At 59.6% G+C, this 267,600-nt stretch overlaps 16 protein-coding genes across 85 annotated transcripts; 8 read left to right on the top strand and 8 right to left on the bottom strand.

Moving 5' to 3' along the window:
* Window positions 1-8,461: 8,461 nt before the first annotated feature.
* PTDSS2 (phosphatidylserine synthase 2) lies at window positions 8,462-29,648 on the top strand. The gene is made up of 12 exons (XM_047823604.1): window positions 8,462-8,805; window positions 15,617-15,718; window positions 20,441-20,523; window positions 24,354-24,421; window positions 26,289-26,423; window positions 26,824-26,874; window positions 27,175-27,288; window positions 27,381-27,499; window positions 27,737-27,851; window positions 27,925-28,070; window positions 28,162-28,347; window positions 28,525-29,648. Exons 1-12 carry the CDS (start codon window positions 8,624-8,626, stop codon window positions 28,682-28,684), a joined length of 1,461 nt encoding a protein of 486 aa, XP_047679560.1. The 5' UTR covers window positions 8,462-8,623; the 3' UTR covers window positions 28,685-29,648.
* On the bottom strand, window positions 29,610-40,534 carry RNH1 (ribonuclease/angiogenin inhibitor 1). 15 transcript variants are annotated; one of them, XM_047823590.1, is made up of 13 exons: window positions 38,922-39,947; window positions 38,390-38,724; window positions 36,837-38,243; window positions 35,656-36,155; window positions 34,538-34,643; window positions 33,509-33,679; window positions 32,889-33,059; window positions 32,195-32,365; window positions 31,938-32,108; window positions 31,643-31,813; window positions 31,241-31,411; window positions 29,909-30,079; window positions 29,610-29,814 (listed from the first exon to the last, which is right to left on the bottom strand). In XM_047823590.1, exons 4-13 carry the CDS (start codon window positions 35,771-35,773, stop codon window positions 29,727-29,729), a joined length of 1,509 nt encoding a protein of 502 aa, XP_047679546.1. In that variant the 5' UTR covers window positions 35,774-36,155; window positions 36,837-38,243; window positions 38,390-38,724; window positions 38,922-39,947; the 3' UTR covers window positions 29,610-29,726. The 15 variants fall into 15 exon arrangements, with proteins under 15 accessions (XP_047679546.1, XP_047679552.1, XP_047679556.1 ...); XM_047823596.1 differs by lacking the exon at window positions 35,656-36,155; XM_047823600.1 differs by lacking the exon at window positions 35,656-36,155 and having other exon boundaries at window positions 34,538-34,640.
* A 35,755-nt stretch (window positions 40,535-76,289) lies between these two features.
* HRAS (HRas proto-oncogene, GTPase) lies at window positions 76,290-79,428 on the bottom strand. 7 transcript variants are annotated; one of them, XM_047823610.1, is made up of 6 exons: window positions 79,298-79,428; window positions 78,036-78,201; window positions 77,680-77,858; window positions 77,366-77,582; window positions 77,174-77,255; window positions 76,290-76,721 (listed from the first exon to the last, which is right to left on the bottom strand). In XM_047823610.1, the coding sequence occupies exons 2-5, from the start codon at window positions 78,144-78,146 to the stop codon at window positions 77,193-77,195; spliced, it is 570 nt and encodes a 189-aa protein (XP_047679566.1). In that variant the 5' UTR covers window positions 78,147-78,201; window positions 79,298-79,428; the 3' UTR covers window positions 76,290-76,721; window positions 77,174-77,192. The 7 variants fall into 7 exon arrangements, with proteins under 7 accessions (XP_047679566.1, XP_047679567.1, XP_047679563.1 ...); XM_047823611.1 differs by having other exon boundaries at window positions 77,366-77,525; XM_047823607.1 differs by lacking the exon at window positions 77,174-77,255.
* Window positions 79,429-80,357: 929 nt separating this feature from the next.
* On the top strand, window positions 80,358-100,335 carry LRRC56 (leucine rich repeat containing 56). Of its 10 annotated transcripts, none has more exons than XM_047823584.1 (15): window positions 80,358-80,424; window positions 80,583-81,476; window positions 82,405-82,631; window positions 83,232-83,304; window positions 83,783-83,961; window positions 87,524-87,611; window positions 88,210-88,270; window positions 95,422-95,518; window positions 95,591-95,791; window positions 96,522-96,705; window positions 97,092-97,268; window positions 97,347-97,411; window positions 97,625-97,761; window positions 97,975-98,096; window positions 99,473-100,335. In XM_047823584.1, the coding sequence occupies exons 5-15, from the start codon at window positions 83,797-83,799 to the stop codon at window positions 99,802-99,804; spliced, it is 1,629 nt and encodes a 542-aa protein (XP_047679540.1). In that variant the 5' UTR covers window positions 80,358-80,424; window positions 80,583-81,476; window positions 82,405-82,631; window positions 83,232-83,304; window positions 83,783-83,796; the 3' UTR covers window positions 99,805-100,335. The 10 variants fall into 10 exon arrangements, with proteins under 10 accessions (XP_047679540.1, XP_047679537.1, XP_047679538.1 ...); XM_047823581.1 differs by having other exon boundaries at window positions 83,055-83,304; XM_047823582.1 differs by lacking the exon at window positions 82,405-82,631.
* LMNTD2 (lamin tail domain containing 2) lies at window positions 100,313-105,837 on the bottom strand. Of its 12 annotated transcripts, XM_047823577.1 has the most exons (13): window positions 104,765-105,837; window positions 104,539-104,691; window positions 104,046-104,133; window positions 103,804-103,917; window positions 103,445-103,516; window positions 103,275-103,363; window positions 102,639-102,931; window positions 102,306-102,384; window positions 101,810-101,999; window positions 101,601-101,726; window positions 101,322-101,518; window positions 100,736-100,988; window positions 100,313-100,555 (listed from the first exon to the last, which is right to left on the bottom strand). In XM_047823577.1, exons 1-13 carry the CDS (start codon window positions 104,995-104,997, stop codon window positions 100,424-100,426), a joined length of 2,019 nt encoding a protein of 672 aa, XP_047679533.1. In that variant the 5' UTR covers window positions 104,998-105,837; the 3' UTR covers window positions 100,313-100,423. The 12 variants fall into 12 exon arrangements, with proteins under 12 accessions (XP_047679533.1, XP_047679529.1, XP_047679525.1 ...); XM_047823573.1 differs by having other exon boundaries at window positions 102,639-103,063; window positions 103,275-103,516; XM_047823569.1 differs by having other exon boundaries at window positions 100,313-100,988; window positions 102,639-103,063.
* Window positions 105,838-106,865: 1,028 nt separating this feature from the next.
* Window positions 106,866-109,709, top strand: RASSF7 (Ras association domain family member 7). 2 transcript variants are annotated; one of them, XM_047823606.1, is made up of 6 exons: window positions 106,870-107,027; window positions 107,673-107,803; window positions 107,986-108,698; window positions 108,837-108,965; window positions 109,043-109,124; window positions 109,206-109,709. In XM_047823606.1, exons 2-6 carry the CDS (start codon window positions 107,680-107,682, stop codon window positions 109,235-109,237), a joined length of 1,080 nt encoding a protein of 359 aa, XP_047679562.1. In that variant the 5' UTR covers window positions 106,870-107,027; window positions 107,673-107,679; the 3' UTR covers window positions 109,238-109,709. The 2 variants fall into 2 exon arrangements, with proteins under 2 accessions (XP_047679561.1, XP_047679562.1); XM_047823605.1 differs by having other exon boundaries at window positions 106,866-107,027; window positions 109,043-109,709.
* Window positions 109,710-118,110: 8,401 nt separating this feature from the next.
* On the top strand, window positions 118,111-148,132 carry PHRF1 (PHD and ring finger domains 1). 10 transcript variants are annotated; one of them, XM_047877381.1, is made up of 19 exons: window positions 118,121-118,244; window positions 118,636-118,753; window positions 122,954-123,069; window positions 123,482-123,598; window positions 127,528-127,751; window positions 130,547-130,630; window positions 132,140-132,258; window positions 135,573-135,670; window positions 135,861-136,036; window positions 136,889-137,018; window positions 140,487-140,614; window positions 141,650-141,831; window positions 142,197-142,313; window positions 142,793-142,947; window positions 143,595-146,177; window positions 146,446-146,603; window positions 146,748-147,008; window positions 147,099-147,227; window positions 147,740-148,132. In XM_047877381.1, the coding sequence occupies exons 3-19, from the start codon at window positions 122,976-122,978 to the stop codon at window positions 147,881-147,883; spliced, it is 4,899 nt and encodes a 1,632-aa protein (XP_047733337.1). In that variant the 5' UTR covers window positions 118,121-118,244; window positions 118,636-118,753; window positions 122,954-122,975; the 3' UTR covers window positions 147,884-148,132. The 10 variants fall into 10 exon arrangements, with proteins under 10 accessions (XP_047733331.1, XP_047733339.1, XP_047733337.1 ...); XM_047877378.1 differs by having other exon boundaries at window positions 142,194-142,313; XM_047877382.1 differs by having other exon boundaries at window positions 123,479-123,598; window positions 135,867-136,036; window positions 142,194-142,313.
* A 504-nt stretch (window positions 148,133-148,636) lies between these two features.
* Window positions 148,637-151,779, bottom strand: IRF7 (interferon regulatory factor 7). Of its 2 annotated transcripts, none has more exons than XM_047877384.1 (10): window positions 151,715-151,779; window positions 151,121-151,437; window positions 150,875-151,037; window positions 150,585-150,792; window positions 150,295-150,353; window positions 149,997-150,204; window positions 149,720-149,815; window positions 149,126-149,635; window positions 148,911-149,029; window positions 148,637-148,837 (listed from the first exon to the last, which is right to left on the bottom strand). In XM_047877384.1, the coding sequence occupies exons 2-10, from the start codon at window positions 151,138-151,140 to the stop codon at window positions 148,682-148,684; spliced, it is 1,539 nt and encodes a 512-aa protein (XP_047733340.1). In that variant the 5' UTR covers window positions 151,141-151,437; window positions 151,715-151,779; the 3' UTR covers window positions 148,637-148,681. The 2 variants fall into 2 exon arrangements, with proteins under 2 accessions (XP_047733340.1, XP_047733341.1); XM_047877385.1 differs by having other exon boundaries at window positions 150,295-150,350.
* A 1,212-nt stretch (window positions 151,780-152,991) lies between these two features.
* On the bottom strand, window positions 152,992-159,464 carry CDHR5 (cadherin related family member 5). Its single transcript, XM_047878779.1, has 15 exons — window positions 159,410-159,464; window positions 159,153-159,328; window positions 158,704-158,754; window positions 157,284-157,376; window positions 157,058-157,159; window positions 156,836-156,946; window positions 156,576-156,746; window positions 155,903-155,993; window positions 155,632-155,729; window positions 155,330-155,530; window positions 155,136-155,249; window positions 154,971-155,058; window positions 154,516-154,827; window positions 153,769-153,974; window positions 152,992-153,429 (listed from the first exon to the last, which is right to left on the bottom strand). The coding sequence occupies exons 1-15, from the start codon at window positions 159,462-159,464 to the stop codon at window positions 152,992-152,994; spliced, it is 2,307 nt and encodes a 768-aa protein (XP_047734735.1).
* Window positions 159,465-160,447: 983 nt separating this feature from the next.
* SCT (secretin) lies at window positions 160,448-161,947 on the bottom strand. The gene is made up of 4 exons (XM_047823667.1): window positions 161,868-161,947; window positions 161,678-161,779; window positions 161,446-161,538; window positions 160,448-161,159 (listed from the first exon to the last, which is right to left on the bottom strand). The coding sequence occupies exons 1-4, from the start codon at window positions 161,945-161,947 to the stop codon at window positions 161,036-161,038; spliced, it is 399 nt and encodes a 132-aa protein (XP_047679623.1). The 3' UTR covers window positions 160,448-161,035.
* Window positions 161,948-175,524: 13,577 nt separating this feature from the next.
* On the top strand, window positions 175,525-179,647 carry DRD4 (dopamine receptor D4). Its single transcript, XM_047878826.1, has 4 exons — window positions 175,525-175,794; window positions 178,537-178,649; window positions 178,723-179,201; window positions 179,331-179,647. Exons 1-4 carry the CDS (start codon window positions 175,525-175,527, stop codon window positions 179,645-179,647), a joined length of 1,179 nt encoding a protein of 392 aa, XP_047734782.1.
* A 3,502-nt stretch (window positions 179,648-183,149) lies between these two features.
* DEAF1 (DEAF1 transcription factor) lies at window positions 183,150-207,930 on the bottom strand. 6 transcript variants are annotated; one of them, XR_007156122.1, is made up of 14 exons: window positions 207,491-207,930; window positions 207,259-207,460; window positions 204,914-205,011; window positions 202,478-202,607; window positions 202,064-202,210; window positions 201,407-201,546; window positions 200,825-200,890; window positions 198,160-198,286; window positions 197,046-197,174; window positions 196,460-196,588; window positions 194,499-194,746; window positions 187,357-187,446; window positions 183,763-183,979; window positions 183,447-183,571 (listed from the first exon to the last, which is right to left on the bottom strand). XR_007156122.1 is itself a non-coding variant. In XM_047876995.1 (12 exons), exons 1-12 carry the CDS (start codon window positions 207,545-207,547, stop codon window positions 183,467-183,469), a joined length of 1,698 nt encoding a protein of 565 aa, XP_047732951.1. In that variant the 5' UTR covers window positions 207,548-207,930; the 3' UTR covers window positions 183,150-183,466. The 6 variants fall into 6 exon arrangements, 3 of the variants coding, with proteins under 3 accessions (XP_047732951.1, XP_047732952.1, XP_047732953.1); XR_007156123.1 differs by having other exon boundaries at window positions 207,259-207,470; window positions 207,504-207,930; XR_007156121.1 differs by having other exon boundaries at window positions 207,259-207,930.
* On the top strand, window positions 207,931-216,623 carry TMEM80 (transmembrane protein 80). Of its 4 annotated transcripts, XM_047876999.1 has the most exons (7): window positions 208,240-208,349; window positions 211,028-211,047; window positions 211,813-211,906; window positions 212,189-212,281; window positions 213,783-214,099; window positions 214,765-214,858; window positions 215,365-216,623. In XM_047876999.1, exons 1-5 carry the CDS (start codon window positions 208,331-208,333, stop codon window positions 213,986-213,988), a joined length of 432 nt encoding a protein of 143 aa, XP_047732955.1. In that variant the 5' UTR covers window positions 208,240-208,330; the 3' UTR covers window positions 213,989-214,099; window positions 214,765-214,858; window positions 215,365-216,623. The 4 variants fall into 4 exon arrangements, with proteins under 4 accessions (XP_047732956.1, XP_047732957.1, XP_047732955.1 ...); XM_047876998.1 differs by lacking the exons at window positions 208,240-208,349; window positions 211,028-211,047 and having other exon boundaries at window positions 211,402-211,906; XM_047877000.1 differs by lacking the exons at window positions 211,028-211,047; window positions 211,813-211,906; window positions 212,189-212,281; ... (1 more) ...; window positions 214,765-214,858; window positions 215,365-216,623 and adding exons at window positions 209,382-209,549; window positions 210,750-211,020 and having other exon boundaries at window positions 207,931-208,349.
* A 67-nt stretch (window positions 216,624-216,690) lies between these two features.
* On the top strand, window positions 216,691-242,665 carry EPS8L2 (EPS8 like 2). Of its 10 annotated transcripts, XR_007156119.1 has the most exons (23): window positions 216,976-217,075; window positions 219,476-219,582; window positions 219,667-219,722; window positions 220,494-220,558; window positions 227,878-228,039; window positions 228,622-228,771; window positions 228,839-228,918; window positions 229,005-229,147; window positions 229,224-229,294; window positions 229,461-229,587; window positions 229,785-229,873; window positions 230,076-230,150; window positions 230,363-230,511; window positions 230,631-230,763; window positions 230,921-231,033; window positions 232,260-232,365; window positions 233,036-233,149; window positions 233,549-233,621; window positions 233,778-233,958; window positions 234,059-234,191; window positions 234,328-234,923; window positions 237,160-237,350; window positions 237,455-239,466. XR_007156119.1 is itself a non-coding variant. In XM_047876990.1 (22 exons), exons 2-21 carry the CDS (start codon window positions 219,539-219,541, stop codon window positions 234,409-234,411), a joined length of 2,148 nt encoding a protein of 715 aa, XP_047732946.1. In that variant the 5' UTR covers window positions 216,976-217,075; window positions 219,476-219,538; the 3' UTR covers window positions 234,412-234,435; window positions 241,755-242,665. The 10 variants fall into 10 exon arrangements, 7 of the variants coding, with proteins under 7 accessions (XP_047732947.1, XP_047732948.1, XP_047732950.1 ...); XR_007156118.1 differs by having other exon boundaries at window positions 237,160-239,466; XR_007156120.1 differs by lacking the exons at window positions 237,160-237,350; window positions 237,455-239,466 and adding an exon at window positions 235,029-235,266.
* Window positions 242,666-244,686: 2,021 nt separating this feature from the next.
* TALDO1 (transaldolase 1) lies at window positions 244,687-253,280 on the top strand. Its single transcript, XM_047877811.1, has 8 exons — window positions 244,687-244,830; window positions 247,790-247,913; window positions 249,273-249,380; window positions 249,578-249,709; window positions 252,152-252,327; window positions 252,425-252,622; window positions 252,776-252,921; window positions 253,080-253,280. Exons 1-8 carry the CDS (start codon window positions 244,734-244,736, stop codon window positions 253,110-253,112), a joined length of 1,014 nt encoding a protein of 337 aa, XP_047733767.1. The 5' UTR covers window positions 244,687-244,733; the 3' UTR covers window positions 253,113-253,280.
* Window positions 253,281-254,813: 1,533 nt separating this feature from the next.
* On the bottom strand, window positions 254,814-261,217 carry GATD1 (glutamine amidotransferase class 1 domain containing 1). 2 transcript variants are annotated; one of them, XM_047877816.1, is made up of 8 exons: window positions 261,070-261,217; window positions 259,313-259,389; window positions 258,703-258,808; window positions 258,417-258,524; window positions 257,648-257,742; window positions 256,731-256,824; window positions 256,479-256,590; window positions 254,814-256,387 (listed from the first exon to the last, which is right to left on the bottom strand). In XM_047877816.1, exons 1-8 carry the CDS (start codon window positions 261,131-261,133, stop codon window positions 256,381-256,383), a joined length of 663 nt encoding a protein of 220 aa, XP_047733772.1. In that variant the 5' UTR covers window positions 261,134-261,217; the 3' UTR covers window positions 254,814-256,380. The 2 variants fall into 2 exon arrangements, with proteins under 2 accessions (XP_047733772.1, XP_047733773.1); XM_047877817.1 differs by lacking the exon at window positions 254,814-256,387 and having other exon boundaries at window positions 256,475-256,590.
* Window positions 261,218-267,600: the final 6,383 nt, after the last annotated feature.

Here is a 267,600-nt window from a genome sequence, read left to right as displayed (position 1 = left end):
GAGGAAGGGGGTGGTTAGGGGCCTGTTGTGAACCAGAAGTCCCCTGGAGTAAACTGGGAGCTGGGAGTGTAGTGGCCTCTCGCTGGCTAGGCTATTGCCTAAGAGGAAAGCTTGCTTCCTCCTCCTGGGGTTGTAAAGTGGCATCCACCTGTGAGGTGTGTCTCTTCCTGTTGGCTCTACAGTTGACAACTAGTGAGCACGCCTCCTGCTGGTCTCCCAACTCCATTCTAAACAAGGGTTCCTTTATTCGGTTTCACAAGCCAGAGAGCACACCTCCAGAGAGCCAGCATTTCTTTGCACATCTACTGGTGCCTGGCCTATTGGGAGGCTCAGCATAGTGGTCAGGGACTGCGACTTGGAGTCACATCACAATCAGGCCCCATGCTTGGTGAGTGGGCCTGGGAAAGGGCGCCAGGTGAGTACATCTCTATATAGATATCTATACAGTGAAACAGAATAAAGGAAACCTGACTCACACTCAGTGAAGACCAACAGGAGGAGCTCTCATGTGCATCCCTCACTCCCGCAGCCCTTTGCATTCCCAATGGGCTTCACAGCCCCAGGGAAGGAAGGAGGGTTTTCTCCCCTCCCTCTCCCTCAACAACCCAGCCAACGGGGGGCCATCATGGCCCAGCCAATGAGAAGTCACTACACTTCCAGCTCTTAGTCCAATGGACTTCTAGTTTATAAGAGGTCCTCCCAACTCCCTCACTTACTCTATAAAAGAGCATTTCTCTCTTCTGTTCTAGGGAACTCTCTATGGTTTGGTCATAGCTTGCTTGTCCCAAATAGCAATTTTCTACTATTCCTGAATAAACAAACCCATTTCGCTGGTAAAATAACTGGCAGATCTATTTTTAAGGAAAACATTACTAGGTGTCAGAAGTGGGATGCAGGCAGGATGCACACACACACCGCCCCCCCCCCCAACCCCACCCAGCGACTGAGGCTGGTGAGCAAACAGGTGCCAGCACCCTCAGTGCCAGCTGGGCTCACTGCTTCCTAGCCAACCCTGGGGTTTGAATGTGATTTTTTGCCTGGATTTGTGCTTCACTCTCTGTTTTGAGCTCTCCAGGCTTTATTCGGGACCTGCTTTAAGGCTTTATCCTTTCAGAGAGCACTCGTTTGGCCTTTGTCTGACTCCTTTCTAGAGCCCAGCCATTCCTACTGGGGCTGTGCTGTTCAGGAATTTTCCTCTTCACTCTGGATAAAAGCCTCTGGGAAATGGGATCCCAGTGATCAAAATGCTTTCAGCATGCCCCTACCCCCACTCTTCTGGGAGCCCCGCCGGTTCCATGATTAAAAACTGTGGTCCCTCCTCACGTGCATTCTTATATGGACTAACTTAACAAAAAACAATTTACAACTTCAATGGCCTTTATCGGGAACTTTCAAGCTCCCCAAATTTCCCTTCCTCACAACTCAATCGGACAGCCATGGGCTCTAAAATTGTCAAAACTGAATTGGATGCTTATTTTCATTGATACCTTGAGGCTTCCAAACAGTTTTTGGATTCAAAGTCTGCCTTTTTGCAAAGTACTATTTGTAAACTAACCGAGGCAGGCAAACAATTGAAAGATGTCCACATGGCTTCTGAGGCCTTGTCCCCTCCCCATCTTCTTTGTCTCCTGACAGGTGGGGGGGCCTTGCGCTCAGGCCCCGCCTCTGGCACCGTTTCCCTCTCTTCTCTCCTCACTGTCCCCAACCCCCCTCTACCCATCTCTCATTCTAACCCTTTTGATGAGCTTCCTTTTCCCTCCAAACTTCTCCTCACCCCTCCTCTCCCAAACCTATTAATACCTACCCCTCTACAGTTAACTCTGCTGGGGGTCCCGAAGAACGCCACATTGCTTACGTTGCCTGGATTAAGGCTGAGTTTTGAGCCATAGTGAAAGAAATTCCTAAAGTGACTGAGACCCCATAAATTTGCTGAAGAATTTAACATAGTTATTCAAATTTACTAATCTGAGCGCTCAGATTTATATCAATGGGTCCACATGCTTGTTGGTGAGGGTCGGGCCAAACACTGGATGAAAACATCCTAATAGGAACATCCTGGAAGGGATTTAAAGAAACAGATGCCTAAATTTTGGCAAGATGCTAGAACATTCACTGGAAAATCTCCACTGAATGCTTACAGCTTTTCCTAAGCCTGTCGATCAGAACAAGATCCAGGCTTGCACACAAAAGCCTGACGAACCTGTTCATGACTATCACCATCTACTCCAAATTATCTTCGAAGGCCATTCTGGATTGCTGTAGATGCTGAATCCACCTTGGTAGCTCTTAACTCCATGTCCATTGACAGGCTGAACTGGGGTTGTTCTCTTTTAGTTAAAAGGACCAAGATATAATGGGAAACTATGTCCACTCCGGATTTAGTTAATTTGGCAAACCAGCTCGCTGGCATCCTCGAGGAGTCACCTAAAGGAAAGACCACTACAATCCTCAATTTTCAGCTCCAGCAAATGAAGGCCCCTCAACAAACCCAACCCCTGCCTCCTGTTTCTGCTGTTACTACAAAGAGCCAAGGCACTGGGGAAGATGGAGTGCTCCCGTGAGGCTGTCCCAGTGTCCTCCTAATTCCTACTGATGGGGCTCTGGTCCTTTCTCTCCAGATTGGGAGAGAACCTCTCTGTGTCCTTATTGGCCCTGGAACTGTGCGCCTGGTGCCCAGCCCCCAGCTATGATGCAGCCCCTGCTGCAATGTATTAACACGGTTCCAATGGTGGGGTTCTCTCATAAACCCCAACAGGTTCCTGTCTCTGAGCCTACTCCTCCTGTCTGGCCCTTTGAGGGGTATGCGCCCTTTTCTCCTCAGTTCCTCTGCCTCTAGTCCTCCTTTATTGGGCTGAGATTTCTTAGAAAAGCATCATGTCAGAATTTGCTTCTCCCAAAAGGAGGAGATAATTCTAGAATTTGACAATAGTAATCAAAATAGGCAACCAGGGGGGCGCCTGGGTGGCGCAGTCGGTTAAGCGTCCGACTTCAGCCAGGTCACGATCTCGCGGTCCGTGAGTTCGAGCCCCGCGTCGGGCTCTGGGCTGATGGCTCAGAGCCTGGAGCCTGTTTCCGATTCTGTGACTCCCTCTCTCGCTGCCCCTCCCCCGTTCATGCTCTGTCTCTCTCTGTCCCAAAAATAAATAAACGTTGAAAAAAAAAATTTTTTTAAAAATAAAAAAAAAATAGGCAACCAGGGAAAATTAAATGATTCTTCAGTATCTTTTTTATGCTGTGTCTTCGATGGCACTATCGCTGAGTCTGAGGACACTGGCTGTTGGCCCCTAGTGGGTCATCTACCACCCTCTCTATGGGCAAAATCTTCAGCTGATACAGGCAGAGTGCAGTATCGGTGCACCTCCCAACAAGAACGAATGAACACCCCATAAATAAGCACGCCCTTCAAGGCATCAAGCCCGTTACAGAGGACTACCAGGCTTGGGGCTTCACCGCCTCCCGTACTCGTCCCCGGAACACCTACTTTGAGAAAACTCAGTGACTGAGGTGGGAGTTTTGTCCGGGACCTCCAAGCAATAAACAGCATCCTTATTCCTCAGCAGCCTCACACCCTACGGACACCATTTGCCACAGCTCGCTGCTCCCAAGGCCAATCTGGTCCGAAGGGTGCTTTTTCCTATGATAATGTGGATGCCCAGCAATTGGTCCCAGAGGGGGAAACCCAAGAACCGTTGGCTGGAAAGGAAGAGAGCTCTGGTTTGGACCAAATAATAATCTGGCCGCATCAGAAAGTGTGAAACTCCCACTACTTACCCCTGGACGAGCATTTAACCTACTGACAAAGTGACAGCACTCGTGACCCAACACGGGTGGGGAAATATTAATGAGGCAACGAGAAGTGCCCACCTTCCTGTCCGAACTGTCCGAAGTGCCATCCACAGAATCCCATTCACACAAATGGATTTCACACAGCTGGCCCATCTCGTGGACATAAATATGTTTTTGTCACGGTTTGTATGTTTTCTCGCTGGGCCAAAGTTTTCTCTTAGACAGGCCACTGCTTCTTCTGTGGCTAAAATTCTGTTAGAAAAGATTATCCCTACCTGGGAACCCCTCTTGAACTGCATAGGACCAGGCAATCCATTTTACTGGCCGGTGGCTTTGGCAAGTCTGTGCTGTTCAGCCGGTTTTATAGCACTGTCACCATGCATTTCATCCCCAATCCTCAGAGTTTGTCAGATGCACAAATAACACTTTTAAGACTTAATTGGACAGTTTGTCGAGACCGTCCAAATACCTTGGTCAGAAGAACTGCCGTTGGTCCGTCTAAACCTCAGATCCACTCCCTTGGAAACTCATAGACTCTCACCCTTTGAGGCAGTCACAAGATGCCCAGTGCACTTGGCCCTGCCTCCCTGACCCACAGTTGCTAAAAGGAGATACACGTCAGTACCGTAAAGGTCTAATTGCTTCCATTAAGAGTAACCGTGATTTGGGGCGCCTGGGTGGCTCAGTCCATTGAGCATCCATCCAACTTCAGCTCAGGTCATGATCTCATGGTTTGTGGGTTCCAGCCCCACACCAGGCTTTGTGCTGATGGCGGGGAGCCTGCTTCAGATTCTCTGTCTCCCTCTGTGCCCCTCCCCCACTAGCTCCCTCTCTCTCTCTCTCTCTCTCTCTCTCTCTCAAAAATAAACAAACATTAAAAAGCAAGTAACCATGCTTTGGTAGAGCAATCTTTTTCACAGTGGGCTCCTGGAGACAACGACCTGAAGCATCATAGCTTGCAATCTGGAGACTTCATTTGTGGGAAAATGACACATCCAGAAAGGCTCTCTTCAACCTCACTGGAAAGGCCCTTATCAGGAACTTTGAACCAACCCTCGTGCTGCCAAACTCCAGGGAATAAACTCTTGGACTCACACGACGCATCTGAAGACAGCACCAAACCCCGACTAGCCCTGCACACCAGCTGGTGTCCTGAGAGTGGACTTCCCAGAATTGAAGCACAGGACATCTGACGAGACACTGTCCCGAGACGTCCAGACAGGCCCCTGTACCTTTTCTCACTGCTGCCGCTTCTCTCTTTCACAGAAAGACAATGCCCTTGTCCGCATTTCCCAAAACCTTGAGAAAGACAAAATCTATTTTGATGATGGCCTTTTGTAAACAGCCTCACCATGAACCTGGGACAAATTCATCTTTTCAGCTGTTTTTTCTGGATGGTTCGAAGGCTCAGGATTCACAAGTCCTTCCTTCATCTGAACGAGTATCTGGCTCCAGATTCCTATCCAGATTCCTAGCTTCTGAATTTGCAACCTTACAGGCTGATTGGTATATGTGCTGCTGAAGCGAGCACACAGGCCGTCTGATTGGGTAACAGTTGTTTCCAATCGGTTCTTTTGAGATAACAACATAGTTTTTTCTTTAATTTTTTAAAATGTTTTTATTATTTATTTTTGAGACAGAGCAAGAGTGGGGGAGGGGCAGAGAGAGAGAGAGAGAGGGAGACACAGAATCTGATGCAGGCTCCAGGCCCTGAGCTGTCAGCACAGAGCCCGACGTGGGGCTGGAACTCACGGACTGTGAGATCATGACCTGAGCCGAAGTCGGACGCTCAACCGACTGAGCCACCCAGGCGCCCCAAGATAACAACATAGTTTTTTTTTCAACGTTTATTTATTTTTGGGACAGAGAGAGACAGAGCATGAACGGGGGAGGGGCAGAGAGAGAGGGAGACACAGACTCGGAAACAGGCTCCAGGCTCTGAGCTAGCAGCCCAGAGCCTGATGCGGGGCTTGAACTCACGGACCGCGTGATCGTGACCTGGCTGAAGTCGGACGCTTAACCGACTGCGCCACCCAGGCGCCCCGATAACAACATAGTTTTAATACATCCTTGAGGTTTTGCTATTGCAAAGAGTTCATCAGTCATTGCATCATGTTTATACCTGCACTGTAATCTCCCAAACGCACCTGATCCTGTGTGCTCTCATGGCGTTCACTATTCTGCTTTTGTGGCTGCTTCAAGTGGGGACCTCCAGGAGGCATACGTGACTCCAGGTTTGCCTTTGTGAGGAGAACTCTTCTCCCCTAAGTCAGAACAGGTGCCAATAAATATTTCAGTTGGCTACTTTCAGACCCAGGGTCCTAGTTTAGAAGCATCACACGATTTGGAATTGTAGTGTTACTTCTGTTTTGTCTAAGTTTTGCATTTTGTCACCTGCCAAACTTTTGTAAAAATGGTGTACCAAAGCCATGATCTCCAATGCTTATGATCTCGATAAACACGCACAAGAGATGGAGAGCACCTGGGAGTCCTCCCTCCTGACCTTCCTTGTTACTCAGCGTGGCCTTAAGTGGTTTCCAACTGCTGTGCACTTTCCCTCCATCATGGAACATGACAACCAGAAAAGGTCCTCCCTAGCACTGAGAGACAGATGCATTAAATATGGAAAACCTGACTCTTGATCAGGATGCTTTCAAAGAACGATCTTGATCAAAAGGGGAAAATGTGAAAATTAGTAAAAGGAAATCGCGTTTAGAATGGAGTCAGGAGGGTGGGCACCTGGGTGGCTCAGTCAGCTGAGCGTCTGACTTCAGCTCAGGTCATGATCTCGAGGTTCCTGAGTTTGAGCCCCACGTCAGGCTCTCTGCCGTCAGCGTGTCAGCACAGAGCCTGCTTCCGATCCTCTGTCCCCTGTCTCTGCCTCTCCCCCACTGGCACACGCTAAAATAAATAAATATTTTTGGGGGCGCCTGGGTGGCTCAGTCGGTTGAGCGATGGACTTCAGCTCAGGTCATGATCTCACAGTTCGTGGGTTCGGGTCCCATGTCGGGCTCTGTGCTGACAGCTCAGAGCCTGGAGCCTGCTTCAAGTTCTGTGTCTCCCTCTCTCTCTGCCCCTCCCCCACTCAAGCTCTGTCTCTGTCTCTGTCTCTCTCTCTCTGTCAAAAATAAATAAACATTAAAAAAAATTTTTTTAAATATTTTAAAATAATGGAGTTAGGAGGCCAGCAGGGGGAGCGCTCACGCACAGCACTAGTTGTCAACACAGCCAACAGGAAGGTAGACACCTTGCAGGTGGAGAGTACTTCAGAACCCCAGCAAGAGGAAGCAAGATTTTCTCTTCCCAGGGCAACAGCTCAGCCAATAAGAAGCCACTATACTTCCAACTCTCGGTTTACTCGAATGGACTTTTAGTTTATAACAGCTCCCTCCCCCAACTCTTCCCTCCCTCTGTAAAAGAGCTCTCCTCCCTTCTGTTCCCAAGACGTGCCTATGGTTTTCTTGTGGCTAGCTTGTCCTAGGTTGCAATGTTATTCCAGAATAAACCCATTTGGCTTGCAAAGTAACTGACGGTTTCATTTTTAGGGTTCACAAGGTAAACACATACATATACATTAAACACAGTTTTGAGGTGTAGTTCACATATCACACAATTCAGCCATTTGGAGTGTGCAGTTCAGTAGATTTTAGTGAATTCACAGATGTGTGCAACCATCACCGCAATTTTAGAGTATTTCCATGGCCCTTTAAAGAAACCCAGTACCCTTTAGCAATCACCTCCCCCAGCCCCGTTCCCTTTCCCAGCCCGTGGTAACTATTAATCTTAATGTCTCCATGAATTTGCCTATTCTGGACATTTCGTGTAAATGGATCATATAATATGTAATCTTCTGGGACTGGCTTCTTTCACTGAGCATAATGCTTTCCAGGTTCACCTTGTTCCTCGTTTAGGGCCGAGTGATTTCCCATGGTTGTACGGACAGACCACACTTTGGGTAGCCATCCACCAGTTCTGGGACCTCAGCTTGCTTGCCCCTCTGGCTACTGCGAATCATGTTGCCACGGACATCTGTGTCCTGTTCTGTATCCTCCCTTGGGCACACACCTAGTGTCACATGTAACTGCCCGGGAAGCTTCAAAGGAGCTGCCACTGTTCTTCAAAGCAAAGAGCTTAGGGGCCTTTTTTTTTTTTTTTTTCCTTTTTTTTTCTGCGGGGGCCCTCATCGTATTAACAATTTGAGCCAACCCAAACCAGCAAATCCACGGCATTGCGACCGCGGAGACCCCGTGAAAGAACCACCCGCCTGCCCGCGGACCCTGCGGACTAGAGCCCCGAGCGGCTGGCGGCACCTGGCCCCTCGCACGTCGGATAGAGGGTGGAGAGGCGCCCCAAAGGGACGCGGGTGCGACCACGCGGCGGGAAGACGCTCCAAGGCAGCGCGGGCGAGGCTGCGGCGGGGCCAGGGCCGGCGCTCGGAAGGGCGAAGGGGTCGAGAGGCTCGGGGCCCGCCGCCGGGGCAGGAGGGTCTGGCCTTGCCCCTACGCGCCAGGACGCGGGGAGACGCCAGCTCACCCGGCCCGCGGGCTCCGGTTTCCTAGCAACGAGGCGGCATCCTTCCCAGCAAGCACTGCTTCTGACCCGCGGCGTCGGAGACTACGAGACCCAGCGTGCCCCGCGGCCCGGCCGCAGGGACTACAAGTCCCACAAGGCACCGCCCACCCTTTCCTAGCCGCCCCCAACCCCTGCTCTCCCAAGACCCCGCCGTGGGAGCGCCGCGACCCCTTCCCGGCGCTCCTCGCGCTGTGCGCAGCGCGCCCTCGCGGTGACCCGCTGTGCGTGGGGTCAAGGCGCGGGGCGGAGCGGCTGGGCTGGCGCCATGCGGAGGGGTGAGCGCAGAGGCGCGGGGGGACCGCGGCAGGGGTCCCCTGTGCCGGCGGGCAAGGCCTCGCTGGAGGAGCCGCCCGACGGCGCGACCGCAGGCCGAGCGAGCGGGCCGGGCGCGGGCCGCCGCAGCACGGAGTCCGAGGTCTACGACGACGGCACCAACACCTTTTTCTGGTGAGGGGCGGCGGTCGGCGGGGGGGGGGGCCCGGGGGGCGCGAGGGTGATGGGCACGTCGTGCCGGGGTGGAGGGGCGCCTGCGAGACCCGCCCGGCCGCGGCTGGTCCCTCGCGGCGGTCCCGCCCGGCACCTGTGACCCCTGCCCCATATGCCGGGAGGAGTAGGCTCCAGAGTCATGTCGGAGAGGCTTTTCCTGTCCCAAATTCACCTGTGCCCGCTGTCATCTTGTTTCTTCGCAGCGCCTGCGTCGTGCGGAATCGGCTTCTCCCCCCAGCGCGTAGCAGTAACGTTAGCGCGAGCACCTTCCCACGTGCCAGGAGTTGAGCGGCTGTTTGTCAAATGAGGGTTCTGTCTCTTTCAGGGGCTTCTCGCGGAGCCTGCTCTTCGACCCCCGTACCGCTGTCTGCAAGCCAGGCCCCGGCGTCAGGCTGCCCGCAGTCTGCCTCAACGGGTGTTGGGGAGGGAGAGGCCCCCGGGAGCATTCCTGACCGCTCCCCCCGCCCCGAGCCTGTGTTGGAAGAGTTCACGCTCTTGCTTTATGCTGAATTGGGCACTTCTGTATGTGAGGTCCCAGGCGTGGCTCCTACGCCACATGGCTCTGTGACCTTGGACTAGCCCTTCACCTTCCCCAGCCTCCTTGCTGCTCTGTAAGAGAGAGAAACCCCGTGTACTAGACAGCATGCTTCTTGAGGGCTGGGGTTTGGTTTTCTTTGCTGGATGCTGAGTTCCTGTCAAGAAGACAGTGCCTGCATTTGAGGCCTGCGGTAGGCCCTGGGGGACAGAGGGAGGTAGATGTGGCTTCCAGCTGCAAAGGGAATGCCACGTGGAGGCAGCTTTTCAGAGAACCGAACCGTGGGATTGTCACGGAAGGTCTGGTCGGGGAATGCGGAGAGCCTGATGGGAGTAATTGGACGTTTCAGGGGAGGGTGCCGCCGCAGGGGCAGAAACCGAAGAGGAGGCGCGCGTGGGGCCGAATGGGTGTCGTGTTTTTTATCGGATTCAGGAGAGGTACAGGGTGGTGGTGGGTGTTGATAGGGCTGCAGCCCTGCATCTGGATGAAGTTGGTGTCTTCCCTGTGGGTGCTGGCAGCTGCCGTGCAGGGTTGGCTTTCAGCCTTGCTTTGGGGACACGGTGCATTCAGGTGGCCTCGGAGCCCGTGGGAGCGAGACAGGGATGGCACGCTTCATCCAGGGCGTTGTGGCCCCTGAGCTAGAGACTGGAGCACTCTTGGACCTGCTGGGCCTGCGGCATGCAGGCCAGGCCTCTCCACCAGCTGTGTCTGTGAGCACGCCCCTTCGGGCTGCAGGAGGGAGGGCTTCATCCTAGGACACGGCGGCTGTCCTTGTTTCCTGCTCGTGCACATATTTGGGGGCCCCAGCTGGGTGCCCGTTGCTGTTCTAGGGACTGCAGCAGGTACCAAACAGGAAGCTTAGACTTTGGCGTAAGCCTGGGGCCTCAGAATCACGAGATATACTGGCTGAAGGGGATATACTCCCAGCAGGAACCGGGGAGCACACGCCTCACCTCGTGCAGTGAAAGGCAGACGCCGACGACAGCCCTCGGGTCCTGTGCACAAAGGTGCTTGGTCAGTCGGGTACTGGACACACAGGTGCCTGCTATAGCCGAGTTTACCTATGAGGAGGGCTGCTGGGGGCCTGGAAGGCTTTCCAGGAGGAGGTGTGACAGGGCTGGCTAGCTTCAGGGGCCTGCCTCGTGGATCTCCTGGGTGGATGGCTCCTGCCTCCCCACCGCGGGTGTGAGGAGTGCTGTGCTCTGTGGTCCGTGCAGGCCCTTGCTGCGTCCCAGGCCCCCCCTCACCTGTATAGGGGAAGGAACTTCTCATTTCTCCTGGCAGGTAACCAGATGCCTGCTTGGTGAGAATTACTCATTCTTACCTGTAGAGCTTAGCCACTTGCCACCTTTTTAGTCTCTCCTCACTGACTTGATGTGTTACGGTTTTGAAAACTTTTATTTTGTGTTTGAGAGAGTTTTAGTAACGAATGGTACAAAACCTCCTGTAAAGATTAAAAGTTAGTATTTGTGGAAATGATTTTTTTGTTCCAGAATTACTCAAAGGAACTTTTGCAGGATTCGAAACCTTACTTTTAGGGTTTTCCCCAAAGATGCCCAGTGACGGTGCTGTGCACGGCCACGTAGGAGGACTCTGGAGTGTCTTTGTTATCCCCTGTCGGCCAGGGGCTGTGTAATTCGGTTCAGTGTTTGCCTGTGCCTTGGAGCTTGAGGCTGGCCTCCCGGAAACAAGGCCCAAGGGGGCGGGCGTGAGGACTGCCTGGGTCTGTGGTGGCAAGGACACCAAGTCTTCTACTGGTTGGGGTGGTCCTCTGGTGCAGAACATCCAGGGGGAAGCAGGACCGCAGACTCGGAGGGACGGCACAAAGATGTGTTAGCCCTCGTTTCCTAAAGATTATCTGGGAGCCACTTGGAGACTTGATGTCCTGGAGAGGTGCTACTGAACGCTGCCACCTGTGGATGGAAGGTGGGTGAATTGACACCGGATTGGCACACTTCCTAACCAGCTCCTAAAGCAGGGAGGGGAGGGACGGTTGTGACGTTGTGGGAGTGCTTGCTGTGTGCTTGTGTGTTGTAACACTGGGCCTCGGGTGAGCACTCTCGGCGACCCCAGGACTCTTGTCCACAGCGTCCGATAGTAGCAGCAAGAGTGTGCAGGGGTGATCTCGGTGCCCCAGGTTCTGGAAAACGCCTTTCTCGGTCATTGTGGGGTCGGGCTTTGCCAGCTCTGCCCGGATCTGGAAAGCTTGACTCTGCAGCGGATTCCTCTTTGGTCATGTTGATCAGCAGCCGGGGAGGGTCAGTGTCACGGCCGCAGGCACTTCTGGCACACCTGGGGCAGGCCCTCTGGTCTTGGCCTTTCCTGGCCGAGGCTGCCTTGTGCTCTCAGTGTGCCAGCCACACCTTCACGTTTTCTCTAATTGGTTTGGCGGGCCTGCCTTCCTGCCCACTTGGCATAATGAGCGTGGTCATCTCGAGAGAGGGACTGACAGCTGGGTATTTTCCACTCATCGTGGCAGGGAGCCAGCTGTCCTCACGCCCTCGCCCTTGCTGAGTGACTGGAGAGTCACGGGATTTACGGCCGCTCAGAGCTCCCTGAGTTCTCTATTAGCCACTAACCCAGAGGATGTGCTGGTCTTCCCAGCACCAGGGAGGTGGGACAGGGGGCGTCTGGGAGGGACAGGAGGTCTCCCCGAGTGTTCCACATGTGGAAATGGTGCTCTGAAAGACGAAGAAAGCCGCTTAAGACCGCAAGTCTACTGAGTGGCAAAGCTGATGACCAAAATCCGTATTTTCCCACTGTGCCCCGTTGCCTCTCCAAGGAAAACTGTCAGAGCAGGAAACGTGGACTTCACAGGGAAAAATGGGAGGAAAGCACAGGCCGTGGATTGAGCGGCGGTCGGAAAGAATTCTCGGCATTCTGTCTCCTGGGCGCCGACCTGGCATTTCCCTTTACCACTGCCGGCTGCCTGTAGTGACTGCTGTGTCAGGGATCGAGTCCTGACCATGCAGACCCCACTTCGTCTTCCTGACAGCAGGTGGTCTGCACCTACGTTTCTGCCTTCATCCAGAGTGCCTCTGTATCTATCTGTGAGCTTGGGTTTTGTGTCTGGATTCCACACATAGGAGAGATCACGTGGTGTTTGTCTTTCTCGGACTGATCTCAGCACGATGCCCTCGAGGGCCACCGTGTTGCCGATGGCAAGATTCCATTCCTGGGTGTGGCTGGGTAACATTCCTTTCCGTCCAGTCGGTGGGCACTTGGGCTGCTTGAGTAAGGCAGCAGTTCCCTAGGGGAGCGTGTGTCTTTCCAGCTTGGCGTCTTGTTCCCTCCAGTCCCCGGAGGTGGGATGACTGAGTCTTACGGCAACTTTATTCTCGTTCCTCGAGGAACCTCCATACTGTTTGCAGAGGCTGCACCAGTTCGCACCACCGGCAGCGCATGGGGTCCCCTCCTCCTCCTCCTCTCCGACACTGGTGGCTTGTCTTTTTGACGCTAGTCATTCTGACAGGTGTCAGGTGACAGCTCACTGGTTTTGATTTGCACTTCCCCGATAACGAGTGCCGCCGAGCACCTTTCCACGTGTCTGTTGGCCGTTGTGTCTTTGGAAAAGCATCTGCTCAGGTCCCCTTGCCGTACAGAAGGAGGGAGCCTTCGTAAAGATGCATTTCATCATAATGAGTAATAAAAATTTTACTTCCTAGTAGCACTTGACCTTAGCAGTTCTGAAGTCTGCTGTTCTGTGAGACTTGGGTGCCCTGTGCTCTCCCTCTGGGTCCTGGACTTTGTGCTCCTTCCTGCCTCGGATGGGACAGAGGGAGGCCTACTTATTCCTTATTCCTGTTTCCACAGGGCCGGGGGTGACTGACCGAGTGACAGTGGGAACATTTATTTCAAAGGACAAAAAGTTGTTTTTCATTTTCAGATAATCCTTGTGTTTTTTCGGAGGATGGAAAGATCTGTGACTGGAGCTGTCTGGGGCTCCTCAGGGAATGTGTCTTAGCCCAGAGAAACGATAGGAAGATTATCGTGTTTGTGGAAATTAATACGAAAGAAGCCAGAGGGTTGAAGTCATTTTTTTAAGTCCTGGGACAAAAGCTTCTGTGCTCCAGAGATGCGGTTTCGGTGGGGCACCTGCAGGGTGCCTCTCGTGCTGTGTGTTTCTTAGATCCTGGCAGGACCCGGTGCCTGTGTGTAGAGGGGTGGGGGGTGCCCGGCGGGCCCCTGCACAGCACCTTGGCGTCCTGATGTCCCTGAAGCCGCGTGGACGGGTCCTGGGCCACAGCGCATCAACGAGGTGTTCCCTTTGCCCCTCGGGTCTCTTCCAGACCATGTGGTCGTCTCTCCTCAAACTGACTAGCTTGTTTTTCCTTCTGCAAGTCTGATGCCAGTTTGTGGGCTGTTAATCTAGTTTACTCTCCTTCCTCCCTGAGGCTGGGGCTCCTTCCCATCCCTTTTCTCATAGACACTTGCCTTGCTGGGAACCCTCTGGGCCAGGTGGCCGCGCAGGCCCATGGCCAGGCCCCTGGGACAGTCCCGTCCCTTTCCTAGGCAGATGGCTCCCAGCAGGTGCTCCCATGAACCCCGCACACTGTTGGTGTGGCTCCCAGCAGGTGCTCCCATGAACCCCGCACACTGTTGGTCTGCCTGCTGTGGGCACTTCTCCCAGTTCTGGAGGCCTGGAGCCCCCTTGGACCGACCTGTCACTGGTGGGGAAACAACTTGCCACTTCGGAAACATGCACCCTTTGGAGAAACCCGTTGAGAACTCCTGGGACAGGAATTGGGCCTAGCGGGTTCTTGCTCTGTGCTCCTTACCTGTGCTGGTCTCTGGGTGGTGTCTTCTCGAAGGCACACGGGACGGGCGTTCTGCCCCGTGCCCTGTAGACCACTCCGGCTCTCCTGGCATGCTTCCCTGGATCCTGACCTTGCACCAACAGTGGTCGATTCGTAACGTTTTGTTGTAAGTTGCTGTACAGTGAGTCTGTTTGTAGCTTTGGTGCGCGTAGCTTCCTGAACCGCCATCACGGGCCAGGCACAGAACAGGACCTCACTCCGGCCTCTGGCCCGGTCTCTGTCATCGTAGCTTGGCCTTGGAGAAGGCCACGTAAGTGGGGTCGTGTGGTGCGTGCGTCCCGGAGACGGGCCTCTCGGCGTGCCTGAGGCCCCCACGGCCGAGCGGTATTGTGTGTGGCACAGTCTCCATCATCCAGGTGTTTTAGGGATGTCCGGTCAGTTAGTGATGAGTCTGCAGTGGGGTCTGCCGGTTTCCGGTCTCTGCTTCCGTCCCCGTCCCCTCCGCGCCTCGGGTGGGTTATGTGCGCCCCCCCCCCCCGCCGACGTGTCGGTTTGGGTTTGGGTTACGTCTCCGCTGTTGCCGCAGGGATGCAGTGAGCCTTCTCCGCTTCCCGGTCTCTGCGTCCGGGAGACCACATCTGCCACATGGAGTCCATGTTGATCCGTGCAGCGTCTCCTTCGGCCACGGCGGCCCCGTCACGGCGGTACAGTGGCCGCTTGCCGTGGGCGGACACGTTTCGAAGAGCTGGGGCGGAGAACAGTCTGTTTCGTCGTTTCTCTTGCCCTTTTTCCGTTCGCGGCAGCCTGGTTTCTCTCTTCCTCCGGCAGCGCTCTTGGAGCAGCCCTGCTTCTCTCCTTACTGTCTCCTCTTTCCTGCCCAGAGAGTGTTCGGTTCGTTCCTGAAAGACGTTTGTGCTGGATGCGGAAGCATCCTCACTCCGAGATCAGGACACGAGGCGTGGAGGGGTCGCGTCCTCTCCAAGCACTCGCAGGTGTTAGATGCGGAGAGCCAGGGTAGTGCCTGGAGTCTCGGCATCGGCCGCTCGCCCCGCAGTCCGGGTGCCTGCCCGGTGCGGGCCCTTTTCCCGGGGAGGCCGTCCGCTGTCTCACGGACGGGGCCGGAGCCCGTGTCTCTCCGCGGCGGACACGCACCGTCTCGCTTTGGGTCCGGGGGTCCCTTTCTCCGTGTTCCTGGGCTGTCCTTTCGGAGCTCTCGGATGTGGTCGCTTCACGAATTGTGAGGCTGGTCGTATCGTGCTCAGTGGAAACCGCCGCGTTTACCTGCTGCCCGCTGCCTCCACCCCGGACCCAGCAGGGCCGCCACCTCCTCTGAGCCACAGCCCGTGGCGCCCACCGCGCCACCGCTCTTCCCGCCCGGCCGCCGGCTCCCAGCCGGGGTTTCCGAGCTGCGGCCGTGCCCGCGCGTCCCAGGTGCGGTAGCGCTCCCGGCTCTGACGCCAGCCGTGTGTTTGGGTTTCAGGCGCGCCCACACCCTGACGGTGCTCTTCATCCTCACCTGTGTGCTCGGCTACGTGACTCTGCTGGAGGAGACGCCTCGGGACACGGCCTATAACACCAAGAGGTAACACGGCCCCCGGCCTGGCGGGTGCAGGCACCTGGCGTGCTTGGGGGGGGCGGGGGGACCCTGCTCTCCGCAGGCCGGCCTGTGGCTCGCGGGGCCAGTATCCACTCGCGGGCTGGCCGGGCTCCCGGTGTCCCCGCTGCGTGTGCCCGAAGCGTCCCTCCCAGGCTGCCTCCTGGAGCTCTGTGCTGTGTTTACCCCTCCTCCACCTGTCTCAGGACTCCTGAGGGTGCTGCCCCTCGTGGACCTGCAGCCAGTGAGGGATTCGCACGAGTAACAGACCAGAATGTGCCTCAGCGCCTCCAGGGGTGGAGCCCAAGAGGGGTCCTGGTCACTAGTTCTGGCGGGAGGGATGGTCTCCCTACACATCCCACTAGCAGTGCCTGAGTGTCCTACGGTTCAGCTCGGTCCTGCAAGATCACCCCCCATCACCCCTGCAGGTGCCAGCCACATGCCCCAGTTGTCACCGGTGCTTCTGACCAAATGGCTGCAAATCAGAGGTTTCTGTGACCCCCTTCTTGGTACTCTTAATTTGCTAGAGCGGCTCACAGAACTCGGGGAAGCGTGTTGCTAGATCACCGGTTGATTAAAAAGGAAGTAAGTGAGGGACAGCCAGGGGTGAGAGGTGCCCGGGGCGAGGTCTGAGGGCTTGGGGCATCCGTGTCCCCTCCAGGCACGCCACTCTCCCCCGACCTCCACCTGTTCACCAACCCAGAAGTTCTCAAAACTTGGTGCCCTGGGTCTTGTGGGGGATGAGTGACTGTCCCATCGCCTTTCGTGATTTGACTCAGCCTTCAGCGCCTCTCCCATCCCCGGAGGTCAGGGGGTGGGACAGAGAGTTCCAGCCCTCCAGTCCCGTGGCTGGTTCTCCTGGCGGCCAGTCCTCAACCTCAGGTGAGGGTCCGAGACTTGCCTCAGTGACATAACACAAGAAACCTTTAGCCCTTCAGAAATCCCTGCAGTTTAGGGGCTCCGTGCCAGGGGCGGGGCGGGGCGGAGGCCAAGTGTTTCTTATTATAAATCACGGGACCACAGAGCCCGTGAGTTTGGGCATCTGAGAGTGTACAGGTTTGTGTGTGCAGAGCCGTGCTGAGCTCTGATACTGCTGCTTTTGGAAAATTTTAAGTGGGCTTCTCGGGCATGATGCCGTTGTGCGGGTTGGGAAGCGGGTAGACTGCCTTTGCGGTATTATTTCCAGACTCGCTGGCCGGTTGTGTCCCTTGCTGGAATCCCACGGATTCTGAGGCCACTCTCAGAAGTGTGTGAGGAAGATTGGCTGGTTTTAGAGCAGATTCCCGTGAGGTTTCTGCACTGGATGGACTCCCCCAGGCTCAGGAAGCCCCTGTTGCAACTCTGACCCACTTGCCCTGGTGTGACGGGCACCAGGGCAGGGACAGAGGCAGAGGGCAGCGCCGGAGGACCGGAGGTCAGATTTGGTTGGCGGGGCCAGGCTTGTAAAGTAGGGGTGTTAGCGCCGGCCCAGAAGTGCGTCCTGAGCACCGTTCTTTGCTCTCAGGCATCAGTAGCCCGTGAGGACGCCGGGTGCTCTCTCAGCGGTGTGTCCGGCCGCCCATGAGTGCACGCGCTTCAGAGCCCCCAGTTTGTCTCCCAGGCCACAGCCAGAGGGTAGGGGCTCTGCCCCTGCGCCCTGTCCCTGCGCCGTGTCCCTGGCTCCTGGTTGCTGACATGGGGCTCAGCCCAAGTGACTTTGTTTTGGCCCTGCTGTCTCCTTTTTAACACTGCAAAGACGTAGGTGAAACTCAGACGCGTCTTACTAAGTGAAAGAAGCTATGTGGAAAGGCCACGCACGCTGCAACCGTGTGACTCTGGTAAAGGTGCAGTGGTGGTAGGGTCACTGGTTTCTAGGGCGGTGGGGGAGCCAGTGGTAGAGCGCTGGGGTGTGTGGAGAGTGTTTTGAGTGTTCTGTACGGTAACTATGATGGTGGACCTGTGGCTGTGCGTTGGTCAGTGTGCACAGGACTCAACAACACAGAGTAAACCTAATGTTCACAAGTGAAGGAAAGATAATTTCGGACGTCGGGGACCCAGGAAGGGATGCAGACGGTGGCCAGACTCTCGGGGTGTCACAGACGCGTGAAACCCCCTCACTGAAGCGGCGGGAGTCCGTAAGACTCAAGGCAGGGCACCCGCCCGCGAGCGCCGGGCTCTAGTTGACGAAGTTGTTCCCGGCGGGGTCAGGTGACCAGTTCTGATCCTGCGGCCCGCGTCCTGGAGTGAGCAGCTGAGTACGAGGTCGGCGGCCGGTGGGAGCCCCGTGCGGTCTCACCGCTGAGTGGGAGGTTACAGGGGATCGAGGGGAGGATGGGCCCTGGGGTAACGGGTGGTGGTCAGAGACGTAGTAAGAACTCGTGTTTAGCTTAACGTAGGTACAGCTGGTTGCCCAGAGAAACGTTTCTCATTTGTGTGTTTGCACGGTTTGTACACACAGCTCTATCGGCCGAGAGGCCCAGAAGCTATAATGCCCCAGTGGCAAGGAGCACGTCACCCCCCAGAACGTGGCTCCCAAGACCATCCTCCAGGGAAGGAGCCGGGGCTCCCAGAGAAATGGCTGAACCCAGGCCTGCGGCAGGAGATGCCAGGAAGGTCTGGGAGGGTCGTCTAGCGCCGGAAAGGAAGTGCTCAGAAAAAAGCACAACGCCCCACAGATGGGGTTATGTTAAAGCTCTGATACAGGAGACCATCGAAAGGGCTCCCAATGGTCAAAGTAGGTAAATGGATACAATTTGAGCAAAAAAAAAAAAAAAAAATCTATAAATTATCACCACATCATAATCCGAAGTATAAAATGCATATCGGTGAGTCCGTGCCAATATAAATGATAAAGTAAGTGAGGGAGGAGACAAGTAGCCCGTGTAGATAGATTCCAGATAAACATAGGTGCTCCCAGCCCTTGCGTGCAGGCTGTGTAGGGGGACCCCTCCCCCGCCAAGAGCAGAGCAGGGAGGGCACCTGACAGGTGTGTCCCAGCCAGGGGACGTCAGAGATCATGTCGGTGTGATGTGATCTTACTCCCAAAAACAAGATCGAAATCACAGAAAGCGGCAGATGGCATTCGCTAAGGGTCGTCCTCCAGAGCACCTGACCGGTCTTCAAACGGCAGGCCATCCAAAACAACGCCTGAGGCACTGTCACAGCCCAGGGGGGTTTTGACCCCGAATGTCATGGGGGTCCTGGTGGGGTCCTGGGCCAGGAAAGGGACTTTGGATGAAAAGTGAGAAAGTCTGAAAACAGTGGACTGTGGTTAATGTACCGGTGTGGATTCGTAAATTGTGACAGACGCCCCATCCCCACGTCGGGTGTTAACGCAGACCTGGGTGCAGGGAGTGGGGGGGATACTGTACATCCTTCGCCCGACTCACAGATCTTGCCAAGTGACCCTAAACACTGCCTCAAGATGTACAACCGAGGTTGGAATCGAGACTCTGACCTGGTGAGGGCAGGTGGGGCACAGGCGCCCTGAGACTTCACCTCCCTCGTTCTGTTCTGGTGGTGACTTCTCTGGGGGTCACCCGTGGCTCCAAAGCTATCTCTTGGTCGTGCCAGGAGGGGCCTCTCCTGGGGGTGGAGGGTGTCACACTGGGAGTGCTGCCTAGTGGGGGTCTGTGTGCCCCTCCAGGCAGCCCCTTGCAGACTTCCCGCCTCCCCACACCCTGCCCTGAGCAGTGGGCACCTCACGGGCCCTCTGTGTCAGCCCCTGTGATGGGGATGTGGGTCCCGCCCTGCTGAGCGCAGTGGCCAGTGTCCATCGGTCCCTCCACACTTACTGTGGTCCGGAGGCCGGCAGGAGCAGGGAGCCTGTCCTACTCGGGACAGGACCGCTCTGCACACCCACAGCAGCATGTTGCCCGGTGTGATCGGAACACACCCTGGCCACAGAGGGGCAGGCAGGAGCGGAGGGGCTGGCAGGCGGTGTCCTATGGGGCCCCGCCTCACCGGTGCCTGCCCTGGACCCTGGGCGCTCTTAGCAGGTGGCGGGGGGGGGGGGGGGGGGGGGCAGGTGCTTCCAGGCCGACGCCTCCGGCCTCCCGTGTGGTGTCGCATCGTGCGTGTTGGAGGGCAGCAGCCCAGCTGCAAACAGCAATGTGCGTCCCTGCCACGGGACTGCCGGCAGTGGGGAGGGCAGGCGGCACTGCCCCCCTCAGACCCTGCGCTGGGCGGGCGGTGGCCGTGTGAACGGAGCGTGAGCACTGCTGTCTGCGTGTCCTCCTTGCTCCTGTCCCGTCCCCCCCCCCCCCGGGCAGGCACATCTCTGTGTGTCTGTGCACTTGTGGTTGCAGCACGTCTGCTTGGTCCTGTTGTGAATTAGCCCTGTGGGGATTGCGTGGGGGGTGCTGCCCTTGCCTTGTGGGAGCAGAGAGCCTTTCGACCCTAGCATCCTTCTGTCTTCGGCGGGCCCTCGGTGCCCTGGGTGGTCACATGTGGGATTTCAGGGGCTCTTTCAATGGGAAGCACACACACTAGTGGGCACCGCTTTGCAACCTAAACGACGCACAGCCTCCACCAAGGGTCTCGTCCCGAGGGCGGGTCTGCCTCTGGCAGTTGGCCTGGGCGCCCCCCCCCCCCCCCGCCCCCGTGAGGCCCGGCCTCCTCCCTCCCTGGGGACAGGGGCTGTCACTGCAGAGGGCATCCTGGGGTCCCTCCTACCCCCAACCTCCCGCCTGGGAGACACACACTGAGGGGCTGTTTGTTCTTTGTTTGCAGAGGTATTGTGGCCAGTATTTTGGTTTTCTTATGTTTTGGAGTCACACAAGCTAAAGACGGGCCATTTTCCAGACCTCATCCAGGTAACTTGCCCTTTCTCTTTCCGTGTGTGCCCATGTGACGGTTCTGTCCCCAGCAGTCGCTCCGTGTCTGTGCTGCCGGGTGTGAATGTCCTGTCCTCCTCTTCCCAGCCCCTCCCGCCAGCCAGGGCGCACTGTCACAGCTGAGGGCGAGGGCTGGGTTTCCTGCAGCTCCTTCTCCCGTCTCTGCTCCTCACCTTGTCCCGCAGCTGTCCTTCCCCCCCCCCCCCCCCCCACCGTGTGCCTTCCACCCACTGTGTCTCAGGGGGCTGCTTCTGCAGACCTTGGTGCCCCAGGACTGGCCAGCGGGGTCGGCATGGGCTTCAGCTGGTGGCCCTGCCATTGGCCTGCTCACTGGGTGCCATCTGCAATGAGTTCTCCTGTCTCTAACCCCCAACCCCCAAGTTGAGGGAGTTCCAACAACCCTCTGGGCCTCGGAGCTGCAGAGCAATGCTCGAGCTGCCCCCTGGTCCTGCCCCCTGCCCCCCCACTGCTGGTCCTGCCCCTGCCCCCCACCTCTGGTCCTGCCCCCTGCCCTGCCCCAGCCCCAGTGTGTCTAGGGCTCCAGCCTCATTGAGGGGCCGCCTCTGAGGGCAAGGCATGGTTGGTTTCCTGAAATGTTACAACTTAGTAACCTTTGTCATCTTAGAACCTTTGTTTCTTTTCTGTCTTAATAGGGGTGTGTATTCATTGTAGAATACTTGGAAAGTACAGAAAGTATTTTAAAATAGAAACAAAAGCCACTCACAGGAAGAAGCCACTGTTAAGGTTTAGTGTGTCTCTGCACACGCATGTACACACGTAGCATTTAAACATGGGATCCCACTCTGTGGTTCTATATCAGACTTCCTCACTTCAGGGAAACACAAACACCCCCTTACTCATTTTTTACTTGGCAACTAGATATTTAATGGCTGCTCGTTTGGTGGTCATCTGAACGCACTCCGGTTTGTTTCCCAGTCGTACCATCGCCTGTGTCCGATCATTCGTGTAGCACAAAGTCCTGGGAGGAGAAGCAGCAGCTTAAAGGGCGGGACTATTTTAGGCCATGCTGGAGGTGACCGGACTGCCCTGGGGAAGGGGTCGGTGAGCGCCGTGGCTGTGAGCTAGGTCCCCGGGTGCTCCGAGCGGTGCGGGGGCACCTGGCTGGGGAACCTGCGCTGGCTGGTCTCACCGGCCACTCTGCCCCCCTCGATGCCTGGTTGGGACGCTGACACTGGGTGACACCGCCTGGTGCCTGCCGGAGGGGCAGTGGTGAGTGCATGCAGCTGCACGGCCTGGCCCCGCGGCTCCCCACCTGCTCAGTCTTCTGGGCCTCAGAAGGGTCTGAACTAGCCAGAGTGAGAGAACACTTTAAAAGCCACCAAAAGTCACGACAAAAGTCCGGGTGCCTGTTGGATCGGCCGGGAAGAGTTCTGGAGAGTCAGCGGACGGAGGGGGGGCGGAGCAGGTCGCTTGTGGGCACTGGGCCCAGCCTGGGATCGGACAGCGGTGGGCAGCTGCTTGGCCTCTGGGCTCCTGGGAGGCCCTGCATCCCGTTCAATCTGGGGTGCCGGTCACCTGCTCCCATCTTGCGTGCTGGGCTCTGCTGCGCCTGCCTTTCGCTTTGGTCGCTTGGTGTGAGCGGCTTCCCTGCCGGTCTGTGATTTACCGAATGCGGGGGCCCGCTCTGGGGCACCTGCTCCCTGGTGGCGGGCAGGACGCCTCAAACTTGTCAAGTCAGAGCACATGGGAAGTGGTCCCCTCAGCCCTGGGCAGCACGCCATGGGGACGGTGGGGAGGGTTTTCTGGCCCAGAAACAAGGTGCTTTGTTGGGAAACTTGAATTGGCTACCGTTCCAGTTGAAGCTGGCCCGTGAAAAAGGCACCCTTCTCTTCACGATTTCTGTTTTCATGCGTGGCTCCCTCTGGAAGCTGGAGTAAACAGAATATTGTGAGGGCTGCGGGGGCCGCTGGATTTGATGCGCAGGAAGAAAGTGGGTGTGCAGGTGGGGCGGGTGCTCAGGGAAACCAGGGGTGCACCCGTGGCATGTTTGGGGGCGGGGCGGGCCCTGGGGGTTCTACAGGTGGAGGGGGATGGGCAGTGGGGTATGGCCAGCTGGAGGCCCTCTGATGGGGGAGGGGGGCAGCGGTCGGGGAGGGGAGCAGACGAGCTCAGTGTCACAGGGTCCGTGAGGAAGGTGCCCTCGCGTGGCTGTGGGGCGAGCGCTCCGGGGAAGCACCCTGAGTCGCTTTACCGCAGGCCCTTTTAGATCCTGCTGCAGCCTTGACCAGAGAACTTTCCAGGCTTTTCCCAGACTCCACAGCAGCAAGGCTAGTTTGTCACGTCCACTGTTCACCCCGCGCCCAGAGGCACTTGAGCAAAGCGTCCTTCGTGCTTTGTGCTTCCTGCCTGCGTGAGCTGCGAGCGGAGGTTTCACAAGCCCGAGGGTGCTGGCTGGGCCCCGGAGCCCCACACAAGCGCCTCCTTACCAGCTCCCCTCCCTCCCCCTGCCGGCGGCTGGGATCCCCAAGGCCAGCGGGGCCAGGGTCTCTTCCACATTTGTAAGCACCACCGTTTTTATTCAGGGAAAATCGTTTTTAAAACTAAGCTGGTGGTGGTTTTTTAAGCAGACACAAGCAACGGGAAAGTGGATAGTTTAGGCCGGTATTAAACAGGATTGTCAGGATTGTTGGAAGGTGAGAGTTGTCATTTGTGGTTTTTAAAAAAAAATTTTTTTTTAACGTTTATTTATTCTTGAGACAGAGACAGAGCATGAACAGGGGAGGGTCAGAGAGAGAGGGAGACACAGAATCTGAAACAGGCTCCAGGCTCTGAGCTGTCAGCACAGAGCCCGACGCAGGGCTCGAACTCACAGACGGTGAGATATGACCCGAGCCGAAGTCGGACGCTGAACCGACCGAGCCACCCAGGCGCCCCATTTGTGGTTTTTTTAATTTATTTTGAGGGGGTGCGCACGTGAGTGGGGGGCGGGGCAGAGGGAGAGAGAATCCCAAGCCGACTCCAGGCTGCCGGCGCAGAGCCCCCTGTGGGGCTTGGTCTCATGAACCCTGAGGTCACGACCTGAGCCGAAGCCAAGAGCCACGTGCTCCCCCGTCATTTGTCTCAGACGATGGTTTTAGATGCTTCCTCTGCTGCTCTTTCCTCCCCTGGCAAAAATCTGAGCCTCCCCTTTCGAGGGATGAAAACCAGGTGGCCGATAAAAGGAATTTGGGGGACAAGTGGCTTTTTTCTCTGCTTTATTGAGATTTCACTGGCCCAGAACGACGTGTGGGTTTAAGGTAGACCAGATGATTGACAGCCCCCCGTCACCCCCGCAGAATTAGTTTCTTTTTTGTGGTGAGAACACTGAAGATCTCCCTCAGCAGCTGGGAAGTGTGTATTCCGGGGACCCGCGGTGCGGGTGGAGATGGGAGTCTCCTGAAAGTTCGACAGAAGCAGGGTCGGTCTAGCCTCCGGCTTGGCATCGGAGACCGTTGTCAGTGCAACTCACCGCGTTAGCGCTGAAGGAAAACGAAGTCTCCTACGCATTCATGGTGAAAACTTAGCATGCTGGGATTCGTAGGTTTTCTTAACTTGCCAAAAGGCGTCCGGCAGAAACCCACTGCAGGTTTCCTCAGCGGTAAAGGTCAGAGGTCTCACCGCTACACACGCGCAAGGGCGCTGGCGGCCCCCGCTTCTGGCCCCCGAGGAGGGGGGAGCAGGGAAGCTGGGAGCACTGGCCGGAGGCATGGGCACAGCCCAGGCTCGCTTCTGAGTGAGGCCTCGCGCAGGCGTGCTGCCGGCCAGTGGCGGGGCTGGCGCCCCTGACGCTTGTGTTCTGTGTCTCTTAGCTTACTGGAGGTTCTGGCTCTGCGTCAGCGTGGTCTATGAGCTGTTCCTCATCTTCATACTCTTCCAGGTGAGCGGGTTTTCTTGGATAATCTGGGAGTGGGGGCGGTGCCGCGGCCCCGGTAAGCGAAAGGTGTCCGAGAAGGCTTTGCCCACCAGCCCCTCGGGAGCTTTGGCAGGAAGCGAGGCTGTGAGGGGGGCCCTCCAGAAGGGTCCGCTTTGGGAAGGCTGCGGGCACCGCGTCTCAGCAGGGTCTCTGCCCTGAGCCGCGTGTGGGCCCTGCCCAGACGGTCCCCGCTGGCGAGCGGGGACGGGGCCCAGTGGGACGGTCTGCTCGGGTGGGACGCCTGCCTGTCCCCCGAGCAGCAGGGTCCCACCCCTGGGGAGGGCGGCACCCCCACTCGCTGGTCCTGGGGTTTAGTCCTCGGGGCTTCTCCCTCCGAGCGCACCTTGTGCAGCAGGATGGTCCGGAGGGAGGCCGGAACGTTCTCCGTAGTAAACCGTGGCTCCCCACTTGCTGGCACTGGTGTCTCTTTACTGAAGCTTTTCCTTCTGCTCAACCCCACGTGCACCTAGACGGTGACCTTCAGTTTACAAAGTACTTTCTTATTCACAAGCTCACAGCTCCCGTCAGTTCTGTCTCTCGTGGTTTGTCGCCACGTGGTGAGATTCACTCTTAGCGCGGTGTATGGTTCTGAGTACTGACACCTGTATGTGTAAACCCATGTCTAGGACACAACAGTGGCTCGTGTCCCCCAGAGCGCCGACCTGCTCTCCCTCCACCACCAAGTCCTGCCCTGTGAGAACCCCCTGGGGGCGCGCTCCCTTGTGCCTCCTGGGCCCTTGGAGGGCGTCGGGGTCGTGGGGGTCGTGGGCCATCTCCTGCTGGGTGGGGCGGCCTTGACCTCGAGCGGGAGCCGTTTCCTGAGTGGGGCTGCTGGTGACAGGCCCGTGTGCACCCGAGCACGTGTTAGGTCTGCTTGCACGGCTTCCCGGCACGACTGGCCAGTGGCTCCCTCCAGGAGAGCGCTCCTGCCACCAGACCCTGGGCGGCACCGCGCTTGTCGGAACCCTTACCGTGGCCGCCTCTCCTGGCCTTGTTTGCGTTTTTGGCTCAGCCAAGTGTCCCGTGGTGCGGTGCTCGCACCACGGGGCTGTCCTGCTCGGGGTCTGCAGCCCGCACCTGGCACAGCTGTGCCCGAGTGTGTGGGTTCGTGCTCTCTGGATACAGCAGTGCCCAGCCTCCGATCCCGTGGCTGATGTCACGGTCTGAGGGTCACTTCCACAGACCCCAAGCTGGGGACAGGTCGAGTTGCAGGACAGGGCAGTGCGTCTGTCTGGCACAGATGTGATGCGGGTCTGAGGCCAGAAGACGTCTGTCACCCGACCTCATCCTCTGCCCTGCTTCGTCCCTTGGCTGGTACTTGGGGCAGGAGTGAGGGGATGGTGTCCTGACCTCAGGCCTCCCGGGGCCACTCCCTGTGGGCCAGTGGCCAGAGGCGGCCCGAGGGAGGGGTGAGGCTGTGTCTGCCGCAGGCAGCCTTCCGTCTGTCGACCCCAGAAGTCTCCTTAGCGCTAAGGCCAGAAAGGGCGGTTTGCTGCTGTTGGTATCCGTGTCTGGGAAGGCTGACCTGATGTCGTGTTTCTTCTGGGAGGGCCTGTGGAGAGGGGCAGTAGCAAGACCCGTGGCCTGTGACCCCACCTGTGTCCCCACCCACACAGCCTCCACGTGGGGAGCGTGGCGCATCTCCTTGGACTCGGGGCCTCCCCACCCCCACCACGTCTGCCCGTCCCTGCGCTGCAGGGTGTTTGTCCCCACTCGGCAGAGGCGTCATCCACACACCCCAGGCCACACGCACGCTTTCGGGACTTTAGGCGAGCTCTCCCGTCGCCACCAGCAGCATGTGGCCTCACTGACCAGGGCGCTGGCCTTGCAGACTGTCCAGGATGGCCGCCAGTTTCTGAAGTATGTGGACCCCAAGCTGGGAGTCCCACTGCCGGAGAGGGACTACGGGGGAAACTGCCTCATCTACGACGCAGACAACGAGAGTGACCCCTTCCACAACGTCTGGGTACAGGCGGGCCCTAGGAGCTCCGTGCTCGGGGTGGGGCCAGGAGTCACGTGTTTAATCAGCTCCCCAGGTGCTGACCTGTCCTGCATGTTTCTGGAACCCCGGTCGTTCTGCAGATCAGACAGGGTGGGGTCCCTCCTGCCTGACCTCCCTTCAGCTTAGCCCACTTGGCGAAGGGTCCGTGCAGCCCCCTTGTGGGGCAGGTCCCTGCGTCTCAGCCTGGAGACCCGCTCTCCTCTGTGGTCAGGGCGTGCTGTCCGCCTGCGTGCGGGATCCCAGCTTTGTCCCTGGGATCCAGTCAGCACAGCTCAGAGAGGCAGGAACCGGGCCCAGGTGCCCATGGAGAAGGAGGGACCAGCGGCTGTGGGCCGTGCACGAGGCCAGTGTCCTGTCCCCACAGGACAAGCTGGACGGCTTTGTGCCTGCGCACTTTCTTGGCTGGTACCTGAAGGTAAGGTGACCTCGTCGTCAGAAGGACACCCTGGTTTTCAGGTCTGCCTTGTGCTCTGAAGCCACTTCCCAGCCACAGGCTGACGTTCAGAGTGGTTGACTGTGGTGGGCGAGGGTCTGGGGGCCACGGCTCAGGCTAGGCAGCTGTCCAGAGAGTCGGCACGACTGCTTGGGCACCCTGGGTCCTGCCCCGACCCGCACTTGTCCTTGGTGTCGTGGCCTCCAACCAGTGCCTCGCCCCGCTCCCGAGGGGGTCAGGGGTGTCGCCCTGGAGCGGCTGACGCTCTGCCGCGGCCTGCAGACCCTGATGATTCGTGACTGGTGGATGTGCACGATCGTGAGTGTGATGTTCGAGTTCCTCGAGTACAGCCTAGAGCACCAGCTGCCCAACTTCAGCGAGTGCTGGTGGGATCACGTAAGTGCCAGCAGCTGCCCTGGGGGGGGGTCGAGGGCAGGATGGGACTGGGGACCACAGGCGCCCACCACCTCCCTGGCTCCCGTCCCCAGTGGATCATGGATGTGCTCATTTGCAATGGGCTGGGCATCTACTGCGGCATGAAGACTCTTGAGTGGCTGTCTCTGAAGACGTACAAGTGGCAGGGCCTCTGGAACATTCCGACCTACAAGTACGGCTCTCTAGCTGCCCTGGTCCGTGGGGGGAGGGATGTCAGCCCGACCCCAGCCTGTCTAATCAGGTCCTCCTCATCCCCCGCCAGCATTTTTCAGAGGCTCTCCAGGAGCTGCCCCCGTTAGGTGACCCGGGAGGGCGCTGGGGAGTGGGGTCTCCCGCCCATCACGGGCCCCCAGCATGGCTGCCAGGTGGAGCAGAGGGGCCCCGGGCTGACGGGCACCTGTGCTCCCAGGGGCAAGATGAAGAGAATCGCCTTCCAGTTCACGCCCTACAGCTGGGTCCGCTTCGAGTGGAAGCCCGCCTCCAGCCTGCGCCGCTGGCTGGCCGTGTGCGGCATCATCCTGGTGGTAAGGCTGGCCAGTCTCGTGTGCGCGCCTGCTGGGCAGCCCGGCTCGCCGCCCACCCTCCTCTGTCCCCCAGTTTCTGTTGGCAGAGCTGAACACGTTCTACCTGAAGTTCGTGCTGTGGATGCCCCCCGAGCACTACCTGGTCCTCCTGCGGCTGGTCTTCTTTGTGAACGTGGGCGGCGTGGCCATGCGGGAGATCTACGACTTCATGGATGACCCGTGAGAGCGGGGGGGCGGGCCTGGGCACACTTGGCGTCGCTGCCCCTGGGGCACAGCCACAGCGCCCTCAGCCGAGTGCCTTCCCCCGCAGGAAGCTCCACAAGAAGCTGGGCCAGCAGGCCTGGCTGGTGGCGGCCATCACGGTCACGGAGCTGCTCATCGTGGTGAAGTACGACCCACATACGCTCACGCTGTCGCTGCCTTTCTGCATCTCCCAGTGCTGGACGCTCGGCTCTGTGCTCGTGCTCACCTGGACCATCTGGCGCTTCTTCTTGCGGTGAGGGCCGTGCCCCCGGTGGGCTCGACACCAGCTCGGGGGCCGTGTTCGGCCGCGGTCCGGGTCCCGCGGCCCCTGCCTGCAGCCGGGAGGGGGCGTCCCTGTGAGGGGCGGTTTCGCCCTGTGAGGCGACTGCCAGGGGCCGGCCGGTGGTGACTCGGCCCCCACCGCCCCCAGGGACATCACCCTGAGGTACAAGGAGACTCGACGGCAGAAGCAGCAGGGCCGGGGTGACCAGGGCAGAGCCGGGGGCGACATGGATGGACACCTGCCTGGGCCGGAAGACCCCCCAGGGCCTGTGGAGCCTGAGAGGGAGGGGGTGCCAGCCCCAAGCTGATGCACCTCACGACTGCCCAGAGCCCAGGCCTGCTGGAACCTTCCGACAGGCCTCAGCCCTTGTGGTTTTATTTTCCCTTTCTCCCATGCACATAGCTGGGCTCTGTGGGGTGCAGGTGGCCCCTGACCCGGGTGTGTGTGTGTGTGTGTGGTGTGTGTGTGTGTGTGTGTGGTGTGTGTGTGTGCGCGCGCGCGCCCGCGCGTGTCCGCGCACATGTGCTCCTGGGGCTCCTCTCAGCCTGACCGTTGTGGCTGGGCTTGCTCCGGGCAGCTGGTCCCCTCCCCTTTCTGCACAGTCAGCCCGCCGGCCTCTGGGCCACAGCGAGCCCTCAGCACCCAGACGGACGGCTCAGGCCCAGCAGAGGCATCACGGTGCCTTCCTCTGCTCCCTGGGCCCCCAGCCACTCTGAAGCCCTGACTGCACCTCACTGGACCCCCATTAGCCCCTCGATGGCACATGTGAAGGACGACCATCCAGTGATACCCTGAGACAGCTGAGAAGGGGCAGGTCTAAGCAGGCAGCCCTGAGCCACTTCCTGGGGAGGCTTCATCTGACCCAGCAAACCTGGGGGTGTGAACGGGGCCGGAGGTCACCGGATTGGCTCCTTGAGGAACGTGGAGTCAGAAACTCAAAGGCTCTGGGCCTGAGGTTGGGAGGAGGGGCAGAGGGTCTTCGAGAGCTAACAGAACAAGTAAAGCAGGTCCTTACCAGCTCCCGGCCCTGTGGGCCCTGTGCATCGTGTGCCCAGTGCTGGTGCTGCCCAGAGGGCTGGGGGGGACAGGGGCAGGTGTGCAGATGGGCCGCCCCGGAGCTGCTGCCGGTGGGGGTGACGGGCCGCTGCACGAACCCAGCGGGGGAGCCCTGACAGCTGCGACACTGACACCGTGCCTGGTGGAGACCCCACAAGAAGGACAAGCACTCCTCCTGCCAAAAAAAGTGCTTTAATAAAAGTGTCTGAAACTTTCCCACAGAAGTCCATCGATTTGAACCCTTCTCTTCATTCTCAGCCAGGAGGTCCGGAGGGGGAGGGGCAGGAGGCCTCTCAGGAGATAATCCGCAGGCCTGGCTTGCGTTCTCCCAGGGCCTGAAGGAGGTCCTCAGTCTGCTGCGTCCAGTAGATGTCGTACAGGCTGCGTGCGCAGGGAGGAGGCCGGGTCATGGCCTCGCGGGCCATCCCCCAGCTCCCGCCCTCCCTCCAGCTCCCCCCCACCACGCCCCACTCACACCAGCTGCTCCAGCGCACAGTCAGGCCGCTCCAGGCTCTCCATCAGCCGAAGGATGCCCCGGTCGTCCATGCAGTTGTTGCTGAGGTCCAGCTCCCGCAGGCTGCGGTTGACCACCAGGAGCGAGGCCAGGCTGTTGCAGCCGCCGTTGGCCACGTCGCAGTCCCCCAGCCTGGGCAGACAGCAGGGCACAGGTCAGGACAAGAGGATCCGCCACCGAACAGGGTGCTGGCAGGGCTGTCCACGCACCGCGATGTTCATGGAGCCCTGAGGCACGTGTGCGTGCACACCGCGCACCGAGACCTCAGGGTCATAGCCGTTCCCCAAACCTCGAACTCGGGAGCACGTCTGTCTCTGACCCAGTGGCCGGCCCCAGGCAGACACCCCGACCAGAGAGGGAAGGAAGGCGCACACAGCTGCCCTCCAGGCCAAGCGGTCAGACGGACCTGAGGCTGGCACACCCTGGCCACAACCTCCCCGGGGCCGATTCGGGTCACCAGAGGGCCTCCTACAGCCGCTTGCTTGCTCACCACCAGGTGCTAGAGCCTGGCTGGGCTGCCAAGGAGGCACCCAGAGGCCAAAGGTGGGAGGGAGGAGGGTGGCCGGAGGCACAAAGTACACAGAGGCTTCCAGCCTCCAGAGCAAGGACACCTAGGTGGGGGGTGGAGCTGAGGCCCCAGAAGCTCCAGGGCCCCTGCCTGGTGTGACAGCTGAGGTAGAGCCACGCCCCCAGCCCCGCCTGCCCCCAGAGCACCCCAAGGAGCTGGCAGCAGACCAGGCCCTCTGGATAGAAAAGCAGGGGACCCTGTCGGGCTCAGCCTGCAGGGCCAGCTTCAGCCACACCCTTCACCTGTGTCCCGCCCAGCATGGCCAGGCATCCCCAGAAGCCACAGTGAGAAGCAGAGATCCAGAGGCCGCCAACAAAGCCAAAACCTGCGACAGCAGAAGCAAACGGCTGACGGGCCAAAAGAGAGAACAGAAACAAGAACGGGGTGTCGGGCTACAGGGCGGTCGGTGAGACCCAGCAGTGGGTTCCTGAGAGCTCCAGGAAGGAAGAAACAAGATTGGGAAAATCCTCAAAGGCTCGACACTGGAGCACAAACAGGCGTCCAGCACAACAAAGGAACCAGGACCCCGGAACACAGCCGTGCAGGGCAGGGGCCAGGGGTCCCAGCGCACAAAGCAGGTGCTGCCAGGCCTTCGGGAGTCCGCGGGTTCCGGGAGTTGCCAGACGTGGCCATCTGGAGTAGGGAGGGGCCCCAGGGGGACGCGAGGGACCCCGGACTTGGACCCATCAGACTGAGACGTGCCCGGCACGCCCGTGCTCGCTCACCAGAGCACCCGCAGCGTGGCGCTAGGCTGGCTCAGGCCCTGGCAGAGCTCCTGGACGCCGGAGTCGCCCAGCTTGTTGTCGCTCATCTGCAGCTCCACGAGGTGCTTGTTGTGGGTCAGCATCGCGCTGACGTGGGGGCAGCACGTGGCCGTGAGGCCACAGGACTTCACCCTGGGAGAGAAACAGCACTAGGGTCTGGCCACGCCCACACCTCCGGGGTGCTGAGGCCCCGGAGGCCCCGCCCTCTAAGGACACGCGGCACCCCCTCCCGCACGCCTCCCCCTGCCCGCAGGCGCAGAGGCTGAACTGGGGACTGGGCCCCGGGGCACCAGCACCACTGTCATCCCCGAGGTGTCCCCAGGCCCCACGCTCCTCACAGGCCCGCCATCGTGCTGCGCTCACCACAGGGACTGCAGCTGGCATCCAGGCTCCAGCAGGCTCTCACACAGCAGCCGGGCACCCTCGTCCCCCAGCGCATTGCCTGCCAGGCTCAGCTCCTTCAGGCTCTCCTTGGCCCTGAGCACTTGGCACAGGTCTCTGCAGCCCGTGGTGGTGATGTCACAGTCCCAGAGCCTGCAGAGCCGGGGACGCATCACTGCAGGGCCCCCAGGGGACACACGGCCAATCTTCTCAGATACTCCCCACCTGCCCGCTGGGGCCACGGCTCTCTGAGGAAGCAGGGCGGGCGCAAACTCACCACAGGACCCTGAGCCGGGAGCTGGGGTGCAGCAGCGCGGGGCACAGTGTGGCGATGCCCTGGTCACCCAGCTTGTTGTCACCCAGGTCCAGCTCCTGCAGCGAGGCCTTGGAGGCCACGACACCGCACAGGTCCTTACAGCTGGCCGGCGTGAGGCCGCAGTTCTCCAGTCTGGGGGCACAGGGGGGCCGGCAGAGCTGGGAAGCCCCCGTGGTCCCGTCCCCCCGCCCCCCACCCCCGCCAGACCCCACACTTACTTGAGCGTCTCCAGCTGGCAGGCAGAGTCCACCAGGCCCCGACACAGCGCCTGCACGCCAGCCTCGCCGATGTCGTTGTTGCTTACCACAAGCTCCTTGACGTGCCTCCAGGCCCTGAGCACTGCGGCCAGGGGCTCACAGCTGGCGGCCGTCAGGTTGCAGTACTCCAGCCTGGGGACAGGTGGGTGTCGGGAACTCTGGCCAAGGGAGCTCGGTCCGGGTCTCCTCTCCCACCCCGGGCTGCAGGGCGCATGAGACTAGAGGGCTGCTGGGCAGGGACAGCAGTGGCTTAGGGGCCATCTCCTTGCACGGTGGGCGCTCAGGGCCTCTTGGAAGCCGGCCGCCAACCACGAGCCCCACCCTGAGCTTGGGGGTCACTGGACCCGGGAGAAAGATGCCAGTCTCCCGATCTGGGTCTGCCTGCCTTCCTCCATCGCTGAGCCCATCAGCACACTTCTGGTGGCCAGGCCGCCCCACACGTGATGTGGGGCTACAGGCCACCTTTCAGCTTTTGGACCACAGCCCCAGCATCACACAGAAGGACCATCGGCAGGTCCCCCAGAGCTCCCTCTTCAAAGCTCCCTGCAGCCAACACGCTGAGGCAAGGGCTTGCCCAGGGCAGTCCTCAGCCAAAACCACAGTGACCCGGAAGTGTAGGGCTGGGGGCGGCCTGGGTGGTGGGCCCCACACTCACTGAAGCTTCTCCAAGTGGCACTGGGGGTCCAGGAGTCCTTTGCAGAGCAGCTGCAGGCCCGCGTCCCCTAGCGGGTTGTCGCTGAGCTGCAGCTCTCGCAGGGTAGGCAGGGAGCGCAGCGCGTCGGGCAGGACCTCGCAGCCGGTGTTCGTCAGGCAGCAGTTCCGGAGGCTGGAGCACACCCAGCCAGCCATCAGCAGGGTCCCCGCCAGCCAGGCCATGGCCCCCAGGGAAAGTGCCCCTCTGTCCTCAGGAGCCGGGGTGAAGCAGACACAGCACCAGCACCTCTCCCCGACCCCCTCGCCTGGGAGAGCCCTGGGCCTGGCCTTGCAAGAGGGCCGCCGCCTCCTCTGGGGTCTCCAGGCAAAGGAATAGAGGGCAGGAGGGGATGCACCTCGGGGCCTAGAGGACACTGGGTCGCGAGCCCAGGAACAGGAGGCAGGGCCGTGGCGTGAGCAGACTCCACAGGGGGACAGGGGCCCGAGAGAAGGCGGGAGGAGCCCCCACGCTCCCGGACCTGCTGCTGTCTCCTGCCCCCCTTCCCCAGGCTGACCCAGTAGGTCCACACCTGAGCTCGGGGTGGGGCAAGCACCTGGGCCGTGTGGCTCATACAGGCTCACCTGAGCTTCTGGATCCTGCAGCTGGGGCTCTGCAGGCCCTGGAGCACCAGCCGCACCCCGGCATCGTGCAGCTCATTCGTGCAAAGGCTCAGCTCGGTCAGCGAGGGGTTGGCCTGGAGGGCAGAGCAGATGTCCTTGCACCGCACCTCCGTGAGGCCACAGTCGTCCAACCTGTGGACGGGAGCGTACGGGTCACCTCACGAAGCTTCCGCCGAAGACACCGGCATGTACACAGGTGACGTCTGGGCCCCCACACCCTCCACACCGCACTGCGGGGGCACAGTTGGCACGTGAGAGCTCTCGTCTGCCTCCCGGGAAACACCAGAGCAGCACCAGGCGGCAGCTCTGAGAAGTGCCACGGAAAGGGCACAGCACCTCGGAGGGGCCAGCCAACCGCTGGGGCTCGCCAGGAGGGGCACGAGCGGCAGGGGCCACCCGACCAGTGAGAACTGAACGCTGGTGGGAGGAAAACCAGCTGTCGCTCACAGGAGAATGACAGCTGATAAATGTGAACGGAATGAGGGGATTAAAAATCCGCATTAGACAAAGGCCCAGTAATAACTGTTCTGGCAAGATCCACCGACGGATGACAAAACCAGGAGGTGAAAGTCTGAGCAGAAGCAGGACGTCAGCAGTCTCTGCGTATGTCACCCAAGATATTTACCAATTACAAAGAGGAAACAGGAACTCTGTAGTGGGGACAGCCGGCAGACGCCGCCCTCACAGGTGGTCACGGTGACCAGAGGTGACCGTTGGGTGCTATTGGCAGTCGGTAGGATACAACATAGCCCGCAGACACAACAGCATTTCTGCATATTCTCGTGAGAAACTTGTGACTCGGCCCTGACGGGAAGTCAGAAAGACTTCCCAGAGCCTGAGCAGGCTCAAGAGTCGGGTGGCCGAGGACAAGGAGGGACCATGTAAAATGTGCACTGTGCATCAGAAGCCCCGCCCACTGTGGTGCCGGGGAAGGCAGCAGAGCGGCCGGCCGGGGGTGGGGGCCCGCCTGCCGCCTCCGCGTGCACCTACCTGACCACCTGGTACTGCTGGATCAGAGGCAGGAGCTCCGTCCACCGGGCGTCACTCAGCTGCTGACACTGAATGTCGAGATTCATGGTTCGAGGTGAAGTGTCTTCTAGACAGAAGGTGGACGGAGAACACTGCAGCCAGACTCCCTCAACGCCTGATGGGCCAGGGACCCCGCAGAGGGAAAAAAAGCCCTAATAGGACCCCCAAGTGGGGGCTGATGGTTCAGAAGCCACGGCCCCTCCCTTGGCCAGTGAGCACCAGCTTTGTTTCCTTTCTTCAGCACCCTTATACACCACAGCCTCCAGGAGCAAGATCGGGGGTGGGCGGGGGGAGGCTGCACCTGCTGGGCTCCCCTGACAAAGGCCACCGCAGAGCTTGGGGACAATGCTGTGGGGCCTCACCTCTCAGCCTCCCACGCTCAGCCTTTATGGGCCCCTCCTGCCCAGCCGGGCCAGGACCTGTGCTGGCCATCGGCAGCCCCTGCTTCTCACCTGCCTGTCTGTGCAGTGCCATGGACACTCTGCCTGCCAGCTCAGCCAGCTTCTCCCCTCTCAGAACCAGAGGGCTGCACTGGCTGGGCAGGCAGTGCCACAGCCCCACCTGGCCAGAGAACCCCCCACCCTGGCATTCCAGGACCCTGGGCCTGAGCTGCCTGTGCTCAGCGAACAGTTCTCTGAGGGGTATCAGCCCCAGATGCCCCGGAAAGGGCTGAGTAGATGGGGGGTGGGACCCCAGGCCCACTGGCCCGCACTCTGGGTGGTGCACTCGTGGGTGGTCACTCTGGTGCCCATGTCCACAGTCCCTTTCTGGGGGCTGAAGACTCCAAACAGGCCGGGGCACATCCTCAGCCCCACCCTGGGTCAACCCAGGGCCACGGAGAAATCAGGCCATCAGGCAGAACTTTGGCAAAGCAGTCTGGCATGGGAGCAGCTCACCAGGGACAGCACAGAGCCTGAGTAAACGATTAACTGCCTGCTGATGCCGGAGCTTTAGGGGAGCACTGACTGTGGCAGGGGGGCCGCTGGCAGGTGAGAGCAAGGGCATCCTGCTGGGGTGGAGGCAGGGAAGGGAGCTGGGTTTCACTCAAATGCAACAGAAAGCCCAGGAAGGATCCACACCTGGAAACAATTCCTGCTGCCTTCCAGAAAGGTCAGGACAAACAGGATGACTCAACCCCATGTGAGGCTCCTGGTGCCACGACACCCCAAGCTTCCCAATGAGCAAAAACTGCCTCATTCGTGTCCCTGGCCGAAGGCAGGAGTCCCCCCTCCCAACCCCGGGCAGGTTCAGGGCCAAAGTCCCTGGGAGGCGCGGACCAGGTAAAGGCTCCCGCCAACCAGCAGGCAAGGTTTACGTGTGGACGTCCTGGCGGATGAGCCCGCGGAGGAAGCTGGCTCCCACAACCGTCCAAAGGAGGAACCCAGGGCTCGCCCAGCCCGCTGCCCAGGCCGCGTGAGCAAACCGGCTCCGCCCCCGCGGGTCCCAGGGTGTGGTCAGTAAACCCTGAATCCAGAATCCTTAGTCATCACGGGAGAAAGGGAGTGGGAGGCGGGGCTTCAGAGGGACCCTCTCTCCGATTCCTGTCTGACATCCAGGGCCTGGGCTCTCCCGAGGTGATCTGCAGTGCAGAACAAGGAAACCCGAAGCGAGCAGCTGAGTTTCCCCACCCCCCCCCGCCCCGCCCAACACCCTCCCAGGGCTTGACCAGACCCTGGGAGAACCCCTTGGTTGGGCTGTGGCGCTAGGAGGACACTTCTTAACCTCTGTGGGCCACGGATGCCTTTGAGAACCCCAGGAAAACCTGTAATGCCCGCAAAGACGCCGTATCTCCCTGCTTCGCCCGGAATCAGGACCCCCACCAGCTCGGCTGCTCCCTAGGGTCCCAAGAGGACACTTAGTGCTTTCGCGTGTGACAAATGGCCGCTGCGCAGGGCCGTGCCCGGAGGACAGGAGCCGGAGGGTTGCGTCCCCGGCCTGAGCCCACCCGAACCGGACCGGAAGGCTGGAGCGCGTCCCAGGCCCACTGAGCCCCAAGCCCGGCGGCCCCGCACCGCGCGGTTACCTGCGCGAGGCGCGGGGGGCGCCCAGGGGTGCGCCGGGGTCCGCACGAGGCCTCCCAGAGCCGCGGCCGCCGCCCTCCCCGCACGCCGGAGGCCGCGCATGTGTCCGGGGCCCGCGCGGGATTGTTCTGCGGGGCGGCGGCCTCTCGGGGCTCGCGCGCGGGGGCCCCGCGGAGGGTCCGGACGCGGGTCGCCCCAGCCCCCGCTCCCACCCCCGGCCCGCTCGCCGCGCAGCTCACCTCGGGCCGAGCCGCTGCTTCCGCGGGGGCCTGGGGCGTGGTCCGGGCCCTGTCCTGGGGGTGGGGCCACGTCCTGGGCCGCCGCCCGAACGGCGCGACTCACCCGCGCGTCGCCACCCCACCACCCCGCCTCGTCTCCCGGGGCACCCTAGCCCCAGACGGGGGCCCGCCCTCCATCCCTCGCGGGCAGCGTTTCTAGGCGAGAGCCGTTTTGGGAGCGGGTGCTCCGCAGGCAAAACCTAACTCGGGCACTTGCATTACAAAGAAAGGGAGGCCCGACCGTCAGGGCTTCTCTACAGCACCCCGACTCTGCCCGTGAGAACCATCACTGACGGGGAAAGGTCTTCAGGAGGACCTTGGTAAAGTTTTCAAACACGCGGAACAAGTCACACTGTGTTTCAAAAAGCCCGGGGGGCGGCGCTTTACGCCTTGCTCTCGGCCCGCGTAGGCCACCTCCTGGGGCGTGCGCGCCTGGAGCTCCTGTGTCAGCTCTCCCGCTTGGACGGGCTGCGGTGATCCGTTCAAGGGCGTCCCTCACGGACCTGTAGGCTCCTTAGATCAGGGATGATGGGTGCGTTCTCACCACACCGACATCCGTCACTTGGACCACTGCTTACCGACCACCTACTGAGTGCCAGGCGCTATGGTGGGCGCTCGGGCTGCAAGGCCAAGCAGAGCAACGTCTCAGGCCTCATGGAGCTCGCAGTCCGGTGTGAGTAAATTCATAGCATTTAGAATGTGGAAAGCGCAAAGGTGGGGAGGAGGGTGGATGATGCAGGATAAAAGCGAGTCAGGAGTGAGTGCTGGAGGGGCAGGACGGAGGTCACTTCCCCAGTGAGAGCAGGTCTCTTGAGGCTGAGGCCCAGAGGCTGCGGCAGGCCGGAGGGAGACGGGTTGGAGTGTTCAGTTGCACAAACATTGGAGAGTGCCCACTGCAGACCTAGCATGATCTCTGTGGCCCCCAGGGGACAGCACAGTATGGGTAGGGGGTGAGGGACCTGGGAGGTGGGGAGTCGGTCCTTTGAGGGGAATAAGGCGAAGGGTTATTCAATTTGGCGAGAATATTTGCCTGGGCCAGTCCTTCCTTGGGCAGCTTGCTGGGCACCAACAGACAAGGGGGTCAGGGCCACCACTGTGGGGCGCCAGGGGTCCCAAGCGGATTCGCAGAGGTGGGCCAAAGCAGAGGCCCCGCCCCCACCCCCAGAGCAGGTGCAAGTTGTCAGGTTGTCATTAAGCGAAGGCAGCAGAGCAGCTCTCTTCCACCTCGATGCAGGGAGGTGAGTGGAGCTGGGAACTGGGTTTCTGAGTTTCTTGCAGAAGCTTCTGAAGACTGAGGGCGGTTGAGAGTGGAGGCGCCTCTGGGTGCAACAGTGTTCCAGCCAACTTCCACAGGATTTTGTTTGTTTTCTTCAGGCAAATACCCAGAAATGAAATTAAAGGATCATTTGGTATTTTTAACTCTCTGAGGAACCTCCCTACTGTTCTCCAGTTACATCCCCGCCCACAGTGCGTGAGTGTTCCCTTTTCCCCACATCCTCACCAATAAATCTTACCCCTTCTGACAGGCATGAGGTGGCATCTCGTTGTGGTTTCGATTTGCGTTTCCCTGACGAGTGATGGTGAGTGCTTTTCACGTGTCTGCTGGATAGCTGGTGTCTTCTTAGGAGAAATGTCTGTTCAGGTCCTCCGCTCATTTTTAACCAGATTGTTTTGGGTTTTTTGTTTTTTGGTGTTGTGTTGTAAGAGTTCTTTACGTTTTTTTGGATTTTAACCCCTTATCAGATATATCATTTGCAAATATCTTCTCCCAATCCGTAGTTTGCCTTCTCATTTTGTTGATGGTTTCCTTTGCCATAAAACGATTTTTGTCACAGGAGCGGTATGTGGTCTTTGTAGAAAAACCAGAAGATACAGATAAGAAAATGAAAAGCCTTAATATGCCGCCTTCCAGACACAAAGGCTCTGACATCTCTGGATATGCTCCTACTTCTCTGAATGCACAACACACGCTTTCTTAATAAAAAACGAGATATTAGAAATGGTAGGCAGGATAATAACCAAAGATGACCATGTCCTGGTCCCTACCTTATGTGGCAAAGGGGTCTTTGCAGATGTGACTGATTTCAAGGTTTTGAGATGGAGAGACTGTCCTGCATTACTTGGATAGGCCCAAAGTAATCATGAGGGTCTGTGTAAGAGGGACGCAAAAGGGTAAAAATGAGAGATATGACAATGGAAGCAGAGGTGGGAGTGGCTGTGTTTCGAACAGGGAAGAAGGCAGCCTCTAGAAGCTGGAAAAGGCCAAGAAGCAGATTCTCCCCTGCAACCCTCTGGAAGGAACCAGGCCGGTGGATAGTTCGATTTAACCCCTAGGGCCCTTTTCCCACTTCCAATCTTAAGAGCTGTAAAATAAAAAATCCGTGGCAATGTGTTGCAGCAGCAGTAGGAAATTAAAGCATTATGGAGCTCCTGTATTTTTAAGAGTACTTGTGTATACCCTGTATACGCAAACATACAGGTACACTAATCAGTATGTAATACAATCTTTTAATGACCACATTGTGCAACTGAATGTATCCAGTTCGCTCAACCAGTATCTACAGGCTGACATTGACCGTTTTCAGGTTTTTCAGGCTTTGCAGCATATTCTCCTACCTGGTTACCTTCCTGGCACACCATCCAAGAGGGTGGCTTGCCTGGTTGTGAGGTCCTTCCAACACACTGCCCACCTGGCGACCTGAAACGCTGCAGAAGTCCACTGGCTTTCCCCACACTCGCAAGTCTCCATACCCGAGTGCCAATGATGCCAGCCCAATAATGCAAAGTGCCTAGACGCCCTTTTTAAATTTCAGCCAATCCTCTGACAACCCCGGCTCCTCCGAGGTGCCGTCCCATTTACGTTTTGTCTTCCCCACGTGAGCCTTCCAAACAGCTCTCCCCAGGGTTGTCGGGTGACTTGACACGGGCAGAGTTGCCGGGCGGGGAGCTGGCCAGGCCCAGTATCCTGTGGGGTGACCCGGGCAACTCCCCTCTGCCAGGGCCGTCCTCCTTGGAGGGGCGGTTCTTTGGGGAACAAGGTCCAGGATTACTCCGGGGAAAATGTCGGCTGAGCCAGTCCCTGCTTGTGTAGCTTGCTGGGCGCCAAAAGACCAGAGATCAAGTCGGACCCCAACAAGGAAAGGACAGAACTACCAAGACTCCGACCGCACAAGCGCACACCCATTGCCCCAGAGCAGGGACTCCCAGCGTGCCCCGGGAAGTGGGCCGGCGGCAAGGGCGCACGCGCGGAGGGCGCACACGGATGCCCTGACGTCATCGGGACGCGCGGACGCCCGCGGGGCCCCGCCCCGACCCCCAGTCCAGACGGCTCCCCCCCCACGACCCCGTCCCCCCCCGCAGCACCCCCGGCTCCAGCACCCAGCCCCCCAGTGTCGCTTCAATAGCGCACGTCTCTCCCGGGCAGCATGGCCGCAGCAGGGCCCGGCGCGAATCCACAGTCGACCCAAGGCCGGCGCTGGTAAGAGCTGACCCCGGGCGCGGACCCTTGCAGTGACTGACCTCCAGACGACGGACTGGGAGGCGGCCCACTTCCGACGGTGGGGAGCCTGGCCGGGGCGCCGAGCAGCTGCCGCGTCGGGACCGATGGTGGGGCGGGGTCTAGGCGGAGGGGCGGGACCTAGGCGGAAGGGGGCCGGGCCTAGACGGCCTCACCAGAGCCGGCGGGGCGGGGCTTCGTGTGGGGCGGGGCCCTGTCGGCGGGGGCGGGGGCGGGGCCTCGCATGAGGCGGGGCCCGGGCAGCTTTTCTCCGAGGCGGAGCACCTGGTCTCCGAGGTCTCACGTGGCTGCAGGGCGGAATAGGTGGTCCCGGCTCCACCCTCACGGCTCCCCGCCCGGGGCAGAAGGCGCGTGCCGTGGCGTGTCTCGGACGCCGGGTCCAGGCAGTGACATTAACGTGATGGGGCTGGGGGCTCGGTTCGTCGGTTGTGTACGGCGGTGCTCTGCGGAGCATCGACTGCGCGTTAGAGCTGGAGAGTATACACGAGTAGAGAGACAGAAAAGATGATTTTGTAGGAAAGAGTGTTATTCACAAGGCGACGTTTGTAATCTGTGCGCAGTGTTTCATTTGTCTAACCCTGTCAAGAGCTGTTCTAATTCTGTGCCCCACTCAAGTGCATTCATTCAGTAAATGTTTATTATATAGCCCCTTGTGCCCGGCTGTGCTGTAGGTGCTGAGGGTTGGACGTCGAGCAGACCAGGCAGAAATCCCTGGTGGAGGGAACCGTGGGAGCCGAGGCCCGGCCTGGGAGGGTTCCCTGCGGGACCACGGGTTGATGAGGGGCGTGGCCAGGTGTCCACAGACTGAAACAAGTGGCGCTCAACCGGGGGCATAAAATTGAAAGCTGAGAGTTTTACGGAGGAGGGGAAGAAAGGTCTGGAAGCAGCAGTCAGGAGCAAGGAGGACAGGGACCCGCCCTCCAGGAGAGAAAGCAGCTGTGCTTGACAGGCTGGTAGGGGAAGCCGTCTCCGGCTCCCGGAGCAAAAGGGATGGGAGGGTGCTCAGGAAAAAACTGGCTTTTCTCGAGAACTTACTCCTTAAGCGCCAGAATTTTATTTTAACAGTTTTAATATAAATTGATTATTTAATTATACTACGCACTTTCCTGTTCTACAGACATAGCATACTGACCTTGATGAACTTTTCTAAACTTAGTTTCAGCAAACTTTGGGAGACCTTCTGTGAGCCAGCACCTCTGCAGGGGCCTGGGAGGAAGGAGGGGTAAGCAAGGCCAAGGCCTGCCACCTGGAGCCACACGTGGGGCAGCAGTGAAGGCCTCAGGGGTCACAGATGCCCTACAGGTATTACAAAGCTGGGTGGATTCGAGGAGGGAGAAGAAATCTGGACGGTTGTTTTTGCCGAAACATGGTGATACTCACGTGATATCTTAAGATTACGTGCTGGTGCCAGATGTACCCGTCTTGTTGTCTCTGTTTTAGTTCATGTCTGTGTTTATTGGGAAATAATAGTCTAAGACTGTTGGAATTGGGCCTAAAGTGAGTACATGTCTGAGCGGGGATCAGAAATGTTCTTACAGGAAGAGACATCACGAACTTTAGTCCATAAATGTTACGACTTACGTTTCGGGTGCTTATCCATGAATAAGTTGTGAACTAGTCCCCATTTCTCAGAATTGACATTTTGGCAGATGAGGTTTGCAAATAAGGGAACTATGTGTCAGAGTTGATCTTTGGCATTTTATTAAACTGCGCCACTGGTTGTCTTCAAAGGAGATGGTTGAGCCCAGGGCCTGGAACCAGCTGACCTGGGTGTGACCTTGCCCTGTGGTGACCACGGGCGGACACTGTGCACCTCTAAGCTTGGTCATTTTCACGTGTGCACTCGTGCCACCAGCTACCTCCCTCCAGGTGGCACGGGTTCCGTGACGTAATGCAGGTCAGTGCTCACACACGTGGGCTCTAAACATTGCTTATGCGAGTGTGCAATGCAGAAACAGGGCCCTTTAGCTGGACTCTGGGTGTGAGGTTTCGACTTCATCCCAGGACACCGGACCGGCTCTCCCAGGCTGACTGTGGGAGTGGCTCCCTCGCCTACCACAAGAGTCACGTTTTTGGAAAGCTGCTAAAATGGTCTACTTTCATTTTATTCTTTTCTGTGCCATAACCTCTTAGATTTGTTTCCTGAAATTCTTGTAAGGATAAAGAAAACTGTTTAAAACAAGGGTTTGGGCCTGTTTGGTCCCCTTTGTGACATCCATGCGGATGTGAGGACTTGGCTGCTGTGAGGACCAGTGAAGCTGCACTCGAAGGTCACCACCGCACGTGCGTCCCAGACAAAGGGGGCCACGTGGGATTCACTGGGACTTAGGTCTTTATTTTGGAACTCACCTGTTTCTCCCAGCTAAGTCTTTATCTTCGTTCTTAAACTGAGTTCAGCTGCCGCGGGATCTTTGCTGCATAGAGGCACCCCGGCTGCGGTTTCGTATCGTCCCTCCTGGAGGTGACCACTCTCGTCCGCTTCCGGCGTGCACTGTCTTCTCGATCCAGCCCCAGACAGGCGTCCGATGGACATGAGTTCTCGGCCCCTTCCCACCTGCTCCCACCCTTATGCCTCTGTCCCCACCAGACTCCATGTTTCCTGAAGTAGAAACCCTTTGGATTCTTCTTGCCGCTTCCTCGAGCCCGTTGCAGGGTCCCGACATAGAGGGTCTCAGGAAGCAGGAGCGGAGGGGCTGAGGGGGGAGTCCCCAGTGTGTGTTTCTGAGATGCCATCCCGAAGAGACTGTAGTGCCACCAGCCAAGCAGTCAGACACGCTTAACCAGATGTGTCTTTGGGTGGGGCCCCTGTGGCTTTTCTACTTTCGTAAACATTTTCCGTTAGAAAAATACCTTGCTTATTGAAACACGAGACACAGAAAAGGGCACGTGGTGGACGCAGGGAGCACGCTGGATTTCCCCAGCCTCGCCCCCGGTGAGACAGAAGCCATTCAGAGCGAGGTGGCGGGTGTTTGAGAACTGAGCTGGATCTGCGGCTGCTCTGCGTTCCCGTGTGAGCAGTTACGTAACTGACAGCCTTCACCTTACGCTAGAGAGGGCCGGCCGGGTTGTGTTCTCCACTTTCCGTAGAGTACCCTCTGATCTACGGGCTGAGTTCTGTCATTTGGCGGGAGGAAGTTCACGTTGAAGCAGGGGTAGGGGAGCCTTTGCATACCCTGGTCAGCTCCTTGCCCTGAGGGAGAAGATTTGGGCTTTAAGGAGCTGATTTCAGTCCTGTAGTAAGGAAGCAGGCCAGTCACGGGGGGCAGTGCGCACTCCGAGAGTCCTGCGTTCCGTGCTGGCAGGGTGCTGTGGGCGCAGGAGTGACCTCCTCCCTCCTGCACGTAAACACTACAAGGATTAGACATTCCTATAGGACCCCGGGTCGGACCCTGAGCCAGCCTCTGAGAACCGAACAACATTAAAAACAAGAGCCTGCCCACAGGAGCTGGTGGGACAGCTGTGCAGTGGTGGGCACCAAAGGCCTTGGTCAGTTACCGTGGTGAGGCCAGGCAGGCGGCTTCGTACAGGAGGTATTTGATGCCTCCATACCTAACGTGGTACGGAGCAAAGCGTATGCAAAGGCACGGGGGTTTCAAATAACCTCTCTTCTGATCTCATTCTGCCTGTTTTTGAGATTTATATAAACGGAATTTGGGGTGCCTGGGCGGCTCAGTCAGTTAAGCGTCCGACTTCAGCTCGGGTCATGATCTCACAGTTCATGGGTTCAAGCCCCACATCAGGCTCTGTGCTGATGGCTCAGAGCCCAGAACCTGGTTTGGATTCTGTGTCTCCCTCTCTGTCTGCCCCTCCCCCACTCACATGCTGACTCTCTCTCTCTCTCGAAAATAAATACCAAAAAATTAATAAAAATAAATTATATATTGCATGATATCTTTTCTTTGCCGAACAGCTGTGTGAGTGACCGCCATCATTTCGTTGTGAGCGGCGGCGGTCTGTGGTCCACACTGTATTGTTTTCTACTGCGTGGACAAACCACACTCTACCTACCCATTCCTTCTTGGTGTACGACTCTTTCCAAACCAGTAGGTTTTCGCATTGCTGTGAATGTACGTGCCGTTTGCTGAATGTGTGTGAGCGTTTCTGTTGAGTGGGCGGGGACTGTAGTTTCGGTACCAAGGTTGTGGTGGCCTCTCAAAGTTGGTTGGGAAACGTTTCCCCTTTTCCGTCTTTTCAAAGCGTTTGTGTAATATTGGTGTTAATTATTCCTTAAACGTTTGATAGAATCTGTTAGTGAATTCTTTTATTTCTTTGTAGGAAGTTTTTACATCGTGGATGCTCTTTCTTTAGTAGTTCTAGAACTACCTAGACTTTTCTGTTTCTTCCTGGGACGGTTTTTGTAAGATAACTGTCAGCCGTGTCAGGTTTGTTAATCTTTTTGTTGTTGTTGTCGTTCATCTACACCGTTCGTGGATTCTTTTGTCTCGTCGAGTAGTTGCCAAGAGAGGAGTGTTGGCCCTCTGGCCACGATCGTGCGTCTCTTTTCAGTTCTGTTAGGTTTGTGCTCTTCTGTCTCCAGACTGTGTTACGAGCGCCATGTTTGAAGTCATCTTAGCATCCCAGCAAAGAGATTCCTTCTCCTTGGAGATGCTCCCTCTCTGTTAGCAAGCCCTCCTGCTCAACAACAGACCAACCGCAGCAGTGAAAACCACACACAGGCAAGACCACTTAACTCATGCTCGGACTGAAACCCATTTTTCTGATTTCGTTTTGCGCTCTGTTGAGGCATTGATGAGGATGTTCTGCAGTGACTGGAACATTCCAACCGCCAGGCTAGAAAAGCCCTGATGTCAATGGGATGCCTAGAAGACCACACCTCACGTGTCCCCTCCCCAAGCCGTGACCACACACTGAACACATACCGACCCTGCCCTGATGGTGCGCTCCCTGCCTGCCCTGAACCTTTCCCTGTGAAACTGGGGGTGTCCATCTTGCTGGCAGAGAGGTTGGTTGGTAAGGCCTGAGCCGCCACCTCCCCTCACGGCCAGCACCCAAAATAAATCTCTCCCTCTCGCTTTTCTTTTCTTTCCTTTTTCTTTTTTTTTGACTTTACCTATTTATTTATTTTTCTAATATAATTTATTGTCAGATTGGCTTCCATACAACACCCAGTACTCATCCCAACAAGCGCCCTCCCCTCCCTGTCTCTTTTCTGACCCCCCGTCCCTTGAGTTACTGGCTTCTCTTGCTATGAGTTTAGCCAAGTGTGGTCGGCAACAGTATTGGCAAACCTGGAGGGACTGTGCCTTCCATTTTTCCAGCCAGCTGTCTGGGGTGGTTGTGACCGTGGCTGTGCACCTGAGCTTCCCCTGTGCATCTCCTGACTTTGCGGCTATGATCCAGCGGTGACATTTCTCTCTTGTGAGGCTTGTCCCAGAGTTGATTCTGTTGGATAATTCAGCCATGCCAGCGTTTTTTGGGATGGTGCTTACACGGTATGCTCCTTCCCATTCTCTTACTTTTAACACTTCTAGATTCTTTCATTTAAGGTGTTCCTTGTAAGCACAGTGTACTTGACATTTGGTGGGGTTTCCCAGTCTGATGATCTCTCTTTTCATTGGAAAATGTAGACTGTTTACATGTAATCACTGATATATTTTGGGCTTTCTGTTGTATCTGCCTATTCTGTTTCTGTTTCTCTCTCTCTTTTTTTCTTTTGCCTTTTTCTGGATTTTTTAAATTATTTTCTCTGGTTCGGTAGTTTTGCATTCTTTTAGTATTATTTTAGTAGTTACCCGAGAGATTATATGTACGTCTGTGACTTATTAAAGCTTAATAGAGGTATATACTTCAGCACTTCCTGGACAATACAGGAACCTTAGGGCATGTTTGTCTCTATCTGTGAATAATAATTAATTATTATTAACTTATGCAGTCAGTATTCATTTAGGATTTTGTTGCTCTTCAATCTTGGCATCTTCCTACTTCAGTCTGGGGTTACTTTTTTTTTTCTGCCTGGAGAACCCCTAGTATTTCATTTGACGTGAGTTTACCGGTGATGGATTCTGCCAGAGTTTTTGCTTTTCTGAAAATTTCTTTGTATGTCCTCTCTTTTTGAAGGATATTTTTGCTGAGTATAGAATTATAGCTTGGCGGTTCTGTCAGCGATCTCAAAATGTGACTTCATTGTCTTCTGGCTTTTATACTTTCTGTCCGTTTTATTGTCACTCCTTTGAAGATAGCGCGTCTTCACAGGTGTTTGGAAGAATCCCTCTATTTTCAGTAGAGGTTTTGTTGTACTGTGTCTCAGTGTGTGTTTGTCCATCTTGATGCTCATAGTGCTTCCAGAATGTACGGCTTGATACCCTTCATCAGTGTGGGGAAATTCTCAGATTTCTTATTTCTTTAGATATTTTGGATGCCCCTTCTCTTTCTGATCACATGTGTGACCAACCTTTCACTCTGTCCCACATGTTTCTTGCACTCTTTACTAGAGTATGTATCCTTTTGACTCTCTGTTGCAGTCTAGGTAATTTCTTTTCACCTGCCTTCTAAATCGCGAATTCTCTCTTTCTCTGTATCAAATCTGTTGTCAACCCCATCCATTGCGTCCTTAAATCTAGTTATTCTGTTTTTCTCTTTCAGAGTTTCCATTTACTTTGTTGGTTTTGTTTCCAGGTCTCCCCTTAACCAAATTAATCTTGTCTTTTGACAATGTACTTGAGTATGTTAAGTACAGTTATTTAAAGTCCTTATCTGATAATGCCAGCATCTACGTCTCTCTTGGGTCATTTCTGTTGCCTGTTCCTTGTCATCACATCTTATGTCCTGGTATGTCAAATTACTTTTGATCGAGTGTTATATATTTCCTACTTAAGAAATCCTAGAGAATCCAATGATCGGCTGATGCATCAGATAACCTGTCTTCTCTCAGGGCAGACCGTTAGGCCAGGAGTGCCGGTGATCCCCGGGTCATCCTAATCCTGGTGGAGTTGGGGTCACTTGGAAGTTGAGCTCCAGTTCATACCATGGCCGGTCCCTTTTCTGCTTACTCTCGATCTGGGGTGTAGCCCTTCCAGGACCCAACCCAAAGCCTGGAGAATGTAGTGGGGCCCATCTTCCTCAGCACAGTTCCTGAAATCCACTCTTTTCTCACATCCCTGGGACTCTGTAGAAAGTTCCAGTCAGCCTGCTGGCTGTTGTCTTCTGAATCAGCAGATGCTTCTGGTGATTTATCTCTTGGGCTGAGCCTTCTTCTGGTTCTTACCCTCACAGTTCCTCACTGACTTGGTAGCAGGTTAATAGGTTTGTGTATTTTGTCTTAATCCAGTGCCTAGCTCTAATTCTCAGGGGCTTATCTGAGCCTCTACTCACCATCTCAGGTTATGGGACCACCTTCCTCATTTCAAGATTACAAAATGCAACCTGTACTTGGGATTATACTCTAAGTCCTTGGGAGGCCCAGAAATAGGTATTTCTGAGAAATAGATATGACTCACATCATTTATACCTTTGGGAGTTATTGATTTAGGGTTAGCAACTCAGAGTAGACCCCAGGTATCTAGGCTGGAGTTGGCTCATACCCAACTTCTTAGGTTGGAAAGGAGACCAGAAAGGGGATTAAATTTTCCGTTCAGGACACAAGGAGTTACTGAAGGTGTTAATGACACCGACATGGAAGAAACATTACATTGATTTACTGTCCCAACTAAAATCAGATCTGCTCCGAGCTGCCACTTGCCAGGGTGCAGGTGCTCTGCACAGGTGGACCACTCCAGTTTCGGTGCAGCATCACTGTGGTGGTCGGTCAGGGGACCTCATGAAGCCGTGGATCCCCCCAACTCAGGATGGGAAAGAGGAAATGGAGGCGGAGACAAGTGTGGCACCCTGGTTGGGTGCCTGGTTGGGTTGGAGCCTGTGGCACTCTCCACTGGCTTCCCCTTGGTGCCCTGGTGGGCTTCTGGGGCACAGCCCCATCCTCTTGGAACCCCGACCATCCCTTCAAATCCCCCCACTTCCCTGGGCCCCCCCTCATCCCCTGGGAGCCATCCTATCCCCCCCCAGAGCCCTGCTTGTTCCCCAGGAGCTACTCCTCCCTCTCGGAGCCCCCTGTCCTTCTGGAGCCCCACCTCATCCCCCTAGGAACCCCCTATCCCTCTGGAGCCCCCCAGTTCCCCCAAAGTAACCTGTCCCCTGGGAGCCCCCAGGGTCCAGTAAGGGTAGAAGTGGGACAGTCGGGCCTGCAAGTTGTACAGACTGCCTCTCAGCCCCTGACACACAGCCCAGCTTGGCTCTGTCTGAGAGCAGGGGACCCCTCCGGAGTAAAGGTCATGGTGGTCTGGACCGGGATGTCCAGTGGGCTTTTGGAGGCACAGGTGAGTGACAGTGGTGAAGGGCTAGCAGTCAGGGCGAGAGGAAGGGGCACTCCGGGTGTCAGCTGTGGTAGCTGAGAGCATTGTCGGGCCGTTTACCGAGTGGGAGGGCCAAGCAAAGCCACCTTGAGGTGGGGTAGAGTTACTTCAGGCGTGGTGATTTGGGGATGCCCACGAGACACCCAGAGATTTAGCCGACTGGCCTTTGAGACAGCTGGGTAGAGACTGACCACGACCTGGTGCGTATTTAACCCTGTGGGGAGCAGGCCCAGAGCTGACTCCTGGACGGGCCTGTCCTTCACTGTCAGCCGGAAGGGGAAGCTCATCATGGGGGCCGGGGCCAGTTGCTCGTGGCTCAGGGAGGCCAAGCGAGAGTGTCGGTTTGGCCTGAAGCCAGTGGGGCTCGGTACCCCTCACTCGCTTAGTCCCCCTGGGGCCCCAGAATAGACCCAGAATGGCTCTGTTGTCACATGTTGTAAACTTCGTCAAATTAAAGCATTTTGATTGGCCTCTTTCCACTCCGGCATCTCCTCTGTTACGCTCCCCCTCTGGCCAGGAAATCCAAGTCAGGAATATGCCGTCTAAAGTGCATTTGGACAGAGGCACCCGGGTGGCTCAGTCGGTTGGGCATCCGACTTCAGCTCAGGTCATGATCTCGCCATCTGTGAGTTTGAGCCCCGCCTCGGGCCCTGTGCTGACAGCTCGGAGCCTGGAACCTGCTTCGGATTCTGTGTCTCCCTCTCCCTCTGCCCCTCCCCTGCTCGTGCTCTGTCTCACTCTCTCTCAGAAATAAAAATATTAAAAAGAAGTAATGAATATGCCCTTGGATTGTTGCACGATTCAATTAATGGACACAGGAGAATAAAATGAGCACCTTGGGAAGAAATGTGTCACGGAACCAGAGGATCTAGCAGGTCTCTGTGTATCGGGAATTTGGGCCATGCTAAAGGCCTTCCGCACGAGGGAAGGCTGGACACTCGGACAGTGACGGGCAACGGGGGAGCCACCTCGGAAAGAAATAGTACCCTTCCTCACGCCAGCACGGCAGCAGGAGAGCGAGACTAAAAAGAGTCAGAAGACGAGACAGGATAACGTTTTTATACTGTGGGGTTGGGAGGGTATTCTCAAGCAAGATACAAAGCCTGAAGCAGTAGAGGGCAAGAGGACAGATTTGCCCAAATAAAAGTTAAAATCTTTGATGCCGCCGAGTAAAAAATTAAAAACCCACGACCAGTCAGATAGAAATACTCGCAACATGTGGAACAGCAAACTGTTGGTCTCCAGAGTACCAACTAAGAGCTATAAAGCAGTACGACGAAACCATGTGAAAAGCACAACGAGACCTGAGCCACGGTGCGAAAAGAGATGTGATTGGCCGAGAGACTTTGCCAGGCCCTCACCTCTACTGGTGCTCAGAATGCAAATTAAAGCCGCAGTAACACATGACCTTTTGCTCATCAGCTAACATTTCAAAGGCTGTCGCTGTTTGGGGTTGAGAGGCTGGGGAGCTGCCGTCGTGGGGCCCTGGATGAGGTGGGAGTCCACGCTTAACCGGCCCGGACAGGACAGCTCGGCAGCGTCCGCCAAAATCCACAACTCCTGTGCACTTTTATAAGCAATTCGGTTTGGCGGGGGGCGGGGGGGGTCTGTCCTAAGGAAGGACACGGAAGGCTGTTCATGACCTCACTGCCGGTACCAGAGAAGAGTTGGGAACAGCTTTGATGCCCAGAGGCAGGAGGGTGGTCAGTGTGCCAGCATCCGGCGTTGAGAAGGAGAGCCCCTTCAGGTGTTACTTAGCGAGCAGAGGAGGATCGCGTGATGGCCTTGGTTACAAAGAGGCTGGACCGGCTGGAGGAGACAAAGGGAGGCAGAGGCACTACCCAGAGCTGAGCGGCACCCAGCACCAGCACCCCTCGGGCGCTGCGGGTCTGCAGGAGGAGGCCCCGTGCTGGGGGCCCGTCACCGGCAGGCCTGTTGCCCTCTGGCTGAGAGCCCGGCCAGGAGCGGGACACGCGGCTCCTCCCTTCCTTCCGCCTCGTAGCTCCTGCTGGTGCCTCCCTGGCAGAGGCCAACGAGCAGCTGAAGGTCGGGGAGTCGAGGCGACACGGTTTGTCGCCTTCTTGCCTGGGACTCCGAGGTGAGCACCAGAGGAGCTATGAGCCAACAGAAGGCTGGCCCCGCTGATGAGGTCAAGGCAACCCTGTAACAGGGAATCCCGGGTGCCAGTTACGGATGAGGAACACGGTCCCGCAGCACACGGGAAGTGAAGAAGCCACGTCACGGGACAGGACCGGGGTCGTGGTCTGTACAGGAAGGCGATGCCTGCATGTGTGCGTGTAGACACACGCACGTGCGTAAGCAGCAGGGAGGGGCACGGGGCTGGTGGCGGACGTGCGCTCCGGGCCCGCAGCCGCCGTTCCCACGGCACCTGCTTCCAAGACCAGTGTGGGGCCGGGGAAGGACGGAGCGCAGGCGCGGAGGCAATCTTTGGGGGTGGTATTATTTTACTCGGGTTGTTTGAATATTTAACAGTGACACTATGTTAATTTATTACTGCAATTTTTAAAAATACAAAAATAAAACACGAAAACGTTTTTTAAACAGACATGAAACGGGTGCCTGGGTGGCTCAGTCGGTTGAGCGTCTCACATCAGCTCAGGTCATGATCTCACACTCCGTGTGTTCGAGCCTCGTGTGGGGCTTTGTGCTGACAGCTCAGAGCCTGGAGCCTGCTTCGGATGCTGTGTCTCCCTCTCTCTCTCTGTGTCCTGCCCCTGCTCATGCTCTCTCTCTCTCGCAAAAATAAATAAACAAAGGGGTGCCTGGGTGGCTCAGTCGGTCAAGCATCTGGCTTCGGCTCAGGTCATGATCTTGCGGTTCATGAGTTCGAGCCCCGCACCGGGCTCTGTGCTGACATTTCAGAGCCTGGAGCCTGCTTCGGATTCTGTGTCTCCCTCTCTCTCTGACCCTTCCCCTCTTGAGCTCCGTCTCTCTGTTTCAAAAGTAAATAAACATTTAAAAAAAAATTAAATAAATAAACATTAAAAAATTAAAAAACCAAAAAGATATGAAAGATACTAAGGACTCAGTGAATTTGTATGAGTTGCTGTGGGTAGAACATTGTTTCAGATTAGGAACTTTTATTTTGAGGGGTTTTTTGTTTTTTTGCTTTTCTTCTTTTCAGTTTTTTATTTAATTTGTAGTGAGTTAACACAGAGTGCAGTATTGATTTCAGGAGTAGAATTCAGTGATTCATCACTTACACACAACACCCAGTGCTCATCACAAGTGCCTTCCTGATACCCATCACCCATGTAGCCCCCCCACCTCCCTCCATCAGCCCTCAGTTCTCTATCATTAAGAGCCTCTTCCTTCCCTCTTTTCCCCTGCCTTCCCGTATGTTCATCTGTTCTGCTTCTTAAATTCCACATATGACCGAAATCATATGGTATTTGTGTTTCTCTGACTTATTTCACTTAGGATAATACCCTCTAGCTTCATGCACATCATTGCAAATGGCAAGATTGTGTTCTTGTTGATGGCCAAGTAATGCTCTGTTCTGTATATAAACCACATCTTTATCCATTCATCAGTCAATGGACGTTTTGGCTCGTTCCATAAATCAGGAGTAATTGTAAACATCGGGGTGCATGTGTTCTTTCAAATCTGTATTTTCGTATTCTTTGGGTAAATACCTAGTAGTGCAATTGCTGTGTCATAGGGCAGTTCTATTTTTAGTTTTTGAGGAACCTCCATACTGTTCTCCACGGTGGCTGTACCAGTTTGCATTCTCAACAAGAGTGTAAGAGGTTCCTCTCTCTCCGCATCCTCGCCAACATCTGTTGTTGCCTGAAGTGTTAACGTTAGCCATTCTGACAGGTGTGAGGTGGTATCTCATTGTGTTTTTGATTTGTATTTCTCTGATGATCAGTGATGTTGAGCATCTTTTCATGTGTCTGCTGGCCATCCGGATGTCTTCTTTGGAAAAATGTCTATTCATGTCTTCTACCCATTTCTTCACTGGATTATTTGTGTTTGGGGTGTTGAGTTTGATAAGTTCTTCCTAGATTTTGGATACTAACCCTTTATCTGTCATTTGCAAATATCTTCTCCCATCTGTCGGTTGCCTTTTAGTTTTGCTGATTGTTTCCTTCGCTGTGCAGAAGCTTTTTATTTTGATGAGGTCCCAGTAGTTCATTTTTGCTTTTGTTTCCCTTGCCTCTGGAGATGTGTTGAGTAAGAAGTTGCTGCGGCCGAGATCAAAGAGGTTTTTGCCTGCTTTCTCCTCGAGGATTTTGATGGCTTCCTGTCTTACATTGAGGTCTTTCATCCATTTTGAGTTTATTTTCGTGTCTGGTGTGAGAAAATGGTCCGGGTTCATTCTTCTGCATGTCGCTGTCCAGTTTTCCCAGCACCCCTTGCTGAAGGCACTGCCTTTATTCCATCGGATATTCTTTCCTGCTTTGTCAAAGATCAGTTGGCCATTCATCTGTGAGTCCATTTCTGGGTTCTGTATTCTGTTCCATTATCTGGGTGTCTGTTCTTGTGCCAGGGCCATACTGTCTCGATGATGACAGCTTTGTGATACAGCTTGAAGTCCGGGATTGTGATGCCTCCTGCTTTGGTTTTCTTTTTCAAGATTGCTTTGGCTATTCGGGGTCTTTTCTGGTTCCATACAAATTTTAGGATTGTTTGTTCTAGCTGTGTGAAGAATGCTGGTGTTATTTTGATAGGGATTGCACCGAATGTGTCTATTGCTTTGGGTGGTATCAACGTTTTAACAATATTTGTGCTTCCAATCCATGAGCATGGGATGTTTTTCCATTTCTTTGTGTCTTCAGTTTCTTTCATAAGCTTTCTGTAGTTTTCAGCATACAGATCTTTTACATCTTTGGTTAGATTTATTCCTAGGTACCTTGTGGGTTTGGGTACAGTTGCAAATGGGATCAATTCCTTGATTTCTTTTTCTGCCACTTCATTATTGGTGTATAGAAATGCAACCAATTTCTCTACCTTGATTTTATATCCTGCAACTTTGCTGAATTCATGTGTTAGCTATAGCAATTTTTCGGTGGAACTTTTTGGATTTTCTACTTAGAGTGTCATGTTGTCTGGGAATAGTGAAAGTTTGACTTCTTCCTTGCCCGTTTGGATACCTTTTATTTCTTTTTGCTATCTGATTGCTGAGGCTAAGACTTCAGTATTATGTTGAACAGCAGTGGCAGGAGTGGACATCCCTGTCTTGTTCCTGACCTTAGGGGGAAAGCTTTCAGTTTTTCCCCGTTGAGGATGATATTAGCCGTTGGTCTTTATATGGCCTTTATGATCTTGAGGTATGTTCCATCTAATCCTACTCCGTTGAGTGTTTTTATTGAGAATGGATACTGTATTTTGTCACATGCTTTTTCTCCACCTATTGAGAGGATCATATGGTTCTTATCCTTTTTTTATTAATGTGTACCACATTAATAAAAGAAATTATAAATAAAAGAAATTAATTGATTTGCGAATATTGAACAACCCCCGAAGCCCAGGAATAAATCTCATTTGATCATGGTGAATAATTCTTTTAATGTACTATTGGGCTCGATTTGGTAGTATCTCGTTGAGAACTTTTGCGTGCATGCTCATCAAGGATACTAGCCTGTAACTCTCCTTTTGAGTGGGGTCTCTGTCTGGTTTTGGAATCAAGGTAGTGCTGGCCTTGGAGGAGTTTGAAGTTCTCCTTCCGTTTCTGTCCTTTGGAACAACTTGAGAATAGATCCTGATTCTTCTTTAAATGTCTGGTAGAATTCCCCTGGGAAGCCATCTGGCCCTGGACTCTTTGTTGGGACATTTGCTTTCATCAACATCAGTCGAGTAAATCTGAAGGTCATTTGGCTTTACGAAACAATTCACGGGGGGCCTGGGTGGCTCGGTCGGTTGAGCGTCTGACTCTGATTTTGGCTCAGGTCACGATCTCGTGGTTTGTGGGGTTGAGCTCCGCATCGGGCTGTGTGCTGACCGTGTGGAGCCTGCTTGGGATTCTCTGTCTTCCTATCTCTCAAAAATAAATAAACATTAAAAAAACATGAGTGAAGTAGCTTTGCCCGTCCCGATATGGAATAATTTCCAGGAAATACAAAGTGTGTTTACAGCCCGCTAGCAGTGTGCCTGCTGCCCCTCCCTCTGCAGGGCCCGTGTGTCTGTGCAGAGAACCTCCAAGGGGTTGCTGCGTATCCGCTGTGTCCCCCACACGCAGCCTCAAGGTCACACGTGTGTGCAGACGCGCTGAAGCCTGTGCCTCAGACTAGCCTGGCTATCTGTGGCAGGGGTGACCGTTTCTCTCGTCTGACTTTGTCTCCCTTCATGGTGAAGCTCGTTTTCCTGAGCCTCCTTCGTTTTGTTTCTTCCTTTCCTTACCCGAAATCGACTCCTTTAATAGGCCCAAGTGTCCGCCCTCATTCATGTCCAGCTTGTCGTACTCCGGTCGCACACACGATTGACAGACACACCAAGGGACCTCCCTGGGCTGTCCTTTTGACCTCTGTCTACATTCGAGCCCATATGTGAGCTGTGTGCTATTTGTTGTTTTTACAATCAGAAAAAAATCTATTCCGTTTTTGCCCAGCAGTTTGGTGCCCCTGCCCCCTCCCTGCGTCTCAGTTCCTTCTTCTGGAGAGACAGAAGCTTCCCGCTGTTGGGGATTCTTTCCTTCTCTTATTGAAGTTACGTGGACACACAATGTTACATTAGTTCCAGGAGGACAACATAGTGATTCCACAGTTGTGTACAGGATAGGTGTGTGATCACCATCCATCCGTCCGTGTACAGAGTTTTTACGGTATCTTCGACCGTATCCCCTGTGCTGCATTTGTTTTATAGCTGGGCATTTGCGCGGCCTCATCCCCTCCCCGGTTTTGCCCCTCCCCCTCCCCCAACCTCCCCTCTGGCACCACCCCGTTTATTTTCTGCATTTAAGTCTTTTTTCTTTGTTCATTTGTTTTGATTCTTTAGATTCCACATGAGTGAAAGCATACAGTATGTGTGTTTCTCTGTCCGACTTATTTCACTTAGCATAATGCCCTCGGGGTCCATCCATGTTGTTGCAAATGGCAGGATTTCCTTCCTTTCTATGGCTGAGTAATTTTGCGTCGTCTCCGTCTCCCACTCTTCTCACCCATTCGTCTGCGCACGGGCACTGGGGCCGCTTCCACCACTTGGCAGCTGTAACATCTGCTACCATAGACTCGGGGGCGCACGTCCTTCCCAGTTCGGGTGTTTGTTTTCTTGCGTAGATACCCACAAGCGGACTCACTGGCTCCTGCAGCAAGTCCACGTTTTAGGGTCGGAGGAACCGCCACGCTGTTCTCCACAGCAGCCACACGGGCTTACACTCCGCCACCAGTGCGCGACCGTCCCCTTTTTCTCCACACGCTCACATTGCTGTGGATTCTGACGAGGATGGGCCCTTGACCTGCTCACTCTGGCGAAGAGGCACGGGCAGGGGGTAAAATCCTGTCTCACAGCCTGCCTGCCAGAGCAGACCCTGGGAGTTCAGGGACGGCTGGCATTCCGTCCGATCTTGCAGGGGAAACCGGCCTGGACCCGCACTGGCACTGAGGCGCGCCAGCCACAGGCGGGAAGTTCCCCTCTGTGATTCCGATGGCCTAGTGTACGCCCGTGGCCGCGGTGGCCAAGGCCGTCTGCACAGCTCTGTCCGCGGGCTGTCCTCGCCGGGAAGGACTCGGCTCCACTGCGTCCTCGGAGGAAACCCAGCCCCGCGAAGCGCCGGCAGCTCACACAGGTTTTACAGAGTGACGGAGGAGAGGGTCAGGACGTGCACCGCCTCGCTGAAGTCAGTGTAGACGTCCGATGTGTGCGGCACCCCCAAGGTCCTTTCTGGCTGCCAGCTGCCCTCCCTCCCACGTGATCCCCACCCCCAGCTCCGTGGCTGCTGGGGACCTCACACAGGACCCCTCCCGAGGGGGGATGTGGGGGCCTCCTGCAGGGGAGCCAAGCCCACCGTGGGCCATCTTTGCACAACCCAAAATCCAGGATGGGTTTCACACTGTAAAGGGCTGCAGAAAAACAAGACAAGAAGCTGGAGAACACGCAACAGGGCCTGTGTGGTCCCCAAAGCCCCAAATATTACCGTCTGGACCTCAGCAGAGAGTCCGAGAGCCCCAGTCCAGAGCGACAGGAAATAGGACCAACGGGAAAACCCGAAATCCCCCTGGCTGGCTCTCGTCTGCTTTCTGCACTGTGGGCAGGGGGCAGGCGGGCTGGGGGGCCTGGGGGGCTGAGGACTGCTGGGGTGAGCTGGGTGCAGACCCCTGCCGGCGAGAGTGTCTGGGCTCCAGGCGCCCCAAGGCTCAGACAGAGCGCTGCGTCGTGGTCCAGTTGTAAGCAGCCGCCCTCGGGACAGCCCTGGGTCTGTCCTGTGCCCTTTGTCACAGAAATCCGTCTAATGCCGGGAACACCCACTTCTGAGCCCTGAATGCTGTGACTCTGTTCTCGTTTCCTTGCTCCGTGGGCATCTGAGGGGCCGCAGACCGCCGGCGTCCTGTGACTGGGGTAGGCCACAGGGCCAGCCAGCCGCGGCCACTGCTCCGGTGGCCCAGAAGTTGGGTCCTTCGGCTTCTGTGTTGCTGAGGACAAGGCCATGGCCTGGGATGAGCAGGAGAGCGCCAGCAGGTTTGGGGCTGTTCTCAGGGACGGACGAGAAGCCTGGAGCCCAGTAGGCCCTGTCGTCACCGTCACCGGGTGGTGTGCGGGCAGAGGCACAGCCCGGTCCTCCCGAGCCTTTCTGGGAGACGGCCGAGCGAGAACCCCAGGCCGTTGCGAGTTCTGGAAGGTTCCATAGGCTTACTGAGATGCAGCCTCCACTGTGGTCCCAGAGAGGCGGGCAGTGCGGCTGTTGCTGGAGGAGCAGAGGCTGGTTTCGTGTTCACAGCCGCCCAGCGGGAAGCCCTCGGTCCACAGCCGGCTGCTCGGGGGCTCCCCGTCCGCAGGTGCACGCCCTTCCACACACCGTGCACGTGCTGCTCACGTCCTTCTGCACACCCCGGACACGCCCCGCGCACACCCCACGCACGCCGCGTCTGCTGCCGATCTCCCGCAGATCTTCCCCAAGCCTCCCGGAGACACCGGAACATAGGCCTCCCGGAGACACCTTCTCAACCTTGACCTCTGAAAATGTTCGCATTTCATCCTCGTCGCCGAAGGGTGTCTCCACGGGGTGTGGGAGGCCAGGTCACTGCCCTGCTCCCGGACAGAGGTGGGAGCCAGTGGCGCTGGCCCGCGGCCCGAGGTCCCTGCAGGTTCCTCTCCGTGTGCTTCTTTCCGGTGGCTGCTTCCACGACTCTCCTGTGCCTGTGGCTGTTGGCAGGTTGGGAAAGACGTGCCCCCCGTGTGGCGCTCTCTCCTCGCGCTGCTGGAGGTTACTGGGCTTCATCAAAATATTTAGCCCTTATTTCTTCAACAATTTTTTAAACGTTTATTTGTTTTTGAGAGACAGAGTGTGGCCGGGGGAGGGGCAGAGAGAGAGGGAGACCCAGAATCGGAAGCAGGCTCCAGGCTCCGCGCTGTCAGCACAGAGCCCGACGCGGGGCTTGAACTCATGGACCCGGAGATCATGACCTGAGGCGAAGTGGACACCTAACTGACAGAGCCCCCGGGCGCCCCAGCAATTTTTACTCCCTCATCTTTGTCCTCTCCTTCTGGGATGTCAGCACTGCACGTGTGGTATAGGCGTTACCTCCCGGTGTTACACGTCCCCTCACCCTGCATCACGTCACAGATACTGCGGTGCTTACAAACGGAAGGCTCATGGCGACCTTGTATCGAGCAAGGCTGTGGCACCACTTTTCCAATAGCATTTGATCCCTTCGTGCCTGTGTGCCCGCTGAATAATAAAGAACTTGACTGGTCTTTGTCCCGGCTTTCTGGGGTGGAGACTCGAAACCCTTGAGTTTTGAGTCACGGGGGCGTCCTTCTCACTCACACGTGAGTTTATGTCATGACCACCTGGCCAGGTGTGCTCACTATTGGGGTTTCTTTGCTTTTAGGGTGAGGAGATACGGTTGACCCATGAACAACGCGGGTGTGAGCTGCACAGGCCACGTGTACGTGGGTTGTTTCCAGTGACCACAGCACAGTGCTGCAAACGTCGCTCTCCTAACTTTCCTAATGACATTTGATTCTCTAGCTTAGTTTATTGTAAGGACTTAGCAGGTACTGTATACAGCACGCAAAGTACATGGTAATGCACTGTTTATGTTACCAGCAAGACTTCCAGTCAGCGGTAGCTGTTAGTCAAGTTTCTGGGAAGTCAAAGGTTATATGCAGACCTTCAACTGCACAGGGGTGGGGGGCATCGGTACCCCTTGACCTGTGCATTCTCAAGGGGCAACTGTATATGTGTGTACAAACCGTGCAAACACACAAACGAGAAACGTTTCTCTGCGCAACCAGCTGTACCTACGTTAAGCTAAACACGAGTTCTTACTACGTCTCCGACCACCACCTGTTACCCCAGGGCCCATCCTCCCCTCGATCCCCTGTAACCTCCCACTCAGCGGTGAGACCGCACGGGGCTCCCACCGGCCGCCGGCCTCGTGCTCAGCTGCTCACTCCAGGACGCGGGCCGCAGGATCAGAACTGGTCACCTGACCCCGCCGGGAACAACTTCGTCAACTAGAGCCCGGCGCTCGCGGGCGGGTGCCCTGCCTTGAGTCTTACGGACTCCCGCCGCTTCAGTGAGGGGGTTTCACGCGTCTGTGACACCCCGAGAGTCTGGCCACCGTCTGCATCCCTTCCTGGGTCCCCGACGTCCGAAATTATCTTTCCTTCATTCGCGAACGTTAAAGTTCTGTGGGTTTTGACAAATGTGCGGTGCCCTATATCTGAAGGAAAGTATTTGCAGAACAGTTTCACTGCTCTAAAAATCCCCCTACCTGTTCAGCTCTGCCGCCTCCCAGACCTCTGGCTGCTGCGGTCCGTTTGGCATCTCTGTAGCTTTGCCTCTTCGCTTAGTAACGTGCACGTGGGCTTCCTCCGGTGTCCGGGCGGCCTCAGAGCTCATTCCTTTTTATCCCCGAATAGCAGTCCATTGTCCGCATGGACCACGGTTTGTTTATCGATCCGCCTGTTGAAAATACCTCGATTACTTGCAGTTCTTGGCGATTATAAATGAGCTGTTATCAACGTTCAGTGCAGGTTTTGTGTGGACAGAAGCTTTCAGGTCAGTTGGGTAAATAACTAGGAGGGTGATTGCTGGGTTGTACGGTAAGAGGATGTGTGGTTTTGTAAGAAGCCGCCAAACTCAGTTCCAGCGGCCGCACCGTTCTGCACCCCCGCCTGCAGTGAGAGAGGCCCCGCTCTTGTCCTACCGGCAGCCGGTGTTGTGGGTTCCTTCCATTGCAGCCATTCGGATAGAGAGTTGTGTCGGGGCATCTCCGGCGGCCTTTTGATTTGAAACTCCCTGATGACACACGGTGCTGAGCATCTGTTCGTGCTCTGACTTGTGTGTGCACGTCTTTGAGGGGAGATGCCCGGTCAGATCTTTTGCCTGACTTTTACTGGGTGGTTTGTTTTATTATACTTGAGCTTTAAGGGTTATTTGTACATTTTGGATAACAAGTCCTTTATCTGATAATGTGACTTGTGTGTATTTTTTGTATTGTGACTTTCTATTCTTTAAATGCTGCCCTTCCCGGGGCGCCTGGGTGGCTCCGTCGGTTAAACATCCGACTTCGGCTCAGGTCATGATCTTGTGGCTCGTGGGTTCGAGCCCCACGTCCAGCTCAGAGGCTGGAGCCTGCTTCAGATTCGGTGTCTCCCTCTCTCTGTCCCCTTCCCCCACTCGCTCTCTCTCTCTGTCTCTCTCAAAAATAAATAAACATCAAAAAGGTTTTTTGACGTTGCCATTCCCAGAGCAAAAATGTTTAATTTTAATGGAGTCTAACTTGCAAAATTTTTCTTTCAGGGACTGTGCTTTGGTGATGCGTCTACACGCAAGGTCACTTTTGTTTTACTGTAGAAGTTTTACAGTTTTGTGTTGTACATTTAGGTAAATTCAAAATACATTTTTCATATTACTGTGGCTTATAATTTATTTTGAATTAAGTGTTGTATAAGAGTTAGGAGCTGCATCGAGGTTCGTTTCTGTACATATGGGGGCTCAGTTCTAGAACCGGAGATGTTTGTATATTCAGCTTTTTTCTCCCCTGTAATGTGGAGCGATTTAATTTGCTATGTTCAATATAGAGACGGTTTCTGGAGATGATACAAGCTGCCCTCTCAGTAGAATTCATTTTGCTTTCTTTTCTTTTAACAGCATTGCTGTTTCTTGGAGAATTCTGTGGTAACTATAAAAAAGTAAAAACAGTATTTATTTCCATCAGTTAATGAAGCAATATATAAATTGTGACACACTCATAGAATTGATTTGTGAAAAATAATTAGTGCATGTATTAACATAAATTTCACATTTTTAATTGAGTGACAGGCACATAACAAAATAATGGGTACGCTATTAACAGAAATATAATTAACATAAAACAGGGGGTGTCAGGTGTGCATCGTAACAATTGGACGTTTGTGGAAATGGGGAAACGATCACCACAACAGATTTAGGTAACATCCATCACCTCCCCTGGTCACAAAAACTGTTTTCTTCTGATGAGAACTTTTAATCTACTATCTGCCTTTGCAACTTTCCAACGCACAGTATGTGAGTATTAGCTGGAGTCACCATGCTGCGTGTCACATTCCCCGGACTCGTTTATTCTGGAACTGAGGTTTGTCCCAACGGACCCCTTTCATCCCGTCTGCCCACACCCCGCCCCCTCGCAGCCGGCGACCACCGCTCCGCTGTCTGTGTCTCTGAGCGCATAGTCATGCGCAGTAGGTCCTACGTGTGCGTGTGCGTGCGCGTAAACGTGAAGCCCTGCAGGCCCATCCACGTCATGGCAAACGGCAGAATTTCATTGTTTTTATGGCTGAGTAATATCCCATCGTGTGTATGTGCCACTTCTTTATCCGGTCCTCACTCGACGGACATTTGGGCTCTTTCCAGGCTGTTACCAATACTGCTGCAGTGAACGTGGAACGCGCACATCTTCTCAAGTTAGTGTTTTCATTTCCTTTGGATGAATTCCCAGAAATGGGATTGCTGGATCATCTGGTAGTTCCGCTCTGTTTTCTCACTGTCTTTAATTTTTGGAGGAAGCTCCATACTGCTTCCCAGAGCGGCTGCACCAACTTTTACTTCCACCAGCAGTGCTCGAGGCTCCCTTCTCCACATCCTCGCCGGCACCTGATACGGCTTGTCTTTGCGCCTAGCCTTTCCGGCAGCTGTGAGGTCCTATTTCACTGTGGCTTTAATTTGCATTTCCCTGATGATGAGAGATGTTGAGCATCTTTTCATGTGTTTGCCGGTCACCTGTGTCTTCTTTGAAAAAATGTCTGTTCATGTCTTCTGCCCATTTTTAATCTGGTTTTTTTTTTTTTTTTTTTGCTATTGTGTTATATGAATTCTTTATACCTTTTAATATTAGCGCCTTGTCACATCCATGATTTGCAAATATCTTCTCCCACTCAGTAGGTTGTCCGTTCATTTTGTCGACGGTTTCCTTGGCTCCGCAGAAGCTTTCTGGTTTGTGTGGTCCCGCTTGTTTAGTTTTGCTTCTGTTGCCTTTGCTTTTGGTGTCAAATCCAGTAATCGTCGCCAAGACCAGTGCTAAGGAGCTTAAGCCTGTGTTTTCTTCCAGGAGTTTTATGGTTTGAGGTCGTCCATTCTGAGTTGGTTTTGTGTATGATGTGACGTAGGGTCCAGTTTCGTTCTTTTGCCGGTGGCCGTCCCGTGTTCCCAGCACCGTTTGTTGAAGAGACTGTCCTCCACCATGTGTATTCTTGCCTCCTGCACCGTAATTTACGTGACCATATGTGTGCAGGCTTATTTCCGGGCTCTGCATTCTGTCCCAGCTTTCTTTGTTCTAAGATTTAATTCAGTGACCTGAAAACAGTTTGACTCTTTCACGTGTTCCTTTTATACTTCGTTAGGTAGAGCTGGGGCATTCTTTAGTCGGGTTCATTCTTCCCCACCATCAGGGGAACACCTTTCTGAACGTTCTCGCTGATGCCCCATGAATGGCGAGGCCCCATCTAGCTGCTGGGAACAGGCAGTATTCCCAGCAACTCGTGAGGGTTCCCTGGGGACCGTTCCCTCCAATTCCTTTGGATTCTCTCCGCCAGTCGGGCAGTTCCCTCACGTGCATGTGCTGACTAGCGCGCTGCTGACCGCTCAGGGGGCCCTGGGGCCTCGAGTCCTTACTTTGTGCAGACGCTTGCTGACCGACAGCACAGATTCTAGCCTCCTTGGCCTCCCAGCCTCCAGGCTCTGTCGCCTTAACCAAGAAGGCCTCTGGGATCCGCGTGGGTGTTCTAACCTCTGCCGTGGGCTGGAAACCTCCTCCAGGCAGGAGCGGGGGCCGTCCTGTGCCTCACCTCGGGCGCTTGCAGTCCAGCAGGGTCCTTTGTCCCTGGGTGTCCCATGCCTTCATATAGCCTTTCAGGTTTTCGTAGTTGTTTCCGGTGGGAGAGGGATACAGTCCCTGTTACCCTGTCTTGATCAGGAGCAGAAAGCCTGATGGCCGCGTTTCGGTCAAGTTTGAAGAGACGTGACCTGTGAAGCCCGCTGCCATTTTACTCCTCCGGGATCCGCTCCCCCCAGGGCCTGGTGCTATGCGAGCCGCCACGGTTGCGCAGCCGGGAAAGCGACCTGGGAAAACCCCCTCTCAGTCGCCATCGGAAAGATGTCTTTGGAGTGTTTCACTGAGTTAGGATACGTGTCACACACTCCCGCTTTGGACAAGCATGAAGGTACCTTCCTTGGCTATATTTACGTGTGTTTATTTAAGAACGGTGAGAGGTTCAGATTAAAAAACCCATCAAACATGAAACAAAAGCAGTGGAGGTAAGTGACGGAATCAGTAGAAGTCATCCCGTCATCGGTAAGTGACTTGTTACAAAATCCTTCCGCTCTCATCAGAAGGGAAGGTGTTAAAAGGAGTCGAGGCATGGGGCGCCTGGGTGGGGCCGTCGGTTAAGCGGCCGACTCCAGCCAGGTCACGATCTCGCGGTCCGGGAGTTCGAGCCCCGCGTCGGGCTCTGGGCCGATGGCTCAGAGCCTGGAGCCTGTTTCCGATTCTGTGTCTCCCTCTCTCTCTGCCCCTCCCCCGTTCATATCTGTCTCTCTCTGTCCCAAAAATAAATAAACGTTGAAAAAAAAATTAAAAAAAAAAAAAAAAGTTGGAGACAGAGCTCCAGTGGCGGCAGTGGGCGGACTCACGACGTTCGCTGGCCCAGGGAACGAGGAGCAGGTCGTGTGGGCATGAGGGGGCCGGGGACACGTTTCTCGCCGACCTGCCCTGACAGCGGAACATGCAGCACCGGGGGAGGGGGGTGCCGTGCGGACCTCGGGTGTGCGGACTGGGGGGGCCCGGCCCCGAGGAAACCCAGAGGCCCGAGGCCACCGCTCGGACGTGAAGGAAATTTGACAAGGACGCTCCCATGAGTCACAGCCCGTCGCGGTGGCAGGTGGTGAGGCTCAAGAAGCTTGAACTGGCAGCGGTGTGAGCGGTTCAGAACCCGCGTCCGGAGGAGGACTGGCTGTGGAGGCCCCACCGCCCGGGGCCCCCTCATCCGCCCGCCTGGGCCCAGCCTTCCAGCGCTGTGCTCGCGGAACCCTCTTTTCGAGTCGTTGGACACGGTTTTCATCAATTTTGTCTTCTAGGGGGTGTGAGCTCATCGCAGAGTAACTGAAAATACAGAGAAGGAGACTGGTAGCCCCAGTACGATGTGAAGGGAGCCCCGCGGGCACCTTGATCGCCGTTACTCACGTTCTTCCGAGCCCAGCTGCTGCCGCCAGTGGAGGTGCCACGTGAGCCACGCCAGGTGCTCAAAGCCACACGAGGGGGACGGTACGGTGGGAACATTTCCTGTGTGTGTGTGTGTGTGTGTGTGTGTGTGTGTGTGTAAATTTAGGGTTCTGGTCTCATAACTGAGGGGAAATAGACACCCACAAACACACATAACAGGTGCGATCTAGAGGTGAGATGAGGCGCCCCCTGTTGTGGCTGCAAAAGCCGTGAGGCGGAGCCTGGGCTTCTCTTCTGGAGGGGGTGAGCACCGCTGGCCCGGCCTCAGGCCTCGCCACGGGAGCCTCGGCACAGAAGCTGGGCGCCTCCTCGTGTGCCCACCCCCGGGAGGCCCCAGGCTCCGCTCAGCGAGTCAGGGAACCCACGGAACATTTTCCCAAGTTTCTCTGATCCTGGAAACGGCGGAAGCCGCCAATGACACTATATTCTCCACAGCCTAAAGGCCAGTGGTGTATGGCGGGGAGAGAGCTCTTTTATAAACTGGGTCAGCCACTGCTTCGTCCTGGGTGACAACTTGTGTCCGGGCTTCGGGGGTAAGAGTGTGAAGTGCTGGGAAGTGGAAAGGTGGGGTCTGCTTGGGACAGGACATCCCTGTAACCAAAAAACATTAAAAAATGTGCTTAGAAACAGAGAAAGAGACACAGAGAGAGGGAGAGCGCGAGTGAGGAAGGGACAGAGAATGAGAGAGAGAGAGAGAGAGAGAGAGAATCCCAGGCAGCCTCTGCCGTCAGCACAGAGCCTGATGCAGGGTTTGAACTCAGGAACCACGAGATCGTGACCTGAGCCGAAGTCAGATGCTTAACCAACTGAGCCACCCAGGCGCCCCCAAAAAACATCTCTAAGGTAATAAGAATAATACACTTTCCAGAAAAAAATGCTTAGAAAACACATACAAGTATAAATAACAAAAGTAGGTCACCCACAATCCAATTACTAATCAGTAGCAACCATTCCTAAGATTTTGGTGTTTCCGTATATATATGAAACGTAGACATGTGTGTTGTGTTTTGTTTTGTTTTTAACGTTTATTCATTTTTGAGAGACCGAGAGTGTAAGGGAGGGGCAGAGAGAGGGAGACACAGAATCTGAAACAGGCTCCAGGTTCCGAGCTGTCAGCACAGAGCCCGACGCGGGGCTCGAACTCACGGACGGCAAGATCATGACCTGAGCCGAAGTCGGACACTTAACCCGCTGAGCCACCCAGGCACCCCCATATGTGTTTTATTTTTTACTGTTTACTTATTTTGAGAGAGAAAGAGAGCAAGCAGGGGAGGGACACAAAGAGGGAGGCAGAGAAGCCCCAGTAGGGCTTCACACCGTCAGCACGGAGCCTGATGCCAGGCTGGGATTCACTAACGGTGAGATCATGACCTGAACCAAAATTGACAGACGCTTAACCGACTGAGCCGCCCAGGCGCCCCTACTTATGTGTTTTATTATTGAATCTTTCGTACATACAATCATTTTCAAAACACGAACACCCTCTACTGACCCTATCTTAAAAACGTGATCAGAGCTCCTCGAACACCTTCTCTGATCCCACCCTGCATCGTTGCCCTGAAGGTAACTACCAACCTGAATTTAGTTATTCCCACAGATTTCTACTGTCACGTTAAGTGTGCATTCCAAAAAATGTAAACTCCCGTTCTGTGTTCTGCCTGTGGTAAACCGTGTATAAATAGTACAGCGTATATCCTTCTGCAGATCGCTTTTTTCCGTTCAGTAACATTGTAGATACAATGTAGTTTGTTCATTTTAACTGAAGCAGAGGATTCCATGGCGTGAATATGCCCAGATTCATCTGTTCACACCCTCTTGTTTCTGATGTCTTGCGCTGAAAATGCACTTCGCGGTATTCACACTCTGTGGACCTGGACACCATGAGAGGTACTTGCTCGGGTCTCGTGGAGTTGCCCTCCAGCGTGGTGGTGAGCACTCGCACTGCCACCAGCAAAACGGGAGCTTTCCCTGTCGCTCCAGGTCCCCACCAGGAATCCCCTGGACAATGGCGGTCCCCCCACCTGAGTCGTAAGAGTGAGAAATTGTGCCTCATTGCCCTTTTGATTGGCATTTCCCCAGCATTGGCGAGGTTGAGTGCACTTTCATATGTTCCTTGGCCGTGCACCTTTTCTCTGACTTGCCTGTTCATGCTCTGTGCATATCTATGAACGTAGGAAATCCTTCCTCACCCAGGGTCATGAAGATACTGTCTTCTAAACATTTTTAAGGTGTGCTTTTCACAGTGAGGGTGTAAACCCACCTAGATTTGATTGGAAGAAGGTATGACCTGAAGTAGAGATACAATATCATAGTCCCTGTGGCCACCACTGAGATATTTACACAAAGACATACCATAAAAACGTAATTGAAGTGAAATACCAAAAGGAGTTTGCAGAAGCCAAAAGAAGGCAGAAAATGGCAAACAGAGAAACAAGGCACAAATAGAAAACACGTAAAAAATGATAAGACTTAAGTCCGAACGCATCAGTTCTTCCATGAGCTGAAAATGGCCTAAGCACATTAAAGGCCGACGGTCAGCATGCTGTCAGAAAGGGTCTGCTGCTCTTACCACAGTGTGTGCGTGTAGGAAATCCCTATAGACAGAGACTGTCAGAGCACTGACAAGAAATAACAACTACCTTCTGTCCCCAAGAAACTCGCTTCAAATGTGAGCTTACAAGACGGCTTGAAGAAATGGCAGAGGGCACACTGGCAAACGGAAACAGAGGGAGCGCCAGACAAAGTCAACTGCAGAGCAAGGAAAATGCAGAGACCAAGAGGGACATGACAAGAAGACCCAACAAGCCTCAATGTGTGGGCACCTAACACAGGGTCTGCAAAGCACAGAAAGAAGACACTGGCAGGATTTCAAGGGGAATTTGACAAACTCCAGTTGCACTCGGAGGTTCCAATGCTCCTGTCTTGGGAATTGACAAAAACCGGTAGAAAATGAGCAAGGATATGAAGAGGAGAACAGCATCGACATGGACGTGTACACATACAGGTGTCCACACACACGGAACATGTACACATATAGGTGTCCACACACACACACACACACACACACACACACACACACGAGCATATATACGCATGAGATATTTTTATATCTTCACCCAACACAGTAGAACACAACCCTTCAAGTGCACACGACACATTTACCAAGATACACTCTAAAGTCATTGAAAGTAATTGAATGACATAATGGTATTAAGCCAGGCATTGTTAACAGAAAGATAACATGAAATTCTCCCACCCTTAGAAGTTAACCAGTCCACTTCTAAATAGTTCATACATCAAAGAGGAAGAGTCAAGGGAGATGAGAGCATATTTTGAACTAAAAGTGTCCAATTTATGGGATGCATATAAAGCAGTACTTAGAGGGGAATTCATAGCACTAAATGGTGACATTACAGAAGAAGACAGGTCCCAAATCCATTAACCAAGTGTCCACCTTAAGACGCTCCACGGGGAAGGGAACTCATAGCTCATGAGTTCAAGCCCCGTGTTGGGCATGAAGCCTACTAAAACGAACAAAAGCAAAACCAAAAAACCCCAACAAATAAACCCAAAGCAAGCAGAAGGAAGGAAATGATAAAGATAAGAACAGATATCAGAAAAATTGAGAACAGAGAAAAATCAGTGAAACCAAAAACTGGTTCTTTGAAAACATCAGTATGTTGATAAATCTCTAGCAGACAGAAAGAATAAAAGAAGACATAATTCACCAATATTAGGAAAGAGAGCATATCACTACCATCCACAGAAACATAAAAAGGGAAACTACAAACGACTGCACACACATTAATTTGACAACTTAGATGAAATGAAGCAATTCTTCAAGACCACACGCTTGCAAAACTCACTCAAGACGAGTTAGGTAACTGGGATAGTCCTCACAATGTGTGTGTCTTTTTCCACATCACCCAGGAATTAACTCCATTCTCACAGACAGTGACCAGGTGTCCCGCCAAAGTAACTCAGTTCTGACTCTACCTGCCTGAAGAAAGCACCACGGGTGAAGGACTCAGTCCCACAAGCCCGCCCCCAGTTCAGACGCCAATCCAGGTTGTCTCCTGTGCTTCTGACTCACCAGCTATTAATTGGTTTCCTTGACCCCCTCCTCTGGTTCTGTTAATTTGCTAGAGCAGCTCACAGAACTTGGAAGACAAGTTGACTTACTAGATTGCAGGTCTATTACAAAGAATATTAAAGGATATGAATGAACGGCCAGATGTAGAGATATATAGGGTGAGGTGTGCAAGGGTCCCTGGACCCTTCTGCACGTGAGTCACCAACCTGGAAGCCCTCAGGACCCCCTCCTTTTGCGTTTTGACGGAGGCTCCAAACCCTCTAATCATAGTTGGCTCCCCCTGGCACCCAGCCCCCATCCTTAGGGCTCTTCCCAAAGTCTCCTCATGGACACAAACCCAGTTGTGGTGTAAAGGGGCTGTTTATGCGGAACAAGACACCCACTTCACCCTCATGGCTCCGAAGGGACTTCAGGAACTGAGGATGGGAGACCAACTGTTGTAACAAAAGATGTTCCCTTTTCTCTTAGAGACTCCAAGAGTTTTGTGAGCTGTGAGCGCCAGGATCCTGGATGAAGACCAAAATACATATTTGCTGTAAAGCACAGTGTCATAGTCTCATAACCATTTAAAAAATTGAATCTGTAGTTACCCCTCCTGAAAAATCTCCAGGCCCCGATGGCTTCAATGACAAATTCTACCAGACACTTAAAGAAATAACACCAATTACATTCATTCTCTTCCAGAAAAATAAAACAGGAGGGAACATGTCCCAACTTATGAGGACAGCATTACCCTGATATTCATACCTAAGAGTACAAAAGAAAGTAAAAGGAAGGGAGGGCGGGAGAGAGGGAGAGATGGAAGGAAGGAAGGAAGGAAGGAAGGAAGGAAGGAAGGGAAGGAGGGAGGAAGGGGGAGGGAGGGAGGAAGGGAGAACTACAGACAAATACTCCTATGAGCCAAATGAAAATCCTCAATCAAAACATAGTCAAATCAAATGTTATATAAAAAGAAGAATACACCACAACCAAGTGGCATTTATCATGAAAATGCAAGGTTGGTTCATCAGCTGAAGACGTATCACTATCATTTGTCATGTTAATCATCTAAAGGAAAAAGGTCACACATCGTATCAGTTGGTGCAGAAAGAACATTTGACCAAACCCAGCACCCACTCATGAGAAAACTTCCCTCAAAGGGCGCCTGGGAGGCTCAGTGGGTTCAGCATCCAACTCTTGATTTCAGCTCAAGTTGTGATCTCAGGGTTTGTGAGATCAAATCCCGAGTCGGGCTCTGCACTGACAGTGTGGAACCTGCTTGGGATTCTCTCTCTCTTCTCTCTCTGCCCCTCCCCCGGCTTGTGTGCTTTCTTAAAACCAACAAACAAACCTTCCAGCAAAAAAAGGGGTAGCCGGGAACTTCCTCAACCAGATAAGGGGCATCTACAAAAACAGACAGCAGCTTACATCACATTTAATGGTGAAACACTAGATGTTCTCCCTGAAACTAGGAATAAGACAGAGAAACCTACTCTTAGGAGTCTCATTCAACACCATACCGGAAGTCGTAACCACTCTAAGGAAAGTTTAATAAATGTACACATATGGGGGAAAAAAAAAGAAATAAAACTGTCCCAAATAACCTGTAAGAAAAACTTGTAGAACAAATATGTAAGTTTGGTGAGGTCGTGGGATGGAAGATTGCAACAGAAAAATCAAACTTAGAAACCATAAATTTAGAAAATACTATCTATGGTAGCTCCAAAAAAGCCCCATAAATACTCAGGTACACTCCACAGAAAACATGCACTGGGTCTGTGTGTTAAAAAATACAAAGTTTTAAAGAAAGACATCTCTAAGGACTTAAATAAATGGAGAGACATACCATGTTCAGGGATTTAAAGATTTGACATAATAAAGACACCAGTTCTCTTTAAATGATGTGGGATTAACTGCATTCCCCAAGTCCCACAAGATTTGTTGATATAGGTAAGCTGATTCTTATATGCAAATAAAGAATTTTGAAAAAGAATAAAGGTAGGAGCATTACGTTACCTGAGTTTTTTTTTTAATGTTTGTTTACTTTTGAGAGAGAGAGAGACAGCATGAGCAGGGGAGGGACGGAGAGAGAGAGAGAGAGACACAGAATGAGCCTGACGCAGGGCTCGAACCCACGAACCGTGAGATCATGACCTGAGCCGAAGTTGGACGCTTAACTGAATGAGCCACCCAGGCGCCCCTACGTTACCTGATTTCAAAACTGACTCTCGAGTTGTGGCAGTGGAGCCAGTATGGTGTCGGTTGGTGAAGGATAGATATGTAGATCCATGGAACAGAATCCAGAGCCCAGAATAGAACCAGACAAATAAGGGTAATTGATTTTTTTACAAAGGCAGAAAGGCAGTTCACTAGAGAAAGGGTAGTTTTTCAACAAGTAGTGTTGGGACAACTGGAAATATATATGCAAAAAAAAATGAATCGTGGTCTTAATTGCATAACTTATGCAAAGATTAACTCGAAGTCAGTCATAGATCTATACATAAAAATATAAAATTTTTGAATAAAAACAGGGGCACCTGGCTGGTTCAGTCAGGAATATGCGACTCTTGATTTCAGGGTTGTAAGTTCAAGCCCCGCGTTGGGTACAGAGACTATATAAACAAACAAACTTTATCTTATTTCTATTTTGGAGAGAGAGAGAAAGAGCATGAGCAGGGGAGGAGCCGACGGAGGGAGGGAGAGAACCCCATGCAGGCTCCACACCCAGCACGGGGCCCCACACAGGGTTCCATCCCGCGACCCTGAGATCACGACCTGAGCCGAAATCAAGGGGCGGACTGGCTTAGCCGACTGAGCCACCCAGGTGCCCAATAAACTTTTTTTAAAAAGGAAGAAAATCGTACTCACCTGAAGTTAGGCCAAGAGTTGGTACATAGGACATCAAAAGCCAAATCTGTAATAGGACATACGTCTCCTGGTCCACCGAGGGGCGTGCCACGTGCCCCCTGTACCTGGGTGGCCCCCGGAGTGCGGCCGTGTCGCTGCCAACCTGTGACCAGCCTCCACCAACCCCCGAAGCCCCTAGCCACCACCCAAACACCCACCACCCCACGGCCACCACTCTGTGCGCCTCGCAGAGACGGGCCCAGATCTGGGGAGCAAACCCTGCCCGTCGGCACAGAATCGGTGAGGTGTTCTGTGAGGGTCAGGTGGGAGGCATCTTCGACTCGGGGCCAATGTGCCGCCATCCACAAAAGCAGCCTGTTCCATATGTGAACTCAGGGGCCCAGCTGCCTTCCCATCTGTGACCGCCTTTCAAGCCCCCGGCCGTGTTGCAGGGTGAGGGTAACTCATTTGGGGCATGAGAAAACCAGAACGCCAGAAGAGAGCAGGGCCGTGGATGCCGAGGAAGAGGCTGGTCCACCGAGAGAGGACAGGAAGGAAGTCATTGACAAATTGGAGTTTATCTAAATTAAAAATGTTCACTCTGCAAAAGGCACCATTCAGACAGCAAGAAGGAAAGTGGCGGAGCAGGAGACAGATGCCAAGTCGCGCGTGTAGAACGGCCCCCGCAGACCGAGACCAGCCAGCTCAGTGATCTGACAAACGACCGGGCGCAGAATGGGCTCGAGATCTGAACAGACACTTCCACGAACAAGCTACAGACACACAGATGCGCATGGATGCAGTGTGTGTGTGCGTGCGTGTGCATGCACGCGCGTGCGCGTGCAAGTCAACGCGCAGAAACGTGCCGAACCTTGACAGCACCAGACAGCAGCACCCGCCTGTGGGCAAGGCTGACGGCATCCAGCGCTGGCGGGGCGAGGAGGGCAGGTGGCGGGCACACAGCGAGGCCGCCACGCCGGCAGGCAGTCCGGCCGCCGCCTCCAAAGCGCAGCACGCACCTGCTCGTGAGTACTGACCCCACTGGTTTGAAAACGTGCGTCCACACAGCCTGCATGCCGGCGCTCCCTGCTGCACTCCTGACACCTGCAGGCAGATACTCTTGGATAAACACTGGAAAGTCACAGAACGGGACAGAATCCAGCGATAGGTGATGAGACGAGCTACCTGGGAGCTGGGCCGGGCGGGGGGCGCTCCACACATCCCACGGCGAGCTTTAGTGGAGGCAAACTGAAAACAGCAGAATGAACGTAACCCATCCAACTTTCTGAGGTGTTTGCATCTCATTGTGCGTAGACTTGAGCCCAGAGAAACGTGGCCTCCGAGGCGCTCGTGGCGAGCCGCGGGGGCTGCACGCACACACCCGCCCCCGGCCTCCCTGTGGGCCACACTCCCTGCCCCTGTGCCTGGAACCCCGTTGCCCCTGCTGTGGCCGCTGCAGGGAAGAGGGTGCTGGCCAGACATGCCCGGGCCCCAGCGCAGGGCACCAGCCCGGCCGGCTCTCTGTGAGGAGGGGTGTCCTCTGCCCCTGCCACCCCAGGCTCTTCCCAGCGCGTGTCCAGCCAGGGCTCGGGAGGGCTGTGCACACAGCAGAGCCACTACATGGAGAGGAGGCCCCTGTCAGGCACTCAACCCCCACCCGGTGGGGACGAGGCTCCGACTGTCGGCGGGCCTGGGGCCTTCTCAGGCTTCTTCATTCCAGGCCCGTCACAGCACATTCTAGACAGAGTGCCCCCAAAGCTGAAGAAACATGTGGCGAGTAGAAGCGTCCCAGAGGCACTGGCCCTGTGTGTTGGGGGGGGGGGGGGGGGGGGGTGCAGAGCTCCGTGCAGCCGGCAAGGCTTTGGTGACTTCTCCCGGGGGGCCCAGGGGCGCACTCGGGGCTGAGCAGGGCCGTGGCGAGCGTGTCCGCCTGGTTCCACGGGGCCCTGGCGCAGGGAGGTTTCTGACCCCCGGCCGGTCCCGAACACCTACGGCCCTCCCTCCAGGAGGAGGGGCAGATGTGCACCACCCAGATGGGATTTACACCGCCCAGTGGGTCCTTCGGTGTCTCGGTGACGGTGACGGGTGCGGCCACCCCAGGAGACCTAGTCCCTGAGCCGCTCACCGCCCTTGGCCCGAGGGAGGCCCGCGCTCGGCCCCACCCCCCAGACAAGCCAGGCCACGCGCAGGGCCTCTAGGGCGGGGCCGGAAGCTAAGACCCGCCCTGGGGAAGCCCAGGAACCCCCTGCAGGAGGCGGCAGTGCACGGATGGCCAGGCCAGCCTGGAGTGTGGACAGGCCCTTGGCCCGTGCTGCCACCAGCCTGGGGTCATGTTGCCACTGAGCGTGGGGCAGCATCGGTTGCCCCCCAGGTTTGCGGTCATACTGGCCAGGCCCTCACGACCCTGAGCAGCCTGTCCGTCCTCGCAAGTGCACCCGCATGGGGGGCCGCGGGGGCTGCGGGTAGAAAGGGGGTCCTAGCCCGTGCTGAGACCTCAGTGGGTCCTGCTCAGGCTGTTCTTCCCACGCCTGCTGGCCCCACAGACCCCCTTCTCGCTCACCCCGAAGCTCTGGAACGTGTACATCCCGGACGGTGAGCACATGCTTATGGCCACGGCCCACACTGTCCTCAACATGCACAGAAGTGAGCGAGCCTGTGGAGGCGGTGGGCAGGGGCCTCGGAGGGCTGGGCGTGCAGGTTGGGCAGGGGACACTGCCCTGAGGACCAGCGGGCAGGGGGCCTTCCCCCTCCACCCCCCCCCCCCCGGCTGCTGTGGCACTGCCCAAGACGCTCCTGGGCACAGCCGGACCCCCAGCAGCTGCCCCTGGGAGGCCCCTGAGGCAGCAGGGTGGGGCCCCTTTTGGCCTGACTCCCAGATGCTTCTTAGGACGCCCCCGGAGTCTCTGGAGTTTCTGCATGACACGCTGGCCCAGACCTGGGCCCTGGAGGACGACGTGGTGCTGAGGCACCTCATGGCCCAGCCTCCAAGGGCCAAGTATGAGCCACCCCACCAGGTGGGCCTCCCTCCAGTCTCCATCCGTCTCCTCTCCTGCTCTGGGATTGGGAGCCAGCCAGGGCTGGGCATCCGGGCACTCGCTGCGGGGGCTGGGGGTCAGCTGCCTGGAGGGCTGTTGTGTGTCAGGCCAAGGTGGCCGCGCAGGGAGCCACGAGGGTACCCTGGTGCCCCACCCCGCTCAGGACAGACAGCTGGAGAAACTAACCCCCCTCCCCCCCATCTCTTGAGCAAAACTCAAGCTCCCCACGATGCCCCTGGGCCCGGAACAAGTGTCCCTGGCACCCAGGCCTCCCCTAGCCTCTCCTAGCTTCGAGACGCTCCCCAGCCCAGCCACCGAACATGAGCAACCCGGACCCCCTCTCGGCCAGGCCAACCTCAAGGCCTTGGAGCAGCTGCAGGAGGGAACCTCCACGGAGCCCGCGGCCGCACACCTGTCTCCGGATCTGGCCTGTCTGCTGCACCCCCTCACCCCACCCGGAACCCTCTCTGGCCCGCCTGCTGCCAGAAGTCCCTCTCAAAGCTCCCAGTGAACCAGAAACTAGAACTCAGAGCTACAACACTGGGTCCCCTTCCCTTCAGCACCTGCCAGGGCCACCCCAGGGGCCACACTACACACCCGGCCCCGGAACCCCACCGGGACCCCAGTGACAGGGTCTGGCCAGCCCACCACACATGAAGCTGGAGCGCCCCATCCACCTGTGCTGCCCCGTGGCCTGCAGCTGATGCCCCTCTCTGGGTAGAGACTGGCATGGCCAGCACAGAGGCAGGGCAGCGCCCCGCCACTGCCCCAAGGCCGCCAACGTTCCTGCAACCCTGACCTCTGCGCCCACAGAGAAGCTATATGCTCGAGGGCCTCTGGAGGGGACGGTGATGTGTGGTGGCCCCGAGGCTCTGGGGGAGGAGCAGAGGCAACACAACCACCCCCCCCCGACCCCCCCCGGACAACCAAAATGAAGACTGATGGGACCAAGCCCCCCCGTGGCCCTGGCCGGTCCTGGATTCTGGCCCAAAGCCAGCGGGCCCTGTCAGAGCAGTAAGTGGCCGTCAGGGACCTGGGTATGGCCCACAGATCCACGTAGGTGACCTAAGGCAGCTCTGAGAGCAGCAGGCCACCCCAAGGAAGGGGCAGCAGGGGTGGGCGGGTCGGCCCCACCCTCACCCGCACAGGGCAGCAGGCTCCGCCAGACCCCAGTCACCTGGCACCAACAGGGCAGAGGCTGAGGCCAAGGAGACCTGCTGGGGTCCTGCGCCGAAAAGGTCAGACGACAGGAGCCGGCAGGTGCGGGCCTGGCAGGCCGAGACCCTCCCTCTGCTGTCCTCAGCACCTGCCTCTCAGGGTCCCCAAACTCAGGAAATGTGACGCCCCCTGGAGTCAGCAGAAGAGGCTCCAAGGTGGCAGACTCCAGCACCCCTGCCCCCGTCTGGTCACTAACGGGGCCTCCCCCTCCAGGGGAAGACACACACCCTGGGCTTCAATCCCCCCTGTGCTGTTTCAAGTTCAGTGAGGTGTTTTTGTGGTAAAACACAGAGCCAGCCTGCAACCACAGCGCCCAGGGCTCTCGGCAAGAAGCGCCAGATGCCCCGCACAGAGACCGGCGGCTCGGCCCCGGCTGCAGGACCAGCCCCTGCCACGCGCCCCTGCGCAGGGGTCGCCCGGCACGCAAAGCTGAGGTTCCCCTGTGCCTCCCAACCTCGGCCAGACGCCAGGGTCAAGACCATCAAATAATTTACTGCAACTCAGCCTGTGCCCAGCGGGCCAGGACGGGGCTGGGAGGAGAGTAACAGCGGGGTGCCGGTGGCGTCAGTTCACGACAGTCCGTGCAAAGCGTCCTGGGAGGTCTGCGGTCACTCTGTCCAGAGAGCCCGGGGCTGGCTGGACTCCGGGAGTGCTTCCTTCCTTCCTTCCCCTCCTCCGTCCTCCGTCCGCACCTCCTCCCGGCATCCGGCACCTCCGGACCCCGTGCCTGTGCTCGTGGGGCACAGAGGGCCAGCGGGCCGCCAGGGTGGACGCGGAGGGGACGTCAGGAGAGCAGGCACTTGCAGCTCATGCAGCCGGGGCCACCCTCGTCGGGCGGGCTCAGCTTCCGCACCTTGTGTTGCCGGATCTCTCGGACCAGCGTGTAGAAGGCGTCCTCCACACCCTAGGAGGAAGGGGCCGGCTCAGAGGGGGACTCAGCAGGGGAGGAAACCCAGGGACCCCTGCCTCGAGCTCATGCAGACTTCCAGCCCCTTGCCCGCCTCCTCCCCACCCCTACCCCGACAGGCAGGAAGCCCCAGGGCTGCCCCCACCGGGCGGCCTGATCCCCAGGGGCTCCCCCACAGGGCGGCCCCAAGGTCTGGCTCCGAGCTTGAACACCCCGTGTCCCACTCCTGTCTGACCTACCACCCTCATCCCCCGTAGCCTGCTAAGGGGTCAGGGCCAACAAGGGCCCACGGGGATCTCTGGGGGCAGAGGGGCCAGGGCCCCAGGGTCACCGCTCCGGCCTGGCTCAGGGCAGCTCTCTCCAGGGACCTCCACCCCCCCCCGGAGCTGTGTCAGCCCAGACCCTGGGCCCTGGCCGCCCTCACTGCCCTGCCATCCGGGGAGACTTACAGCGCTAGGGGCCGCTGGGTCACGGGGGTCCCGGAGGGTCCCAGAGGGTCCCGGAGCTGGAGCCAGAGCCAGAGCGGCTGCCCTGTGTTGGGGGAGAGGGGGCAATAAAGCACTGCTCCCTGGCAGGGTTGGGGCGGGGCGGGGGGGGGGGGGGGGGCCCTGGCTGGCGGTGGGGGTGGGGAGCCGGCTCACCTGGCGAGTCTTGGCCGACGTCTCAATGTACGGGATGCCGTAGCTGCGGGCGAGGTCCTGCGCCTGCCGGGACTCCACGGTGCGCGCGGCCAGGTCGCACTTGTTCCCCACCAACACCATGGGCACGTCATCGGAGTCCTTCACTCGCTTGATTTGCTCCCTGCAAGGAAGGAGGTGTGATCCAGTCACGGGCTGCAGGCATAGCTGCATCCAGGACCTTGAGAGCAAAAAGAGAGAGAGAAAGATGGAGAGAGAGAAAGGGACAAAAAAAGGGAAAGAGGGGACAGGGAGGGCCCCTGGGGGCCGGCAAGCACCTGTACTGGTGGATGTCCTCAAAGGACTTGGTATTGTTGATGGCAAACACACAGAGGAAGCCTTCTCCAGTGCGCATGTACTGGTCCCGCATGGCGCTATACTCCTCCTGGCCCGCCGTGTCCAAGATGTCCAGTAGGCACGTCTCGCCATCAATAACCACTTGCTTCCGATAGGAGTCCTGCAGAGGACAGCGCTTAGGGACCACCCCACCTCTCCTAGGAGGAGCGGAGCAAAGCAGCAGCCCCTCCCGGGGCCCCACCCATGCCCCGCCCCTAGGCATTGGGAGGGAGGGAGGCAGACAGAAGAGGAGCCCACATCAGGATGGAGGGCTGGAAACAGGGGCAGCACGGCTCACCTCGATGGTGGGGTCATACTCGTCCACGAAGTGGTTCTGGATGAGCTGGATGGTCAGGGCACTCTTCCCCACACCTCCAGCGCCCACCACCACGAGCTTATATTCCGTCATCGTTCCTCAGGGGATCGCGGCACACAGCACCCACCGGGGTGGTCTCCTGTCCCACCTGCCAAGGAAGACGCATTCAGCCACAGGCCAGGCCCCACAGAGCAGGCCTGTTGAGCTCCCTGGGCTGGCCCGTCCCACCCTCTGGCCCCAGACAACCAGGTAACAGGAGTGGCAGCCAGAATGGAGGCCCAGCCGCCCACCTGTGGCACCTCCAGCCCAGGGGTGGGAGACGGCCCCGCCTCCAGCTGCAGGTAATGGCTGTCAGAGAGGCAGGGAGCTGGCCCCCCAAAGGCAGGGCTGACAGCTGAGAGCATCTCCCAACCACGCACCCGAATTAGAAGTTGCTGGGTAGGCAGAAAGCCTGAACCGGAGGCCCTGCAGGCGGCGGTTCCCAGTTCCCCTCCCTGCGAAAACAGGTCTTGCCACCGTGGAGCGCCCAGCAGCGTGCCCAGGCAGGCCAGTGCCCGCCTACAACCCGCTCCGGGCCCCACGGAGCGGGTTGCTGCATTTGACAAGTATTTACTGAGCGCCTACTGTATGCCAGCTGCTGCTCCGGGCGCACGGTGACAGGCAGACAAGAACCCCCTGCCCTCTGTGGGCTCTGCCCGCACTGCAAGGAGACCGGCACACGTCAAAATAACGGGAAAACCCCGGTATCGTGTTGCCGTATGAACTTTGGAGAAAAGAAGGCAGATGAGGCAGCCGGGTGGGGGTGGGGGTGGGAGGTGGGGGGAGGGTTCCCGATACGCAGCTGAGAGGAACAGACCCAAACGACGTGCGCAGCGGGCGCACAGGTGACAAAGAACGAAGGCCAGGGCCAAGGCCTCCGGCTGGGGTGCCCCAGTCTGTGCGGTTTCACGAGCGCACGCCCTTGCGCGGACAGCGGGCAGTGATTTCCTGCACCCCGGCTCGCCGGCTGCGCGTGATGGCCGCCTGGTGCCGGAGCACTCGGGGGGCAGCCTCGCGACCGGAGGGCGGGCGACCCCGCGACGGCCGCGGCCCCGCGCAGGGCAGGGCCGGGGACGCGGACGCACAGCGCCCCCGCCGCCGCCCGCGGCTCACCTGCGCCCCCGCGCGCCCCGCCGCCGCCAGCCGCCCGCCCGGCCGCCCCGCAGCCCCGGCCGCCGCCCTCCGCCCGCCCCCGCCGCACTCACCGCTCACTGGCGCGACTGCCCCCGGGGCCGGGGCCGGGGCCGGGGCGGGGGCGGGGAAGGGGGCCGGGGCCGGGGCGCGCGGGTCGCCCGGCGCATGGGCTCCGTCCGCGGAGGGTGCGGCTCGGGCTGCGGGCGGCGGGGCGCGCGGGCGGCGGACACTCGGCCGGGCCGGCGCACGCCCCGCCCCGCGCCCCGTCCGTCAGCCCGGCGCGGCTTGCCATTGGCTGTCTGCGCCGGGCCCCGCCCCGCCCCGCCCCGCCCCGCTCCGGTTGGCCGGCCGGCCCGCCTGTCAAAGGCCGCGGCCGGGCGGGGCTTCCGGGAAACGGCGCGGAGGGCGGTGCCGGCCCTGGAGGCCCTCGTGGGCCGCGGCCTAGGGGGGCTGGGCTCGGGCGGGCGGGAGGACGCTGGGGTCGCGGGTCCGGGGACGACGGCTTCCCCCGAAAGGGTCGGGACTCTCCCGAGGAGACAGCAGCCCCGCAGGGGAGCGGGTCCCTGGCCGGGTGTAGACTGGGGCGGGGTCGCTGCGGTCCGGCTCGAGCCCCCTGCCCTGGCGGGGAGGACTTCCTTGCCCCCCGACGCGCAGCCCGCCGAGGGGGCCCCGGAGCGGAAGGGTCAGTCCGCGGGACGAGCCTCAGGGACGATGGGACCCACAGGGTCAGCACCGCGGTCGACCCCCGGGCTGGGGGCCGGAGGAAGGCGGAGAGGGCGGCGGGGACGGGGGTCAGGTGCCTGGAGCAGGCCCGGGCCGCGCCGGGAGCCTCTGGGTCCCCCAGCGGCCGCGGGCTCGGCTGCCGGACACCCGTCTTCCCCGCAGGTGGCTCCGGAGCGGGCGCCAGCAACCCTCCCAGGACACCCGGCACCTCCGGCGGAGTCCTGGGCGCGGCACAGCCGGTGCGCCCAGGGCCAGGCGGTGCAGGGGCGTCTCGGCTGGGCGGGGACCCATCTGAGCCCGCGGAACAGCGAGACCCGCTGTCTTTTCAGCTGCTTCTCAGCAGCGCGCAGCCCCTCCCAGGACTCCGCGCAGCCCCTCTCTCCCGCAGCCCCTCACCACCAGCCTCGCCCAACTTGGGCAGGCCCCGCAGACCGGCCCACCTAGCTCCCCCAGCCCAGAGGCTCCAACGGTGCAGGTAACAAACGGCACCCAGCAAATCCAACCCAAAAGTTGCCCAAGTGGGTGACACCCCAAGCACAAACATGCACGTCCTGTCTCCTCTCAAGAAAGACATGTTTTTAACATTTTTTAAAATTTCAGTGCAATGTATAAACACACCTCTCATTTTTACAGAAAGCATGATGCGTTCATCACACGTGAGACCCAACCTCGCTTTGCTCAGACGGCACCCCCTCCCTGCCCCTATCCCCTCCCGTGCCCGCTCCGTGCTGTTCCCTGGGAGCTCACCCCACTGCAGGCCGTGACCTTGGAGGGCCCCTTCGGGGACCACCCCCGCCCCCATCACAGCACCGACCCCACCGGCCGTGACTGTATCCGGCTGGCGGTCCCGCGCACTGCACCCCTGCTACAACAGAGCCGGGCCTGCGCCTGACGCGCACAGACGCGAAGTGAAGGTGCACAAATGGAAGCGGGTGGTGGCGTCCCTCTCGAGCGTGGACACTCCAAACTCCCCTCCTGGTGTCCATGTCTGCATTTGCCTCGTCCTCAGGGGCTCCTTTTGTTTTGGCATCCGTCACGCTCCGAGGCGGAGGTAAATCCCGCAGGGCCAGGGCCAGGGCCTCACGGGCGACCCTCCCAGCTGGGAGAGGTGGGTGCTGGTCTGCTCCAGAGACCCGCTTTGCAGGGGCTGACACCTGACCTGTCTGCGCCCCACCCCGCCGTCCCCGCTTGATGGCGTCTCACCTCTGCCCCGGCTTCCCTCCCAGCCCAGGGGGCGCCCGCGGCCTACGGGGCCCGACGCTCCCGATCCCGATCCGGATTGGCTGCTGCCCCGCCCCCTTCGCCCTGCCAGAGCAACTGTTGCTAAAGGGGCGTGGCTCGACCTGGGAGTCAGGGAGCGTCCCGCGGCCTCATGAATATTTGAGTATTCAAATGACGCTCCGGCCCCGTTGCCATGGCGCCCAGGGCCCGCAACCCCGCCCCCGGAAGAAAGACCGACCCCGAGTCGCAGCGAGCCCCCGGCGGCGGAGGGCGCCCAGGGCGGTGGCACACAGACCAACCCCTCAGGTGAGAGCCAAACACGCCTTTGGGCCCCGGGGCCGCAGGCCTCGCTGTCTCCCCCGTGCCTCGGGGCAGACAGGCCGAGGAGCAGGCCCCAGGATGAAGCAGCAAAGCCAGTGGGGAACTCAGTGGTACCCCAGGTGTCAAATCTGGTCTTCCAGGGGCCCTGCGCAAAACCAGTAGCCGGGCTCCCACTCACCGGGATAGGAGGGGCTTGGGACCCCTTCCCCGCCTCTGGGGAAGATTGGGAGGCAGGGACCCAGACTCTGCTCTGGGAGTTTCCGTGGTGGAGACCCACAGGGGACCAGGCCCTGCCCTCAGAGCTCCTCCCGCTGTGGTGAAGGCCTGGAGAGCGGAGGGGACCCAGAGAGCTGATGAGCCAGACCAGGGACTGGCATTAGCCTGGGCTGTGGGGACAGACAGCCCCATGGGTTTCCAACCTGGGAGGCTTGTAGGGCTTGCAGAGTGGCAGGGCAGGGGCTGGGAGTAGAGAGCCATGAACAGCACAGACAGGTTCCAGCCAGTGCACGAATGTGAGGGGACAGTGTTTACAGGCCCTGCTCCTTGGACCCTGAGACCTTTGGGCTGGACGGGACCGATGCTCTGGGCCCCGTCAGGGGTAGGACCTCTGCTCACCTGCTGTCAGGCACAGAAGGAAGGAGCAGTGGGCTTGGCCCTTAAGGCTGCCAAGGGCATCCTGGGGCTGCAGCCTGACCAGCCCACGCACTCCCGTCTCCACAAGGCTGGCAGGCCTGGGAGTGGGGTGGCCGGCACATTGCCAGGAGGCACAGTGGTGGGGTCCTCCTGCCAGGCTTACGGCTTTTCACCAGCTAGAGAAAGGCAGGCAGCAGAGGGAACTTTTGGAAAGAAATCCTGGCTGGAAACCCCATGGCCTTAGCCTCCCTGGATCCGGGGTGTTTGTGTCACTTTCCAGGTGAGGTCACTGAGGCGCACAGAGCCAGGGCTCGGCAACCCTCCCAAGGCCTCTGTCAGAGCCCAGCTGGCCACCCTCCCTGCCCTAAGCATGGCGGAGAGGATGCGTCTTGAACGTCCACAGAGGCTGATAGATAAGAACAGTGGCTGGTGACTAGCGCAGAGCCCTGTACGTTGTGGACGCAGCGGGCAAGCATCCTGCCCGCACAGAGCCCGCGTTGTCTTGGGGTAAGGTGCTCACTCGACAGGATGCGTTGTAAAACGCAGAGGACCATAGAACGAGTCAGACTTATAAGGAGAGTAAATCCAGGAAGGAGAGAAGGGAATACAGGGGCAGGGGTCAGCGAGGCCTCAACTCAGTTGGAGGGAGGTGGCCAGAACATCCCGGGCAGACTTCTGGCTCTGCCCCAGAGACGATTCCCAGGTCCGGGGCTTGGCGGGTATCTGCATCTTTCAGGACCAGTGCCAGGCGAACCTCGTGCAGGTGGCTCAGGGACACACTGAACAACACCTGTGGGGCCTGGGGCTGGGGGTCCTCAGGAGGGACAGCATGCCAGGGAGCCCAGCCCATGAGGGACAGTCCACGGTGGCAGACCCGGAACCCCTTTTGGAAAGAGGATGCAGCCAGCCACCACTTGACTTCTTCTTCAGCCGCTCCAGGTCCCTCATCAGGATGACTGAAAGCACCTGAGGGCCAGTCCCCACACTGGCAGCCCCATGCATCTCGGCACCTGCTCACTTCTGAGCCCTGTGACCTCAGTCCCGCCTGTCTCAGATCCCCTGGGCACAGTGACCTGGCCAGGAGGCCAACCCACCTCTCTCCTGCAGGTGCCACTTGGGGACACATACCGCCCCCTTGCCTGAATGTTTGACCCGTGGTGGAAAAAGGCAGCTGCCTCAGGTGAGGGGGCTCAGCGGGCACGGGGGGCGGGGAACGCCTGAGAGCCTAGTCCTGGGCCCCCATGCTTGGAGACCATCCGGGGAGACGCACAGCACAGGGCTTGAGGCAATGGCTTGCTGCTGGTCACAGCTGACAGAGCAACCATGACCTGGGGCCAATGGCACCCCCCCCCCGGGGCCCACATCTCATAGCCTACGTAGGACCTCAGATAGGGGAGTCTAGAGCCAGTACCCCTCTTGTGGGCCCTGGAGGATGACCTTCCTAGACCCAAGTGGGGTGTGAGCTAAGGCTGAGCAGGGGACTGGGGGGGGGGGGGTGTGCAACGAGGCCCCCAGGCAGGGGGAAACTAAATGAGTGACAGCCCCCCAGAGCCGGACAGGGGGAGCCCCACAGGGGCTGGCTGTGCAGGGGTTTAAGCCAGGCTACAGATCTGAGGGAGAGCAAAGGCTTGGCATCGTTACCTTCTGCCCATCCCCAGCAGGTTGGATGTGAATGGACCAGGCCTGGGACAAAGCCCACCGGCCTTGGCCGAGCACAGCCGATATCCTGGTGCGGGAGCTGAGCTGGCAAGGCCCGCACAACCCCTGCCCGAAGAGCAAGGACCCGGGCAGCCATGGCGAGCAGTTGGTAGAGGAGTACCTGTCACCTGCCCGACTGGTGAGTGCCAAGGGCTTGGGGGCTCAGGCCGCAGGGCTCCGCGTGGGGCAGCATCCCAGGGCTGGTGTCCGGCCTGCCCTCGGTCCCCAGCCCTCTAGGCTTGCCTGGCTGACAGACGTCCTCAGCCCTGCTATGTGACACAGGTGCTTGGTGACACAGATGTGCCCCCGCCATTCAGGACCCCAAAGGGAATGAGCCGGGCAGGAATCCCACAGGTATTTGCCTGGTACCCGCTGTGTGCTGGGCTCCAGGGACCCCTCTGTGAACCGCTCCATGAACCTGAGGAGCCCCTCATTCAAGCGGCTGTCATCCCGGCAGGAGACAGGGTGGGGAGCCATCAAAGTGCCCGGCACACAGCAGGTGCGAACCACCGGGGATAGATAGATAAAACACAACCTCAGTAGGGGAGCCCTGGCGTCCGGGCCCAGCTGGTTAAGTGGGGGCCACTCCGGGGTCCCACCGACTGCGTCTGGGGCAGCTGCTGAAGGCTTTCTCCCACATCTGGGGCTGTCAGCCCCGCCCCTGTCCTGAGGCCCACCAGGACGCGGAGAGCCCCCACGGCTCCCGATTCCTGCCCAGCGACCCTTCTGGGCAGCTCTGCACGTCACCCACTGCTGGCCATGCCGAGGGGGCAGACCCCGCCAGCTGCAGGCACCGCCACACCCACCCTTGCACGGGGTAAGAGGGTGAGAGGCTCATGGAGAGGGGTCCCTTGGAGACCCTGCCGTGACATACTCACCGACGTGCGGCAGAAGGAAACCTGGCCGCCCCAGGCCCCCACCTGCCTCCCCGGCCAACTCAGAGATCGGCGCGGGTGGGACTCGCCTGCCAGGCCCCTGTCCCCACGCTCCGCACGGGCTCCTCTGTGCGTGCAGCCCTCCAGCCACCCTGCGAGCCCAAGATTTCCCAGTGCCTTGGTCCAGCACGGAGCACATCGGGACGGCCCCCCGCCAGCTCCTCAACAGCCCCCCCTGACAGGGCCCCAGGGGACAGAGACGGATTCACAGCTGCAGGCCACCTCCGTGCTGGCCTGCTCTGGGGTCCTGTGTCCCTTGGTGCCAGTGAGGTCTGGGTTCAGACACAGCGGGCGGACGTGTTGGAGGGGGACAGTGTGCACAGAGCTCGGGGTGGTGCTCCTGTCTCAGGCACCCCTAGGGCCACGGGGAGCCCGGGCTGCCCTGACACGACGGCCTGGCTCTCAGAGGGGACTCGGGCACCAGTCGACCTGGGCACAGGGCTGGAGCGTCCTCTGCTGGACAGAGCAGCTGGCTGGGAGCAGAGCAGGGGCAGGGAGGGCCAAGGAGGGCAGTGACCCTCACCTCCCCCACGAGGACCTAGCCTCAGCACCCACCGAGCACCACACACCAGGAGTTAGGCCAGGCCGACTGAGCGAGCCCGCCGTGAGCACCCTCAGGGCCTGGAAGTGAGCTCATGCCAGAAGCCGAGGAGACAGGACACAGGCTCTGGGCCAGGCGGCTGCAGTCCGGGTGCAGGAACCCCTCCCCACCGGCCCCCCGCCCCAGCATCCGCGGAGCCACAGACACTCCCGGTGCTCAACGGAGTGTCTGTGTTTCATTTCCCTTCGTTTGTGTTCCTTCTCGGCTGACAGTGCCCAACAGGGAGGATGTTTGCAGGAGGAGGTATGGCCGCCGTGCCTTCCTCGGATGGCCGGCGGGACACTCCCCAGAGGGCCCCGTCACACAGAAGGCTTTGTACAGCCTGGGATCCCCGCAACCTCAGGCCCGGGCGGGGTGCGAACGTGCCACGAAGCTGTCTCCTCAGACCCACGTGGACGCCCACCTCAGACTGCTCCCGGGTGAATCTCGCTGACGCTCAGGCGCCCACCAGCCGTCCCCAACCCCTTGGCAGGGGGATCGCTGTGTCCCGTGTGTCGTCTCTGGCCACATAACGCTGACCGTGAGCCTCCCAGACTCTGGCTCCAAAGACGGGTGTCCGTCCTGAGGCTGCCCTGCTCCCAGTCGCCCCGCGGGCTCCCGCTGGGATCCAGGCTCGAGGGGCCACACGGGACCACCCTGCTCAGGGCCGACGCCGGGGTGAGCAGCGGGCGAACCCCAGGTGCAAACTCGTGGGCTCCCTCCGCCAAGCCCAGCGTGGACGAGGCCACCTGCTCTGGGGTCTGTGTTGTCGCCCGCCAGGGAATGGGCACACCGTTCTAATTCAGGGGAGGAGTGACCGGCGTGAGTGGCAGCCTACCCACCCCCACATCCAGACCCTGCACACTCCCGGAGTCCCCACGCGCCCCGTCTCAGGCGAGTCCAGTGTCCGGGGAGGAAACTATACCGCACACATCCGAAGAAGGGCCTGTCCGTGAGACCCAGGCGAGCGTGAGGACCAGCGTGGCCCCCCAGCCAGCCTGCAGAGGGGGACACAACAGGCTACCTCGCCAGCCTCTCCCAGTTGAAAGGGGGGGGGCCCTGGTCTGGTGGCACTGACCCCCACCCAACAAATGTCTGGGTGCCCTGTGCTGGGAACACGCATTGATTGGAGATCGTTCTGTCCCTGGTGTGGCTTCTGTCCATCCTGGGGCCCCCTTCTCCGCCTGGCTCCCGGCTGGGGAAAGGGCCGCTGTTGCGGACGACCTCCGTGACCCCCAGTCCGGGCCGCGGCGGCCTGGTCATCAGAGGCCCACAGCCCGTGTGCTTCGCCGTACGAATGAGTCCGGCCGACGCCAGGACCAAAAGCCACACTTGCGATCGTGTCCGGACACGGTCCTCTCTGCGGACTCTGTCACTGCGAGCCGGGGCCTCTCCTGAGAGCCCGGGGCCTCTGCGGGTGCGGTGGGTGCCGGGCAGGCTGGCTTCGTCCCTGAGACTGGCTCACTGGGTCGTCCTACCTGCAAGCCCTTCTCAGCTTTCTCTCTTGCGGATTGGAATCGAGAGGCCATTTTATTTTTCAGACCCACGGGCTCCAAACCTCCGGGGCTCTGTCCCCTCCCTCTGGACAGCCCCCTGTCAAGGGCACTAAGGGGGCTCAGCTCACTCCGCCCGCAGCGTGCTGGGACCTCTCCACTCAACGCGACAAGCTCCTCGTGCACGTTTTCTGCCATCCAGGCTACCGCAGGAGACTGTCTCGCATGGCACAGGCGTCTGCCTTTTCAGACCCCCAACCCGGTCCCAAATCAGTCACGTTGTTTAGTCGCGTTGTCGTGCGGACCGTGGGAACCGTGCCTAGCTCCCGCGTTCTGTATGAATCCGCTATGGCCGCCACGCTCCGTGACAAACAACACCCAGCCGCCGTGGGTGGGTCCAGGCATGCTGGTCCGCGGGTCCGGGGGGCTGTGGTTCAGCCACGCTCAGCAGACTGGGCGCCGAGCTCCGACACACTGGGTCTGTTCCCTGGGTCTCATTTGGACAGTGGCACCCTCAGGGCAGGCCCTTGTCTGCAAAGAGCCCCGCCAGCCAAAGCCATCCCTGGCCAAGGTCAACACAGATGAGGCACGGGCATTTCTGCCCCCTGTTCCAGCCCCAGAGCCGAAGGCAGAGACTGGGGAGGAGTGACCGCGGTCCAGTCCCCAGGGCTGACTCTTCATTGATTTTTGCAGCGCGCCCTGGCCCAGGTAGATGACCTTCGACTGGTGGGCATGCTGGAGATGTGCGTCAGCACCCGTGAGAGCAGCCTGGGGAACTTCGGTGAGAGCCCCTCCCTGTCCACACCCCACCGCTGGCAAGGTCAGACTTCATGAGGGTCCGTTCGCTGGAGGGCTCCCTGCCAGCCTTCGGTCTTTGGACCGCCGCACCCCACGGGCCTGCCCTGCATCCCTCTTTCAGGGATCGGGGACTGTCTTGCAGGGTCAATGCCCCGTTCTTGGAAGGAGTCTAGCTCAGAACGCTTTCCCTGGGGGTTTTAGGGTGCGCAAGGACACGGGCTCGGGGGTTCCTGTGCTCTGGAACAGAGCCGCCAGTTGGTGCGGGTTATGGTGTGGGGTGCCTGTGGCTGGATCTGGGATGTGGCTCGGGGATAGGACCCAAGCCGTGGCGGCCCCGCCACACCAATGGGGCGCCCCTCCTCCGAGTGGACTCCTGGAGTCCTGGGGCCTCTTGGCCTTCCGGACGGGCCGTCTGCTCAGGTGTCCCCCGCCCCGTGTGAAGCACACAGCCGCGAGGTTGCCTCCAGGACTCAGAGCGGCCATCGATCAGGGGCCAAGGAGCACGGATGTCTCCGGAGGGTGCAGAGAGGTGAGTGAGGGGTAAGGCTTAGTCTCTGACCTCTCCCTCCTCTGGCCCCCAGGGGTGCACCTGCCCAACCTCAGCCAGCTGAAGCTGAACGGTAGCTGCCTGGGCTCCGTGAGGTGAGTACCTGCCCTGGGATCCCGGCGGAGGGGGGGGTCCCCACCGACAGCCTCCTGGCGTCCTGCTGCCTCTGTGTCCGGGCCCTAATGCCAGCCCTCCAGCCTCACTCTGGGACGTGTGGCACGTGTCACCCACCCCCAGTTTGCTGGAGGCACCTGCTGAGAGTGACACACACCACTCAGAGCCTGTAGTCAGCTTCAGGCTGGTCACACCAGGTCTCCAAGGACCCACCACGGGGTGCCCGGAAGATGCTCCCCATCTTTGGCAAAGAGTCCCCAACAAGCAAGGGGTCTCCGGTGGGTGTCCCAATACCACCCAAGCCTTCAGGGTTTCAGGCGTCCCTGCGGCGGGGCACGTAAAACGTAATGGCGCGTGAGTCATCAACTGAAGAGACAAAATTCAAAAAACCAAAGACAGATTAACGTTCTTTGTTTACGTCATTGGCCGGAAAGAGCAAAGCTGAAGCAACATCAGACTGTTTTTGGTGTCGGAGCAAACTGGGTTTTACGTAGCCAGGGCCGGCCAGCGTGAGGCAGGGGGTCCGGTCAGAATTCTGGAAAATGATCCAGACGTTTTAAATGGGCTCTCAGCACCCAGTCATGTCTAGGGGAGTCCAGAAAGGTATTTATGAAGCAACCTCCTTCGAATGCTTTCTTGATTTTCCTTATTTATACTGTTATTTATCAAATAAAGGTCAGGTGCAGCCCCAAGGGCCAGAGCAGAGAACGGGCCTCAGGGGGCACAGAGGGCACCGTGTCTGCTGTGAGGGTCTAGAAAGTGGGATTTCAGGAACGTGCCTCGAGCGTGTGGCTAAGCAGTGTTCTGACAGAGAAAGCAACAAAGACAAAAAATCCTGTTTACTTCCTTGTGGAGGCTTCAGATTAGCTCAGCGAGTAATGAAGTGTATAAAACTCATAAACGAAAGGATGAAAACTACAGAGGAGTGGAACGTATTATAAAATTAAGAAATAGGATACATCATTTGTAGCAAAACAAAATAATTCAATTCCAAGAAAACAAAAAAAAAACCCAATTCCAAGAAAAATGATTCGATCATAAATTGCAAGAAAACACGTTCTGTCCCTTGATAACAACAGCGACAAGCGTAGCAAGTCTTTTAAGTTTTGTCTTCCTGAATCCTGAAACTGGGCCACACGAGGTTTGCAAATCTCCACGGGCTGAAAGTGGACAACAGTTTGTAAAAGGAAGCTATCTAATTAAGCGTGGCAATCCAGTAAATTCATTTGCGGCTTAGCTGATAACAGCCATACTAAGGGCATTAAAATCTCAGGCCGGGGTGGGGCGCCCAGGCTCAGTCAGAGGAGCGTGCGACCCTTGGTCTGGAGTCGTGAGTTCGAGCCCCACGTTGGGCGTAGAGATTACTTAAAAAAATAAAATCTCGGGCAGTATCTTAAGGGCTGGAAAATGATTTTGACGTAACGTCTGTCCGTTCGTCGGCGGCTGAGAGAGAATTCAGCAGCTGAAATGTCGCGGGCGTGAAGGCGGATGTTCTTGATCACACGGGCTGAGCGTGGCTTAGACTCTGCGAGGCTCCTCAGCCCGCCTGCCCCCGCTGACCTCGCCTGTGGCGGCCTTCGCTTCCACCGAAACCCTTCGTTTTGACCCGGTCCGTCAATTCTGGCTGGTGATTTGGGTCTCACCCAGGAAGTTCGTCCACGTCCCTGGAGTCGCCGGATTATTCTGCCTCTCCTTTCGTTCACTCTTACGGTCTCTACCTGCGAGGTCGCCTTCAATGGCGGCATGAGATCGGGACCCAGTTTAATTCCTGCCGTACGATGAGCCCCTTTTCCCGACATCGTCTCTCCAGCAACCCACCGCCTCCCTACAGACCACTCTGCCACTTATCGGGCCCTCGCGCAGATGTGGACGTGGGAGCTCTCGGCGGCGTCTGTCCGTCTGTCCTGCACCAGTGCCACGCTGCCTGTACTCCTAGGGCTGTGTGTTCATGTGTCCGTGTCCGACGGCCTCCTCGTCGCCTTCCTTTTCCCAAAACGACCGGGCTGCTCCCGAACGCTTCTCGTATTTGACGTTCACGATCTGTTTGTCGGGCGTTGCCCGCACGACTCTTTCCGAATTCTCCTTGCAGCGAAGAAAGATTCACCTGCTACTTCGGGTTTATTTGTTACCCATACACGTTCACGGAGATGAATAGCTCCCCACCCGTGTGCTCTTTTACGTTTTTAACGGAGTCTTTAAGCTTCCCCTAGGTAGGAAGTTTGTTATCGGATAGAAAGCCTTCCGCCGCAGGTCACGGGACGCTGTATCCCCCAGCGCGCACCCGGGCCGAGCCCCGTTCCAGGCCGCGGACGAGGCCGGCACGCACGAGGCCCGAGCAGCAGAGATGTAGTCTTTCCCGGTTAGGCAGAGCAGAAGTCAAGGCGAAGGTGGACGGCCCTGGCTCCTTCTGGCGCTGCGAGGGAGGAGCCGTTTCGTTCCGCTCCGCCTGGGGGGGGGGGGGGGGGGGGCGGGGGCAGCTTGCTGCCTTCTTCGGCGCCCCTTGGCTCGTCGGCGCCTCCGCCCCGTCTCTGCCCCCACGTTCACACGGCATCCTCCCTGTGTCCCCACCTGCGTCCCACGTCCCCTTTTCATAAGGACACCAGACGATATTAGCGCCCACCCCGCGCCGCGGGGAGCTCGTCTTAATAATTACACGTGCTACAACGCCTTCTCCAAACAGGGTCGCCTCCTGAGGTGCTGGCAGGTAGGACTTTGACTTACGTGTTGCTGGGAGGGGGGACACCCTTCATCCTGTAACGGGCAACGTGCCCTCCTGCGTCTGACAGTAAGAACAAGCAGGTTCCCAGCGTCCGTCCTGCGTTTCTCTGTGCAGAACCGCGTCCTGTCACACTCCCCGGCACCAGCCGCCAGGAACAGAATGTGATCGTGAACCGAGGCGGCGTGAGCTCAGCCAGGAGCCACCCCTCCCGTCCCCACTGCTGCTTGGGACAGGGCAGGACATCGGCCTCCCTGAGACCAGAACTAAAGGCCCACATGTTTACGGGATTTTTGCAATCACGCGTGGGGCTCCGTTTCTCTTGTATTTTCTGGTTGGTTACTATAAGCGTAGAGAACTACGCTGATGTAGCGTAGATTTCTTTTCCATCAGTACAGCACTACCGACTCTCATTCGTGGGTCTTGTCTCTGGCAACCTCGTGTCTTGATTTTCGACGGAGCAAAACTGCCAAGCTCTCCTAGAACCCCAGTAATTTGTTAGTTCAGTCGGGGTTTCTGTCTTGAAGATAGAAAGACCGGCAACTTTCCCTTCTAGCCCACACGCTTCTTCGTCTCACCCCGTAGCCTCGGCGGGCCCGCCGCCCGGCACGACGTGAAATACGAGCAAAGACGGCGGCGGGCACGCTTGGTTTCTGTCTGTCTGAACGGGCACGTGTCTCAGTTTCTCTGCGTCTGTCCACACGATCACGAAACGATACTCCTGGACCCCATCGGTGGTGGTGATCCTTCCCTGTGCGCCTGCGGTAGGACTACTGGGTCACGCTGAGTTAACATCGCTGTGACTTTGAATTCTATTTGCTCGGCAGTCTTCCTGTCCGTGCTCACGAGGGCCAGCCCTTCACCTGCCCTGTACTTCCCTGGTTCTGGGATCAGGGGTTGACGCCTACGTTGCCTCCCCCTCTAACTGTCCTTTTCGACGGCTCTATTTTTTAAACTTCTTGTGTACAAAACTGTTGTGGAAGATCGACATTGTCGACTCCTTGGTGGCTAATTACAACTTACTTTTAAAACCGGTAGGGGCGTCCGGGTGGCTCTGTCGGTTGAGTTGAGTGTGCAACTCTTGCTTTTGACTCCGGTCACGATCCCAGGGTCGTGGGATCCAGCCCGTCGGGATCCTGACAGCACAGAGCCTGCTTGGGTTTCTCTCTCTCTCTCTCTCTCTCTCTCTCTCTCTCTCTCTCTCTCCCTCTCTCCCCCTCCCTCCCTCTCTTCCCCTCCCCTGCTCTCTTTCTCTCTTCCTCTCTCAAAACAAATAAATAAACATTTTTAAAATAATTCACGAAAACCAGTCCAGGTCTGAGGACTGTGAGGGTTGGGGGATGACCATCACCACTTAATTTCTTTAACCGAGTTTCGCACTTCCTTGCGTGCCCGCTTTGTCTAGGTTTTCAAAAATGTTGGTCTGTATTTTGTTTACAGTGTCTTCTGTTTGTTTGCCACGGCTGCGCTGGCTGTAATTCTTCCTCCTTTGAAATGCCGTGTATTTGTTGGCATCGTCTCCTCACCTTCGCTTTGCGGGAGGTTGTCCGTTAACTTTTTGCGGAGTCGGCTCTCGGCTCTGTTGGCTTTCTGTACGGTCTGGTTGTTACTCGTCTCGCCCGGATCTTTATTGTGTCTTCACTTCTTGTTCTGTTTGAAATGTGCTGTTGTCCTCTTTCCAGCTCCTTGCGCGAAATGCGAAGCTCTGTTGTGGCGACCCTTCTAGTTCTCTGAGAAACACACTTGAAGGTGCAGCTCTGTCTTCCTGGACGGCGTCAGGCATGGTTCCGCAAATTCCGCGTGCTTTGCTCTTTGTCATTGCTTCCAAATATTCGGTAATCTTCCTATTGAATCTGAGATGAGGCAAAATCTGCTAGGTGTTCCCCCGGACCCACTCTTCTGTAACAGCGGAACTCCCCGCTTTCAGCTGGGCACGTAGCCACCTAGCCCACCCCGCAGCCCACTCTGGCCGTGCCCCTCGGGTCTGAGCCACAGGTCACAAGCAGACTCTGAAAAGAAATGGAATGGGACAATAATGCCATCTCAGAAATGAAGACACACTCCAAAGAGATCCTGCAGGAAACCCAGCACAACGTGCCGCGTGGAGAACAGGAACGGTCAAAACGACCACACCTGCCCGTAAACGGCGTCTGGGCGAAGCACAGGGGTGGAGGGCGGGCGGAGGGTCTGCTGGGCACGTGACTGTAATCGCTTCAGAAGGAAACCGAAATAATGGAACAGAACAAATAGTTAAAGGTTAAAGAAAACTTGTGAGGGGCGCCTGGGTGGCTCAGTCGGTTGAGCGTCCGGCTTCAGCTCAGGTCATGATCTCACGGTGCGTGGGTTCGAGCCCCGCGTCAGGCTCTGTGCCAACAGCCTGGAGCCTGCTTCGGATTCTGTGTCTCCCTCTCCCTCTCATTCTCTGTCTCTCTCTCTCAAAAATAAATACAAGTAAAAAAAAATTGTTTTAAAAAAAGAAGACTTGTGAGACACAAAAGAGGACTTTCAACCACACGTTGAAGGGAAGAATCGAAGGTGGCCAGCTAACACTGGAACGCACCCTAACGAAGTTACTGGACGTGAAGATGAAATCTGGAGGCGGCCGAGGAAAGGCATCACCTCCTCCTTGAAGGTGAATCATGTGGTTTCCCTGGGACCTCTCTACAGAAATACTCAAGGCCAGGAGGTGGGGTGATGCCCACATGCCCAGTGGAAAGAGAGCAGGAACGGGAATTCCACGCCCAGCCAATGCTTCGGAATAAGTTACAGATCAAGGAAAATAGTTTGATCGGCCCCTCTCGAAGAAGTCACTAGACACAGACCTCAGCCAATTAAGAGATGATGGGAAGATACACTGGCTGCAGCGGACTGGGGGTGAACGCGGAGACCCCGTAACGGGAGTGAAGTTCACGAAGGTGCCGTGGAGGTTGGGGGGACGGCAGCCAGGTGAGGCTGTGGGTCAGACATCACCATGGTGGGGGGAGGGGGCGTGTGCACTGGAAGGTCTGAGGAAGTCACCAAGCCGTGCAGAAAAGCCATCGGATGTCACAGGGCTGGGAGGAGGACACAGGAACAGGAACAGCTAAGCAGGGAGAAGGGCAGACGCCAAGTCCCGAGGCGAGAAAACGCAGGGGTGCGATTTCAGGAGCACAGGAGTCACGCTGCAGCGACTGGTCCCCACCCTCACCCCAGGCCCCGGCAGGGAAGCCCCCCCACGTCACGGTCCCGGCAATGCAGCTCTCCTAAGCAGCATTTCAGGCCCTCGCCCCCAATTCGAATGCCCAAGAAGCTATTAATGGTACAACTAGAAATATTAGGGTGCCTGCGACACGACACAGAAAAGTCCCAGGGGAGACTAGGCAATAGAGGGAGGAGAGTAAAACCCCCAAACTTCAGCAGATACTGCGAGAGACACGGAAGATGTGGCTTCTTGGCATCTTCAAAACGAGAATAGCATACTACGAAAAAAGAGCAGAGGACAATGAGGGGCACTTAAGAGTCAGACATGGCGGCCAACATAAAAACATCAGTAGCAATGTTGGAAAATGGGCAAATCTCCCAGAAAGCAGAAGACAAGGCAGAGAGATGGAAACAGGGGAGAGAAGATAAGAAGACGAGGGTCATCCTCAGACAACCGAGGAAGGACTGGTAGAGCTCCAGATGTGAGAACGGGGAACACGGAGAGAGAAATTCAAAAGAAATGCCATCAAGAACCTCCCCGAACCCGATGAAAGGATACGCCCTGTCAGGGGGCACCCAGGAATGAAGGGCCCCTGCAGGGAGCAGTGGGCCCAGAGAGCGCCAGCGTTGTTCTAAGATGAGGCAGCACCGGCCTGCCCATCTGCAGGGGAGTGGCGGCAGAGGGAGGGCGATGGGCCAAGACAAGGCTTGGGCAGGGGACGGCCCGGGGCAGGGGTGGGGGAGGTCTTGGAGGCACAACTGGCTGGCAGAGGGGGTGTAACTTGGGGCAGCCAGCCACAAGCACGGCCCAGAAAGGGAGTGGGGCTGATCCCACTGGGGCAGGGCCGCCTTGCCCAACCCCCCCTCCCCACTGCAGCAGATGGTGGGTGGGTGCGGCTCAGCCAAATAACCCCGCCCAAAGGTGCCTCCCCTCTGCCAGACCCAGCCTTCCGGGGCGGGGGGGGGGGGGGGGGGGCAGGAGGAGGTGGCTTCTGCCGGTGCCCAGACCCGGGAGGCTGCAGCAAGGAGGGAAGGCAGGGAGGCAGGGGGTTCCGGGGCCCTTTCCTCAGCCTGGAGGCTGCCACGCACCAGCCACAGGTCATGGGCAGCCCTGCACCTGGAGAGAGCCAGATGCGGGTGGTGGATGGGCTCGCGGCGTAGCACAGGGCCTTCGTGGACGCACACGTGGCCCTCCAGCCCAGGACGGCGCTGACCAGGCGACCCTGCCCTCCACAGAGACCTGGGCACCTCGCTGGGCCGCTTGCGGGTGCTGTGGCTGGCCCGCTGCGGCCTGACCGACCTGGATGGCATTGGCTGCTTCCCGGCCCTGAAGGTGGGTCTGTGGTGCCCCGGGCTGGGGAGAGGGTGCCGGCCAAGCCCTGGCTGAGGCCCCCTGCTGTCCCAGGAGCTCTACGTCTCCTACAACAACATCTCAGACCTGAGCCCGCTGTGCCTGCTGGAGCAGCTGGAGGTCCTGGACCTGGAGGGTAACAGCGTGGAGGTCCTGGAGCAGGTGCGTTACCTGCAGCTGTGCCCGAGGCTGGCCACGCTCACCCTGGAGGGCAACCTGGTGTGCCTGCGGCCAGGGCCCAGCCCCTCCAACGAGGTGCGTCTGGTGGGCGCCCGGGGAAGCACGTGCGCGGGATGGGGAGACGCTCTTGGCCCTCCCACGGCCCCAGGGGCCTCTCCGCCCACCCGGAAGCTGGTCATGTCCAGGCAGGGTGGCGGGATCGTCCCCAGGCGCGTCCCCCAGGCACAGTCCACCTGCACCCTGTGACTTGTTCACCGGGAACTCATTCTCTGGTATCGCTGGAGACCTTCTAGGCCGGGACCAGACCCCACGGGGCCACGTGCACACAGGCCCCCAGCCCACGCACAGACCCCCGTGAGGCCCATGCACACACCACATGGAACCACGCGTGTCCGGTTCGGTCTGCACATGGAATCACACACGCACACTCACACACAGCCCCGTGCACGCCCAGTCCAGAGCCCCCCTCATCTCCTGCAGGCCTGTGCACACCCCACACAGCTGCCCACACCCCCGCACTGCCCGTGCCCAGAGCGCACTCTTCCTGCCCTGCTAGCCTCCACGGGGTGGTGGTGCCCAGCTAGGCCACAGCTCTGGGCTCAGGGGAGCTCCACAGGCCAGAGGACACCACTGGACCTTGGCTGTGAGCCTAGAGGGTGAGTTCACGTGATGGGGGGAGCCCAGGGTCCCCGCAGTCCCTGGTGGCCAAGAGTGACCCAGGCCGGCACCCACAGGAAGGTCTGGAGGAATCAGCCACGGGAGGGGCCCCGCTAGACCCAGGCCTGCCACGCCCTCCACCCTGCAGGTGCCCCCCGGCTACAACTATCGGGCAGAGGTGAGGAAGCTCGTCCCACAGCTGCGGGTCCTGGATGAGGTGCCAGCCACACACACGGCCGTGCCGGCCCCCCGGGAGCTGCGCCAGGACTGGCTCATGGTGAAGGAGGCCATCAAGGAGGGCAGTGTCTACGAAGGCCTGTTCCCAGGGCTGGGTATGGCGGCCACTCCCCTGCCCTCTGGCAAGGGCTGCCCTACCCCGCCTGGAGACCTTACCGGCTGGAGCCCCAGAAGACGCCCCCCCCCCCCCGCTGCCCCCAGGAAGAGAGCTCTGCACCCCCCAGCACCCCCCTAGGCCTTTCAGAGATGAGCAGCCATATTTCACATCCCTTCTCAGCCTTGACCTTCTGTCCCCAGAGCCCCGCATACCTGCGTCCAGGCCAGGATAACCTCCCTGTGAGCAGAGCAGCGCCTGGTGGCGTGTGGGCCTGCAGACACACAGACACGTGTTAGGGGGCGGGGGTCCCTGGCCTGTGGACAGTGTCACGGGCTGGCTGGCTGGCGTGTGCTTCCGTGACCTCTGATTCTGACCCTCGGGTAGATCATCCCCACGGAGCCCCCATCCGGACACTCGGCTCCCAGCTCTCCTTGCCTGAGACCCAGCCACGGGCCCCCAGGCCACGGCCCCTCTCCCTACTGGTCACTGGGGGTCCCCTGCCGGGAGGCCTGCTTCCCAAGGACCCAGCTCCACAGGACGACACCAGTAACCTCACCCACGGTAACTACCCACCTCTGCACAAAGCTGACCCCGCAGCCCCTCAGCCCCAGAACAGACCCAGCCACCCCTCTTCTTCAGGTGGTAGCCGAGTCCTCTGCGGAAACCCTACCAAAGGCCTACGGGAGCGTCGACACCAGTGCCAGGTGTGGCTTGTCACCCCCAAGTGGGTCACAACTGCAGTGCTACCACAGGGGACCCGTGTGCTGGCCTGGCAATGCCCTGGCCTACAGTCACTGCTGGCCAGAAGTCCCAGCCTCCCCAACACCCTGCACAGCCAGATGAGTCCTGCCTTCAGGGTGCCCCCCACCTAGCCCCCTCGAAGGCTGTGCCCCCAAACCAGCCCCTTCTCTCCTCAGGCCTGGACACCTCCGGAGCAGCTGGCCCCACAGGAGGACCTGGCTGCCAGTGCCTCCACCCCAGGGCCTGACCCTGCAGACAGCAGTGACCTCCTGGCCTTGGCTAGGCTCCAGGCCCGGAGGGAGCTGCACCTTCGGTGGGTGCCCCTCCCGGCCCCCAGCCCTACCACTGCATGTCCTGGTTTGGTGGGAGGTCATGGCAGGGGAGGGGCCTCTGCCTAGGTACCCCGGATGGCTGGGGCAGCTGGCCGTGGGAGCCTGAGGCTGGGGGACCACCCCAGAGCACATTCGTTTGGGAATGGCCCTAAGGGCAGGGCTGCACCCCCTCCCCCCTCTGGTCCCCTCCCCAGTAGGTACCTGGAGTCCCAGCAGGAAGGTGCCACAGCCCCCCGGGGCCCACGGGGGGCGCCCGAAGAACAAGAGGACGAATCTAAGCCCAGGACTCCCTCTGGCCCCCAGTGTCTGGTCCCAGGTACTGAGAGTGACCCCACTCACTGCCCCAGACCAGCATTCATCGGCTTGGGTCCCCTTCCTCAGCTGGACCCTGAGAGGGGCTGTAACGGGGAGGGCCTCTCCTGATGGTGAGGACTTACAGTCAAGGGTTCCAATCCCAAGTCCTCCTCCCCTGAGCGCTCGGGATAATAATGCCCCAAGGGCTGGACAAAAGGGGGTAGGAGCAGGGGCTCTGGACTGAGAGGGTAGGGTGGCAATGAGGGGCCAGGACAGGCCCACTGGGCAGGGAGCAGGGCACAGGCCAAAGGAGGGGAGAGGCCGCCAAATGGGCCAGGGGACTGAGGCGGGGAGGGTGCTGCCCTTACCCTGCACACAGGGCCTGTGCTGGGCCCAGGACGCGAGTGTCCTGCATGGAACAAACGTGGGGGGCTGTAGAGACCCTCACGCAGCAGGGCCCAGGGAGGCTTCCTGGAGGGAGGGTCTGAACTGACGCGTAGAACTGAGGGGGCAAGCCTGGGAAGGGGGCATTGTAAGCAGGGGCAGCAAGTACATAGGCCATAGGCGCTTTTTTTTTCATTTGATTTTTTATTTTTTAAAATTTACATCCAAATTAGTTAGCATATAGGGCACCGATTCCTTAGTGCCCCTCCCCCATTTAGCCCATCCCCCCTCCCACAACCCCTCCAGTAACCCTCTGTTCTCCATATTTAAGAGTCTCTTCTGTTTGGTCCCCCTCCCTGTTTTTATATTATTTGTGTTTCCCTTCATAGGCCATAGGCTTAAAGGTTGGCTGAATGACCCTCCTGTGGGTTGGGGGTCAAAAGGGCCAGGATGGAAGAGGGACAGGACAGACAAAGCCTGTGCCCTTCCCTGCGTGGGCTTGTGCCTGGGCTGTTGGGGCGGGGGGGGGGGGGGGGGAGACAGAGGACAGGCAGAGCAGCCAGCGGGAGTGGTAACAGACAGTGGGGACCCAGGGACAGAAGGGTGCCAGGGCCTCCCACTCCAGGCCAGGTCCAGGGAAGCACTCACTGGTCACGGCCACACCTCCCAGTCTGCCCTGAGGGGGGTGCCAGGGCCTCACTCTATAGCGGAGTGTTAGGAACTGGCCCAGGGCCACTCTTGGTGCTGCGACTCAGTGACCCAAAGCCAGAGCTCAGACTTTGTGGCCTCTGCATGCCCAGAAGTGGGTGTGGCCCCAGCAAAGTCACAAGGCCGCAGAGCCACAGCCTCCCAGGGGAGCACAGGAAGTGGAGGGGAGGGGTGCCGCTGTGAGGGGGTGAAGGGCTGGGGGAGGGGTCCCAGGGGACACTGCCACCTTGCTGTGGTGGCCCTCGCCCCATCTACTGATCCCTGTGGGGACCCTTGTCTGACAAGCTCTCTTTCCTTGTTTTCCAGAGTCTTCTAGGACCTCAGGCTGTAACCTGATCCCCTCTCCCCCTAAGTTCCCCTTGCCATCTGATTCCAGCAACACCTTCTGGGGGTCCACAGACCTGCAGTTCAGGAGGCGTAGGCTCAGAGCCCTAGGCAGCTTGAGGCCTGGCCTGGGTCAGGGGCTAGCTGCGGTGACAGCTCTAAGAGGCCTGGAGGTGGCCTCGGGGCCGAACCCTCGAGCCCAAGGATGTCCCAGCCCAAAGCCAGCCCCGGATCCAGCAGCCAGACCTCCCCGGCCTCCGGTGCGTGCAGCACCTGAACCCTATCACCCCAGCCCAATCCCACCCCTAGTGTAACCCCCCACCCACTGCCAAGCTGGCCTGGACTGCGGGCCAAGGAGCCCCAGTGTGGTCGTGGGAGCCCCATGTGAACTCTGGCCTCATGGAACCCAGAGCATCTTGGAGAGTGTGTTGGGGGGCGGGAAATAGGCTTGAATAAGAGGGACCCTTCTTGGTGGAAGGGAGTGGGGGGGTTGGAACTGCCAGGGGTGGGCACAAGGAAGAGCCCAGAATAGGAGAGCCCAGTTCCCCACCGCTGGCCCCGCTGCCCGCTCCTTCCATGGGGCCCGGCCTTCCCAGGAGGAGTGGTCAGAGCGACGAACCCGGAGGACACAGGCCGGGCCCAGGCTGAGGTGGCCGGAGTGCAGCCAGGCCCCCCTCGCCCCCCGACCCTGGGGGATTTGTGCGGGTCCTCGCCCACGCAGGGACAGGGCAGCCAGTGCCCTTCCCTTGGGATAGGGCACCCCAAAACCAAGCGAATCCGCTTTAAGGACTCTCGGGTGTACATGAATGCGGTTTACTTCGTAGGCGACGTTGGTTCAATAAATTGTGCAGCTGGCACTGCTGGTCTCCCACGACTTTCTCCCAGCGCGGCCCATCGGCCTTGGGCGCCCACGCCCGCGCTGCCCTCCACCTTCTACACCCGAGCGCCCGGGTCCGCGGTGACCGGCGGGCAGGGGAGGAAGCGGAAGCCGTATCTGCTCTCGGCCGTGCTCTGCACTGACAGCGCTACCATCGGGCAGCCCCGGTCCACGCTTCTCCGGCATACCTGGGGGGGCGGAGCCTGAGCGGCGCGGGGGCGCGGCCTGGAGGGGCGGAGCCCGAGCGGCGCAGGGGAGGGGAGGGGAGGGGCGGGGAGGGGAGGGGAGGGGAGGGGCGGGGCCGGGAGGGGGACCCCGCGGGAGCTCCGGTATCCCGCCACAGCCCGCACGCGCGCGCGCGCGCTCACCCGGACCCTGTGCTCCTTGCTAGCCCCGCAGTGCTCCAGGCACAGCCCGGCCTCTGCGAGGGACAGCGACGGGATGGGGTCGGCCGGACTCCCACTCCCCGCCGGTCCGCCCGCCCTCCGCGTCCCCGTGCGCTCACCGGGCAAGGCGGGCAGGAGCTCGGGCTTGCGGGTCTCGGCGGCCTCGGGCCTCGCCGGCACCTCCCGCGGGCGGAAGAGCTTGCTGGTGCTCAGCCGCGGCAAGAGGCCCCGCGTCCTGGTGGGGCAGGAGGGTCGTGAGGTCCGGAGCCCGCCCGCGGGAAGGGCAGTCCTGGAGGGGAAGGGGCCTGGGAGGCGGGAGCCAGGGGCTGGTCCTGCAGGGCACGCCGCGTGGGAGCGCTCTTGAATTACTGGGGGGGCGGGGGGGCGGCGAGGACGGGACCTGGGGAGGTGGGTGGTGGTCCTGCACGGGAACCCGTCTGGAGAGCGGCCTCAGAGGGGATTGGACCTGAGGCAAGGGAATGGTCCCTTAGCAGGGAGTCTGGGGGGACGGTTTTTGCGGGGGTGGGTCCTGGGAGGCAGAGGAGACCCAGGGACCCGCGGTGCCCACCCGGGCCTCCGGCGTCTGGCTCCGGCCTCCCGCACCCTGCCCGCGCGCGAGTGTCGAGGCCCGCGACTCTGCTCCCCGGGGTCGGCCCCAAGCCCGTCCTCTGAGAGCGGGAAGCGGTCTACGGAGAGGTCGGTGTTGTCAGCGAAGATCCTCGAGACCGGGGTCACGCAGTGGGGGGCCCGGTGCTCGCTCAGGACCTGCGGGCCGGCCGGGAGGGGCACAGCGGTCACCCCCAGCCCGCGGGGCTCTCCGCCCACCCCATCCCGGTCTGAGACGCACCCTGACCTCGCCCTTGGGGTTCAGGAGGAGAGTCACGCATCCCCGGCCGGAATGGAAGTGGACAGGCTCTTGGCCCAAGGACGACGGCGGCTGCTTCTTGGTGCTGCTGGGGCCCTCGCCCCAAACCTGCTGGACAGCACGGGGCGGCGGGTGAGGGGCGGTGGGGGCCGGAGCAGAGGCCACGAGGGCTCGCGGGGAGCGGGGCGCACCGTAAGGTGGTGCCCTGGAGCCAGCAGCGTGCCCGGCGGGAAGCGGTACATGCACACCGGGAAGCCGTACAGGAGCTGCCGCAGCGTGAGGCCGCCCAGGTCGGCGGTCTCCTCCAGCGACTGGTTGAGGATGCGCACGAACTTCTCCTTGCGGCTCACGGCCACGATCTTCAGGCTGGAGTTAATGGGGCTGGGCGGGTGAGCAGGGAGGGTAGAGGCACCGCAGAGAGGCTTGGGCACCCCTCCACCGCGGTCCTGCTAGGAGACCCACCCCTGCTGGGATCCCCCACCCCCACCCCGTGTCACCCCCCTCCCCTCCCACGGAGGCGGCGCCTGGGATGCCGGTGATCTGAGTCTGCACAGGACTCCCCTGTCAGGACCGTCTTACCAAGTGGGTCCCAGGGGGGGATTCCAGGGATCCAGGGAGAGACCTGTCAGAAAGAGGACCTCCATATGGAGCATCCTCTGGGGACATTGAAAGTGAGGCCAGACTAACCTGCAGTACCCTGAGGCCGCATGTGGGAGAGGAACAGCTCCAGGGGTCAGATCCACAGCAGGAGGGATGGCCCTGGGGGCTGAGGGAAGAGGAGGGACAGCTCAAAGTGCTGGGGAGGGGTGGGAGGGAGCGAGCCAGAGTGCAGAGGAGGTAGCTCTCACCCAAGGCCACCCACACCCCTGGGGATGAGGCAGGAGAGGCCCCCAGCGGCCTTGCGCTGAGCTGTTGGGGAGACCAAGCTGCTGGAGACGGCTGTTTAGGGTTTGGGGCGGAGATCCCAGCCTCACGGGTGGGGGGAGGGAGGAGCCACCAGGGAGACCCGCCGTACCCCACCTTCAGGCAGTGCCTGCATTTCCCTGCCGAAGCTCCTCCCGTGTGGTTTTGTCAACTCAGAACTGCGGCCTGCAGCGCAGGGTGGCTGTCCCGTCACCTTCTGCACGCGATGAGGCTCAGCCAGCCAGCCACTGCCGGGGTCAGAGTCCCTGCCCCCGGAGCTGCTGGTGCCCACAGAGGGCAGGGAACGCCACTCGACGCTCTTGAGATGCTGTTCCACACACTCTCTATGCAGCTCCGAGCCCCACTGGCCAGGCACTGGGGCCGGTGGGGATGGCAAGGCCCAGGGGTGCCTGTGGGCCACGGTCTGCTGACCTGCTTGCTGCCTGCTGGCTCTGGCTTCTGAACTCCAGCCCTGCCCCCATCTGACCTCCCCAAGGTGGGCGGGGCACCCCGAGTTGTGGTTCCAGCCCCTGGGACCCAGCCTGGGAGAAAGGCCATAGCTGGACTGTGATGGCTCAGGAGCCCTTTCCCCTCAAGTTTCACCTCCTCCTGTAGATCAGAGAATTGACCTTGGGAGGTGTCAGTGGCTCGTCCAGGGACACTAAGGGGAGATCTTGGACTCTGGTGCACACATGCCAAGGCACGCCCTCTCCTCCCTTCACCCCCGCAGGAGTCCCTGGCCGGCACAGTTACTTTTGATCTGAGTTGGACTTGATGTTGGCGAGCAGGTTGGGATACCGATGGGCAATGCTGTTCCAGTCTACGTCCTCCAGCCGGAAACCCTGGCCAGGAAGCAACAGGAACATGGCTCTCCCCTCCCACGGGCCCACCGAGCCACGAAAGCACACGGGGGCCTTGCTTACCTCTCCAGTAGAGGGGACCTGATCATTCTCAGAGAGGTCACTGGAGTCCATCAGCGTTTCTGCAGTTACCACCTTCAGAAGGGGAGCGGAGGCCAGTGGGCGGGAGCCGGGGAATGAGCCTCTCCCCTTGGACCCTCACCAGCACCCCAGGCACACATTTGCTGTGCATCAGGTGGGCGGAACCAGGGGGTTCCTCCCTGCCTTAGACCACGGTCCTGGGGGTCAGGCTTCTCAGGCAGGCCAGGGCCCCCCAGCGGAAGCACCAGCCTGGAAGGGACACCCTGGCTCTCCAAGGGAAGTCCAAGGAGGGCTGGGGAGGGGGACGCGGGAGGCGGGAGGGTGGGCCGAATGGGGCTTACCTCCACACTGCCGGTGGAAGATCGCAGCACGCGACCCACCCAGGAGGAGCGGGCCAGCTGCAGGAGGCAGGACCTCTGGAACGCCTGCAGCTCAGTCTCCAGCTGGGACTTCTCCTGCTCCGGGAGGGTGCGTGGGTGGGGCAGGGCCCTCTCCCCACCCCCGGAGCCAGCCCCTACCTGGCCCCTGATCCTCACCCCAGCCTGGGTCCCCTGACCAACTCCTGATCCCACCTGCCCCTCACCAGTTGGGCCTGTTCCTTCTGCCCTTTCAACTCCAGAGTCAGCTTCTGGACCTGGTTCTGCAGGAGCTTCTCCTGCCTGTGTGAGCAACTGGGGGAGGGGCCATCTCAGCAGCCCCCACCTCAAGGTCAGTAGCCAAGGAAGGGAGGAGGAGGGGCTCCTCTTCACTGACAGTGGAGGCCTAAGGGCACAGAGTCCCACCGGGCCAGGCCAGGTCGGGTTCTGAGAGGTGTGGGTCATAGGTCGAGTCTAGGTTCAGCGGCCATCGACATGTTTCGAGTCAGGGTCTGGGCAGGTTTACAGCACATTCACTCTTTCAGGGTTAGGTCGGGGGGTCAGAGTCAGGTAAGGATAAGGGCTAGAGGCAAAAGTCAGGGTAATTATCAGGTGGGAGTGTTGGTCAGCCCCAGCGGTTGGGGATGAGGGCAGACAAAAGCCATTTCAGGCCAGGACAGAGGCTGGGTTGGGCCGAAGGACTGGCACTTTGCTGCTCACCTCTCGGGTGGCAGTCCAGCCACCTCGTACAGGATGTGGCAGTGCCGGGCATTCTGGCGGTTCCGGATGGTCCACCGCAAAGCCTGGATCTCCAGTTCCCGCTGACCCCACAGCAGCCGCAGGGTGCGGGGGTCCAAGGACTCAGGGGCCAACCTGCAATGCCAGCACCCTTGCTACTTGATCAGGCCCTGCCCTCCAGCTGACCACCCCTCCCTCGCTTCCTTACCGCAGGTTGATGGGGAAGACCACGGGCGTGGAGCTGGGCTTGGTGTCCTTCAGGCATGCAGGAGCCACTGGGTCTTTGGGTGGGCCAGCTGGAGGCTCTGGGTGGTCACTGACCGGCTCTTGGTCCGCCAGGGATAAGGCAGCCTGTCTCTCAGCTTTTTCAGCCTCTTGGCAAGGCTCAGGGGCCATTCTCGATGTTCCTGGGGGAGCTGAGATGGGTAGTGTGGCTGTCATCCTTGTGTCCCATGGGTAGGTACCGCGTGGGGCTCTTCTTTCATGGCCACAAGTGTGTGCCTGTGTCTGACAGCCCTAGACAGCATCACTCCAAAAATGCCCTTGTGTGTGTGCGCACGTGCGTGTGCATGCGCACGTGCACGCCCCCAGGACACCAGATTGCCGGCCACATGTGTGTCTATGTCTGTGTGTTTCTGACCAGGACAAGGCAGCAGATAACTGTCCCCCACCCCCTTCCCCAAGCAACATGTCACCAGGATGTTTGCACATTTCCTGTTGTCTCTCTGTCACCCTTGCCCTCTACGACCTGAGGTCCTGCCCTCAGCCTAAGGCAAAGGTCCCCAGAGGTGTTAATCCTTTGCCCGTGATGCCCCCAGACCCAGGGCCTTACCCCCAACACTCACCTGAGGCCTGAAACCCAAGCAGGCCTAGGGAAAGAAAGGCTTTACAGTGCTGCCATGGATACCAGCACCAAAAGGGGAGGGGCTGTTTGTTACCAGCAGCTTCCAGGGAGACCCCAGACCAGGACCCTGAGTGAGTCCTGGACCCACCTCCAGATCCTGCCTGAAGGAGAAGTGGTAAGAGGCTGGGTTGTCGGCCAGTGAACCTCAGGAGGCCCAGGGAACCACAGAGCCACCAGCCAGCCTGCTGTGGCCACACAGTCCACCACCCCCAGCCTGACTGCCTGACTGTGGCACTTGGTGGGTATCGGGGGCATTGCTGCCCTGTATGTGGGGGCTTACTGAACTCTAACTGGCAGTGAGGCCCTCCTGAGTGTTTCCCACAGCTTCTTTGTCCTCAGAGGCTGATGCCCACCTACCTGGCCCCCAAGCAAGAAGCCCCCCCCCCCCGCCCCTGTCCATCTCTACCACCTGGGTCACCTCAGGGAGCCCCGGGGACCCTCTCATAACCACGATAACTGTTCCCTCTGCCCCACACCAAAAATGAAGCACCAGATCTGACACACAAACTGATGCTCTCCAGCCTTCACCCCCGACCCCTTTCTAACTTTTTCTTTCTTTCTTTCCTTTTCTTTCTTTCTTTCTTTCTTTCTTTCTTTCTTTCTCTCTCTCTCTCTTTCTTTCTTTCTTTCTGACTCTCAACTTCGCGTTTTTGTAGACTTCCTGTGTTGCGGAACATACAGGCTGGCAGGAGGACCCCCGTGGCAGAAAACAGGGCTCTGAATGCCTGGTCCACAGACAGCATTGAGGCTGTGAGGCACCCTGGCTGCCGAGCTGGCTTGGGTCCTACCAGGCTGGAGTGTGCCCGCGGGCGTCCACAACTCGAGAGGGCACCGAGCTCCACTGGGGGCAGGCAGGGGTGGGGGAAAAGAGCCCAGGGTCTATGTCTTGCTTTGTCCCCAGCAACCTGAAGGCGGCCTTCTCCCCTCACCAGGATTGCCAACCTGGCTGCAGTGGCCCGCCAGCTCCACCTCCCTCCCGCGGGGGCTCACGGTTCCCCGACCCCTGTGCGCCCCGACGACGCGCCCTAAGGGAGCAAGGTCGGTGGGGCCCTGGCCTTGGGGACCCCGCTGCCCCTCTCGGCGCAGAAGCTGCAGGGTCCCAGGCCGGCGCTCCCTCTCTAGGCAAAAGACTCATCAGACTGGGAGGTATCTGAGGAGGTCGGCCCGGGAGCGGAGCCAGACACCTGTCCCACGCGCCGCCCGGGGGCCAGGGACGCGCTTCCGCGTAGTTCGCGGTCCTCAGGCGTGCGTGGACCAGGCTCGGCCCGCCCCTCCGCGCTGCCGAGCTCCGCCCACACCTGGGCGCCGCTGAGGGCGGGGCGGGCGGGGAGCCAATGGGAGGGGCGGGGCTCAGAGAGGTAGCCAATGGGCGTGGGCGCGGGGCGGACGAGGCGATGGTGGGAACCAATGGGGGCGCTCGGGGCGGGGCGCTCGGGCTGCGGGCCAATGGAGCTGCGGGCCGGGGCTCGCCCGCCGCGCTGGAGGCGGCAGGTTGCGGCGGCGACGGCGCCGGCCGCCGGGAAGCAGCCAGTTCGAGCCTAGGTCCGGGAGGCCGGCGAGCGCCCAGGTGAGAAGCGCAGGGCCCCGGATCCTCCCGAGTGCGGGGCACGGCCCCGGGCGGCAACTCCGACGGAGGGGCGCGGGCTGGGCGGCCGTGGGGGGCCCCGCAGCACCTGCAACGGCCCCGGCCGCAGAGACGGCAAGCGCGGCGGCTGTGGGGAGCGGGAAGGGGGCTGCCCGCGCCGGCAGGGACCGCCCAGGCGCGGTTCCGTGCCTCCGGAGGGCCGAGGTCTGCGTCTCGGGCGAGGGGGCGTTCCCATGGCAGAGGGAAGCCGTGTTTTCGTGAGGGCGCCCTTGGGTGCCTGAGGACGGCGTCCCGTGGGAGGGGCAGTGCCCTTCGAGCCAGGTGACTGGGGAGGCAGGAAGTCCTGGATCTGGTTAATGATTCGCCTCGTTCCGGGATTGGGGTGAGGCGAGAGGAGGCTGGGCAGTGGAGGAGCCTCAAAGTGCCCCTTGAGGGCGGACTGGTTCCCCCTGCGGGGGGTGGGGGGGGGTCTCCACTACTCCCACCCCAAGAATGTGTGGCCTACGGGTGGGGCTGGGCACAGGAGAGCGGGGCTGACGTCAGGGGGACAGTAACCCTGAGCCAGTTCTGGGGGAAGAGAGGAGAGCCAGGCTGAGCCTGACTCTGTGGCCCTCACCCTCCGTGCAGGACAGGGATGCTCTCAGGGCTAGCAGCCATGGAGCTGAAGGTGTGGGTGGATGGCATACAGCGCGTGGTCTGTGGGGTCTCAGAGCAGACCACCTGTCAGGAAGTGGTCATCGCGCTAGCCCAAGCAATAGGTGAGTCCTTTCCGGCACGGATGGCCCAGCAGGTGCACCAGAGACTGGGCCTGCTCCTATGGCCCCTTTCCCCCAAGGAGGGTGGGGCTGGTTGCTGATCCCTGTTGCTCTCCCTCAACTTCTCAAGCCAGGTGGATGGAGGGTGGGGGGGATCTAGGCTGACCCCTCTCCTCCTACCCCAGGCCAGACGGGCCGCTTTGTGCTCGTGCAGCGTCTCAGGGAGAAGGAACGGCAGCTGCTGCCCCAGGAGTGTCCAGTGGGTGCCCAGGCCACCTGTGGACAGTTTGCCAGTGATGTCCAGTTTGTCCTGAGGCGGACAGGGCCCAGCCTCGCAGGAAGGCCCTCCTCAGACAGCTGCCCACCTCCTGAACGCTGCCCAGTCCGGGCCAGCCTCCCCCCGAAGCCACGGCCAGCCCTGGGCCACGAGCCCCGCAAAGCACTGACCTTCAGCCTTGGGTGCCCTGGGCTGGCCCCCATCCCTGCGCTGCCCGAGCCTGTGGCCCCCGTAGCACCAATGCCAGGCTCCTGTGCAGACCTGCAGGGCCTGGAGCGAAGGGTGCGGAGGAACGCACTGGAGCTGGGTCAGGAGGCCTTCTGGGAGCAGGAGCTCAGGCGGGAGCAGGTGCGGGAGCGTGAGGGGCAGGCACGCCTGCAAGCCCTGAGCGCCGCCACTGCCGAGCACGCCGCCCGGCTGCAGGCCCTGGATGCCCAGGCCCGTGCCCTGGAGGCTGAACTCCATCTGGCCTCAGAGGCTCCCGGGCCCCCCTCACCCACGGCATCTGCCACCGAACGCCTGCGCCAGGACCTGGCCGTCCAGGAGCGGCAGAGCGCGGAGGTGCAGGGCAGCCTGGCCCTGGTCAGCAGGGCTCTGGAGGCTGCCGAGCGTGCTCTGCAGGTAATCCCCCCTGGGCCCCGAGCGCCTGCTGACATCCCCAGCATGGGCAGCTTGGGGGGCGGGTGTCAGGGTGTGACCAGGGGGAGCACGAGGCCGTGGAGCCCTGCGGCCGTCTCCTGAGGGTGCCCTGTGCCCCAGGCCCAGGCCCAGGAACTAGAGGAGCTGAACCGGGAGCTCCGCCAGTGTAACCTGCAGCAGTTCATCCAGCAGACGGGGGCTGCGCCGCCACCACCCCCGCAGCCAGATGGGGGCCCCCCTGGCACACAGGTCAGTGCCGTCCTGGAGGGAGGCTGGGTGGCAGGGGAGGCCTGGCCCAGTCCTAAGCTGATCTGCTCTCCCCATAGGATCTTCTGCCTCTGGCCAGAGAAGAGCCTTTCACCAGAACCTCCCACGGTCCTGCTCTAGTGTCCAGCCTGAGCCCAGAGAGTATGTCTGTCCCCCCCATTCTGGGTGGGTCAGGGTTCTCCTGTGGCCTCCTCAGTCCCTCAGCCTGTGTCCTCCCCACAGTTGTCCCCATGAGGCAGAACTCCTGGAGGTAGCAGCTCTTGCCCCAGAATGGACATCCACTGCCAGCCCAGCCCTGGGCTCCCATGACATGAGCTTGGGCAGCCAAGGCGGGGCCTGACTTGGACAACGGCAGCATCAGGGGTCCCAGAGGGTTTATTGCCCATGGAGTGGGAAGGCCTGGTGCCCTGGGCCTGAGACAGAATGCCTCAGAGCCCAGGGGGTTCTGCTCTGGGGGGGGCAGCGGGAGGCTGAGGGTGCTTGTCCTAGTCCTTGCCAAGTCTGCCGGCCCCTTGGAGAAGCAGGGGGCACGACCGGCTCAGAATTCGCTAGGCCCCAAAGGCCACGGCTCCTTGTAGGGGATGGGAGATGATATGTGGACACTGCTCAACTCTGGGTGTGTGCTTGCATGTGGGAAGTGTCCTTCATCACACGTGTGCACACACAGGCAGGTATGCTGCCTCCCCTACCCTGACCCTAAAGCCTCAATAAACTGCCCCAAATGGCTCAAGTGTGTCCCAAGGTTGCACCGGACAGCGTCTGTGGGGCCTGAAACCGAGACTGGCTGGGGTCACTGGGCAGTATCCCCAAGCTACCCGGGGCTGGCCGCAACTGGGGCTCTTGAGCAGGGCGTCTCCCAGGGGCCAGCGGTCAGCTGGGCCTAAAGCCTGGGGGCATTTGTGGGGCCTCACCTTTCAGGCTGCTCTGCCCGCCCACCCCCAGGGGCTCTCCTTGGCAGCGCAAGCCTGGGGTTGAAAGTCGGACAGTACAACTGTACTGCTTGCAGCAGCCTCAGCCCCGGCCCGGGTTCCCGTGTGGACCTCTTGTCTGCCTGGTTCCCCTCTTCTGGCCTAACCCTCAGCAGGAGCAGGAACTGCCACCCCATCTGGGGTGGCTCCTGGACATGGGGACTTAAGGACATGCCAGACCTGCCTGTCAGGTTTACTGAGAGCTTGTGGGGGCAGCTCCCCAGACTCCTGGTCGGCCAGGACCAAGGAAGCAGCAGCCCTGCCCAGAGGAGCTTTGTAGGCCCCATGAGGGTGTGGCTGCCCAGCCTTCCCAAGGGCCCCCCTGCTTCCCAGCTGGATGTGAAGCCTCAGCTGTGTGCCTGCGGCCTCCAAATTAGGGCAGAGTGACGTCCAGGCCACAGTCCCGGTCCTGGTCCTGCAGTCACACCTCTGAGCACAGTGGCTGAGACTGGAGCTCTTTGTGGTGGTCAGAACCCAGGTGCTCAGTGCAGCCACAGGCATGGGGAACAGGAGAGGGGGGCATCCTAGATGATGGGGGTCTTTGTGCTGAGTTTGGGGGTTGGCAACTGTGGGACAGAGCCTTCTGGAGTGGCCCCTGAGCTGGGCCTGGTGTTCCCCACTTCCTTTGGGGCCGACCACGGGGGACATGAAGTCCTGAGTACCAGGAGCAAGGAAGCCACCAAGAGGCAATGCCACCTTGAGAGCACAGCTTGGGGTAGGGGGTGGGGGGGGGGGCAACTAGGACTGGGCACTTCCTGCCCAAGGTGGAACAGGATAGGGAGTGAATGGCCAGGCCAGGCAGCAGCAGGGGGCTCCTCACTCTAAAGCCCCCAGCCCTAACCCAGCTCCCACCTGAGCTCACTGCCCACCTCACAGCAGCCCATTCCAGACAGGGCTAAGCGAACAGGCACGTGGGATATAGTCTGGAATGCAAATGCTGACCGTGCTGTGTCCTGGGTGAGAGGGCTGGGGCCACGGGCAATCAGCACCAGGCTCCAGGGGTCTGCTCTCCCCGCCCGCAGCCCTACCTGTGTGCAGAAGGGCTAGGTGTGCCCCAGGGGGCCTGTCCTGAGCCCCAACACAGGGTCATCTCCCAAGCTGAGTGCACTGGCCAGCAGAGGGCAAAGCCAGGTGCCATCTGGAGACGAGGCCACGCCCTCCCAGGGTTATCTGCTCTCCCACCAACCAAAGGACGTAGGCCTGGTGCTCACAGAGCTCACCCCACCCCACCCCTCTGCCAGGCTCCTGCATCTGTTTTCAGGGAACACCTGTTCAGAAGCCGTTTCCAGGGACCTGTCCCTGGTCTGCTGCTGGTTGAGGAAGCTGATGAGCCCTCTTTTGAACCTTGGAGGGGTCCTCAGGTAGCACCTGTGCTCTAGGGTGGGGAAAGGGACAGAACCTTCTTCCTCTAGGTGTTCCAGGAGGACAAAATCCCACGTCCCCAAGAAGTTGCCAGAAGTGCTTCAAATCACTAAGCAAACCTTGGAGTTGCTGAAGTTTACTTTTGAGCTTTAAACTGTACTTTGAAAACAATGATGTGAGTTCTGTTGAGGTAAGAAGAGGCCCAGCTCCCACACACACAAACACACACATCAGTCCATGGCAGGGCAGGTCCAGGCCAGGCCAGCTCCCCAGGCAAGCCTGGTGTGAGTACACAGGCAGCCGTCATCACGAGTCTCTGGAGGGCCAGGCTGTGTTGGGGGCTGGCACTGGAGCCCCTCCTGACCTCAGGGTTCTTGCTCTCCCCCCCACCCCCCCAATGCAAAAGTGGCCTTTTGGGTTGGCTGAGAACACCAGGGCTCACTGAAGGGTCACCCACAGCAAGTCATTGCCCTGTGGCAGCCAATCAGCTCCACTGGTTCTCAACCCCAAGGCTATGCACGCCTCCCTGTCACCTGCAGAACGTGGCCCTACTAGACCTGCTGGGTGTGACACTCGGTACACCACAGTGACCTTTAGGACAGGGTCCCTCCAAAAGTGAGCCCAACTCCATGCCAGTCCTCAACTAATCCCGCCTCTCCCTCAAGCTGTTCTGGCAATCACAGACCCAGTTCCAGCTGTCAACCCCCACTGTCTGCACTGTCTGGGAGAGGACACCAGGCCTGCGGGAAGTGTCCTGGCACCTGCATGCCAGCAGACTGCTCTGGGCATGCCCCACAACCAGCAGGTTTTCACAGCGGACTGAGAACCCACGGCAGAGAAAGCAGGCCTGGAAGATGGGCTGGGGGCTCTGCCAGGTACCCCAACCTCCGGGAGGGGCATGTTGCTGGTCACCACAAGCAGGTCCTCCGCATCCCAACTCTTTTAGCGGCCTTGTTTAAGAGGCAGAAATGCACAGAAAAGCCAAATCTGGCACCATCTTCCTTAAGAAAGTTCCCAGAGGTGGCCCTCAAGAGGCCAGTAGTAGGGGCTCCAGTACTGAGTGCCAAAGGTCTGACCACAACACCCGTTGCCTGCCCAAGGCTGCCCTCAGCTTGGCAACGTTCAGAAGACCGTCCCGGTAACTCTGCACATCCTGGCACCTGAAACACACAAGGAAAAGAAAGTTCCCTCCTAGGGCGCATCTGGCCCACCTGAGCCCCCTCATACGGAGGGCAGGGAAGTCCCAAGATGTTTCCCCTTTCCCCCCACCCCCCTGCTGAGCGCAGATACGCAGACCTGGTCCACAGGGGCGCCCTGGCCTCTGCTCGCCTTGGTGCTCACCCTCCCACCTGGTGTGGCTGTCCCCTGCCCGATGGATCAGGGTCACAGAGGGGCCGGGGCGGTCGCGCTGCCCAGGGACAGATCAGCCGCTGTCACACGCACAGTGGGTCCGGAGCAGCGCAGTGTGCGGTGGGCAGTGGCTGCCCTGCGCCTGGAGGGACCGCCGGGTGGACTGAGGGGGCCGTCCCCCACCCCCGACCCCCCTTCTCCTCCAACTTGTGCGTCCTCGTCCCACCGCACTAGCCCGGCCCGAGCCCGCCAGTCTGGGACCCCTCGCGCGTCACCTGCAACCCCGACGCAGGACCGTCGCCAGCTCTCTGCCCGAATTCGGCGGCCGCCGCTGGGCCCCGACTCCCCCTCCCGCCCCGCGCGGGGCGCCCGGCCCGCGCCCCGCGCCGGCCCGTATGCAAATATGAGGGTCTCGCAGCCAATGGCCCGCCGGGCAGGTCCCGCCCTACTGCGCCGCAGCCAGTGGGCGCGAGGTGTGGGCGGGACGCCACGCCCACCGCCGCGCGGCCCCTCGCGGGCGCGGCCGGCGCGTTCCTTTCCGCACGTCGGCCTCGGGGCGGGGCCGCCACCTGCCGGGCGGGGCCTGCGGGCGCCGCGCTGCAGCCGTGCGGGGCGGCTCCCCCGCCGGCCGGGGCGGGTGGTACGGCCCGAGGCGCTCCCCCGCCCTCGCGGTGGGCCGCCTGCTCCCGGGAACGCGCGGGGCCCCGGCGCACGTAGCCCGGCCGCGCCCTCGGGACGCACGTGCGGCCCGCGCTGCCCAAGGCCACTGCGGAGCGCTCTGGCTGGAGGGTGGGGGGCTCCGGGTCCCTCCGGCGGGACCCGTCGCCTTGGAAGGCTCGGAGTCTGAGTCCGGAGGGGACACAGAGCGGTGCGCAGGGCCATCGGTGGCCGTGCCCGTCCTGTTTGGGCTTTGAGAAAGTATAAATCATGAGAATGGACTGTTTAAGATCTGAAGTTACTGACTCCTGGGTGGTGCCCCAAGGTGGCCCTGGTCCCCTTCCCTTCATACTCAGCTCCATGCCTCCATGGCCAGGGGATCCCTGCGGCGGAATCACGGGCCATCTGGATCCCTGATGGGGTAGAGAGATGCTTGCTCCCTTTTTGTTCCTGACACAGCAGTCCTCCAAAGTAAGCCAGAGGGGGCCACTTTCCCTCACCTCACTCCAATCAGTCCATGTCTCCCGCACCTGCCTCACACCCAGGCCCTCCCTCCCTGGAGGACTCTACTCACCTGGCTCCAGGCAGCTTCAGAGGAACTCTTTTCTCTTCGGTGCCATTCTGGTCCTTCACCCAGGGGCTGTGCCCCCTCAGTCTGAGCCATCGTGGTCCCCTAGTGGCTCTCCTGTGGCCCTCGTGCCCTCTAACTCACCACCTGTTCTTAGTTCCTTTTTCCACATCCCACATGTGCCTGGGCTGGAGCCCATCACCTGTCACAAAACCTGGACGTCCGAACTGCACACTTCCCATCATCAGATCACTTCATTTCTTCCTTCAAAACCACTGCCAGGGGTGCCTGGGTGGCTCAGTTGGTTGAGCATCTGGCTCAGGTCATGATCTTACGATTTGTGGGATCGAGCCCCACATTGGGCTCTGTGCTGACAGCGCAGAGCCTGCTTGGGATTCTCCCTCTCTCTCTGCCCCTACTCCACTCGTTCTCTCTCTCAAAATAAATAAATAAATAAATAAATAAATAAACCTTAAAAAAAAATTGCCTGATTGGCTAAGTGCTGAGGTGCCAGGAAGGCATCTGCCCTGCCTGGGACATCAGGAGCCTGAAGCCTGGGGATAGAAATTCAAGTACATGCTGTGGGTGTGGGTGGGGAAAGAATACAGAGGAGCAAGGAGCTGGCTCAGCTCTATCGGGGGTCAGAAGTGGAAGGGTAGCAAAGTCTGGATCATGTAGTCTTGAAGGAACCCCTAGGAATCTGCAGGATCATTGAGGAGGCCCACGCCTTCAGGACAGGGCAGAGGTTTGAAGGAAAGAAGTCTGGGACTCAGGGACAAGGAAAAGCCAGAAGTCAGGGTGACTCTGAGTTCCTGTCTTGCCTTTATTGGTACGACCCCTAGCTGTGCCCTCCAGTCCTACTGCTTCCAAATGCAACTCTTATCACCCTGTGTAGTGGCTGAATAGTGTCCCCACAAGAAGATGTCTGTATCCTAATGCCTAGACACTGTGAATGTTACCTTACTGAGAAAAAGGGTCTGTGCAGCTGTAATTGAGCTAAAGCTCTTGCGATAAAAATCATTCTGGGGCGCCTGGGTGGCTCAGTCTGTTAAACGTCCGACTTCGGCTCAGGTCATGATCTCACAGTTTGTGAGTTCGAGCCCTGTGTCGGGCTCTGTGCTGACAGCTCAGAGCCTGGAGCCTGCTTCCGATTCTGTGTCTCACTCTCTCTCTGCGCGCCCCCCCCCCCCCCCTTGCTCATGCTCTGTCTTAAAAGAAATTTTTTTTAATTAAAAAAATGACGATGATGATTGTTTAATAAATTCCTTAAAAAAAAAAATCCTGGTTTACCTGGGTGGGCCCTAAATCCAATGCCAAATGGACTTATGAGATAGATGAGAGGAGAGATACAGATACACAGGAAGGAAAGCCATGTAAAGACAGAGGCAGAGTTGGGGTGATGTAGCCTGGCCACGCCCTCGGGACGCACGTGCAGGCCTGTACTGCCCAAGGCCACTGCGGAGCACTCTGGCTGGTGGGTGGGGGCTCTGGGTCCCTCTGGCGGGACCCGTCGCCTTGGAAGGCTCGGAGTCTGAGTCCAGAAGGGACACAGAGCGGTGCGCAGGGCCATCGGTGGCCGTGCCCGTCCTGTTTGGGCTTTGGCTACAAGCCAAGCCCGGAGCACCAAAACCCGGAAAAGGCAGAAAGGATTCCCCCTACAGATTTCCAAGGGAGTGCAGCTGCCTCAGAATTTGGACTCGTGATTTCCAGGACTGTGAGAGAATAAACTGCTGGTTAAGCTACCCAGTCTGTGGTCACTGCTTAGGGTAGGACCAGGACACTAACACACCCACCTTCCCAAGTCTCCTCTGGTGCTGTGTTTGTGTGTAGGCCTGATGGCAGGGGAGAGGGCTGGCCTGGGCTGGACACAGCCAAGGTGGCTCCCAGCCCAGCTCCACCCTTCTGGCACAAGGCAGAAGTGTACATTTCATGTATGTTCCTGCTTGTGCTTTGGAGCGGGAAGGCAGGGTGCAAGCAAGGGCTTCAGAGTGCAAATCTAGAGGGGCATGTGGGCAGGGTGCACACATGTGTCCTTGCTTGGAACTAGCATGTGAGAGGTGGCAGGTGGGTGGCTAGTCATTGTGCACTGTGGTGATAGTACTGATGGGGGTACAGTAGGTGTACCTACTGTGGGGGGGCATCAGTAGGTGGGAGATATAGGTACGTATGTGCCTATGCTCTCAAGAGGTACCACCTATATTCAGTTTGGGCCCAGACCAATGGCTCTGGGCACTTTCCTGAGAGCACGTGTCACATGTGAGCACAGGTTGACACGACTGGGTAGGCTGTGCTCTGCCCAGGGATGCCTGCTGAGTAAGCCTTTTTCCCATTGTGGGTGCATATGTTTATTATGACAAATGTTCAGCAGCCCCTGGGGAACATCTGCACATAAGGGTAGGAAGGACTGCCGCCTCTCCAAAAGGGCTCCAAGTTGGCTATAAGCTGTTGCTTCAACTCTTTCTAGGAGGGTCAGCAGGGTGCCCCTACCATTTGGTAACCTCTGCTGGGTAGCGTCCTCACATCCAATGGTTTTTAGCAGGCAGGCATGTGTACGTAGGAGGGCCAGCACATGCCAAGCTCCAAGCTGAGAAGGAGGGGGCGGGGAAGGTGCCTGATGCAGGGTAGTTGCGATGCTGGACCCCACCTGAAGTGCTATCCCAATACTCATCCATCCAGCTCTCAACCTCCCTGTTTTACAGCCAAGGACACTGAGGCACAGAGAGGTTGAGAAGCTCTCCGAAGGTTACGTGACTGATACACTGGGAGCCCAAGTGCCCAGGTTCAGGCACCTGGCCTGGGGGATGCCCCAGAGGCACTATACTGTAGCAGCCACCCCTCCAGACCCCGACCCGATGGCCAACAGAGAGGAATCACTCCAGAGTCCCCCACCATCCATTCTTCCTTTCTGCAAAGTCATTTACAGGGTTTGTAAACTAGCCCTTGCTTCTCCAGTTGTAAACATAGAAACAACCCTCCCTTGACTGGCTCCCTCTTGGCCACCCCTGCTCTTCCTTCCTTTTGCAGTGGAACCACTTGCAAGAGTTGCCGCTGCTGCTCTGGTGACCGGTCCGTTCTCTTTAGACTCCCTGCGGCCCTCCCCCCCCCCCTCCAACGCTGCTGTCCTCAGGGTCACAGGGCCCCCACCTCACTCACCCAGGCCCCTGCTTGATGGGCCTTCCTTTTCCTTCCCTAACTTCCAGAAGCTCCCTGCTCCTGGGTTTACTTCGCACATCCCCCAACACACCGCCTTTCTTCAGAACCTACCAGGAACTTCTTGCTTCCCGCACCTGCGCTGCCCCCACCCGAGCCCGAGCCATGGTGGTCCCTGAACTGCGGTCACCGAAGTGGCCTCCTGACCGGTTCCCTTGGGTCTGCCATCGCCGCCCCGCGGAGCCCGTAAGCCAGCACACGTCATCCTGCCCTAAATGCTCCTTCTGGGCCCCAAGCGCCTCTGGCCACTCCCCGCACTGGGCCCAGCCATCCCAGCCTCCTTCCCGAGGTCCGGCGGCTTCTCGGTGCTCTCCCCACAGCGGCCCAGGTCGGCCCCTTTGAGGTCCAACCTCACCACCTAACACTGGCGGCTAGTCCTCCCAGGCTCCTGAGCCCCGGATCCTACCCTGCTTTATCTTTCCTCCTAGCACGAGTCAGCTTCTCCCACACCACACGGTGTAGTGATTTACAGTGCTCGTGGTTTCCTGTGTCCGGGCCGGACGCGACGCGGGGCTGCGGTCTCCTCCGGCTGTGGCCAGCACCCGGAGGAGCCCGCGCACGTAGGACTCCGTCAGTGTTCGGTCAGGACAGCAGGCGCCCGGGGCTGGGGGCGTGGCCAGCAGCGGGGAGGGCCGGGCCGCCGCGTGGGGGCGGGGCCACAGGCGTGGGGGGCGGGGCTAGATCTCAGGGGGCGGGGTCTCACGTGTGCCGGACCGCCGCTTCCATTCGCCCTGGGCCGCGGGCGGGGGCTTGGGCCGTACCAGCTCCCGGCGGGGGAGGGCGGCCAGGAACAGCCTACCGTCGGAGGCCTAGACACCACAAGTTCCTCCAGACACTGGTCTTCCTTGGCGGTGGTCCAGCATTGAACAGTGTTTCCAAAGTCTCGGGGCCCTCGGCTGCGGCGAGCGGCGCCATCCGCCACCTCAGGCTCTTCTTCCCCTCCCTTGTCCCAGTGGTTCCCGCCAACGGGCGGGGCGGGGCGGGGCGGGGCGGGGCGGGGCGGGAGGGCCCCGGAAGCCGGCACCGTGCACTTCCGGGTCGGGGAGCGCGCGGCGGTGGCGGCGGCGGCGGCGGCCTAGTCGAGGGTGTCGCTCGGGCGGCGGCGGTGAGCGCCCGGGCGCAGCCGGAGGGGCACGAGGTTCTCGGGTACGTGCGGGGCCCGCGGCGGTCCTGGGGTCCCTGCCGCGCCCCGGCCGCGTGGGCCGTCCTCGAACGCCGCGCGCTTTGTCTGAGGCCTGCCCCGCGGTGCGAGGCCTGCGCCGCGCTGGCCCCGGGCGGGCGGCGGGGAGCTCGGCGCGGGCGGGCGGGCGCGAGGCAGGGAGGCCTCGCGCCGATCCTGGGCGGCTCCTCGGTCTGCGGGCGGGTTTCCGGGTGGCCCGCCTCAGGTCCCCAGTCGCGGGGAGCGCACCCCGCCCCGTCCGGCGCCCCCCCCCCCGCCCCCCCCGCCCCCCCCCCGCCCCCCCCCCACCCCCCGCCAACTCCGCGTTATCGCTTTCCCCTCTGAGCGAGGTGTGACCCTTTGCCAACTCGTTTCCAGCTCCCGGTCGTCACTGCTTTCGTCGGCAGCCCGAGTGGTTCGCGGGATGATTTCCTGTTAACTTACGTAGTCTTCACAACAAACCCCGGGAGTAGGGGTCGTCCTTCCTCTTCTACAAGTGAGCCGAGCCGAGCCCCGGAGAGGTTAAGTAACTTGCTAACAGGGCGCACAGCTGCTGAGCGCGCAGCCAGAGCGCCGAGTTAACGCAGCCTGGGACTCTGGGGCGGCGCTCTGTTTAGCGGCGCTCATGTTACCCCGTTGTCAGTTCAGGAGACTGCATGCCGTTCTGGCGTCTGCCTGGCGCGCCGCCTTCTAGCCAGTGGTCATACGGGTAGAACGTGAGGCCGAGGTGAGGTTTGACTTGGCACTTAGCACACCCTCCCTGTCCCAGGACCACCGGCAGGCTTCGTGTTTATGGGAGAATGTGGAGTCTGAATAACAGTAGCTGGCGTCTTCCGGTGCATTCTCTGCACCCGGCCAAGTGGCAAGGCTCTGACGGGGCAAGCTTGGCTTTAGTCCTCTCTGCAGCCCCCCAGCATGGACCCTCCGTGGCCATCTCAGCCCTACGAAGACCTCAATGGGCTCTAGCTTTTTCACTTCCGTTGCAGTTTGCAGTTCCAAGGTCTCCTGTCCTCTGTGGCAGACGGTGAATGGAGAATGACAGCCCTGGCCCAGTGTGCAGTGTTGGACCTGGCAGCCTTGCCCAGGGCCTGGCGACGGGCACTCTTGCTTCCGGTCTTGGCATAGGTGCCAGTTACCACCGAAGCTCTTGCTTCCTTAGTGACGGTTGGAATTGTAGGTGCTTTGGGTTCCTGCATTTGAAAAGAGAGAGATATTTTTTCTGGCTTAATTATTCCCCCTGGATGCCCTGAGTCTAGAGTTTGAGCAGGAGAACCCCAGAGCACCACCAGCACTGCCGAGGGCGGCCAGCAGCCGGGAGGGGGCCGTGGGCCTTCCTGCCAGACAGCTTCCCAGCCTGTTATCTGGAACACAGGGGCAGAGGTAGGGACGGTGCATCTGGGCGGGTATGTCTGGGCTGGGGCTGCTGGTGGGCCATTAGGTCCTAAGCTGGGGTCCCCATTAACGAAGAGTTCTGATTGCAGTTCTGACAGGGAAAGGGCTGTAGGGATCTCTAGTTGTGGTCTCTGCCTTGGTATTTGCACAGGTGTTTGCTCTGGAACGTAATTTCAGGGGCCACCTGGGTTTTTTTTTTTCCCAGTGTCCTAACTGTCGCGTGACGGAACAGGAAGGGACGATGTTCAGCCTCCTAATCGACCCTCTCCTGCCCTGGTAGAGCTTTCCCTCCCCAGCAGTGGTGGGACTACAAGGCCATGGGACTGAACCCCACAGGGGCAGGGACTCAGGGATTCGACCCCATTCCTGGGCTGGCATTTCTGGCAAGTCCCCGGGTACCAAACCCCATTATGGCCTTGTTGACCTCTTCAGGCAGCCCTCGGAGGCAGGCCTCGCCACTGCCCGTTCTAGGTGGTCCTGGGTCGTAGTGCACCAGAGAAGCTAGGGGTTGTTTTTCCTTTTGAGCTGGTGCTTGTGTGAAACGTCATCATGGTAAGGATTTGCACCCGGAAAACTGCCCTCAGCTGTGCTGTGTTGTGTCTTCGGTGGCCTCAGGGGTTACATTTTCTGGTGTCTAAGGGTTCACTGGAAGGTCTACGTGTGATGGTACGGTCGACCCTTGAACGACACAGGGATTGGGGTACCCGTCCCCATGCAGTCCGAGTGCCACATACAACTTTTGACTCTGAAAACTTTATTGTCAATAGTCTGCTGTTGACTGGAAGCCTTACCGATGACAGAAACCACTGGGTGACACGTGTGTTGTGTATGGCACAGGTCATGTTCTTATAAAGTAAGTTAGAGAAAAAAATGCTGCCAAGGAAATCCTGAGGAAGGAGAGCACATTTGTAGTACAGTACTTATCCAAAACAGTGTCACGTGTAAATGGCCCGGTGTCCTTCCAACCCGTGTGGCTTGAGGGTGAGCTGTATTTACCCCCCTTGTGGGGCAAGAAAGTGTGCTGCACACAGCAGGGGCGGGGTAGGTACTGGAGCAGCTGTCCCGGGATGACTTTGTGGAATCCACGTGTGGGAACGCTCACGACAGTGGCCAGAGCGTTCTAAGCCCTCTTCCCTGAGCCCTGAAGCCATTGTGCCCACAGAAGTGTCATTCTCCTGGAAGGTCTGTGGCATGTCGTGCCCCATAGTCTGTGTGCCTCTAGCAGGAGTCATGGCCAGGACTTGTAGGACAGGCTGGGTCCCTGCTGTGTTGCTGAGTCACCAAGCACCGAGGGTGCAGACCAGACCCTTTGTGGAGTGGGACTGTGGCCATTTTCTTTCTGTTTTTTTTTCTTTTAATTTTTTTCTTAACGTTTATTTATTTTTGAGAGAGACAGCGACAGAGCACAAGCAGAGGAGGGGCAGAGAGAGAGGGAGACACAGAATCCGAAGCAGGCTCCAGGCTTCGAGCTGTCAGCACATAGCCGGACGCGGGGCTCAAACTCACGAACCCTGAGATCATGACCTGAGCCGAAGTCGGACACTCAACCGACTGAGTATGGCTCATTTTCTTAACCTTCGAGCACTAAGTACGAGAAAGGTGGTAAGCCACAAAACCATCTCTTAATGCATTATTTTCAGGTGGAAGCAACATAAGGCAGTTGACAGTTTCATCACGTTAACATGCCCTCACTGTTTTAGGAAACGTCATCCTAGAATCTGGGGCTTTGTTTAAAAATTTTTTTTTGAGTTTATTTATTTTTGAGAGAGAGAGAGAGCATGAACAGAGGAGGAGCAGAGGGAGAGGGAGACACAGAATCCTAAGCAGGCTCCAGGCTGTCAGCACAGAGCCCGACACAGGTCTTGAACTCACAAACCACGAGATCATGACCTGAGCCAAAGTCGAATGCTTAACCGACGAAGCCACCCAGGCGCCCCTAGGATCTGGGGCTTTGTTAGGGAAGCTGGGTAGGCACTCTGGAATCTGAACCTGACCTTAGCCCCACCAGGAGATTGTTCTCTGGGAGCATCTGTACAAAGGTGGTGATGATAGCCCCTCTCCTGGGTGCCATGGTGCGTGTGAAGCTCTTGGCGGGTGGCCCATGCCCGTGGGAGAGAAGCCTGCACGTGGGATCCGCGAACGAGAACCTTGCCTGGCGCTCGGGCATGCTGGCCTAACCCAGCTTCCTGCTTTGCCCCTCTGCCTTCTGGTCTTTTGTGCGACCCCTTTCCTCTGACCGTGGAGAGTGGACTTGGCCCAAAGCACACTGTGCACGGAGAGGGTTTTCTTCATTACGTCTTAGTTAAGTGTGTCCTCCAAGAGTCATCTGGGAGACGAGGTGAGTGTGTTGTTGAGAAAGGAGCCCTTATTTGGGCTCCAAAGTTGGAGGCCTGGTGAAGGAGGTGGATTGTGTCTTCTGCGTTTGCAAGGTCGTTTGTCTCCGTCTTCTGTGTCATCTTTGCAGCGGTCTTGCAGAGTAGGCAGGACAGGTGTCCCCACTTGGAGATCAAGAGCCCGAGAGCAAGTGGCCATGGTGGCTGAGTGGTGGAGCCCGACCTCCGCACTCCGTGCTGCTCTTGGGCGGTTGTGTCTCGCCAGTGCCCTGTGGATGCTCTCGGGGTGAGGTCAGAGCAGCCCCAGCTGACCCGCAGCCTCCCAGCGGTGGTCTGGTGAGCCGAGGTTGGGCTGGCCAGCTGTGGCTGAGAGTGACATGGCAGGGGATGCAGGGAGGGGGTTTTGTTAGTCACCTAGGCCCTTCTGGCACCTCCCACCCCCCTGCATCAAAAACCCCGCTTTGCCTCAGCTTGTGATAAGCCATTTCATTCGTGCCCGGTGTCAGGATTCTTCAGGAGTGTTAAGGTGTTGTGGGTGCCTGACTGAAGAAAAATGTTGCCAGACTGAGCTAAATTAGGTCCATTATAAATTGAGATTTGACTTTGAACATCACTCTGTAGATGGGAATCGTTATCTTTTTTTATAGGTATGCACAGCTTTGTGGTTAGAATCGCTTTGTTTCTTTGTTTTTGTTTTTAATTTGAGAGAGAACCTTAAGCAGAACCTTCATGCGGGGCGTCCCACCACCCTGGGATCATGACCCAAGCGGAAATCGAAATCAAGGGTGGGACGCCCAGCCCACTGAGCCCCCCCACGCGCCCCTAGAGTTGTTGTGTTTGTTCTATATCTCACGGCTTGGCCTCGTGTCTTACAGATGAACACGTGTCACTGGAGTGACTGTTGGGCTTGCAGATGGGGGAGTGTTGCATCCTGGGACAGTTAGGAATTACCTGACTTTGGTTAATTTCAGAGCCAAAGGCCAATGTCTAGCGATGGATGACGACAGCCTGGATGAGCTTGTGGACCGAAGCCCAGGGCCAGATGGACGCTCGCGACTCAACCCTGCTGTCCTGGCCAGCAGCGCTGGTGAGCAGGTCCCCCACTTCTCCCCCGGAGGTGGGCCAACGGGTGTTGGAGCTGGCGTTGGTGGCTTGCACGTCTCCAGGTTGTTGGCTCTGGGAAAAGCTGGAGTTCCCTTTGGAGGGTTGTTTACTCGTGTTAATTTCAACTCTCAGTCTTTGTTAAAAAGTTACTCTTTGCTTTTAAGTTGGTTAGTGATACATTTTATTTGTGTCGGGACAGATGCTAGTGGGGAAGAATGTGCTTTCCCTGCATCTGTCCCCTTCCAGCCCACCTTCCCCAGCCCCACCTGAGCAGCTACGCTTTGGTTGGTGCCTGGAGCACCTCCGTGTAGCTCTGAGCCAGCCCTGGCCTTTTGCTGCCTTGATTGTGTGACACTTCCCCTGGGCTTGTGTCTTCATCTCTTTCGCCTTAGAAGACAGCGGTGACGGCAGCAGTGGCAGCTCTGAGGATGACACGGGCAGTGAGCGCAGCTACAGCACCGACGGAGAGGACGACGGAGAGGACGAGGAGGGCGGTCTGGAGGACCAATCCGGTGAGAGCGCTAGCGTCTGGATGGCTTCCGGGTATTTCCTCTTGCGGGGGCAGGGACAACAGTTCACCCAGCGTTGTTAGTGGAGCCCGCTGAGGGCCGTAGAAATTACGAAGAGGCTCCTCGGCCGCTCATCGGGCCTGGCAGTCCCCTAAGGCGAGCCCTCGCTTTGGTTGTCATCCTCTGTGTCAAGAGTTCAGTTTGACGACACAGCCTCACAGGCCTCTTCCCTGGTGACGGCAGGAGACTCAAATGTCTAAGAGGGCGGAGCATCACGAAGTGGGGTCTTTCCAGGACGAGCACACGGGGGGGGGTGCACTTGGTGGCCCCAGCTCCCACACCCGCAGGTACAGGGCAGGGTTAGCCTAGCTGAGGTTCGCTGTGGCCCGGGGCCACCTGGCCAGGACTCTCAACAGGTCGGTGGCGTCATCTGTGGTTTGTTCTCGTTCTGACCAGAGCCCGAGAGCGCTGGCAAACGCAGGAGATGACTTCATTGAGGAATTCACAGCGCGGGTTTCCTGGTTGGCAATTGTGCCCTTCAGCTGCTGCGCAGGGAACGTTGCTTGAAGCGACTCTGGTTAGGCTGACAGCGCCTCCTTCACTGTCCCTTCTAGCTGCCCTGGCTGTCCATGGCCTGCAAGGGCCCCAGGCCGGACTACCCTGTCCAAGACCAGCTGTGATCACCTTCCTCTGAGGGAGGGCACGTGTGGCCCTCTGCTGACAGGGTGCTGGACTTTGGAAGTTTGGTTCATGGCTGCTTTCCTTCTGGCATAGTCATTAAGTCAGGAGAGGCATGGTCTTAAAGCAAATACCATGATCTGTGTATTTGACTCTGGCTCCCGTGGTTATCAGTGTTAGAATGTTCCAGAAAGGGAACCTTTCTTGTTTGCCTCAGTGCTCATGAGGGACCAGGACTGAAGTGGCATGAGCCAGTGTGAGTTTGCAACTTTGTGTGTGTTGGTGACCTATTCTTCCAGAGTTAGATTTTTTTTTTAAATGTTTATTTATTTTTGAGACAGAGAGAGACAGAGCATGAACGGGGGAGGGTCAGAGAGAGAGGGAGACACAGAATCTGAAGCAGGCTCCAGGCTCTGAGCTGTCAGCACAAAGCCTGACGCGGGGCTCGAACTCACAAACCATGAGATCATGACCTGAACCGAAGTCGGACGCTTAACCGACTGAGCCACCCAGGCGCCCCCCAGAGTTAGATTTTTTAATAAGTTTTGTTTTTTTCCCCGAGAGAGCAGAGCGCTAGTGGGGGAGGGGCAGAGAGAGGGCGGAGCCCAGATGCAGGACTCAAACACACAAACTGGGAGCGAGATCATGACCTGAGCTGAAATCAAGAGTGGTACACTCAATCGACTGGGCCACCCAGGCGCCCCCAGAGTTAGGTGTTGAATCCTGTACACAGGGATGTGAGATCCTGCCCGAGTTTGCAGGTCACGACTACTGCTCTTCTGCATATGCCCCAAGATTGAGTTGGGGCGTCGGTCTCAGGCACAGACAGTCGGCGCTGGCAGGGCTGAAGCCAGAAGACATCCTCCCTCGAGCAAAGGTCTGAGGGCCTGTTGGATGCCAGAGAATCTGGGCAGGGCCCGAGGGAGCGCAGGAGCCAGCTCGGCTGGGGTCCCTGCTGCTCCTGAGCTCACCACTTAGCAGCAGACACAGTGGCACAAAGAAGCAGTTATAATAAGGGTAATACGTGTCAAGAGTGGGTGTGCAGGGGTGTCGCGGGAAGGGCGCTCTATGGCCCTGGAGAAGCAAGAGACTTCCAGAGAGGCCCCGTCTAAGCTGTGATCTGAAGGACAGGAGAGAAGGAGATGCCTGCAGGTGGCGAGGAGCCCCAGGAAGGGAGGCCGCGGGGCCCTGGGCGTGGCTGGCGGGCCTGGAAGCGTAATCGTGTGCCCTTCGGTCTTTGAAGCGAAAGAGGTGCCGTGTGGGAAGTGTGGTCAGACCTTGAGAAGGGAGTTTCCTACAAGGGCACTTCCTGCACCCTTTTAGGCCTGGCCCTTCCCAGGGGTGCTTTTTCTACTTGTTGCTTTTCTGGCTCTAGTGTTTGTTCCTGAAAACCGCTTGACTGCTGTCTGCTGAGTTTCCAATTTAAGTATTATCTGCTTAAGTCTTACCATAAAACCTGAGGACTTAGGGCTCTGATCTGCGCGTGGCCTCGCCCCCGCTCCCCAGGCTGCGCGCTCACGAGCGCCGCAGGGAGCCGTCGTGGACGAGGGAGTGTGAGTCACGGTGGCCGGCTCCGGGCACGGCCCTGGGCCACTCCAGTCTCCTCCAGCGGGGACCATGCCCTTCTCCGGGACCCTGTGTTCCTCAGCACTCGGGTTTTCGGGCCCACTGCCCACTGCCAAGCCAGGCTGGCACCCTCATCTGCACTGTCCTCGGTTTGCCCCCCCCCCCCCCCCCCCCCCGACTGGTCGGGAGCACCTCCAGCAGCCCCTGAGAAGGGGTGGGCAGAGGTAGATGAGTTGGGGCCTCACGCATCTGCACGAGTGTCCACCCTCATCAGTGCTGGTCACTGTCCCTCAGAGACTTCGGAGGCATTGCTCTGTGAGCCGAGGTGCTGCACAAGGCCCAGGTGGCCCTCAGGTGGACAGTTCTTTGCCTTTCGGAATTCAGTAGGAAGAGCCTGGTCACCTGGCTTCGACCTGCTTCTGCTTCCTTGGCCCTTTCCAGCAAAGCAGGAAAGCGGAGCAAAGTCCTGTGTTCACGCAGCTTTCTGCCTGGCCTTTTCCAAAATTTTGTACGTGCCAATTTCATTAGTTTCTTTTTTTTTTTTTTCCTTGCCGTGTAACGAATCGTCACCAACCTGGCAGCTCAGGACAGGGCGCTCACTGTCTCCATGTTTGCGGAGCCAGCTGTCCAGGTGTGGGTTGCTGGTCCTTCGCGCAGGTCTCACCAGCTGACATCAAGGGGTCACAGGGCCACGATTCCCATCTGAGGCCCAGGGTCCTCCGCCGGGGTCACCGCTTGTTGGCAGGATCCAGATCCTTGCGGGGGTAGGGCTGAGGTCCTGACTGCCGGCCGGCTGCCGCCGGAGACTGTCCTCACCGCCTAGAGGCCTCTGTTCGTCCGCACGGCACGTCGTGTCAGCCGCGGGAGCACATCCCTCTGACTTCTTTCTCTGCAACCATCTGGGGAGCACGGCTGTTAGAGGAGTCACCTGAATAGTTTGAGCCCCCAGGGATTGTTCCCTCCGCCATGCAGAGGGAATTGAGTCACTTGGTGTGTCCACACTTCAGTGGATTGGATGGGGAGGAGTGCTGGGGCTCGTGAGGACGCTGCCTGCCACACCTCTGGTGCAAGTGAATTCGGGTCTCTATTTTAGTGGAGTTTGGGAGGGAGAGAAAACTAAATGCACGTGTCAACTGCTGTGCTGAACTCAAAGTGTCCTTTTCTCCTGGTCAAGTCCCAGTCTTAGAACTTCTCAGAAACTGATCGGAACTGTTGTGGCCAAATTGCCTAGTTAAGGATCTATGTCCCCTACATCCCAAAGAAAGAAAAACGAGAGCTGTAAGCGAGGTGTCACTCGGAGACAGATGGCTTGTTAACATCCTGTTTTGAGAAGGGTTTTGGGGTCACGTGGCGCCGTCTGGAGGCTGCTGTGCCGAGCAGGGCCACCGCAGGGAACCCAGTTGTCAGAAGGGGGTGGCCCCTGGGACCTGCCCTGATCGTGAGGGTTCTGATTCTGCCTCCAGGTGGGGGCTAGAGGAGCTGGTATGGCCACTCAGCCAGTGTCACATCCCCTTAGCTTGGACACAGCTTCAGGGTGAGGTGCTCGGGGATGGTTACACTGGGCAGGGCTTCAGGAAAGGGATCTGTCCCTTGAGTGTGGGGTTTGGAAACACACTTTCCTGAGTGCGGTTGTGGGCTGCTTGCTTCCAGTGTCCCGGCTCACAAAGTTGTGCTCCTTCTTTCTGAAGGTTCTGAAGATTCTGAAGAAGAAGGAAGGGAAGAAGGAGGCTTGGAAACGTTAGTGGCCGTGGCGGATACTCAGGGGACGTTGGAAGCCAATGGCGCATTTAATTCTGATGACGATTCCGAGAGCTGCCCGATTTGTCTCAATGCTTTCCGGGACCAGGCCCTGGGGACACCGGAGAACTGTGCCCATTATTTCTGCCTGGACTGTATTGTGGAATGGTCGAAGGTGAGCGAGGCTCTGAGGTTCTTCCTTCAGGATGGCCTCTCTCCGTTGACTTTTTGTTTTCATTAAGTTTATTTATGGGAGAGGAGCAGAGAGCGGGGGAGAGTGAGAGAGCCCCAGGCAGGCTCTGTGCTGTTAGCACAGCCCACGAACTATGAGATCGTGATCTGAGCCGACATCGAGAGTCAGGCTCAACCGACCGAACCACCCGGGCACCCCCCCTCTGTCCACTTGCAAGTGACCCTGTCAGTTGCTAGCCTTTTGCTGGCGCTTCTCTCTCCTCTACAGTAGAAATTGGGGCCACGGGGTTGGGTCCCAGACCGGTCTTTGCTTTGTTGGTGTGCCGTTGGGGTTGCTGATAAAGCTCACTGTGGGGCATTGGATGAGGAGGATTATTTATGGGTTGGTATCCCTGGGGGACCTGTCTGCAGAAATCCTGAATGACCTGGGCGCAGTGTGTGGCCAGCAGAGTCAGCCTAGTATGCTGTAGTCTCACAAGGTGGGGTCATCTCAAAGAGGCAGAGAAAGCACGCGATTCGGTTTGGCAGTGAGTCATAACCGGCAGTGAAGGGAGCCATCCTTGAAACAGTTGAAGGGAATTTACCAGAAAGACACGGTGTATTTCGTGATGAATTTTAGAAGCAGGAGCCCCCTTGTATTAAACTTTCTACCGTGAGACATTTCAAAGAAGTAGAACGGTACAGGAGGAGCGGTGTGGGCCCCCCACCCCCATCTTCAGGAACCGTTAAGTCTGCTTTCCGTGTTTTGTCTCATCCTCTCCCCCCTCCCCTGTAAGTTCCCCAACATGGACGCAGTGTGAGGGTGGCAGAGCTCCATGCCACCACCTCACTCAGCGAGATTAACAGCAGCACCGTAGCCTCTAGCCCCAGCCCTGCTCCCCGTTTTCCCAGAGAGCTCAGAGCGTCTCCAGTGGGAGTTTGTGTGAGCCGTCCGCATGGCCACGCGGCTGCTGGCTCCCTGTGGTGTCTGTCGATGGAGGGCTTCCCCGTCTGATGCCACTAGTTCCTGCTCTGTGGCGCTGGATCCATAGCACACGTCAGATCAAGGTTTAGGTTTTCGTGGCGGGCAGAGCCTTGGAAATGGAGGAACACCACCAGGTGGTGGTTGTCTCCTAGTCGGTGTTGTACTGGAATAGTGCGAGGAGAAAACAAAGGTGTAAGTGTCACGTAGGAGAAATTATCGTTGGCAAGTAGTAAGTTATCGATACAGATATCTTACCGAGGAGCTGCTGTAATGTGGAGTTCGGCAAGATTGCCAGACACAAGATTAATACAGATTAAAAGTCACAGTATACGTAGAAGTAAGTCCTGAAAAGACACGTGAGACCTTTAGAGAGGTTTTCTAAAACCTTTGAGACTGACTGAAGAAAGCACTTTCTCGAAGGGAAATCCCACCTCAGAGAGATGGCAGTCATGTACAAGTTCATTGCCACCCTAACCAGAGCATCAGGGCCTAGCAGGGCCGTGAGATTCGTAGAGGAGAGAAAGCAAATGCCAAGAATTGGCAGTCCTTTTGAAAAAGGGCAGTCGCGTGCCGGCTGTTAGGATCTGTACAACTCCGGTGAGTATACCAGGTTGGTCCGGGAATGGAGACCAGGCCCCGGGAGCGTGGTGGGGACTCGTAGGGACAACTACACACGGCAAACAGCAGGTAGCGTCTCACACTGCAGGGAACGGGGCTCTCCAGGCATGTGGGAGAGATGGAGAGGAAGGGGGCCCGCTCGCCCCCCCCCCCGCCCCCGGGATTGGAAGTTAGCACGTGGTGCTCTGAAGCCTTCGTGGGAAAATGCGGGAACTGTCGGGACAGGGAAGGAGGCTTAGCTCAGTATAGACCAGAGACCCGGGAGGATGGGAGCCCCTGGACCTCCCAGAGTGGACGTGGTGTAACGTGTCCAGCCACGTGGCTCATGCACCGTTGCCTTGTGAGCTGGCGAGAGGATGGGAGTCCGTCTGCGCAGACCCTGCTCGGGTGGGTGGGCGGCTTGTCTTTACCCGCCGCGTGGGACACGGCACGGGAACCGGCGACCACCGGCGACCGTTCGGACGCACCTGCTGGTGAAGAGTGGGCGTGTGCAGCTGGAGTCCCGGTCCTGAGGGCAGGCATCTGGAGCCCCAGGGGACGGAGCAGGGGTGGGTGGGAGGGGCTAGAGGGCTTGGGTGCTGACCACACAGATGTCAATTTGTCAGGTTTCGAGTGCATGTTGTGGGGTATGATCTGCACGATAGAGGTATTTTAAAACAAACTTCTACGTGTCCAAACCGTATTAGTAAAGAAGAAACATTTGTCACATTTGATGGGCAGCCGGCCACACTATGTGAAGAAATACCAGCATTTACTAAGAAACAGATGTTGAGCAACCTCGTGCACGCGGAGAACCGCGGCCCAGGGGGTAGGGGACGCAGAAATGGCCAGCATCCTGGCTGGCCTGGCTGGAGGCCAGCCCAGGAAGGCCCCCATCCCGCTTTGTGCCTAGCATTTAGCACGTGCGTGCCACGCGTGCGCGTGTGTGCGCATACGTGCGTGCATGTTATGTGTGCGCTCACAGCTAGCCTGCCTTCCCTCCTCCCCAGCAGGAGAGCAGCCCTGCACGGTGGGGGTTTGTCTTTTGGCTTCGCTGCTGTGCTCCCAGCCACTCGGCACGGGGCACGTGGACCGTAGAAAGTAGATTTTCATTGTAAGACGAAGTTCTCACTTCTAAGGGAATGTTTTATTTCGAATGTGGTATTAACCGTGAAAACGATCCTATAGGATCCCGATGCAATTTTTATTTCTTACAGAATGCCAATTCCTGTCCAGTTGATCGAACTATATTTAAATGTATCTGTATTCGAGCTCGGTTTGGCGGTAAAATCTTGAAGAAGGTAAGTGCAGATGCTGTGCTAGAGGGCCCCTCCCCACACCTTATCATGTTGGTCCCTGTCTAATGGGAGAACGTGCGCTCACAAGCTGATTTGCTTTCCTGAAGTGAGTAAATACTGGTTACGTGCTTTTGAGAAACCCGCGGAAGTGTCTGGAGTGCAAGCAGCGGCCAGAGGGGTGTGCTGTCTTGTCGACGGGCCCGCGTGCTGTGGGCGGTGCAGCTGGCGTGTCCCTCGCACTTCCTCTCCCCCGCTCCCACAAGCCTTCTCTACAGCTCACAGCTTCTCTTCGGCCACGACAGCCACGGGGGAGGCCAGACCTGGGAGAGGACGCCTGCTGTCTCGGGACCACGCATCTGCTGGTGCTGGGCCGGGGCGGGGCCGTGTGCCAGGGGGGCTGGGGACAGGAAGTGGTTCTCCTTTGTTCTTTTGCTTGTCTGCTCGTGAGAGGCTTGAAGGGCCTGTTAACGTCTTCTGTTGCTGAGGAGAAACGTTACAGAGACTCGAGGACCCACCTTCGACGTGTGTCGTGCGGCTAGCCATAGACCTGCCGTTTTATTTACGTGGCGCACAAAGCCATAGATGCGCGGGGACTTGGCTCTTCGTGTGCAGATTTCTCGTGGGCACGGTGCTGGGCTGGAGGTGGCGGCTCTGCTTCTGCTCGTTCGGGCCCCCGTCACCTGTCCCAGACACTGTCCTCCTTCCCTGGGACCGGGGCCTCCGTTTCCGTGTAGCCGGTCCTCACCTACCTGGAGCATCTGCCACCCAAGTGCATGTCCCCAAGCCCTTCCTGTGTGTGCGGGGACCTGGGGGGTGGGGAGTCCAGGGGGCACACCGGCTAGTGCAGTTGGGGAAGATAGGAGAGTGACTCCCAAGTCCAGTGCAGACGATGCCGGAGGCTGGGGAGGCCCCCGAGTCCCATCCTGGCCCCGGAGTAAAGGGCGAGCGAGCGGTGGGGTGTGTGACCTGGGGTGCTGACGCGGACGGACGGAGAGAAGCGCGGAGGCCGTGTTGCTCCGGGGCGCGGGGAGACGGGCAGGGGAAGGAAGCGTCTGAACACCTGGTGCGTCTCAGGCCCTGGATTACGGAGTCTTGGTGGTCGCGCCTCCTCACCTGCCCGTAGCGGGCTGTTCTCCGTGCGCAGCTGTGACCACCGCTGCCCGGCGCGGCAGCGCACTTGACCGCCACAGCCACGGTTCTCGAGAGAATGAAGGCCTCCGGCTTTTATTCTCTTCCCTCTTCACGTCTCCAGCGCCGCTGCCCTGGGTGTCCCCACCTGCTTGGTCTGCGGGACCTTTCCATGGGTCGTCCTTTGTTTTCCGTTGGGTTCGCTGTTTCTCTTGGCTAACTGCCTGCACGTGGTTGCCGTGTGCACTTTGCCCCAGAGCCTCCGGGCCCACGGAGCCTGCGTGCGTGTCGCGAGGCGGCTCAGTGTGCTCTGCACCGGCCCAGCAGCCGCGCCTCGGATTTGGGCTCCGCTTGTCGCTGACCAGCGGGGCTTCTCTCTTTCAGATTCCAGTGGAAAACGCCAGAGCCGGCCGGGATGAGGAGGAAGACCCCACCTTTTGTGAAGTGTGTGGCAGGAGCGACCGGGAGGACCGGCTGCTTCTCTGCGACGGCTGTGACGCAGGGTGAGCACGGCGGCGGCCGAGGCAGACGAGGCCTTCGTGCCCCGGTCCCTGCCGAGCCCAGCCTCTGAGACTGGAGTGTTAACGTGTTAGAGGGAAGTCCTGCAGGTCTGCTTCTGTGCTTCGTACCCACAGATCTTCTCTGTGATGCTGAGGGGGCCACATCCCCCGGTATTCAGAACGCTGAATCCCAGGCCGCTGGTGGGTAACCAGCAGGTCTCCCAGGCTCTTTTGTTCCCGCTATATTTATATCCTCTACCCGTTCCCCCACGATATTCTAAGGGGACTCTCAAAGATGCACGTGACGCATCGAGGCTGCCAAAAGGTGAGGGGCACATGAGAGACTGGGGCTGGGGGCCCGGAGAAGGGCTTGTGCAGGACCCCTGCTTTCTGTGAGGGCAGGTGACCCTGTGTCCAGCAGGCCCTGGCTCCCGGGAGCCTTTCTTGGGCCTCCTTCCAGCACAGGAGGCATTGCTGGGCGTCTAAGGAATTTTTCTGCCACCAGGCTGCGGTGACAGGGCCACAGAAACTTCTCCTTTGGGGCACGAGTGGCAGAGAATCCCGCGGGGCTGGCAGGTTTGGAGCTTTCTCTTGGGTAACAGGTAGCTCCTTTGAGGCCTGGACTGAGAAGCAGCAGGAGGTAGGAAGTGTCAAGCCCTGGTGGGCCCAGAGCTGGCTCTGGAGGCGCAGAGTTTATTCCCTTTGACTGCTGACCGGAGCCCACCTTCCGGGTGCCTTCCTCCCCAGACAGACGCCATGTGCTGTGCGTTTTGTCTTCCTGAGGCACCTCCCAGGGGCCTCCCTCTCCAGTCCCACCCGCTAGGCTCAGATACGCACGGTCTGGTCTCCCTTCTTGCAAGGCTCTGCCTGCACGCGTGCTGGGTCAGTGCTCCAGCGTGGGGTCTCTGGGAGTCGCCTGGTCCGACAGCCCCCGCTCACTGGTGGCTGTGAGTCTGGCGGACAGGAGAGTGCTGCCTTGGGTGACAGAGCCAGCGCCCTGCTCTTGCTGTCCCTGTGCTAATTTACTGAGACGGGACTGAGTGCGAGCAGGAAGCTGAAGAAATGTGGTTTCGTAGGGACCTGGGGCCAAGAGGGTAGCTTAGCCCTCAGGACTCTGCTCACACCTAAAACAGATCCTTTCCCGGTGTGTTCGTGGCCATTCTGGGCATGTGAAGGAAGGGCCTAGGACAGCTGGATGCTGCAGGAGAGGCCATTCGAGGTGGGAAGAAGGCCTGCCTGTGGCCCTTGTCGCTAGCCCTGCCTCTGCAGCCCACGGCCCCCCAGCCGAGTGCTAAACTTGGGTGTCTTCTGCTGGCCTTGCGGACAGCACTCTGTACAAAAAGATGCTGATGGAGCTAAACGTTACGGCTCTTTAAGTGTAGGTCTTACGTGTCCAAACGTCCTCAGACTGTTAATATTTGCAGTCTGCTCAATTTGTTTTTTTAAGGTTTTTTTTATTTTTGAGAGAGAGAGAGAGTGGGAGAGGGACAGAGAGGGAGAGACAGAATCCGAAGCAGGCTCCAGGCTCTGAGCTGTCAGCACAGAGCCTGATGTGGAGCTCGAACCCATGAGCCGAGAGATCTTGACCTGAGCCCAAGTCAGATGCTTCGGTGACTGAGTCCCACAGGCACCCCTGCAGTCTGCTCAGTTTTCGTTAACGGTTGTTTTTTAACTTAAAAATCAAGTCTGAGATTACTCTACTATTCTTCTGAAAATAGAGTCGTAAGGTTTTCTGTAGATGACAGGAATATGCCACATCCTTTCGTTGTTACAGGAAGTAAGATAGAGAGCATCTCTGATTTTTTAAATCTCTCTGTTTAACATAGAGGGGCAGTCACTAGGGAGGCAGTTGACATCACCGCATCACGTAGCCACAGCTGTCCTTGCTGGGTAGGCGGTCCATTCTCGGGGGGCTGTGACTGCTGGGCAGAGCAGCATGCCTGGCACGGGAGCTATGCCCCCATCCTCATGGGCATCTTGTGGCCCTCACTGGGTGTGAGTCTACCCCGTGGGGTGACTGTGCTGGACGTAGGCTGGCCGGGTTGGGCACCCGTCACACGCACCAGTGGCCTCTGCTTGAGGCCCTGGAGCTTGTGTGAGGAGAACATAGGGTGGCCCATGTTGGATCCTTGGAATGCTTTGTGAGATTTTGTTCCCGAGACCACATAGGGGAGGATCTTCTGAGGCTGGAATCTACTTGGGGTTTTGGGGTGCTCCCTAGGACTTGACGCTGGGCTGAGTTACACTCTAGGAGGAGTCCCCTCACCCCCATCCCTGCGGTTCTCATGTGAGGTCCTGGCGAGGGGTTCATGGAGTGAGGGCTTCCCTGGCTGCTCGTGTGCCAGCACCGTGAGCGGTGCGTGGTCTGTAAGCGGAGTTGAGTCTGCCCTCGTGTCTTCAGGGCAGGGTGTCCGCATGGGGTTTTGCCTGGCTCAGGGCTGTGTGGGGTCTTGGGATGAAGTTTGGAGCAGGCTGGCGCAGGTGGCCCATGCCAGCGGTGACTCCTCCCAAACTGCTTTCCATGAAGACTGGATTGAAGCACCTGGAAAACCACGGTTAGGCTACATTTCCATTTGCTTTCAGCAGACAGAACCTTTCTTTTTCCCTGAGCTTCTCAGACTGGAGTATGAAGTGTAAGGTGTCAACGTTTGAAACTCTCGGGGCTGCTGAGTGACAGCCGGGTTGGGGGAGGGCAAGCTGATGTCTGCTAACCGGAGATGAGCCTCCAGCCACAGGCAGGCGCCAGATCCCTGCCACGGTCAGTGGCAGAGCCCCCACAGGACGCAGTGGCCCGGGTCAGGTGGCCACTTTCTTAGCTCGGTCCGTCCACGTAGCATGCCTCCCCTGCAGGGTTCAGGGGCTGTCAGGGCCCCTTTTGGTGAGCAGAGATCCCCGGCATGCCCCCGGGAAGGACTGCGGGAGTATCACCAGCCTGCTGTCTCCCATCTGAGCACACCTCTGGGTGGGCTCCAGGTGCCTCAGGGTCAGGCTCTGGGGAGGCGACCCAGACTGCCAGCAGCACCTTCTTGCTGTGTGCTTGTGGTGTCCCCTCTGCTGGGGGGAGGGAGCTCGGGGTCCCTCCCTTTCCTAAGGACCTGGGTCCACGGTGACCACCCTCATGACCTCATTTAACTCCCCCCTTCCCCAGAGGCCCTATCTCCAAATACGGTCACACTGAGTGTTTGCTTTCAGGGGACACAGTCCAGTCTATAGTAGGGTGCACGGCGGCCTTGGGGCACATTTGGATGACCGTTATGTGGCTCACTCAGTTACGGCAGGGAGACTGACGCTTGTCTGCCACCCTTGTGTTCCGGTAGGTACCACATGGAATGTTTGGACCCTCCTCTCCAGGAGGTACCAGTGGACGAGTGGTTCTGTCCCGAATGTGCTGCCCCTGGAGCTGCTCCCACCGCTGGTAATGTTTCCTTCTCAGGCAGGGCGTGCTGAGGGGGGCGGGGGGCTTCTCGTCTTGTGGGAGAACTTGCAGGGCTCTCCGGCAGGGCAGCCCAGGCTCCAGGGGGATGCCCCCCGCCTCCCACTCAGTCCCCCTGCCAGGATGGGGGCGTGGCAGCCCCACATCAGTCCAGGGTTTTCTTTCTTCCCAGATGCAGGTCCCGTGAGTGAGGAGGAGGTCTCCCTGATCTTGGCTGACGTGGTGCCCACCACCAGCCGGCTTCGGCCTCACGTGGGGAGGACCCGTGCCATTGCCAGGACACGACAGAGCGAGAGAGTCCGAGCGACCGTGAACCGGAATCGGATCTCCACCGCCAGGAGAATCCAGGTGGGTACGCACGACGCTGTGGCTGCAAGGCTGCTCCTGGTTCAGCCCCTCTGGGTGCTGCCCGCCCCCGTCTTGGTGCACCTTGGCTACCCAAATGCTCTGGGTGGTGGGCACAGCAGAGGGGTGCAGACGGCAGGGTGGGGCCCGTGAGGGCAGCGGCGTGCACCTGCGGGCGTGTCCTGGCTGCCGTGCGGGGAACCGAGCCCGGCAGGCCCAAGGGAGCAGGAGCAGAGAGCTGGTCTCTTCCAGTCCACAGTCCTGCAGGGAGGGCCCCACGCCGACCCTTCCAGCCTCCCTCCGGGTGTGCGCCCCGTCCTGTAGCAGCACCAACTGGGGGCAGCAGTGCCTGTCACAGGTCGGCGTGCTCACCCAAGGGGGCGTCAGCCGATGGGGAGGGGCGGAGGACTTTGTGGGGGCTGGTGCCCCACGCCATCACCCGCTCCTGTGTCCACCTGGTGCCCTGCGTCTGGCTGCTCTTTCCTCTCTGTCCCTCGATCTCTTCTCTCCGGTCCCCAGACTGTGCCGGCTGGCTCTGCACCGGCACGGTGTGCTGACTCGTTGGCACTGGCTGTGCCGTTGGCTCCTTGTGGCCTGCCTGGCCCTCATTCTTTATTCTCACCCTGAACTTGCTTCTCAGGAGCACCCCCCCCCCCCCCCCCCCCGGCCCCGTAGTGCCCACAGGAAGCTCTTGGTGGCCGTCTGGCTTTTGCGGTTAGCCTGGCAGGGGCGTGTGCAGGGTTGACCCTCGAGGGCTCCCCGGCAGGGCTGCCCAGAGTCCTCACGGGGCACAGCGGGCGGTATGAACAGCCTGGGGGCAGTCGCCTTGCTGACGGCACCCTCCTTCTCATGTAGCATGTCCCACGGTACCTCATGTCTTCTCTGCTGGATGAGACCATTGAGGCTGTCGCTGCCGGTCTGAGCACTGCCGTGTACCAGCGCCCCGTGGCGCCCCGAGCCCCCGCAAAACGCAGGAGGAGAGCAGGTAAGCCCGGGTGTGCTGGCTCGGCAAGGGCCGCACGCTCGCCCCGCAGGGCCTTCCTCTGGAGTCCCTCCTGCCGCCGTCACCTGGGTTTTCAAGTAGCAGAAATGGCACACGGACGTCTTGTGGGCCAGCTGGGTCTGGTCCGCGTCATCCTGGCGAACACCCACTGTGGGCGGTGAGGTCCCTGCGGCCGTGCTCTCTGCGTGCGTGTCGGGGCCGCTTGGCCTTCGTGTCGTTGGTTAGGAAGCTTCTGGAGAATTTGGCAGAATTGCCTTTTCTTTTCCCTAAATGCCAGAGTAGATCAGGAAGACCCCGGTCCTGGACTTTGCTGTGTGGGAGCAATTACAATGATTAATTCATTGCTTTCTTGCCACGTGTCTCCAAGCTGTGCGTTCTTCAGTCGGCACTGTGCTCCCAGGGGCCCCTTTCCTTCTGCTCCATCACGTGTGACCAGTGCGGCCTCACGGACACCTGTCTTATTCACGGCTTATGATCCGAGGTCTTTAAAGTCCGCTTCATCGAGATAAGAATGTGGTGTGTCCGCTCCGTGTGGTTCCAGGTTTGATAGACGTAACGTCCAGCTGGCTTGGCCCTGCCCGTCCCAGCCCCTCCAGCCAGGTCCCAGCCCCGCCAGCCGGGTCCCGTCCTAGGCGGGTCCCGTCCCAGCCGGTTCCCGTCCCAGCCCCACCAGCCAGGTCCCGTCCCAGGCAGGTCCCGTCCCAGCCCCGCCAGGCAGCCCTGCTGTCCTCCTCAGCGCTGGGTGTCAGTTTGGTGTGTTTTCAGACTTCACGTAACGAGACCTTTGTGAGGTGCTGAATGTGCTCCAGCTTAGCGTGTGTGGTTGTGGGTGCCAGTGGCTGGCTGGCTTCTGCTTGTTGAGGGAGCCCCCCCCCCCCACAGTCTGCCCCCCCATACACGGAAAGGCCGCACTCTGTCCCCTTTGCTGTCCGGGTCGACTTTGTGTTGTGATCACAGCCGTGGAGGACAAAGGCGCGAAGTCCTGCCCGTTCGAGTACCCGTCTCCTGTGGGCAGGGTTTCATTTCGGGTCAGTGCAGGACCCGGCTGCTGGCTCATTGGGTAGATGTGCGTCCCAGGTCGCGTAGCACTTTGTACCCCTGTCGGCAGTCTGTGAACCAGAGTGTTGCGCGTCCTCGCCCACGCAGGGACCGGGCGGCGTGTGTCCTCAACATGCCAGTGAGCTTTCTTGTGACTCGGTGTGTGTTGGACATGCCCTGTGTCCCCCACCGTCAGGGCGGAGACCCGGTGCTGTCCCAGCTTCCTGCTTGGGGCTGTGCTGGAGTGGCCACCTGTGTCCACGTGCCTCGTGTGGCCTCTCCCCTTTTTTGGGGATGCTCTCTCCTGTCCGCCGGAGCAGGACTCACAATAGCAAACCGAGCTCTACGCGAGTTCTCTGCCAGGGGTCGGGCATCGCTCCCGGCTATTGGAGCTGGGGAATCCACACCACGGTCATACCGTTCCTGAGGTTTTCCTCGTGTCTCCGTCTGTGTCTCCTTGTGTTAGAAACTCGACTCCTCAGGGCCAGCACCGTGCCCGCTCGCTGATTCTCCATTAGACAGTGGCCTCGGGGTCACGGCTGGGTCGTGCCAGCGCCGAGCAGGCAGGACTGACTGCAGGGGTTTTCCTCCGTCCCTCGCGCGCACACCGCCAAGCCCCTGGCGTGCACTCTACCTGGGTGCGGGCAGCTGCGTAGATCTGTGCTTGGTTGTGCCTTTTTGCCGTTTTGGTTTTCTTTTGTTGGCTTTGCTAGTGAGTTTTTTAATGCTTTGTATAGACTTCTGCCAAAGTGGTGGAAACATTGGGACGAACGAGTGGAGTCCCCACGGAGCCAGCCTGGCCTGGCCTCCCTCTCCCTCACTCACCTGCTCCCTCCCAGGAGCCCTGGAAGCACGGCCTTTGTGTCTTGTCTTTTCCTTCCTTCCTTTCTCTTCCTTCCTTCCTTCCTTCCCTCCTCCTTCTTTTCTTTCTCCTTTGGTTTTTAAAAAAAAATTTTTTTTTAATGTTTATTTGCTTTTGAGACAGCGCGAGCAGGGTAGGGACAGAGGGGAGGTCACAGAATCCAAAGCAGATTCCAGTCTCTGAGTTGTCAGCACAGAGCCTGACGTGGGGCTTGAACTCACGAACCGTGAGATCATGAGCTGAGCCGAAGTTGGACGCTTAATTGACTGAGCCACCCAGGCGCCCCATGTCTTTTTTTTAAGTTAAGCACAGTATCACTGTTGCACCCGAGGAGGGGAACAGGAATTCCTTAACCCACAAGTCTGTTAGTATTGAAGGTTCTAATTGTATCGTAAGTGAGGTAGAATTTTTAAAAATAGTATATTTGAATCCAGAGCCAAACAAGATCCACGTTGCACCAGCAGCTGTGCCTGGTAAGTGTCCCTGTGTCGTCTTGATAGTGGGGTTGCCCGTACGCGCTGCTCCCCGGCGGGCAGAGACCGCGGGCCGCTGGTGGAGCTGTGCGTCCTTAGCTCTTTGCTTTTGCGTTTGCCAGCTGCCCGGGGAGGGGGCGGGGGGGTGGGGGTGGGCAGCAGTGACTGCTGGGCTCCCTGGCTGCGGTCTCTGCGCTCCGCGCTCCGCTCAGACCCGCGCTCGCACCGAGGAAGGTGTGGAGAGCCTTTGCTCCTGGCACTGGCTGCTTCCCACTCCTGCGGTTTTTGTGGGCAAAGCACTTAAGGCGTTGGCTTGTTTCCTTTATTGACCAGTTCTCAGAACCACCGCGCGACTAGTAGCCTCCTCAGCAGCGATCACGATCGCTTAGGATTTTTAGCCTCATCGTGAACTTAGGGAGCTAGATACATTCGGTGCGTATTCAAACGTACGTACGTCATGAGGGCCGATCCCTCCGTCTCCTTAGAATCCCCTCCCTCCAGGCTGAGGTCCCTGCGGCCTTCCAGGGGGTGTTGGAGCGTCCTAGAATTAGGGTCCCCCAAGCCCGTGGTGGCACCCCTGAGGAGACGGACTCACCTGAAGCCTGGGTGTTCGTGCGCTTTAATCTCGAGGATGTGTTACTGGAAATACGTGGCGGTTTTTAAGTCTGTTGGAAGGAGTCCCCTGGGCAGATCAAGCAGACACAGATCTTTTGTTGCATTTTACTAACTTGGTTGTCAGGGGGTTTTTTGTTTTTTGTTTTCCCCCCATTTAATTTTGTTTCATAATGATGTAAAATATTTACTGGTGACAAAAGTCAGATTTACGGATCAGAGCAAACTCCAGAGTCACACTCTGTCCTTGCTGTGCGCTGTGTTCCCTCTCTTGCTCCTTTGTGAGGAAGCACTGTTTTTTCGTGATTTCTCCATTTACAAACCTGAAGCCACTACGTATAGTTGTCTGCGTGCCGGGTCCTGGCAGTGCACGGCACATCCGTGGAGGGGGACACGTGGGGTGGGGTGGGGTGGGGGCCTGAGGGCGCACAGTTAAAGCACAGACTCTCTATGTCCTCTTTGTAGGAAGACGGAAGAAGGTGTCAGGAAGAAGGAAGACCCAGTCGAGGTCGTCTGTGAAGAGCAGGGGCTCCGGGACGAGGTCTAAGAAACGCCAGGGTCGTGCCAAGAAGAGAAAAGGGAAGAGGTCAAAGGTAGCCCCTCGGGTAGCGGGGTGGGACTCAGACGAAGCCTCCTTTCTGTGTTTCCTTAGAGAGTCGCTGATAAACATGACCCTTTTCTGCAGCAGAGAGTGAAGGTGGGGCTGGGACAAGAGTTTTGCCAGGACCCTTTGGAGCTGGGCATCCTGAGGGAGGGGTCGTGTGCAACTCCGGGCACCCCAGAGGTGGGCCCTGTGGGGTGCGGAGGGGCAGACAGGCCAGAGGGTGGGGAGCGGACGCCGTCCCAGGCTGTTCCTTATCCTCGTTTGCGTGTCTGCCGCGGGCCTTCAGAGTGTGTGCGCGCCTCCCCCGGTGAGCGCCCGCCTGTGCTGTGCGTCCTGCTCCGTGGTGTCTGTCCTCACCCCAGCTCCCGGGCTGGACGGTTAAAGCACACCAGTACATAAAACATAAAAAGCTCAGTTGCAGCCAAGCGTTTGCCGCGTCCGTGTGTGAATTCCTGCTCAAGGTCGTCGCCTTTGCCTGGTTAACACACACACACGTGGCATACGCTCACATAGACGTTTCTGTTAGTTTTCGGCGGGGCATTCGAGCACCTGCTGTGGTGGTTCGTCCAGAAGGAACTCCTGGAGGGATGGGAAGCCGAAGCTGCGGCCGCACGTGGGTGCTGGCACGCCCGCTTCCCGCCGCGCAGACGTCAGCCCTCTGGCTCACTGCCCTTCACGCCCCGAACAGAGCCGACCGCGTGTGTCAGCGTCTCCCTGCCAGGGTGCCCCAGGGGCTGCTGCCCGCACGTGCTTGGGGTGGGAGCACCCGCCGCCCCCCCAGCCCTCGTCCTCGGGTGGATGGACATCACCGGACGGTGGTTTTGCGTTGCGGGGTTCGGGGCTGTTGGGATGTAGTCCTCAACTCTGGGGCAAAACCCCTGAAACGCTATTGTTCCCCCAGTGGAAGCCGTCAGCTGGGGTTTAGCGCTTACTCAGTCTGGTGTGTGTTGTGCAGACTAGTCCTTGCACTGGTGTTTCTAGAGCCTCACTCACCCTTCCTGGTTTTTTTGTGACTTCGGTTCAGAATGAAGCCACAGCTCGGTCCCGCATTGCACGGACGCTGGGCCTCCGGGGTCCCGTCCGCGGGGCCTGCACCCCGTCAGTGCACAAGCCCGCGGACCCCTCTCTGGGGCTGATGCGTGCAGACATCGGGGTGGCCACTCTGTCGCTCTTCGGAGACCCCTATGAGCTGGACCCCTTTGACAGGTAACCGCAGGGAGGGGCTTCCCCCTCTTTTCGTGGACAGTGGGCCCCAGATCCCACGTTGGTAAAGAGAGGGTAACGGTTCCTGAGTCTCCCACCCTGGTCGGCCCCCCCCCCCCCCCCCAGGTGGTGCCCGGAAGGGACACCGTAGGTCCTCAGCCACTAACAGGGAGAAAGGTGTTCTGCGTGTCGGTCCCTGCTGCCCTGGGCCCGCCCAGAGGTGCATGCAGCTGCTGACACGAAGCTGCTACGTGGGTCCCGTGTTCGGGTGTGGGGCACAGGTGCCGCCATGTGTGTGGTTGACAAGGGGTCTCCTGGGCCTTCCGTGGGGGTCACCGCTCCTGTGGCCCGTGTGCTCTCTCCAGCAGCGAGGAGCAGTCTGCGGACCCTGCTTCCCCTCTGAGCGCCAAGAGGAGGGTTCTGTCCCAGTCGGCACTGCGCTCTCACCGGCCCGTGGCCAGGCCCGTGTCCGTGGGGCTCTCCAGGTGTGTGCCAACAGGGACAGTGGGCGGGGGGGGAGCGGGGGGGGCTGGCGCACCTCCTCTCCCGGGGCCCCTCCCTTGACCGTTTGTCGAGGACGTGCCACCGCAAAGGGCACGAGGAGCAGGAGGAAGGCTGCAGGTGCTTGAGGCTGCTTCTGCCCGCCCACCTCTGTCACGGGACTGCTATCCAGGGCGGCCACCCCTGGCTGGGTGCTTTCTTTCTACTTCACTCCTGATTTTAAAAAAAAGCAAAAAACGAAACAAAAAAACCAACGAAACCGGTAAATAGCCTGCCTGTTGGTAGCAGTTGGGGCCAGAAGCACCAGGGGATTTCACCTCCAGGCAGCCTGCTTGCTTGTCTTTTGTCAGAGCTGCTGGGGGCAGGGGTGTCTCGTGCCCTCCCCACGCCGAGGTCTGGCAGGGCTGGGACCTGGGGGGCGGCAGGGGGGCACGGGGAGGCAGCAACGGGTCTGTACCTGCAGGAGGAGTGTTCCTGCTGCGGCGCCCGAGCCAGAGGTGGACGAGGCCCCCGTCCCAGACCTAGTGGGGAGCATCCTGTCGGGCCAGAGCCTCCTGATGATGAACGGTGCAGACATCACCATCCACCGGGACGGCTCCCTCAGTGCCAAGAAGGCAGGTGAGGAGGCCTCTGCATGACACCCAGTGGAGCCTGCAGGGGCGCCCTCTCTGCCTCGCTGCTCGGGGCGGTCGAGAGGGGCATGTGAGCCACGGGTCCTGACGAGACCGTTGAACTGAAATAGGTTTCTGTTCAGAACGTACCTAAAAGCAGTTTTCTACGTGAGGTCATGCTTCCGTTAAGTCAACATCGCTTTCTGAACAGAGTTTGCAGGCTGAGTTTAGATGATGGTGGGGTCTCCGGGCAGCCCACAGACACTGCGTGGCTGGCATGTGTTCTCTCAGAGCCCACGGAACCGGCTGCTGTGGAGCCCTCCCCTGCACATCCGGGCCCTAGAGGGTGTTCGGGGTCGGGGGTGCCCAGCCATGGGGGGCAGGGCAGCGCAGAGCCGGGCGGCCCCTCCCGGGCCTCCCTGTGTAACAGGCACAGGCGCTTCCAGTGGCCAGTGAGCACTGCTCGTGGGTGTGGCCGGGGGCCTCTCACCCCGTGCCCCCAGGAGCACAGGACTCTAGCCCAAGGAATGAGTAGGGATAGGAATTTAAAAGCCCAGCTTCTAAGAGAAAGTCATCTCGATCTGGACCAACAAAATGACCGCTTTTTAAAGGAGGCAGTGGAAACTGACGGCCACTCACTCTCGTGTCTTTCAGCACCCGTTTCCTTTCCGAGAAGCTCAGGCGCTCCACCCCGAGGGGGCAGAGGCCCCGGGGCCTGCCTGCTGCCCAGAGCGCCACGCTCAGGCAGCGGGCTCCAGAGTGCGGGGCTGCGCTGCCACGGCGGTCCCACCCCCTCCTGCGTCCCCGCTGTCACCCCAGCGGCAGCCGTGAGACTGGACTCCTCCGTGACCCTTCCGTCAGGTCAGGCTCAGAACCTGTCAAACGTAAGCAGGCCTGGCTTAAAGCACAGTGACGCCCCTGGATGTGATGGCGACAGCAGGCACGCTCGGCCCCTTAGTTCTGTGTCCTCTAAGACCTCGGGCAGCTGCTCTCACTTGCCGCGTGCCAGTGCGCTGCAGGGACAGGCCGTGAAGCCAGCTCCCAGGAGGCCCAGCATCTCAGAGCTACCCAGGATACCGAAGGTCAGAAGGGAGGACGGTGGCGGCCGGCGGGCGGATGCGGCCCCCACCAGCGAGCAGCGTGTTGAGATCCCCAGCTCCTGCATCAGCCGGCTCACGGGCAGGGAGGGCCCCGGGCAGCCCAGCCACGGCGCCCGTGCAGAGGGCGAGCCCAGCAGCAGGGGCCCACAAGAGCCTGGCACACACTCAGGGGGTGGATCCCAGTCCCCCGCCACGCTGGGACCCTCAAAGGGGAAGGGTGTCGGCTCGACCTTCGAGAGCTTCAGGATCAATATTCCCGGGAACACGGCACATTCCGGCAGACTCTCTAACCCCGGCTTTTGTAACACGTTCCGGCCTGTCGACAATAAGGTGCAGAGGAAAGAGAACCCCGCTCCCCTCTTCTCCATCAGGAAGGCCAAGCAGCTCAAGAGCGAGATCTACGACCCCTTCGACCCCACAGGCTCCGACTCTGGTTCCGCCGGCAGCAGCCCCGAGCGCCTGGGCTCTGGCCTCCTGCCCTCTGAGATCACGCGCACCATCTCCATCAACAGCCCAAAGGCGCCGGCGTTGCAGACCGTGCGCTGTGTCACCTCCTACACGGTGGAAAAGGTCTTTGGGACGGAGCCTGAGTCCCCTCGCGGGTCCTCCGCCAGCGGGCTCGAGCTCCGGGGCGAGGGGGCTGCCGAGGGTTCCTCCGACCTGGAGCGCGAGGGCCAGGGCGTGGCCTCCAGGGCGCAGAGGCCATCCCCCCCAGAGCCGTGGGAGGACAGGGACCAGCTGCCCTGCAGTACCTTCTTTGGCTCTGAGGAGCGGACGGTGACCTGCGTGACCGATGTAGAGCCGGGGGCACCACCCAGCCCGGGCGCCCCGCAGACAACTACCCACAGGGTTGTGGAGCTGAGGCCCCCATCCTGCTCCCGCTCCACATCCAGCTCCCGTGGCAGGAAGAAGGCCAAGAGGAAGCGGGCTGAGGCCAGGGAGCACAGGAGGACCCGCTCCGGCTCCCGCTCAGGCTCCCGCTCTGGGGAGAGGAGCTCACGGTCGGTGTCTCCACCGGTGGGTGAAGGGCACCCCAAGAGGCAGCAGCCCAAGGCCCGGGGCCGCAGGTCCTCCAGTGACCACTCCAGCAGCCACGAGCGAGCCAAGCGGAAGAAGGTGAAGGATGAGGGCAGGAGGAGGAGGAGGGACTCTTGGGGACGCGGCCGGCGACGGTCACGGTCCCGTTCCCGCTCCCGCTCAGGCAGCCCCGGCAGCTCCTCCCATGAACGCAGGGAGAGCAGGAGGAGGAAGCGGAGGCGGTCGGGGTCCAGGTCTCGGGGGAGGGAGTGCTCCCCCCCCAGCAGCCTGGAGAGGGCCCGGAGGCACCGGCACACAAGGGAGCGGAGCCCCCGGGAGAGGAGCCCTCGGGAGCGCCCCCGCGTCAGGTGGAGCTCCCGGGAGCGGAGGAAGCGCAAGTCCGGGTCTCCACGGTCGCCGAGCACGGAGCACAGGTCCCGGGAGCATCAACGGCCTCGTTCCCATGAGAAGCGGCCGAGGCCTCGCTCTCCAGAGAGGAAGTTGGTGCCCCCTCCCCAGGAGGAGCAGAAGCCCGACAGGGAGCAGCCGGCCAAGCCACTGGTCTCCGTGGGAGCAGACGCCTCTCCAGCAGGGGCCGAGGCCCACAAGGAGGCCCCGGATGTGCCCGCGGAGTGTCCACCCGAGGACCTTGATTACGGGGACTCTGTCGAGGCCGGGCACGTCTTTGAGGAGTTTTCAAGTGACGCTTTCTTCCTGCAGCTTGATGACATGAGTTCTCCGCCCTCCCCAGAGAGCACGGATTCCTCCCCAGAGCGAGACTTCCCACCCAATCCTGTGGTGCCCCCAGCCAGCCAGCAGCAGGACCCTGCCCTGGTGGCTGTCATCAGACGCGAGGTGGCACTGATCCACGATGATGAGGCTGCGCAGCCCCTGCCCCAGGCACAGGGCCCCCAAGAGAAACCCTTGCTCCAGCAGGATGCTGCTGGGGCTGCCACGGCGCCTGGCACCCTGGGAAGCCAGGCTGGGGTCGGGGTGCCTGCGGGGAAGGAGGAAGGCGCCTCTCAGACCCCCTTGCTGCGGGCGAAAGCCCTGGTGAAGAGAGTCACCTGGAACCTGCAGGAAGCAGAGAGTGGTGTCCCTGCCGAGGAGCGAGGCCTGCGTGAGTAGGGTGGCAGGGTGGCCAGGGCAGCATGTGAGGATGGGGGTGGCCCGGAGCGGCCACCAGTATGTGGGGGCGGTCTTCTCTCCCTGGGTGGTACATGGACCTCTTTGGTCACTTCAGTAGCGTAGGCCATGGGGCAGGGAGATGGCTGCAGCCTGGCCCGTGGTCCTTGCTGCTGGGATGCTTTTCTGGAATTTCCCAGCCAGGAAGCAGCCTGTGGCCCAGGGGTAACCACAGAGCACCCACCTCCCGTGTTGGTCCTCAGGAACGCCGCTCCACAGGCCTCAGAAGCCCCGGGAGGGGGCCTGGGAAACAGAAGACGTGGGGCCCTCGGTGGTGTTCCAGCAGGCATCCTTCTCTGAGCCGCCTGCCCCTGGCTATGCACATGCAGAGTCTGGCTTCCCGGACGCCGAGCCCTCTCAGGTAGGTGCCTGGGCCGGAGGGACGCGGTCGTGTGCCGGACCACACAGGCTGTGCCGGGCTGGGGCTGAGGGACTTCCCCCTCTGCCGGGGATCTTCCTGCCGGGAGCCTGAGATCTGTGCTGAGTGATCTGCGTTTTTGCCCAGGTTTATACCCCCAACCTGCCCACCGCCCCAGCTCTCCCTTTGAGTCTCCCGCCCTACGTGCCAGCCAGCCAGCCCACGGTCCAGTTCATCCTGCAGGGGAGCCTCCCGCTGACGAGCGGTGGGGTTGCACAGAGCCCAGCCCCGGCGCCCACTGCCCCGACCACGGCTTCAGAGCCAGCCGGCCACGCCACTGTCGCTGGCAACTCTGAGGAGAGAGCAGCTGCTCCCAGGCCTGCCGCGGAGAAGGCCAAAACCGAGGAGGTGAGTGTCCGTCCTCCTTCCTCAGGGGCGGGCTCCTCTCCTTAAAGGGTGCCCCCGGGGCCGGGTGGTCACAGGTGTCCTTGTTCTCAGTACATGAAGAAGCTGCACACGCAGGAGCGGGCAGTGGAGGAGGTGAAGCTGGCCATCAAGCCCTTCTATCAGAAGAGGGAGGTGACAAAGGACGAGTATAAGGACATTCTCCGCAAGGCAGTGCAGAAGGTGGGTGTGGGCGCTGCACCCTGGTCAGGTGTCCCCGGGGGCGGGTCTGTGCTGTCTCCCGCTGATGTGGGCTCCGGACGGTGCTCCAGCCCGGGGTTGTGCAGCCAGGCCTGGGGCAATATTGGTGTGACCTGGCCACCAGGGGCCGGTTGTGTCCCATCACCGTAGCTCATAGGTGCTCAGGAAGAGTAGACAGTGTGTGTGAGGGGACGGAACAGCATCCTTGTCACTCGTTAAATAGGCTGAGTGGCAGAGGGTAGTTAGCACACCGAGCTTGCAGCCGGGAGGAAGACAGGACCCCGGGAGGTGGGCAGTTCTCAGGCCCAGGGTGTCAGGTTCAGATCTGGAGCCCACTGGCTGCACCACTCGGGCTTGGAGATGGACCCTCAGCAGTCGTGGGAGGCAGGTGGGCAGGTTGTGCTCTGTCCCTTGTGATGTGGACTCTGAGGGCCCATGATCACTATGGGGACATCTGAGTAAACTGTGCCTCCCCACCACCCCCTGCCCCCCAGATATGCCACAGCAAGAGCGGGGAGATCAACCCTGTGAAGGTGGCCAACCTGGTCAAGGCCTACGTGGACAAGTACAGGCACATGCGCAGACACAGGAGGGCTGAGGCCGGCGAGGAGGCACCCCCCCAGGGCACCGAGAGCTGAGCCGGGCACAGAGCAAGGGGGCACCAGTCCCCATCCCCGAGCCACTCTGTTGGGAGAGGCAGGAGCAGACACCTCTGGAGACAGCCATCACTCCTGTGTTCAGGGTTCCTGTGATCACACGTGGTCTGTGCCCCTGTCTTGCTCACGGTTCAAAACTGGACTTTTTTATATGTATATTATAGATACACACTGTTTCCATGGTGTTCTAATTTATCAAAAATGGATTATCTTTAGAAACTTCTTGATTGACTCAGTATTTGAAAGGTGAAGCCTTTGGGATCAGGAGGGGCCAGGGGAATGCAGGGGGGCTCCCCGACCCAGCTCACAGATGGCCTCATTTTATTTTCTATCCTATTAAGGGAAGGCCCTTCGCACGTTTTCTGTTTGATGTTCTGTAAATGACGCGGTTTGCTCCCTCCCACGGGGCAGAGCACAGCGTTGGTGGATCTGGAAGGCAGGAGAGCCCTGCACACGGCACAGAGTCGGCCATTCACGCGTCCCCCTCCCCAGCACACCTGGCAGGAGCAAACACCTGCTGTCCCCAGAGCATTTTGTATTCTGAGTAGAGTTTGTTGGCTCTGAAGCGTGTGGCCTGTTTCTTCATTACGAAGACAGAAAAGGACGGGTGTGTGGGCGGGTGAGGGGTGGTCACCTCCCTTCCGGGGCATGCGCGGGGAGCCTCGAAGTCTGGGGGGGCCCCTTCTGGAGTTCCGGCCCCACCCCTCAGCCCGCCCCTGCTCAGGACACCAGCGCTGGTTTCTTGGTTTGCTTTTATTGGACTGCAGAGGGCTCTGGCGCTTAGGCGGGCTGTTCCACCTCCATGAGGAAGTGCTCCAGGGCCTCGTAGAGGCTGTTGCAGCTGGACAGGCAGAGGCCGAGGCTGCTGCTGTCCAGGGAGGACACGCCTTCTCGCTGCACGTACTCCAGGTGCGCCCGGCACAGCCACGGCTCCAGCTGCAGGGAGGATGTCGTCAGGCCAGACGGGCTGGGCTGCCTGCGGCCCTGCCCACGGGACCCCGTGCCTCACCTTCACCAGGACCAGGCTCTTCTCCTTGGGCCTCCCAGCCGACAGGTCCTGCCCAAAGCCCAGGTAGATGGTGTAGTGCGGGGAGCCCCGACGCCGGCAAGCCCGGAACTCTACCAGCTCTGTAGGGCAGGGCTGTGGTGAGCAGGACGAGGGCAGGAGAGGGGCGGGGGAGGGCAGCGGCCCCGGCCCCCGCCCCCGTCGGGTGCATCACTGACCTCGGAAGAAGGCGCTGAAGTCGAAGATGGGGGTGTCCTGGTTCCTTTGCAGCAGGCACGGGGGCGTGGAGGGGCTGGCGGAGCCCAGGGGCCCGCCCACCTCCCAGTAGACCTTGCATTTGCCCAGGCGCCGCGCCCACAGCCTGGGCCCCCGGAGCTCCAGCTGCAGGCCGGGGGCCACGTGCTGCAAGAGCTTCTCTGTGTAGTGAAGCTGCTTCTGGTCCGGGAGCTCGGCCGGGCTCGGGAAGGCCACATGCTGGGGCTCTGCGGCCTCGGCGGCTGGGCTGGGGGACCCATACAGAAACACGAAGCTCGGACGCCCCACGGTCTCCTGCAGCACTGTGCGGCCCTTGTACATGATGGTCACCTCCAGGGCCCCCGGGCTGGGCTCTGCCTGTGACCCGATCTGTGAGCGGCCGGGCCCGGCCACGACCTCACCTGCCGTCCGGATGCCAGGCGCCGCCTCCCGTGGGGGCTGCCAGGGCTCCAGGGCTGGGGCCGGGCCTGCGTCTGGGGAGGAAGGCGGAAGCTGGCACCGGGTCCCCCAGCCCCTCCCTCTTTCACGCCCTGTGCCCTGTGCCCGACTCCTCTCACCTGTCACCTGGGCCTGCTGCAGGGCCTGCAGCCTGGGGCTGGGGGCTGTCTCCACTGCCCTAGGCAGGTATGGCACCATGTTGGGGAGCGCTGGGCCTGAGGAGGGTGACCGAGGAAGCAGCTGTACTGGCCCAGCTGTGGCTGGCACTGTGTCCACTGGTTACCCGCCCCCCCCCCCCTTCCCCTTTCTCCACAATGACTCTGCGGTCCTGCCTGCTCCTCCCCCTGGCACGGGGCCCTGCAAGGCAGAGCACTCCCACCCAACCCAGCGTCTCACCAGGGACCTCCGGGGGGATAGGGTCCAACCCCCATGCAGCTTCCAGCAGATGGTCCTCCAGGCAGCTCTGCTCCAGAGCCTGGAGCAAGAGGTCCCCAGCATTGCCAGCGGAGCCCAAAGGGGAGCTGGGGGCACAGAGCTCAGAGCTCAGCCTGGGCCCCTGCCTCTCAGCAGCAGCTCCTGCCGGGCACGGCCTAGGGAGCCCACCCTGCAGGAGAAGGGCCAGCGTAAGCATCTCCTGGCTCCATCGAGGAGTGGAGACCCCCACCTGGGAGCCGGGAGGGCAGAGCAACCTTACCATCAAGGGTCTGGCGTCTTCCGGGGCCTTCTCGTCCCCCTGGTTAGTGCCTGGGCCTTCTGAGGGAGAACGGGGATGAGACTCGGAAATTGGGACACTGGGTGTGGATGCCCCCGACCTGCCCCCCACTAGTGCCAGCAGGCCACATAAGCTTTCCCCGCCCTCCCCAACCGGGCTCCAGCCTCTTCCAGGCCAGTTTCAGAAACCACAGATCTGCCCAGTGCAAAGTCCCAACGTGTCCTGGCACCGTGGCTGCGCCCTGGAAGACCTGCCTCCCGCGGGCTCCTCACCTCTCCACCCCAGTGCGGAGCTGAGCGCGTACACCTTATGCGGGTCGGTGGGGTCCCCCGAGTTGTCTTGCAGCATCACAAAGCGCTGGGTGCTGTGCAGCGCACAGCGGAAGTTGGTTTTCCAGCTGGCGCGGAGCGCGCCTTCGGAAGCCAGCTGGTCACTTCCGCTGTTGCTGGGCGGCCACCTGCCGCGGGCCACGGCCCAAGCCTGGGGTCAGGGGGAAGAAGGTGTGAGCTTGGGGGCGCGGGCCGGGGCCTGGGCCGGCCCTCCCTTCTGGCTGGAGGCCCACCTTAAAGATGCGCGCGTCGGCCTCGCCCAGGTCCTTCCGCGCGAAGTGCTTCCAAGGCACGCGGAAGCGCGTGCGGGCCGCGTCCAGCCACCGCAGGCCTTCGTAGCGGCCGCTGCCGACCTCCCCCAGAAGCCAGTCCGCGAACCGCGGGCGCGGGGGCCCCCTGCGGGCGGAGGACCGGCGGGGTCAGGGCGCGGCCGGCCGGGTGGCGTGGCCGCGCACCCTGGCGGTGGGACAGGCGCTCACCTTTCGGGAGCCGCGGCCATGACTCCCTCTGAAGCCCTGGGCGGAGGGGGCGGGGGGCGGTGCTGGGAGGGCTGGGCACGGGTGACAGGGGCTCCCCGCGCGTCACCGAAGATGTCGCAGGCGTGGCCCCGTTGTCAAGGTGTTAGGACCACAGACGCGGGGGGAGGGCTGATGGCCACGACGTCGCCAAGGCGTGGGATTCTTGCCGGCGGTGGCCGTGCTGTGACCACAAATGTGCGGGATCCGAGCGGCCGCACGCATGAAGTCACAGGTGTGGAGCCAGAGCCCCGACGCGGCGCGAGGGCTCTGGCGGGACCCTGCGGAGACACGACGGGACGGCCGCTCGCGGGGGGCGGGGAGGGGGGCGCGCCCGGGACGCCAGGAAAGCGAAACCGCGGGCGGCGGGAAAGCGAAACCGCGGGCGGCGGGAAAGCGAAACCTAAACCTTCGTGGGGCGGGAGGGGGGAGGCCCCCGCCGGCAGCGCCCCCACCTCTCAGTCCCGACCCGACTCCCCCGGCCGGACCCTCCCCGTCGCCGCGCCGCGCCGCGCCGCGCCGCGCCGCGCCGCGCCGCGCCGCTCGCCCCACACGTACCTGGGCGCCTGGTCACCGGGGCGGGCGGTTCGTCTTCCCGGGAGGCCGGGAACCAGCGCTTTTATGGAGGCGAGGCGGGGGCGGGCCGGGGGCGGGTCCGGCGGGGGGAGGGGGCTGCAGGTGCAGCCGAGGAAGTCACGTGCTCTGGACGACGGTGCCCCAGGCCCCTCGCGCCAGCTCCTGGGTGCGGGCGGGCGGGGGTCGCGGAGGGGCGGCGGGAGGGGCCGGCCCTGCGGGGTCCAGTCACTCCTCTCCCTCAAGGCGCCTCCCGCACATGCCGCCCGCCGGGGGCCCCTGGCGACTAGCGGAGGGGCTGGGGGGAGGCGTTGGCGAACCTCGCACGAAACCCGGCGCTTCTTTTCTCAAGGAAAAGTGGGCAAAGGGAGACAGCGTGGGGCATGTGGCAGCTGTACGGCTTGGAGTCTTGATGGGAATTGTTCAGACAAGAGCACTCGAGTGCCCTTGAGAAGACATTTGCAAAGAGATTCGTGATGACTTTTCATTAGGAAAAACACTGACGATCCAGAGAGACAGTGTGGTGGCCATCAGAGAGGAAGTCCTACCGGCGGTCCTCCCCTGGGGAGGCCAGTAGAGGGGGCTCTGTCCCTTACTCCGTGGCTCTGGTTCCCCTCGGCCTCTGATTGTAGCCGACCAGCCCCACCTGCCATGCTGGCCCACGGCCTGGGCCTGCTGCCCGCTCCCAGCTCCTGTCACCCCAGGCAAGCCTCTGCTCGGAGCCACAGGTCACAGCCCAGACGCCAGGGCCAAGTGCCTCAGAGCACGGTGCTTGCTTTCTGCACCGAGCCTCACCGAAACACTGGCTGTGACCCCCTGGAAGGTCCCCAGGGACCTTGGTCTCCAAAATGAGTTCCTGAGGGCGGCTCCTCAGTTTCCCCAAGGCCAAAAATCTGCATATCGTGTCGGGAGGGGGGATCCACAGCGCAGGGTGCCCCCCCTCCAGCGCGGTTAGACCAGGAGAGGAACTGGGCCACCAGCTGGCACCGGCCTGGGAAGCCCCTTGGCTGGCAGGCACAGCAGGTGGTTTACGGGAAGCGGCCTCGCCCGGCAGGCAGGGGCCGGGGACGTCCCAGCATATGGGCCGCGCCATCACCTCCCACCGGCGGCAGCTCCAGGGGGACCCTGCGCGCCCCGGCCGCCCATCGACTTTGGCGCAGCCGAGCTTGGAAATCGTCGCTTTATTGTGCATGGTGCAGTGGGGGCGGGCGAGCAGCCCAGCCGACCTCAGGGTGGGCCAGCGAGGGACGCAGGGAGCCCAGCTACACGTAGGTGGAGCTGGCGGCGTCGCGGGAACCCCCGCCCGGGCCCTCGGCCTCGGCCTCGGCCTCGTCACTGCTGTCCTCGCTGCCAGAGTCGGCAGCGCCGGCCGCGTCCGAGGCGGGCGTGTTGAGGACCACCACGTCGGCCTCGGCCCCGATGTCCTCGCCAAACCACACGGCCTTGTAGCCGCCCTCGGGCCGCCGCTCCTTGGTCAGGATGGACCTCACAGCCGCGGGGCCGCCCCCATCCCGGGCCACCTCTGGGGACTCGGAGGCAGGGTCCAGGGACTGGAGGCTGGGGGGCTCCGGGGTCGCAGGCTCCGGGGCCACAGCCGGGGTGGGGGCAGGTGAGGGGCTGGGAGCCGGTGCCCAGTTGGACTCTTGGGGAGCATGGAAGGCCTGGTTGTCAAAGCCCGAGAGCTGGGGGTGCTGGTGCTCCTGGGGAGGGGACAGGGGCAGCCAGGACATCAACCAGGACCCCAGGCCTGGGCTGGGCCCCACCCCTGGTGCCCTCCCCAGAGACAAGGATCCAGGCTCTCGTCCTTCCTTTCTCTGCCTTTTTCGGTCTCCTCCCCGTTCCGTGGGCTACGGTGTCTGCTCCCCGTGTCTCCTCGCCTCCCTCTCCTGCCCCCTTTCCATCTTCCCCTTTCCCCCTCTCCATCTTTCTGTGGCTCGGTCCTCACCTGCACAGCCCTGTCTCCTTGTCTTTCTCTGTCCCTGTCTCTCTCTTCCCCTGTCCCTGTCCTGTCTGCTCCCCCCAGACCCCCGGGGCCTCACCTGAGCTTTACCAGAGCAGCACTTGAACCGGTGGCCGTAATGCTTATGGACGAGGATCAGGAGGGCGATCAGAGTCAGAACCAGCAGCGCGCCCAGCACCCCGCCCAGGGCCGCCATCTCCACGGTGGAGAAGCGCTGGTCCTCAGTGTGGCTGACACCTGGCTTGCTGTCCCCTGCCGTGCTGCCTCCTCCAGGCTCTGGCGTCCCTGCAGCACCGACAGCCACTTACCGTTGGCGCCTCCGGCACTTCCCAGCCTGCACCAGGCTCTGGAGGCCTCGAGCACGAGCCGGGCTTGGCGTCCTCCCAGAGCTGCGGTTCTGGGGAGGGGTGCTACTGACACCCCAACTAAGGGGCTGTGTGTTCCCAGGGGCCCTGGGGGGGGGGGCGGCCAGGCTGCTGAAGGGAGGCAAGGGAGCTGGGGATCCGTGCCCCCCGGCTCCAAGGGGAAGGCAGGGGCCTAGCACCCTAGGAAGGCGGTTGAAGGCAGTGCTGGGGCCTGGAATTGCGGGGCTCCTCGATCCCAAATGTGGCTTCTGCCCCACCCTCCACACACCTTCCCAGTTTACCTTGTTGGGGCCCCCGAACCCGTCTCTGCCCGGACCAGAGCAGACTCCCTTGCGGCCTACGGTCGGCGTGGTCCTGCCGGGCCAACCTGGGGTGGAGCCTCCCTGCTGTTATTCCCAGGACCACTCACGGGGTGAGTCAGGGGGCATCCGGGTGACTCTAGGGCAACCGGGAGGTGCTACCTGAGGGCTGGGGGGCCCCGCTGGGCCCAGGGGACATCGGCTGAGAGGTTCCTGGCTTCAGCGTCTGTGTTGAGCCCCCGCTGGGTGAGGCTGGTGGGAGGGAGGTGCCGGTTCCCACACTGGGGGGCCTCCCAGGCGTAGATGAGGCAGGTGGCCTCAGAGTTGTGCCCGAGGGAGGGTGCGGGCCGGTGCTCCACCCAGAACGGGTCGTGGAGGACCCCTGAGAGGGCCCCGGGGGCCTGGGGGCTTCCGCAGTGGTGGCTCTGCTCGATGTTCCTCCAGCCTCTGGGGATGTGGGGGGCTCTGGGGGGCCTGGGGGACCTGGGGGCCAGGGGCAGGATGCGGGCTTGCCTCTGCCCCCAGCGTGCCTGCCTCAGGGAAGGCACCGCCCTGGCTGTGGCAGAAAGCCCCCCCTCCCGCCGCTGAGCCGTCACCCGGGTCCCCCGGAGGCTCACCTGTGGGGGTGGGCGCCTCCTCTTCTAGGACCTGAATTTCCACCACTGTGGTTGCTCCACTTGCGGTCACTGTGTTCGTGGCCTCGACCTGGGGCAGAGAGGGGGCTTGTCCCTCGTAGGCCCCGCCTTAATCCCTGCCCCTCGGAGACGTCCCCCTGCCCTCACCTCTGCATAGAAGACCCCCTTGTCTGCCAGCAGGGCAGCGGTCACCACGGTCTCGCCATCCATCCGGAAGTTGGTGTTATTGGTGATACGATAGGTGGTGGCGGAGTCCAAGTCCTGGACACTGTCCCAGTGAGTCCTGGGCCCGGGCTGCCCCCACTGCCCCCCAGCCCACCCACAGGGGGGCTGCTGCCTACCGGGAACTCAGGGTCCCAGGCCCAGATCCTCAGAGGCTGGGAGGGGGAGGCCGCGTCCCTGACCGGGACGCCCGCGCCAGAGCCGAGCGCCACGGTGCCGCGGTACCGGCTCTCGGGGAACTGGAGCAGGCTCCCGTTGGCATTCCGGGCCTCGATCGTGACCCGGGTCACCGAGTAGCGGGCGTGGTCGGCCTGCTCACCCTAGGGGTGGGGGAGGCCACGGTGACCAGCAGGTTCTGGAGGGGCGGGCGCCGCAGCCTGGAGCTCGCGAGGGGCGCTTGGAGGCCTGGCCGGGGGCCCACCTTGACCAGCAGAGTGAAGGTCTTTGGGCTGCGGACGACCCCGGTCATGGTGAGGTTGCCCGAGTCAGCGTCTATGGCAAACGTGCCGTCGTCTCGTTCTGTGAGGGTGGTGGCAGCGTCTGGCCCCTCGGTCCCTCTGGAGGCCTGAGGTCTAGTGTCCCAGCTGGCTCTGCCCACCCGGCAGGTGCCCCTGGGGCTTCCTCCGCCCATGGTGGGGATGGGGTCCCTGACGTTGTGTGGGGACAGAAGCAGGGCTGTGGCGCACACTCACCACTCACGATGCTATAGAGGATGCGCTGGTTGATGCCCCAGTCCCCGTCCACGGCATAGATGGGCCCAGGACGCAGGGTGAGGGGGCCTTGCTGTGGGAACGAGGACAGGAGGAGGCACCATGGGGCTGGTGTGACGGCCCTAGCTCGCCCCCTCCCGCTCCCCTCAAGGGGGCAGCTGGCCGTCTCTCACGACTGCTGACCACACCCTCTGGGACCCGGCCAGTTCTGATCGGATTGATCCGAACAGCTCGAGTTTGGAGAGGCAGCACAGGCGCGGGACAGGAAGAGGTCACACAGGGTCTGGGCTCGGGGATCCTCCGTACGGCGGGAGGCCCTGGAGCCCGCATCCAGGCCCCGCTGCCCTCCGCTGCCTCAAGGTGACTCTCGGGGTCCAGAGGGGACAGTCAACCGGTCAGAGAGGCGGCTGCCCCCTGGGGCACCGCCGTGGCCCCTCCAAGCCACCACCCTCTGGGTCCCCAGGGGCTGTCTGGCTCCGCCCCAGGACAGCTGAGCCTGCGCCCTCCCTCCAAGGTCAGAGAGGCTGTTCACGTCTCCCCATCCCGGGTTGGGTGCGACTGGCTTTCGAAGGGATGTCCACATAAAAACGACAACCAAACTTGGCACCCAGGCCACTCCCCCGGTGCCCATTCTGCCCCTCCCTGCCCCCAGTACCAGCGTGTGCCCTGTGGGGACAGCCCCGTGGTACTCGGCTTGGATGCAGACGTAAGAGTCTGAATAGGCACAGGGCAGGAACCAGGGGGGCCGAAGGTCAGCAGGCTGCACCTCCAGGATCACGGTGGCCGTGGCCGTGTGGCTGGGTGCTACGTTCTGCTCCTGTGTGTCCTGCAACAGCCGAACCCGGCCGGGTCAGGCCCGGGGGCCCCGGGCTGGGGGCGGCTCAGGTGGGGGCTTGAGTGCCCAGGCCTGCTTACCCGCACCAGCAGCTGAAAGGTCATGTTCTGACACCGGTAGAAGTCCAGGGACCGGTCCAGCCGCAGGGCGGGGAGGTTGGTGCCCACCAAGGAGAAGAAGTTACTGGCGCCCTGGGGAGGTGGGAGGGGGATGGGGCTCAGCCTGAGACCCTGGGAGGACCCGGGGCGGGGCGGGGGCCGAAGGGAGGGTCTGGGGCTGGTGCGGAGGCGGGGGACACTGACCGGGGTCACCTCCTGGAGGGTGTAGAACAAGATGTCACTCTTGTCGGGATCGCGGGCCTCCAGCTTGGTCTCAGGGACGACGATGGTGTTCACTTTAGTGTCCTGGGGGCACGGAGGGGGAGTGGTCCAGCTGTACCCTGCCCCCCCATGGACTGATCTCTGAGGCCAAGCCATGGCCACTAGCTCTCTGCTGTCCGGCCCCTCGCCCCTGGCTCCCCTCACTCACCTCAGAGACGTTCTCAACCTTGGTCACAAAGGGGAACACGGGTGCGTTGTCATTGATGTCCAACACAAACACAAACACCCTCAGCAGGGTCACCTAGGGGGACAGGGTGGCGGTCAGCTTTCTCCCTGCAGGTCCCCACCCCAGCGGAGGGCCGCTCCGATGGCCTGGGGTACGGTTCACAGGGACTGCGGACGGACAGCAGGAAGCGACTACTGAGCACAGGAGGTGGTGAGTACCCTGGAGAAAAGTTACCGGGCACAGGTGGGCGGGGCAGGAGGGTGGCCAGCGAAATCCCAACTGAGAGCGATGGTGAAGCAGTCTAGTTGCCTCGAGAATAATTCTCAAAGGAAAAGGAAAACAGAAAGGAGAACACACAGGTTGGAAGAGGCTTAAGAGGGAGAGCGCGACTCTTGATCTCGGGGCCGTGAGTTCGAGCCCCACGTTGGGCATAGAGACTACTTAAATAAATAAACTTTAACAAGAAAGAAAGAGGGAGGGAGGGAAGAAGGGAGGAAAGGGGCTTGAGACACAGAGCGGCCAGTCTCATTAGGTGGCCACCCTGGGGTCTTGACTCAACAAACTGGGAAAGACCCCCACTGTGGGGAGAGGCGGACATCGGGGGTCTTGTGATGCCGAGAAGTTTCTACTTTTTCCAGGTGACAACAATGTGACGGTCGTGTCTAAGAAGGGTCCTTGTCTTTCAGAGACTCGTCCCGAGATACTTGTGGGTGGTGTGCCATGATGTCTGTGGGGGACACCCACAGGCCTCGAGGACAGGGAGAGTGGACAGTGGTTCCTGTGAGCTGACAGGTGCATGGGGCTGGGGTTGCAGCTTAGAATAGACTGGTCAAGAGATGGTGAGAGAGGCAGGCAGGTGCACATCCGGGGAGAGGGCACAGGGCCAGCTGGAGCGGGGTCGGGGTCCATGCACCCAGCCTTGCCCACCGCACAACGCACTTGGCCTTGGCTCTAAGTGAGAAAGCAGCCGGGGGCGTCCAGGGCAGGGATGGGCCGCTTGCTTGATCAGATCGTCCTGCCACGATGAGACTGGACTGGGGTGGCCAAGGCCGAGAGGGGAGCGAGCAGACCAGTTGTCAGTTTCTAGAAAGGAGATGCTGGTGGCCAAGGGTCTGGTCAGCTTAGAGTCCAGCTTGAGGCAGAGCGACCAGATTTGCTGCTAGACGTGAGGGGGGAGTGGGGGGCGAGGGAACCAGCAGGGTGAGGCTCCTCCCGTGTTGGGGGGGGGTCTGGAGCCCAGGGCAGCGTCTGGGCTGGAGGAAGTGTGGGCGCCAAGCCGGGAGTGACTCTTAAAAACATGCCACAGGGTGAGGTCACCAGGGAGTGGCCCTGGACCAGGCAGAGTGCTCTGATGTCACAGGGTCAGGGTGGCAGCACAGGGTGGGATGGTGGGGGGACTCACCACGGTGTCACCTCTTCTGCACTCCAGCTGTGCCTGCAGCATCGTGTGCTTCTGGGGGGGTGGGGGACAGACAGGTGTCAGAGATCACCTGCCCCGCTGATCGCAGCGCGCCGGCCCCGCTTCACAAGCGAGGAGACAGGCCGAGAGGGGCAGGCGCTCACCCGGGGGCCCCGGCATCAGTACCGAGTCCAGAGGTCACTCGGCGCCCCCAAGGGCCCCACGCCCCCTGGGGTCTGTGCTCCACGAAGCCTTGAGGCCCAAGAGGGCTGGGTCATTGCCTGGCGGGCACAGAACCCTCAGGACCCCTGGGCAGACTGAAACCCAAAGACCCTGGAAAAGCCGTTCTCCGGGGGGGGGGGGGGGAGTGTGGGTGCCCGCACAGGTCCTGTGGAGGGAGAGCCCCCCAGCTGCCCCCGCGGGGGTGCCCCACCTAGGCCCGCCATGCACACCTCGTAGTCAGGAGTCACATCGAGGAACAGCTGAGTCCCCTGGATCCGAAACGCCAAGGGGGTGGATGAGGGTCCGAGGATCACCTGCTGGCCTTCAGGGACATAGATGTCAGCCAGGGGCTCGCTCTGATTCGTGTTCTCCGGGACTTCGAAGTAGGTGTTGCTCACAGAGCAGACTGGAGAGTGGGAGAGGAGGGGTCAGTGCCCTCCCGCCACCCGCCTGCTGCCCAGCTCCACCGCCACCGCCCCGCAGGTACCCTGGGCCTGGGCCGTGGCCACGGGCAGCAGCAGCAGCAGGGCCCAAGCCCCCATCTCGGCGGCCGTCCGCCAGCGGGACCCTCTGAGCCGCTGGTGCTGGTGCCTTCTCAGGCTGGGCGACCTTCGCCCCTGCCGGGCACCGCCCCACGTTATGATCCTTTACAAGCCACCGGCCTCCACCAAGGGGGCTCTCGCCGGCCGCCTGGCCAGGCCCGGCCCGTGGCCAGGAGGGGAGACCTGGTGGTTGCCCAGCTGGGCCACATGTGGGGGCCCACGGGGGCTCAACTCACAGACGCCAAGGCGGGAGGCGGAAGTCGCTCAGAGAGCTGATCAGGGCACCGTGGGCCTGGCTGGGGGAGGGGGGGAGTGGGGGGGTGGCTGGGGGTATGCCTGGGGGGGCAGAAGCTGGGGCAGGGCGTTAGAGCCTGGAGGAGCGGGGACTGGGGCGGGGCCTCAGCCCCGGCTCCTGTGTCTGCTGTGCCCACCCCCCAGGCCTGCTGCCCCTCTGCTGGACGCTTCTGCCCGAATCATCTGGGAGCCAGCTTCAGGGCCCAGGTGCTCCCGGCAGGACCACCCTCTTCCCACACCAACCACCTAGGTCTGGAAAGAAAAGGTTGTTTGTGTCCGGGGTTACCCCTGCCTGTCTTGGAAACAAGCCATTCTCCTCCAAGGGGGGCTGGGCGGGGCCACCGTGATGGGGATGGCATCAGGCAGCTGGGGGCTCCCAGGGGGCAACCCAGCTCCCCATGGGCTCTGGAGCTTGACAAAGAGGGGGTCCTGGCAAGGCTCCCGGGCCCAGGCACCCGACTGCCCTATCCCCAAGCCCCCCCCCCCACCAAGCTCTCAGCAGCTGGGGAGAGGCCACTGGATGGGGACAGGAGAGGGGCTGCCGTGACCGTGGCGGTCGTGGGCCTTCGGGTCTCTAGGCCTTTGCTCTGCTGCTGCTGCTGCTGCACTGGGGGCTCCTGGTGCCTCTGCCTGTGCTGGGAGGGCCTCCATGGCTTCCAGCAACCCCAGCACCACTTGGGGTGTCATCACCGTCCCCATTCCACAGGCTCAGAGTGGTCAAGCCACTTGTCTGAGGCCACAGAGCTCGGACCAGGAGCCAAGACATACTCTTGGGTCTCTCTCTGTCTCTCTGGAGTGGACTCCTGAACCCCTAGGTGACAGTCCTGTCACTCTCCGTGCCCCCTCAGACTGCCTCCACCACCTGCCCGGCACACTGACCGCAGGGCCCTGGGGCCGGGGTTGGAAGACATCCTGTGCCCCCCACCCACCCAGGGCCCCTGAGTGTTTGCGTAGTAGATGACAGGGGTGCAGACTGTCTCTGGGGAGCTCGGTCAACGGGACAGGAGAGATAAGGAAGGTGAGGCGCCCTGCTGGCTTCCCAGGTTTAAAGGGCAGCTGGGTGTGGCTGCAGCCCCAGAACCTGTGGACAGGGTCCTTCCGCCCTGCAGGGCTGCCTTGATGGCACAGAGATGGCGCACTGAGTGAGCTCATGGGGCCGGTGTCTGAATTCCTCCTTTATTGGTGACAGGTGCAACCCCTCCTCCTCCCGCTCCACCCCTCCCTGGCCTGGGCTCCACGGTGCTCCCCTTGCAGACAGACGGGAGGCTCCTTCTTCCTCAGGGCCTCATCCGTGACATCTCAGCAGGAGGCACGGCCGGCTGTGAAAATGCGGCCCCAGACCCGGGTCCAGGAGGCAGCTGGGGAGACCAGGCCTCATCCAGGGGGTCCCTCAGGGGCATCCTGTGGAGACAGCCAGGTTAGGGGCTGGACGCTGCCACCCATCTGGCCAAACTGTGCCTCCTCTGGTCACCAGCTCTTTTTCCTTCCCAGACGGCCCCCCCTCCCCGCCCCTGCCTGTCCAGTTCCTGCTGTGGATCTAGGGTGCCGCAGGGGACCAGGGGGAGGGGCTGGGGCAGAAGCTTGTGGGTGGATGGGGGGTGGGGGACGGGCTGATGGTGGCGGCTGGGGCCAGGACGGGGCTGGGGCGGGGAGGTGGGGGGGGCTGGGGGGGGCTGGTGGCGCTCACCAGGCCTGCAGGGCGGGCGAGTGGGGCCACTGCAGGCAGAAGCGGCCCTCAGACGACTTGGTCCAGCTCGTGCCGTTCTCTGTGTCCAGCTCGCTGCCCCCCACGCCAAGTCGGAATTAGTCCTGGAGCTGGGGGGCGCCGCCCCCGCGCCCCTCCCTCGGCCCCGGCCCCGGCCCCTCACCTGCGCCCCCCCACCCCGCGGCCCCCCCTCCCCGCGGCCCCGGCCCCTCACCTGCGCTTCCCCACCAGGCCCTGCAGCAGTCGCTGCAGACGCGCGCTCTCCCGCAGGCGGCTGAGCTCGCTGGTGAACGTCCCATCCGAGTGGCGCGGGGCCCTGGGGAGGGACGGCGGGGCCACGGGCCAGGTCAGGGCCGGGCGGGGGCGGGGCGGGGGCCGAGGGGCGGGCGCGGGCGCGGGCTCACCTGGGGGGCGCGGGGCGCGCGGCGGAGCCCGGCAGCAGCAGCGGCGGCAGCAGCAGCAGCAGCAGCAGCAGGGGCCGCATGGCCGTGGTGGGCGCGCAGGGGGTGCTGAGCGCTGCCGCCGCCGCCCGGGCCCCGGCCGCCCCTTTATAGTGTCCGTGCGGGGCGGGCCGGGGGCGCTCGGCACCGCCCCGGCTCCGCGCAGCCCGGCCGCGCCCCCATCGATCGCGCGGGAAGGTCAGGGCCGCCCCCCCAGCTGTCGCCCCGGCTGGCCCGCCCGCCCTCAGCGCCGCGTCGGCGCCCCTCGGCCGGCTGGGGATGTGGCGGGGGGGGGGGGGGGGGGGGGGCGGGCCTGCATGAGGAACGGCAGGAGCAAAGCCTCAGAGCCTCGCCCCTACGCGCTTCCGAGGCACGGCGGGGGCCGGGCACCACCCTCGGGGCGCAGAGGGGCGCGGGGTGGGGGGCGGCACGAGGGAGGAGGCCGGGACCAGGGGGCGTCCACCCGAAGCGCGGACTCCGCTGGAGAGGCCCAGGCCGGCTGCAGGCCGAGCTGGGGTCGAGCTCCCTGGGGCGCCCTGCATTTGAACTTTCCGAGGACGGACAGGAGGTGGAGGTGCGGAAAGGGGACAGAAGAAAGACGGCAGCTGGGTGACTCCTGCTCCCTCGTTTCGGGTTTAGGTCAGGTTCGGCTTCTAGAACCAGGACTGCTGACATCCGTGAACATAAATTAGGAGTCCAGTAAATGGACTTATTGTAAACTAGTAGTTCTTGTGTTAGACTTTACATTCTTTTTTTTTTTCTTAAGATTTTATTTTTAAGTAATCTCCACACCAAGGTGGGGCTCGAACTCACAACCCTGAGATCAAGAGTGGTGCGCCACCAAGGGAGCCGGCCAACCTTCACATTCATTTAAAAATAGTTAGTAGAGGGGCGCCTGGGGGCTCAGTCCATTAAGCAACCGACTTCGGCTCAGGTCATGATCTCAAGGTCCATGAGTTCCAGCCCCACGTCTGGCTCCGTGCTGACAGCTCAGAGCCTGGAACCTGCTTCGGATTCTGTGTTTCCCTCTCTCTCGGCCCCTCCCCTGCTCACGCTCTCTCTCTCTCTCTCTCTCTCAAAAATAAACATTAAAAAATTTAAGAAAAATAATTAGACTTTTTAAAAGAGCAGTTCGAGGGTCACAGAAAAACTGAGCAGAAAGTATGGAGCAGACCCAGGCCCAGCCCCCCTGCCCCTAACATCCTGCGGGACAACTGATGAGCGTCCCGGTCCGAACATTAGCTCTGATGGCCTGTCACATAATTTACTTTAGCGCTCATCCCAGTGTGTAAACGAGGGTTTTCGCAGATCCACGATGAGTGCATCCAAATCTGGCCTGTCCTGGCTTCAGTGCCCCTAATTCCTTGTGCCCCAGCTGCTCGTCCTTCAGTCCCCAGTTCCTGAACTTTGCACCGACCCCACTGTCATAGTCCCTGGTGCGGACGCACCACAGCTAACCCACCCACCTACCAAAGGACACCTTGGTCGCTCCCAAGGGTTGGCAGTTATGAACAAAGCTGTGATAAACAACCGTGTGCAGGCTTTTGTGTGGACATCAATTTCCAGCTCTTTGGGATAAATACAAAGCGCGTGATTGTTGGATGGGACGGTCACTTTTGTAAGAAACTGCCAGACTTTCCCAACGCACCGATCCGCGCTCCTCCCGGCCCCGAACGAGACGCACATCCTGGGTGCGGCGTTTGGGTTTTGGGCCATTGTAACAGGCGTGTAGTGATAGCTGCTTTCTTTACACGTGTTTTTAAGCAGCTGCTGTGGCTTATTCCTGCACGCAGTCGGCAGATTAAAACGCCCTGTGCTTGCACACCGTTCACAGGTCGGTCACGTCCACGGGAACACGCCCACTCCCGACACTGGTGTCAGACTTCTCAGCACCTCAAACACTCAAGCCCCCGGGGAATAGCTTCCTAAGAAAAATATTCCCATTTATCAAAAGTACACTAAAATTGAAGTTTACAAAATCTACAGCAAAATTAACGTGCAGTAAAAAAATGAATTTTGGCACAAGTCTTGGCTCGTGTAACCACCACCACAGTCGGGACACAACACCTGCACTCTGTCACCCCAGAGGCTTCCCTCCCGCTGCACCTCTGGGGTCACAGCCTCGGCCCTGAGCGCCTCTGGTCACAGCTTCATGAAGTCACAAGCAGTCACTGGCTCAGAGGGACAGACGGAGGGTGCGGCCAGGGAGAGGCCTCCTGTCACAGGATATTTGTTTCTACCGCCTTCTCTGCTGCCCAGGGTTTCTCCAGGGATGGCCCCTCCCTGTGCCCTCCCACACCTGCTGTGCGGCGGTTTGGGTTTGTCCCTCGTGGGGGGAGACTCGCCGCCGAGACACCCCTGCCTATGCCACCGCGCCGGGAATCAGGAAGGAGGACGCCTAAGAAACGTGGCGCTGCCTCAAGCTTCGCTTCCCATTCTGTGCTCTACTTTGAAACAAACAACATGGGGTACAGGCCACGACTGCAAAATGCCACCTTTATAAAAGATTTTAAAAAGTTCTTTTTAATTTTTATTTTACATTGATTTATTTTTTGAGAGACATAGAGAGACAGAGTACAAGTTGGGAGGGGCAGAGAGACAAGGAGACACAGAATCCGAAGCTGGATCCAGGCTCCGAGCCGGCAGCACAGAGCCCGACGCGGGGCTCGAACCCACGAACCGTGAGATCATGACCTGAGCCAAAGTCGGACGCTCAACTGACTGAGCCACCCAGGCACCCCAGGATTTTTTAAATTTTTAAATCATCTCCATCCCCAACGTGGGGGCTCAAGCTCACAACCCCAAGATCAAGTGTTGCACCAGCCAGGTGCCCTGCAAAGTGCCACTCCCAACCCACAGGTTTCAGGGAGCACCCCCCCGCCAGCCCGGGTCCCCAACATTTCACTCTCAGCTGAGTCCTTGTTACAAACGCACAGAGATGTCGCTTCCATGAACAGCCATTCAAAGCCCCGGATCGGACATCACTCTGTGCAGAGATCCTCATGATGGCCAAGTTCAGGGTCCAGGATTCGCAGGGAGAGGAAGCTTCATTTTCCCGGGGTGAGTGTAGGAGCGGTGAGTTCCAAGCTGGAAACGTAGCTCAGTGTGATGCCGTTTCATGCCCTGAATAAGGAAAGAGCAGAAAGCAAGCTCCACTCCTCTTTGGGGGGGTTTTGTTTCAACCAAGATTTAAATGTCAATTTCAAGTTAATTGTATCTACCATTGGTTCTCATTAGGGGCGATGTAGGAAAGCACTGAAGAGAATTCTCTCTCAAACCTACACTCCTCTACTCTGCCCTGCCTTCCCTCGGCCACACAGCTGCACCGTGGAACCTGATTCAGGTGCTGGCTTCATACTTTCAGGCCAGCAGCCTGGCGCTCACAGCGATATCACGTAACCTTATTTTAGTCTTAATGAACATACCCTCTTAAGGACTGGGGGAAAAACTTGCTTTTATTATTACAGAGAATTAAAACCACACAAAAGCAGACAGAATAGTAGAATGAACTCTTGTGCACCATTGCTCAGCGTCGATCATTTATGACCAATCTTACCTACCCCTACTTTCTCTGTTGTTCTCAAATGAATTTTGGAGCCGAATTTGTATCGTTCTCAGAAACCGCATCGTTCATCTGTAAGGAGTTTAGTATATATCTCAAAAAGGTAAGGACTGCGGTCTGCTCTCCCCACAGATCACCCAGGAAACCTGCTGGTCAGACAGAGCCGAGTTATCGAGCGCCTGGCAAGGACAGACATTAGCTGACAGTCTTAGTAATGATTTTAAAGGAGGTATGAAAGTGAAGTGGTTATGGGGATTCAGGATAAGGGCTCAATTGCTTTAAAACGGGTCTTTCAAAGCAGGGATCTGGTGGGGACTACAAAAGGGTCGTGAATGGTTTAGGGTGGGTGAACACAGGGAGGCAACAGTCCTAATATTAATGAGGTGGAACTTAGAGTATTTTGTTACATTTTTGTCTCCTGTGCAAGATAAGACACCTCCCATATATCACCTCCCGAAGCTTCGTTATTTCAAGTCCCAAACGAGACCTGGAATTTATGTTGTGTGTGACGTGAGGTAGTAATTTCACTTTTGTCTAGATGGCTGTCCAGTTGCCCAGCGTCAGTTATTACAAAGCCATCCTTTCTCCACTGCCCTTCGATGCGTTTTATTTGTAAGTCGCCCGTCTGCGTACGCTCAGGTCTACTTCTGGGCTCTCTGCCATGTGCCAGCGGCCGAATCTCACTCCTGCGGCGTCTCAGGTGCGACGCCTTAATTATTCACCGTCTGAATCACAGTAACCGTTTAAGTCTTACTGTCTAATACATCAAATGCTGTCCCTGTTTTGCTTCAAGGATGTCTGAGCCATTGTGACCGTTTGTATTTCCATTTAAACTTCAGGGCAACTTGTCAGGTTCTACAAGAAGATACTGCCAGGGGGTTGATCGGAACTGCATCACACTTAGATCAACTTTAGGAGGGCATCAAACTGTGGTTTTGGGTCACATCTCCTCAATTACTAATAATGTTGAGCATCATTTCATGTTCTTCTTGGCCATTTATGTACCTTCCTTGGAGAAATGTCCGTTAAGTCCTTTGCTGATTTTAAAATTGGGTTGTCATTTTGCTACTGAGTTCTAAGAGTACTTTATATATTCTGGATAGTAGGCTCATCAGCTATGTGATTTGTGGATATTTTCTCCCATTCTGAGTTTCCTTTTTACTCTCTTGACAGTGTCCTTTGATGCACAAAAGATGTTAAGTTTAGGGGCGCCTGGGTGGCTCAGTCGGTTGGGCATCCGACTTTGGCTCAGGTCATGATCTCACAGTTCATGAGTTCGAGCCCCGTGTCGGGCTCTGTGCTGACAGCTCAGAGCCTGGAGCCTGCGTCGGATTCTGTGTCTCCCTGTCTCTCTGCCTCATTTCCACTCATGCTCTGTCTCTGTCTTAAAAATAAATAAAACAGTAAAAAAAAAGATGTTAAGTTTATGAAATCCAATTGTTTACTTGTTTTCTTTGTGCTTTTGGTGTTAGGATTAAGAAACCATTGCCAAATTCAAAGTCATGAAGATTTGCCCCTATATTTGCTTCTAACAGTTCTATAGTTTTAGATCATATATTTAAATCTTTGATCCATTTTGAGTTATTTTGTGTGTGTGGTGTGAGGTAGGGGTTCAACTCCACTGTTTTGCATGTGGGCGGCCAGTTGTCCCAACACCATGTGGAAGAAACTCTTCTTCCCCCAGTGAACAATCTTACACTCTTGTTGGAAACAAATTGATTATAAATGTGGGGGTCTACATCTCAATTCTCAACCCTATTCCATTGATCTATAAGAAATCAAAACCGTACTGGTTTGATTCCTGTAGCTTTGTAGTAAGTTTTGAAATCAGGAGCAGTTGAGTCCTACAACTTTGCTTTTCTTTCTCAAGATTGTCTTGGTTATTTGTGGTTCCTTACATACAATTGCATATGAATTTAGGAGTGACTTTTCCATTTCTGTAAAAAGGGGGCCCTTGGGGTTTTGATAGGGAGCATACCAAATCTCTATGTTGGTTTGGAGAGAAAAGCCATCTTTTTTTTTTTTTTTTAATTTTTTTTTTTAACGTTTTTATTTATTTTTGGGACAGAGAGAGACAGAGCATGAACGGGGGAGGGGCAGAGAGAGAGGGAGACACAGAATCAGAAACAGGCTCCAGGCTCCGAGCCATCAGCCCAGAGCCTGACGCGGGGCTCGAACTCACGGACCGCGAGATCGTGACCTGGCTGAAGTCGGACGCTTAACCGACTGCGCCACCCAGGCGCCCCGAGAAAAGCCATCTTAACGACATGGAGTTTACCAAGCCACGCGCATTGGATTTACTCATTCTTGTCTTTAATCTCCACCCCGCCCCCCCCCCCCCCCCCGCCACCGGCAATGTTTTGTAGCTTTCGGTGAACACAGCTTTCACCTTCGTGGTTAAATTTCTTTCTAAGTATTTTCTTCTTTTCGATGCTGTTGCAAGTGAATTATTTTCTTCATTTCATTTTTGGATTGTTTGTTGCTAGTGTATAGAAATATAACTGGTTTTTATACATCGATATCATATCCCACAACTTTGCTGGGTTTTTTTATTAGTCGTAACAGGCTGAGGCTGAGGCTGAGGGTGAGGGTTTTGTTTTGTTAGATTTTCTATACATTAGATCATGTCATCGGCACAGAGAAATCGTTTACTTTTTCCTTTCCAATCTTGGATACCTTTTCTTTCTTTTTCTCGCCTAATCGTTCTGGTAGAACTTCCAGAACATGATACAGAGAAGCAGCAGAAGTGGGTGTCCTTGTCTTATTCTTGATCCTAGGGGAAACGCTTTCCATCTCTCACTATTGAGTCCGATGTTCGTTGTGGGTTTTTCAAAGATGTCCTTTATCATTTCGGGAGGTTTCCTTCTATTCGTAGTTTATGGAGTCTTTTTATCATAAAAGGGTATTGGGTTTCATCAAATGCTTTTTCTACATCGGTTGAGATTACTAAATGGATTTCCACCCTCCGTTCTATTAATGTGATATATTACATTGAGTTTTGTCTGTTGAATCACCCTTGCATTCCTGGAGCAAATCCCCGCTTGGTCATAGTGCATAATCCTTTAAAAAATGCGGCTAGATTTGGTTTGCTCATATTTTGTGCAAGAGTTTTGTATACACATATTTATAAGGGTTGTTTATCTGGAGTTTTCTTTCTTGTGATGTCATTGCTGAGCCCTGAGAGTTCTTTATATATGTTGTATAGAAACCGCTTGCTGAAAATAGGATTTGCTGATATTTTCTTACATTCTATGAGTGGAAATTTCAAATTTTAATGAAGTCCAGCTTATTTTTGCTTTAATTTGTAGACCATGCTTTTGGTGTCATGTCTACAAACTCTCTGCAAGGGGGGTCTGGCTGGTTCAGTCAGAAGAGCATGTGATTCTTGATCTTGGGGTTGTGAGTTTGAGCCCCATGTTAGGTGTAGAAATTACTTAAATGAATAAATAAATAAAAACTTGAAAAAAATTCTTTGCCAAATCCCTGGTCACAAATATGTTCCCCATATTTCCAAAATTTTTATAGCCTTACATTTTACATTTTTACATCTATGATTCATTCTGAGTTAGTTTTTATGTAGTGTTAGCATTAGATCAAGGGGCTGGGGGGGTGCATGTGAACATCCGATTGTCTCAGTGGCCTTTCATTTGTGCACAAGACGTATCTCCCAATTTATTTAGGTTTTCTTTTATTTATTTTACCAATATTTTGTAGTTTTCAGCATATGGATCCTGTACATGTTTTTAGATTTAAACATATTTCGTGTATTTTTATAGGTGTTGTAAACGGTAATGTGTTTTTACTTTTTTTTAATTTTTAAAATGTTTATCGTGAGAGAGAAAGAGAGAGAATCCCGAGCAGGCTCGCACCGCCAGTGCAGAGCACGCTCCGGGTCTCATCTCACGAACCTCGAGTTCTTGACCTGAGCCAAAATCAAGAGTGGGACACTTGAGCCACCGAAGCCCTCCACGTGTTTTTACTTTTTAATTTTGGCTTCCAATTGTTTACTGCTGGTAGACCAAGACATAATTGATCCTTGCGTGTTGACTTTGCATCCTGCTATCCGGTTAAACTGACTTATTAGTTCCAAGAGCTTTTGTAGATTCCCTGGGGGTTTGCTTAGACAGTTGTGTCATCGGTACACAGGGACATCCTTTCCAATCTGGACGTCTTTTATTTACATTTTTATTGCCTGACTGCACTAGCTAGAGTGGCAGCACAATATTGAACAAAAGGTGAGAGTTGGCCGCCTGGTTGGCTCAGTTAAGTGTCAGAACCTTGATTTCAGCTCAGGTCATGATCTCATCATCATGAGATCGAGCCCCGTGTGGGGTTCTGTGCTGACAGCACAGAGCCTGCCTGGGATTCTCTCCCTCTCTCTCTGCCCCTCTCCCGGCATCAAAATAAATGAGTAAACCTTTTTAAAAAGGTGGGAGTGGACAGTCCTGCTTCTGAGTGTAGCTGGAAGGCACTCTGCCCTGCACCACAAAGTGTCGTGCTGGCGATACGGTTTGAAGGTGCCTTTGTTGGGTTGAGGGGGTTCCTTCTATTTCCAGATCACTAAGCACTTTTATCGTGAATGCAGGTTGAATTTTGTCAAATGTCTCTTCTGCATCAGTCAGTATGATCATGTGGTTTTTCTTCTTTCGATTGCTAACTGGTATTTTACATTAATTTGAGTCTGTCCTTTTCAAATTAAGCAGCTAATGCTATGAATTTTCCTCTGAGCATAGTTTTGGCTCTATCCTATAAACTTTGATGTGATGTATCTTCACTTTCCTTAGTTCCAAATATTTTATAATTTCTCATTTGACCCACGGATTACTTAGAATTGTGTTAATTCCAAAATTTTGGAGGATTTCCCTGTTATCTTTCTGTTGATTTCTAGTTTAATTCCTTTGTGGTCAGAGAACATACTTTTTATGATTCTCATTCTTTAAAAAATGTCTTAAGCTTCTTTTTTCGACGCAGAATGTGGTCTATCTTGAAGTTCCATGTGTACTTGAAGAGAATACATATTTCTCTGCCGTTGGATGGACTGTTCCATAATGTCAAATATGTCCGCTTGGTTGGTGGTTGTTCAGATTCTTCTATAGCTTTGCTGATATTCTGTCTGCTTGTTCTATTAATTAGGAAGAGATTCTTAAACTTTTGAACAACTCTTGCGAGCCGAATAAACATTATCGTGAATGTCTTAGCATCCCATAAAACTCTGTGGCGAATGATTACGAAACTGGCCCCGAGACCTGCTCAAGTGTCACCACCAGGGTGACGGCTCCAGCTTCTGTCCTATCCTAGAGGGTCATAGACCTACTCCTCAGTCCCGGGAGGATGGAGTGGCCTCTCAGGACCCACCCAGCCTTAGAGGTGGCACATCACAGCTTCACTGGCCAGAGGCTCTGGACAGAATTAGCACCTCCTCCTCTCAGGGCTGCGCTGCGCAGCCCCGTACATTTTATTGAGCCTCACCAAAGCTGGTCTGCAAACCTGGGGTCACAGACTTTTTGTGAAGTTCGTTATTTATGGCTAATTTTTTTTTTAAGGAGGCTTCACACCCAGTGCAGAGCCCAACGTGAGGCCTGAACTTATGACCCTGAGATCAAGACCTGAGTGGAGGTTAAAAGTCAGTGCTTAACCACCTGGGTCGCCCAGGAGCCCCTATGGCTAGTCTTTGTGGATGTATGGTTCTGTGAGTTTTGAAAGCTGTATTTGGACACCTGCCTGGTTCAGTCCAAGGAGTATGCAACTCTTGATCTCGGGGTCATGGCTTCAAGCCCCATATTAGGTGTAGAGATTACTAGAGAAAAAAAAACTAAGCTTTAGGGGTACCTGGATGGCTCAATCAGTTAAGCGTCTGACTCTTGATCTCAGCTCAGGTCTTGATCTCAGGGTCATGAGTTTGGGCCCATGTTGGGCTCCACGCTGGGCATGAGCCTGCTTTAAAAAGAAGAAGAAGGGGCGCCTGGGTGGTGCAGTCGGTTAAGCGTCCGACTTCAGCCAGGTCACGATCTCGCGGTCCCTGAGTTCGAGCCCCGCGTCGGGCTCTGGGCTGATGGCTCAGAGCCTGGAGCCTGTTTCCGATTTTGTGTCTCCCTCTCTCTCTGCCCCTCCCCCGTTCGTGCTCTGTCTCTCTCTGTCCCAAAAATAAATAAACGTTGAAAAAAAAAATAAAATAAAAAGAAGAAGAAGAAGAAGAAGAAGAAGAAAAGGCTTTAAAAATAAATAAATAAATAAATAAATAAGTATTAGCTTTGTAGGCACCACCTAGTCCCATCACCTCCCAAACTCTCACTCTTTGTGAGCCCTGGGCGCCACTTTTCTTCTTCTTCTTTTTTTAATGTTTTTGGGAGAGAGAGACACACACAGCATGAGCAGGGGAGGGGCAGAGAGAGGGAGACACAGAATCCGAAGCAGGCTCCAGGCTCCGAGCTGTCAGCACAGAGCCCGACGCGGGGCTCGAACTCATGAACCACAAGATCGTGACCTGAGCTCAGATGCTCAACTGACCGAGCCCCCCAGGCATGGTGGTCACTCCTCTAAATGCATACGCCCCTTACAAGAAGTCTTGAAAGAACATGCGCTGGAGCCGAAGGGAGAAATCGAAAATCCCACCAACTGTCCATGGAGGCTCTAACACCTCTCTCTCAGTAATTAACAGAACAGACCGGAAAGGAGCCAGGACACAGAAATCCGAAGAGCAGCGTCCTGATCCGACTGACGCACACGTCCACCTCATCACAGCAGAGCACACTTCCTTCCAAGCAGAACATCTGTGGTGACAGATCATGTTCTGGGCCATAAACTAGACCGTAGCAAGTGTAAAGGAGCCGAGGTCCTCCGCAGCACCTTTTTCTCACTGGGATGGAACAAACAAAAGGCAAACGACAGGAAGTCGACAAGGAAATCTACCAACATTTGGAAACAAAACATCACAGTTCTACGTGACCGTGGTCACAGAAGAGAATTTTGAGCTGAACGTGATTGGGGGTGCCTGGGGGGCTCCGTCGGTGAAGTGTCCGACTTGGGCTCAGGTCATGATCTCGCGGTTCATGAGTTCGAGCCCCGTGTCGGGCTCTGTGCTGACAGCTCCGAGCCTGGAGCCCGCTTCTGGTTCTGTGTCTCCCTTTCTCTCTGCCCCTCCCCTGCTCATGCTCTCTCTCTCTCTCTCAAAAATAAATAAAAACATTTAAATTAAAAAGCAAGATAATTATCTATGCAGAAATTCTGAAGAAAACTAAAGAAAAAAACCCTTGCATTAATAGGGTTTCGCACAAGGAAAACACAAAACTTGTATTTCTACACGTTAGCAATGAACAGCTGGAAATGACAGTTTTAAGCAGAACCACTTACCAAATACGCCAGAAGCCATGAAATACTTAGTTGTGAATCTTACAAAATATGTGCTGAAAACAAGATACTGATGAAAGACTTCCAAGAATATCCAAATAAATGGAGAGATACACCTACGTTCATAGACCAAAGACTTAACCTCATGAAGATGTCCGTTTGCCCTAAATCATTGTATGGATTCTGCACGATCCCGATCACATTCCCAGCAGGATTATTTTTGTAGAGACAGACAAGCTGACTTTAAAATCCATACATACAGACAGAACTGGAGAAGCCAAAACACTGTTGTGAAGGAACAAAGTTCAAGGGCTCACAGAGCCCGATTTCGTGACTTGCCGTAAAGCCAAAGTGGCTGAGGCTGTGTGTTGGCGCTGGAAGGAAAGACAGACAAAGAAAAGGCGCTCAAGTGATTTTTTGACAAAAGGTCAAAAGCAAGCCAGTGGTGAAAGGATGGTCTTTTCAACAACGGGAGCGGGTTGTTGTGGCGCAACCACAGGCGAGAAAAAAAGAACCTCAGCTTGTGCCTTCCGCAGAAGAATCCCCTCAAATGCGCAGTTGGGAGAAGGGAGCGTCAGGCTGCAGTCCGGGAGAGTATTTTCACATCATACGTCTGGCTTTCTTTTCCCCTGCCATTCTAGTGTGCGACGGCACGTCCTTGTGATGTTTTATTGCCATATCCATGGTGGCCAATGACACCGAGCACTTTCTCACAAGCTTACTGACCGTGAGAGTTCTCTGTTTGTAACGTGCCTCCTCCAGACCTTTCCCCTCGTTAAAACTGGACTGTCTTTTCTCGTTGACTTGACGGGGCTCTTCGTATATTCTGGATCTGCACCCTGTATCAGAGACCCACACTGTACGCGCCCTTTCCCGGTCCAGACTGCCTTTTCACCCGTAATGCTGGCAGACATCTGGGGACCAGGAGGAAACGCCAGGCAGATCAGACGCTAAAGATCCGCTACTTGGCATCCAACCCAAGATCACAAAGCCACCCCCGTCTTGGGACTTGTGTCCTGTGAGAGAATGACCTTCCTACTGCTCCAGTCACTAGGACGGTGAGTTCTCTTGCTTGAAGCTTCACAGAGGAAGAAAGCCTTCCTCCCTCTACTAATGTGCATGAAAGGGATCGAGCTCAGCAAGTTGGCCACTCTGTTCCCTGCTGTCTTTGAAATCAGGATCCCGGATTCCTGGCAACAACTCTGTGCTCCAGACCCATCCTGAGTGTCCCAGCCTCCCGGGGCAGGGGGCAGCCAGAAAGGGAAACTGAGGGGTCCCATGTGCATCACATGATCCCACAGAGGGATGCAGGCAGAGCGCCCACTTCACGGCCCCTTTAGTGACACTAAAGGTAGGTGTCACTCTGATTTTAGTTAAGTCCATAATGGAAATTCTGGCTGAGGGGCGCCCGGGGTGGGGGGCTCCTCGGTTGAGTGCCCGGCTTCGACTCAGGTAGTGATCTCGCAGGTCGTGGGTTCGAGCCCCACATTGGGCTCTGTGCTGCCAGCTCGGAGCCCGGAGCCTGCTTCGGATTCTGCGTCTCCCTCTCTCTCTGCCCCTCCCCCACTCACACTCTGTCTCTTGTCTCCTTCAAAAATAAACATCAAAAAAAATTTTAAAGAAAATTCTGGCTGAAATACATTTTCCATCTACGTTCTTTCCGTGCACATTTGTGACCCGATAGAGGACAGTCCAGGCCGACTCTGTCATGTACAGCTGTCTCTGGCTGACTCTGAGTGTCCCACGCATCTGCTCTGTGATAGTCTTACCTTCGTGGACCTGGGGACACTGCCCCAGGATCCTCCCATGCTCTCACGGTCCTGGGGTGGCAGGTGGGGTGATGGACCCGGGACAGCCTCAGTGCTCCAGGGAGGAGGGCCCAGGATCTAGTGATTGTGGGCTTGGTGGGTGCAGGTGAGAGGGTTCTCATTTGGGGCTTTTTCTTCTCTGCGAAGGAGGTGACTCCTTGGAGAGTGCCTTCCTCCTGTTACGTCATTTAATGCTAAGCAGTAAGCACCAGGCAGTGGCGTGGTGGGGAGTAACTGGGCGTGGTTTCGGTCAGGGACGAGAGGATGGGGTGCAGGGCCCCAGACCGGCGTCTGCAATCATTTCGGGGGGATGTCCTGGGGCACGTGAGGTTGGGTCGGATGAACGAGGGAAGCCTCATCAGGGGGCCCACGGGGCCGCCGGCGAGGAGTTCGGGTCTCCCGGTGCCGGGTGAGCAGCGGCCCCGCCTCCGCCTGGAGGCGCCTCCCGGAGCCCCCCCAGCCCTCCCCCCGCCCCGGGGAGCACACAGCCCTCCGGCGCATGCGGGACGCGGGGTGTGTGGGGCCCGGCGGGACGGCGCTGGCGTCGGGTGCCCGCACTCGCCCAGGGGTGCTCCGGCCGACCTTCCACCCCCGGCGTCTCCGGGCGCAGACCCGCGCGGACCTCCCCCGACCCTGCGCCGCGCGGCGGGACGCTGGGCCCGCGCGTGCCAGTCTTAACGCCTACCTCGTGGGCGCCCGCACTTGTCCGCCCGCCCGCCTCCCGGGGCGCAAAAGTCCGAGACGGGGCGCACCTCCAACCCCCCGGGGCCGGCCGCGCGGGGCGGATCGGGGCGGGACTCCGGCCGGGCTCGGGGCGGGCCCGGGGGGCGGGGCTCCGGGGTTCGCGACCCGGGCTCTGTCCGCGGTGCTGAGCGCCCGCCCGGGCGCATGGGGCAGGTGCGCCATGGGGAACCGCAGCGCCGCGGACGCGGATGGGCTGCTGCAGGGGCGCGGGCCGGGAGCGGGCGGCGGCGCGGGGACCCCCGGGGCGGCGGCGGCGCTGGCGGGGGGCGTGCTGCTCATCGGCGCGGTGCTCGCGGGGAACGCGCTCGTGTGCGTGAGCGTGGCGGCCGAGCGCGCCCTGCAGACGCCCACCAACTACTTCATCGTGAGCCTGGCAGCCGCCGACCTGCTGCTCGCCCTGCTAGTGCTGCCGCTCTTCGTCTACTCCGAGGTGAGCCCGCGGTCCCGCCGCACGCGCGCGCTCCTCCCCTGCGCCTTCGTCCCCTGTCCCCGTCCGCACAGGGGACCCGAGCGACCCGGCCGCTCGGCTTCTCGGGAACCTCGAGAACCTGTGCAGGCCCCAGGACCACTGGAGCCTCGGTCCCCTGACACTCGTCCCCCCCCCCCGCCCCCGCCATCTCGGTGTCCGTTAGCCCGCTCAGCTGGGCGACTGTCCGCCCTCCCTCCGCTGTACCTGTACCTCGTCCCCCTGTTTTGGCGTCTGCTCCCCAAGAGATGCCTTTGTCCTTCAAGCCAGGGAGGGACCTCAGAAACAGGTGACTTTGGCAGTCCAGCCACCCACCACCCCCTCAGCTGGGTTCCATTCCCCAGGGGAGCCAGATGGAAAGGCAGATTCATGCTCAGTCCCCCTGGCTCTCCCTGGGGCGCAGAGACACATACACATCACTGCACAAACCACAGCCGTGTGTGACCAGGCACACGCACACAAGAGCACCCAAGGGAAGGAGACCCTCGCTCACAAACATGCTCTGCCCATAGCAGGCGGGGTGGGGGGGGTGGGGGTGGGGGGAGGGGGCACTCAGCTGCTAGGAGCTGAGGGGGAGTGAGCGGGGCTGCAGGAGGGGAGGCCCTGACCCCTGACAGTGGAAGCAAGGGCAGGGGCTTCTGTGAGCTCCGGAGCCCCCGTCAAGAACCAGGGCCCAGAAGCTCCATCCCCAGACCAGGTTTGGCCCTTGGGTGGGTCCCGCTTGGTGCCAGCCCTGTCTGCTTTGCCGTTTGGGCAGAGAAAAGCTGCTTAGGGCTGGGCTGGGAACTCGGCAGTCAGGGGCCGTGGGGGGAAGGGAGGCTCCAATTTTCTAAGGGCGGACATGGTGAGTCCCGGCCAGGCTGGGGCAGAGCTGGACAAGGACACCCATGACCTGCCCCTCCCCCAGAGCCACAGACAGACGTCACTGACTGAGGGCTCCTAAGCTCCTAATCGTCCCAAATCAGCGGGAGGGGATTTAGAGGGGGGGGGTGGCTGTAGAGGGGGGTTGGCAGTAGAGTGGGGGGGGCTGTAGGGGGGGCTGTCTGCTCCTTTGCCTTTGGTGGGGGCACTGGGCACAGTGAGGAGCCTTTATATCTTTTAAAAATTTTTTTAATGTTTATTTTTGAGAGCGAAAGAGACAGAGTGTGAGCAGGGGAGGGGCAGAGAGAGAGAGGAAGACACACAATCTGAAGCAGGATTCAGGCTCTGAGCTCTCAGCACAGAGCCTGACGTGGGGCTCGAACTCAGGAGCTGTGAGATCAAGACCTGAGCCCCACCCCCCCAGGCGCACCGCAGAGACTTTATATCTTTTAGGTGATTTATCCTCAGGGCAATTCCCTGGATGCTGTCTTCACCCCTCCTCTACAGATGTGAGGTGATAATCTCGAGTCCCAGAGCAGTGACAGTTTAACCAGACAGGTGGACTCTTAGCCATCCTGTGGGGAGGAAATGGGGGCAGGGGCTTCACGCTCCAGGGCAGCAGAATCCCTGGGACCACCCCTACCCTGGGATCCTCTCGCCAGAGACCCGGCTCTCAAGCATTGACCTCACCTACAGAGTCTCCCCCAGGCCTTTCTCAGTTTTAACCGGTGGGGGTGGGGGTGGGGGTGGGGGGGAGGGTTGGAGGGGTGAGGAGAGGTGTGAGGGGGATTGGAGAGGGGTGAGGGGGTGGGGTGGGGGAGGGGGTTGTGTGTGGGGAGGGTTGGAGAGGTGTGGGAGGGGGAGGGAGTGTGTGGGGGTGGGGAGGGGGGTGGGGGGAGGATTGGAGGGGTAGGGAGGGAGTGTGAGGGGAGTGGGGAGGGATGGGGGAGGGTTAGAGGGGTGCGGGTGGGGGAGGGGGTTGTGTGGGGGGAGGGTTGGAGGGGTAGGGAGGGAGTGTGAGGGGTGTGGGGAGGGGTGGGAGGAGGGTCGGAGGGATGGGGTGGGGGAGGGAGTGTGGAGGGTGGGGAGGGGGGTGGGGGAGGATTGGAGGGGTAGGGAGGGAGTATGAGGGTAGTGGGGAGGGGTGGGGGAAGGGTTGAAGGAGTGGGAGGTTGGGGTGGAGGAGGGGTGTGGGGGGAGGGTTGCAGTGGTGTGGGAGGGGGAGGGAGTGTGTGGGGGGTGGGGAAGGGGTGTGGGAGGGTAGGGAGGGGTGGGGGGAGGAATGGAGGGTACAGACCGGGTGTGAGGGGTGTGGCCAGGGGTGGGGGGATGGTTGGAGGGATGGGGTGTGGGAGGGAGTGTGGGGCGTGGGGAGGGGGGTGGGGGAGGATTGGAGGGGTAGGTAGGGAGTATGAGGGGAGTGGGGAGGGGTGGGGGGAGGGTTGAAGGGGTGGGGGTGGGAGTGCGGGAGGGGTGGGGGATAGATGGGGGAGGGGTGGGGAGGGTTGCAGTGGTGTGGGAGGGGGAGGGAGTGTGGGGCGTGGGGAGGGGTGGGGGGAGGATTGGAGGGGTACACACGGGGTGTGAGGCGTGTGACGAGGGGTGGGGGGAGGGTGGGGATGGGAGTTGGGGGGACCCTGGGACCCTCGCCCAGCTCAATGTGAAGACTGCTGGGCCTGTGGACCTCTGGCTCCTTCCCGCTCCCCGCTGATATTCAGTCCCCGCTCCCCCTAAAAGGAGGGGGGTCTGAAAGAGCCGGCGCCGGGGTCCTGGCCCCGGGGCCACTGCGGGAAGACAGTCAGCGGTCTTGTGTCTGTTGCCCCCTCCCCCCCTCCCCGGGCGCAGGTCCAGGGCGGCGTGTGGCTGTTCAGTCCCGGCCTCTGCGACGCGCTCATGGCGATGGACGTCATGCTCTGCACCGCCTCCATCTTCAACCTGTGCGCCATCAGCGTGGACAGGTGAGTCGCCGCCGCCCGGCCGCGCGCGCGCCCCCTGCCCCGTGCCGCCCGCCCTCACCGCGCCCCCCTGCAGGTTCGTGGCCGTGGCCGTGCCGTTGAGCTACAACCGCCAGGGCGCCGGGGGGCGTCAGCTGCTGCTCATTGGCGCCACGTGGCTGCTGTCGGCGGCGGTGGCGGCGCCCGTGCTGTGCGGCCTCAACGACCCGCGCGGCCGCGACCCCGCCGTGTGCCGCCTGGAGAACCGCGACTACGTGGTCTACTCGTCCGTGTGCTCCTTCTTCCTGCCCTGCCCGCTCATGCTGCTGCTCTACTGGGCCACGTTCCGGGGCCTGCGGCGCTGGGAGGCGGCTCGCCAGGCCAAGCTGCACTGCCGGGCGCCTCGTCGGCCCAGCGGTCCCGGCCCACCGCCCCCCGAGGTCAGCGAGCCCCCCGACGCCGTCGCGCCCCCCGACGCCGTCCCAGCGGAGCCGCCGCGGCAGGCACCCAGGAGGAGGCGCGCCAAGATCACCGGCCGGGAGCGCAAGGCCATGAGGGTCCTGCCGGTGGTGGTCGGTGGGTACCTGCCCTGGGGTCGGTGGGCGGAGTGGAAGGTGGCAGTGCCCCCGGTTGGGAGGAGGTGCCCAGGGCGGGCTGGGCGCCGCGGGGACCCGGGTTCACCGCGCCCTCCGGCCCCGCCCCCAGGGGCCTTCCTGGTGTGCTGGACTCCCTTCTTTGTGGTGCACATCACCCGGGGACTGTGTCCTACCTGCGCCGTGCCCCCGCGGCTGGTCAGCGCGGTCACCTGGCTGGGCTACGTCAACAGCGCCCTCAACCCCGTCATCTACACCGTCTTCAACGCCGAGTTTCGCACCGTCTTCCGCAAGGCCCTGCGCCTCTGCTGCTGGGCGGATCCCTCCGCGTGCGCCCACTGCGTCCTCTGCGAGGACCTGGGCCCAGGAGGGCCCGGCCATGCCTCCGGGGGCAGGACCCCAGTAAGGGAGGGGGTTTTGTACGACTAAGATTAAACAAATTCCTTCCTAAACGCCTGCTGGGGAGGCTGTGGGCTGGGGGAGTGGGCTGGGGGGGGGGGGGGAAGAGCGGGAGGAAGGGCCTCTGCCCCACCTGGAGCCCAGACCCCCTGCCAGGCCAGTGAACCCCTCCTTCCTTCTGAGGAAGCCCAGAGAACAGACCCCACCAAACTGGCTCCTGGCTCAGGGTCAGGTGGGAGGGATGCCAGTTCTGCCCCTAGGCTGGGCAGGGAGGCTCCAGAAAGGCCCATTCAGCCTCGCCCATGGAGAAGCTTCCAGAACCAGACCAGCTCTTGCCTAAGAAGGTTTGGGCTCTGCTTGTGGGGCTGTCCACGGGCTCACCCATGGTGACTCACACCCTCCTCCGAACGGTTCCCTCCCTGAAACACCGTGGCACCAGCTGCACCCCCGCCCCCAGCTGTTGCCCCTCTTTCAGTGGAGAGTGTAGACAGCTGTCCTGCAGGGAGGAGGCAGTTTCCTGAGACTTCCCCAGTGGGAAGGCAGCCACCGTGGGCCATCAGCAGCCGGGCCCCCTGCTTCTGCAAGGACCAGCCCAGCGTCCACTCCACTGTCCTTACAGACTCAGCAGAGCCGGGCCCAGGTCAGAGCACGGCTCCCGGCCAGCTCCCGGCTTTGGTGATGTCCCAGGCCCCAAGGAGATGGGGCCGGGGGGCCGGGTGGGTGGGCCCACCAAGGCAGCCTCCTCGATCCTCTGCCTTGAGGCTGCCCGTGAGGTGGCGAGGCCCAGAACAGGGGAGCCAGGAGGAGGTGCCCGGCCTGAAGCAGGGCAGAGCCACCAAGCTGCCCCGTGTGCTGTGGCTGACTGGCCCCCCTGCTCACAGCAAGGCTCCTGTTCCTAGGGAGGAGGGGGCAGCTCTGAGCCCCTCCGACCAGGGACAGCTCAACCTGGACTTCATCTGGGCCCTCCCGGTCCTGGGGCCCCAGGGTTACCATTCCCGTGTCGGGGACGCTGTCTGTGGTTCGAGGCGTGAAGTTTTCTTGCGAACCTGAGAAATGACGGGCTGTGAGGCTGGGTGATACCTCAGCATGTTAAACTCTTCTGTGGACAGAGGGGGGCCGCCCCTTCCCTCCTGCTCAGGGTCTCAGTGGGAGTGGGGAGAGGGGCACCCAGTGGACCCTGGCTCTGGCGGCTGCTTGAGTTTCTGGCACCTTCTTGCCCATGAAGTGTGAGGGCAGCTGCAGCAGACACCGAGTCTCCCCACAGGGAGCAGCCCCGATATTCAGACAGGAGCCCCGGATGGCTGTCCCAGGCACAGACACCTGCTCCGAGCTGGGTCTACGGTCCCTCCCGGGAGTCTCAGACTTGGAAGTAAAGGGCAGGGACAGGGCCACTGGGGCCCTCAGGCTGAGGGCAGGGTCAGATTCGGGGCCCCACGTGCCCCCGATGCTCCCTTCACGTGTGCCCGTGGAGCCGCGCCATCGGGACACGGCCAGCAGCTCCCCTGCCAGCCAGCTGTGGGCCCCTCCCCACCGGTCTGTGGGCTGACCGACCTCGTGAGCTGCACCCGCCCTCGGCGACAGAGCTGAGAATGGGCTGGGAGCTGCTGGGGACCCCACCCCCTCCCCGCTGGCCCTCTGGACAGAATCTGCAGCTCCCAACAGAGGGGGACAAGGTGGGCGAGGGGGACGGGGTGGAGCAAAAGGTACATGGGAGCCACAGAGGGCCTGGCAGACTGGGAGGCCCCCGGAGGCGCCTCGGCCATCAGGCTCACTCAGCCGCGCCCGATGATGCCAAGGGTCACCCCAGCCTGCGGCGCCCTGAACGGCCCAGCCTGTGCTGACCGCCGGCAGACAGAGGCCGGCCCCTCGCCTGTCCCTGGAGGCTGGAGATGCCCTCAGAAGCCCTGACGTGGAACTCTGCGGACCAGCCTCGAAGCCTGGGCCCCCAAGGGCAATTTCCAGAAGCCTTCCCCCAGCCAGGGCTAAGAACACTTCACAGGCCTAGAAACGATATCCTTTGAAGCGCTGCCCCCACAACGTGCATTCCGGAGTGTTGTTTTAAGGAGTTGGCCGCCAGAGGGAGGCAGTGGCTCTGGGGCCCGCACGTGAAGTCTTTCCGGGTAGGCGGGTGGCCGGCGTCTTCAAGTTGGGGGGGGGGGTGCTCCCAGATCCCTTCTGCTGAGGCTGACGTGCCCCCCCGGTCCCCTTTCCTGCCACCTCTACGCTGAGCAAACCCAGGGAAGCAGGGGGGTGGCCAGGGCTGAGATGTGCCCCTCCCCCCACATTGTCTGCAGCACTGCGCCTCTGAAGATTGTGCCCAGTGGGGGGCGTGCAGTCTGGGGGGCATCGAGGTCAAATCCCGGCGCTCACCACGGCCTCAGCTTGGGGCACGTGCCCAGATTCCTCAGCCTTTATCTCCCTGAGAGGTGCTGGCAAAGGCAGGAAGGTGAAATTCGGTGACTCCAGTACGTGCTAAACTCAGTAAAAGAAAATCCAAGCTTAGTCTGCAGAGGTCATGAGGGCAGAGGCAGCAGCTTCTGGGGAGCAGGACCCACGACGGGCTCCCTGAGAGCAGCCGACTGGGGTCTGTGGCGAGGCCAGGCCAGGCCCACGGACCCGAGGGCGCCTCTGGGAGCCAGGCTCGGCTCGGGAGATAGGGCAGCATCTCCGGGCCCCCCATGCTCACACCCCTTCCCGTCAGGACTCTGGCCACACCCTCAGCTCGTTCTGGAGCCAGCGTCCCCAAAGCCAAGTCTCTAGGGTGCTGCAGACTTGGGAGAACTTTCTGGAAGTAGGAGCCCAGGAAGGGTCAGGGCCGGGGGAATTCTCCCCCTCCCACAGGGGTGTGGACATGCGCAGTTCGCAGAACCGGCAGATGAGCGTGAGAATCCAGGGAAGCGTGCCATCGTGCCAGCGCCCAGGGGCTGTGCCGGCTGCACACACAGGGCGCGTCTCCGGCTGGGGTGGGCCTTCACCTCCCCCCGACCCCCGGAACAACGGAGCTCCCGAGCCTCACGAGTGCAGAGAAAACAGGGCGACGGCAGGCCAAGGGCTCGGGGGCCACGAGGGCACTTCTGGAAACCCGCAGAAGCTTCCAGAACATGGGCAACTTCCTCAGGCACCACCCTTGGTCAGCAGAGGAGGCAGGTCTCGTTTCCAGAGCCAGCCAAGGGCTCCAGGCGCCGATCCCTCTCTGGCCCCCTGTGCCCTCTGCCCCTCAGTGCAGGTGGAAAGACGCAGGGCTGGCCTGGCCTCTGGGTGGTCGGGGTTCTCGGGGTATAACCTCATGCTAGAGAGAAGGAAGGCCGTGTGGCGGCGGCCACCAGGCAGCGAGTCTGGGCCGTATCACCTCAGAGACGGGGCCTGCGGCTCCCAGCAGGCGGGTAGCCAACGGCCGCCGGGGACAGTGCCACCACCCACTCGCTGGTCCACACACTTGGGAGTTGTGGCCTCCGGGCTGCGCGTCAGGAAACACAAAGCTGAGGCCCGCCCACCTCCGGGGCATCTGGGAAGTTGGAGGTGGAGTCACCCGTCCGGTGGGGCAGAGACGTCCGCTTTATTGACAGACACGTTATGTACACGCGTGTTACGGCACACGACACACCCGTGGGGAAGACCAGGGGATAAAAAGAGCACCGAGAGCAGGCGCCAAGGGCCCGGGGCCGGCGTCCAGCCGCTGCCCCGACCTCCCTCAGGGCTTCTGGGCAGCAGGGGCTCATTTCCAAGGGCGCAGGTCACTTAGAGTCTGTTAACAACTTGACCAGCAAGCGTTTTCACCTCCTCAGCATCCTCCTCAGTCCCCGACCTGCGGCAGCCCGGCGGCACCGTGGAGAGGGGACCCAGGGACCCTTACACGGTGACTTTCTCCATCACGCTGTCAGTGACGTGGACTTCGTCCGCCTGGACGGTGACAGCCGCCGACTGGCCACACACGTGCTGGTGGTCCTTCCAGTCCTGAAAGGAAGGGCACGCCCCACGTGACCTGAGTGTGACCTGGGGAGCAGGGCCCGAAGCCCACCCCCACGTGGGAGGCGCCGGCTCAGATGGCAAACAACCGGGGTGAGCCCCGAGGACACCGACACCGTGAGGCCCACCTGCACTCTGATCCCTCTGTCGCCTGAGATACAGAGAAAAGAAAATCATACCTGCAAAGAAATATTTGTACCCGGTGCCGTCGCCCACGGTGTTATTTATGCCGGCAAAAACGAAAAAACAAAGCTGGGGCCGGCCTCATGTCCACAGAAGGGTTCAGTGGCTGTGGCCCACGAGAAGACTGGGGACAGGGCAGGTGTGCTGAGCAAGATACCACCTCCTCGTGGTGGGGAGGCCACCAAGTCCCCGGTCAGGGCAGATGCTGTCGGGCTGTTGGCAGGGGGAGAGGGGGCTGAGCTCAGGCAAGGCTGGAGCCCGTCTGCAGGCAGTGAGAAGCCACCTCTCAGCCCAGACTGGGGCTCTGGACGAGGACCCGGGGGCTGGACAAACGAGGGCCGTGTTAGTCGAAACAGACGTAACCCTCGACTGGAGGTGAGCCTAGGGCTTGGTCAAGAAATGACGTGATGGGGTGGGGGGGTGCCTGGGTGGCTCACGCGGTTAAGCGTCTGACTTCGGCTCAGGTCACGATCTCACATTTCGCGAGTTCGAGCCCTGTGTCGGGCTCTAGGCTGACGGCTTGGAGCCTGGACCGTGCTTCGGATTCTGTGTGTCTCTCTTTCTCTGCCCCTCTCCCGCTCATGCCCCACCCCCTCAGAAATAAAGAAACATTAAAAAAAGAAAGAAAGAAAAGAAACGACGTGATAGGAACGAACACAAACACGCTGGGCAAAAGCAAGTACAGATGGGGTGCCGTCCAGGACGGCAGGGTTCCGGCTGGTCGTCTCTGTGCTGTCCTACGTTTCCTAGGTTTTCTACAACAAGCCTGCCCTGTTCTCACAGTAAAATAATTATATCCCAAGAACAGAAGCCTCCCCGGGAATCACCCACAAACTGTGGGAACGCACAAAATGTGTACAACTGCACGGGCCGGCCCGGGCCATGGCATCACACCGCATGTGACTGTGAGCCCAAAAGGCGTCGTGGTGCAAACACGACAGTGTTTTAGGGGGAAACAGGAGGCCAGCACAAGTTCTGAGACACAACACCCACAGTGTGATCTCCATGAAAAACTTTTTTGATACACTGGACTTCACCAACATTAGAAACTTTTGCCCTGCAAACCTGCTACTAGGAAATTAAACAGACAAGTCACAGGCTGGAAATCCTGGTAAATCACGTATCTGATGGAGGCCCGTGTCCAGAGCGTGCACAGAACCCTCTAATCTCTTACTGAAATGACCCAATTCAAACGGGGGCAAAAGGTCTGAACAGACGTTTCCCCAAAAGAGACACACGACTGCCCGCTAAGTGAATGCGAAGGTGCCCAAATGACTGGTTGTTACAGGAATGCCAGTTAGCACCTGGTGGACAGCTGGTGGACAGCTGCGGCCGCTGGACCACGCCACGTGCTGGCGGGGGAGGGGTAGCCCCCGCAGCCACTTGGGAAAGCGGTCTGGAACTTTCTCGGCAAAGCCAAACACAAACTGCCTGCACGACCCCGCGAGCCCATGCCGAGGTCCCAGCCCGGGCAGGGGAGGACACGCCCACCTAGGAAGGGGCGCGAACTCACAAACTCAGAGAGAGCGGCACTCCTGGTGATGGCCAGAGGGAACAGGAGAAAAGGGGCAAAGCCCGGGCTCGTGCCCTGGAGCGGAAGCCGCGAAAATGCGCCAGCGCCAGGAGCCAGGTGCCCGAGACCACACATCACAGCACTCGCCACGTGACGTGCCCAGAGGAGGCAAGCACACGAGGACAGGAAGTAGACTCGTGCTTCTCAGAGGCTGGGGAGGGGCCCACGGGGTCCTTCGGGGGTGGTGGACGGTTCCACGACCGAACTGGGATGTCGGCGCTACAAGTACTAACGATCACCAGGTCGTACCCTGAAAACGGGCCCATGTCGTGGAGTCCGTGCACACACGGCAGACGAGATGCGGAACGGAGACCACATCTGCGAGTTAAAACCTACCAGGTCATGGCCCTTGTCACCCCGCAGCACTGACCTCCCGCCCACGTGTTCGCAGGAGGGATCGAGGGAGCCGTTCCGGACGGGACTGCTGGCCGTCACGTCAGCTTTTACCGGTCACCACGAGGAGCCCAGGCCTCTGTCTTCACACCCCCCACCCGCTGTTCATTTTGGGTCCAACATGAGAATTACGGATTTTGAGATTCATTTTGTATCAATTTACAGAAATAAAACCAAAGCGTGTCTTTATCAATAAGACACATCAAAGGCGAACAAAGTTAACACAATCCAGGGAAAAAGGGAGTCTTCGTCCACAAAATTATACCCAAAGTTTAGCCTGCCTGCTTCACAAGCACACAGCCCCGGGCTGCAGTTCAGACAAAATCTCATCTGAAGCGATTCCATCGGGAAGCAAACCCACGAACTGTCCGTGTGATCGTTCCGGTTCAAGGAAGATGCAGAAAGTGAGGCCCAAGGTTGGCCACATGGCAGCACCAGCCTGGGGCCCGCCACCGGCCCTGGCCACCCCACGTGCCCGCTCCTGCCCGCTCCTCCTCCGCAGCCCCGGGCACAGGCTGCTGCCCCGAGGCTCTAACAAGCCCGATGCCCCCTCCTCGGTGCTGACACCTACAGGGGACGTGCAGACTTCCGGTCCCCAAACCTCTACCAATTGCGGGTGGAGGGACCGACGGGCTCCGGGCTACCAGCACGCGTGGGAGGCAGGTCCTGCCCACAGACACACCTACAGGCCACCTAGCACTTGACTGCAAGATGCTCTCGCGCACTCTCCCGGGGCCGCGGGATGTGCGCACATGCCCTTCCCCCCCACGGCACTGTGGGGAGCGCTCAGCGCTCAGCGCTCAGGCGTCTGCAGACCCGCTGGAACTCGATGTGCACTCGGCCCTGACCATTGTCCCCACCCACCTCCGTCTGCCATCTGCTGTTCCTGCTCCAGAAATGCTGGCGACAGAGGCTCCAGAAAGCCACCTGGCGGGGACAGTGGTGTCGGCAGGCACACAGCTACCTCTTAAGGCAGCATGGGGGCCACGCTAAGGGCTCCATTAGCCACTATTCATCCATGAAATACACTGCCCTTCTTAACTCTGCTAAGTTTCAAATCAACACCAAGAAGAGACAGTGACAGCCTTGCTGAGTGTGGGTGGGAGAAATTAGGGACACCTGAACCAGCTAGCACCAGCGACTCCAGAAAACAGCGGCCGACAGGGGAGACACACACACACACACACACACACACACACACACGGGAAGAGCCGCTTGCCCAGGCCGCAAATGCCTGACCATGAAGGCCTCGGGCCACTGCACTCAAGGTGTGTGGCTTCTTCAGGGCTTTGGTCCTGTGGACACTTGCAGGAGACTGAGGCCGGGCAGACAGGACTAATGGGCGGACTGTGCCGCGGTGGGCGAGGGAGGGAGCCAGTGCAGCTGCCTCTCCTAGCGGGTAGGCGGTGGCAGTGCAGAGGGCATGTGGATGGCGCGGCAGGGGGGCACGTGCGTGGGGACAGTGTGGCGGGGGGGCACATGCGCGGGGACTGGGAGGCAGGTGGTGCACACTTGGGGACCGGACAGCAGTGGGGGGGGGGGGCGTGCTAGGGGATGGGGCAGCAGGGGGCATGCGCATGAGATCAGGACGGCAGGGGGCACCCAGGCGGGATTAGGCACGCACCTTGCGCTGGCAGAAGGTCGAGCAGTAGTTGACTTTGTGGCAGCCGGTGCACTCGCTCAGGGCCTCGCGGCCACAGTTCACACAAGACTGCTGCAAGAAGGGACACGGGCGTCAGTGTCGCGGGGACGCCTCCCAGTCACCCCAAGAACCAGCTCCCCGTCTTCACCTAAAAGGGTCTGCGCTCACCCAGGGAGAGGAGCGGCCGCGGGGGCACAGGAATGTCTCCAGAGGCTGGGAAGGCTCGTCTCTGCCAAGTAAGCAGCCAAGTCCGAACCCGGGAATGACCAGCCTCTTCCTGAGCCACCCGGACCACATCACCGGCTGCTGCGTGTCCACAGCCCGCACCCCAGCCACCAGCCCAGCCGGTCTCTGTGGCTTCACAGAAGTGCACACTTTGTGCCCTTTCCCCCAAAATTCCCCAAGTGCAGCTTTTCCCTGAACTCATGGAGAATGGCTCACGGTAAGAGACCCGCCCATTGCAACACGGGCACCGGGCAGCTGTGACCACCAACCACCCCCACCCCCGCCAAAGCAGGGAGCTACGCCAGGCACAGGCTGGAGCACGGGGTCTGTGCAGGCCGGATGGCAGGGGGTCTGTGCCGGCCTGACCGCGGCGAGGGCCTGCGAGGAAGGGTCAGCGGGCCAGGGTGGAACCACACGCACGTCGTCGGACTCTTTACGGAAGAGTCCGGGCTCTGCGAGGATGCGCACAACCTGGTGAGCCGCGTCCGGGTTCTATTTGAACTTCTGCTTCCTTCCTTGCCGCACATTATTACATCCGGCACTCTCACGTTTTCCCACTCATAAGCCCCCCGGAGTGTGCTCGGTCACTGCCAGGAATAGGAGCGCCAGCTGGAATCCGAGGCGCTCACTTGGCGCCCCTGCCTCTGCTTTACGAGACCCAATACTTAGACACGAGACAGTCTGTGGCCTCATACAGAAATTAGTCTGGGGAGAGGGAAGGCTTCACGCCGAGAGGAAGCGGAGCAGTGGGGGGGGGGGGGGGGGGGGCGGAGGCGGCGCTGGAACCCCACAGACAAGAGGCTGTGGTGCACGGGGCTCATCAGGATGGTGCCTGCACGCACCGGGCTCCTGTGCTGGGTGAGCCTTCCTCACCGCCCTCGGGGCTGTACGCCGGAGGAGGAAGCAGGGGTCTGAATCCTCTCCTGGGACGTCTGGCCCTGAGGGCCAGACAGCACGTGCTCACCTGGGCCTCCCGTATTTGCGCTCCCAGCACCCAGCAGTGTTGATGGGGTGCAGTGACCCTGTGACCTGAATCAAAACGTCAGAACGAAGAGACCGAATGGGGCGGTTCCTCTACCACGTGTACGTGCCTTTGGTTCCTGGGCCTTCCCAGGGCACTCTGGGAAACGTTGTTTTAAGTTTATTTATTTATTTTAAGAGAGACACAGAGAGAGAGAGAGCACATGAGTCAGGGGAAGGGCAGAGAGAGAGAGTCCTAAGCAGGCTCCGTGCTATCAGTGCAGAGCCCAATGTGGGGCTTGATCCCACAAACTGTGAGATCACGATGTGAGCCAAAATCCAGAGTCAGACGCTTAACCCGCTGAGCTACCCAGGCGCCCCCGAGAAAATTATTTTTTTACCAAAAGTTAACTCTGTGGTCTGGACCAGAGTGAGACACGCCAGCATGAACCGGTGTCCGCTCAAGGTCCGGATACCGACAGACAGGTGCAGAAACCCGAGAGCCATCTGTACACACGGGTCGTTTGCACACGTGGCTCCGACTGTTGGCCGAGAGGCCCAGAGTGACAAGGAGCACGCCAGCCCCAGAACGTGGCTCCCGGGACCATCCTCCAGGGAAGGAGCCGTGGCGCCCGGAGAAACGGCTGGGCCCGGGCCCGGGGCAGGAGACGCCAGGAAGGAAGGAAGTGCCCACCAGCAAGTGCACTGAGGGGAGGCCGCCAGAGGGACACAGGAGCCAGAGGCGAGCTCCCAAGGGGCAGAGGTGCCCACATGACAGCAAAGTAAGGCCTAGAGTATAACCTGGAGTGTGAAACATGTGGAAACACACCCATCCCAAGTCAGACAAACGGATAAAAGACAAATCCCCAAAGCAGAATTCCAAAAACACACCCAGACTCCCCACGCCCCCATCCAGGAGGAGGACAGCCCCACCCCCACCCCGGGGTGGACAAGCTCGGTGACTCAGTGTGCAAAGGGAAAAGACACTTTTACAGAGAACAAACCTCTGAGTCTGCACCCTGCCTGTGACATGCCCCCAAAATGCGCACGCTGAGCGTCTGGCCGTTGGGGCCTCTAGGTTCACATCAGGTCGTGGGGGTGGGGCCCCTATCATGGGGTTAGTGCCCTACAAAGACAGACACCAGAGAGCACTCTGGGCCCATGTGGGGTCCGAAGTCAGGAAGAGGCCCCACGGACCAGACCCTGTGACCTTGCCCCACCCTGACTCCAGCCCCTGGCCAGCTGACGACCACACCCCAGGCGTTCCACTTCCGCTGGTGCACTTGGATGCCAGGTTACACGCACCTCTTAACTAAGCACAGAAGAGCAGTGGGGAGGCCACCGCTGGCCGGGAGGAGCCCCCGTGGCGCCCCCAGCCAGATGCCGGACACCGTGCCCTGGGTGGGGGAGACAGGACGCTGTGCCCTGGGCAGGGAAGGGCATCTGCTCTTGGCCCAGGTTAACCTCTGGCGAGCTAAGTACACACAAACGCAAACGGCTCATGACGACAACTGGAAAAACACCCTGAATGGTCTCAGCCGGCCTAGACTTGATCTTCTGTTTAAATTCCAAATAAAACGTCCACGCGGGGAAGTGCGAGGCCTCCTCCCTCTGCTGCAAACACCTGGCTTCTCCTCACTTGCGGAGATCACGAGGCCAGCAGACCCACCTCTTCCTGACTCCCATGGCCTTCCCAGGTCGCATTTTGTCCCCCTGGTCCCCCTAGCACTCGGGGGACACTCTGGGACGGTGCTACCAGCATCCGCCTCTGCGGTGGTGAATGGGTCCCCACACTGCACTCAAACAGGAGGACAGCTTGCAAATAACAAACCTTTGAGGGCACAGAAACTTCTCCTGCTCTCCGCAGGGAGGGGCTCTGCAAAGGGAAATGGGCTTTCACCTTGGCTGATGCCAAACGCTCCCGCCACACCAAGTCCCAAGACAGAAAGCCCCCCCTCAATGGGGCTCTGCCCCGAGGGGATGCCGCACCCCCAGGCCCCGAGGGCCGCTTCCCGAGGCTGGGAGTGCTCTGGGTCTCCTCACACGCTGCTCGAGTGGGGGCCTTCCCGCCCTTCTAACCCCTCCCGACCCTGTGAAGTCCCTGGAGAGAGGGCCCTCCACAGTTCAGGCAGATGTGAGGGCCCCTCATTTCGAAATCCAAGGGCCCAGAGTCCAGCTGTGGCCATCAGAGAGCCACACAAGCCAGACCCGTCGTCCCTGTGTGGAGCCCCAGTCTGCCAGTGCACGTGACCTCACCAGGCTACCCAGGGAGCAGGGCTCCACTGTCAGGAGCGCAAAGCTGAGCTTTCTGCCCAGCTGGCCCTTCTGTCTGATGGGAGCCCTGCGTTCACAGGGCAGGACACGGGGGGAGAGTTGCACAGGGCACAGGCGGAGCACAACGGTGTCCCCAGGCTCCGAAGCACAGAGCCGCCCTCTGCCAGCCACCAGGGCTGGGGCACCCACCAGGTCCCTGGCTGAGAACCCACAATTCGGCGATCATCTAGGTAAGAACACAAACTGCTGTTTTCCAGTTTATGCTTCTGCATCCGATCTGAACCAGCAAGATGCAGACATTCCTTCCTTTTCATTCCTTAGATGCTCCAGGACAGCTGTGCAGAGACAGGCTTCCTCCCCAGAGGGACGCTGCTGGACAGAAGGACGGACAAGCCCACAGCTGGCGGCTTCCCGGCACAGGGCCTGGGCCACAGGACATGGTGGGGGCGGTCCCCACAGCCTCCCTTCACCCCTCAGATCCCTTTTAATTCTGGGGGGAAGGTACCGGCAACACCTGTTCAGTGACTCAAACGGAACCTGCCACTGAACAGGCGACCGGCGAACAACCTTAACTTGTGCGACGACAGGGGTTTTTTTTAAAGTGCTTTTTCTAAGGAAACACAAATCACCAAATTGACAACAGACAAAAAGGGCGCCTGGGTGGCTCAGTCAGTTGACTGTCCGACTCTTGATTTCGGCTCCGGTCATGATCCTAGGGTCACGGGATCGAGCCCCGTGTCTCAGCGTGGAACCCTCTTTAAGATTCTCTATGTCCCTCTTTCTGCCCCTCCTCGCGAGTGTGTGTGCACTCACGCTCTCTCTCTCAAAAAAAGGTAAATAAATAAAAATAAAAACAAAAAAAAATGGGCAAACGGTCTGAGGAGACACTGCCCCAAAGCAGACACACGAGTGTCCAGCAGCCCCTGGCACGGAGCTCGGCGCCATCGGTCAGGGAGGAAAAGCAAATCCGAGCCACGTGAGACCCCACTTCACACCGACCGGTGTGGCCAGAGTCTCATGACCTACACACCACGCCAAGCAGTCAACGTACACATGTAACTGGAAGGGAGCAGACAAAGAGACCGGGCGTTAAGAACAGTTCTAGAAACAGTGACTGAACCAAACTGAATCAAAACCAAGGTTCGAGCTAATCCTGCCCTCTCGTTTACGGTGTCCTGTTGCCCTGACCGGTCTGGCCCGGGGCCTTGCTGATGCGGGAGGTCCGCCCCTCGCAGGGTGAGCCCGTCCCTGGAGACACTGAACCGTGTCTTCCCGAGGCCACACCCCCACGCCCTCCTCCGTGGTCTCCCACACCCCACCCTGCACCTGCCCAGGTCACCCGAGGTCAGGCCCCAACAACCAGGCACAGCGGGCTCACCCTGCTGTGTGCGTTCCTTCCCGCAGAAGCCACTGTCCACACCCGCCCCCCATCTCCCGACCCACCCACATGCTTCCCCCCGTGGCCCAGTCTGCTGCCGCGTGGCACGCGTGCGTCCTGTGCGTCCTGTTTCCACGGAGCTGTGAGCCCTCACTTCTTCCTTGAGAGAGTCATCCAGCCTCCACGTGCCTTCGCGCACCCCGGCGCCCTGACATCATCAGCAAGCCCACCAAATTTAAATACAACGACAACCACACTCAGGTGCATCACAGCCAAACTGCCAAACACCAAAGGCAGAGACAGAACAGTCCTCGACACAGCCAGAGAGAGACGCAGGGCGTGTAAGAGATCGAGAATCCCGGCGGCACAACGCACGACGAGGACGGGCTAGCATCAAGGTGCTGGTGACCACCAGAAGGCGAGGTCACTCAGGACGTGCTTCCGAAAGGAAAGGTGACACACGGGCGTCTCCACAAAAACAAAGGACAGAAAATGCGGCACCGGAGGCGCAAGCGGGGCTGAGGAGCACGGCCAAGGCCAGCACGGGTGAGCGCACCAGCACCGCGCACGCGGGGGTGGGACACCAGCCTGTGACATCAGCCCGCGCACGCGGGGGTGGGACATCAGTCTCAGAGACTGAAGCTACAGATCCTGTCACGGAAACAAGACTCTGTCAGAATCCAGTGATGCCAAGAAACCTAGAATTCTCAAACACTGGAGAACCCAGCAAGCATTATCTTTGGGTAAAGAGATTAAGACCTTTTTTTCTGCTTTTCTCTTTCCTATAAAATTCATCACTGATTATGTATTAGTTTGGAACTCCAGCTTTTCAAAAAGGTTTTTTAGGGGCGCCTGGGTGGCGCAGTCAGTTAAGCGTCCGAGTTCAGCCAGGTCACGATCTCGCGGTCCGTGAGTTCGAGCCCCGCGTCGGGCTCTGGGCTGATGGCTCAGAGCCTGGAGCCTGTTTCCGATTCTGTGTCTCCCTCTCTCTCTGCCCCTCCCCTGTTCGTGCTCTGTCTCTCTCTGTCCCAAAAATAAATAAATGTTGAAAAAAAAATTCTTTAAAAAAGGTTTTTTAATTTATCTCCTTCAGAAGAAGAAGCAACATTTTTCTTCCTTGGAAAAACATCAATCACATGTTAAGTCGTATAGAAAATTCAGAACCTGCAAAGCTCTTCTTCCCTCTGATTTATAAAAAATGGGAATAAACTAACAGAAATGTTCATATTATAGATATGATAGGGAAAAAAAACCAATCTGACTTTTGTTTACAAACCAAAGTCCACATTTACTGTAACGGAGAAAGCTCCCGTTAAGAACACATCGCTGGTGTGCCCCCCACCCCCACCTCCCGCAGGACGCCTCGGCTGGTGCTGCTCCGACCCTGGTGACCCTGGTGGCCTGCGCCCACCGACACCTGGGAGACTGGCCCTAAGCAACCTCCAGGCCGCGCACAAAAAGCCGCAGGGGCTGCAGTGACGAGCGGAGAGAATGTCCCCCGGCTGTGCTCCGTGAACCCGGACTCCCGGATCCTCCTTCGGAAGAACCTGCTGGAAGCTGGAAGTGAAACAACACGGAGGCGGCCTCCATCAGGCATGGAGGTGCAGGCGGAGGAGCTCAGACGCGGAAGCTTCCAGCTGGTAATGGGGGAGACGCACGCCTGCCAAACACCCCAAGGGACGCATCTCCAAACTCAACAGAACACAAGGCACGTTTTCACCACGTGACAATAATCTGAAAGTATAAATAATGCCCGTGACAGGTGAGTGTCCAAAAACTATGGCTGGTGTGTAGAACATTTTGTCCCTTTTGAAATAAGCTGATTTTATTTATAAAAGCACAGGGGCGCCTGGGGGGCTCAGTCGGTTAAGCTTCCGACTTCAGCTCAGGTCATGATCTGTGGTTCATGAGTTTGAGCCCCACGTCGGGCTCTGTGCTGACAGCTCAGAGCCTGGAGCCTGCTTCGGATTCTATGTCTCCCTCTCTCTCTGCCCCTCCTCCCTTGTGCTCTCTCTCAAAAATAAATAAACTTAAAAAAAATTAAAAACAAAAGCACAAATATCTTCCCACCAACAGCATTCAGTTATCTGTGAGAAAGGCTTCATTTGTAAACGATTCTCTAGCGGTGCTCTTCCAGGAAGGTAGGGGACGGCCGCCCCCGGAGCCAGCGGAAGGCGGGGGGGCAGGTGGCCGGAGACCCCGGCATCTGCCTGCACCGACGTCACCTCCCCCGGCATCTGCCTGCGCCAACGTCACCTCCCCCGGCATCTGCCTGCGCCAACGTTACCTCCTTGCGATCTGCGTCCGCCTGGACTCTGGCCTGGGCCGCGGCGGCTTCTCTGTAGGAGCTGGCCTGCTTGGCTTGTTCGAACAGTGTCTTCAGTTGCTGGGCCGTGCTGAGCAGGGAGTTGACCATCTCTTCCAGGTACAGCCAGTTCCGAGGCTCCGACATCTCCAGCCCGCTGACCACCGAGGGGGAGACGGCTTTGGTGGGGGTGGAGGGTGGGACGGCCAAGGCCGGCAGGGAGGTCAACACTAGAATATTCGGAATGCAAATAAAACAAGAAATTAATGTGTCTCCTCCCTTCAAAGCGGTCTCTGTTAAAACTTCTAATCCAATGTTGGAAAGTGGAGGCGCCTGGGTGGCTTGGTTGGTTGAGCATCTGGCTCTCGGTTTTGGCTCAGGTCATGACTCAGGGTTCATGGGATCAAGCCCCACATCAGGTTCTGCGCTGAGAGACAACCTGCTTGGGACTCTCTTTCTCCTTCCCTCTCCCTGCTTGCATTCTCTCTAAAATTTACAAAAAAAAAAAAAAGAGGAAAGAAAGAAGGAAAGAAAAAAAGAAAGAAAGAGAATGAATGAACGAACTGCTTAAAAAAAACAACTCGGAAAGTGTGGGGGCAAGGGACAGGCACAAATACCACACACCACACGGCCTCCCTGTAAACTGCCCCAGAAGATGGGGAGACATTCTTCCAGTCACAGCACCACACTTGAAAGCCCCCAGTGCCAGCACCAGAAAGCACACACGAAGGCCCAACCACGGACGTACAGGGCTGTAAGCCAGGCGCTCACGGATGACCCAGACCACAACGAAATGTGCCCCGTGCAGGGGGGCCACCCGGACAGCAAGGGGACAAGGACAGCCTGAGGCAGTGGCTCCGACCGCGACGCATCCCGTCAAGTCCTCCCGGCATCCACGGCCACACACGGGGTCCTAATTAAGGGTCACGGGACTCAGGTGTCACAGGGGGAGGACAGCGTTACAAAGGTGGAAAGGAGGAAACCAGGAGGGACCCTGTGGTCTGGACGGGGCCAGAGTGGAACACACGTGCGCGTACGTCCCCACCTCTGTGCGCCGCGCGGCCCGCGGGCAGGGACACCCGAGTGTGGCGAGCATGCCCCTGGCTGAGCGATAACGGTCTCGCATCCAGCCTCCCGGGACAGACGCCCCGATGGGTCCGTGCAGGGGGTGGGGAGGGGGAGGCACACATGGTGAGCAAGCCTGCGAGAACGGAAGGAGGGTGGCGCGTCTATAAAACTACACGTTTCTGTCGCCGCGTCATCTAGAATGGCAGAAACGAGAAACGCACAAACGCCCGCCAGCTGGTTTCGGAAGCTCCCTTTATTTTATTTTATTTTTTTTAATTTTTTTTTCAACGTTTATTTTTATTTTTGGGAGAGAGAGAGAGACAGAGCACGAACGGGGGAGGGGCAGAGAGAGAGGGAGACACAGAATCGGAAACAGGCTCCAGGCTCTGAGCCATCAGCCCAGAGCCCGACGCGGGGCTCAAACTCCCGGACCGCGAGATCGTGACCCGGCTGAAGTCGGACGCCTAACCGACTGCGCCACCCAGGCGCCCCTGGAAGCTCCCTTTAAACGAAGCGTACTGACGGGGACGTGCCCCAGCTGTGTGATTAAGTGAAGGACCAAAGCCGCCAAGCGTATGCGGTGCGAGGCCGTCCCGTGTCAGACCAGGAGCGAGGAAAACACCTGCACTTCCGCTTCCGCCCGTACCGAGCCCCGCGCCGCCCCAGGGAACATGCCAGAACTCACAGCCTCCCTCTGCAAGGGCCTGGCGTCGTCTCAGGTCCGTGCGGACCACCCAAGTGCGTTCCCAAACGCAGGCCCCGATCCAGCGCAGCGACGGGAAAGAACCCACACGAAACCTACTTCGTCAGAAAGTCTTTCCCCAGAGCGACCCCAAGGCCAGAGTCGGCGGGTGCCGGACGTCTCTCGCACCCACCTATTTTGGGATGAGACGTTGGCAGTGCTGCTTCCGGGAAGGGTGCGATCTGGCAGCTGTCCTGATACCCTGGGTAGTGCGGCTCCGGGTGGCCGACTCTGCACGGGGGCTGCACGCCTGCCTCTTGCACTGTCGGGGACGAGAGGGACAAGACAGCCTTGGGACCCGGCTGGGGCCTGGCTGGGGCTGCACAGATTTTAAATCTCGACGTGTCTCCAGCTGCACCGTCCAAGGAGGTAGCTTCTGAGCCCCAGAAACGCGATGAATTGTTTGAATTGCTAGTATCCGGGATCTACCGGGTGAAGTACAATGTTAAACGTTAATCTCCACTTTCTTTCCGCTTTCTGGACGTGGCTAGTGGAACATCTACACGCACACGTGGCCTCAGGAGTCTCTGCCTCGCAGCCGGTCCACAGCAGGAGTCGGCAAACCGTGGGCATCTTCTGCCGCAACTGATAGACCCGCACGCCTGCCCGGCGCCCGCCCGCGCACGCCAACCCGACGCCCCTGCTCCAGGCTGCTCCAAGCCCCAGGTTAACAGGGGTGACGCGTGTGGCCCACAGGGCAGGTGCCAAGGACAACTCACCCGTGGCTCCCGCGAAGACATCGCCCTGGGCCGGGCTCTCTGAGATGACGGCGGTGGCCTCCACGGTGGACGCCCGGTCAAAGGTCAGTGCGCCCGAGGTAGTGATCTGTCCTGAGGGGGTCACGGTGACTAGAAAAGCAGAAGTGCTTTTTACCACCGGCTTGACCATGGCGCAGGCCAAAGCCTGGACACAGCACGTGCCCCAGGCACCTCTGCAGGGGCTGGAGAAGACCAGGGACCCTGCACCTCTGATGGGAACCAGGGCCAAGGCGGCGGGCTCTCTAGGACACCCTGCTCATATCTGAACCGGCAACAGAGGCACGAGCTGCCTTGTTGGAAAACAAAACATAAAGTTGGAAGTGACTGCGAGACTCCTTTGTGGCTGGAATTAAGAAAGACGTTCCCGGAGGTTGGGGCACCCGGGTGGCTCAGTCAGTTGAGCGTCTGACTTCGGCTTAGGTCGTGATCTCACGGTTCACGAGTGTGACCCCACGTCAGGCTGTGTGCTGACAGCTCAGAGCCTGGAGCCTGCTTCGGATTCTGTGTCTCCCTCTCTATCCCTCCCCCACTTGCACTCTGTCTCTCTCAAAAATAAATGTTAAAAAAAATATTAAAATAAAAAAAGATTCACAGAGGTTGAAGACGAAAGCAGACTTGCCCCCACAGCCCTTCTGCTGCCCCATCCCCTTGGCCGCAGGAACCACAAAGAGAGTGCGCCGGGGTGGGAGGGCAGGGGCGGGGGCGAGGGGTGGGGGGACCGCTCTCTGTAGATGCTTGTTCACAGCCTCGGGCAAAGGCGCTGGCTGCAGACACCTGTCTCGTCCCTGCCTCGCCCCACTCTGGTTCACACACAGCCAGGGTTTCCCTCCGTCCACCTGGTCCCCACTCCGGGACAACCGTGTGAGGCATGTGGACATGGGGGCTGAGCAAAGGTGTTCCTGCGGATGCCCCCTCCCAGAAGGCATGGCTCCTGGTTCGTTCCATTAGGAAACACCTGCCGGGGGCACGCCAGGGAGTCCACGGAGATGAGGAAAACCCCCCCCAGGGCGGCCCCCACAGAACAAGGGAGCCCCAGGGGTTAGAGGGGCCATGGCTCCGCCTCGTTCAAACTCACAGGCGGTGGCGGCGGTGGCGGGAAGCAGCGTGATGTTCTTGGGGGGCTCCTTCTTCACGGGGGTCGCAGGCGGCTCATTCTCCTTCTTGCGCCTTTTGTAGGGGACGAAGAGCCTGACTGGGCCGCTCTGCGGGGAGAGGCGCAGTGAGACGGGGCCAGCGCCGTCCCCGCGCCCGTCTCTGCCCACACGGCGCGGAGGGGGCACAGCAGGACCGCGGGCGGGAAGCTGCAGAGGCCCGACCTCTCTGCAGGCCCCAAGGTCCCTGAGGGACAGAAAAGACTCTTTCTAAAAGAATACACGAAAAGCAGCGTTTAAAAACAAGATAACGTTCGTCAACACACAGGATTCCCAGGGACTGCTAGAAGACAGAAAACAGAGAAGGACCCGCAAAGGAGAGCCTCTGCCCCATGGGACAGAACATTCCAGCAGGACTGAAGAGGCTTTGGGAACAGACGAGAGGAGTAGCAACGGCAGAAGCCAGCCCTGCACCTGCCACCTGGCTGTCCAGCCTCGGGCAGGAGGGGAGGCCAGTCTCTGGGGTCGCAGCCCTGCCCCGGCTGCGGTCCCCCGAGGCCACCCGAGCACATGGCGCCCCCCGCTCTGTGAGCATAAAGGGGGTCCTCGGAAGCCCTGGGTCGTGCCTGCTGGCCATTTTCTTCTGTGTGGCTCTCGCGTCCCGTTTCTTTGCAAGTCTTACAACGTTTTGTCGAAAGATGGACGCTTTAGTGACGTACTGTAGCAACACTGAGACGGACTCCTTCTCTCCAGGGTTCCTGCTGCTGATCAGGTCAGCAACCTGGCTGTCCCCAGGCAGCAGGGAGGGTGTCACACCCAGCAGTGGCTGCACTGTCCCCCAGCAGACTGCTCACAGCTCCGAGGCCTGGGGGCAGATCCAACCGCATTAGGGCTCCTTCATGGGGAGTTTTTGAGGCAAATCTTTGAGGTCTGTTCTTATCCCAGACGGATTCTTCTTAGCTGCCACCTTCCCTGCTTCTCCGGTTTAGCGGGTTGCTCTCACTGCCGACCAGCCACCTCTCCAGGGCTCGAGTCCACGTGGCGAGGCTCTAGAGCTGGGGGGGAGGACGCTGGTGGCAGTCTTCCTGCCCTGCCACTCCTGGGGGTGGCCTCTGTCCTCAGAGAGGAGGCTGGTGAGGGAAGGAGCCCCCAGTCTCTTGGCCACACCTGCCCAGAAGGTAGTTTCTGCAACTCAGAACCGGGGCTGGAGATGTCCCAGTAGGCGGAGGGAGCCCTAGGCCACGAAGTTCTCCCCTGTGTTTTCTTCCCAAAATGTGGGTTTCGTGTTTTGGATAAATTTGGATCTGTGATCCATTTTGAATTCATCTGCACATGAAATGCCAGGTTGGGGCCGAGAAGCATTTCTACGCCGAGCGCAGCTGTCCCCACCGCCATGCAGCCGACACCCTTGTGTGCAAGCGCACCCGCGGCCCCGCCAACCCCTCGCCCTGCCGACGCGCACGTCTCCGTCACGACAGCAGTGGGAAAGGTCCTCAAGGGCCGGGACCCCTCCGACTTCAGTCTTTTCCTCCAAATTGCTCTGGCTGTCCTGCTTCTTTGCCTTTCTTACCGACTATAAAACCAGCTTGTTTAAAGCTCCACAGAGCCCCGCAGGGATTCCGAGGAACCATGTGGAGCCTGCAGACCGTGAGGGCAGCGCCCGAGCCCTCCCTGGGCCTCCAACCCCGGCCACGCCGCCTCGGCTCAGGGCTTCCCGCGTTTCTTTCCACGGCCGGGTCTAGGTGTGTCGCACACGCATCCCGCACGTGTCCTGTTTACACCCGTCTCCACGTTCTGTGGCAACTGCAAAGGGTGCTCGCCAGTTTTCTAAACTCCCTAACGGGACGATTCCCTCCTACTCTCTTCCCCCTACGAGATCTCGGAGTGCTCTCCCTGGTAGTTTCTCCAAGTGAACTCTAAAGCTACTTCATTTTCACAAAAATATCCCATTGTTCACTCCACGAGAATATTTAATCCATACACGAACTAGACGATTTTAGGATATTTCATTTTCCACCCAAGACTGTGATAGGTCTCTCCAATTACATCTCCTTTCAAATCTTCTAAAAATTAACCAGATAGCTCATCAAAATAAAACCAGGATATCTCGTTAAACGGCTTTCTAGTTCACTTGAAAACATCTCAAAATAGAACTTAACAGTAAGGAAGGCTGAAACCAAACTAAGACATTCAGACGCTACACGTTACTCTCACGTTTTTGAAAGCTACACGGCCACAAAGGTTAAAATCAATGAAAACGTTCATTCTTTTTGAAACTGTTAGTTGAGAACACAGAAATGTTTCAAAAGACCTTAAAAGCCCCTCATAATTTCAACGTAGTGCTTTCAGGACATAACGTTAAAAAACACAGGATATAAGACAGCACACACGCACTCCCCACGACCGTAAAGAACACTGTGTGCTCAGTTTTGGGGTTAAGATGGTGACACTGGAGCAAGTTCCCCGCCCGCGCCACCTGCAGCATCAGAGCGACGCCAGAGACGCAGAGTTTGAGAGAGAAACGTGACAGCCCCTGGATCGGCCGCAGGGGCGCCAGAGCCGTGTGCGGGGCAGGGCGTGGGGTCATCGCGGCGGCCCTGCCCGCCCACACGCACCCCGGCCCTACCAGGTGACCCCCCGGCCGCTCACCAGGGTCATGTCGTCACAGCAGGCGGCACAGGTGCATGAGGCAGCGTGAGGATTTAAGATCCCGTCCTGAAATTCAGAGAAGACACGGTACGTGAGAAAGTCGCCTCTCGGCAGCTCTACGGGGTGTCTGTTGCTCATAAACACAAAACCCTGTCGCTTCCAGAAACGCCTCTTCCTCGCACTTCCCTGTTGTACAAGGCGGTTATCGGCGGCAGGGTCCACCGAGTCCCTTCTGGGAGGTGAAGACTCTACGAGCGTTATTTCTTGACCAACACGCAAAGCGCTACCTGCAAACAGCAGTGAGAAGCCCGCCCCTCTCACGACGGGTAAACCGGGGTGGGGGGGGGGGTGGTCAGCATCTGGGAAAGGTCACGCGCCTCCAGGGGAAGCTACGGTGTTGCCTCAGGCACTCCTGGCAAGCACCGTAGGCACCGAATGCGTGAAACACCAGGACACTAGGCGAGGTCGCCTGCCCTGGACCACACGGCCAGGCGGCCTCTGTCTGACCGCACATGCCGGCCACGCCCCGGGGCCGCCGTGGGGACCCCCCGCCGTAGCTGCGGGGGTTCGGCGCGCACACACCTGAATGAGGCACTGAAGCGGCCTGCCCGCGTAGCGGATGCTCCTCTTCCAGTCCTTACTGCTGGCTCTTCCGGCCATGGCTTCGAACTCGGTCGGGCTGTACCAGTTCTCCCCCTGCTTGATGCATCGGCCCCGGCCGCCTGAAGTGACACGAAGGACCAGCAAGTGGCCGCACCGCCCGCCCCCAGCGGCCTCGGCCGGCTCTTCGTCAGATGGGCCGCAAACGCCACAGCCCCCCTGCTGGGCCTGCGTGACCCCCCCCCCCCCGCCCCCACGGCCGGCCCGCAGCAGGCAAGCCCCCCCCCACGAATCCACACTCGCAGGCCCACCACACCTCCCCGCCCCACTGTCCACGGCCACCGCAAGCTCACCCTGGTCTCACGATGACCTCCTGCCACCTGCCCCACCCTGGGAACTCTCCCTGTGGGAACTCCTCTTCCCCCGCTTTCCCCCCTCCATGGGTTGCTGCGTCTTCTCACTGCGCCCCCACCACGCCCCAAACCTCTCCACGGCCCCAGCTCTAGCGCCCGGGGCTGTGAGCCACGTCCGCCCCGGCACGGTCGACACGTGTGTGGGGCCGCAAGGGGACGGGCGCTGTGGGGCCGCGCCTGGCCCACACGTGTGCGCTGTGGGGCCGCGAGGGGACGGGCGCCTCACCTGAGCCGAGCCTGCTCTTGAACAGCGTGCCGCTGATGTTCCGGCAGCGCACGGGCAGCTCGCTGTCGTACACCGAGGGGTCCCAGTTATATTTGGTTCCGCCTCGCTCCTGGCCGGGAGCTGCAGGAGTCGGAGGGCACTGAGGGCCTTGGGCAAAGGAAGCGTTTTGAAAGTAAGAGACGCCGGACGCACCCAAGATAACCAGGCAAGTACAACCACGCCGACTGGCTTATAACGGCGGGTCGTCCGGCTGCCCACAGACCACCCCGACTTAGCAGCACCAGGCAGCTCTTTCTCGGCTCATAAAACCCCACTTTCTCTACCTAAACAGGAACATTTATATTACAAATTCACCACAAAAATAAACAGGTCGCCCCCAGCATGAACTCCACAAGCGCCCAGGTGTGCTGGCACCTGGAGTGAGAGGTGCAGCTGGCCCCTTCAGCCCCGCCGTCTCCACGATGCTCCCGTCCGTGTGCACAACAATCAGCGTGGCCTTCTCTGTGTTCAGGCTGTCCCCGATCTGCAGGGCTGTCCTGCCAGACTGGAGGAAAGAACGTTCTGTGAGTCTCCCAGACAAACAGCTGCGGGGCCTGCCACTCGGTGCGACGGGACATGGGCCTCGCTGACCGTCACCGACAAGGGCGCCAACCGTGCCTCCGTGGGCTCTTTCTTTTTTAAAAAAATTTTTTTTTTCAACGTTTATTTATTTTTGGGACAGAGAGAGACAGAACACGAACGGGGGAGGGGCAGAGAGAGAGGGAGACACAGAATCGGAAACAGGCTCCAGGCTCTGAGCCATCAGCCCAGAGCCTGACGCGGGGCTCGAACTCACGGACCGCGAGATCGTGACCTGGCTGGAGTCGGACGCTTAACCGACTGTGCCACCCAGGCGCCCCTCCGTGGGCTCTTTCAAGATGCCAGTAAAAGACCTAAACACGGGCGCCCGGGTGGCTCAGTCGGTTAGGCGTCTGACTTCGGCTCAGGTCGTGATCTCCCAGTTCATGGGTTCAAGCCCCACATCGGGCTCTGCGCTACAGCTCAGAGCCTGGAGCCTGCTTCAGATTGTGTCCTCCCCACCCCGTCTCTCAAAAATAAACATTAAAAAAATTAGAAAATAAAAAAAAGACTTAGACACAGAGCCAAGAACAAGAAAAGACATTGCCATGTCTGGGTGGCTCTGAACAAATGCTCAGTCACTTACCAAAGTTAAAAAAAACAAACGTGTCCCACACACAAGGCCTGGAAAGAGAAAGAGCCCTCACGTCCACCTGAGCAGCTCCTGCAAGTTCACAGGTCTTGAGGGAGGGTTCTGAGGGACCAAGTCCACAGGCACAGCCAGGGTCTGGGGCAGGACTCTCTTCTCATGCTCATGTCCCACACACAGCTCTACTGATGGCCACCAGACGCCAGGGCCTCCCCAACCGCACTGCTCACACACCTGTCCACAGTGGCCGGGTACTATCGTGACAGCACCTACTTCCTCTGGGGCAGCCTGGCCCTGCCCTTCAAGCAGCCCTACCCCCCCCCCCCCGCCCTCCTCCCCCATCCCTTCGTGAGCCAGACGCCCTTCCCTGTCCTTGCTGGAGGAGAGACCCACCCCGCTGTCCCTGGGTGCACATGGCTCAGGTCTCTGGCAAACTCAAGGCCTTGCCCAGAGAGTCCTGGGGTGGACGACACTCTAAGCAGTCTGCTCACAGCCACCATTCTGGGACGTTCTAACACTTGCATGGTCAGAGCACGGAAGCAATGAAGGCAAAGTGAGAAGACATTTCCTAAAATCTGAAAATCCATCAGGGGGGTGAGTACACCTCCTTGTGGAGCTGAGGGACCCCCACCCATGAGCACGCGCACACCTGCACACGCACCCAGAGCCGGGGCTCATCACCCAGAGGGTCAGGGCCTCAGTAAGGGTGTTGCACTGCTCGTGTCTGAATCACTAACGACACGCAACTCTCTACTGAAAAGAGGGAATGTTCTGTGTTCATTTACGAATCACAAAGTATTTTCCTTATTATTTTTTAAATGTTTGTTCATTTTTGAGAGAGAGAGAGAGAGAGAGAGAGAGAGAAACTGAGCAGGGGAGGGGCAGAGAGAGAGGGAGACACAGAATCGGAAGCAGGCTCCAGGCTCTAAGCTGTCAGCACAGAGCCTGACGCGGGGCTCAAACCCATGAACCGTGAGACCATGACCTGAGCTGAAGTTGGACACATAACCAACTGAGCCACCCAGGTGCCCCGAAGTATTTTCCTTATTAAAGCCAATGGAATACACATATATTTGAGACCCCCCCCCCCCCTCCTTGTCAGTTTCGTCTCCGGGCCTCCCTGTCCTCAGAGCCCGCTGCAAGGACCATGTCCAGGAGGCACGGTCCAGGCTGTGCCCTGGTTCCCTGACCCTCTGGCTCCAGCCCCTTCTAGAAAAGAGGACAAGCCAGAATCTGCTTCTGGGAAGGAGAGACTCGTTGGAGGCATGAAATTGTCAGCTGGCTATCAGCTTGTACGCATGCTGACACCCTAAGAAATAAAGCAAGTTTCTCAAGTCTGTACTCTGCTACTAAAATTAAGAGGGTGAGTCTGCTGTTTGCTGCCATTCCAATGATAGCAGCTTTGCGTGCAGGTGTGTAGAGTCCTAGGTGTGTGATTAAGGCTAAAATAAAGAGAAACGGTAACTAACAGTTCTGGCAAAGCTCCAGGAGAGTCCCCCATTCTGTGGTTGTCGGGCAAGGATGGGAGATCACAGCACACTCCTCCTGGCGCCCACACAGCCCTGGGCAGGGCCTCTGGGGGAACCGGGGTCAGGGAGGTCACACTCTGGGGTCGGGGGAAAAGTGCTCGCGGAGCGGCTTACCAGGACGTGTCCCGAGAGTGAGGCGGCATTTGCCACCGACGTGGTGAAGACGTTGTCTGCAGAGGCGCCCACGTTGGCCACGGTCACAGTGGTCACCTCTGCAACACAGAAGCCTGATTCAGCACACCATCAGAGCCAAGGGCCTCCCACCAGGGCCCCAAAACAGCATTTCCCAAACAGGTATCTGCACTTCCAACCACGGGACTCCCAACATTCTTACACAAAGTGCTCACTCCGCATTTCTGGACCCCAGTCTAAGCAATCTGGGCCTTAGAAAAAGAAAAGAAAGAGGCAGCTCTCCAGCCCACTAGAGCCTTTTATTCACAGTGAAAACCCGCCCCCGCCACGCTCCCACTGAGCTGGCAGCAGGCTCTGCCAAACTGCCCCTGGGCTTCTCGTTCCCTTCAGCATAAAACCATACACCAAGGTTCCAGGAGTCCGGTGACCATCCTGTGGCCAGGCTCAGGCAGTGTCACCTACAGAGCTCCCTCCCTTGCTGGCACCCTCTCGAAGGTCAGCACAGGCCAGGGCTCAGGTCTCTCCTGCCTCCTCCTGGACCCCCTCTCCCATTCACTGCCCACGGAGAGGCTTTCCTGCCAGCTCCTTGGCTGGGCAGGCGGTCCCCTCTGTCACACAGCATTCTAGAATGGCCCATGAGTAGGGCAGTCTCTGACTTGGGAAATGCTCACAAAATACTGGTGGAAAGAGTCCTGCATATTCCACTAACCCAGCGCCCACCAAACTGAACTGAAAATAGCTGTTCCCCTTGTCTGCTCCTCCAGCAGACCACAGCCTACGTCCCTGTCTGAACGCACGCTCAGGCCAAGCAGCTATCGGGCCCGAGAAGAGGGAGCCCCAGAGAGGAGACACAACCTGCCGAGTTACCTGCACCTGGAAGGCATCTAACCTCAGCAACTTAAAAAAGTTTTAATCCTTCCATGTATGCAAAAACACAACTATCAAATTCTGCAGATAAAAACATGCAACGCCAATACATTTCTCTGATGCCGTGACGAACTATATCATGTTTCTTTTCTGCATCCAGAAAACATACGCAAAATGCAAACAAAACAAAACAAAAACTGAAGAAAACTGCACGGTCCAAAGTCCCAACATCAAAGCAGAGTTTAGCGATGAGAACCGAATACTCTAATAGCCACAAAGCCTTCTTCCTTCTTTTGTGAGGACCCCAGACAGACCACCCACAGACCAGCAGCTCTGGGGCAGCAGGCCAAGTCCCCCCGCCTACAGCTGCTTAGGGCTGGATAAACACCGGAGTGACAGGACCACCAGGACACAGGCTGCTGGCTCCTTAGGGGAAAGTGCCTGACAACACGTGCCGTGCCGGCAGTAACTCAAGGATGCACTTCCTGGGTCCCCACACTCAGCTAGGGAGCTCCCAGCTGGGAAGGGATACAACACTTGGGAAAGTCTCTACCTTCTTTGGGATGGCGATCTGGGAAGGCACTACTCCTAAAGGAGGCTTTGGGGCACAGTCTGAGGCTCCACGGGTCATGACACTTGAGAACGAGAATGTTCTGTGTGGCAAGAAACAAAACCATGGGCCAGTTTTCCCCTGGGAAAGGAGCTTGCCGGGAATGGTAGGGGGAAGGGAGGATCCATAAAGGAGATGGGATGTGGGGGGCCAGGGACGGACCAGGAGGGGAATCTAAGGAGTCAAAGCATGATGCCGACCTCTGCTCCCAAAGGCTGCAGGGCCTCCCAAGCTGGGTGAGCACTGCCTTGCTCCCCAGCTCTCAGGTCACCCCTGAACTGGACCTTAGGATTCCAAGTGACCAGACACACCCAACCTCAGGCTGCTCCAGGGCAGGATCCATGTCTGATCCCCACTCCCCTAATCTTCCCAGCCCCCCTTGTCACCAGCACCAGGGGCAGACAGAGAAGACAAGCAGGGCAAGAGGCAGGTGCTGAGAAGGTTCTGGAAGGAGCGCAGGGTGCTCTGCAGGAAGGAACGGGGCTTGCACAAGGTAAGCGGGTTCGGGAAGCATGTTCAGGGAAGCGTGCACACTGGGCACGGTCAGGCTGGTCACATGGGGCAGGGCGTGCAGGAATGGCAGGGCACACGAGGTAGGTGTGAGGCGTTCGAGAGGCATGTGCTCGGAGAGAAGGGGGCAGGCTGGTCCCCAGGGCGCGTGCAGCGGGCGGTGGGCGCGGGGCTGGCGTGGGCTGCTTGTGTGCGGTGTGTGCGGGGCAGGTGCACACAGGTGCACGGGTTTGTGTCTGGGGCGGCGCGCGTGGGTCAGGTGCGGACAGGTGCATGGGCTGCGTGTGGGGGCAGGTGCGCACAGGTGCCCGGGTCGTGTGCGCGGGCGGGCGGCACTTGCCTGCGAAGGCTGCGGCCGCGGCGGCCTCGTCGGGACCCGGCAGGGCCTCGGCACCCATGTCCATGTGCCCGGACTCGGCGGCCATCACCGCCACGGCCGTCACCCGCCGAGTCTCGCGCTCTGCCTCCGAGTCTCCGTCCTCCTCCGAGTCCTCGTCCCTGCTGAGCACCGGCTCCTCCGCCTCGCCTCCTGCCGCGGCCGCGGCCGCCGCCGCAACAGCGGCGGCGGCCGCCACAGCCGCCGCCTCGGCCAGGCCCAGCTGCTTGGCGGCCGAGTCCGAGTCCTCCATCCGGACTCCGCCGAGCCCGCCCGAAGGCGCCAGCCGGGGCCGCCCGAAGGCCGGGACGGAGCCCGAAGCGCGCAGCGCGAGGAGGGCCGCCCGAGCCGGGCCGAGCCGAGCCGAGCCGGGCCGAGGCCGCCCGAAGCTGCCAGCCGAGCCGAGCCGAGCCTGCCCGAAGCCTCCCGCGCCGCCGAGCCGAGGCTGCCCGAACAGGGGCCGAACCGGCACGAAGCGGCCCAGTCGAGCTCCGCCGACGGCCGAGAGTCCGGAACCGAGGAGGGCCGAAGCGGCCCGAAGTGCGGAGCCGAGTCTGCCCGAACTGGTCCGAGGCTGTACGAGGGCTTCCGAACGGCTCTGCGCTAACCCCTCCTCAGCGCCTGGGAGGCCGCGCCACCCTTCGTCCCCCGCAACAGGGTCGCCGACTGTGGGGCAGAATCTCGCCGGCCTCCGACGCAGCGCGGCCGGGCCAGGAGAACCTTTCGTCGCAGGCTCCGCCCACCCCCGCCTCGAGCGGGAGCCGAGTCCGTCCGAGGTGAAGCCGAACAGAGCCGAGCGTTGCCGAGCCCCGATACTCCGAGCCTCGGCTCTCCGCCTCCGCCTGTACGAAAGTGCCCGAGCGCTGCCGGACGGGTTGATCGGGCCTCGGCCGCGGATCGGAATCAACTCCCGAAGCGCGGCGAGGTCGGGCCCCTTCGGGAGCAGAAGCGAAAATGGCCGAAGGGACGGGAAGAGCGCGGAGCCGAGAGACTGCCGGGATCGCGGCGGACTGGGCGGGCGGGGCCGGGCGGCAAGATGGCGGCCGCGCGGCGAGGTGAGGGCGTGGGGTGGGCGGCTTGGGGGCGTCAGGGGGCCGCGAGGGTCTCGGGACTGCGTGGCGCCCGTCGGCCGGAGGCTGGGGCTGGGACTCCGGGCGGCGGGGGCAGAGATCATGCCGGGAAGGGGGCCGGTTCGTTTTGGTTCTTTCTGGTGTCGGAAAGGCCGACCAGTCTGGGGTACCTCGTGGTGGTTGCGACTCCGCGGTTTTGAGTAGATTCGCGAGGTGAGGCCCCGGGCCCGTTGAGAGCCTCTTCCCCTCCCTGGCCTCACGTCGCGTGTCCTGCTACCACCTTTCCGTGGCCGGCCCCCGGTTTTGCGCAATGCGCGCGGTGGCGGCAGGGGACAAGGGCCAGGGCAGGGGACGGGGGCACGGGGACAGGGCCAAGGGGCTGGCAGCAGGGGCAGGGGACCGGCGGCCGAGGGCAGGGGCAGGGGCAGGCAGCAGGGGCGTAGGCGTCGGCCCGGGCTGGCTGCAGTGTGACCCGTGAACTGCCACACTGCCCTGCGCAGCGGCTGCGCGCTCTCCGGAGAGCGAGGGCGGCCCGTGTGCCGTGAGGCCCAGGCGCCCAGGGAGCTGGCGGGGGCCCCGCAGGTCGGGAGGCACCCCGTCCCGTTGCCGGCAGCTTTGTGTCCGAGACAGAATGCTGGGCGATGCGGCAACCCCCCGGAAAGCTGGTCCCCGCCAGCGTGTGCTTCAGTCGTACAGATCCCCGCCCCCCCCCACCCTACCCCCCCAAGCGTTGACTCCTGGAAGTCCAGTGAGTTGTTAATTCTCGCTGTGCAACACCCCCAGCTGGCAGACAGGTGGGCATAGCTTTTCTTGGTCCGCGTCCTGCCCGGGTCGCCGGGGTCTGTGCCCATGAGTGTGCCATTTAGGGTGCTGACCACTCAGTCCACACAGCAGCTGATGTGTGCACCGCTTGGGTAAGAAAAGCGCGGGATGGGATGGGGGCTGCGCTCCTCTGGGTTGGGGTTGTCTTTGTGGTAGCGAGCGCTCAGATAAAAAAGCCCCCTTTGCACACCCCAGCTGTCAGGAATTACTTGCGGGGAAGACAGAGACGAGGGAGTGCGCTGGGCAGCAAGCGGGACGTCCTGCAAAGAGGTGGTCTCCGTTGTGCGTGTGCTTGAGGCAGAGCAGAGCCCTCTCGTCAGACCTTTGTGAACGGCCGCCGCTAGCGAGACGTGTTTCCATTTGGTGAGAAACTAGGTTTATGCCGGGGCAGGATCCCTGTGCACGCCTTGTCTGTCACCTCGGGGACACGTTCGTTCTCCGCACCTCCACGTGTACTCCTGACACCCCTGTTCAGAGACACACTGTCACTACAGTAAATCATTTAGCAAAAAAATGTTAGGTCCTGAAAACCACTGCTGTATATAGTCACGATGAGCCGTTATGGGTCTGAAACCCTTAGAGCCGCCAATCTGATTACAGCTGCCTTTAACGTTAATTATGTAAAATCCTGTGTCACGTAAGGTTTTTGTGCAGCCTTTGTTCCTGAGCTGCCACGGTTCTGATCCATCACAGTGGCCGGCCGGCAAGTAGATCTGAAGTGTCTGAAGCCGGCCTTCAAGAGAAGAATCAAAAGGGAGGAAACCCCCAGTTCACATGAAATCCACCCGATACCCACAAGTATCTAGGTGGCGGAGTTTAGCTAGAGCCTGGAAAAGAACAGGCCGGGTTTCAGGAGCACACCGCCTGTAACGTGATGCAAGCTTATAAATGACCCGTGCTCCACTGGCCCTCCCCTGGCCGCCGCTCCTCGAGGCTGAGTTCTGATCTGTGTCCCTGATTCCCTGGGCTGACCCATTTAGGACCCCTGCCCAAGTGCGGCACCACAGAAAGCCCAGATCTACTCACCAGATCACCGGGGCTGGAGAGAAGACCGGCCGGGCTGGTTCCCGTCGCTGGTCCGCTTGCAGCCGGCAGTATATAGCTCAGGCCTCCCAGAGGGTCCATTTGGCAAATTTTCAGTCACTGCTGATGTTTCTGCGTGTCACAAACGTGCCACTGGTGTGAGCCTCTTCACACAGGAAATCTGCCCCAGGACACATTCGATGGGAGGATTAGAGACACTCAACACCTGTGATGCCAAGACCACTTCACGGGGAGAGAGGCTGTCAGCCTAGGAGGAGGGAGACCTGTGGCTGCCGCGGGTGGGAAAGGGCCCAGGAGCCACAACAGTGCGAGAACTTGGGTTGCCGCTTCAGGAAATGCGTATCTGAGGGATATTTGGGGCCGTGTGTGAAATTCCAGAGGAAAGCAGGGTCTCTCATCAACCACACACAAAAAAAGGATTCGTACCCTGAATCGGAAAAGGTTTTCCTCTAGTTCTACCCACGTGGTAAATGTACAGAAACCTCAAAATGAGAAGAGCTGTCCTCTGTCTGTGTCCAGGGCGCAGTCCTTCCCTGTCCCGGCTGGGCTCAGCTCGGCCACAGACAGAGCCTTCTCCTCTCCACCTCTGAGCTCCCAAGTACACACTCCGGCCCAGCCTCAGCTTTCGAAAAGCCAACGGTCAGATCCTCGGATGGACAATCCCAGATAAACGTGGCTTCTTTCTGTAAATATGGGATCGCAGAATGGAGCCGGGGTCCTGGGTCAGCGTTGGACATGGCCCAGGAAAGCATCCGGGTTGGACCTGGAGCCTCCCTGACGGATACTTTCTTTTCTAGGGAGAGCTTCATCCGCGGTGGTATCCTTCTGCTGTGCCCACGTGTCCCCTGGTGGGCCTCCACAGCACGGTTCCTGAGGGCTGGTTTGCCGGACTCTTGAAGTCAGCTCTGAGTTTCCGCTTTCTGCCCCCACCTTTTCTATAAGTTCTGAGTAGAAATCCCATGTTTCAGTGGGAGGGACGGTCACTGACAGATGCAGAGAGTTCTAGGACTTCCTCCAGTGGAGCGTGCTGGCTCCATCACCCTCCTTCTAGGCCCTGCACCTTGAGTGGGTGGCTGCCTGCCTCCCCCAGGCCCATCTGGAGCAGAAGAGCAAAGACCCCTCAGTCTGAACACTGTTTACAGAGTCCTTTTACGTAAGCAAACAGGAAGTGTACAGAGCTCGGGAAAGTTAGTGGACATTTAACTGCCCCCCCCCCCCCCCCTCAAAGAGAATACATTTTCTTTGAAGGAAATGAAAAGAATTCATTATTTTCAATCTCGTAACCTGGGCCCGGATCAGGGTGGTGCCCGCAAGGAAGCCTGGCCATCCTGCCCGCAGTTACCAGGGACACGCCCAGCCCTCTGGTTCCAGGATAGGACATCTGTGACAGGGGAGGAGTGTGGGCAGAAGCCTCCGCAGGCAGGGAGCCGATGGCTGGGTCTCCATGGCCACCCGCAGGTGCCTACACTGGGCCTGCCTGTGTCGGGCCCCTGGGAAGACGGGGCAGAGCTGGCCCCCTGGGGTGGACGCACTGCGAGGCTCTCTGGGTCTGCTTGGGACCGAGTCCTTAACCACTGGCCAGCTCTCGTCCGTCTCCTTGCAAGTGCTGCTCTACCTGAGTGGGGGGTATTATGCCCTGTATTTCCTGGCTACGCTCCTAATGATCATATATAAAAGTGAGTCTTTTTTAATGTTTGCTTTTGAGAGAGTGGGGGAGGGGCAGAGAGGGAGGCACAGAATCCGAAACAGGCTCCAGGCTCCCCAGCTGTTAGCACAGAGCCCGACGCGGGGCTCGAACTCACAAACCGTGAGGTCGTGACCTGAGCTGAAGTTGGCCGCTTCACCGACTGAGCCACCGGGCGCCCCATAAAAGTGAGCCTTAATCATAGAGGCACATGGGAGGCGCCCCTGCCACTGCCCCCCATAACTGGAGTTCTGCTCTGTTGCCTGTTCTCCAGGTCAGGTTTTCAGTTATCCTTGTCCTTACCTGGCTCTCGACCTGACTCTGCTGTTTCTGATGGGGATTCTGGAAGCAGTTCGGTTGTACCTGGGTGAGTCGACTGAAGACCGTGTGGTACTTAGGGTCACAGAATTACTAGCTTACGCTCTGGGAGCCTTCAAACATCTATCCCTTTATAACGTGGTTCTTAGAGACACTTTTGATGTCAACCGCTTAACCACTTGCTTTGCAAGCTCGCCTTACGACGCCATTAAGTATTAATTAGTTTATTCAGAAGCTTTACTCAAGAGACCAGTAATACTGGGAGCAGCACCCTTGGGAGAGGCGCTTCTGTTCGGGAGTCCTGCACAAGCCACAAGGTGACCCGACAGCACTGAGATTGGAACCCAGCTCGGCCAATTGACTCGGGGGCCCCCAAATCTCCACCTCACCTCCTGCCTTCTCCTGTTGGCCTCAGCAGTCTGGAGAGGGAGGATCCGAAGTGTTCTCCAGGCGACGGAGCCTGGAAGGGGAGGAGGGCCCCCGGAGCCTGCTCAGTCCAGGCCACTGCAGGTGCCCTCAGCCAGCTCCCCATTTATATTCTCCCAACAGCGTGAGCTCTGCCGTCTGTCGCACCCCACCCTGCTCCGGCCAGGGCTCGCCACACGGGGTGCACACGGCTTCCAGCCCCATCTCGTCCCTGCTGCCTTCACGGCCACAGGCACGCACGTGCCAGCACGTCTGTGTTCTAAAACAGGCTCACACCGTGCGTGTTCTGCTGATGGGTGTAGGAAATGCTCCCTTTGTTGGAATAGCAGAGGGAGCCGATGGCAGCTGACACTTCCAGGCCCTGGCACATAGCACGTTCTGCCTGCACGTGTACGCCAGGGTGCCCCATCACCAGAGGGGACACAGGCACAGGCCATGGTCATCAGACCCTCCGGACTCTGGTGGACAGAAGCAGGTGTCCTGGGCCGTCACGGATGAGCCCACAGACCTGGGAGGGGGACAGAAGGTGCTGGGATTGCGGGGCGCCTGCCCTGCCTGTCCCTGCCCAGGCGCCTCGGACACCTGCAGTCAGGGATTAGCGTTTCCTGTGACTGCCTATTTGTCTGTAAAATGCCGTGCTGGTTTGTTTTTTGTTTGTTTGTTTGTTTGTTTTTTTACAAGTGTGCATGAGACCTTCCAGAACTGATCTTAGCCCACAGTAAAATATTTTTGGAAATTTTAAACAAAATCTCCTCAGTCCACTTGGAATTAGGGAAAGGTGTCAGAATGCAATTGGGATCATTCTTAGAAAACCAAGTTCCCTCTCCCACCCCGACAATTGACCCAGAGACTGAGGTTCAGAAATTACAACTGCACTTGGTTTTATCCTCACTGGGGAGAGCACACCCCTCGGCGGCATTTTTGCTTTGTGACATTTCCTGAGTGATGTGGTGGCCACCATAGATCCTTTCCCTGGGAGCCGTCAGCCCTATGTCCAGGGGGATGTGCGGGTGATGAGCTCGCGTCTGGCCTCCCTGCAGCCTCGGGGCCGTCCTGGGTGCACGTGGGTCCGAGTAGGCGTCCCGGAGCCCGGCACCCACTCGTCTGCTTGTCCCCCTCTCCAGGCACCAAGGGCAACCTGATGGAGGCCGAGGTGCCGCTGGCCGTCAGCCTGGTCCTTACAGCGGGTGGCGCCCTGCTGTCCACCTACTTCCTGCTCTGGCAGACGCTGGTGCTGTGGGCCGACTCCACCCTCAGCGCCGCGCTCCTCACGCTCCACGGCCTGGAGGCCGTCCTGCAGCTGGTGGCCATCGCTGCCTTTGTCAGCTAGGCGGGCAGCACCCGGCTTTGCCGGGCAGGACGGCTCTGCACAGAAGCCCCCGCCCGGGAGCTCGGCCGTCTCCTCCCCCAGTGCTGGACGGAAGGGCACCGGTGGGGACGGGTAGGACGGTTTGGAGTGGTTTACGAATTTTGGGTGGTGGGGTGGTCTGGAACCCAGGGCAGAGCAGAGAGCCGGGGGAGTTGCCGGGAACAGCCGCACGAAGGGTCGGGAAGGGAGACCGCGGGAACATCTGCTCAGGCCCCGCTTTTGGCTGGTGAGGCTCTCCCTCCGGCAGCTGCCCTGACCCCCGACCCAGAAGGGAACAGGCCCTTGGGAAAGGAGGTGGCCGAGCTGTGGCCACAAACCACCGTTCCCTGCCGGGAGGAGCAGCCTGGCCGTGTCTTGCCGGTTCCCCCGTGGCTGTGAGGGCGCAGGCTGGGGCGGTGCGTGTTCCATACCCACCGCGCTGCTGCTCTGCCGGGGGCTCCAGGGCAGCATGAGAAGCGGGCAGCCAGGCCCCGGGCTGCTTAGGAACCGTGGGCCCTGGTGTCCAGGGGGATGTTGGCAGCTGCGGCTCCTCTCCCCTGGGGGCTCCTGAAGGAAGAACGGGCCGAGACCCTGGCACTGACGGGAGGGAGGCAGGGAGTGGGCCAGCGGCGAACGGCCCTCCACTGCCCCAGCCTGGTGCCTCAGTGCCCCCACGTCCAAGCCTCGGTCGTTAAAACGCCAGGGACGTTTGCACTGTGCTCCCCGCATTCTGTTTGTGCCTTCTTCCCCCTTCGCAGATCGTAGTGGCTCCCGGAAGACACCGAGCTCCTGCTCTCCAGGACCTTTACCTGTTCACGCTGTGCACCGTCCACGTCTGGAACAAAACGTTGGGTATCTGGACGTTTTCTCTACCGTTTTGTGGAAATAAATGTTTATACCTCCCTGAATTCCTCCTGAGGCCGCCCACCTCTTCCATACCCAAGAGCACACACCCCATCCAGGCCTCCCCCAGCAGCCCCAGGAGGAGGGCTTCCCCCGGAGGACAGCCAAGCCAGGCCTCAGGGCCAGTCCAGGACCTCCACGGGGACTGGCTTCCTCGAGAGGCCGCAGCGGCGCCCCCCATGGCCTCTGTCCTGGCAGGGGCAAGTGGGAGCAGGACCTCTCTGCGCTGCCCACTCTGGCTCTGGACCAGCGGGCGTCCTCCCGCCTCCCCGCTGCCTTCCCTGCTGCTGGCGCCGTGCGGACTCGGGAAGGACGGGACGGGTGCGCTTGCCTCTGGGAGCGCCCAGCCAGCTCCCCTGTAGACTCTGGCAGCCGGACACCTGTGGCCTTCAGGGTTCATGATCTCCTGCCCTGAGCTGGGCTCCGGACACCCCTATCACTTTGTTTACGTGCAGGTGGCGGTCAGCTGCCACGGAGGGCACCACAGCTCCACGTGGCCACCAGCCAGCCTGGGACTCCAGGCTCTCTGCTGCCTCCTGATCAGGGTCAGTCCTGGTCTGGGGACAGTGACTTTCATTTCAGAAGTGCTACGGTCCCCACCTCAGCTGCTCCCTTGTGTGCCGGCCTTCCCACTTTTTGCCCGTCCAGGCTCCGTCTCCAGGAGGGACGAGGGCAGGCCCGTGCCTTCCTCTCCCAGTGCTCAGCAGAGTAGGAGAGAGAACCAGGAAGCCAGGTCCTGCCAGGGCTCGGGGGCAGGGCTGGGCCCAAGGAGAAGGCCACTTCCTGCCCCACCTGGGAGAGCTCACCTGTGATGCTTCAGACAGCAGGCAGGGAGACCCGCCCCGGGGTCCTGGTGACCCGTGAAAAGGCAGTGCCACTGACCGTCCAGGACCCAGTGTGCCTCCCTTCCCCAGGCGGTTCCCCAGGAAGCGCTCCACGTCAGTGCCAGGCAAACAAGGCCAACTGCCCTGGGCCCCTGCCTCCTGACACACCCGTTTCCACCCCCACACCACCCCAGGAATCATAGCCAGAGCCCTTGGGTCCTTGCACGTGCCTGGGGGTGCCCACCGCTGCCCGGACCTGCCCTCTGCCCCTTCCCCACTTCCTCCCAGCCAGCTGGCTGAGCAGGGGCATCCTGGGAGTCCATTCAGGACACCTGCCCTACGCTGAGGGCAGAGGGTGGGGCCTGGGCCTAAGGAGGGGGGCACTGCCAGGAGTGCCCTCCCCCACCTGTTCTGGTCCCTGGCACCAGTGAACAGTCTGGGCCACAGGATCCCCACCCTCCCGTCTGACACCCACATCCCTCTGGGGATGCCCATGTTGGTTGAGGCTACGCGAAAAGACTATAGGATCTCCTGAATTGTGGAGGGGAGGGCCCCTCTCCGGCCTGGGAGGCTCAGCGCGCAGAGCCCTGGGGTCTCTGGCCTCTGATCATAACTTTGACACCCACTTGCAGACTAAGGCCTGGCCCTAGCACTCCCCCCATCCCTCCAGAGCAGAGGGGCCAGCTGAACGGGAGGGGAGTCTGTCCCGGGGCCCCAGAGAGAGCCCCTCTGCCGCGGCAGCTGAGGCTGGGGGTACCTGGCATCTGCTAGGGCTCATCCAGGGCTGCCTCGCGAAGATCTCAGAGCCTCGCCCTGCTCGGTCACACTGGCGCATCTCCGGGGTGAGGGGCTCCAGATCCGCCTATCCGTCCGCGGGCGCCCCGGCTCTGGGGGTGGGTGGGGTCTGCAGGTCCAGGGGATCCACGGGGGTGGATGTGGGGGGCCGAGCGCGGGGAGCCCCGGGGGGCGGGGCCGAGCCGGAGAGGCGGGGCGTCCTCGTCCTGTCCCCACCCCTCCCCCCGCACCCGGCGGCTCCCGGGTCTCTAACCTGCCGCTCGGGTTCCTCCTCGCGGCCCCGCCCCGGCCCGGCCCAGCCGCGCCGTCCCTCCCGCTGCCCGAGCCTGGGCGCCGAGGCGAGGAGACGACAGACGTGCGGACGGACGCGCGAACCAGGGCACCCACCGGCGGCGCGGGCACGGGGCCGGGAGCAGCAGGTGAGCGCCCCCACGGTTTCCCACCCAGCGCACCCCGACCTGCCGGGCAGCCGCCGGCGCTTTGGCCAAGGAGCGACCCAGGAGCCCCGCGAACGGACGGCGGTCCTGCTGGGCCTCAGTTTCCCCAGGTAGCCAGGAAACTGGAGGCTCTGGCCTGAGTCCTTGGGCCGGGCGGGGGCGCCAGGGGCAACGGGGTGCGAGAGCGCTGAGCCGAACCCGCGGCCAAGGAGCCCGGTGCCGTTGCGGCCTGGTCTGCCCCGCCTGGTCCTGGGGCGGCGGCGGTGACCTGAGTCAGCCGGCCCCCTCCCAGCCCCGGGCTTGGCGGGGCGGGGGGGGGGGGGGGGGGGGGAGACCCCTTCCTCCCCAAACCCCCCCCTTCCACGGGACAGGCTGGGCCTCCTTGGCGGCCAGACACCAGACAGAGGTGAGCCAGTGGCTCTCTGTTTGTCAGGTCAGGAGGCACTTCCTGGGTGTCTGAGCGAGAAGGAAACATCAGGCTAGGGTCAGGCTCTGGGTCAAGGGGTGTGGGAGTTTCAGGGAGGAGGAGGCTGGGTGCTGTGTTGCAGGGGCCTGCCGGTGCCCCGCCTGAGGCTACCCTGGGTCCCTCCTCCCTGGGCCAGGCTGGCCTGGGGTGGTCCCTGTGCATGAAGGTGTCCCTGGTGGCAGGGGAGGAGGGTAGGCAGGCTTGAGGTGCTTCTCGGGCGCACCCACAAACCACCTCTGCCCCCACTCCAGGTGGAGGTGGCCCCAGCAGCGCTGGGAGCCGGGGCCCAGCTGGTGACGTCTCTCCTTCCCCACCTCTGCACTCTCCCCCCACCCCCCCAGGGCCCTGCCCAGGCCTCTCCTGATGCCTGCCTAGAACGGGCCTCAGTGGCTCGTCACTCCCCTGGCCCTGTCTGTTGGGTCCTCTGTGCCTGCCTCCCCAGTGAGCCTTAAGCCCACTCCTCCCCCACTCAGGCTTCCCAGGCCTGTCCCTGCTTACCAACCTGGTTGGGCCCTCCCCAGCCTGTAGCTCCCAGACCCCAGCACAGCCAGTGCCTGGGGGGTCCCCCGTTCCAGGGCTCCGCCCAGCTTCCTCTGGGCTTTAAGCCGACTCCTCCCCAAGGTCACTCGGCCTGCCTGCGCGAGCTGGAATTTGAACTTGGGGCTGGTGCCTCCACCCTCCCTGCCCTGCTCGGGCCTCCTCCACGGCCCAGCCAGGCACCCTGCTTGGCCTTCCCTTTGCACCCGGAAAATGGCCGCAGTAAAACCAAAGTGCAGCCTGGGCCCCAGGTGTTGTCCGGTTCCCTTGGGGTTGCCCAGCTCCCCTGCCCCGGTCAGCTGACTGGAATGGGCCCGTAGGCGGCCCCTCCCCCAGCTGCTCCCCAACCCAGATGCCAGCTCCTGGACTCAGCTCTTTGGCTGGCCCTGCCGAGGCCCCCCGCCGCCCTGCTCCAGGGAGGTGAAGGCCACAGTGTTCCCAGCCTAGGCTCCCCAAGGAGAAGGGCCATGTGTCAACCTGTGCTTGTCTGTGTGTGCCCAGAGGCCTGGATTTTGCCCAGGTGTGTGTGTACCTGGACACACGTGCCCAGTGCCCTTGGCTCAGCCCATCAGGAATCCCATTAAGCAAACACTTGGCTCACTCACTGAGGTCATGAGCATTCCGGACATTCTCCACGGGCAGATGGTCAGAGGAATCTGACCAAGCCCCTACTCCCACCCATCCTGAGAGAGCCAGGACCCTCAGTGGCACATGGGAAGGGGTGATCCGAAGCCCCCAGACCCCTCACACCTCCTGGAAGCCCTCCTCGTAGGTGGGACCTGATCAAACCAGAAAGTCCTAGGGTGCTCCCCACCCCCAGGTACCAGCACTCCTGGCCTATGAGTACCCACTCCAGCAGACCCCCAATACTGAACCCCCCACAGAGGCACAGTCTTGTCAGAGGTCCCCATGGGGCACAGACACCATAGGACATGTTAGCCTGGCCCAGGGATACCAGGCTCTGCTCACCCCCCTGAGGGTAGGCTCCCTCTGGACTGGGTTCTGGGTCCTCAGGGCCACACCTTCCCCCCAACCCCATCCCAGACTCAGTCTCATCCTGTGCTGCTGTCCTCTCATGTTGGCTCCCACCTGATTCAGGGCCTTTGAACATGCATTCCCTCTGCTCGGAAGGTGGTTCCTCCCCCAGTCCCGTCTCAGAATCACCAGGGCACTGTCCTTGCAGCCCCACGCCAGATAGCCTCGGGAGTGGGACCCCTCTACTGGCCCGCCCTGGGGCTCCCTGTGGAGGACCGAGGGTCTGGAGTGAGATAGGGGCACACGTCTGACAGCTGGGACATGGGCTGGGAGGTCCTGCCACATCCAGGAGGCAGGGCTCCGCTCCCTGAGGACACCCCGCCCAAGCACACTGGGGAATCTGGCCAGGACGCCAGGGCTGCAGCCTCTGGACCTGCGGTGGGTGGAGCAGGAGACCAAGCCGCGCCCTGGGAGCCCTGAAGCCACTGACCAGGCCCCAGTGAGGTGTCAGCTCGGCTACCCTGTCCACTAGGCCTTGGGCCCAGGCCGCACAGGCCTCCATCACCCCCCATCGCCAGCCACGACCGAGGACGCCATGAGCCAGCTGGGGTCCGTGAGCTGCTGCCCCGGTGCTGCCAAGTGAGTCCCCACCCCCACCTGCGGAGCAGTCCCCAGGGAGGGGCGCGGTGTGGGCCTCGCCCTCACGGCGCCCCTCCCCTGCAGCGGCAGCCTGGGCCGGTCGGACGGTGTGGCCAAGATGAGTGCCAAGGACCTGTTTGGTGAGTGAGTCTCCTGGACAGACGTGACCGTGGGGTTTCGCCCACTCCCCTCCCCCCAGGCTGTGCTGGGGCTGGGGCACCAGGGGAGAGGCACGTGAGCCCTGGGTGCCCGAAGGAGGCCCCCGGACCCTAATTAAGCAACAGCTAGCTGCTCAGGCCCCTCCCTCCCTCACCGTAAGGAGAGAGGCCTTTACTAATAATTCAGGAACCATCAATATTGATTCGGCCGCCCTCCTCGCTGCAACCAGATAGCCCAGGGGGGCGGGGTTCAGGCTGGGTGGAGCGCCAGGTGTCTGCTCCGCGGGGGCGGGGCCTGGCCAGCCAGGACCTCCCCCGACTCTGCCCCTCCCCGCAGACACACACTTGTGCCTTTGGACTCGGTGCCCTGTCTGGAAAGTCAGGAGCGCCAGGGAGGGGCCGGGAGATGTTGGCAGGCAGCTCTGGGAGTTGGGGGAAGCCCTGGATTGGACCCCTTCCCAGGAAGGTTGGCAAGGGGCCTCCATGGGAGGAGTTGTTGAGACTCCTGCACCCCTCAAGGACAGACCCCTATCACTGCTCTGAGCTGGGGGTCCTTTCCTAGGCAGGGACCATCCTGGGGGGGGGGGGGGGAGGGGCTCACTCACATCTCATACCCTTGAGTCCTTTCTGGTGGCAGCACCCCTCGCCTCCATTTGGCCCTCCCTGTGGCCCAACCTGGGAGTCCAATCCCACCTGAACTAGGGGCTGTGGGTCCTGCCCTCTGGGGTGAGTGACCGGTGGCTCCCTGCTCAGAACAGAGGAAGAAGTACTCCAACTCCAACATCATCATGCATGAGACCTCCCAGTACCATGTCCAGGTGAGGCCAGCCCCTGAGGAGCACTCCGGTCCCTGGGCAGGTGTGGGAACTGAGGCACAGAGGGAAGGGGTCAGCCCAGCTCCTGACACCCACAGCGGGCAGCCAGAGCCAAGGACTGCCCCACGCCTGTCCTCCAGTCCTGGAAAGGTGACAGTCTGGGGGACACAGGAGCCCTGGAGCTATGTCAGGGGACAGGAGATGCCGGTGGCCAACACAGGCCAGGCAGGGATAAGCCTCGGGTGCTGTTTGGCAACGCTCGGATGGGAAAACCCGCTGGAGGGAAACTGGCCATCCTGGCCCCCAAACAAGGAACTAAATTAGGAGGCATTAGGTGGGACAAAGACACACTTCCTGAGCTTCTGCAGAGAAAGCCTGGCATGGCCAGTTCTGATGGGCTCAGCGAGAGTCCAGACTGGTTAACTGAACTTAAGACCAGCTGCCAGCTCAGGAAGGTTTTTACTCTAGGTCAGTGTTGATTCACACTTAGAACTCCGGAAATATGTTTTTTAAGTGACCTTCCTGGTTCCTAGCCACTGTCCAAACCTGTAGGGCAACAGGGCTGAGAATGGCTGAGAAGGGAGGAAGGGGGGGGGGGGCTTGGACCAGGAAGGGGGGCCCTGGACCAGGAAGCAGGGCTTGGACCAGGAAGGGGGGCCCTGGACCAGGAAGGAAGAGCTTGGGCCAGGAAGGGGGGCCCTGGACCAGCAAGATGAAGACCCCCACACGCACATAGAACCCCCTCACACCCACAGAAGCCGGGCGTGTCACTACTTTCTGAGCCTCAGGTTCCTGGTCTATACAATGGGTCTGCAGAGACATTGGGAGTCCCTAGGTTCTTGAATTGGGCTGTGTTGAGGGAGCAGCCCTCCCTGCCAGGCTGGTGGCTGCTGCTGGCTCAGGGCCCAAGGGCAGAGTACCTAGTGAGGACAGGTCAGCGCGTCCCCTTCCTTCCCAGGCAGCTCAGCCGCCTCTCTCGGGGTCGTGGGGACTTTGCCGTCCTTGGTGAGCAATCATCTATGCCACTGGGGACTCCCAGCCCTTCTGGACTTTGGTCCAAGCTAGCCTGTGGAAAGACCCCAGCCCAGGGGCACCCCTCCTGCCCACCCAGCAGTCAGCAAGGCTGGGGGAGTGAGTGGTCCGGCCTGGCCCTCCCAGACGAGAAAGCCAAGGCACAGAGAGAGGGTGGGAGGTGGGGGCAAGATCAGACCCACCCTGGCAGTGGGGGGCTGCTCAAGCCTCTAAGTTAGCGTACAGTGACGCTGAGGGGGGCGGGGGGCGGTTCTGTCACAGTCAGTGCCACCGTGGTCAGGACACAACAGCTCCATTACCCCAAAGCTCAGTCATGCTGACCCCGGTGGTCAGTCTTCCTCTTTGTCAACAACACTGCTCTCCTACATCCCTGAAGCTTTACTTTTTGGAGAATCCCTCCCTTCCCATAACTGAATTCATATAGCTTATAACACTTTGTTCTGCTCAGTAAACTTATTTCAAGAAAGCGCACGTGTAGAACAAGTCTGTGCCGTAGGCTGCAGTGGCGGGGGGGGGGGCATCTCCACCAGCCGTGCCCCACCCCTGGGGACCCTTCCTATGGTCCGTTCTGTCCACCTGCGTGTACACATCCGCCTTCTGGACCGCGAGGAGTCGTTTGCGCACATCGTCAGGTGTGTGGATGAGAAATATTTTCTCCCAGTCTGGCTTGTGGATTTGACCTGTCTTTCGAGGAGCGGAAGTGTTTAATTTTGATGATATCCAACCATATCCACTTTTTCTTATGGTCAGGACCGTTTTCTTGGGTTTTTGTTTTTTTTTTTTTTTGGAGGGTGGGGAGTGGTCATTGCCTGACCCAAGGCTCTGAAGATCTCTTCCTGTGTTTTCTTCTAGAAACTCCAGAGTGGAGGCTTTTACACTCAGGTCTATGATCCATTTGAAATTAGTTTTTGGGTATGAGACTTAAGGCTAAGTTTTTCCCTGTAGCAAATGTGCAGCCATACTGAGAAGACTGTCCTCCTCCCGGAGGTTGACTTGCTTGGTGCCCTTGTCAAGAAGTGTTTAGCTGAATGTGGACAGATCTGTCCACGGACCCCTTTGCCTCACGGTCTCTCACTTGCAGCAGCAGCTGTATTATCAATCTTGAAATCAGGCAACGTGAGCCCTCCAACTTTATCTTTTCCTCAACATGTTCTCGACTTTTCCAAGATCTTTGTGCTTGCTTTTACCTTTGAGAATCAAACTGTCCATTTCAATCCCCCGCCCGCAGAAAAGCCCGCTAGAGTTTTCACCGGCATTGAGTCAAACCTCTGGATCCACGTAGCGCGAATTGACATCTAAATGATCCCGAGTCTTTCCCGCCTGTGGACGCGGGATCTCGTCCCGTATCAGTGGCTTCTCCGACTTCTCTCGGAGCGTTTGTTGTTTCCACCGCCGAGGACTTGCGTGTCTTTTGTTAAAACACTCCTCGGGGGGCGCCTGGGTGGCGCAGTCGGTTGAGCGTCCGACTTCAGCCAGGTCACGATCTCGCGGTCCGTGAGTTCGAGCCCCGCGTCGGGCTCTGGGCTGATGGCTCAGAGCCTGGAGCCTGTTTCCGATTCTGTGTCTCCCTCTCTCTCTGCCCCTCCCCCGTTCATGCTCTGTCTCTCTCTGTCCCAAAAATAAATAAACATTGAAAAAAAAAAATTAAAAAAAAAAAAACAAAAAAAACACTCCTCGGGTATTTGGCTTGTCGACACTGTTGTAAATGGTACTGGTTTTTCTTTTAAAGCCATTTTCCAATTGGCTGTGGCTGGCGCACGGAGGAACCTTTGAACTTGTGTGCGGGGACTGAGTGTGCTGAGACGCTGAATTCACTTACTTGCTTTAGTGATTTGCTTGTAGATCCTTCGAATTTACTCTGTATACAGTCAGGTTGTCTGAAATACAGCGCCTAATACCTCATTCGGAGCCACGTTACTTTTCGCGCCTCATCGCCCCGGCCAGGATCACCAGCACAGTACTGAGTAAAAGTAGCAGAGCAGACTTCTTTGCCCTGTGTCCGATTTCAGAAGAAAAGACCCAGGATTTCCCCATTGTACGTGCTATATTTTTGTAGATACGTCTTATTACCGAGGAAGCTCTTTTCCGTTCTTTGTTTGCTGAGAACTTTCATCGTGGAAGGTGTTGAACTTTGTCAAATGCTGTCTCTGAATCTACAGAGATGTATTCACTACTGTTAACGGAAGTCAGTCACACTGATAGGATTTTTTCGAATGTTGAACCGACCTCGCGTTTCCGGGACAGACTTCATGTGTGCGTGTGTGTTATTCTTTTTATGTGTTGATGCACGGATTCGCTAATATTTTGTTTTTGCGTTAATGTTTTGTTAGAGAGGTTGGTCTGTAATTTTTCTTTTACTGCAAAGCCTTGACAGGTTTTGGTGTTAGAATTATGGTGGCCTTAGAAAAGTGAGTGAGAAAGTATTCCCTCCTCCTTGGTTTTCGGAAAGAATTTGTGAAAGATTGTTTTTATCTCTTGCTTAAGTATTTGATAGGATTCACTTATGAGGCCCTCTAAATGCAAGGTTTTTCTTTGTGGGAAAGAAAGGTTATATATATGAATATATTTTTTAACGTTTATTTATTTTTGGGACAGAGAGAGACAGAGCATGAACGGGGGAGGGGCAGAGAGAGAGGGAGACACAGAATCGGAAACAGGCTCCAGGCTCTGAGCTGTCAGCACAGAGCCCGACGCGGGGCTCGAACTCACGGACCGCGAGATCGTGACCTGGCTGAAGTCGGACGCTTAACCGACTGCGCCACCCAGGCGCCCCTGAATATATTTTTTAAAGAGCATGAGAGTACATGCTCTAGATAGATTTTTAAAAATTTTTTAAATCTTTATTTATTTTTGAGAGAGAGACAGAGTGAGAGCAGGGGAGGAACAGAGAGAGAGGGAGACACAGAATCCGAAGCAGGCTCCAGGCTCCAAGCTGTCAGCACAGAGCCCGACGCGGGGCTTGAACTCACAGACTGTGAGAGCATGACCTGAGCCAAAGTCGGATGCTTAACCGACTGAGCCACTCAGGTGCCCCAGATTTTTTTTTTTTTTTACAGAGTGAGAGAGTTCGAACATGAGAGCAGAGCAGGGGCAGAGAGAGAGAGGGAGAGAGAGAATCCCAAGCAGGCTCCAAGATGTCAGTGAAGAGGCCAGTGCAGGGCTCGATCCTATGACCTTGGGATCATGACCTGAGCCAAAATCAAGAGTTGGACACTTAACTGAACCACACAGATGCTCCTTTTTTATTTTTGGTTATTCATAATTTGTGTTTTCTCTTCCCCCGCCCCTTGATCAATCTTGCTAGGGTTTATCACTTTCATTAATCTTTTCAGAACCAAATTTGGGCTTTGTTGATTTTTCTCTATTGTTCGTTTACTACTTTGTTGGTTTCTGCTCTTAATTTCCTTCCTTCCACTTACTCTGGGTTTTATTTGTCCTTTTCTAGTTTCTTAAAGGAAATGCTTATATCACTGATATTAAATATTTCTTCTTTTTGAACGTTTATTTATTTATTTTAATGTTTATTTATTTTTGAGAGAGGGAGAAAGAGCACAAGCTGGGGAAGGGCAGAGAGAGAGGGAGACACAGAATCCAAAGCAGGCTCCGGGCTCTAAGCCATCAGCACAGAGCCTGACATGGGGCTCGAACCCACGGAGCACGAGATCATAACCTGAGCTGAAGTCAAACATTTGACTGAGCCACCCAGGCGCTCCAATGTTTATTTATTTTTGAGAGAGAGAGAGAGAGAGAGAGAGAGAGAGAGAGAGAGAGAAAGAGCATATGCAAGGCGGAGGAGGGACAGAGAGAGAGGGGGCGAGGGCAGAGGGTCCGAAGCAGGCTCCGTGCTGACGGCAGCCAGCCCGACTCGGGGATCGAACTGACAAACTGTGAGATCATGACCTGAGCCGAGGTCAGATGCTCAACCAACCGAGCCCTCCAGGTGCCCCAAACATCCCTGCTTTCCTAATATTCATTTACAGCTGTACGTCCCCCTCCATGAACTCCTTTAGCGAAATCCTGCAAGTCTGATGCCCATGCCTTTATTGTCATTCAGTTCGGAACATCTTCTGCCTGTCCCTGGGGACCGTGTGAGCATTTGCAGCTACAAAAGCCCCCGCCCGCTGCTCGCGCTGCATCTCTACGTTGTGCTGTGCTGTGTTTTCGTTTTCGTTTGTCTCTCGAGTATTTTCTTATTTCTCTCGTGCCTTCGTTCACCCATCGGTTGTTATGTAGGAGCGTGTTGCTGAATTTCCAATCATTTGAGGGTTTTCTAGTTATCAAATGGTACTGATTTTTTATTTCACCACCACGATGGTCAGAGAGCGCACTGTGCGGGGTTTCCATCAAAATGCTAGACTTGTTTTGCGGCCGCGTGCGTGGCTTTATTTGGTTTGGTTGTGCGGGTTTTGCTAACAGCGTGTGCTTTGGGCCTCACCCTGCCTCGCGCGGACGCCCAGCCTTGTGTCCCGCTGCCCACTGATCCCTCTGACTGCTGCTGATGCTCACGTAGGTTGGGACCACCCTTTCTTGTCACACTCAGTGCTGCAGGGAGCAGCCTGGTTTCCGTGCCACGTTGCACACGTGTTCAGGTTATCTGAGTTGTGACAAGGGGCTGCGTTCGCCTTTCCAGGTGTCCTGGGCTTCTTCCCAGAGCACCTGGCGCATGCAGGGTGGGGATCCCACTTCTGCACAGTTAACCTGCGCATGTGACCCGCAAGGACCCGTCAGTGCTGGGCAATAGAAGAGGTAAAACAGTGCACCTGGGGGGCTCAGTCGGTCACGCATCCGACTCTCGATTTTGGCTCAGGTCATGATCTGATGGTCTGTGAGTTCGAGCCTCACGTCCAGCTCTGCTTGGGATTTCTCTCTTCTCTCCCTCTCTCCAAATAGATACACTTGGAGAAAAAAAAATTAAAACGTTCAGCAGTCGATTCATTTCAGAATTAGTAGTGTCAGACTTGCACTCACGATTATTTTATTGAGATTATATGCAGTCTCCTATATTAAAAAGTTAGTTATGTTGGTTTTCCTGGAGACTCTCGGTTCGTGTCTTTTGCCAATTTTTCTACCGGGGTGTTACTATTTTACTTAGTCACAGATCTTTTTCATTCGTGTATTCATTTATCATCGGTATTCTTAATAACTTTGCTTAACAAAGTAGAGCCTTGAACAAGTAAGAGCTGTCACTGTAATGCATAGTGGTCTTTATAAATATTAAGAAAACTAGCCTTCACTATATCTATTACATCTGTTTTTCCCAATTTTTTTTTTTTTACTTCGTATATGGTTGTTTGTTTGTTTGTTTGTTTGTTTTTCCCAAGCAGATTAAGTCACATTTTTCGGTCTTTTCTTCTGGGCATCTGGATTTTCTTCCTTGCTTAGGGAAGTCCCTCTGTGAAGAAGGCCTTTCTGAGATCTTCAGGAATCATCCAGTATTTTCTTCTAGCACTTTTGTAGCTGGGTCTTGACTGCCTAGAATTTAATATAGTGTTTCACCGACTGTCGAAGCATTGTTGACTGACTTCAGCGGTGGGACACATGGGGGAGTCTGGAGGGAGGAGGAGCCTGGGTCAGTCTTGGAGACAGAGGAAGGAGGAGGGTCCCTGGAAAGGGAGGGCTTGGCTGGCCAAGAGTCCCCAAGACCCACCCCACATGAGCTCCCCACATGGCCATTCCAGCATATTCACTGAGGGCCCACTGTGTGCCAGCCCCTGTCCCTGGCACTGGGGAGATAGCAGTGAACCCAGCAGCCAGAAAAGAAACAAAGGAGCACATCATGTTCAGCCTAATGTCGGATCGTGGTCAATAAAAACAAGGCAGGCCAGGAGCTGGAGTGATGCCGTGGCCAGGCAGGAACAGCAGGTCTGAGCAGAGCCCTGAAGGAAAAGAGAGCTGGAGAAGAGTAGGGGAGGCAAGGTGGGGACAGACCATGCAAAGGCCCTGCGGCGACCCTGAACCAGGTCTTCTGGGGAGCAGGGAGGCTAGCGTTCCTGGAGGCCAGCTACAGGAGATGGGGAAGGGTGAGGGATCGTCTGTGTAGGACTCCCAAGGGTTTTATGAGGGCATGTCCGCGGCCTCCACGGACATCCACGAAGGCAGAGCAGAGACCTCCCCTTAAGGTAGGGCTGTGTCTCTTCAGACCCCCCAGGGCAGGGGATGTCCGCCCCCCCCCCCACCCCAGGCTCCCAGAGTTGGGCATGACCCCTCAGGCCCCCGGGGTGCAACCCCTCGGCGCTGGTTCTGGGCGCTAGGAGGGCTCTCCCCAGAGTGACTCCCCCGCCCGTCCCCAGCACCTGGCCACGTTCATCATGGACAAGAGCGAGGCCATCGCGTCTGTGGAGGACGCCATCCGGAAACTGGTGCAGCTGAGCTCCAAGGAGAAGGTCTGGACACAGGAGATGCTGCTGCAGGTCAACGACCAGTCACTGCGGCTGCTGGACGTGGAGTCTCAGGTGCGGTGGCGGCAGGGCCGCAGGGACACGGCCCAGCCGCTCAGCGGGGCCTCCGGGCGGGGCGCGGGGGCTCCATCTGGGGGCGGAGCCTCCAGCGGGGCGGGGCCTGCATTGGGGGGCGGGGCTCCTGCGGGGGCGGGGCTCCTGCGGGGGCGGGGCAGGCTGAGTAGGGCGCGGGGCAGCAGGCAGGGCAGGGAGACCTGGGCGGGTCTGAGCATCCGGGGGAGCCGTGTCCCAACAGCAGCGCCTCGTCCACCCCTGGCAAGAGCCCGTCCGCCCGCCGTACCAACACAGGGCCTGGCTATGTCCGGGGGTCGGCGTGCCACGGCTGTGGCCACGGCCTGGCAGAGTCCGTGCCTGGGTCTGCGTCGGCGCCACGCCCCTCCTGTGTGCGCCTGTGTCCGCGGGCGCCCCCCACGGGCCGGGCTCGCCACTCACGCCCACGCCCCGGGCACCGCGCCCCCGCACCGCGCCCCCGGGGCTGGGAGCGCGCGTCCGCGGCGGTGCCCGCGCTCGAGTCACGAGTGGGGGTCGCGACCCTGAGGCACCGCTGAGCCCACACCCGAGCCCCCTGCCTCCCAGGAAGAGCTGGAGAACTTCCCGCTGCCCACCGTGCGGCACAGCCAGACGGTGCTGGACCAGCTGCGGTACCCGTCCGTGCTGCTGCTCGTGTGCCAGGACTCGGAGCAGAGCAAGCCCGACATCCACTTCTTCTACTGCGACGAGGTGGAGGTGAGGAGGGGGCGGTGGCCGGGGCGGGGGCGGGGTCCCGAGCCGGCCTGACGCCCCGTCCCGCCAGGCGGAGCTCGTGCACGAGGACATCGAGAGCGCGCTGGCCGACTGCCGTCTGGGGAAGAAGATGCGGCCGCAGACCCTGAAGTAGGTGGCGGTGGCGGAGCGCGGCGGCGGGGAGGGCCGGGTGTGCGGCGGGGCCGGGCTGAGCGGGCCTCTGCCCCCCACTGCAGGGGCCACCGGGAGAAGATCCGGCAGCGGCAGTCGGTCCTGCCCGCCCCCAAGGGCCCAGCCCCCATCCCCTTCCAGCGCCACGGCGGTGACTCTCCGTCCAGCAAGAACCGAGTGGGCCCGCCCGTGCCCCTCAGCGAGCCGAGTACGCGGGGGGCGCCGGAGGGAGCGGGAGGGGGCGGCCGCCGTCGGTGGCACCTGACTCTGCCTCCCGCGTCCAGGCTTCCGCCGTCGGGAGTCGCAGGACGAGGAGCCGCGGGCTGTGCTGGCCCAGAAGATAGAGAAGGAAACGGTGGGTCTCGCGGCCCGAGCCCCCATCAGGCGTGGGCCCCTCCGGCCAGCCCCCAGCCAGCAGCCACCTCCTCCCCGAGGCCAGGGACCAAGAGACAGTGCGTGGGACTGTCCCTGCAGCTGGTGGGGGCGCCTCACACTGACCCCTGCCTCCGCTCTGACCCCAGCAAATCCTCAACTGCGCCCTGGACGACATCGAGTGGTTCGTGGCTCGCCTGCAGAAGGCGGCCGAGGCTTTCAAACAGCTGAACCAGCGCAAGAGGGGGAAGAAGAAGGGGAAGAAGGGGCCAGCAGGTGCGGAGGGGGCGGGGTGGAGGCCGGAGGGGACAGCGGCCGGGGCTGGGGGCTGCCTGTGAGGCGGATGGAGAGTGGTCACGGGGACAGGTGGCTACTGGGCTGCAAGAGGTCCAGTCTGAGCAGGTGGCTGCCCGGTGGCTGCTGGGGGCAGTGACTGGGCCAGCCGGGTTCATAGGCGCTGCCCCACATTCCAGAGGGCGTCCTTACGCTCCGGGCACGGCCCCCCTCGGAGGCCGAGTTTGTTGACTGTTTCCAGAAAATCAAGCTGGCTATCAACCTGCTTGTGAGTACACTCACTCTTTGCCACCCTCTGTGCCGACATTGGGGGGTCCCGGGTCCTTGCCACCCCTTATCCCCAACGCCATCCCCCCGTCTGTCTGCCCCCACGTCCTGTTCCTCTGTGCCGACATTGGGGGGGGCCCGGGTCCTTGCCCCCCTTATCCCCAACGCCATCCCCCCGCCCATCCGTGTGCCCCCCGCCCCAGGCCAAGCTGCAGAAGCACATCCAGAACCCCAGCGCTGCGGAACTGGTGCACTTCCTCTTTGGACCGCTAGACCTGGTGCCTGGGGCTGGGGGGGGGGGGGGTGGGGAGCAGGGCCCCGGGGTGGTTTGCCCCTGGCTGAAGGTGGGGGGACGCAAGTGCCCACCTCGGGCAGGCAGCTGGGGCCACGCATCCACGCTGCGAGCGTGCTGGCCTGTGATGCCGCAAGTGAGCGAGCTGGGGTTGGGGGCCGGTGGGCAGGGCCCTCTCTGAACCCCACTGTGCCCCAGATCGTCAGCACCTGTGGGGGCCCAGACATCGCATGCTCCGTCACCAGCCCCATGCTCTCCCGCGACGCCGTGGGCTTCCTGCGAGGCCACCTAGTCCCCAAGGAGACGACGCTGTGGGAGTCACTGGGGGAGACATGGACGCGCCCCCGGTGCGTCAGCAGGCAGGGAGGGAGGGGAGGGGTGATGCAGGGCGTGGGGTGCGAACTTGGTGGGTGGGGTGGGCTCCAGTGGGTGGGCGTAGCTCACCCCCAGGACCTCCCACCCCCAGCTCTGAGTGGCCACGGGAGCCGCAGGTACCCCTCTACGTGCCCAAGTTCCACAGTGGCTGGGAGCCACCCCTGGATGTGCTGCAGGAGGCTCCCTGGGAAGTGGAGGGGCTGGCGTCTGCCCCAGATGACGAGGTCAGAGCACCCACAGCCCCCCACCCAGCGCCGCTGGCCATCTGCGTCCTCCACCAGTGCTCACCTCTTCAGCCCACCTCTGTCCACTGCCCTCACCACGCCTCCCTACCCCGGCCCTCACCCCATGCCAAGCCCAGGTGGTCCTTCTTCCCCACAGCCGACTCCAGTGAGCCGACTATCCTTCCGAAACTCCCCAAAACACAGCCTCGTACCTGAGCCCACACCTCCGGGGGACGTCCTCCCACCAGTCAGCTCCCCGCATGCTCACAGGTAAGTTCCTCTTAAAAACGAGAGTGTGGCACTCACTCCTAGAAATGCGGAGATTCTGACGTGAGTATGCTGCCACCAGGTGGCGGCAAATGTTTTGTTCGTGATGTTCAAAATAGCGTTTTTCCAAACTAGAACCAGGTTTTCCTTCTAACTTTAGAACATATCCCAAACTAGCCATAAACTCATCAGCCTGATCCATCATCCTTTTCTGCGTCTTCTCACGTGTGTTTCAGAATTACCGTTAGAAGTTTACTAAGGCGCCTAACTTAAGTGAGGTCGCCAATCCCTGTCACCTCGTTGGCACTGATTTAGGCTTAACCTCAGAGCCAGAGAGGAGACTGAAGGTCTGAGCTACGGACAGTCGTTCTCCCCCCCCCCCCCCCCCACACCCTTCAACAGACTCAGGGCCTGGGGGACTCCCCTCCCTTCCTCCCCCACCTCCTCCTTTCTGTTCCCACTCCTGGCCCCGGATCTGTCTGCGATGCTCGTCACCCTGCCAGATCCCAGGATTCGGTTTCAGGAGGGGAGGTGGCCGAAACCTGTACCTTAAACAAGCACGCCCCTCTCTGCTGCACACCGGCAGCTTGATGTCCTTGGTGCCCCGCCCAGGGCCACACTGGAAGACACATTTTCATCCTCTGATCTCCAGTCCGGCCAGTCCTGGCTCGGGAGCCACGTCAGCCTCGGCCCCCTCGCCTGCAGGGTGTCCCGAGGCCCACAGCTGTGTGAGGAGGAGGCTGCCCAGACTGACCAGGGGGTCAGCCCAGCCCAGGGGCAGCGACAGGCCAGCTCCTTGCTGTGGCCGGAACACCCTCGGTCAGGGCAGCCCCTCACCCCACGCCCCTGCAGCTCGTGGGCAGTCCTCTGTGCCGTACCGACTGCCCCCCTCAGTGATCACCTGCTTCCAGGCGTGGCAGTGCCCTGTCATTTCTCGGGTACAGGTCTGGCTCTGGTTCCCCTGGGAGGCCGGGCCCGGAGACCCCTGAGATGGGCTGGGCTGGGGCAGGCCTTGTTGTGCCCACAGGCCCCGGCGTCCCACCCCGCTGCACGGCCCCCACCTCCGCGTGGGGCCCCAGGCGCTCTGGGGCTGTCACAGTTTCTGTTCCCGGCTGATGCGCCTCAGCCTGTCTCCTCTGCGACCTCAGAGAGCTGAACGGGAGCAGCACGCACCTGCGAAGCTGCTCCCCGGGCCCAGCCCTGGGCCTCAGCCCTCCTGTTCCACGCAGGGGCTACGAACCTGCACCGGCCATGGCCAAGTACGTCAGGATCCTCTATGATTTCACGGCCCGGAATGCCAACGAGCTGTCAGTGCTCAAGGACGAGGTCCTGGAGGTGAGCAGGGGCCTGCGCTGTGGGAGGGGGGGGGCGGGGGGGACCGCAGGCAGCAGCCAGGCTGCCTGATGCCGGCCCGTGGCACGTCTGTCCAACCCCGTCCCTGGGACCCCGACCCCCAGACTCCAGTCTGGGTCCACAGCCTGCCCGCCCCCCCCCCCCAAACAGCTTGGCTGAAAGGCTTCCAGGTCTTGGGTCTCTCAGAGGGGGCCCAGGGGCCCCTGTGCTCGGCTAGGCTGGGCTCATGCTGGAGGATGGGCCTTCCCTGTGCCCATCTGGGGGACCCTCCAACTCAGCCAGGGTTCGTCATTCACACCCAGCCCTGGAGCCCCCTTGAGGCCCCATCCATCTGGTGCCAGTCCTGAATCCAGGCCATCCAGTGGGGGACAGAAAGTGGAGCGGGCTGGCGGGGGGGGGGGGTGGTGATCTACATGCACAAGGCTAGAGGCACCTTGCAGGAGGCCGCTGCAGCGGAGTGGGGAGAGGTAGCCTCGTGGGTGGGATGAAAGGCTGGGCAAGGCGGGGGCTCCTAGGGGCGGCTCATGGCAGCCCCACAGGACTGGGGGGAGGCTGAGCTTAGAGACGCCTAGAACTCTCTCTGGCGCACCTGTAAAGAGGGGTTCCCGCACCCTGTGCTGGTGCCCGTGACGAGAGGAAGGGGTGCCCACAGGTGCTGGAAGATGGCCACCAGTGGTGGAAGCTTCGGAATCGCAGTGGCCAGGCCGGCTACGTGCCCTGCAGCATCCTGGACGAGACTCGGCTGGAGGACGTCCCCCCAGAGCAGGTGAGCGGGAGGAGGGGGACCTTGCTGTCGTGGAGGAGCGGGTGCAGCCACATCTCAGGAGAGACGCCCCCTCCCCCTATCCCACCCCCAACCCCCCCAAAACATCCCACCACCCCCACCCCCCACAAAACACCCCCGCCCCCCTCACCCCCACCACCCCCACCACCCCCTACCCCACACACCCCAGAAAACACCCCCCAGAAAACACTCCCACGCCCCCCACCCTCCACCCCCACATCCTTCACCCCCCCACCCCCATACCCCCCATGAAACACCCCCCACTGCCCCCCCAAACACCCCACCCCACCCCCTGCTCTGAGTCCTGGAGTCCTCCCTGCTGGCGGGGAGCTGAAGCTGGTGGCACCCCCACCCGCTCGCCTCTTTCCCCCACCCTTGCAGGCCAGTCTGAAATACTGGGGTCCTGCCAGCCCCACCCACAAGCTGCCCCCAAGCTTCGCAGGGAACAAAGAAGGTGAGAGGCGCTCTGCTGGGGGATGAGGGCCCGCGGACGGGTGCGGGTCCGGGGCCCGGGGTGCCCTGGGGGAGGCAGGAGGAGGAGGGCCCCGTCCAGTGTGGGGGAGCCCGGGATCAGCTCGGGTGGGGCCTGAGTGCAGGGCGCCCCCCGCAGAGCTGATCCACCACATGGACGAGGTCAACGACGAGCTCATCAAGAAGATTAGCAACATCAAAACGCAGCCGCAGCGGCACTTCCGCGTGGAGCGCAGCCAGCCCGTGGGCCTGCCGCTCACCTACGAGTCCGACCCCCACGAGGTCCGCGCCTGGCTGGAAGCCAAGGCCTTCAGCCCACGGTGAGCGGGGCCCGCAGGCGGGGCGGCGCGGGGGTGCGCGAGGCCTTCACCTGGGGGTGGGCCCGCCCTGACGCCCACCCCCCTCCCGCCCCCGGCCCAGGATCGTGGAGAACCTGGGCATTCTGACCGGAGCCCAGCTCTTCTCGCTCAACAAAGAGGAACTGAAGAAGGTGTGTGGGGAGGAGGGCATCCGCGTGTACAGCCAGCTCACCGTGCAGAAGGCGGTCCTGGAGGTGAGTGGGCGTCCCACGCCTCGCTCCCCGCCGCCGCCCCCCTACCCGTGCTCCTAGATCGCCTGCCGAGGGGGAGGCCGTGGGGCCCTGGCCTGCAGGGCCCTAGGCTGAGGCTGCCGCACCCCTCCCTCCCCAGAAGCGGCAAGGTGGCTCGGAGCTGGAGGAACTCATGAGCAGGTTTCATTCCAAGAACCAGAGGAGAGTGGAGGAGGACAGCTAGAGCCGGCCGGCAGGGCCCACCCCAGTGCGTGGAGGGTTATTTTTGGATGTGTGTATGTTTCGTATCATGGACGTGGAGTGGGGGACGGCTGGGGGCGCCTCACCTGCCTCATGGCACGTGGCCTGTCCTCAGGCTCCCCAGCACCTCGCCCCCCCCCCCCCCCCAGGCTGCCTGCCCCAAGGCCCTGTTCCGCCAAACTAGCCGCCTGGAGATGCCAGCCCCTCACGCACCTGCCCCTGAAGCCAGAGCCGTGGCCTTTCCAGCCCCGCCCCGCCCCCTTCCCGGCTTTCAGACCCACCCCCTCCCTGAGGCCACAGGACCCCCACGCGGCGGCCGGGACTTATCCTTTGTTCCCCCCCCCCCCTTCACATGGGGCTCCTCCTGGCGCTTGTGACCCTGGCTCCAACCTCGTGCCCCTGGCTGCTGCTTCTCACGTGCCTGTGGATGGGCTGTGGGCCAGAATGGCAGGAGGCCTCAGCCACCCTGGGCGCCGAGCGGCGCCTCGCCCCCAGGTATTGCCCACAGCACCCACCCAGCGCATCGCTCCCCAGAGGTGGCCGGGGGGGGGGGGTGGCTCCAGGCTCCACTGGGGCAGGGTGCGTGCTCCACCCTTTCAGGGAGCGGGGAGCCAGTTGGACTGGATATGCTCTCACCCACGCATGGCCTGCGACGCCCCCACCCCAACGCCGCTCCCCCAAGGCAGAGCCCCAGAAAGGAACTTTCTCTGACCGGGTCTCAGGCCAGGCTCACCCTGCGTGCTGTGTGGGTAGGGGGGTGAGTCTTGGAGCCCTGAACTCTGCAGAGATGACAGGTGACCAAGGTTCAAAGGCCGTGTCATTAAACCAGTTAAGTATGCTCGCAGCCAGTCTGTCTCCTGCGGGTGGGGATGGGGTCACTGTGGGCCTGGAGCGCCCCCCTGTAATGGCACCCTTTGTAAGAGCCACTGGGCAGAGGGCAGGCCATGGACATCCCAAGTGAGGCCACTCACCCCTGACTCCAAGGGGTGCGCCCAGGAGCCCCTCGCCTGCACACGTGTCCGAGCGGGCCTGGGGGATGTTTCTGGGAGGTGAGGGCCTGAGGGGGGGCCTGCCCATTCTGCTGGCCGTGACCCCCGACTCAGGCCGGGGGTCCAGAAGGCCCAAGCTCGGCCCCAAGCTGAGTGAGGGAGGCACCCTAGGGGAGGGCGTGGATGGACGGACATGGGACTGGGTTGGCCGTCAGCTGTGATGGCGTCAGCGCAGGAGTGGAGGGGTCCCTGAGCACACAGTGGGCTGAGCTCTGCACCCCAGGACACTTGACCGCAGGCCAGTGCCCACCTGAGCTCACATGGGCCCCACCCTCGGAGGAGGCCTCTGGCGCCCTCTGCTGGCAGCTCTGAGTGCTGTGGTGCTTGGCGTCCAGGGGGCACCCTAGTACCTGGCGGGATGGGGGGCATCTCCACCCGTGTTTCCCCCAAGCAGCTGGTGGACCAGTCCTGGGGTCTCTATGTGGCGGGCAGGACAACCGCAGGGGGCTCGGAGGCAGAGGTTGTACCTGTGGGGTTGGGGGACGGAGAGGGCTGTCGTCCGGTCTGGCGCTGAGCCCGGCCCCGCCCTCAGGCCTCAGAAGCCCCAACTCTCAGCTGGGACAGGCCATGTGGGGCCAAGTCTAGGCAGCAGGGCTGGGTCAGCAGGAGCTGGGACTGCCGTGCCCTCTGGCCCACCACCCAGCCTTGACCACTGGGGCCTCCTCACCCCAGGAGAGGAAGGTCCTCCCCCAGACCCGAGGCTGGGAGAGGAAGGTCGATCCTCCCAGGCAGAACCCGGGAGACGGGGAAATAGTACGCAGAAGGAAAAGGGATCAGATGGGGTGTCGGCTCTCCTTCCAGAAACCCACGGCTACCTTCAGTCCGGAGCCACCGGGAGGGATAGGCCTCTGACTGGACGCCCCCCCCCCCACAGCCCTATTTGGCTGAACCCCTCCTTTGGAGCAGTGGTGGGGACCCCGGCTCCCCCTGCTCCCAGTCCCCCCACTCGCCTGCCCCCTGCCCCCACCCAGCAGGGTTCTGCCTTCACCAGGATGGTACGGGCTTTGGGGGACACTGCCTTCGCGCTGGGGAGCGCAGTGATGGGCCCAGAGTCCCACAGCCATCAGGACAGCTGTGAGGAGTCACTGTGCTCTCTGCTCTGAGGGCACTGCTGTCCAGGGCTCCCAGACTGGGGATGTCCGAGCTCCGCCCTCCCTGGCCCCCTGGTGACCTCAGTGTCTGTGAAGTAGGCAAGGCTGAAGAACAAGGCACTGAGGGGCCAGGCCACTTGCCTAGGGCCCCGGAGCAGGGGAGGAGTCGCACTCCAAGGCGGTTTGGCCTGATTCGTGTCCCTAACCTCTCACCTCCTCGCCTCCCACACCGGACTGGCCAAGCAGGGAAGAGGAGGGTCTGGAGGGGTGGTGGGGACCACAGAGCGTCTGACCGTGGGCGGAGCCAGGAGCGGCACACTGGGCAAGGGGGGGTGGGCTGCCGGCCGGCATCCGCCCTGTGCCCGGCTACGCTGGAGCGAACGTCTCCTTAGACAACGCCCGTCTCTGTCTCGGGGACAGGCGCGTCTTTGTGGCCCTCCCGCGACCCGACCGGCGTGGCTCCCCTCTCCCCCTCCCCCACAGCTGATCTCACATCCCATGGCTGAGCCCGCACGGGGCGGCCAGGGGGTGGGCTGGGGAGGCTTCCCTGCCATTTAAAAAGAGGCTTTTCCTTTTCCTTCCTGCACGAAGCCCGGCGTCCAGATCTGCACAACCCACGCCGATGCCCCTCCTCTCCCCACGTTGCTTGAAGAGGACCTGTTTTGCGCTGAAACGCGCTCGTGCGTCGAGTGCTGGCTCCCCAAGATACCACCACGTGACTGTGGCTCGATCTCGAGCTACGGGGGCTCGCCTGCCTGTCGACACTTGGCGGGGTCTGAGGGGTGAGCGGGCGCGGTGGGGAACTGTGAGGTTTCAGGGTCTGGATTAAGCCAGGGTTTTTAGACGCTTGACGAGGACTGGGCAAACGCGAGACCTATTCCCTCAGGACTGGCGGGCGCGTCGAGGGTTGGAAGTGACCGGGGGGTCCACGCACCTGCTTGAGCCGCGGCCACCTCCGGGCCCCGGGGCCACCGCCTCAGGAGACCCCCAAAACAACATCTTCCCAGTGTTTCCTGCCTCGTGCCGCTGACGAGCTGTGTGCTGCGGGTGGTTCGGCGCCTGGTCTACCGGTGCTGTTGTTGAAGGAAGGATAAGCGCGTGCCTTTCCGTTTTCGTAGTTGTATTTTCTGCTATAGTAAACATCGGTAGAGGTAACCTACGTAAGCAACACTTCCCCGGGACCCTCGATAATTTTTGACTGTGCGAAAGGGTCCCGAGGCCCCGGTTTGAGACCGTTGACGTGGACTCCACAGGTGCACCCCTGCCGAGAAACAGGAGCCCGCGCTCGCGGTGGGAGATGGCCGAGCTGTGCGTGGGCAGCTGTGGGGGAGCCGCAAGTTCCCTCCCCCCCCACCCCGCCACCCCGCCACCCCGGAGCAGGTGCTCGAAGTGAGCCTGCGGAGAAAGGCAGAGGGAAGCGGCAAACGCAGGAAGCTGGCCAATGGCCGAGGTTGACGGGCGCGTGGACGGCCCCCCGGGGTCTGCGTGTCCCCCGGAGCGCGCCCCCTCCCCCCCCCACCCTCCGTGGCGGGCACATGGGGGAGGGGCGAGGGCCCCCTGCGGGTGTGGGGAGCAGGGGAGCGGCGTGTGGGTGCCACGGCAGGGCCAGGCAGGGGGAGAAACTGAATGCAGGTGCATGTGGGAGAGGGTGCTCAGTGAGGAAATGAGAGGGTGACAGTCACACCGTGCGAACGAAGCACGCGGATGAAAAGGGAAGAATCGAGATTCAGAAACGATACACCTCTTGCGAGAAGGCGAGTAAACCGAGTAAGCGGAGGCGCTGGAAGCGCTCCTCAGTGGCAGGAAATGGATCTGAAAGGGAAGCAACGTATAAATTAAAAAGAGCAGGAACAGGTTCAGACGACCAAATACTCGCCCTCCCGCCCATGACCTTGAGTCTGGCGGCCCGACCGCCAGAGTGACCGCTGTCCTGACAGGCGTGGGTCCTTCCGACCAGCGCGTTTCTGTCCTCACAACCTGCGTGCGTTGCCCCGAATGCCGTTGGCGGTCGCCGCTCGCGTCTTTAAGCAGGAAGTTTAAAAAGTGCAAGAGAGTTTTTAAGGCAAGCCTCACCTGCCCCCGCCCAAGGTCGCCAACAAGGACAAGCCAGCCGTGGGGAGGCACCCGTGGCTGCAAACAGGGGCCTCCCGCCACGGCCACGAGGGTGGGACGGGGTGCAGTGGCTCCGTCTACACCTGCGGGTGACACAGCCCGGGCGGAGCCGCCCAGCTAGGCCGCTCCCAGGTTCTTTTTATTTTGTAATTGTGATAAAATACACACAACATAGAAAGTACCGTCTTCACCGACTCTTAAGCGTGCAGCTCAGGGGCGCTAAGCACCTTCACGCCGTTGTGCGGCCGTCCCCACCCTCCGTCTCCAGAACTTTCCATCTCCCCCGACGGAAGCTCCGTCCCCGTGAAACACGGACCCCGGCCCCTCCCCCAGCCCCGGCGCCCACCGTCCATTCTCCGTCTCCGGGAACCTGGAGACTCCAGGGGCCTCGTGTGAGGGGATCACACGTGAGCATCACGTCCCCCGGGTCCACCCACGCTCCCCCCAGCGATGCTCCCACACCCAGTGCCTCTCCAGGCTAACCCCAGACCTGAGCTCTAGACCTCTAACCCTCCTGCTGCTCCCCTCGCACCTAAACAAGAGGGTGCCCCTGCCCCCCCACCCTTGACCTGCTCGCCCCCCCCCCCCACCTTCCCGCACAGCCAGCTCTACCAGCAGAGCTCTGCTTGCGGCCTCACCCACTGTCCCTGCCCCTGGGAACAGCGGTGCCCCCCCCCCCCCCCCGGTGTCAGTCTGACATGACACAGGGCCTGGAGAGATCCTGTATTTTTTTTGACATTTATTTATTGATTTTTGAGACAGAGCTGGAGCACCAGCAGGGGAGGGGCAGAGAGAGAGGGAGGCAGAGGATCCCAAGCAGCTCTGAGCTGTCAGCAGAGAGCCCGACGCAGGGCTGGAACCCACAGCCGGGAGATCATGACCTGAGCCAAGTCAGACTCTCAACCGACTGAGCCACCCAGGAGCCCCTAGACAGATCCTTTAAAACCTAAGTCCTGGGGCGCCTGACTGGTTCAGTCGGTGGAGCATGTGACTCTTGATCTTGGGGTCGTGAGTTTGAGCCCCACCTGGGGTGTAGAGATTACCTAAATAAATAAAACTCGAAAATAAATAAAAAGATAAAACCCAAGTCCTACCCCATCCCTCCACCCCCCCACCCCCTGCTGCCAATGCCCCGTGCTCCAAGCCCTCCGGGCTCTGACCCAGGTCCCTGTGGAGGGCGGGATGGTCTGCGATGCCCTGCTTGGCTCTCCTCCAGGCCCTGGAGCCTTTGCTCCGAGGCCAGCTTCTCAGCAAGGCCTCCCTGCTGCCCGTCCCCGCTCTGCACAGACCAATGGCCTCTGCCCCACGGGCTTCCTGGTCCCCACACCCAGTCGGCCCGCGCGGCAGATCCGCCGTGCTCCCGCTCAGCGCCCAGAGCGAGCTCAGCTCTTGCTGAAAGAGAGGACTCGGGACACTCTGCGTGAGGCGCCGTTTCACACGCACAGAGGCCTGTTCTGAAGCCGCCGTGGGCAGCCCGGCCCGCGACGCCTGGTATGTGGTTGCGCGTCATTGGCATCCATTCAGCCGCCCCTCTTCTTTCCTGCCACGGGCCCTGGGGCTGTCCTGGTCTGGCCACAGTCCTGGGGCCCCTCCCACGAATGCCGGGCTGTGTGGGCCGTCCACGGCTTCCAAGGCCTGCGGTGAGGCTGGACCTCCCAGGCCGGCCGGCCCCCCGCCCGCTGACCCCGCCTGATCTGTCCCCGGGGCTCCGTACACCAGGCACCTGGGTAGAGGTGCCAGCGAGGCTCCTGGGGGTCCCCTGCAGCCCGAGCGAGACGGCCCTGGGCGTCATCCCTGTCTTCTGCTGCACAGGCCTGCTGGATCAGGGCTTCGGGGTATGCCGGGGAGGGCTGAGCCAGGGCGGGCTGAGGCACAGGGGCCGGGCCCCTGGCCCCCACCCTAGCCCTCCTGGATGGGGCCAGAGCTGGCCAGCAGGCCTCCAGACGTTCCCCCAGACCCCCCAAGCTCCCCTCCTCACCCTCTGCTGCTATAACTCTGAGGCTTGGCTTCACCCCTTCACCCCCCTCCCCCCCTCCGCCAAAACTTACATTTCAAAGTCTGGCCCTTTAAGGCTACTGTCTGGGCTTCTGTCAGAACATCCGTGTGGCAATATAGTGACTTATGGGTCCCTCTGGGTTCTAGCCGCCACCCCCACCCCCCCCCCCTTCCTGAAGCACACACACACTGGGATCATGGAGTTGGAGCAAGGGAGCAAATACACCTTCACTGCCACTGTCCTTGCTCTTGGCCTCCCGCCAGGGGCACCATTGACTTTTCTGGGGCAGGGATCCAGCCGTCGAGGCCCAGCATCGGCTGCCTTTCCGGGGGGGATGGCTGGCCCAGAGAGCGGCCCAATTATCTGTGGGAAGGGAGGCCTGAGGTGCCCCTGGGAAGGCGTCCCCTGATGATTGTAAATGTCGGGTGATGATTCCAGGTTTTTAAAATTTTTTTTTTCAACGTTTATTTATTTTTGGGACAGAGAGAGACAGAGCATGAACGGGGGAAGGGCAGAGAGAGGGAGACACAGAATCGGAAACAGGCTCCAGGCTCTGAGCCATCAGCCCAGAGCCCGACGCGGGGCTCGAACCCACGGACCGCAAGATCGTGACCTGGCCGAAGTCAGATGCTCAACCGACTGCGCCCCCCAGGCGCCCCCCAGGTTTTTAACTGCAAAGTGGGATGACCATATTGAGGACAAAGGTTTACAGACCTACCTTCCTAAATGCGGGCGTGTGGTGAACACAGCAGCAAGGGGTGAGGCCCCCCGGGGGCTGCCGGAAGGCTGAGGGACGGGCACAGCCCCTTCCGTGCAAGGCTGGAGGAAATAGTCCCGGCCTTCCCTGAGTCAGTGTGATTAGCAGGTGCAAAGTCCACGGACCCTTCCCTCCTCTGCCCTGGCAGTCAGGCAGCCTCTGAGAGTGACTGAGGGCCAGGCCCCTCGGGATGTCCTCCTCTCTTGCTGACCCAGCGCCTCGTTCTGCATCTGCACGAAGGGCCCGTGAGAGCTCCCGCCTCCGGGGAATCGCACCAGGGGTTGGACCCGCACGCACACCCATCTCGTTCTCACCCCGCAGGCAGTAAACCGTGCCCAGCGTCTTGCTGGCCTCGGCCAAGGGAGGGCGAGCGCCAGCACAAGGACAGCCAGGGCGAGGTCTCCACAGGCGAACCAGCCGGTCCTTCCCCCGGAGCCGCAGATCGCCTTCACCCCCGGCCTTCCGCCTCCCAGGCCACAACGCGGGGCACGGGCCCTACACCGCTGCCACACCTTACTGACACGGCACCCGTTTTTCTGCATCTGCGAGACTGTCCCCTCTAGGCCGTCACATTCAGAACCAGCAGGCAGCTGCCAAACAGGGGCTGTTTCTGATGGTTCGTATTTTGTTTTGTTTTGCTGTAATTGTCTTTTTTTTTTTTTTTTTTTTTTGGTCTCACTTGATACAGTGAGGGAGATACAGAATCCGAAGTGTTTTGACAAATGTCTCCACTGAGTGTCCTCTGCCCCTTAAAGATCCAGGGCTGAGGTCCTCAGACACTCACATGCCGGGAAAGCGTCCTCGCTGCCCCACGGCTCCTGGCTCGGTGGGTCTGGGCGGGGAGAGAACGGACATGTTGAGGGTTCCTGGGACCTGTTGCTACTCACCTGCCCACACTCCTAAGCATCTGGGGCGAGTATTTCTATCGCACCAGAAAGCTCCCTTGTGGCCCTTCTGGTCAGCTCCAGCCTCCCCCAGAGGCAGCCCGCCTGTCCGTGAACTTCACACGCCGGAATCCTTGGCATGCATCCTTCAGTGTCTGGCTCCTTTCAGGCAGCACAGTGCCCCTGAGGGTTGTGCAGGGGCACTGCCGGGCTCACTAGCCCTTCCTGTCGTCGCAGGGTAGCATTTCCCTGCATGGGGCCACCAGCCTGTCCCCTTCTCCTGCTGGTGGATGTTGGGTTGTTTCCAGTTTGGGGCTGGAATAAAACTTCTATGATTATCTGTGTGCAGCTTGTTGCGTGGACGTGTTTTTATCTGAGGAGCAGAAGGCGGGTTCACGTGGTCAGTAGGTGCTGAATTTCATATGAGAAACCACGAAACTCTTCTCCCAACAGTTCATTCGCACCATGGTACATTCCAGAGCTCCACTCCTCCACGGCCTCCCCCGCGCTGGGGATTGCTGGCCTTTGGGTATTTTTGCCATTTGAGTAAGAGATTGGAGATATTTCCCTGTGGTTTTAATTTAATCAGCTTCTTCTGTGGCATGTCTTTCCTATTTTTGTATTTCCATGACGAGTGGAAGGTTCTTTCAACAAAGATTGACCAAGTAGAGAAAAATGACCCCTGACCTCTACCTCATAACATGCACAAAATCAATCCGAGATTCATCAAAGACTAACACGAAAGCCAGGGGCTCCTGGGTGGCTCATTCAGTTGAGCGTGACTTCAGCTCGGGTCACGATCTTGCAGTTTGTGGGTTCAAGCCCTGTGCTGTTCTCTGCACCGACAGTGTGGAGCCTGCTTGGGATTTTATCTTTCTCCCTCTCTCTCTGCCCTCCCCTGCTCATGCGCTCTCTCTCTCTCTCTCTCTCTCTCTCAAAATAAATAAACGTAAAAAAAAAACAAACTAATATGAAAGTCAAACTAAAACATCTCTAAAAGAAACCATCGGAAAGTGTTTTTGTCACTTGGAAGTAAGCAAAGATATTTTTAGAGAAGATACAAAAAAAGCACTTACCATAAAATTAAAAATTGTCATGTTGAATTTCATTAAAATTTAAAATTTCTCATTAAAAATACTGTGAAGAAAATGAAAAGATAAGCCACGGACTTGGAGGAACACCTACAATACATACACATCTGACAAAAACCTTGGTCCAGAATGAAGAACCACATAGCAATTAAGAGAAAGAGAAGGGCGCCTGGGTGGCTCAGTCGGCTAGGCATCTGACTTCGGCGCTGGTCATGATCTCATGGTTCGTGAGGTCGAGCCCCGCCTCGGGCTCTGTGCTGACAGCTCGGAGCCTGGAACCTGCTTCGGATTCTGTGTCTCCCTCTCTCTCTGCCCTTCCCCCACTCACACCCTGTCTCTCTTTCCTTCAAAAATAAATAAACATTAAGAAAAAGAGAGAGATGCCAAAGCATAAGAGACTGTTAAAAACTGAGAACAAACTGAGGGTTGATGGGGGGTGGGAGGGAGGGGAGGGTGGGTGATGGGTATTGAGGGGGGCACCTTTTGGGATGAGCACTGGGTGTTGTATGGAAACCAATTTGTCAATAAATTTCAGAAAAAAAAATAAATAAAATAAAAAAAAAAAAAAAAAAAAAAAAAAAGAAAAAGAGAGAGAGGGGCGCCTGGGTGGCTCAGTCGGTTAAGCGTCCGACTTCAGCTCAGGTCACGATCTCGTGGTCCGTGAGTCCGAGCCCCGCGTCGGGCTCTGGGCTGATGGCTCGGAGCCTGGAGCCTGCTTCCGATTCTGTGTCTCCCTCTCTCTCTGCCCCTCCCCCGTTCATGCTCTGTCTCTCTCTGTCCCAAAAATAAATAAACATTAAAAAAAAAAATTAAAAAAAAAAAAAAAGAAAAAGAGAGAAACAACCTATATAAAACCAGCAGTTATATGCTTCCTGCGACAGATTTCATGGATAGTGCCTTTGGGACACTTTCTGAACTTCATGTTCCTTATCTGGGACAGATTCCCAGAACCAAAGGCAAGGAAGGGCTCTGGATCTGTGCAGGAGAGAATGAATCCACAGGGCCCTAGTCTCCAGCCGGCTCCTTCCCAGGCAATGAGCACGTCTGTCTTGGGAGTGAGGGCCTGGAGGGGGCGCCGGGCCAGGCTGAGGGCGGGAGGTGCATCCCGGACGCCTGCAGCCCCACGAAGACTGGGGGACAGGGACACAGGCCCACTCTAACCGGGGCGGGGCTTCGTCGCCGGGGCGGGGCTTCGTCGCCCGGGCGGGGCTTCGCCCTGCGGCGGAGGCGCCCTCGGCCCCGCCTTCCCGCGCCGCTCTCCGATTGGCCGGCGCGGAGGGGCCCCCGGGGCATTGTGGGCCGCCGCGCTCCGCCGCCGCTTCGCCATGTCGGGCTCCCCCGTAAAGCGGCAGAGGATGGAGAGCGCGCTGGAGCAGCTCAAGCAGTTCACCACCGTGGTGGCCGACACGGGCGACTTCCACGGTGAGGCGCGCTGACTGGCCGTGCTGGGGGCGGGTGTTCGTGGACGCGGAGGGCCGGCGGGGCCCGGGGTGGGGGGGCGGGGGGGGGGCGAGGCGGCCGGGTAATCGGGGTCCTGAGGGGGGCGCGGGCCCGGGATCGGGGGTCCCGAAGCGGGGAGGGCCGGTGCGGGTCGGGGAGGAGGGAGCGCAGGGGCTGAGGGGAGCGGTTGAAGAGCGCAGCAGGCTGGGGTGGGCAGGGGGCCCCCTCCGAGCTGTTGGGAACCCCGGGAGGGCTTTCCGAGGCTTTATGCTGAGGAAGAAATTCAAGGAGGACCTGGAACTGGTTTCCACCTGGACCCCTTGCCCACGAGGTGCAGGTTTATTCGGCACAGGTTGACCTACTGAGCAGGAACTTGAGTCAGTTCTGGGCCCAGAAAGACCAGCTTTTGCAATCTCCTGTTGCACATCTTCCCACCCCGCCGGGGACAGCCGTAGCCGCAGGTGACTGTCAGTGGCAGGGTGTCCCCCTGGGTGGACATCCACAGCCTGGGGCCGCGGCACTGCGTGGGTAAAGCTCAGTGCTCCTAGGAAAGCAAAGGTTGTCCTGCTGTTGAAATTTAGATTTTCCGGAGTTAGACTTGTGCTCACCGGGGAGAACCAGGGAAACACAGACGGGCGGAGGGAAGGGCGATACCGTTAATCCCTAGCGCTCCGTGCCCAGCCTAACAAACAAGATTTTCAGGAAAATTGTGAAACGCTCATGGGATGAGTGTTGTGGGGCACACAATACAGAGTGACTTCCTTTCTTTTCTGCTTTCTCATGGTGGCTTGACAAACAGGCCTTAATTCCTCTTTGGCAACTCTGAGTAAGAGGGTTGTTTATCTAGGAGAGTGAACGCGCACATTTGGCTGCCTTTTTTTTTTTTTTTTTAATGTTTATTTATTTATTTTTGAGAGAGAGAGAATGTGGGGAGGCAGAGAGAGTGAGCGACACAAAATCCGAAGCAGGCTCCACAGTGTCAGCCCAGAGCCTGACACGGGGCTGGAACTCACGAACCGTGATATCACCACCTGAGCTGAAATCAAGATTTGGGCACTTACTGAATGAACCTGCTTGGAATTCTCTGTCTCCTCAAGAATAATAAAAAAAAAAAAAGAAAGAAATATCTAGGGGTGCCTGGGTGGTTCAGGCAGTTAAGTGTCCAACTTTGGCTCAGGTCATGATCCCGCAGTTTGTGAGTTCAAGCCCCGCGTTGGGCTCTCTGCTGACAGGTTGGAGCCTGGAGCCTGCTTGGGATTCTGGGTCTCCCTCTCTCTCTGCCCCTCCCCTGCTCATGCTCTGTCTCTCTCAAAAGTGAATAAACATTAACAATTAAAACAAAATCTAAACCCAAGTGTTGACATATTTTTTTAATGTTTATTTATTTTTGAGAGAGAGAGAGAGAGCACGAGTGGGGGAAGGGCAGAGAGAGAGGGAGACACAGAATCCAAAGGAGGCCCCAGGCTCCGCGCTGTTAGCACAGAGCCTGATGCGGGGCTCGAACCCACGAACTGTGAGATCATGACCTGAGCTGAAGTCAGATGCTTAACCACTGAGCCACCCAAGTGCCCATCATTTTTTAGTTTTAACAAATGTGCATTAGTTAATAACGTATATCTGTAAACATGACATAGTTGTAAATTGAGTATCCGGTTTTGTGGTCATTTTGTGAAGTGACCTTGGCAGGAGTTGGGGGTGGGGTGGGTCATACACCTCTTCGAAAATACAATCGAAGCCATGGGTGCTCTTTACTGAACAATGCCCCTACCCCCCAGTTTCACATTCGGTTTAAGTTCCCTGGACCCTGAAGCCCACATGTTGACTCAAGATAAGTATTGGTTTTGTTCTTAAGTTTGCTGAAAGTCAGCCTTATCAAGACCTAATTTTATGTAACAAAAGGCACCATTTCAGTGCATTCCTCCGTGAATTTTGACACACCTGCAAAAACACCACCCCAGAGCACTTCTTATTATTTTGAAATATAGACTCCCAGGAAGTTGTGAAATTAGCCCATAGAATCCCATGTATACTCGCCTGCTGTCCGCCAGAGGTGACATTATATGTGACCGTGGGTGTGCTGTTAGAAGCAGGAACTTGGTGCCAGCACGGTGGCAGGCGTGGCTCAGTGTTCCCCAGCTTGAAACCTGAAAGGGGGTGGGGAGCAGCATTGCCCACAGTGAGTGATAACACGCGTAGACTCTTGTGCCCCCGGACAGTTAGAACACAGACGTCCCTTGGGCCCCTGAGAGCTGCCCCCCTTCCCCGTTCCTGGAAGCCCCCAATCTGTTCTCCGTCTCTGTACTCTTGTCATCAAAGGGCACTTTGAAAATGCTACTTTTCAGTCACGCAGTCAGTTTACCGCCCCAGCCAACCCTCCAGAGGTGAGCAGCGTGATGCAGGGGGCGGGGTGGGGGTGGGCGGTGGGGGTGGTGGCTGTCGGCCGGCCCTGCTCGTCCACACTCTGCCCTGACAGCGTCGGGTCAGTGAGGCTCCGGGTTCCGCCTCCTTGGTCTCTCCTCATTCCTGGCTCGGTTACTAAGAACAAGCTAGGGTGAAAAAAGAAAGGAGAGTGGAACGAAGGCAAGTGGTCGTTGAATGTAACCGCGTGCTGTCACTCGCTGACTTGTCCGCGTGCCTGCTGGCCCCGGTGTGGCAGCAGGAAGTGCCTTTCCAGCTTCTTCCAGCGCCTCCCGGCCTCCCTTGCGCCTCAGCGGTGAACCAGCCCTCACAGGAGCACATTTCTATTTGATCTCTGGCCTTAATCTTGGTTGTTGTTTTGTTATTGTGCAAACCGCCGCCCCTCGCCCAGCCTTCCGGGACAGGGAAGGAATGTGTGCGAAGTGCGACTCTGTGTCCGTGTCTGGGGGACTCGTGGAGGACTGGGCGGGGGGGGGAGCGAGCACCCCACCGACTCTCCTGCTCTCCTTGATCTTTTCCCTAGCCATCGATGAGTACAAGCCCCAGGACGCCACCACCAACCCCTCCCTGATCCTGGCCGCGGCACAGATGCCCGCCTACGAGGGGCTGCTGGACGAGGCCATCGCCTACGGCAAGAAGCTGGGCGGGTGAGCTCAGGGCCGCAACCGCATTTTAGTTCTTGAGCCTCTTAGACTCTGGAAGCTGGGTTTTTTATGTTTGTTTTTATCAACTTTCTCAGAGTGTCATTTACATGGAGGAAACTGCAGCCATAGGACGTGTCCGGTTCAATGAATGTCGTTTACCGGAGCGTGTACCCTCTGTAAACTCCCCAGTTAAGGTGCAGCACCCCGAAAGTCCCTCCCTCCCCTCTTGTGGCGAGTCTCCCGGCCCCGGCGATCAGCGACCTGCCTTCTGTCATTTTATTATCTCTTAACAGCTTTACTAGAGTAAGACTCGCCAAGCGCACAGCTCCGTGTGTTCTGATAAATGTATTCAGTGGTGCGGCCGTCCCCACAATCCGGTCCTGGAGTACGTGAACCTCCTAGAACGTTCCCTGGTGCCCATCTACCATCTGTCCCTGCTCCTCCCCCTCCACGTACCCCTTCCTGATGTCACTTTAAGTTTTCATCAGGGTGACAGTGCACAGCCGAGGGAGTACCTGGGGAAGCGCGGGTCGGGGCGGCGTGCGGGCGTGATGTGTGCCCTGCCCTCCACCAGGGACGGCCCCCGCCTCAGCCAGCTGCCTGTCCCTTCTCATGCTCTTTCACCTCGTTGTGTCCCCAAGGCCTCGGTGCTTCTGGCATTGGGTGACGAGGTGGTGCTCTTAGCGATCCCTGTGTCCAGCCACCCCCCACGGGTCCTCGCCCACAATGCACGGGGTGGAGATTTTCCCGTGTGCACTGGGCTGGCGAGGACCCCCGGACGGGGCGCCGTTTTGGAAACCACTGCGCCCCGCACTCGCCTGCCCAGGCCACTGCAAGGGGACGGAGGAGGTTATTTTTGTCAAGTGCCACAAGGTGCAGGGATTCGGTTTGGAACGATGGAAGTTCCGCAGGCAGACGGTAGCGTTGGCATGCCCGAGCTGAGCTCTTAGACACGGTCACGGTGGTGACTGTTATGCTGTGTGTGTTTTACCATAGTTCAGGGGGAAAAGTGTGTGTTTTGTTTTCTTGGGGTTTTCTTGTTTGTTTAAGAAAAGGAAGACGAGGGGCGCCTGGGGGGGTTTAGTCGGTTAAGCATCCGACTCCTGATTTCAGCTCAGGTGGTGATCTCATGGTTCCTGAGATCAAGCCCCGCGTAGGGCTCTGTGCTGACAGTGCGGAGCCTGCTTGAGGTTCTCTCTGTGCCCCTCGCCCCGTTCCTGCTCTCTCTCTTTCTCTCTCTCAAAATACATAAATAAACATTAGAAAAAGGGGGGGAAGATGAGGGAAAGGAATTTGTTTTGTAGAGTCCTGTGCCCTTAAAACTAACAAGCTTTTGACCTAATTTTTTCCCTTGAATTTTAGGTCACAGGAGGAACAGATTAAAAATGCCATGGATAAGCTTTTTGTGTTGTTTGGAGCAGAAATATTGAAGAAGGTTCCGGGCCGTGTATCCACAGAAGTGGATGCCAGGTGAGGACTCGGGTGGACGGGCTCGGGGGCCTGTAGGCCCGCGTGGTGCCGCAGCCTCGCTCAGTGAGGAGCGCGGGGCGGTGCCCCCCGTGCGGCGACTGGCGTCCAGCCTGTGTCCTGCGTAGGCCCCTGGAGGGGTGTGAGGCTGGTCCTTCTCGGTGGGTGTCGTGAGGCGAGGCCGCTCCTTGTTGTCCTAGGTTGTCCTTCGACAAGGACGCCATGGTGGCCCGTGCCAGGCGCCTCATCGAGCTCTACCAGGAGGCCGGGATCAGCAAGGACCAGGTCCTTATAAAGCTGTCGTCCACCTGGGAAGGGATTCAGGCCGGAAAGTAAGTACCCCTGCGAGGGGAATTCTGCAGGAGGTTCCGGGGTGGGCGCCGCGTGGGGGGCCCTCCTCCCGGTGGCGGGGTGCGGGGTGGCCGCGTCCAGAGAGGCGCGAGGCCTCCGTGAGGCCCCAGGCTCCCGTCCTCCCGCCGGCACCACCTGTAAAGAGCCGACCGGTTGTTGTCCCAGGTGTGCTGAGCTGCCCCGAGCGGTCCCTGCCCGGAGGCCACCGACACCTGAGCCTCCGTGCCAGCGAGGGCGTCTCTCGCACGATGGGGCGTGGGTTTTCTGGGCCCCTTAACACCTGCGGCCACTCACCCGCTTTCTGTCTCTCTGGCTTTGCCTGTTCCGCGTGTCTCACGTCAACAGAATCACAGAACACGTGACCTTTTGTGTCTGGCTTCCCTCACGTGGCAGGTGTTCGAGGTTCACCCAAGTGGCAGCGTGTGTCCGGGCTGTGTCCCTGTTAAGGCTAATGCTCCCTCGTATCTACACCGCATTTTGTGTGTCCTCCTTTGGGGCCGTCACGGGTGATGCTGCCTTGAACGTCCATGTCCAGGTTTGGGCACGTGGCGTACGTCTTGGGGACACGCTCGTGGGGGTAGGGTTGCCACGTCGTGCCGCCCCTCAGCACCGTCCCGGCCGTGTCCCACTGGCTGTGCCGTCTGCGGCCACAGTTTTTTCTCCTTTACTTTGATACTTGTCATTTCTGTCAGCAGTGTTTGGAAAATCTTTTGAGAACCCTCGATATTGTTCTTGACCCCGAGTCAGTTGGTCCCGCTCAGCACATCCCTTTCCCGAGCCCTCCGCAGCTCGTTGCTCCCGCAAGTGTCCCGAGTCCTTGGGCAGCACGGCCAGGCCGGAAAGAAAGTGCCATTAACACGGACACGTACAGGCAGCTGCACCTCCCGGGGTCCTGGCCACCGCCTCCGACACTCACTCGTGCAGACTGAGATCCGGGTCAGGATGGGGCTGAGATGTGTCCCAGCCACTTCTGTTTTGTTTTGTTTTAACGTTTTTATTTATTCTTGAGACAGAGACAGAGCACAAGCGGGGGAGGGGCAGAGGGAGAGAGAGAGGGAGACACAGAATCTGAAGCAGGCTCCAGGCTGTCAGCATAGAGCCCGACGTGGGGCTCGAACCCACAAACCACGAGATCATCACCTGGGCCAGTCAGACCCAGAACCGACCGAGCTAGCGAGGTGCCCCGTGTCCGAGCCGCTTCTGAGGCCACATCCACATGGTGCCACGAGGCTGCAAACCTCCCCGAGCAGCACGGTCAGCACGTGGGCGCCTGGGCTAAGTAAGCAGAGCCCGGGGCCGTGCCCGATGGCACGTGGCTCGCCGCACGCAAGGCTGGGCGGCGCCCATGCGCAGTCCTCGTGGTCGCTGGAAACTTGCTGTGCAGACCGAGCCCCGTCCAGATCAGACCAGAGTCCTCTTGAGGATTAGCTGCGTCGACTGTGTCCTTCGCTGCCAAATCTGGCTTGTTTCTTCTGCACTCTTTCACCATCTCAGTGTTAGATGGAACAGAGTCCTGTCCTTCGTGAGTCCTCTGCTCAGGGACTGTTTCCCCACAGTGTCTGTCTCCTGTCTCACACTTTGATAAAGCCACCTTCCCAGAGCGCCCCACCGGCCGCTTCCGAAAACGCCTCCACTTAGCCAGTCAGGTCGGACCCGCGCAGCTGCCGGGTCATCGAGGTGGTGGTCATAGGAGGGCCTGGCCTCGAGCGCGGCACCTCCCGTGGGCCGGCCTGAGCTGCGGGTGCCCACGCCGGGAACACGTATGGCTGTGCCACGCACGAGACGTGGTAGAGGCTGGCCGCCCACCGCCGCCCAGTCCTCGCTCTCCGCAGCCATACTTCTCGAACGCTGCCATGGAGGCCACTTGGAAGCTGTCCCTTGGGGTAGAAATGTGCCTAGAGGGGCCTGAGCACAGGCTCGGCCGTCCCAGCTCACTCCGCAGCGCGTGGCAGAGTGGGCATTGCCCTATCTCAGGTCAACCCCAGCACGTCCTGGTGGGTGGTGACGCAGGGAGGCTGCAGGATGCGGGGAGGGGGTGGGGGACAGAGGGCGGGACGGTACCGTGGTCAGGTGAGTCCGCGGTGTCCGGCCCCGGCCAGCTCTGGGAGGTGGCGTGGGACTGGGGTCCCAGGTGCAGATGTGCGTGTCTGGGCCGGAGAGGCCCACTGTCTCCCAGGGGGCCTGTCTTGCCTTTTCTCTCTGTTTTGAAATGTGGGTTCGACGAAAATCCCAGTCACCCATCACCCACTGGCCAGGGAGAGCCCGGGTGACTGTGGCAGATGTGGGTGCCGTGGGGGGGAGGGGGGGCCACCCCGATCCCGCCTGTCCCCTGAGTGAATCGCGAGCCTCTTTCCAGGTCACACGGGGTCCCGCGCGGGTTCCCGGGGCCCCCCGGCCTGGCTCACCCCGCCCTGTCCCCTCAGGGAGCTGGAAGAGCAGCACGGCATCCACTGCAACATGACGCTGCTCTTCTCCTTTGCCCAGGCCGTGGCCTGCGCCGAGGCGGGGGTGACGCTCATCTCCCCCTTCGTGGGGCGCATCCTCGACTGGCATGTGGCCAACACAGACAAGAAGGCCTACGAGCCCCTGGAGGACCCCGGTGAGGGGCGCGGCGGGGCGCAGGGTCAGGGGGTGGCGGCTCTGGGCGGCGCTGTCGGCGGGGAGGCCACTCAGGAACCCGGTGTGTGTCACGGCAGGAGTGAAGAGCGTCACCAAGATCTACAACTACTACAAGAAGTTTGGCTACAAGACCATCGTCATGGGCGCCTCCTTCCGCAACACCGGCGAGATCAAGGCGCTGGCGGGCTGTGACTTCCTCACCATCTCGCCCAAGCTGCTGGGGGAGCTGCTCAAGGACAACAGCAAGCTGGCACCCATGCTGTCGGCCAAGGCGGGTAAGGCCGTCTCACCCTGGTCACCGCGGGGCGGGTGCAGCCCAGGGGCAGGGACCGCGTCCCACCTGTGTCTGGAGCCCAAGGGCCCGGGGCCTGGAGGGGCACGGGGTGGGGGGCGGTGCAGAAGGCCCTGGGTGATGCCCGTGCTCCCAGCCCAGGCGAGCGACCTGGAGAAGGTGCACCTGGATGAGAAGGCCTTCCGCTGGCTGCACAACGAAGACCAGATGGCCGTGGAGAAGCTCTCGGACGGCATCCGCAAGTTTGCTGCCGACGCCGTGAAGCTGGAGCGCGTGCTGATGGTGAGCGCCCCAGGGCTCGAGTCGGGCAGGGCTGGGACCTCCCCTGGGGACTCGGGGGTGTCGGCTCCTCTGGCAACCTGGGCAGGCGGACTCTGGCGCAGCCCCGGTCCCGAAGGCCTTTCCTGGCACCTGGCACACTTTTCCGTCTCCCTCCCTAGGAACGCATGTTCGGCGCAGAGAACGGAAAGTAGCCCGGTGCCTGAGGCTGGAGGTGCCTGAGGCCGGAGCACGGATCTGCACCACCTGACGGGGCGAGTGATAGGCCTGGCGATGAATTGTGCATTTTTTACCGGTTGGAGCCCGGATGGATCCTAGATTCTGTGTAAAATTTTGCCTAACTCATTAAAGCAATCACTTTTCTTGTGCTCCGTTCCTGACTCGCCGCAGCCCCTCCCCCCGGCACCGCTGCCCCCGCCTTTGGCTACAACCAAGGCTACAACCGGAGTCCAGCTGGGGTGATGCAGTTGCAGGCCCTCACCTGGGCCTGGAGCCTGTGCTGAGTGCGGCTGGAGCCAGGGGGCGGGAGCACCCAGGGGCATCCCTGCTGCTTTGGTTCCCGTGTGGGTGCCACCCGGGGGGACGGTTGGGTATGTGCTGGCTGTTACCTCCAAGCCCTGAGTGCCCAGTGTGGCGTGGCCTCAAATGGACACGTCCACTGGCGCAACACCTACTACACCGGGAAGGGCTTGTTGGGGGCAGTGACGGGGGCTCCCGGGGTAGCCCCTCTGTCCCACCAGAAGAGGCACGGGAGGCTGGGCGAGGCTGCCCAGAAGAGGTCACGTTAGGGTCACAGGCTACCCATCTGCCCTCCAGGTAGGGAGGGTTCCGGCTGACCATTCCGGGTCTGTGCAGGTGAAGACAGGGGTCAGGGACAGCCCTGAGACACAGCCCTGGGTCCCACTAAGGGCCAGCAGGGAGGCCAATGCCCCCTTCTCCCTGGGAGCGCCACCAAGTGCACAATGCTGTCCCCCACAGCTTTCTAGAGATGCCCAGGCCCCCCCAACTTTCTGCTGGGGCCAGAGCATCAGGGCATGGTGTTGGTTCCAGAATGGCCACCTTGCCAAGGGTGGGGTTCTGGGCACAGGGCCCACGGTGGGCTGCATCACCTCAGGTACACGAGCCTGGCCCCAGCTGGCCCAGCCTCTGCTGAGAACCACCTTAGGGTGTGCAGGGAGCAGGCAGGTCACAGCAGGGGGGGCTGCTGGGTGTCTGACTGGCGGCTTTGTACCTGAGGCTCATCGAGGTCTCGGCTGACAGGCAGGCTGGGGCCAGGCCTTCCCCTCCAAGCTGGCTGCACCCTAGGACTTGGAATCTGCCCCCAATCCCGACCCCGGGCATCGGGTCTGTGTGACTGGGTACGATCAACATGCATCGAGCCCACCCACTCACCCACACGTATGGGCTGGTGACATTAGTACTTAGACCCTGCAGACCACGGAGCTCCGAAACACTGCCCCCACCCTGAAAGGTTTCCTGTTCCTTCGCCCCAGCCTCCCACCCACAAACAACGGTACTTTGGGTTTTCTAGGTAGTTTGGGTAATAGGCTCGCACACGTGGCCCTTGACATCTGGCTCCTTTGCATGATGTTCTCAGGGTCCAGTCTGGAGGATGTTCTCAGAGCTTCGTTGCTCTACCACCTGGACGTTAGTATCGCCTGGTAGTGAGAATGCTCGGGTTGGGGCGCCTGGGGAGCTCTGCTGGTTAAGCATCCAACTCTTGGTTTCCGCCCAGATCATGATCCCACGGTCCATGGGTTCAAGCCCCGTGCCAGGCGCTGTGCTGATGGCATGGAACCTGCTTAGAGCCTGTCTCCCTCTTTCTCTGCACCTTCCCCATTCGCACTCACTCTCAAAATAAACAAAAAAAAATACACGGGTCATGGAAACTACAATTTGTTTTACGTTTGTTATTGTGACTAATGCTGCTATAGACGCTTACGCGTTGTTCCCGTAGATCATTTCCTGCAGGCGGACGTCAGGGTCTGTTTTAAAGCCCTAGGCATGTGGGGGCATCCCAGAGCAGCAGACTGCCCACACCCACACCCTGCCCCTTCCGGGGGGGGGGGGGGGGCCGCATTTCTAGAAGCCTGGAGGCACCCCCAGCCCCACACCCTGACCTGGCAAAGCCAGGGCCGAGCCACAGCGGCTGCCCAGGAAGCGGCTGTGTGGGGCGCTCGGCAGGGCCCGCCGCACCTTGATCTGACACTCAGAAGCAAAACCACCACCAGCTCTCTGTAGATGGTACAGATGACACCCACGAGGCGTGATCTTTAAGAAACCTGCGGTGATCCGTGCAGGCAGAGTAGGACCAAGGCCCCTGGGTGCGGGTGGCCAGCCCGCAGTGGGCACAGAGCAGGGCGACAGCGGTGTCAGGAGCTCCTGGTACAGTGCTCCCAGCAAACACCCGAAGCGGAGGGGGTGTGGGAGCATCTCAGAGTGGTCTGCGGCACTGGAAGGAGCGGCCTGAGACCCAGGGATGCCTTGCTTCCTTGCTCCTCCTCTGTTCCAAGGGGCTGGGTGCAGAGCTGGGCCCAGACGGGGAGGGGCTGGCGGAAGGTGGGACCCACAAGAAGGCCCAGGCGGCTCCTGGAGGTCCCACCATGGGCCGCAGCCTGGGCCAGGCACCCCGAGGAGACCACAGGGTGATCCGGACGCACCGGGAAGGGGCCTCCCCAGCAAAGGCCTGCGGGGTCCTGGATGGTGCGGACCGACCGCCACCCCAGACCCAGGCCGGCCACACGCAAGGCCTCCCGCCTGGTAGGGCCTGTGCCGCTGTCACTTCTACTTCACAAGCAGAGGTGCGGCTGCAAGCCTGGAGGCCACCCGGCAGCAGCGCTGTGGGCCAGCAGCACCGCTCTGAAGACACACGAGCACGTTTCCCTCAGGAGCGTGGTGACACCTGCCCCTGGGTCCACCCTGGCCTGGCGCAGTGCCGCCATCACAATGCGAAACCACACACCAGGCAAGGACTACAGTTAGGGCGGCTCCTTCAGCACCCGCCGGTCCGGGGGCATTCTGGGGGCCGGGAGCTAGCACAGCCCCCCAACACCCACAGCGGTGGGGGCAGCAGCCCAGGCACCGTCACCACACAAAATGGGATCCCGGTGCCCTGGCGAGGCTCAGTCTGGGCGGACAGGGACAGGCAAGGGCAAGAGACCCAGCGCCCAGGAAGACCAGGGGGCGCCGAGACCCCACACCAGGACCCCCGCGGCTGACTCAGACCCACTCTGCGCGTTACGCTCACTTGGAATTCTCAGAGACCACCTATCGGCCCTCAGCTCTCCCTCTGCTCCAAAGAAAACGCCCCTCAGGGCTCAGTCCCGGAGGCCCCCAACAATCCCACAGGGTCAGGCAGGGGCCGGGAAAGTCGCTCTCAGGGGCGGTCGCAGAGGCAGGGTCCCCGGAGGCCTGAGGTGGCAGCGTCCACTGGCAGGCCGGCTGGCTCCGCGGGAAGCCATGTCACTTCCTGCAGGACAGGTCAGGTCAGGGGTCAGGCTCCGGCAAAGGGCCTGCCAGGAGCCAGGAGCCCGCACCCCCCCCACCCCACGGCCCCTCACCGGCTGCCGCACAAGAAGAGCAGATTCTGCACAGCCGGGACGGTGGAGCTGGCGTTCTGGCCCGTGACGAGGTGGCGGTCCAGCACCACGTGCACAGCATCAGGCTCGCTGGCTGCAGGGGCCCCAAGAGCGTGGGCCTCAGGCAGTGCCCGCGCCAGGCTCGCCCCCCTCTCCCCTCGCAGGGGCCTGGGGAGGACTTGGCCTGGGCCTCCCCCAGGGCTCAGCCGCAGCTGCGGCCCCCACCCAGCTCACCACTGAAGTTGGCGCCCGCGTCCTTCACGAAGTCCTCCACGATGAGGGGCAGGCGGGCAAAGCCAGGCGCCCTGACGAGCTCGTACACAGAGGGCTGCGGGGGGAGGGGGTTCCCACCCCGGGGTCAGGAAGGTCCAAATCAAGCAGGGACCCCGGGGCTGGGGCTGTGCGCCGCTGCTCCAGGGGGTCCGCCCTCCCGCCGCAGGTGCTCAGACAACAAAACCATCGGGCGCCCCTCCACGGCCCCAGGGCGCATGAGCCAGTGAAGGAGCTGGGCTGGGCGAGCAGCCTCAGGGCTGAGCCCCTCGGTAGCAACGGGCAGAGTCCAGGGACAGGGTCGTGGGTACAGCCGCCCCAGGGTCGCAGGGGCACACAGTGAGATGCCCCTGTGGCTCTCCCCCCTCCCAACCTCGGCCACACCACTGGCCAGGCCGGTCCCATGCAGACCCAAGTGGTCGGGCCGCAGTCCTCAAGGTCTGGACCCTCCCTCCAGCCTCCTGTCTGACCAGGCCCTCTCCCTCACTCCTGGACATGAAAGGTGCCGTGCACTTGACAAGGACAAAAGCAAGGTCTTGACCTGACCCCTGCTCCTTCCCCAGCATCCCAAAGTCACCCCCCCCACCCCCCCCCCCACACACACATACACACACACACACTAAGAGCCCCACCCTGTGCTCCCCTCCCCTGTCCAGAGCCTGTGCCTGTGCCCTGGGGCCATCCTGGAGGGGCAGCAGGGGAGGGGTGAGGAGGGGCAAGCAAGCAGCACCACTGCCTGGGGCTGGAAACCCATGATCCTGGGCTGGGCACATGACTGTCACCCTTGCCAGAGGACAGTCCCCGTGCCTCCAAGCACGTATGCGGGCCTCTGAAGCCTTCTACGGCTTGGGACCTGGGACCCTCCCTTGCACCGCACTCACCCCCGTGACGCTGTAGCCCTGGAACACCCACGACCGGTCCTCGTTGGTGGCGCAGCAGAGGGCGGCGACGCCGTGACCAACAGCACAGATGGGCTCTGGAAGCAGGGGCGGGGCCTGAGGTCGACACCCGCCGGGGCCCCTGCCCCTCTCCCCACATCTCCCAGCTCAGAGCTCCCTCCACCGATGGGGCGCGACGGGCCCAGTGACCAAACTGCAGGGGGGGAGCTGGAGCGCATTCCCACGGTGGCAGCGGCGGCCGGGAATGACCACTCTCTGTCCAGACCACACTGGACACAGGCGGCCCTGTTCCCGCTGACAAAGGTCGCTGTGTGGAGCCCTGGGTTTCTGTCTGTTGGTCCCTAATGAGCATCCTGTCCCCATCCCTGTCAGGTCTGGGCAGCGTGCCACATCTCCACAGAACAGCCTTTCTCCTGGCCCTGCTGGCCTCCAGCCCTGAACCCCGTGACGAACAAAGCCGGCAGGTCGCCCACCCGCCTCAGAGCGAGTTGGGGGAAACAGCCACCAGCCCCCACGGAGGCCAGGAAGAGGTCACACACAGGGGGAGCGACCGAGGGGCACATGGTGGGGGGCACAGGGAGGGGCGCCCCAACGCGTGTGTGTGCACCTGTGCGTGCAAGCACGTGCGCCCTCGATGGTCAGTCAGAGGCTCTCTGCGTCTGCCCTGTCTGCCCCCCCAAACCATCCCCACTGGCCTCTCCCGGCCGTTGGTGCCGCCCCACGCACATCCCCAGTCCCAGGGGTCACCTACTGCTCTCTGAGCGGAAGTGCTGGAGGATGCGGGCGAGGGACCCACTGCTGGCCAGGTCGGCCAGGGCCCCGGGACAGCTGGGAATCAGGAGGGCGTGGTACCGGGCACCTGGGGGGAGACCACGGCAGTTCGGTCACAGACAGCGAGGACGCGGGCGGCTCAGTCACGGCGCTCCGCGGCAAGTGCGTCAGAAACAGAAGCAAGGGAGCACTCTGGAGGCCACGAACCACCCCCCCGGGATCCCACACCTCGAGCCCCCAAGGTTCTGGCCCCCGGGGCCCCTCACCATCAATGGACTCCAGCTTGGCGGGGCTCGCGTAGGCCTTGAGGCGGAAATCCTGCACCCAGCGGGCGTTGCTCTCGTTAACGTCCACGAAGTCTATGGTCCTCCCCTGCAGGAGCACCGAGAGGCAGACACCCCACTGTCGGTTCACAGGGACTTCAGAGGCTGACGAGAGCTCGGGGACAAAGGCACCGACAGCCCAGCCCCTCACCCCTCCTCGCCGCACCCCCCAGCCACCCCTTGCTGGCCCTCGTCTCCCACCTATAAGGTGGCAGCAACTGTCCCACTGGGGACAACAGAAACATGCCAAGTGACAGACACTTGAGGCATCGCTGTGACCCCTAAAGCCCACGCCAGAGAAAACTGGAGAACTGGTGAAGGTCCATACCACCCTCGCGCACGTGCGCACGCGCTGACCTACGACAAAAGGTCTCCCGCACCACAGTGGGGCCAGAGCTTGACGATGCCACCAAGGTCCGAGTCCTCAGCCCGGCCACCTCTCTCGGGGTCACGTCAACCCGAGGCTCCCTGCTCCTCCCTGAGACCAACAGCACTCCCCCGGCCTCAGCCCCAAAAAGGTAGGGAGCCCGTCCGTGCGTCTGGCTGGACTCACCCCAGGGGTGGCCACCTGCAGGTTGAAGGCGGCGCCAGCCAACGTGAAGCAGTGCAGGAAGGACTGGGCGGACACACCTGCAAGGTGAACACGGCTCTAAAAAGGCCACGAGGCTCTGGGGGCAGCACGAGGGGCAGCAGGGCACACACTCCCAGCTCCAGCCTGGAGTCCTCTCCTGGTCCCCCACCCCAATGGAGGACCCCCTCTCACAGCCCCAGCCCACAGGCCCCGCCCCCAAAGGACAGGCTCTCTCCCTGGCCTGACTACTAAAGGCCTTTCCAGAAGACAAACCCAAGTGCAAACCCAAGGGCATCGACTGAGCCCAACCCCCACTCCCCCTACATTCAGCCAGGGAGAGGCAACACTGAGCAAGCCCTATATCCTGGGGGGTGGGCAAGGGTCAGCAGGACCCTCTTCACTCCCCTCGGGCAGGCCTCGCCCTCACTGAAGGACACGTGGCCTCTGCTCACCAGGCTCCCGGACCCTGCCCCCATCCCCAGTGCTGCTCACAGCCCTCTTCTGTCCACGTCTGGCCCACAAGATTCCTGGCTGCTGGGGCTGGAGCTATCTGCTTCTAAATGGGATTGGTGTGCACCCTTCCACCTTTACCCCAATCCCCGACCCCACCCCCAAACCTCTTCTCCATCTTTATTCGTCCTTTTGTACTAATACGTATCGAGCAGAGTGCACGCGCTGAGCAAAGACAGTACCCACAAATCGTCCCCCAGACTTTGCCTGATGGTGCTCTCAGTTCCTTGAACACTGCTTCACCCCAGGACCTCCTCAAGGGACTCTGGCCGGAACCCTCATCCTGCCTACAGTGCCTCGTGGCCTGGTCAGAGCTGTGTCCCCACCCCACGTCCTCAACATCCCTTCCGCACCGCACCGCCAAGCTGGCCCTCCTCACCCTCATCCACTCCGCAGCCACCTTTGGTTGTACCCCCCAACCTGCCTCTCCAGGACCGACCCCTTCCCCGTGTCTCCTCCCACCCTCAGTGTGGGCACAGCGCTCAGGGCCCCTGGGGCTCAGCACACAGTGACTCCACGACCTGCAATCCTCTCCCTCACCCTCTTGCGCCGCCAGAATACAAGGAGACCAGGCTCCAGAGCCAGACCCCAGGTCCCAACCCTGGGTCGCCACCTCCCCCACCACGTGACCAAGGGCTCATCACTTCCCTCCGACAAAGGAAGCACAGATGCTCAGGACAGTCAGCTGCCTCCCCGCCCGTCGGTTCGTTCCTTCCCTGCTGGTCCTGAGCGAGAATCTGCACGGAATCGCAGACCCACCAGCCCCGCTGTCCTGCTCGAGCCCCACGCCGGCCCCTCCTGGTGCCTTCACCACCTGGCGGGTCTGAGGGTTCTCTGCCCCCGCACATTTCCGTTCCCCAGAACCAAACTTCCCCAACCCCTCACCCTCCTGGGTGTGCGCAGGGCCAGCCAGCAGACAGGTGGGCACAGGCTCATGACCCACCTGCTCCGAAAGGCCCCGGTCCCCGGGCCTGCCGCCTCCCCACCCGGCCCCTCAGAAACCCCCCGCCCCTCCCCACACTGAGGCCTGCCCGCCCCCGAGGCGGCACCTGCGGGCGCCAGCCCGGGACCCGCTCTCTTCCCACAGAAACGCCGGGGCGCGGGGCCCCCCGGCGGTCAGCCAGCGCCCCCGCGCCCGGGACACTGGCGACGCTCCCTCTCCACGGCGGGTCTTCCACCTGCCTCCCCGCCGGCGCCGCTGGACGCCCGCCCGCCCTCGCGAGCCTCACCCTCGGCGGCGCCGCTGGCCACCAGCAGGCAGGCGGGCCGGCTCTGCAGCCGCTCGGACGCCATGGGCTCGGCCGGGGCCGGTGCGGCCTGCGCGTGCGTGAAGTGTACGTGCGTGTGCGCGCGCGGGCCGGGATCGCCGGTCACGTGTCGCGGCGCTTCGCTGCGGGGCCAATGCGGCGCCAGGGTCACGCGCCGTGCCCCCTCCCTCCAGGCCCCGCCCCCCAGCGCGCGTCAGGGGCGGAGTCCGCCCCGTGCGACTGCGCCTTGGGCCCGAGACCCCTCCAGCTCCGTGAGAGGGGCGGAGGGCGTCCGGGGGGCTCAGACCTTGGCCCCAGAGCGCGGGCTGACTTCCCGGCGGGACCCCTCAGCGGCCCTGAGCACACCCCTGGCGCGGCCCCTGGACACAGTCAGGAACACGGTGCCTCCCTCGTCCCTTGGGGCAGGAGCGGGAACCGGGAGAGAAGACCCCTGCCCGTGGACGGAGGTCTGCGCCCCGTGGACGTGGGTCCCTCCCTGTGGACGAAGACCCCTCCCTGTACACCACGGTCTCTCCTCGTTGATGGAGGTCCCTCCCTGTAGGCGAAGGTTCCCCCCCCCCCCCCCAGCGGACCAGGGTCCCTTCCCGTGGATGATGGTCGCTGCCTCGTGGATTTGGACATTTAATACTTGATCACTGAGACTGAAGACATAACGTGGAATGCCAGGGGCAAAGCGCCCTGCCCAGTGGGGCTCATGTCTTGGGGGTGAGGGCTGGGATATGGATTCATAGAAGGTGACATTCGTTTGTTAGTGAGAAGAGCAGTGGAGTGGGCAGGCTAACAGGGAGAGGGGGTGGGGGCTGGGGTGGGAGCTCAGATGGGTAATAGGGGGGCACATCTGAGGAGCTGGATGAACCACTCACCTGGGGCACGGAGGGTGGGCCTGCAGTGGTGGGTCCTGGTGAGGGCAGGGTGGGAGTCTGGAGGCCAGGGAGGGGTGTGCAGGTGTCCACGGAAGCGGGGGCAGGATGGATGGGTTCTGCCTCACCAGGATGGTTGTGGGGAGACAGAGGTATCCAGGGTCACTGGGGCTCAATGAGTCCCTGGAGGAATGTGGGTATCACTTCCTGAGATGCTTCAGGGTGCTGAGTTTGGTAAGGAAATCTAGGATGTTGTTTGGCCAAGCTGCATTTGGAGCAGTGTTTCCATAGATTGTCTAGGAGGCAGTCGGGTGGGCCATCAGCAGATTCCTGGGTGTTCTCTAAGGCCTGGGCTGGAGAGCAGGGAGGGGCTTGGGCACAAGCTGATAGTTAAGAGAAGCAGCTTCACCCTTTGGCCCCACAGGCCACCTCCAGGACCCCCTGCTTCCAGGGTGGAGGGGCGGGCAGCAGGGTTCCCCCAAGGTCCTGCCAGCCTCTGCCCTGAGTAGGGAAACCTTGGTCATGGGTAAGAAATGCCAGAGTGGGTGAGTCTAGGCCGAGGTGCATCTCCTGGGTACCCCTCCTCCACCGCCCCTGGCTCTGTCCTCTGCCTGGCTAAGCCCCACACTCCCAGGAGTCCTGACTAGCAGCGACACAGGACCTCAACCCCTGCAGGACCCTCCCTCCAGAGTGAAGCAGGAGCTAGGGCCTCCTGGCGCTGGCAGGGCCTCAGGACAGGGGACGGGACAGGAGCCGTGTTGGGTGGGTGAGGGACTTTGGATGGAAACCAACAGGACTAAGGTCAGAACACAAGCTGGGCCTAGCCACATGAAGAGCTTCCCCACCATGCACATTCGTGGGACCCAGGGGCTGGAGACGCCAGGCTGCAGCAGGGACCACGGGATCCTCCTGCTGGCACTGTCCCCCCCACCCCCCACCCCCACCCCAGGGCAGCCCTAGCACCCACCTCCTCCTGCATCACAGGCTCATTAAGCCACTTTGGTCGTCTCCGTCGCTAAGAGGATGGAAAAGGAAGCCTGGCTGTGACACCGTGCAGCAAGGCTGTTGTATGCATGTGTGTGCACCAGCGTGCGCCCCACTGCACACCCCGGCCCTTGCACGATGCCTGCCGGCTGGACCCACCCACCCCAGCAGGCGGAGCACACCTAGTCCACGTCCCCCGTATGTGCGCTCTTGCTCTCGCACGTGTGCATGACCCTGACCCCAGTCCAGGGCGGCGTGCTTGGGCCCCTCAGCGGCTCCCAGCACGGGCACCTGTAAGGGTCTGGGTCCCCTGTGGCATGTGGAGTTGGGGTGGGCAGCCTGCACAGGGACAGGTGTGCTGATATGGGGCCTTGCCAACCAGGAGCCTCATTCCGGGTCTGGCAGCAGCCTGCCACTCGGTGTGTGTCCCTGTGGACAGTAAGGACCTGGACAGGATGACGCCTGAGGCCCCGTCATGGTGGCTGGGGTGAGCCCGAGGTGGGGGTGCCCCCCAGGTGGGCTTGTGGTCTCTTGCCCTCTGCACACCCCCAGCTGTGCTGGCTCATCTGCCTACTTCCTGAGTGGGTTCCCATTCCAGTGGGTCAGCCCCCCTGCCCCTTAGACCCCCCTCACCTCCAGCAGGCGAGGAGAGGGTGCTACTCAGGTCCTGCTTTGGGCGTGATTGGGGCTGCTGCAGAGGGAAAGACTGGCAGGTAACCCTTCCTCCCAGGAGTGGAGCACAGGAGGGCCTCGGCGGACCAGACGGGTCTGCAGCCAGTGGCCCACATCTGGATGACTGTCTCCTGGGAAGGATCCAGGCCCAAGGGGAAGGGCCTCCCCCTCTAGGGCCCCGTGGAGGGGGCACCTCCCATTTCCATCCTGCTGAGCCTCTTCCCTAGGCCTTATGCCCAGACATGAGATCTCGGGGTGTGGGGCTCATGGGCGTGGAGTTCTGTGGCATCATCTACAAGCTGTTTGGGAACCTCATCCTCCAATAGTGACTGCTCAGGTGGGGCAGGTAAGGTTGGAGGGGTGCTTGGGGACTGAGCCCAGAGGCTCTGCTGGAGGTGTAGGGATGCCCTTGAACCCGGGGTTTTGCTTTTTGTTCAGGGATCCTGAAACACAAGGTGCAGGGATCACATGACCTGTCGTCACGCACGAGGAAAACGATTTGTCGTTTCGTTCCTGTCCGTGGAAATTGCCCCAGATGGAGGAAGGGTGGGTGCGTGAGGAGCCATTCCTGGAGGACCTTCCAGCAGGCGGGCTGACCGATGCCTCAGGACCTCCAGTCTCCCCTCCTTCCTTCCTTGGCAACTTCCTCATTCTCAGAGCATGTCTGAGCCTTGTCCTGGGTGTCTTTGCACCAGCTAGGCCTCCCTTTGAAATGCTAGAGTTCCTCTTTGTCTGTCAGACTCCTAACTGTCCCTCAAAGCCCATGGGCACCAGATGCACCGTTTGCCCAGCACTCCCCTCCTGAGAACACCCTCCAAACATACAAGCTCCCCTCGCCCCCCACCCCCATTAGCTCAGCCCAACCACTGGGTGGACCTCAGGAGACTTGGGACTGGCCTCTCTCTCAGGGCGGGTGTGTCATGGGCAGCCCTGCCGGCCAGGCCGCCCGCCAGGTGACTCATGTCTCTGGCCCCAGATGCACCCCTCTTCCCAGCTGGGCTCGGACCCCTCAGCTCCTGGTTTTTCTTTGGCTGAGGCTGGGCCGGGTGGGGTCTGGAGACTTAGACCCCAGGCACTTGTGAGTCCTGCAGGCCCTGAACCAGACAGCAGGGGGTGGCAAATGGCAGCCCCTAGGGCATGGGGGGCTGCTGAGGCCAGGGCAGTGGGCTGGGAGCACAGGATCCCTTCACCTAGTGTAGAGCTCGGTGGTGCTGTTGACAGGGTGGGAGTAGCTGGTTCCCCACCCGCCCCCAGGCTGGCAGGGTGTGGCTGGAAGATGTCAGACAAGTGGGCAGTTTGGTGGCCTGGAGTGGGGTGATGTGACAGGCAGGCTGCGTGTCCTGCCCAGGACATTAGGACAGGGATCAGCGGGTGGATAGGAGGACCCAGAGGAGAGTCTGAATGGGGGTCCCCTCAAACACCTCCAGGTACCACCGAGGTGGGGGGAGGCAGCTGCCGGCTTACACTCATCCTTTGTTCCCAGACGGGTCCCAGGGACATCACCCGAGCGTTCTCTGCAGCAGCCCGAGGGGAAGCTGCTCTCCTGGTGACAGTCCCCCGCTGTGCTGCGGCCACTAGGCAGGCGGCACAGCCCCTCACCCTGCGGGGCAATCCTGACAGCCCTCACCAGCCCTGCCTTGGCCAAAACACCAGACAGAAATGTGCAGGCTCACTGGGACCCAGGAGCCTCTGCCAGTGTGGCCCTGGGACCAAGTGTGAGGTCAGGGGCCGCTGGGCCAGGGCAGACCCCGAAGACCAAGCCCCAGAAGTCAGGGAGGACTGACCCCAGCGACTCGGAGGCAGTGAGATTGCCACCGTGCCTGGTCAGTCTGCCCCAACCAAGGAAGAGAGGATCTACAGGACCCCACTTGGCTCCTTGCCTATATCTGGGGAGGGCAGGGTCCCGAGACAGTGACCAGCTCTACCCCCTGGTCACACCAAGAACACCTGCCAGGATGGGAGTTCCCCAAAGAGGAGTTTCCCGCTCTTGGGGGAGGAAGGGGTGCTAGAGGGGAAAACAAAGTGGACACACACGCACGTCGCCTGCGTCCTCACAACCTGCTCACACGTGCCCTGCGAAGCCCACACGTGACACCACATGGCATGGCCGTAGGGAGACCTTAGCTGCGGCACAAAAGGCTCAGCAAACGGGCTGAGACTCTAGGTCTCTGGGGAACCTCTGTGCCGCGGGGAGGGGGGCAGGGTCCCCGTCTGGCAGCATCCAGCCAGTGGACGCCTCTGTCCAGGAGACGATGCTCGCACCTGAGTTTTTCTGATGTCCTTGTAAGTGTGATTTAGATTTAGAGCATGTACATTTTTAAAGTTTTTATTTTTTAAGTGGTCTCTACAACCCAATGTGGGGCTCAAACTCACAACCCCTAGATCAAGAGTCTCATGCTTTACTGACTGAGCCAGCCGGCCGCCCCTGTTGTATGTACTTTTTTTTAATATATGAACATATATATTTAAAATATTTATTTGTGAGAGAGAGCACGAGTGGGGGAGAAGCAGGCTCCATGCCGTCAGCACAGAGCCCGACTCGGGGCTCAAACTCACGAACCACGGGATCATGACCTGAGCGGAAGTCAGACGTTCAAGCGCCTGAGCCACCCAGGCGCCCCTGTGTGTACTTTTTCATACACGGTACTTTTTTTAGACCTTAAAAGTAGTTCTGTAGTAACAATAATTTCTGCCAGCCCTGATTATCCCTCAGAGTTTGCCTCATTTGGGAAAGGTCCCTACATTGCTGAGTTGCGGACGCAACAAGACAGAAACTGGGCATCAGAACCCCACATGGGGCCCGCCGGACCTCGGCTAACTTATTCTAACATTCCCAGGGAAGCGACTCCAGTAACAGAGCATGTGGGGAAATCAGAAATAAAGAAACAGGACGCCCTGACGAGGACGGAGGCTCTGCCACCTGCCACCACGTGGATGGACCCGGGGGGACGTGATGCTCACCTGTGATCCCCTCACATGAGGCCCCTGGAGTCTCCAGATTCCCGGAGACGGAGACGGAGAGCGGACGGTGGGCCCCGGGGCTGGGGGGAGGGGCCGGGGTCCGTGTTTCACGGGGACAGAGCTTCCGTTTGGGAAGATGGAAAGTTCTGGAGATGGAGGGTGGGGACGGCCGCATAACAGCGTGAACGTGCTCAGTGCCCCTGAGCTGCGCACTTAGAGTCGGGGAAGACGGTACTTTTTAGGGGCACCTGGGTGGCTCTGTCGGTGAAGCGATGACTCTTGGTTTCAGCTCAGGTCATGATCTCACGGTTCGTGGGTTTGAGCCCCTGAGTCGGGCTCTGCCCTGACAGTGCGGAGCCTGCCTGGGATTCTCTCTCTCCCTCTGTCTCTGCCCCTTCTCCTGCTGTCGCGCTCTCTCAAGGTAAACACTTAAACAGAAGAGTTGGTACATTTTATGTTACGTGAATCACACACACGTCCCACCCCAGGACACATGGGACAAGGGGAGTTACAAGGATTTTCATCTCTGCTGTGTCTGAAGTTGCAAACGTTTGGAAACCACCTGAGTGCGCTGTGAACCGGCGAATCCGATGGGCAGCCTCCGGGGGGTATGTGTGTCAAAGGCCAAGCTCTGGACTCCGGACTCGTCCTCACGGTCGCCTCTGCTCGTGGCAAAAATCCTCTAAAATATCAGAGGGGTTTGTCTGTTTTTAAGGAGCAAGCCACAGAGTGGAGAAAATGGCAGCGGGGACTGGACGGCAGACGGGTGGCGGGTGGCCCCGCGTGGCCGGAGGGCAGCCAGGGCGCCCTCGGGCCGCCGGGCAGGAGGCCGGGCCTCTGGGCAGTGTCCACCCCGCAGGCGCCCCCACGTGGCCGGGTAGCCGGAGCAGCCAGGTCAGAAGGAGGTTCCTGGACCCGGAGGGGGCGTGTCTGGGCAAGGCAGGCAGGTCTGTTTTGGATGTTTTCACTCCGAGGAAGCTTTCAGGACCTGTCTGGGCCTGAGGAGCAGACACCT

The sequence above is a fragment of the Prionailurus viverrinus genome, chromosome D1 (assembly GCF_022837055.1).
Source record: "Prionailurus viverrinus isolate Anna chromosome D1, UM_Priviv_1.0, whole genome shotgun sequence".
In the NCBI taxonomy this organism is placed as follows: Eukaryota; Metazoa; Chordata; class Mammalia; order Carnivora; family Felidae; genus Prionailurus; species Prionailurus viverrinus.
This window is presented reverse-complemented; position numbering and strand designations above follow the sequence as displayed.

Excerpts from the sequence above, each read along its gene's own strand:
- PTDSS2 (XM_047823604.1), top strand. The coding sequence starts at position 8,624 with ATGCGGAGGGGTGAGCGCAGAGGCGCGGGGGGACCGCGGCAGGGGTCC. Across the intron at positions 27,500-27,736 it reads TGGAACATTCCGACCTACAA|GGGCAAGATGAAGAGAATCG; the intron begins GTACGGCTCTCT and ends CTGTGCTCCCAG. Across the intron at positions 27,852-27,924 it reads TGTGCGGCATCATCCTGGTG|TTTCTGTTGGCAGAGCTGAA; the intron begins GTAAGGCTGGCC and ends TCTGTCCCCCAG.
- RNH1 (XM_047823588.1), bottom strand. The coding sequence starts at position 36,699 with ATGCGCGGCCTCCGGCGTGCGGGGAGGGCGGCGGCCGCGGCTCTGGGA. Across the intron at positions 33,680-34,537 it reads CAGCAGTACCAGGTGGTCAG|GTTGGACGACTGTGGCCTCA; the intron begins GTAGGTGCACGC and ends TCCCGTCCACAG. Across the intron at positions 32,109-32,194 it reads TGCCAGCTGGAGACGCTCAA|ACTGGAGAACTGCGGCCTCA; the intron begins GTAAGTGTGGGG and ends CTGTGCCCCCAG.
- HRAS (XM_047823607.1), bottom strand. The coding sequence starts at position 78,146 with ATGACGGAATATAAGCTCGTGGTGGTGGGCGCTGGAGGTGTGGGGAAG. Across the intron at positions 77,859-78,035 it reads AGTATGACCCCACCATCGAG|GACTCCTATCGGAAGCAAGT; the intron begins GTGAGCCGTGCT and ends TGTCCTCTGCAG. Across the intron at positions 77,583-77,679 it reads GAGGACATCCACCAGTACAG|GTCCTGGATGCAGCTATGCC; the intron begins GTGCTTGCCGGC and ends TTTGCTCTCAAG.
- LRRC56 (XM_047823582.1), top strand. The coding sequence starts at position 83,797 with ATGGACCAGGCCTGGGACAAAGCCCACCGGCCTTGGCCGAGCACAGCC. Across the intron at positions 87,612-88,209 it reads GAGCAGCCTGGGGAACTTCG|GGGTGCACCTGCCCAACCTC; the intron begins GTGAGAGCCCCT and ends TCTGGCCCCCAG. Across the intron at positions 95,519-95,590 it reads GCTGCTTCCCGGCCCTGAAG|GAGCTCTACGTCTCCTACAA; the intron begins GTGGGTCTGTGG and ends CTGCTGTCCCAG.
- LMNTD2 (XM_047823565.1), bottom strand. The coding sequence starts at position 104,997 with ATGACAGCCACACTACCCATCTCAGCTCCCCCAGGAACATCGAGAATG. Across the intron at positions 103,918-104,045 it reads AGAAGGAACAGGCCCAACTG|GAGAAGTCCCAGCTGGAGAC; the intron begins GTGAGGGGCAGG and ends CTCCCGGAGCAG. Across the intron at positions 103,517-103,803 it reads CTTCCACCGGCAGTGTGGAG|GTGGTAACTGCAGAAACGCT; the intron begins GTAAGCCCCATT and ends CCCCTTCTGAAG.
- RASSF7 (XM_047823605.1), top strand. The coding sequence starts at position 107,680 with ATGCTCTCAGGGCTAGCAGCCATGGAGCTGAAGGTGTGGGTGGATGGC. Across the intron at positions 107,804-107,985 it reads CGCGCTAGCCCAAGCAATAG|GCCAGACGGGCCGCTTTGTG; the intron begins GTGAGTCCTTTC and ends CTCCTACCCCAG. Across the intron at positions 108,966-109,042 it reads GGGGCCCCCCTGGCACACAG|GATCTTCTGCCTCTGGCCAG; the intron begins GTCAGTGCCGTC and ends CTCTCCCCATAG.
- PHRF1 (XM_047877375.1), top strand. The coding sequence starts at position 122,976 with ATGGATGACGACAGCCTGGATGAGCTTGTGGACCGAAGCCCAGGGCCA. Across the intron at positions 135,671-135,860 it reads TGGAGCTGCTCCCACCGCTG|ATGCAGGTCCCGTGAGTGAG; the intron begins GTAATGTTTCCT and ends CTTTCTTCCCAG. Across the intron at positions 147,228-147,739 it reads TCCGCAAGGCAGTGCAGAAG|ATATGCCACAGCAAGAGCGG; the intron begins GTGGGTGTGGGC and ends CCTGCCCCCCAG.
- IRF7 (XM_047877384.1), bottom strand. The coding sequence starts at position 151,140 with ATGGCCGCGGCTCCCGAAAG. Across the intron at positions 149,816-149,996 it reads TATCCCCCCGGAGGTCCCTG|GCCCAGCGCTCCCCAACATG; the intron begins GTGAGACGCTGG and ends CACCCTCCTCAG. Across the intron at positions 149,636-149,719 it reads GCAGCAGGCCCAGGTGACAG|ACGCAGGCCCGGCCCCAGCC; the intron begins GTGAGAGGAGTC and ends CTTCCTCCCCAG.
- CDHR5 (XM_047878779.1), bottom strand. The coding sequence starts at position 159,464 with ATGGGGGCTTGGGCCCTGCTGCTGCTGCTGCCCGTGGCCACGGCCCAG. Across the intron at positions 157,160-157,283 it reads AGGTTGAGAACGTCTCTGAG|GACACTAAAGTGAACACCAT; the intron begins GTGAGTGAGGGG and ends CCGTGCCCCCAG. Across the intron at positions 153,975-154,515 it reads CGGGGCCCCCCAGCCCTCAG|GGACGCCAGAGCCTGGAGGA; the intron begins GTAGCACCTCCC and ends TCGGTGCTGCAG.
- SCT (XM_047823667.1), bottom strand. The coding sequence starts at position 161,947 with ATGCGGCCCCTGCTGCTGCTGCTGCTGCTGCTGCCGCCGCTGCTGCTG. Across the intron at positions 161,780-161,867 it reads GCGCGCCCCGCGCCCCCCAG|GGCCCCGCGCCACTCGGATG; the intron begins GTGAGCCCGCGC and ends GTCCCTCCCCAG. Across the intron at positions 161,160-161,445 it reads TCGCCCGCCCTGCAGGCCTG|GATGCCCCTGAGGGACCCCC; the intron begins GTGAGCGCCACC and ends CTGTCTCCACAG.
- DRD4 (XM_047878826.1), top strand. The coding sequence starts at position 175,525 with ATGGGGAACCGCAGCGCCGCGGACGCGGATGGGCTGCTGCAGGGGCGC. Across the intron at positions 175,795-178,536 it reads CGCTCTTCGTCTACTCCGAG|GTCCAGGGCGGCGTGTGGCT; the intron begins GTGAGCCCGCGG and ends CCCCGGGCGCAG. Across the intron at positions 179,202-179,330 it reads GGTCCTGCCGGTGGTGGTCG|GGGCCTTCCTGGTGTGCTGG; the intron begins GTGGGTACCTGC and ends CCCCGCCCCCAG.
- DEAF1 (XM_047876995.1), bottom strand. The coding sequence starts at position 207,547 with ATGGAGGACTCGGACTCGGCCGCCAAGCAGCTGGGCCTGGCCGAGGCG. Across the intron at positions 198,287-200,824 it reads GCTGTGACGACATGACCCTG|AGCGGCCCAGTCAGGCTCTT; the intron begins GTGAGCGGCCGG and ends CTCTCCCCGCAG. Across the intron at positions 194,747-196,459 it reads AACGTCTCATCCCAAAATAG|TGTTGACCTCCCTGCCGGCC; the intron begins GTGGGTGCGAGA and ends CGAATATTCTAG.
- TMEM80 (XM_047876998.1), top strand. The coding sequence starts at position 211,675 with ATGGCCACCCGCAGGTGCCTACACTGGGCCTGCCTGTGTCGGGCCCCT. Across the intron at positions 211,907-212,188 it reads CCTAATGATCATATATAAAA|GTCAGGTTTTCAGTTATCCT; the intron begins GTGAGTCTTTTT and ends CCTGTTCTCCAG. Across the intron at positions 212,282-213,782 it reads AGCAGTTCGGTTGTACCTGG|GCACCAAGGGCAACCTGATG; the intron begins GTGAGTCGACTG and ends CCCCCTCTCCAG.
- EPS8L2 (XM_047876990.1), top strand. The coding sequence starts at position 219,539 with ATGAGCCAGCTGGGGTCCGTGAGCTGCTGCCCCGGTGCTGCCAA. Across the intron at positions 219,723-220,493 it reads GAGTGCCAAGGACCTGTTTG|AACAGAGGAAGAAGTACTCC; the intron begins GTGAGTGAGTCT and ends CTCCCTGCTCAG. Across the intron at positions 228,919-229,004 it reads ATGCGGCCGCAGACCCTGAA|GGGCCACCGGGAGAAGATCC; the intron begins GTAGGTGGCGGT and ends CCCCCACTGCAG.
- TALDO1 (XM_047877811.1), top strand. The coding sequence starts at position 244,734 with ATGTCGGGCTCCCCCGTAAAGCGGCAGAGGATGGAGAGCGCGCTGGAG. Across the intron at positions 249,710-252,151 it reads GAAGGGATTCAGGCCGGAAA|GGAGCTGGAAGAGCAGCACG; the intron begins GTAAGTACCCCT and ends CTGTCCCCTCAG. Across the intron at positions 252,922-253,079 it reads AGCTGGAGCGCGTGCTGATG|GAACGCATGTTCGGCGCAGA; the intron begins GTGAGCGCCCCA and ends CTCCCTCCCTAG.
- GATD1 (XM_047877816.1), bottom strand. The coding sequence starts at position 261,133 with ATGGCGTCCGAGCGGCTGCAGAGCCGGCCCGCCTGCCTGCTGGTGGCC. Across the intron at positions 258,809-259,312 it reads TGCAGGTGGCCACCCCTGGG|GGGAGGACCATAGACTTCGT; the intron begins GTGAGTCCAGCC and ends GTGCTCCTGCAG. Across the intron at positions 256,825-257,647 it reads AGGGCTACAGCGTCACGGGG|CCCTCTGTGTACGAGCTCGT; the intron begins GTGAGTGCGGTG and ends CTCCCCCCGCAG.